At 46.6% G+C, this 243,329-nt stretch overlaps 2 protein-coding genes across 3 annotated transcripts; one reads left to right on the top strand and one right to left on the bottom strand.

Moving 5' to 3' along the window:
• Window positions 1–21,477: 21,477 nt before the first annotated feature.
• On the top strand, window positions 21,478–35,375 carry NTPCR (nucleoside-triphosphatase, cancer-related). 2 transcript variants are annotated; one of them, XM_090263431.1, is made up of 5 exons: window positions 21,481–21,635; window positions 24,241–24,403; window positions 24,879–24,975; window positions 32,586–32,795; window positions 35,085–35,375. In XM_090263431.1, exons 1-5 carry the CDS (start codon window positions 21,602–21,604, stop codon window positions 35,151–35,153), a joined length of 573 nt encoding a protein of 190 aa, XP_090119557.1. In that variant the 5' UTR covers window positions 21,481–21,601; the 3' UTR covers window positions 35,154–35,375. The 2 variants fall into 2 exon arrangements, with proteins under 2 accessions (XP_090119558.1, XP_090119557.1); XM_090263432.1 differs by lacking the exons at window positions 32,586–32,795; window positions 35,085–35,375 and adding an exon at window positions 26,307–26,576 and having other exon boundaries at window positions 21,478–21,635.
• Window positions 35,376–40,006: 4,631 nt separating this feature from the next.
• Window positions 40,007–233,395, bottom strand: LOC149992494 (pecanex-like protein 2). The gene is made up of 34 exons (XM_090263293.1): window positions 233,378–233,395; window positions 231,899–232,104; window positions 230,679–230,796; window positions 230,002–230,038; window positions 226,641–227,951; window positions 221,513–221,660; window positions 221,230–221,375; window positions 219,390–219,483; window positions 210,863–210,995; window positions 205,189–205,334; window positions 202,494–202,647; window positions 202,377–202,409; window positions 194,751–194,922; window positions 188,922–189,032; window positions 187,707–187,798; window positions 172,129–172,238; window positions 170,850–170,946; window positions 161,381–161,473; window positions 160,491–160,641; window positions 147,045–147,186; window positions 143,180–143,357; window positions 120,044–120,152; window positions 112,552–112,681; window positions 90,088–90,146; window positions 85,774–85,989; window positions 66,110–66,363; window positions 58,993–59,226; window positions 56,456–56,568; window positions 50,409–50,553; window positions 49,714–49,944; window positions 48,696–48,970; window positions 47,903–48,087; window positions 42,239–42,687; window positions 40,007–40,950 (listed from the first exon to the last, which is right to left on the bottom strand). The coding sequence occupies exons 1-34, from the start codon at window positions 233,393–233,395 to the stop codon at window positions 40,780–40,782; spliced, it is 6,261 nt and encodes a 2,086-aa protein (XP_090119419.1). The 3' UTR covers window positions 40,007–40,779.
• Between the last annotated feature and the right edge of the window lie 9,934 nt (window positions 233,396–243,329).

A 243,329-nucleotide genomic window follows, 5' to 3' on the forward strand; every position in this document is an offset into this window, starting at 1 on the left:
TGTGACATCTTCCTTGGGCTTGAAGGGGAACTCGCCTCATAGGTGCTGCAGGATGCTGCCTGTCATCTCAAGTACTCAAGGAGCTTGGCTTTGAAAGTCAGTGCCTGGTGTCCTGGTCATAGCAGTGTTTGGGGTTGGCGGTGTTGCCACTTCTATAAGTAGTATCCTGCCCAACTGGTACCCAGGACTGCTCCCGCATCATTAGCATAAGAGAGAATGAAGGGTTGGATCCTGCTCACTGCAGTTGTTCCTGTGATTTATGTTTGGAGTTGGCAGACTTGCATCTTATTGTAGATGGCCGAGACAACAGGAAATGTTCTTCCATTGGAAGAGAAACAGGAAGAAAAAATATTCATTATTAATCACAGTATGATAATTTGTGCTCACATTCCCTAAAGGCTGCCTGACATGAGCCAAGGGAGAGGGGGGATGTTTCACGTCACAGTGTTTTTGACTCCATTATGAAAGCTATTCCTCTTTTGAGAAAAATGATTCATCATGTTTCCAATGCAGGTGTCAATGAGACTGTGGGACAGCCCTGCTCATTACAAAGGTGTAAGAAACTAGCAAAGAGGAGAATTATTATATATTCACAAAGTTGAAGGAAGCGAGTGGCGATGTGGTAAATTCTGACAGTATTTGCCTCTTAATAAACTTGCTTACAAATGTTACTTTTCTTAGAATAAAATCCAGACACAGTTTTAGAGTCCCTTCCTGGATATAAAATATTATGGTAAAATTTTGGGATCAATCATTTAATTTTCAGGAAGTAGCGAGCTGTTTGAGACAATGTTCCACATATCACACACTCAGCTAGAGGATGTAGAGATTAAAAACCAAGCAAAATGTGTGGACAATGACTTTAAGAATCTAGAATTTTTCTAGAAATATTGAGTTATGAGGTATCTAATTCTCAAAAGGTATCTTGTATATGTCCATTCAAGAGTAGTTATCTAATTCTTTTGAGTAAAGTTGACTGATGACTTAGTCAAGGAAAAAGTTTAACTAATTTTTTGATTTTTTAACTTGATTGGTTAAGGACTTAATTGACCAAATGATTTGTTTTTGGCACAATGATGGCAAATCCTGCCAATCCAGTGATAGATCATGTACTCCATTTCTGCTTTCAGCCGGGTGAATCATGCTCTAAGAGTGCCTGTTTCCCCTTCTTGAAAATGGATGTCTTCCTCCGTAATCAGCGGACTGGGGCAGCAGGGTGGGGGTGGGGTTTGCAAATGCTGTGTGAACGTACTGGACAAGTCTTGAATCATATTCCCCAGGGACAAAAGACGGAGTCAGGAAGGAAAGTCAAGCAACGGTAGATGCTCATTAGCTCTTCCAGACTGCTCTTCTGGTCCCGTTTGGTGAACTGCTACTTAGGTCCCTTGGGTTCAGGGTAAAATCAGACTCACTCAGGTTTGATTACCTGCTGAGAGTAGGCAGCAGGCCTGGAGCACAGGCAAGTAAGGATATGCCCCTAAGCCCATGGCATAGGCACACTCCTGCCCTCTTCCCCCACCCAAGGGTGACTGGGCTGCTCCCTTTATCTCTGTTGTGACTGTGAAGAGAGGGCAGATGACATTTATTGTGAGGTTGAAGCAAAAGGAGAAGAATGCTCTCCCAGAATAGAGGTGGCTTCTGATGGCTGGACTATGTTCTGGGACAGCGATTGGTGTTACTTGTTAAGTCAGGCCCAGAGGCGGTGCTAGGCATCGATGAGGTCAGAGTTTATCAGAGACCACCTTGAGAGTGTATCGTACTGCCCTCTTTTCCTTCTTCCTAGAGGCTGAGGCACACCTACCATTTCAGGCCCTGGGAGCTGGGTAGTAAGCAAAACGGTCCGTAGTTCCTGAGCAGTGCGCTAAATCAGTGGCATGTTGAAAGGAGGGGCGAAGCAAGTGTTGTGGGGGCAATTCCTCCTTGGCTGTCAGGCTGGCTCACAGCAGCAAAGAAGACTTCACGTCTGTGTCACCTTCAGGCCCCGAAGACTCTTCATGGGTGTTTGTAAATGCAGACTGTAATTAGGATCTCCCAAGCAGCAACATCGGGCCATAGCAGAGTAAGGAGTGACCACAAGCCATCATCTTCCATGTTAACAAAGACTATTTGGGGGAACACAGACATGTGTTTCTTTCTGTGACACAGACGCCCGGAGACTCAGGGAGGAAGCTCAAGGCCTCGTCTGCATGAGCGAGGGTCAAGTGGGTGGGGCTAAAATTCTTGTTTCATTCATTTCTGTATTTCTGGGTTGTGCATCCTACATGATTGCAAAGACAAACTGGAGTGAATGAGAATGACCTAACCTTTCTGTGGCATCTGCTTCTGTTGCACCTGCGGTCCCCCAGAGACCACACCACACAAGGGAAATGTGTGTGGAAAATATCTCATGAATGTCTCCAAGGCGGACAATAAAAACAGACTATTCAGAGTTAGCAAAGATCCACTGTGGAGCCTGATTAACCCTCTTTAATAACTTATAATGAATTGACTAAATTTCACAGATAATCATCGCAGCTCGGTATTACCTCTGCACGGATAGACATCATGTCAGGGTGGTGTGAGTGGGGTTGAAATTTGCTAATAATTCTCTAGGCCACAGACACGCATAAGAAGAAAACACCAGACATTAGTGCTGGAAAGAATCTCAGACATTGCAGGTCCCACTGCTGATTTTTGAAGATGCAAAATCACATGCAGTCAGGTAGTGACCTTCCCAGGACCACGTGCCCAATGGTGGCAACACAGGGACTAGAGCCCAGGTCTGAACACCTGGCTCTGTGCCTTGTTTAAAGACATCCTTGCCCTGCTAGGAGCAATGCATCTGATATATACCCTGTTGGTCACTTAGACAATGCTCCATAAAAAACCGAGACAGACCAACACCTACTTCACCAGTCAGGAAGCCAGAAGGAGCGAGGGAACAATTTGGCCCTACAGGCAGAGACAAAATGGTTTCTTTTAATAGATTACTAAGTTCTCCACTTAACAAGAGCCGGAAGACAAGTCCAGGCCAAAAGCATCTTCCAAACAAAGGTCTTCCTTTCTGCAGACATCTGCACTTCTTTAGTGGGGGCCGCTGGCCATTAGGGCCTTAGTTGGTCCCTCTGCTTACAACAGATGTTTGCTGCTACTTGAAGACTTCCCTGTGATGTGGTTATTGTTTAATTCTCCTGGAAAGAAAGGTTTGCTCAAATTCAACGGGACGGCCCTAATTCAAACCAGGGCGCAGTGCCCGCTGTGCATTAGTGACAGCGGCACATCAAAGCTCAGAGAAGGGGGCCTGGAGTTCACGGGCTCGGCCAAGGCCCTGGAAGCGCTGGCTGTGGTGAGTGGGAGAGTCTGCCTCTCATTCTCAGATGCGTCTGTGTTCAGCGATGTCGCAGGGCCGTCCTACAGGCCACTGCACCTCTCATTCCAAGTGAGCTGGCAGAACACAGTGACAGAGGGCCGCTGGGCCAGGGCGCGCAGCCAGAGCCTGGAGAGGGGGCAGGAGAAGCTGAGTTCTTCGTGCCTGGCCAGGTGTCTTCACTCTGCACAGGCGAGTGGGCTCATGTTAAGAAGCCAAGCAGTGGGATGAAAAATGACTGTCCATTGTAACCCAGGATTGCTGAGACCAAGAAGGAAATTGGCTGGATCAGAACAACAAGGAATTCCTGTCTGGGATAGCCAGGTGACTCTTATCTCCATAACAAGACTGATAAAGGCTTACTTGTTCACAGGAGAGGATGCTACACAGAGCAAAAGCCCGGGCCCTGCTTGTTCGCAAGAGGTGACTGTCATTTTAAACCCACTCCCTGTTCACCTCGTGGCTAGCTAATATATGAACATATTAAAAACTAAAGAATAAAGGCTAAAATAATATTTCCAGAAGAGATTCAAGTATAGTGATTCTCTGAATAAACAGTATGTATTTGTCAGGGGTCAGGGACAGAGGGACTAGTGGGTTTGGTACAGCTTTCCAGAAGGTTTCCTGGTGGGAGGCCTTGGGCTGGGGCCTCACTGGGTTTTTTAGTCTCTCTGTAGCATCCTCTCTTGTGAACAAGTAAGGCTTTATCAGCCTTGTTATGGAGATAAGAGCCACCAGACTACCCCTGACGGGAGTTCCGTTGTGAACAAGATCCAGTACAAACAAGAAAACACATGGATAATAATGGATGGTCCTGCTCTTAGGCAGAGTCACCAGTCTTTCAAGTTCACATGTGTGACTCCATGGTGTCCCCAACTACAAGCTCCTGCCACACCGCAGAGCTCGGATGATGAGTCTCAGCTCATTCTTCCCTCGGCACTCAGAAAAATGTCTGCGTGCTTCCTTCAGTTCTACTCATGTGTGATATCATCCAGCTTCTCCCAGCTCCTGCCCCTCCTGCTCACCTTCCAAGTAATTTCCCAGCTTCACAAAAATGGACATTCATGGAACGCTCATCTAGCTCTTGATATAATAAACATTTATGGAGCTCTTGTGTTTTCTTTTTTTTCTCTTGGGGTAATTAGCAATAACCTATCTATTCCCGAAGTGACATTCATTCATTTATTCATATTGAGACCCAGCCACATGGCAAGTATTGTGCAGGGAATTTGAAAAATAATATTGGAATCCAGAGTCAAGGAAAGATACGTTAAGTAAAGAGGCCATGAAAATACTCCATTCTGTGCAGTGTCCCTGACTTGTGTAAGGTGCATGTCCCAGACAAGTGACATCAAAGCTAAACCTGAAGGAGGAGGCGCAGTCAGGAGGGTTTCTGACCAGATGGAACTGAATGGAAAGGCCTGCAGGCTGGTGAGCAGCAGGAGCATTGCAGAAGCTCACACACTGCTTCGGGGGGCTGAGTAGGGCCAGGGAGGTGAGCAGGGGTCGGCTGAAGGTCTTGTAAGAATACCAAGAGTTTGACCCTGTCATCAGGGTGACTGGCAGCTAACAAAGAGCTTTAAGCTCTTCGGAGTGACAAGCTCAGAGAGACTTGCCATTTAACCGTCACTAGGCACTTTCTTCCCTCTCAGCATTTTAAAGAAATGACTGCACCCCAATGAGGCCGTAGCAAGCCCACAAAGGAGCAGAGGGTTTTCTCATTTTACAGGTGAGGAAATCTGAGATCCACGGACGTGACCGGGTGGCCAAGGTCATACAGGAGCCATAGCAGAAGTTGAAGAGTCAGTGAAGTCTGTGATGCGGAGGGAGATGTGATAAGAGCACAATGGATATACTGTCCAAGTATAACCAGGACGATATGCAGTATAAATTCTTTAGGTGATTAAAAAAAAAAAAACAACTAAACTCCCCGACGGAAACTTAATCAGGAATGTATTGTGCAAGTTGGGACACTGAAGGTCAAGGCTTTGGAATGACACTGCAGCTATCTCTTATCCTGCCTCCTAAAACACAGCCAGACAAGAACCAAGTCACCAGGCAGCGAGCCCTGCTTTGAGACGGGACCAGGACTCTAGTTAATCAGTGATTGACCGACAGCAATCTAAGTGGTTTTAGTTCTGGGTGGAGACACACACACACAAAAAAAAACAAGTGACCTGTGGTAATAGAAATGCACACAGAGGAGCCCAGGGTGAGTCATTCAGAAGCACAGGCAGGTAGACAGTGGCCTGTTCCCTCCGCTGTAAGAGGAGACGGTAATAGCACCCACCTCCCAGGACGTGGCACAAGGACAGCAATGTGCTTAGAGCAATGCTGGGCATGTGATCAGCGCTCAACCCATTAGCTGTCCTTTCCCCTGTGTTTCCTTAAAACTACGTGTACCCAGCTGGAGAATGATGGTGGTAGAAACGTCTTCCAAAAGCACTAGGCTTCCTGGAATCTAGCAGTGCTGTGACTGTGCCTTTAGGAGAATGAAATCAAGCTTGTCATGTGACATGTCTCCCTGCCACACCCACATACGGGAGGACAGCAACTCATCGCTCAAGCACCGGTGCCCATTCTGCAGAGGCAATGTGGCGACACTCGTGAATACTCCCTGGTGTTCATGTCACACGGCAGAGCCCCGGGTTCTGGTGGGGACTGTCAAGAATAGATGACCAAATATCAATGGATGGAACATCCCATGGGAAGAGTGATTTAGCTAAAAGTGCAGTGTTTGAGGAGTACTGTAGTTTTAAATTTCATTTGAGACTTAGGGCTACCTGTATTTTAATTTTATAATATTTTTTAAGTCCCTGAGAAGTCAAATCTGAATATAAAGAAAAAGGAAGGAAAAGTATTTTACTCTGTACTTAAAAGGCTGCCTTCTTCGATGGCTTGTATCAGTTTAACGAATCCACAGTTGTTCTCTTCCCAGCTATGACAGCCTTTGCACCAACCTCTGGACCATAGAGTCAGCCAGGAAGGACTAAATTCCACCCTTTCGTAAAAGCCCTTGACTCTGAAAGTCAGAGATGGAGGCGATAAATCTCAATAGTGGAAGTCATTTGTAAAAATCTCTTAGGTCTGTGATGCAAACAAGAGAGCCACAGGCGGCCAGGAGCTGTCCAACAATTTAAAGGCTATCTTTCCTTTTATTAACCCTCACCTGAGAATATTTCTTTATTGCCTTTAGAGAGAGCAGAAGGGAGAGAGAGAGATCAGTTGCCTCTTGTATGCGCCCGACCTGGGATCAAACCCACAACCTAAGTATGTGCCCTGACCTGGAATCGTCGGCAGCCGTCCATCTCGAGAGACGATGGTGTAGCTTCTTAAGTGTCTATCTGCACCGCCGAGAATGGCTGTGCAGTCCGACTCGGGAGTGACACGGTATCTGTCTCCTCCCGTGCTGAATCGACATCTTGCGATGACGCTGAAGCTACAGAGCCTGGGCAGGGTGATATGGAGGGTCTGCTGTTGCCCATGCAGCAGACCCCCCCTCTCTTCGCAGCTGAAGGGTCCAAGGGAAAGACGGAGTCAATACAGCTTGGCTTCAGGTGCGCCGCAGGAGTTGCCGGTGTTGACTACAACGTCAGACCGCCTTAGGGACTCCAGCTCCGGATTTTCTGTCGGGGTTTACTCCCTTAGCCTTTCCCCTGAAGAGGTATGCCGCAAGGCAGCGGAGGTTTTTTGGAGTCAGAGTTTTCCTTCTCTGATGTGCCCTGACTGGAAGATCGAACCAGCGACACTTAGCTCGCAGGCCGACGCTCAATCCACTGAGCTAAACCAGCCAGGGCAGACCTGACCTGGAATAGAACCCACAAATTTTGGTGTACAGGATACTTATCCAACCAACTGAGCTGCCCAGCCAGGGCAAGGCTAGCTCATTTCTTCAAATGGCATCTAATCCTTGGTCAACATCTCCTAGAGTAGAAGACTGGGTAATGCCAGCACCTGTATGATTTTTTCTCCATCACTTTTAATATTATTTTGTCTTATAATTTTTCCCTGAACAACTTCCTTGCTGGTTTCTTATTGGTTATGTGCACATGCTGCATGAGTTATACATGCATATGTCAGATGCCATTGCACCCCTGTCCCATCAGATGATCCCTCCTTGCTTGGTCTCTGCGGGATGTAGACAGAAACAACCTACTCTCTAACCTTTATGCTTCCTTACCAGCTAACTCTTTGACCTACCAGACATAGCTCCTTTCCCTTGTTCCAGATTCAACCAGAATGTATTTGCATAATAATCTTGTTAATTTACCTTTTCTATGACCATGGCAGGAGTCATGACCTTTCATTTCAGCAGCAATGGGCCCTGCCTGTGGCCTCTTGCCTCTTGTAGTCACAAAAGCAGCCTGCACTGATACATCTGACTCCTGTCCTGATGGGGAAAATAACTACCATGTTCTGTCTCTGTAACTGTGCTTGTATATTTGCATCAGAAAAAAGCATAATCGCCATGTTCCATTTCTGTAACTGCTTGTATTTGCATCAGGAAAACGTTTTGAACAGTTTGCCCACAAACAATCTGCCAATGAGCATTGATTCCCATGCTTGCCTGCAAAATACCATAAAAGCCTGCGAGGTGTGCAGGTCAGGGTTCAGATCTTTGGGGACTACTCCTCTGGGCCTGCATGCAGAAGTAAAAATTTGTTCCTCTGCCTCTCCAAGTGCCGCTTGAGTTTCTTGCAACCAACTGGTAATTTCCTGCAATGATCCTACACTCCTTCCACCTGCAATATGTAATCTTAGGTCCATGAAAGTTTAATAACAATTTCAACATGTTTTCACTATGTTTACTTAAAGCTTTGTTTAAATTCTAGCATGGCTAATAAGTGCCACAGCCAATATTGATTATTATCTATCAAAGTGTTTGCATTCAGTATGTAAAAATAACTATTATAATTTAATAACAAAAAGACAAACAATCCAATAAGACACGAGGAAAAATGGAATAGACACTTTTCAAAAGAAGATATACAAATGGCCAACTAGCATATAAAGGAGGCCCAATGTCACTAGTCATTAGGAGTTGCAAGTTAAAAACACAGGATATTATTTAAATGAATAGCATTTTTTTAAAAAAGACCTGACAATAGCAAGTGTTGACAAGGATGTGGAGCAAGCAGAACTGTCATACATTGCTACTAGCAATGTATTTTACAACCACAGTGGTTGTTTGGCACTTTCTTATAAAGGTAACATACTCCTACCATGTGATGCAGTCATTCAGTTTCTAGATATTTAACCAAGAGCAATGAAAACATATATCCACACAAAGATAGATACCCAAAGGTTTATAGCAGCTTTTTTTTTTTTTTTGTAATAACCTCAAATTGGAAACAACTCAAATATTCATCAACAGATGAACAAACCCTGGTATATCCATACAATGAAACAGTTTTCAGCCAAAGGAAAAAAAAAAGTTCCTTGAAATAAATTCACCGTTACATATTTCTGTACCTTGTGCAACATCAGCCTGTGTCCCGTCTACCTCTTTGTTTTCTTTCTTCCTTTTTTCCTTTTTTTATTGTTGTTCTTTTAAAGCTGTCCCAGTTTCCCCCCTGTTGCTCTCGGCTCCTTGACCCAGTCCCCTGTCCCCCACTCCCAGAGTCAATCCCCACCCTGCTCTCCGTGTCCATGAGTCATTTATACATGTTCCTTGACTAGACCTTCCCTCTTCCTTCCCCTCTTATCCCCCTCTGCCCCCTCACCTCTGGCCACTCTCAGTCTGTTCCTTGTTTCATGTCTCTGGTTCTATTTTGCTCGCTTGTTTTGTTTGTTAGGTTCCCCTTGTAGGTGAGATCATGTGGTATTTGTCGTTTGCCACCTGTCGCTGAGTTTATAGAGATCCCCCCTCCAGGTTGTAACGTGTGGAATCAACAACATGTATATTATAAGTGAATAAAGCCAAACACACACAGAAATATATACTGATGGCCTTCTAAATAGGACAAACTAAACTATTTTGATAGAAAGCAGACTAGGAGTTGTTTGGTGTATGTTTGGCCATAAGATTACCTGGAATGGGGAACAGGGGAATTGTCTGTCATGCACTTGTCAAAAGCGATCATGGGTGTGTATTGTCTACTTTAGAAAGCACCCATCTCAGGAGCGTTGTCCTGTGGATTCAGTGAGATGAGGCCTGGAAAGCATTAAACTGGAGCCCAACACAGAATAGACTCCGTTTCCAAACTAGCATTAGAAGCCTCTGATTTCAAAACGGAAACCACAATGAGCTAGGAAAGACACATTATAAAAGTTGTGTATCAGTTTAAAACTTCTCCCCAAACCCTGAAGACTTAAGAAAACAAGTTGAAGAGCTTTAAGAGAAATGAATTGAGGGGAGGAAGAAGGACAATAGCTTCTCTTCAAGAGATGAGAAGAAAGGAAAGATTAATTTTCTCTCCAACTTAAAATAGTGCCTTTGTTTGAATAATTAAACTACCACTTATTTGTAAGACCTCGTAGACAGGCAAAATGTGCACATTCAAAATTTTTTATTTAACAAAATATGTTTTAAATGAAGCAAGAAAAACATTAATTAAAAGTGTGTTTGTTTGTTTTAATTACAGTAGGCGATTAGGAGGAAGTTTAGTAAAACCCGTCAGTTTTCTAAAACGGACTCCAGGCTTAAAGTTCATGAGTAGCTGGAAAGTAATTTATATCCATTTAAATCCACATGATGCTTAAATACTCTGAAAGCCACAGACCTCTGAGGGTGAGTATCCCATCCAAAAAGAACTCAGAGATTTAGAGCAAAAGTGTAAAAGTAGTCTGAAACGTTCTTTGAAATAAATTCATAGAGCTATTTATTTCTGAGCCCTGTGTAATGTCAACTTGTGTCCCTTCTGCTGCTTTGTTTTTTGATAGCTTTTCTAGTTGAGTTTATACAAATGGGCCCCCAAGATGTACCCAAGACCACCCAGGCGCTGAACCAACCAGGGCTTGGTATTTTGCCTTGCCCACTAGTCCTGGTACAGAGGCGCTGGGGGGTGCCCTGGAGGCCATTGTAGGAGCTTGGTGTCTCCGATCCCCAGGAATGGGCTGTCCTCCTGCAAAGCAGAGCAACGCCAGCAGGGAGCGGGCAGACCAGCCAGACAATGAGACAGAGCTACGCCTGTCAAGTGTCTGTATGTCCATAGCGCTGAGCTCCAAGCTTGACATGTCTTATAGGTGGGGACTTTGAAACAAACGAAAGAGCTGTCTTTCCACGTACACAAAAGGCTGTGGCTGCCGACCTTGCACCTGTCGCTTTTGGGGCTTCACCTGGAGTAAGCTTACTAAGTCACTGTTTTTGAGCCTTGGCTGTTAGAGAAGACGTGGTGGTGAGATTACCCAGAAACCGGAAATGACGGTGGGAACAGCTGCGACTGAGCTGGAAGCCCTGACTTCCCTGGGATTGAGGTTCCTGTGGTGCTGGGGTGCAGCAGAAGCTCAGTGTCACAGACAAGAACATGGGCTAATGGACGGCAGAGCCAAAGCTATTCAGTCATCAGACTACTCAGTACTTCGAATAGCCTGACCCGCTCAATCTCTTGTGATGGTCATGGTGTCCCTAGAACTGAAATAGTTGGGCACTTACTAAAGTCTTAATCCTGTAAGTGGAAAAGCTCTGTGTCTGTTGAGCTGAGTCACTGCAATAGACTGTTACAGCCTCTCAGCTCGTCCCCAGACTTGAGGCCGTTCGAGTCTAGCCCAGGACCAGGACTAGATTGGGGCCAGAAAGACCAGGAGGGGCGTACAATGCAGGGCAGTGCTCATTCTCCAGGTTTTGCAAACACAGGATGATTGCCTAGCAGAACTGTGGGAGGAATCACCTAAATGTTGTGCACAAATCCCTCTCTCCCCTCACCCTACTCCTAACCCAGCAGAACCCCTGGAATGAAAGGGAGACCAAGTCCTCTAGAGGAAGGACCCTGTTACCCAGCAAACATTCATACTGTAAATCTTCCTCCAAAAGGACTTGTGGCCATTTACCCAAGGGATCAGGTATTAAAGAGAGGTAAGTAGTCAGATTTCTCCTAAATTACAGGCTCTAAATTGAAACTGACTTCTGGAGCCAAACACCTCTGCACGCCACTAGTCAGAACAGGGGTTTCTGAAGGTCAGATGACCAACTAAGTTTTGATGTAAATCAAGTTCATGGTGGACCCAGTTGGGTCCCAAACCCAACCCTTTGAAGATTTCCAGACTTTGTAAATTTTATTTTTTATTTTATTTTTTTATTGTTTATTTTTGTAGAGACGGGGAAAGGGAGGGAGAAAGAGAGAGAAACATCAATGCAAGAGAGAAACATTGATCAGTTGCCTCTTACACACTCCCCAACAGGGGCCAAACAAGCACCCCCAGGCATGTGCCCTGACTGAGCATCAAACCAGCAACCTTTCGCTTTGCAGGACAATGTCCAACCAACTGAGCCACACTGGTCAGGGCAACTTTATTTTCTTAATCTTCACCCAAGAATATGTTTACTGATCTTAGAGAGAAAGGAAGGGGGAGAGAGATAGAGAAATATTGATCTGTTTTCTCCCATACATGCCCCAACCAAGGATCAAACACGCAATCTAGGTATGTGCCTTGACCATAGATCAAACCCACAACCATTTGGTGTACAGAATGACACTCCAATCAACTGAACCACCTGGCAAGCACTCTCTAAATTGAAATGTACAATTGGGATACAATACTCAGCCATGGAAAAACTCCCCACATCAGTTCCCTGATCTCTGGAGTGAGGATGTTATGGTAGGAAAAGCAGGTTGCCATGGGAGCCAACTATGTGACTCGAAGGTTGACATTTTTAGTCTTACCTTGACCTCCTGGGAGGGGAGAGGAGCTGAAGATTGAGTTCAATCACCAATGGCCAGTGATTGAACCAACCATGCCTACTTAATGAAACCTCCGTAAAAACCCAAAAGGAGAGGTTCTGGGTTCGTGAACACATGGAGTGTTGGGGGAGTGGCCTAGCACAGCACCTGGCAGAAGGGAAGAGAGCTTAGTTCACGTGATGTTCTGTGATGACAGGAGAAGTAGAAGCAGCTACCTGAGGAAGATTAAACTATGAACCTGACTCACACCTGGCACATCAGGAAGAGGCAGGGGCATTCTGGAAGCAGGCCGTTGGGTCAAGGTTCTTGATGGAACACCAACCTAGAAGAAACACAGGGCACCGAGGAGTAGTTTCAACCAGGGGGACATGCCAGCAAGACCTAAGCTGTAAAAAACTGTGGAGACAAACCATCAGTTTCTTCAATAAAGAAACTATAAGGAAAAAAGAGATGGGAGGTACCTTTATATAAAAAAAAGAATACAAGATGTTTCACTAATTACAACGTCCTAATTTTATGTAGATTCTACTCAAACCAACTAACAAAATGAATGACCTAACTAGGAAAATTTAAACACTGACTTGGTATTTTATTATATCAAAAAAAAAAAAAAATGTTTGGGGTGTGGTTATGCTTTTGAAGTATCCTAACATTTTAGAGAGGCATGACAAAATATTTACGAATGAAACGATACGATGTCTGATATTTTGCTTGGGAAAATCCAGGGTGGGTTTGGAGCAGGGAGAGGAAACCGGGTCAGTCTTGAGTTGATAATTGCTGCAGCTAGGTCTGGGTCCTTGGGGCTTAGTACTCTATTCTCCCTACATTTTTAAACGTTTGAAATTTTACATGATATGAGTTTATAAAAAGAAGACAAAAAATTCTGAAACATAAAAACAAGTCTTAGAAGTGCTTCTTAGAAAAATGCAAGACCTAGAAGAAGGTGCCACTCACACATCTGGCATGTCCCACCTTCCAGGCATGTGGGGACTCTGGGGCACAGCAATAGCAGCTGGTTGACGCTCTACTTTTGAAGACCTCCTCCATAATCATCTTACTTCATTCTTACCATATATATACCCGAGTGTCCTGCAGGACAGGAATTTTGTTTTTATTTTTTTTCATTGAATGGCTTGCTTAGGGGAATATAACAGTTTGGTCTCAGCTCAGTGACTTGAACTCAGTTCAATGGTCTTTCCATGCTTTCAAATATTGATTTCTATCAAAAGTGGCAAGCTCATTCATCGTTCATGCTCCTGTGGAGGGTGGGAAGCTGGGCTACAAGGTCCTGGTCTTGCTTGAGCAGGTCTGGAGTGTCCTGCCCTGTTTGGGCAGTGCCCCACTACCAAGCGACAGGTCTGGACAATGGCTGGGGGCTGTGTACCTGGGATGGGGTGGTGGCCTGTGTATATGCACCAGGCTGGGTGTTATTACCTGGAACCAATTTGGCATTTGCACAGCCCAGCTCTCCTCCCACCCAGGAGTTCCAGCTGTCACACACATCAGTCCCACACTGTCCCACCTTCCCTTCTGCTCTTGCTCCCTCTCCAGTCCAGTCTGCACATCGAGAGTGTGATTCTCCACGGCCACCTGTCAGCGATTATACAGAATCTGACTTGCAGCAGCTGCAAGAAAGGAGCAGAACAGGCTAAGGACCATCCTGGGTCTTCCAGTGATCTCTGCTGGAGTCTGTAGTTGGGGCTGTTTCCTAGGGACAAAGAGGGGACAACCAGGCCTGCGGGGCCAGAGCAGAAGGCCCAGAGCCACCCCTCTCAAGGATCGTCACCAGCCCTAATTGCAGGAACCAGTTTTCCAGGATTCCTGCTCCAGTGAGAGCCCTGGCTGGATAGGAGATCTGCCCTTGGACTTCAGGGTCTTTCTGCAACAGCGAAGGTCTCTCTCCTGGCCCCCTCCCCTCCTCAGCCTCCCCCTTGCAAGTGGTGCAGCCCCCATGACCCAGCTGATGATGCAGCTTCTCCAAAACCCCTTCCCTGGCCATTCCAGCCTTTACTGATCTCTTTTCTTCTTCTTGACTTTCCATATATTTATATTTTAAGTATTTTAATTGTGGTAAAATACACATAACATAAAATGTACCATCTTAACTATTTTAACTGTACAGTAGACAGGCATCAAGTACATTCTTATTACTGTGCAACCACCCCTGCCCTCCGTCTCCAGAGCTCTTTTCATCTTGAAAAATTGAAACTTTGTCCCCACTCACCAATAACTCCCATCCCTCTCCCGACCCCAGTCCCTGACAACCACCCTCCTACTTTCTGTCCCTACGGATTTGACGCCTCCAGGGATCATGTAAGTGGCATCATAGACTATTTGTCTTTTTGTGTCTGGCTTGCTTCACCTAGAGTGTCCTCAACATTCATCCAGGTTGTAACACGTGTCAGGATTTTCTGCCTCCAAAGCTGAATGATATTTCATTGTGTGAGGAGCTCACAGTTTCCTTTTCCATTCACCCACCGACGGGCACGTGGGTTGCTTTTGCCTTTTGGCTGCTGTAAACAATGTAGTGATGAACACGGAGGTGCAGATATCCCTCTGAGTCCCTGCTTTCAGTTCTCTGGGGTAACTACTCAGAAGTGGAATTGCTGGATCACATGCTAATTCCAATTTGGGGAGAAACTGTCGTACTGCTTTCTACCTGCTATTTTCTGCTCGTTTTTAAATAATTGCCATTGTATTGTTTTTATGTAAGTTTTATTTGTGTCATTATCTAATTTGTGTTACTGTGTGTTGTTGTGGTTCCCAAACTAGATCGTACATATTTTAGGGCACAGACCCTATTGTATACACGTCTGTTATTATCCTGTAGAGCCTAATAAGCACTCTGGAAGCAGCAGAGGTAATAAATACTATTGATGACACTGCAGTTATATTTCTTCACAGCGCTGATGTATGTAATAGGATGCTACTATTCAATTTTACTTCTTTTTAAATTAGTTCTACGACAAAGGAAACTTTTCAAAAGTGTTCCATTGAAAAATAAAGTATTGAGTTACCCATTTGCTTATTTAGCCAGAACTAATTGAACACTTAGATGCCAGGGATACAATGGTGAATAAGCCTGACCCAGTTCCCTCTCTCGCAAAGCTTTCATTCCAGCAGAGGAGAAAGTCATTAGTAAATGTAAATAACTAATGATTCGATTATAATTATGGTAAATGAAATGAACTAGACGTTTAGAAAGCTAACGGAGCATATATCAGGGACACCCGGCAATGCAGGGAGAGGTACTGAAGCAGAAGAAATTGCATGTGCAAAGGCCCTGTGATCCCTCTGGGCATCTGAGAATCTTGCATCACCTGTGCGCCAAGCAAGAGCCCCGGGAAACTCAGGGCTAGCCCAGCCCTCTCACACGACAATGCCATCATTTCTACACCCCTGCTCCATGGTGGAAGGGGGGCATTCTTAGTATCTTGCTGAGCTACATTGGAGCCAACAGTCCTCAGCTCTTCAAAGGTAAGGCTTTGTGGAGCAGTGAACAGGACCAGGCATCTAGTTGCTTATTTTCCCAACTCTATTTTACCCTGTTCTTGCCTCAGCTCGGAGCATCATTGTGAAATACGGGATGGGGGTTGGTGCCTTCAGGTGGAACTGGTTTCTCTGTTCACATCTCTATGAAAGTCTACTCCGCTTCAAGAATCCAGATCTTTGTTTCTAGCCGATGTGGGGTTATTTATGGTGGGGAAGAACAGAAACTGCCTTTAAAATGCCCCTGGGACAGGAATCAATGCACGTGGCCCCTCTGGGAAGACTAAAGTTGTACAATAAAAGGGAAAAGAAATTCTCCCTGAAGTTTCCCCTTAATTTCCAGCCCACAGAATCTTTATCAACTTCTCGGGTGAATGGAGCTGAAATCACCCGCAAACTAGGCCTGTGCAGAGGGTGTGTGAGGTGGGGCAGAGTGCCAAGGCGCTGGGGGCGGGCACGGATAATTAAAACCAACAGCCTACTTTGCCCGTGTTACACTATGCAAACAATTCTTGGGAGGATTTATCTTGACCAAATAAAAAGCAATTAGCTTCCCCTGCAAATTATTTATAGGGAAAGATGATGAACCTTGAATAAATACCATCAAGCTTATACGTAAGTTGGAAGAGAGACACTCAGGACTAGCTGCGCTGGCTGAGACGGGCAGGGACCGTGTCTGATGCACTTCAGTGGGAGCGCAGTGACAGGCCTCCAAGCACCTGCAACCAGGGTGACTTCAAGGTGACACAGATGCCTGCTTGGTCCACTCAGCTGGTCCATGATGACATGTGTCATTCTGGAAAGACCCAGGGCGAAGAATGAGATGAAAATCAGGCAGAGTCCCTCCACGGCCTCTGTGCTCATACTTGAGAGTTCTTATCACACTAATGTATTTCTAACTTTCCTGGAAGAGCGAAGGGCAACCAGCAGACCCTGTCTGCCATCCTCATGTGATCCGTCTTGCTTTGTGGCATTGCCCATGATCTGTTTTCAGAACAGAAGTTAGAAATTGGCATCCCTCAGATGCTGGTGCCCAAATACCTGAGTTTGAATAACTTATACCCACATGTACATGTACACATACGGATATACATATGCATGTACAGGCACACATACATGTGTATATGCATATTTGTGTGTGTATGTTTTGTGCCTTGGGCAAGTCCCTTAGCCTCTCTATACCTTGACTTCTCAATATAGAAAGCAAAGTTTTTGCGGGAATTAAAACATATAATTATAATGCTCTGAGAAGAAAGCCTGAAACACAGTAAACACTAGTGAATGTTAGCTATTATCATTTGTTAAATATGTCTGAGTATTAAAAGATCGGCGGCTGAAATACAGTGCAGTTCCCTAAAGGCAATCTTTAGTCAATAAAACAAGTGATCTGAAGGGATGAGAAAGTAATTCTTTCCCCTGGAGCTCAACTCAGAGTATTTTCCTGTTGAAAAAACTTTGGAGCTCATAGATACTTAATTTTTTTTAAAAATTGGACCTCAGGTATAAAAAGCTGCACACCAACGTTTCTTAGTCTTCTCAGGAAAAGAGCTATGCCACGTGGACCTTTGATTCCTACCATTTCCCGCAGTGCGTGGTGTCTGGAATAAAACAGAAGAAGGAAGGCAGGGAGGCAGGGAGGCAGAAAGGGAGGAAGGGAGGGAAGAAGGAAGAAGGAAGAGAGGAATAAAGGGAGGGAGGGAGGGAGGAAAGAGGGAGAGAGGGAATATTAAATAACCACATCTATTTATATCAGATGTTGAATATTCAATAAATGCAGCAATTTTTTTTTTTTTTTTTTTTTTTTTTTTTTTTTTTTTTGGTTCTTACTCATCAGAGTCAGATTCAAACCAGAACAAGTGCCTTATTATTTGGCAAATAAGAGGTTCTCTACTGATGGGATTCCAGTCGAACAAATGATTATGAACCTGAACAAAACAGCTGAGCAGTGTTAGTGCCCCTGAGGGAATGACAGAACCCAGGAGGAGCCCCTTTGCCCTGCGCCTCTCAGCCTGTGCTTCTCAGTTCATCCTTGCAACACTCCCGGTTGGCTCCTGGCAGACGCCCCTTCTGCCGGTTCCCCATACTTCGTGGAATCTTGCAGTGACTTGGTGGCTCCATGTGCGTGTGTTTTCTGATTCATTCTGATAATAGCCACGATGTTTAAAGTGCACACTGCACAGCCACGGACAGGGCTCAGACCACAGTCCGGACATCCGAAGCTGTCCTGCATTTCTAGTTCTCCACTGACCTCTACTTTGAGCCAGAGCTTCTCCAAAGCTCCATTCCCCATCCCTACAGCAGGACATGGGCCTGCAAATGGGCAGTAAGTGGTCAAATGAGACAGTATATGTACAAATTGTACCCAAACCCATGAAGCTACATGCGTGCACACACACACAGTTATTACTCATGAGTTTAGCATTTGTACAATAATTGAAACTGGTCGTTAAAAAAGAAATGCCACATATTTAATAGGAGGTCGACTCTAAATGAACACAATCCCACTTTATTTGTCTGAAAACAATAAAAAAGTCCATCACTAAAGTTAATGCGAACACAGTATGGATTTCGAAGGCATCACATTTGGTTCAGGTCTCACCCTTGGCACCTACCAGTTCTGACTTTAGTTGGGCAGGTGTTTTTTCCCTCTGCGTTGGTATTTTCACGTCCTCAGTAACCATATTTGTTCTGTTCTGTTTTCTTGGACCCAGGGTTTATCCCAACTGCATGTCAGACACCTTGTTCTCTTGTTCACGCCAGGGAGATACGACTGGAGACTGGGGCATGTGCAGTGTGTGTGTGTGTGGGGGGGGGGGGGCAGGCATCCAGGCTGGGCTGGAAGGGGGAGTGACGGTACAGACTTATCCCTGCTTCTGGACAGTGATCAGCAACCAGACCGACAGACAGGGTTTCAGCACAGGCTGTGTTAAATAGGCTTTCTAGTTATCACCGCTGATAAGATTATTCTTCAGGAAAAAGTCCCATATTCAGAACAACCTGCTTATAATGAACCACTGTAAGAAAGAAGCTGCTTGTTTACTGTCTTAGTCTGTTTGAGCTGCTATAACAAAATACCAAGACTGGGCGACTTAAAAACAACAGAAATTTCTTTCTCACCGTTCAGGTGGCTGGAAGTATGAGATCAGAGGGCCAGCACGCTTGGGTGAGGGGGCCTCTTCTGGACTGCAGACTCCTCATTGTGTCCTCACATGCAGAAGGGAGTTACTCGTCTCCCTGGGGTCACTTTCATAAGGAAGGGCACTAATCCTACCATGGAGGCTCCGACTTCATGACCTGATGACCCCTCAAATGCCACCTCTTAATTCTTAATGCCATCACCTTGGGCATTATGTCTCAGCATATGAATGGGGGGCGGGGGGATACAAACATTCAATCTCTGTCATTAACCCTGATGAAGAAACTCTTTACTTTGCTTTTTAAATGCTCCTCTGTCCTTTAACTGTAAAGTGACCAACTGTCTAGGTTTGCCTGGAACTGAGGGGGCTTCCAAAAACATGGAACTTACAGCTTTAAAACTAGGACATCGCTGGCAAAGCAGATATGAAAACAAACAGAAACACTGGGTTTTGAGGAATTCAGGGATTGTAGATTTTAGACATGCACTACAGCCTACTTTGATAAAAAAACATACTGGATCGTATCAAAGGGAGCCTGCACCCAGGTGCTGTAGGGAAATAATTAGAATCGCCTGTTCCATAACTCTACCTTGGTTGGATAGTAAGCAGAAGTTAGATTCACCACAGTACTTTAATAACCTACTTATTTGAAAATATGTTTCTAATTATGTCCCCCTCTCTTTTGTTGTTAATCTCTAATATAAGGTACAGCAGTCCCTCTCCATGTCGCGGTTCACTTATCGCGACCTCACTGTATCGCGGGGTTTTTAAAAATATTATATTTAATTATTTTTTGTGGATTTTTCGCTATATTCCGGGATTTTGCAGTCCTGTACAGTAAATACTAAAATAAATGTAGGGTTTCTACTTCACGGATTTTCATCTATCGTGGGGAAGGGGGGTCTAGAACGTAATATCCGCGATAAGGGAGGGATCACTGTATTTCATCTTTGTTATTGATGTGAAACCCATGGAGGAAACTGTACAAATCAAAAGGCTCAGGTCAATGAATTATCACAAAGTGAAGATACCCATATCATCACGACACCCCAAAATAGTGTTTAATGGAAAAAAGAACATCCAACTATGGAAGGATTTTCTTTTTTGTTCTCTGAGATACCAATTCTCTGCATCTGGAATCTCTGTGTTCTTTGGGCTGCCGTCCCCAGTGCCTGCTAGTAGCTACCAGAATTCCAGGTATAGCATCAAAAGAAAACAGTCCAACTTCTGTTGAGCTGTGCAAATATAAACTGCCTTTCAGTGATGAAAAATGTTACAAGATTAGCACTTTAAAATGTTTCTGATTTAAAAAAAAAAAAAGAGCATACATATGACCATGTACATATCCCTTTCTTTCTGTTGGAAACCACTCCTGTGTGTCTACTTAGCTACATCTGCTTGGAGGTGAAAGATAAATGTAGGTTAGAAGGCCCTGCCTTAGCAGAGATGCATTATAAATGTCACAGAAATGATGGTGATAGCTACACTGTACAAGTCTACTTATTTTTTTTAGATGACTCCTTTTCAAACAGCAGGAAACAGAGGCCATCTGACTGCTGCACATGGCAGGCTAAAGGGAGCCCTGCAGGTCCCGAGTGGGCACAAACCAATTAAGTGGAGCTCTCACTGAAATTGCTTTCTCAGCCAGGACGGAGGATGATTGATCACGAGTCAAACTCTACGCGTTAGACTGAAAGAGTTCACAGGTAAATCTGGCCCAAGGCCAAGGCCACTTCATTTCGCTGGCAGAAACATGTCAAGTGGCTAAGTGAGGGGGAAGCCACTTAATTCTTTGCACAGGGAGACCCTCCAGCTGGGTCTTGCGTCTGTCTGTGCTTAGGGTATGTAGGTAAGAGGGGAAACTGGTTTTCATAACCAGAGCTGAAGGCAAGTCTGCCTAATGAGCATTCTCAGCCCCTGTGGACTTTAGAAATTGCCAGTTTAAAAAATATATATTTTTTTATTTTTCAATTACAGTTGGCATTCAATATTGTTAGTTTCAGGTGTACCGCGTAGTGGTTAGACATTATTATACCTTAGAAGCGATCCCCCCCATAGACCTAGTACCCGTGTGGCACCACGGCATTACAATGTTACCGAGTATGTTCCCTAAGCTGTACTTGACTTCCCTGTGACTATTCTGTAACTGCCAATTTATACTTCTTAATGCGTCCACCTTTTCCACCGTCTGCCCCACCTCCCCCCGTTACCCAGGGAGCTTTAAACGACAGGAGATCCAAGCAATCACTGCATCTATGCAGGTGGAGTTCAGGCCTCAAGCAGGTTCAACCAGCTCATTCTGCTCCGCGGCTGCGGCTGACAGCGCTGGGCAAAGCCGCCCTTCAGAAGGGGTGTCCCCGCAGCCTGGGGGATTTCAGCTCGCGGGTGCGATCCCAGGGCAGAGCTCGGGTGACAGCGCTCACGGGGAGCAGCACTGCTTTAGTAACTGAACTCCTCACGCACCTCGTCTTGCAGACACCGCACAGGCGCCCAGCACCTAGGATGCCGCTCAGGGACGCAAAGAACACCGGGCCAGCCCCCTCCCAGACGCCGCCCGCGCGGACTGAGCCCGAAGCTTGAGGTCTCAAACGCAGACCGCGGCCGGGGCTGAGAGCGCATGCGCTGCCCACGGCCGCGAGCTGAGGCGCATGCGCGGCGTGGGGGCGGTGCTTCCGACCGGCGGGGGTGGGGCTTGCAGCACGCGGTGGGCGGGACTTAGGCCGCGACCCCTGCTCCGGATTGTGTCCCTGACCCCCACGCGGGTCTTGACGCCAACTCCTGCCCACTGTATGGCCCGGCACGTGTTTCTGACGGGGCCCCCAGGTAACCCCGCCGTGCATCCACCTCGGGTAGGCGAGGGGTGGGCGTGGGGGCAAGCGCAGGCGGGGCCGCCGGCTTAGTGCTGTTCCATTACAGGCTCGGTACTCGGAAGCCTGCAAATCCGTTCCTGGAAAGCGGGGCTTTAAGTACGTGGGAGAGAGGGTTACGGATATAGCGCCGTGCTGAGGGGGACAGACTTGTGGCGTGGGGACGCGGGCCTTGTTAAAGCAGTGGGCCGCCGGCCCCGGCCGCCGTCACCACGACCCTGGCCTTGCAGGGCGATGTGCAGGAGGCGTGCTTCCGGGTGCGCGTCACCGCCGTGATCCGTGGGAAGGGCCCGATTGCTGTTGAGAGTCACGCTGCTGCCTGTGTGCCCCGCTTCCATAGTGTGGGGAGGTGGGGTCAGGGGAGGGCGGCGGGAGTAGAGGTGAAACTTGAACCCCTCGCCCCGAGTTCCCCGGCTCCTGAATCCCCCCGCGGGTGGGTGCGGGCTGAGAAGCCTCGGCCCCCAGGGACCCGCTCCCAGACCCCGTGTCCGGGCCTGTTCCCTCTGGGGCCCGTCGTCGCGCAAACCCCGCTGTCCTGGGGGCTGCGGAGTTCTCCCCCGTGAATGGCCAAAGGAGAGACTAGAGGAGGAGATGGCTTTTAAAACAGGGCGATGCACAGGTAGCGGCATGACTGCAAAGAGGCGGGAAGGTGGTGGACCTCAGGCTGAGGGAGGAAGAGGAGCTCAGAGGGAAGAAAATGACTCTTCAGCCCCTTTGCGGGGGGGGGGGGGTCCTATTTTTTTCTTACAATAAGAGCTATATCCACTGATAAAAAATTTCCAGAATGTTTTAAAGAAGACTGACATCACGTGGCATTCCAACATACAGGATTTTAAAAAAATAGTGGAGTAATATTTGGTATGTCTGCTTTTTCTCCATATACTATTTTCATATAGTGTGACCTTTTTCCATGCTAATAAGTATCTTTGTGCCTGTTGTCAGATTCTTCTTTTTTTTTCTAAGATTTCATTTATTTATTTTTAGAGAGAGGGGGAGGGAGGGAGAAAGAGAGGGAGAGAAACATGAATGTGTGGTTGCCTTTCATGCGCCCCCAGCTGGGGACCTGGCCTGCCGCCCAGGCCTGTGCCCTGACCGGGAATCGAACTGGAGACCCTTTGGGTCGCAGGCCCGTGCTCAGTCCACTGAGTCACACCAGCCAGGGCCTGTGTTCAGATTCGTTACTGAGGATAATTCCTAACCATAGGATTGCTGTGTACTATGGTAGGTACATTGAAAAGTACCGGTTTACCTATCCACCAATGCCACTTGCTTGCATTAAACAGATTCTTCACTGATTTTGCAGTTTGGAGAGATTCGATAAATAGGAGTAATGGATTATGTTTTGTTTCAAGAAGACTTAAAAGGGTCCTTAAGGAACCTGATGACTCTGTGGGCAGCCATAGACATAATAGGATTTTCAACCTTGTGGTATCTCAGAACAGCTCTATTGCAGACCTGTGAAGAGTTTTCCTATTTCGGGATGATCATGATGCCACTGACTTAAGTCTTGTCTATATGAGAACAAGGCTCATAAACAAAGTCATGGTGACAGATAAAGGCCCCTGTTACAATGTATGGTCCCGACTGGTTGTATAACCTTGGGTAAGTTACCTTACCTCTCTGTGCCTCAGTTTCTTTATCTGTAAAATAGGGGCAAGAATGGTAACTGTCTCAAGAGGATGGTTGTGAGGATTTAACCAAGAAAAAGCTGAAGTGTGCCGGAACGGTCCCTGGCTCCGGAACGTCAGTAGTTAGTGTCATTCTATTAGGCAGCACTTCCTGGTGTCTATAAACACAGAAGAGTTCATCAGAGCAGTCCACAGGCCAGGCTGGGAGGAAAGGAAGGGGTGAGAGGGGAGGGCGAGGGGGCGGAGGTGGAGGTCAATTACGGTGACCCCCAGACCTGTGGTCGTTAGTGGCTGCATTTGGTGGGAGGGGTTGGGTCAGCCAAAGGAATGCTTAGGGACAGGGAGGAGGTGATAGAAGAGGTCTCCAACATGACAGGTTAGCTCTTGAGAAAAAGTTTGAAGACTGCTAGTGTTAGTAGTGTTAGTGGTATTTAAGGGACAGGTTTTCAGGAGCCAGAGCAATGCAAGTCCGTGGAGCAGTGAGGGGATGTCCCACTCTCACGTGGTGGAAATCCTCAAGTGCCCAGCCTTTGGCCGGCCCAAGAGTGGCCTGTTTTGCTTCGTAGGTGGAAGTGCGGCCACCCACGGAGGGGAGTGGACCTGGGAGAACATGGAGTTTTTCTCACAGGGTGCAAATTGCACTTGACACTGTCATCAAGGAAGCCGCTCACTTGGTTCTGGGATTGTGTATGTGACAAAATAATATTTCAGAATTTAAAAATAAACTTCACTATTTTATTATGTTTGTTTCTACTTGAACTGAAAAAGTTTTAACACCCGGAGAAACCAAAGTTAAAGTGAAGTTAATATTCATAAAATCCACTTGCAGCTGCCCCCACCCTGTGCGCCCCTCCACCCCCCGCCTCATGATTACTCTCAGTTGGCGAGCTCCAGAAAGGGGGGTTCCTAACGGGACTTTGTTTTTCTTTTTAGGAATTGGAAAAACAACCTTGATCCAGAAAGCCAGCGAGGTGTTGAAGTCCTCTGGTGTGCCTGTCGATGGGTTTTACACAGAAGAAGTCAGGCAGGGAGGGAGAAGAATAGGGTTCGATGTTGTCACGTTATCCGGCCTGCGGGGACCTTTGTCTAGAGTTGGGTACTGACATTTCCTTTCTGTGGTGTTCTGTCCTCCCTGGGCACAGGGTCGACCCCATGCTCTCTTCTGTGGTGGAGAATCTTCAGCCTTTGGGTTTCTTAGGGAAAGAGAGGGATTAAACTCCTGTATAAAATACTTAAGGCTTACTCCGTTGACTGAGAAGCTCTTCTCGCTGTAACTCATAGCCGTTTCCTGTGCTGCTTTGGGGAACTAGCTGGCGCAGCAGCCCCCTGGAGCTTCTGGATGGGCTCGCCCGGGTGACCGCCAGACCCATGGTTGATAGTGGCCGCACTCGCTGGCAGCCCTGCTCCCAGGGAGAACGGGGGCTCAGGTCAGCTCTGCGCACCACCGCTTCCTGGGTCGGGGGTTTATAAGAACCATTTAGCCTCAGTGGGAGGCCAGGGGGTCAGTGGAGTAGCCGACAACCAGACACCGGTACAGGGGTCTTTTCAACAGGAACTCACTGTCTTCGCAGGTCGGAGCCGCCGCCTGGGAAACGGGAGTGCCGAGTCGGGCACTATGTGGTGGATCTGCCGTCCTTTGAGCGGGTGGCGCTGCCGGTCTTAAGGAACGTGAGTGTGGCTTCTGCCCCGGAGCCCGTCTGTGGCAATGCGTGGGGGCCCTGCTGGCCCTGGAATGGGGTGGCTTCTGCTCTTCAGGGGAGGCCGGCTTTGCGTCTCATAGTTTAAAAGTCTTCAAGAGATCGGCCCTTGATAAGGATATGCCGCGTAATTTGCTGTCACTCTGAACTACCAGCAGATTCCTTGTCGCATAAATTCAGCTCATACAAAGGTTTTATATTGGGAGGGTTCTGATGCCCGGCTACCAGCGTCCCCAGAAGTATTTCCCCTTAGTTTATGTGTCCACCCAGTGTTCACAGCACGAGAAATAAACACTTAGGAAGGGAAAGTGTCATCGTATGAATATAATGGTAAGCACCTAACACATTATATCACTATATTACCTGTGTTTTCTTTTTAAAACAGGTTATTGAGATATAATTCACATACCATTCACCCGCTGAAAATGTAGAAATAGATTTTTTTTTAGTATATTCACAGGGCGGTGCAACAGCTCATCATTATCTAATTTCACAACAGTTTTGTCACCCCCGAAGCCCATGCCCATTAAGATCTCTGAGGAGAGGCATGTAAACTGCAATGAAAAGATGAGAAGGTGCCATCCCTTCAGAGAGAATAGTGGGTGTGTGTTGGAGCGAGGGGCCTGGGGAGGATATTCTGGGTGACTGAGGCCCCAGAGCCCTGGGGCAGGAGCAGGAGAAGGAGGAAAGGTTAGTGAGGTGGGCGAGGCCGCCTGATGCAGGACCTTGTGGACCATGTCAGGGAATGTGGGTTTCATTTATTGTTACAGGCTTACGGCTTTGGTTTACTTTTGTGAAAATTGACTGGTACACACCTGTCTCAAGAGGCCATTTTAAACCTTCCAGAAGTTTCTATTGCATCGACAATAAAATCCAAGGTCCATCTCTGGCCTGGAAGGCTCTGTGCTGTCTAGCCCTAGTAACTAGTAACCGCTGCCCAGCCACCCTGGCTCAAGCATGCGCCCTCACCTGCCAGGGCCACACCAGCCACTGGCCCTTGGCCCTTGCCATTTCCTTTGGGTGGCATACTCCTCGGAATTTTGCTTCACTGTTCTTTTTGACATTCGGGGTTCAGCTGAAATGTGCATTGGGGGGCTTTAGTAGCTTCCCAAGGCCTGCCTAGGACAGCTTCTCATTCAGAGGAGTGCTTCACTTAGGTAGGGCGCTGCTTTGCTTCCTTCCTCTTGCCTGGTCTTCCACCTCCCCGTTCCTAACTGCTTCCTCTTTGTTTCCGTGCTGGGGACTGTGGTGAACGTTGTGTTGTGTGGGAGCAGTCAGGGGACATGGCGTTTCTCTCTCTAGTCCTCTTCCCATCAGATACATCCCTCTCCCCTTAAGTGTTCCAAAGGCAAGGGAAACAGTGCAAATGAAACCCCAGGTGAAGATGCCGGCTTTGGGACGGATCAGCACAAAGAACTGACTTTTACTTGCCTTGCTCAGAGCAGACTGAATCCTGGGAGTACACCGTGCACACATGCCGTGTCTCTGCTGGTTCTACAAGAAATCACATGCTGTTGGAATAAGAATGGAATCTCTCTTTTTAATTAAGAAATAAAGCCGACTTCTCCCGTTTGTTTCTAGTTTAATCACCAAACGCACGCATTCATATCCTAGGTAGGAAAAGTTCCTAGGCCGCGGATTCTTACCCAGGCTTCCTTATGGATTTCTTTCCTGAAGCAGGTTCTTGTCCCATCGCATATATTTTATTGGGATGAAGAAAGGAAAAGAGTGAGAGTGTTTTGTCTTTATACTAAAAAAGAGAGAGAGAGAGAGAAGTTCAAGTAACTAGGCAACAAAAACAGGGGAATAGAAGGAGACAAATTCTATTATCAGCAATTGGAATGACCAACGAAAGTGAACTGGAGGCTTTAGAAAGCACATTCAGGCTGGTGAGCGCCCTGAGACAGAGCGATGGTGTGTGTGTCATGCCTGGGAGGCAGGGAAACCTAACAGTAAGTCTCTGCTAAGCGCCTCCACACGAGCAGAAGGAGCATGGGGCTGTGGGCTGGGACGGAGGACGGGCTGGGAGTGGGAGCAGCGGGGGCGGACAGGCCTGGGCAGGGGGTTAGGCCCACCCTGGCCCCTCCGGCAGTGGTGCTAGTGCTCCTCTTCCTGAGGCAGGAGGGGGTCCTGTGAATCTTTGTGGGCACATGTGGGAAATAAGGAAAATTGGGGAAGACTGGAAGCATGCTAGATGCTGTAAGGTTTTTGGGAAGTCCTTTGTAGGGTTGATGGATGTTGATTTTTTTTTTTATTCCATGGGTAACATCTTTCCTTATTTAAAAACATTTATTGTTTTCTTGAGTATTTAAGTTCTACATGCTCCAGATAGGAAATTTGTTTTAAAAAAATGAAATAGAAAGAAAATATGATTCACTGAGTTTAACCACTGTTAGCATAACTCGTTTCTGCCCATTTTCTCTACCTAGTGTGTTTGCTCAGTTGTCTGAAGTTGGGCAGATGCTGTATAGAGTGGGAGAGGCTGGCGCTTTTTATGGCTGAGTGTATGGGAATGGCCGTGCGGCACGGTCATCTTTGCAGCTGTGGCATTTTAGTGACCGCATACGGTTTCATGGTGTGGATTGTCATCGCTGACTCAGCCATCATTTCCTCGGTGTTGCACATGTAGGCGACTTACTGCTATTGTAGGTAACCTGGTCCCGAACACCCGTGGGGAGGATCTGGGGGTGGACGTACTCGGTGGAGGCGTGGGCACGGGTGGGGCCTGGCCGCGTGCCGCGGGGTGTCCCCACGACGGCTGTGTCCTGGGGACCCTGTGTGTTCAGAGTATACAAGCGTTTGTCTTGCTGCACTTGGGCCAGCACTGAGCTCTGTGCTGAGGTTGATACCAAAACATGCGTCTTTGCTCTGACTTGCTTTTTTGTAGGCATGAAGTTACATGTTTTTCATTGGGTATTTTTTAAAATCTAAGTTGTTCATTCCTTTTCTCGTTCCTTTTTCTTTTGTCTAAAAAGAGATCTTTTATAAGGTGAAATCTTTTTATATTGATTGATTGTATTTTTCTCAGTTGTCACCTTGGTGACTTTTTCCAACATTGAGAAAGGCTCTCCATATTCCAAGTTATATAATGTGTTTGTTCTTCTGTGTATGTGCTTGTTTGTTTGTTTTTTAATTTATGTTTTTAATCCATCTGGATTATTCTGACTGTAATATATGATCACACTCCCAACTGATTTTCTTCCAAATACTTGGCCAGTTTACCAAAACCGTTGTTTGCTAGGCACTAATTCATTTAATTCTCAGAGTGACACTATCACTATATTCTTATTTCACAGATGAAGAAACTGAGGCACAGAATAGTAACTAACTGGCCCAAGAACACAAAACTTGTAAGGCAGAGCTGGCATAAATTCTAGAAGCAGCACTTCATTGTTCATTATAAAGTCTAAGATGGAGTGATTGGGACTATACAAAATTACAGTTATTTAGATATAAAGAGCATCGTAGCTTTTTAGACAACCTTCATCCTCCAGTGCCACGAACATAATCTCTCTGTATTTCTTTCTTTAAAAGATTTTTGGGAAGGTTATTCATAGGTCTCCTGTTTCCTCTGATGCTGCTGTAAGTAGTATTGCGTTTTGGTGTCCCGACGGTCAAGGCTGTGGGATGACGCTGGCCTTTTCCACGGTGGCCTTTGGACAGCCCCGTGGTGGTATGTTAGAATGTGGTTCCCAGGATATCTCCACTCACACAAACGATTAACTATAGGTCATAATGGTTTAAAGGATAAAGGGTGTCTGCTCAGAGCCCTATTTTTTAGGCTCCACAGTGTCATTTTTAATAAAGATCTGTGGGAGGAAGAGGAACCTAAAACAGAACACCCAGCGAAAATCAACATAGTTTGCACCTTGTATTTCCCTGTTTTGATCAAAATAAGGCTTTTATTATAGATTTTGTTTTTGAGAGCAGGGTCCACTTTTGAATCTGACATAAAATTCTGCTTTAAATCTTTGAAACTTCATTTTCAGCTGAGAGAACACCTGTCTGGGGAAAGGCTTTTTTTTAATTTTTATTTATTTTTTTATCCCTTGACCTGGAAGTGTCACTTGGTTTTTCAGGCCACTGCGCTTTAGAGAGGATTTAGAAAAGTCAACGTCTGGTTGAAATCCATCCCTGAAAGGTTGACAGGAGTGCAAGCATGCTTTAGAGTTTCCTTTATTGTTGGCAGCCTTGACCTTCGCGGCTCTGTTCCTCCTCGCTGCCCATTCCTCTGCTTCTCGGTCATTGCAGGCTCAGCCAGGGAAATCCTCACACACCAAATACTTACCTTAAAGATTATCTGTAAAACATCTCTGCCGCAAATGAAACTGAGAGTTGGGACAAGGCTGGCTCTGCAGTCCCCGAAGGCAGGATTTGTCGTGGCCTCGCCTACTGGTACCTGGCTCCACGGCAGGTCCCGGCTTCCGGGCCTCCTCTGGCTGGCCTGGTGAGGCTCTGTGGGCCAGATGCGCAGCCGGTTCCACCTCGGGGTTCCATACCCCATGCAGCCCTTTTGCAGCCCACTCCCAAGATGCTTGGTGGGGTGGCATTTGTGTCCACTGCTGCGTCTTCCTCTTCCTCTTCCCCATCCACTTGGTCTGGTTCCCACTGATGCGCACATCAGTCTGAAGCCCCACACGCCTTCGAAGGAAGTTCCCATTGATGTGTTGTTGGTTCTCTTCTTGGCTATACTGCGGAAGTGTGCATGTGTTTTCTGTGTTTGTATTGATTCTATTTTTAAAACATTTTATTTGGATATATTTTTGCTGTTTGAGAAAATCACAAGGTAAAGGCAGTCAGTGTAAGATCACCTATATGCTTGTTGTCTAGAGTCACCTGTTTTTTACCTTTGCCCTGTTGTTTGTTTGCCGTCTCCGTGTGTGTGTGTGTGTGTTTGTGTGTAGATATATAACTTTGCAGGGGAACCATTTGAGAGTACATTACAATCACCAGTGTACTTAACTCCTAAAAAAGTGCTCGGTGTGTTCTTCCTAAGAATAAGGATATGCTCTTATAGAATTGGTACAGTCCTAAATCTCAGTAAATGCGACACTGGGAAAATGCTTTGATCTAATAAGCTACAATCCCTATGCCAGTTTTCTCAATCGCCTCACCAGTGTTCCTTGTAACGTTCTTTTCCCTCCTCTCTGGGGTCAGCTGTTAATTTAGCTGTCACATTTCCTTAGCTCCTTTTCTGGAACATTTCCGGTCACTCTTCTATGACACTGACATTTCTGAGGCACACACCTATTTTAGCAGGACGTTCCTCTTTGGGGTTTTTCTGATATTTCTCATGTTTAGCTTCAGCCAGAATACTACATAAATGGTGGTGCATCTTTTTCGGGCATCTCATCTGGAGACACGTGATGTTTGGTGACATAATTTTGATTACCTGATCAAGGACTTTCCCACTACATATTTACTATTTTTTTCCTTTGAAGCTAATAAGCAGTGAATGCAGAGATTCTTAAAGACCATGCACATCCTCCTCATCAACATTTCTCCTAGTAAATTTTAAGTTTTAAAAATTTATTAGTTTACCCTAAGATAAAAATAGCTTTCTTTTGAGGCTTCAATTGGAAGTCAAATTTAACTACTGCCTTTTGAAATACTTTCTATAACAAGGTAAGCACAAATTAATAAACATAGAATCACTGTACACTCAAAAGCTGAACTCAGAAAGCCATAATGGTTGAATTTTTTCTTAGTCTAAGCTGTACTCCTATATTTGTATCCAATTACTTCATCAGTTAGAAAAAACATCATCGCGAATTTATGGTGGCAAAAACAACTCTCTCCAGGCGATTCCTAATGAAAGGACATCAGGCATCAAAGATAGCAAACTTCTATTAAAAGTTTAAACATGGACCAAAATATTTACTAAGCAAGAGGATAAAAATTATTGTAAACATTACTCGCTGATAAGAAGGGGCAGGAGTTCCCCCGTCTGGGGAGGCCTGGCCACGTCTGCTCTGCTCGGGGAAGGCAGGGCCCCCACTGCCCGTCACAGTCATGGACGTGGGCCGTTCTCTGCTCGACAGAGTGATGCTGCTGAGAGTGATCATTCTGAGACCCCCAAAGTAATGTGATTACTCAAAAAAAAAAAAAGGTTTCGTGGCTGTGCTTCTGTCGGCCCCTAGCAACTGGTGCTGCTGCTCCTCATTGGAGAGCCAAGTGGTCTCTTCGTGCGTAGAGGGGTTTCTGAGTCGTGTCTCATTCCATGTCGCAGGTGGAATTGCACATGGGGCGCGGCTGGGATTTTTGGCAGCTTTACATACAGTTCTCAGAGTAATGATTTGTATCAGGATTATAAAATGTCACTCTGCGCTCACTGAAATGCTATGTGTGCTGTATGTCCCTGCTGTGGCAGCACTAAAAGTCCCATCATCGGCTTCTCTGGGAGGGGTTTCTGGAGAAGACGGGTATGTCAGTTATCTGTGGCTGTGTAACAGCGTGGCCCCAAATTTAACAGTTTCAAATACAAGCATGATCTCGGAGGGCTCCCCTGGGTCGGCTGAGCTGGGGGCATGGGCTCAGGGTGGCCCCCGCGGCCCTTGAGTCCACTGGGGGCACCTGAGGCTGGGCCGGGAAGGACCCACTTCCAAGCTCACTGTCACGGTTGCTGGAGGGCCTCCGTCCCTCTGGCTGTTGTCGCAAGGCCTCAGTCCCTTTCCACAGGGACCTTGCCATCGGCTGCCCGAGTGTCTGTAACATGGCAGCTCTCTCCCCTAGAGTGAATGAGTGGGGAGAGGGGAGTCGGGGGTGGAGAGAAGGTGATGTAGTTGGGGGGCAGAGATTGAGACAAGACACATAGTAGGCTCTGCCACTTCGTCTCAGAAGTGACATACCATCCCTTCTGCCATGTCCCTGTGGTCACACAGACCAGCCCTGGTCCTGAGGCGGGGGCACTACATGGTGTACAAGGGTGCGGGTCCCTGGAGCCGGCAGTATTAGGACTCCGGGCCCCGCATCTGTTCCAAGTGGTGCCCAGGGAGTGTCAGACGTGAAGGTGTGAAGTTATCAGAAACGGAATCTTGAGATTTAAAGGGCAGGACCCTGCTCACTTTTTTCTTCTAACCAAGACACCTTTCCTTTTAATTTTTACTTCTTGCCACCAGCCCTTATATTGCAGATGATGAAATAGGCAGGCATTTGCCTGTAGCAGTTTCCTCCTCCTGGCAGACAGGGAATCTCATTTGACTCAAAATTGACAAAAGAAGAGGCAGGAGGCAGTGTTTTGAGGGCTGGTGGACTTGTCTCATTTCTCTGAAACCCACAGCCTGGGGGCCCTGCTTGCATTCAGGACTCCTCTAAACACATGGAGCTTGGTTATTACTGGAACTCCTCTAAAGGCGCAAAAGCTGCTGGGAGAACTGGGAGGCCCAGGGACCTGAGTGCTCGGGGTGGGACAGTCCCCGGGGAGGTGAGTTTGCTAGTGAATCATCTGTGTGGGCTGGGACCTGATCTGACCTCCAGTGTGCAGTTGACTCCCTGGTGTGATTGCTGGCTGCCAGGGATTGGGGGTGGGACCCCTGCTTCGTGTGCCTTTGGTGTCCCAGCCGCTGTCCGTGTCGTCCTCAGGCAGGTCCCAGCAGCGGCCCCGGGTGGAGAGTGTGTGTCATTGATGAGGTTGGGAAAATGGAGCTCTTCAGCCAGCCGTTCATCCAGGCGGTCCGTCAGACCCTGTCCGCCCCAGGGACCGTGATCCTCGGCACCATCCCAGTCCCTAAAGGAAAGCCGCTGGCGCTCGTGGAGGAAATTCGCACCCGGCCTGACGTGCAGGTGCTCAGTGTGAGTACAGCGCCCTTGGGGCTGCAGAACTGAGCAGAGGCCGGAAATAGCCAGTGGCTCTGAAACACATCTCTGGCTTCCATCGTCTTTTTTCTCTTATGATAGAACGGAAGAGAGTCTTGTGTTCTAGGAATTTATAGAACGCAAATTATACCCTGGTCCACGTAAAAATGCTCCTGCCTCGGGGCAGCCTGTCTCAGCTGCTCTGGCTGCGCTCTCCCTCCTCCCCCGCCAGACTCGGGGCCTACCAGCATCAGAATCGCCTGAGCACATCTCTTCTCAGGGCGATGGTCAGGTTGGGGTGCAGAGGTGAACAGGTGCAGTTTTGTTGGAAAGGTTTCCCTTTGGACTGAGCCACCCTGGGGACAAGAAGCTGCGAGGCCATGCGGCCTCCTGCGACTATAGGAGGCATTGCCCAGTGGAAGTGTCCGCGACGGTGGAGACCACTGTCTGCACTGTCCAGTGCAGTAGCCAGCAGCCTGCGTGGCCCTTGAGTCCCTGTGTCACACTGGCCACATCTCAGCCACGCAGCGGCCACACTGACAGCACAGCCAAGCGAGGTCTGGGGCCCAGCGCTGGCCATCGCCTGGGAGCGTGGGTGGCGTGCAGAATCGTAGGGCTCGCCCGGACCTCAAGGACGGCCTCCCTGGCACGGGCCCCGTAACCTGTTTTGCCTGGTCTCAGGGTTCGCAGGCCCCTGCAGGGGGAGGGCCGGCAGCAGAGCACGTGTGAGAAGTTGCTGAGCCAGTTGTTAGGGTGCTGATGGGGCTGCTGGTGCTGGGCCTGACTCCCACCTTTTCTCTCCTGTTGTCTCTCTGTACCCCCCTTGGTTAGACAGGGCCTTGCCCTGCTCCCCTGGTTGGTTTGTGTCAGTTATTGCCAGGCTCTGGGCTGAGACCTGCCCACACCCCCACTCCCCGCCCCCAGGGTCCTGCAGGTGCCAAGGCAACAGTCCGTCTGGCAGGGCCACCCCATGCGGAGGAGCGGGGAGTGAGCTCCAGCTGCAGGACCGAAGAGCAAGCCCCTCCTACACCAGGTTCTGAGCCCTAGTGGGACATCCGCACGTTGTCACCAAAGTATCCCGCGGTGCAGGAGACAGCCCTTAGGGTCAGGCCAGTCAGACTTGGAAACATGCTCCTTCCCTGCTTGCTTCCTGCCGTGAGCACTGCCTGAGCCCCGGCTCTGTGCCGACCCCACTCTAAGACTTGGGGTGCACAGCACACTGGGGCTGCTGCTCTCGCGGAGCGGCCTTCTGGTGGAGGGCTAGGTAAGAGAAGTAGAAGCAACTAGTTAGGCGAGTCTGGATGCCGATGAATGAAAAGAAAGTAAATGCGTTCTGGGTGGTCTGGGGCTGCAGCGGGGGAGGCAGACTGTGGTCAGGGAAGGTCTCTCCCAGGAGCTGATGTGAGCGGAGCTGAGCCACATGGGGTCACGTCCTCAGTGACGCCTTTGAAAAGTCAGCGGGGTCTGTCTATAAACAGTTTTATGTGGCCTTCTCTACCTGTTCCTTTATATGGCTTCCACATTAGTGTTTTCTTAAAGATTTCATTTATTTATTTTTAGAGGGAGGGAGAAAGGAAGAGAGAAACATCAATGTGTGGTTGCCTCTTGCACACCCCCCGAGTGGGGACCTGGCCTGCAACCCAGACGTGTACTCGGACTGGGAATCGAACTGGTGACCTTTTGGTTTACAGACTGGAGCTCAATCCAGTGAGCCACATCAGCCAGGGCCATATCAGAGGTTTTGGTAGTAATTCTAGAGGTTCTGTGGAAATAGAGGCAATGAATGCTGAAACAAGTAGTTTTCAGGTCAGATAGCCTCCAGGCTTGGAGACTGGGAACTCACTGCTGTTAAACTCCAGGGGTTGGCTATCTCTGCAAACTAATCTAAAAGTCCTACAGGACTGAGGGGAATTGACTCTTATGTCTATTTAAAAAAAAAAAAAAAAGCATATCAATGTAAGAGCACATTTTCTCCTATCCCGAAGACTGGAAATTATTCTCCAGACAAGGTAATCATTGCTCCGACCAATGTGTAAGTAAAGTGGTTATCTTTTGCCTGATTCTGCAGGACGGAGGGGCTGGCACACCCAGTATTCTTGTCTTTCTTGTGCCCTAAGAGCTGGGCTTCCTCCTGGCTCCCACCTCTCACCCGGCTCATTGTGGGTCCTACTTCATAGTCAAGCTCACCCCTCCCGGCCTTCCGGGCCCTTCTCTTAGAATATTACCTGTCAGAGGATTGAAGAGAGGAAATGGACTCTGAAGGCCCTCCCTTGCTTCTTCCCACAGGTCACCAAGGAAAACAGAAACCACCTTTTGCCGGAGATTGTGACGTGTGTGCAGAGCGGCAGGAAGTGAAGGCGGCTTGGGTCCCCGCGCTCCTGCACGTGAAGAAGCGTGCCCGTCCCAGGGCGCCTGCTCAGGGCCTGCCTGCTGAGGTTCTGTGCCTTCGGGGCTCAGAGGCCGTGTGGGCTGCTGCGAAGAGAGCCTGTGACAGCTGTTTTTCATAAAGTGTTTAAAAGATCGAGTTAGCCCGCGTGCTGGCCTGACTCTGCAAGACTAATCATCCATTGTGGCTTATTTATGCCGAGAGTTTTCTGTTTATTTCCCCTTGCAGTTGCGCGTATGATTTGGGTAAATTACGAAATGAGAAACGGTTCTCAGAGCACCAGATGGGATTGGCCCCCATGGAGGTCTATAAACGTGTTGGGGGAGGGGGTAGAGGGCAGTGCCCCTGAGCAGCGAATCCCTCTCATCCCGGGCAGCTTGAAGTGATAACAGTTATTGGATGTTTAAAATCTTATTTCAAAAGAAAACCATTGCAGGCCCCCCCCCCCCGCTGTTTATTTGCTCTTAATAAAATAAAAATTAATGGGATGGTTGTGCACACACACGTGGAGGAATAAACAGCCTTAGGGACAGGGACAGCCTTGGGAGCTCAGTGGGTGGGGGCTGGGGTCAGGTCAGAGCTCCATTTGGGTTATGTTCTTAACCCTTTCTGTGCCTCATTTCCCGTCCAGAAAATGGGGGACGTGAGTGTCATCACAGGAAGGCAGTGGCACCCGTCGGGGAGGGACGTCCCTGGGCTGCTGGAAGCGTGGTGGAGAGGGGCGGGGAAACCCACGGCTGGGCGTGTAGAGGAGACCACTCACACCCCAGAATTCAGAGGATAAAACTGGGTGGTTGATGGACTGGAGTGGTTCACAGTTCTGTGTATTTGGAGAATTACTGGTGAAGATCTATGAATTTCAGGGTTTTATTAGCAACTAGTTTTAGCTACAAAGCTGGCTGGCGTGAATGCCGGGTAGCTGCCTGTAACCAGGGGGCAGCCCCTGTGTGTGGGGGACCAGGGGTCCTGTGAACTGTGGACAGTGCAAGCAGGACACACTCATGTCTAAACCAAGGACACAGTCCAGCCTGTGACATCTCGTGACTTCAGGATCTCCCAAGGCAGCACTCTGACACTTGGTCTGGACCTGCCCAGCCTTCGAGGGACCACAGTCAAAAGGCCTTAGATTAGGAACAAATACCTTCAAAGGGGGGCCAGGTCAGTCTGAGGAAGCAGGAGCCACCGACTCGCTGTCCCTGCCCTGCTGGGTTCCGGGAGGCCGAGCTCCTGAGGTCTGACAGGCTGGACGTGACTTCAGCCACTCACAGGACAGGGACAGGTATGTGTGAACTTCAGTGTGCGGGGCCATCACTGCGATGCCCGAGAACCTTACCCCATAGTGAATCCACTCCCATCCGACTCCCCCAGCCCAGAGGGAGCCCCACGCAGCCCCCTGGAGAGTAAGGAGGGGGGCAGGTGGGAAATGCCATCCCTGTGCCCTGACACTGGGCCGTGCCCAGGCCTGGCGGGGAAGGTCTGCCCCAGTGGGGGCTCCGTCCCTGGGGAGGCACCCTGGGTTTGCAGGGAGGGGTGGTTTCCCTCCGCTGCTCGTCCTGAGCTCCATGCTGCAGTCATCACTGTCCGGCAGACTCTGTCTTAAACTGGAAGGAAAGCCATGATATTTACTCAAAGGGAAAAATAGCTCATTTGAGGACACTTAGAACTGGAGCCAGACATGCTTCTGGGGGGAAGGGCATCACAGCCTCTCAGGAGCAGCAGTGAGAGGGGACACAGCACAGCCCTGACATTTGTGCAGTGCACGGAGCTTTGGCCACTTGCTCTTTAGTGGTGAGGAAACAAGCCTCAGTGGGAGGCGCAACACTGAGCCCAAGCCTGTGTGGCTGTGGAGGCCAAGGCTTTCCGTCTTTCTCAGTGTGTCTTTGCCCCCAGATCTCAGGGCACCTGAGCTGTGACAAACAAGCTGCTATGGATCAAAAGAGCACTCAGTACTGTCTGCGGCAAGGTCCTTAAGTAATTATTGAATTACTTTGTCAACAGACTGATGGGAAGCCTGTAGGAAGATGTCAGGTGCAATCTGTCTATTTTAAGAAATGAAATTTAATAAAAGAATGTTATGGTCTGAATGACTGTGCCCCCCACCCCCAGCCCCCAGAGTCATATGGTGGAGTCTAACCTCCCATGGGATGGTGTTTGAAGGTGGGCCTCTGGGAGATGATTAGGATTAATGCTCTTAGAGACCCCCCAGGCTCTCTCGCCCCTTCTGCCCAAGGAAAATAGTGAGAAGATGGTCGTCTATGGAACCAGGAAGTGGCTTCACCAGTCACGGATCTGCTGGCCCCTTGATCCTGGGCTTCCCAGCCTCCAGAACTGTGAGAAGTAAATGTCTGTTGTTTAAGCCACTCGGTCCGTGGCATCCGATGAGCTGGATTCACAAATAAGTCCCTCGGGGCCCAGCATGCGCAGCGGGTAGCATTCTGCTGAGGTTTAAAGGAGGAAGAGGTGATGGTGGGGTGCCAGGAAGAGACACCTGGCGGAACACCATGCGCGGTCCGTTGGCTCCCAAGCACGAGCAGGAGCAGAGCAGGAGAGGCTGAGCACTGCCGCGCTGGTGCCACCAGCCGGGCGGAGACGCCCTCAGGAGGAAGGATGCGGCGGGTGGAGATGGGGAGTCCCCTTTCACACCCGAGCTTGAAATGCCCACTGTTCAATCCCAGGTGCCTAACAGACCGTTGGGTATGAGTCCAGCCTCCAGGGAGAAATTCACTTTGAAAACCCCAGACTGACATAGTTGGAATAGGACAAAGCAGAACTGGTTTGGAGAATGAGTTTCCTAAATCCTTCTCCATTGACTGGTCCACCAGCCACTTAACACAGTCTTATAAAAACTTTCTTTTACCTCTGAATAAGAGGAAGCACCATAGGGAGACATGTGTTTCAAGTCCATAGAATATAATCACTGACCATCCTGGCTGACCGGAGGGGATCCTCAGTGAAGGTGCCAGGTCAGGGGCTCCCTCCATCCCGGCCCTCAGATCCGGTGGGTGGGAGGCTGGCAGGCCAGTGAAAGCGGAAGGGGCTTGGGGGCCTGGCCCTTCTTTCTCTTCCTGTCTCTGTGCTCATGGGCTGTGTCTGGGAAGGTGCCCTGTGGCTGATGGCAGATGCTCGCGTCCCTGAGGCGCAATGACTTGGGACTCCATGGGAACACAGGGGCTCGAGCAGGGAAGGCTAAGTAAACAGGAACCGCACGGCGTTGCACGCTTTAGGGCAAAGAGAAGTTGGAGCATCGAGTGATTTTAGGGATGTACTTGCCGGACACAGATGGTTTTGACAGTGCAAAATCTAGAGTCAATAATGCCGGAAAGCCATGTGATTTATATCAAATCAATCATTGCAGACTTTTTCTCATCTTTAGAGGAGAGGATTTTGTTCAATGTTCAAATGCAGAAGATAACTCTAGCCATATGCTGGCAGGACATCTGAGTAGCTCCCGCAAGAAATGCCACTCTAGGATCTGTTTCAACTGGGGGCTCCTAACAGACAATGTTTTGCAAGGACTCCTCTCTGATAAACCAATGACTGGCTGAAGACCAGGCTAACAAGTTTATGAGCTGTCAATATAAAAGCTGTTCATGATTTTTATTAACTTTTTTAAACAAGGTTACTTTATTTTATTTTTTTCTTTTTTTTTTTTTTGGAGAGAGGGGAAAGGAGAAAGGGAGAGAAACATCACTGTGTGGTTGCCTCACACTCGTGCCCCCAACTGGGGACCTGACGTGCAACCTAGTCAGGTGCCCCGACTGGGAATCGAACCAGGGACACTTGGCTCGCAGGCCGACGCTCAGTCCACTGAGCCACACCAGCCAGGTGTTCATGATTTTTAGGAAGTATCTGCATCACTGACGGTCACGAAGAGGCGGAGTGAGTCCAGCAGCGCTGCTGCTTTCAGGCATCTGCGCCTCGAGGGAAGGATGCGCGCAGACCGGCTCGCCTCACACGCAGGCCGAGCCTCCCCTTTCACGGAGATGCTGCTGACAAACGACTTCCTCCTGCCCCCGCTGCCCCAAGGCCGCACTAGGACTCGGGGAGAAATGGCCTCAGCAGGGGAAGCGCGGGAAGCGTGGCAGAGGAAGGAGAGGCAGGGCTCCCCGGGCACCTCCTCCCCCTCCCGGCTGCCTTGCCATGGTTCTGGCTCTGAGGGCTGGCTCTCCTGCTCCTTCAGATTTCACTTTGTTTCTCGCTTCAGGATGCCCAAGCAGTGGCCCGTCATTTGTCTCTAAGTTGGAGACCACTCCTTGGGAGGCACACAGCTCAGGGCTGCCGCTGGTCCCTCGGGCTTGGCCAACTCAGAGAGCCGTGCGAGCTTGTGGCAGCTTCCACCAGACAGACGCCTGCCTGCGGCGAGTCGGAAACAGCCTCGTCTGTGTCTCTGGGGATTCTGCTGAATATAATGCAGTGTGTTTCTGACTATAGAGCCCAACTATTGTTACCCATTGCTAATTCCTTTTTATATAAAAAAATGCATTACCATCTAGTTCCAAGGGGTAGGGAATTCTCTCCTCTCCCCAGACTGCCACATCCTAGAGACAGTAAAGAAATTGGTACGACTGTTTCCAAATTATTTCTAACCATCGTCTCTTCAAAAGGGATGGTTCACTGTGTCAGCGATGATATTCCTCATGGACTGTGTCCCGGGGCCCGTCCCCTACCTCCTGTCAGCAGGAAGTCAGCCTGAAACTCTACGCACTGGGAAAATTGGGTCGGAAGAGTCTCAGAATTTGCCCGAATGTCATTCTCACAGTAAAGCATTAATTTTTTAGAAATGACAATACGGTCAGCAGAACTCAAAGAACTGGACACAGAATAACTATAAACCTTTTAATTCCAAAAACAAAGGCATGTGCAGGTGTCCCCTGACTCAGTGAGGACTACTTGGCGAGGGGAGCAAGCATACATCCTGTGCATGTGGGAAGCCACTCTGGCACCGTGGGGCACCGTGTCCCCCCAAGATGGCATCTGGCCCTGGCTGGACTAGATGTCACACTCACATCACTGGGTGTTGCTGGGCTCTGTCACAGGGTGCTGTGGACGTGACTGCGTGCACTGTCACCGGTGTATACTTACCTGACATCGGCATAAATATTATGAAGCGGTGAGACTGTCCTGGTGCGTGGGTGTAACCTTAGTGCTCTTGGTCTGCGGATGGCATGATTCACGCAGCTCTCATGGCTTTTCCACGGTGACGGGAGTGTATAAAAGGTCAATTATTTAACATGCAGTTGTCTTATTTCCATTAGCGTGGAAAGATTTATGTGCCCCATCCAGTCATTTGATATGTTACCTCATTTTTGTGTGAATCTTCAAAGTCTAGAAAGTGTCTTGTGCCTCCCTTGTTCCCAGCTCTGGGGCAGCGGGCGAAGAGGCCTGGAGTCGAGATATTTTTTTTTCCATCATGTGAGATACTTTTCAAGAACCTGAGATAAAGTTATTCAGTTTTCTATAACAACTCTCCTTTGTCCACAGAAAGGGTCGCATGTGGGTGACAATATTTGCTCTTTTCAGTTTGGGAGCAGAGAGGAGAAAAAGGTGAAGCCATGGGGGACCTGGTTTCTCCCGACCGAGGGGCCCTGCCCAGCCCTACTGGTCATCCGAGACGCTCTGCTGGGAAGCGGTGTCGTCCAGGCCCATGTCCTCCTGGCTTGCTCGCCTGCAGACCACCCTGAGGCCCTCGGCCGAGGTCTCAGCCCGACGGCGGCCGCGAAGCTGCCCTTGCCCGGCTTCAGTGGGTTCACTGGGTTCGGAGAAGTGCTGCCGAAGGGAAGAGGCAAACCGCTCAGTGACCAGGGACGGCCGCTCCTAACTACTGCCCGCTGCTGCCCTTCTGACCGACTCGCCCCAGAGCTGCAGGGATGGGGGCTCAGACTCTGAGGTTGGGCCACAGTACAGAGGACCCAGGTGGCCTTGGAGGAAGGATGAAGGACGTGGGGGCCTTTTCTCAGGTAATCTGGACATGCTTGGGCAAAAGGTCATTTCTGTGCCTGGATTTCCTGGGCTTTGGTCAATGTCCTTGCATAGACACTCAGCCCCTGTCACAGGTGCTAAGTCCTGCAGGTTGGAACCCCAACGGTAATCCAGAGCCCTCTGTTCCGAATGCAGATAGTGCCAAGGACTGGGTCCTCCTCGGAGAGAGGGGAAGAGAATTCGCCAGAATTCCAGAAATGTACCCACAGACTGTGTCTTGAACACAGACTGGAGGTGGGAAAAAGGTGTGATATTCTGTGTATTTTTATTGAGGAAATGAGAAAAAGGGAAGTTTGTTTATATGTTTAGTGATCTAACTAAATTTAGTTACAGTCTGAAGGCCCCAGGCTCCTTCCTTGTGGCCAGTGTGGCCCCGGGTCCCCAGGAAGCCCACCAGCCCCACCCTGAAAGGAGGCACAGCCTGGTGCACCCGGACTCCCAGGTGGTGGAGGGTGCTGCCATTGCTCCCACTGGGGCAGGCACCTGCCTGGAGGGCCTGTCCCCTGGGAAGGAGGGTGGGCGGAGCCCCCTCATGCACCTCCATGAACTGCACTGGGACCAGAACTCTCAGTCTGACGCCCCGTCTGCCTATGCGCACCCCCCCTCCCCCCCCCCGCCCCGGCGCAGTGTTCCGTGTTCAGCTCGGCACTAGCCTGCACCTCCGGATGAGCAGTAGCCTTTTCTATGTTTAAATGTGTATCAGTAGGCAGCCATTTGGGCAGCTTTGCAGTTACGTCCGTGGACAGACACCGGGGCGATAGGCCTCCAGCGCCGACGGTGTCCTGACCCGCCCTCTGGCAGTGATGTGAGGGAGGAATGACGTAACGCGGGCTCCCGCCGTGTGGACGCGTGAGAACACCCCCGCACCCCCGGTTCGCTCGGGGCTCAGGGTGGCAACTCTGCTGAACCCCTACAGTAACCACCCCGCCTGCGAGCTACCGCCTGCAGGACATGCCAGCTTCAGAGCGTGGCCAGACCGCCCCCCGGCTCATTCCCTGTCGCCTGTCACTGTGGAGAGGGTGGTGGGTGGGCCATCGGGCCAGGGTCCCGCACGCCCGCGCCGCCGGGCCCTTACCCGTGTGGCCCGGCCGGCAGCCCTGGCCGAGGGCCCCATCACGATGTTGACGCTGCTGGAGGACTGGGTGTCGCTGGTGTTGCTCCCCTCCGCGGCCGAGAGTCCGGAGATGACGAGGGCGCTGGAGAAGCTCCTCTTGCCGAACAGGAAGCTGAGGGTGGAGCTGGTGGACGAGCCCAGGCTGGACCTGATCAGCGCCTCGGCCCGCTCGCGGACGCTCAGGCGGCCCGCGGTGGTGGCCGCCGGGGGCTGAGAGTGCAGGGACGCCGCCGAGGTGTGTAAGGAGAGGCGGCTGCCCGAGAGCCTGGGCGCCAGCCCATGGGCCGATGTGGACGTCTGCAGGAAGCCCGGGTGGCTCTCTAAGATCGGGCCGGACGAGCTCAGGGCGGGCGGCCTTTGGCTTAGTGCCCCGTGCGCCTGCACGGACTGACTCCTGCCCTTCCTCCTGCCTGTAAAAGAAAGCGGAACAGGTTGCCAGAGCACATGGTCACCAACATCAGTCTGTGCGCAGCAAGGTGGGCGGCCTGCTGTGCTGGGGCCGAGGGACCCTGGTAGGCCCGCCGCCTTCAAAGCGGGCCTGAGAGCTGGAGGCCCCACTGAGGTCTCTGCAGAGGCCTTGAGAGGCGCAGGGCTGACCCCAGGGCACAGCGCGAGGCACTGTTGTGGGCACAGCCAGCTCCTGGCTTTGACATTCAAGTGGCACATGCCTGGGAGCCCTGGTCCCAGACACACCAAGGGCACCGCCAGGAGTGTGACTCTCCCTCGTTGACCTAATCTGTTCTGTTCCAGCTTCGGAGCCTGGGTTCCTAGCCTCATGCCACTAGTGGTGACAAAGGGAAAACATGGAAGACATGTGGGTTTTATCACTTTGCTGCCTTGAACAAAAAGGGGGCAAAGTAAAGGGTTGAGCCACATGCTCAGCCTTTGTTTTCTAGAAGTTTTCTGTTAAGATCCAGGTTTTAAGAGGAGGCCCTCCCACATCCCCCTGTGTGGGTTGTGTTGCTGGCAGGCCCGGCCTCCCCATCCCTGTGCCGCCCGCTGTCCCCCATGGCCCCAGCCCCTGTGACACTGGGCCAGACTAGGCCATCTTGATGAAGGTGATGGGCAGCCCCGGAGCCCTGGTCCTGTCTGTGTCTCTGGACAGACACCTTAAAGTGCATGTTCATGTGGGACCTTCCCAGGCAGCTCTACAGACTAAGCAGCGAGAAGGAAACCCGGGCTCCCTCGGAAGCTGAGTTGCTTCACTGAAGTGTCAATAACCACTGGGGTCTAATTTTAAACTCTCGTTTTGAAGGTGCCGCTAGTGACAGCACAGTCCTATCGACTGCCTCAACGGTGTCTCCTGAAGTGGCTAGAATAGGCCTTCAATCCATCAAAATGTGGGGGTGGAAGGTGGGTGCCCACAAGGGCCATGGAGGCATTTTCTTATGATCCACTCACCCCAAACGCCCAAATCACCAACTATGCATCTGGCGATTCTAAAACACTTCTCCGTGTCCATAGAAGTTACCCTGGAGATGCCAGGGGTCCCCCCTGCCCAGTCCTGCTCTGGCCCACATCAGCTTACTGGTGGAAGGGCCCTTTGCCTCACGTTGGCCTTTGTGCCCTGTGACCACTGTGACGCTGGTACCCGCTCCCTGAGACTGGCCCTCCCAGCTGCTGAGAAAATGGGGTGCCTCCCCCATGGTGCTGCTCAGCTCCGCAGGCCTGCCATTGCCCTCCCTGGGGTGAGGGTGGGCTGCCCCTGGTGTGGGGACCTCACCTGGGGCCGGGCCTCTCTGAAGGCTGAATAGTTGTATCAGTTACTCTTGTAGAGGACAAATAGAGGGAGAAAAGGGACCCTGACGAATGAGAATTGAGAACAGAGATGGTGATTTGTTAGTTTATTCAGAGTTTGGCAAGGCCAAACATCTGCTTGTGATTTATACTGTAACGCTGATTGCTGCCCAGAAACGCTTGACAGTCGTCCGCAAGCCGGCGATTCCAAAGCTGGAGCGCGGACCACCCGGACTTGGCGGGAATTCCCAGTGAATTCCAGAGAGAAAGGGACAAAGGCCCTTCTGTGAGACAAAGGGAAGACGTAAGTTCCCTGCAGGGAAGGGCCACTACCCCCAGTCTCTTTGCTTCAGATTTTCTTGTTGCTTTTTGTTGCTGTTGCTTGATTTTTCTAGTTTTAATTTTAATTTTGCAAATGGAACAAATGAGCAAACCATGCTAAATGCATCTGTGCTACTCATGATCGCTGTTTTATAGTTTGACTTTGCCAATTACTTCATCATCAGATTATGAGGGTTTCTGGGGAGACCTCCCCAGAACCTGGTGGTGACGCTGTAAATGACCCTCTTCGGTTCACTATCCTGGCACTGCCCCTCCATCTTTGATCGTCACCTGAAAGGCCATGTGCAGATCCCCACCAAGAGGAGAGCAGACACTTCCTGTCCCCGCAGGGACTCCCGTTAGTCAGTCATGGATTCCTCCCAGCCAGCAGGTCGTGGGCTGCTGCAGCTGGGCCACCCGTTCCAGGGAGACACCCCACAGCACGAAGGATGCAGGTTGTCTGGCTACAGTGAGCGCCTGGCCCCTGGGCACACCAGTTGGGTGTGAGGTGCTGGGCATGCCACGTGGGAGTCGCCATGGGCAGGGGCCCTGGGGTTTGGGCTTAGGCTGGGAACTGAGGCAGGGACCAAGGGAGGGGCAGTGGGGACCCAGCTGTGGGAACTAAGTCTTGGCACCTTGAGTAAAACGAGACCCGTCTTATGATCTGGTTTCCGTTCATCCTGCAGAACTGCTCTGTCACTGCTCCTTGCTCATGTCCTGCCCGGGGCCAGGCTGGGCCCCTCCGGCCCCCGTCTTAACCGCATGCTTACATGGCCATCCGTAGTCCCGTCCACCCTGCACCCTGCCTCTCTGAAGTGACCAGTGGCAACTGCATCATTTCCACAGGCGCAGCACCCAGCACTGACTGACACATGAGAGACAGGAGGGCCCATCTGCAGAGCTGGACCCACAGGGGAAGCCCCTTCCCAGCTCTGGCCCCAGAGCACCTCCGCCTGGAAGCCAAAGCATTTGTTAAGCTCTCCAAATGGTTCTAACGAGCAAGACCTGAACCCCCCAGACTTTCTGGAGCCACCTCTGTTCCTAATCAGAAGCATGACCTGAACCGACTGACGTGGAAGTCCCGTCCCTCTAGCTGCGGTGGGGGAGGACTCTGTGCCGGGGGCAGCGCTGCACGGACAGGCTGGGGAGAACAAGTGACAGTCCCTGCTCTGTCTGAGGCGGGAGGAGGTGGCGGGCTTGGGTCGGTCTCCCCTCCCCGCTCCCAGCTTTCTGATCCTCTGCAGATGGCACCCAGTCTCCAGATGAGTCCCTGAGGCCAGTGTCGTCTTTCCACAGGCATGGCAGCTTGTGGAGCAAGGGGAGGGACCCGTGGCTGCCCCTTGTCCCTTTCCCTCTCCCTGCACACAGTGGGCACTTAATGGGACCCCAGCTGGCTGCTCCAGGAAGAACCAGGCATGAGCTTTGCCTGCTGTGGGTCAGCAGGAAGGCCACTTGCCAGCTGGGGGACAAGATGAGGTCAGTGGAGTTCTTGTGAGTGAGGGTGCTGGTGTGGCCGTGTCCCCTCTTTCCCAGCTTGGGGTCAAGGGCAGGGTCCCAGCTCAGGTGGTTAAGATCACAGGTCCTGGGCTCATCCTGCCTGGGTCCAAATCCCAGATCAGCCCTTCACCTGCTGGGTGACCGGGCAGTGACTGAAGGCCTTGCGTCCAGTCCCTTCAGCAGCATGGCGAGGCCCAGGAAAGTGCCGTCTCTGAGTCTCGGTGAGGACGCAGAGACTCTGCCTGTAACGCACTCAGGACGGTGCTTGGCACGCTGGGCTCCGGAGGATGGCACACAGCAAGCTGGAGCAGCGAGGGGCTTCCTAGCGTCCCCAGCACAAAGACACTGGCCTCAGCGCCTGGGGCCCCTCAGGCTGCAGGTGGGCCCAGTCAGGAGGGCTGGAGCCTAGGTGACGTCACCAGGCATGCTCGTTACCTTGGAAACCGGAAAGCCTGGGTGGCCTTGCTAGGGGCAGTTTTAAGAAGCAATAACGAAAAAAGTTTGGGCTCTGCAAGGTCCTGCCCTGATGCCTGCCGCCGTCTGTGATGCTCTGGGCCAGCAGCCTCGGCTGGAAGCGGAGGGACGTTCTCTGCCTCTAGTGTGTGTCTAGATGCAGAGCAGAGGAAAGAACTTTTGTGTGCGGTCTTACTCGTCAGAAAGGGACGAGGCCTCTCACCAAGTCAAGGCTGCTCTAGCGTTTGTCTCCAGCTCCCTGAAAGACACCCCCTCCGCTGGGCCGCCCTGACTCCACCTTCCTCTAGTTCGGACAAGTCACAGGGATGAGCCACCTGGACAGGAGGAGCAACCGCCGGATGCCCAGGCATGTCTCCGTGTGGAACCTGCCTTGCAGTTTTCCATCTGGGAAGTCAATTAGGTGGTTTTGAAACTTCACGTTTCTCGTGAGATAACAACTGTTAACAATGGGGCCCACACCCCCCCCGCCCCAGGCTTAAGAGCCAGCCACATGCAGTGGCCTCCTACCCATCTATCCAATTCTCTCTCTTCTTAGTTTCCTTCCTCCTTCCCTCCCGTCTGTCTGTCCACCCATCCAGTCATTCTTCTGTTCTGTCTGTCTCTACCCATCTCCCTGTAATTAACTATCCAATCCTTCATCTCTATCGATCGATCATCTACCTACCTGCCGTTCTACCTTGTGTCTCTCTCTCCCCACCATCTATCACGTATCCTCTGCCTAACTACTGTGCTGCCCATGTTTATACAAATGCTCACTATTTCGGTTAAACCCCCAGCCTGGCCCTGGGCACTGCTAGGAGGCTGAGACTGCTCCTGCTGGCTCGCTGGGGCAGAGCCGGCGGGTGGGGCTGTGGGAAGAGGCACCTAACGGAGGCTCCTGGGTGGTGAGGAAGCTCTAGGACAGAAGATGAAATGACGAACAGGCTTTGAAGGGACAAGCCGAGCGCGACATGCTGGTGGGAACCCGAGCAGAGCACCTGTCTCCTGCATCCGTGAGCCCTCAGCTAGCCCAGGGCAGCGGGCTTTGGGAACTTCACCTTCCGGTCAAGCCGACCTTGGTAGGCCTTAGTTTCTAGCGACTCCGAACTTTAAACTCAGCCCCAGCTCGGACCGCGCCATCTCCCCATTCCCTCTCCCCTCTTTTCTCACCCTCTGACATGTCAGGTGTGAACGGAGGAAGGAGAGGACTAGAGAGAAGCGGGAGGGGGGTGGGGCGGGAGGCCGGTCTGCGCCACCACAGACGTGGAGAGTGGGGGGACGAAAACAGCACCGTGGACACGGCCGGACACAGAGGCCCAGGTGCCGTGGGCACTGAACAAGAGGCAAGAAGGAAGGAGTGACTGCTGGACAGCCAGCCAGACAGACCGATGGCCGGCTGAGGTCATGGAGAGACAGGTGGAGGAAGGATAAAAGCTGCACCTGCCAGTTTTCTTCTGAGACGAACCTACAAGAGTCAGTGCCTTTGGGGGCATCCTTCATCCCAATGCTGATTTGTGTTGCGAGGAGGAGCCCTCCGAGGCGAGCATGGCCTGAGTCCCGGAGTGTCGCTGGGACCATGGGGCCCGTACCAGCCACGTGAGGCCCCGCTGCACCCACCTGTGCTCCGGGCCCCTTCCCGGGGTGACCAGTGGTGGGCCCCCTCTTTTCTGGGCTGCTCTGTGCTGCTCTCCTGGCTGTCCCCACTTGGGGCGCCGCCGCCGCCTGTGGACGGGGCACCCCCTGTGTCTGCGTCCTCGATGCTGCCACCACCGCGCTGGCTGGCATGGCAGTCCTTCCGCATCCTGTGAAGGGGAAACGCCGCCAGGTCCTCACCAGGACACGTCTGGTACCCCCAACGCCCCCACACCCACATCTAAACCAGGATGAGCCGTGCTACAGGTGGGCTGCGCACCTGGGGCGCAGGGGGAGCGAGGGGGCTCTGGTCCCCAACTCTCAAGCATCTGACACATGAAAGCCCTGCACCAGGATGAATAAGCTCCAGTCTCAACCTTCCAGACGAACCCTCAGCATTGAGTCCTGAGAGGGCTCATCCCAACTACCCAGGGACCTGAATGCCGCCAGGGAAGGAGAGGAAAGGTGAAAGGGCATGATGCCCGGTTTCCTGCGACAGATGTGGCGCGTCTGGGTCCTACAGACCCTGGGCCTCTGCAGCTCTGCCTGCGGGTGTGGGAGGGAAACAAGGCTTCCCGCTGAGTTGGCCCCTGACACTGCTCCTTGAAACAGGAATCTCTTAGATGACCCGTGGGACGGCAGCGGTGGTCACGTGAGAAAGTAGCGATGGTCACGTGAGAAAGTAGCGATGGCCGGGGACATTCCGACCAGAAGCTCAGCACCCCCCATGCCGCCCCCTGCCCAGCACCCAGGTGGAGGCTGTGCTGTGGAGACCTACCTTAACCACTTGGTTCGGAACCACGTCCGAACGCCGTCCAAAGTGACAGGGCCACACCAGATGCTCTTCAGCTGCCTGTGGGTCCCTAGATAGGACGTGGTTAGTGGGGAGACGTACATGGGGTACCCCAGGGGCTGGTCACAGGAGGAATTAATCAGGTTCCGGAGGACCTGCTTGTTGTTCTGGATGCTGCCGCGCTCTGGGTTGCGGTTCCGGAGGAATATGAGCTCCTGCTGCTGCCCGGCCCAAAGGCCTCGGACGCATTCTTTGTTGACCTACAGGTCGGGAGAGAATTGGGAGAAAAGCAGGTGGTGTGTGTGCTCCATCTCTGGGGGCCACCTGAGACGGCGACACTTGGGCCCAAAGCACTTTCTGCAGCCGAGCAGAACAGCAGGCCTGCCGGGGCGGGGGGCGGGGGGAGGGGTGCTGGCATGTTCACGGGGAAACGTGGAGCAAACAGGAGGAAAGCTTGTTTCAGTTCAGTTGGTTGGAGCATCGTCCTGTGCACCAAAAGGCTGAGGATCACTCCCTGGTCAAGGCACATGCCTAGGTTTTGGGTTCGATCCCCGGTCAGGGTGCGTATGGAAGGCAACAGATCAATGTTTCTCTCTCACATTTGATGTTTCTCTCTCTCTGTCTTTATCTCCTTTCCTTTCTCAAAAAAAATAAAATAAAATAAACATATCCTTGGGTGAGGATTAAAAAAGGGATCGCTGGGAAGATAGTTCTCAGGTCCAGAAATAGGTTATTAGAGAAAGGTCTGGAATTTCAGAGAATTGGAAAGTCTTTAAAAATAAGTGGATTGTGAGCTCCATGTAGGTACGTGTCTACCAGGATTTCCTGCCAAAGCCCTTGCCTGTGCACTGGTTCTGGAGGCGAGACGTGGCCCTGGCCCTGGATGCAGCCCAGCGCCCCCCAAGACTGTCTCTGAACAGACGACGCTGGCAGAGGGCGCCGACCACCGCTGCTCTTCTCCCCGCACCCCACTCCCCAGGCCTGAGAAGCGTGTCCACGGTACCTTGATCACCTTGAAGCTCAGGAAGCTCCTGTGCAGCATGAGGACCTTGTACTCGTCGGCGCCCTCGTCCACCACGTGCCGCAGGGTCAGCAGCTCCTCCCGGCCGGACAGCACAGCGCCCCTCCAGGCCGGGTCGCCCTCGTGGCAGATGACCACCTTCTCCTCAAAGGCCTGGATGGCCTCAAAGAGGACCCCGGGGTCTTCGTACTCGTCGGGGCACGAGAACTGGTCCTGGGGGGAGAAGCGGGGCCCAGAGAGCTGAGGCGGGGAGGGGTTTGCAGGCGGCGATGGGGCCGATGACCTGTCAGTCTGGGGCCACGTCACGCCTCCTCTCCCTGGCTCTTTCTCTAAATCGCGAGGGCCTCCTCGGGCCCTTGTCCCACTTCGGGACCGCGCCCAGGGAAAGAGCCCCGTGTATGAGGTTCTTAGGACTTTTCGGTATGGTTTGGGCACTTCTGATACGTCATCTTCTCTGGCCAATTCCCTCTCCATCCTGGTGGAATGTGACCACCTCCTAACACTCTGGAGGACAAACCGCTGCCGGCCAATGTCAAGACTCTCCGACAGCCTCTGCTTGGTCACTTAGGGAATAAACCCACTAACACCTGTCATGCCAAGGAAGGGGACCATGGTTTTCAAAGCTGATTTTCTTTCCTAATGTTTCAAGCTGATGCTTTTCAAAGCTGGAAGTTTACCTGGTGAAGCTTCAGGGCCATCCTGATGGCCGGAGCGACAACCTTGTGCAGCAGGTCCATGTCAGCAAACACCCACTCATCCCGCGCTGGGACGCGGAAGTCGCCTTTGAAGAGGGCATGGAGGCCATGCAGGAAGGAGTCCAGGCTGCAAGACAAGGCCCCGGTCCCTGTTCATTCATGCTGAACAAACGGTGTTCAGAACCTGGCCACTCTGAGTGGGGCCCAGCCTCCCACGTGTCCCATCACAAATGACACCTTTAGGCTGATCTGGCAGGAACAGGACAATGGCCCGGACTCACCTTCGATCTATAAACGAGGCATCAGTCAGGACCTGCTCATCACTAACCAGGAACTCAAAGTCTGGACTTAAGCCATCTTTAAGCCTCTGGGGTTAGTGAAAACTACTTTGACTTCATACGAAAATGTCCCTCTTTATTAGTATGCTTTCCTTCACCGAGAGATATACTTCTCCACAGGAGAAATGCCCCACACTCCAAATTAAACTATCATGGTTTGTCACATCCCTGTTAAGCCCTTCTCACGGCACAGTAGAGCAAAGTTTTATTTTCACACACTTTATATACTGTCTGCTTTTCTTCACTCGCACTGAGCTTATCGTTTAAGGTAATTCTCAGTTTATTCATCCTCCCGACTTTTCATGCACATGGTTTTCTTCCTCAAGGATCATCCATCAGCTGTGACATTGTCACAAGGTCAAAATATCTCCCTCGTCAACGCCTCAGGTGAGGCGGAACTGTGGCTTCTGCTAGGCTGCCAGGTAAGACCTACCAACCTGGGGAGTCAGTGTTCAAAGTCATTCATTACTTGTCACCATTAAATATGTGAGAATGACTTGTCAGGTCTAAGTACACCTAAAGGCACACTTCTGCTTTTAAAATCCCACAGGGACAGAGTACACACACACACACACACACACACACACACACACACACACACACAGATTGTAAGCCATTCATAGCTATAGCCGGACTGAATAAAATATTAACAAGTTGAATCCATCATTATATAAAAAGAATAATATATCACAACCAAATAGAGTTTATCTCAGAATTGTAAGGCTGTTTCGTTCAGCAGGAGGAATTTCATTAATGTAACCCATTACATTAATAGATTTAAGGAGAAGAATATCATCTGAATGTGTGCCCTCAGATTTTAAAAGAATTGAACATCGTTTCCTAATAAAAGGTTTAGCAAGCTAGAAAGAGAAGAAAACGCTCTTTCTTGATAAAAATGGTCTAATAGAAACATAAAAATCTCGTTTTTAACTCTAAAATATTACAGTTGTTCCCATTAACGTCTGGAATAAGACCAGGATGCTGTGATAGTTAGAATAATGATCCCTCCAAAGATGTCCACCCCCTAATCCCTGGGACCCCTGACGCTGTTACCTGCACAGCAAAAGGAAAATGGCAGATGTGAGCAAGTGGAGAATTTTGAGATGGGAGATTATCCTTGGTTATCTGGGGCGGGTCCAGGGTCATCATAAGGACTCCTTACAAGTAAAGGAGGAAGCGGGAGAGGTAGGGTTTGAGTCAGAGTGGTTTGCAGAGGCCCTGCTGCTGGCGGCGGAGACAAGGGACGGGCCACCTGGTTGCGGGTGTCCTCTGCACAAGGGCGGGGCCTCCCCTCCGGCCTCCCAGCAGGAACGCAGCCCTGCAGATGCCTCGGTTTGAGATGAGCAGGACCCGTTTTGGACCCATGGCCTCCACACTGCTCTAAGGCACCAGGGTGGCAGTCATTTGTTAGAGCAGCAGCAGGAAACACATGCCCGCCCGCGACACTGTGCTAGAGGTCACAGCCAATTAACAGGAGGGAGAACTGAGTCGTAACTGTAGGGAAGAAAAAGCCAAAATTGCCATCATGTGCAAATCGGTTTTGCTTCAAGAGAATTAATTGAGATATTTATGTTTATGATAGAGACCAGTAGAGGTGCCCAGAAGGAGATCAATATAAAAATATAGAAAATGTGGCAGGAAGAAAGATCTATTCCATAATCACAAAAGACATTTAAAAACTGAATGATTACAAAGTTACCCCATATTATTAAATGATGTTCATTTTTCCCCCTCAAATTAATCTACAGATTCCATATAATCTCAATCAAAATTCCAACAGAGGATTTTATAGAATTGGATTCTAAGTTTTACCTGAGGAGGAAACGAGCAAGAATAGCACCCCAGAAAAAAGTAAAGATGAACTGACTGGCTTAACAGATACCTAAACGATGTATGACTCTAGTAGACCAAACAGAGAAACTGATCGCTGTAACAGCAGTGCAAACCCAGGAGCACACCATTACTAAGGGAATGTAATTTATGGCTAAAGGGGCATTTCAAGTTAGTGGTGATTTTAAGTAACTAAGTAACTAGCTAACAATGAGCTATTTAACAAATGATGTTGGACAATTAGCTCTCTTTGGGGAAACGTTGGGTCCCTAGCTCCCACCATGCATGAAAATGTATTCTATGTGGACGTGTGGGGGGCCAGGTCCCATCCCCAGCATGTCCTCCTGTGTGCGCCATGGATGCAGCGGACATCCCTGGGGCATGAAGTGACACTACTCTCATTTAATGGAAATGAGACTTCTGTGCCCTGCGTCACACCCCCCAGGCTTGGGGCCTGGGGGAACCCACACAAGTATGCCGTTGCTGTGCTGGGAGCAGTCAAGTCCTTTGTCTCTGACCCAGGGTCTCGTGTCCTCTGCCAGAATCCATGACAGCCACAAGGTAGCCAATTAGCTAATACGTGGAGTAAAATCAAATCCCAAGATGGAAAGAAATCAAGCTATGGAAGTCTCAGAGAAAAAGAGAGGCTAGCATTTTTATGCCCCGGAGCTACAAAAACAGTTTTAAGAAAGACACAAAACCAAGAAACAGTAAAATCAAAAATTTTTAAAGATGTCATAAATCAATACAAGAGACACGTGTACATTAATGGAACATATTTTAATGCATATTAATATCTTAATATGAGACTACTTCCTAAAAATCAGTAAGTACCTAAAAGTAATGGGTCAAGCATATAAGTGGGCTGGCAATTCACAGAAAAAAAATGTAAGTGACCAATAAAAATGCTAAAAGATTCTTACCCTCACTGATAATGATGGAAATACAAATTCAAATAAGACAGAGAGAGTTTTTACCCATAAGACTAGAAAAATCAAAAAGATGAAATGTCCGGTGTCAGTGAGGGTAAGGCACAGCACTGCTGGAGAGACTCCAAACCGGGGCAGTCTTTTTGGAGAGCACTTTACCTCCATCTATTAAAATTATGTTAAAAATCTCTCTTGAGCTCCGTAACTATTTCTTTTGCAATTGAACCCATTTACAGAAGTCCAACACAGGAAATGCAGAGCACAGCTGTGGGGCTGAAGCAGAGGGGAGTCCCCCCGAGACTCAGCCTCCTGCTCACACTGTGTCCCTCTCACCCCTACGACATATCCATGAAAGTCCGAGCTTTTCCGCAGCACAGCCCAGGGCAGCGTCTAAATCAGTTACCTTTTCAAGTCAACGGCTGGAATGAAAACGCGCTGCAGGATTCTCGGCTCTGTGGGGCCTCTCAGGGAAGGGACCCAGTCCCAGATAATCAAAGCCCTCCTAGAACACCACGCGTACTATTCCCAGATTTATCTCATCGCTATGTTTGGAACAAGCAGAGCTGTCGCAGAGTATTAGGATCCATTTGAAACAAAGAAAATCCCATCAAAACAAGGTTTAAAAAAGCAGCTGGTGAGCAAGGTGCTTAATCAGGGAAAAAGTAAATAAAGCCAACCAAGAAACACCTGGATCAAGAGGCAAGAGTGAAAATATCTTAGGAACTGAAGCAGTAAAATCTTTGAAGCGTTCTGTTTGCAATTACTACAGAAAAATTTAAATTTATAAAAACCTCCAATTGACCAAAATAAAGCTCACCTTCCCGGATGCTATGAATATCTGAGGATTCATTTTGTGATTTTTGAGTCCACCTCCCTCCCCCCCGCCGCCCGGAAGCCCTTCTCGAACAGTACTGTCTACAACTTAACAAGGAGCTGCCCCGTCCTGCTCTACAACGCCCACGAGGGAGCCTCCGGCCAGGCTTTCAGACAACCATCAGATTTCGTCCCAGGTGACCACAGAGAAACTTACCCAGGTCTAGCCGGGTAGGAGGGCAGAGAGGGGCTGGAAGCCAGTCAGCTCCTCCCAGAGTAGTTCCCGTAACAGGTATTAACTCACTACTTAAGGATTAACCTTCTCACATCCATGAAGAAAACCATAAAATCCTGGGATGTGGGAGTGGAAAGAGTAGTCAATGTCACAAATTCGGTCCTTAATTTCTCTCTCAGCGACTCAAGGCTCCTGCCTCCAGAAATGATGAGAAGGGCCAACCATGCCACTTCGTCCTTATCCATCCCCAGCCCAGAACTGATGAAGCTTCCCCAAACTGCCACCAGCAATAACTCACCATTGCCCCCTGCTGGACGGGCAACAATCTCCCTGGACTTGCTGACCTAATGGCTGGTGGTTGTGAGGCTTGTTAGATAAATACACAAGTGGGCTTTGCCCTTAAGAAGCTTCGAATCCAACCTAATAACAAAATTCACTCAAGTCCAATACGAAAAGGATAGCAAGAGTGCAACACAGAAGTACTGAAGAGAATCCAAGTAGAGGAGAAACCAGGGAGGGCAGCTCAACAGAACCCTTTTTTCTCAGCCCCCCCCCCCCCTTGTTCTGCACGATTCTCCACCCTGACCGCACACTGAACCCCCTGGGGAGCTGCCTCAGTCCTGGTGCGTGGTCCACCCGCAGGAGTTCTGATGCAACTGGTCTGGACTGGGCTGGAGTCTGAGCCTCAGGAGAGGCCCTTCAGGAGATCTTAACAAAACTAATTGAGGAGCTTCTTCTTCTTTTTTAAGATTTTATTTATTTATTTGTAGAGAGGGGAAGGAAGGAAGAAAGAGAGGGAGAGAAGCATTGACGTGAGAGAGAAACATCAATCAGTTGTCTCTTGTATGTGCCCTGACCAGGGACTGAACCCACAACTTAAGTGACCTTTTGCTTTGCAGGATGATACCCAATCAACTGAGCCCCATTGGCCAGGGCCTTTTTTTTTTTTTTTTTTTTAAATGGATGAGAGAGAGAGAGAGAGAGAGACATTAATGTGAGAGAGACATTGATTGGTTGTTTCCTGTACGTGCCCTGACCTGAGATCAAACCCACAACCTTCTGGTGTACTGGCTGGAGCTCCAACCAAGCAAACCACTCAGTCAGCGCGAAGGAGCTTCTGACGGACAGCAGAGCTCAGAACATCGGGTCCCCAGAGGTAGGTATCAAGGGAGACGTCTGTGAAACAGCCACTGATTTGTGGGGTGAGCAGGTGACTGATGAAATCGTAGGAGCAGCTTGGCTGGGGTGCCAGGAGCTGGACGCGCTGGCAGTGGGGCACAGGGCTGTGACCCTGTCCTTTGTGAACGAAAGGCCAAGGGCTCTTTGTGAACCAGAGATAAGCCCCCTGTGGCAGAGGGAGCAGGAGGGTGGAAGGGTCCAGTCTGGAGAGCGCTTCCCTCTGTCTTTGTTATTTGAAAAGAGAGACTGGCTGTTTACACATGGAGGGAGAAGACCCGGGAGAAAGCGAGTCGGAGCCAGCAGAAGGGCCGCCCATGAATCAGCCCCACAGAGACACGCAGGGCAGGGTCTAGACCAGAGCGCCCACGGGAGAACACGGGGAAAAAGTAACACCACTGAGCAAGAATGGTGCTAGGAATTAATATGTGTGATGTCATTTCACCTTCCCAGCCAGTCTGCAGGGACCCTTGTAACGCACAATGCCCCAGATTTCCGGGATTTGGGCTGCTCCACATTAACGCCATTTCTGAAGCGAAAGCATGAAGGAATCCCAGAGTCAAAAGCCTTGTCACAGGCCCCACGAGATTTATTATGAAGAGGACTGTGAAAGAAGTATAAGCAGTCCACGTGTAAAATGAAATGCTTGGAAACGATCTGTCAGAAATGTAAAATATGGGCGCCTGTCCCGGCCGTCCCCCCAGGTACCTGAGAGCCGTGTTGTGAGCGGCAGTCCCCAGTGCTCTCCTCCCGAGGATGCACAGGGCGAAGGACAGGGTCACCAGGGGCGAGTCCTCGTCGCTGTCCGGGGCCTTGGAAGGCTGGAAGAGCAGAGATATTAATTCACCCGTCATGCAGGTGCCACATGCACCACCCAGGATACAGTGGAGATTCCAGGAGGTGACTTAGGCCAGCCACCCCCAGTCCTCACTTGGGAGCCCTGCTTCTGGACAAGCCAGACATTCCAGCAAGGCGGCTATGGTGGGGGAGGACAGGGCTCCATGCATCTCACTGAGCTAATTGCCTGGGGTGTGCATATGGCACCAAAGGTCATGAAGATGCTCAGCAAGTATAGTCAACCAAATGCCCGCCTTCACACTGCCCGGTGCCCACCATCACACTGCCTGGTGCCCGCCTTCACACTGCCCGGTGCCCACCATCACACTGCCCGGTGCCCGCCTTCACACTGCCTGGTGCCCACCTTCACACTGCCCGGTGTCCGCCTTACACTGCCCGGTGCCCGCCTTCACACTGCCCGGTGCCCGCCTTCACACTGCTCGGTGCCCACCTTCACACTGCCCGGTGCCCATCATCACACTGCCCGGTGCCCGCCTTACACTGCCCGGTGCCCACCATCACACTGCCCGGTGCCCGCCTTCACACTGCCCGGTGCCCACCTTCACACTGCCCGGTGCCCGCCTTCACACTGCCCAGTGCCCGCCTTCACACTGCCCAGTGCCCGCCTTACACTGCCCGGTGCCCACCATCACACTGCCCGGTGCCCGCCTTCACACTGCCCGGTGCCCACCTTCACACTGCCCGCCTTACACTGCCCGGTGCCCACCATCACACTGCCCAGTGCCCGCCTTCACACTGCCTGGTGCCCGCCTTACACTGCCCGGTGCCCACCATCACACTGCCCAGTGCCCGCCTTCACACTGCCCGGTGCCCGCCTTCACACTGCCCGGTGCCCACCTTCACACTGCCCAGTGCCCGCCTTACACTGCCCGAGCCCACCATCACACTGCCCGGTTCCCGCCTTCACACTGCCCGGTGCCCATCACACTGCCCAGTGCCCGCCTTCACACTGCCCGGTGCCCACCATCACACTGCCTAGTGCCCGCCTTCACACTGCCCGGTGCCCACCATCACACTGCCCGGTGCCCACCATCACACTGCCTAGTGCCCGCCTTCACACTGCCCGGTGCCCGCCTTCACGCTGCCCGGTGCCCGCCTTCACACTGCCCGGTGCCCACCATCACACTGCCTAGTGCCCGCCTTCACACTGCCCGGTGCCCACCATCACACTGCCCAGTGCCCACCTGTTCTCTAAAGCAGTGGAGAGGTGTGTCTAGCATGAAGAGAAGTACAGGAATCAAGTGCAAATGAGGGTCTTCTGTTCTTCCAATAACGAGCGCCCAGTGAACTGACTGTAAGCCCACAATCAACAACTAAATAAAGGGGGTCTCCCAGAGCCAGCTTTAAGAAGTGGCAGGGGAAGGGCAGGAGACATTTGAAGTCCAAGTGTTTTTAGCAAGAAAAACAATGATTTCATGGACCACCTGAGGACAGAGGAGAGCCACCACAGGGACCGCCCGAGTGGACAGAGGAGAGCCACCACGGGGACCGCCCGAGTGGACAGAGGAGAGCCACCACTGAGACTACCCAAGTGGACAGAGGAGAGCCACCACGGGAACACCCGAGTGTCCATGGATTCTCTGCGTATCTCCACCACCTGACGAGACCTTGCGTGGGGACAGTTTCAGCACACATTCTCCCTACTGCATCTGGAGAAGGCAGGTGCTGCCACCTGCTCTTCCCACCACCTGTTCGTAATCACTCATGCCAAGGTCAAGGACCAGGGCTTTGTCATCACTTGATTTACCCTCTACTGTCGTGCAACAGACTTCACAGTGGCTGACAGGGGTGTTTTCAATTTGGATCTCCTGCCTCCATCCACGTGTGGATTCAGCCTTTCAAGCCAAGGAGGAAAGCCAGCTCCCACCCCCTGTTTCTCTTCCCTTGCTGCCCCTCCTTGCTGGCTCTCCTGCCTTCCTCTCTCTGAGCGCCACTGTCCCCAGTTTCAGGTCTAGGCGGCTGGACTCATCTCTAGAAGTTGCCTCAGCACAGGAGCAGGGATGCCCAAGAAACAACTCAGGGGTGGCCTGGGCCATCTGATTGTTAACAGAATCTCATGTCCACAGTTCAAAATGTGCGGTGAACCCCCTGGACTTCACACAGAGGTACTTTGTACAGAAATCTCAGAAAGTAACTTTAAACAAAGACATTTTCAGACCAGCAAAGCTATAGGGGCTTAAAATTGCTCTGACCCTAAGCACAGAATATGGGGAAACAAAACTTCAAGGGTCCTTCCTGAATTCTTTCATTGTTAAATAAACATTTATCCAGATGCCAATGTTTTTCCTCATTTTCATTTTATTACAGTGCACCAGAGAGTGTAGGAAAGAGATCGACTGTACAACGTTCCTTGTTTTTCAAACGCACGGCCCCCGCTCCCCTCCTACCTCCGGTCTTTTCTCCGCACAGTACTGGATCCACTCAAGGTAGACGGTACAGTAGCTGGCGCGCGTGATCCCCTGGAGACACGGGACGTAGTCATCGTCAGTGTTAATGTTGAACATTGCAAGGTCACGCTCGATGTAATGCCACTTGGCAAAAGGCTGCAGGGACTTCAGGAGGGACTCATTTTTGATCCAGGAGAGGAGTTTGGGGGACGTTACCATGTAGTATATTATACTCTGTGGAGAGAAAGCGAGACTGTGAGCGCTTGCAGCCGTTCTAAAGCCAGAAAGACCTGTTATTTATCGTATTTCATCACGTCAGTTGCTACCAGCGAGGTATGAGCCCTGAGCCTGCACACGTGGCGTGATGGGCATTTCCTGCAGATTTAGTCGATGGAGCCCACTGGAGACTTTGCTGAGGTCACTGTAGCAGTGAGGGAAGCGTGAAGGACAGACTGCCAACAGTGTGCACCAGAACAGACTTTCTGTGGGGAGAAACAATGACAGCCGGCCCCCTCCTGGCTGACAGTCGCACACGAGAGACCCTCAGTTACTCCGGTGTCTGCGGATGCCAGGCTGGGCTGCTCCAGCTGCGAGACCGATGAGGGGGGACCCCCCCACCAGAGTGCTCATGAACTAAAGCAGGGTTCTGACGGGAAGTCCTTGTGAGGAGGTTGTTGGAACGCTTGTGCACGCACAATCCTGGGCACCCCGACTGTGGGTATCTGGGGTGCATCCAAAGACAACCCACAGTCCTCTTCAGCGGACACTCCACTGCGGGTCCCAGTGGGGCAGAAGGCCACGCCGGGCTTTACTCTTCTGGGTCACTGCTTTGTTGAAGGCCACCTTGTCGTTTTTGAACAAATTCATCTTTCTGAAAGGCTAGCACATGGCCTGGAGGGGTAAAAATGTAACCCAGAAAATGAAAACCTGAGCCGGATGTGGGCACATCAGCAGCAGATTGGACTCTGGTGCTGAGGCGTCATCCCCAACCCCCCAACCCTCACGGCGTTTTCATTTCTCAGGGAGATGGGACTTTTGCTCCTCAGCCCCCCGAGGATGGGCCGACAGGGCTCTTACTCATCTCCTCTGGAAGCCAGGAGCCACAGGGAAGGGGGACGGCTGGTGTGTGATGCAAAGGGGCAGCGAGGCGTGTTCCTGTGGAATCGAGCCCTCAGCTGGTGGCCTTGTCTGGGAAAGTCACGCACACGGCACGGACGTGGACAGGCTGAGGTGACAAGCCAGGAGGTGAGTGGGCAGAGGCACCGGTGCTGGGTTCTCGGTGGTGGCCCCCGCCCCACTTGATGAAGACGTGAAATCTGGTGTGGGTGGCTGAGGTGTCTGGTTTCAGGTTATTTCCGGAGTGTGAGCAGGTGAGCAGCCAGCCAGCCAGGTGGCCTCCGGCTTTGGGCTCAACAACAGGCAAACCCCTGAGTCAGCCTCTGCTGTTAGGGCCTTGGGCAGCCCTTAACCTCTACGGGCAGCACAGTCCTGCGGACCCCAAAACAGGGGGTGGGGGGCGAAGCCCACAGACACAGTGAGTAGAATTCAGTAGCTCACAGGTTCTCCCAGGACAACAGTGTCAGGAAGGAGAGAGGGAGGGGAGGAGAGAAAAGGGGGGAGGGGCCAAAGGAAGCTGGAAGCGGAGGAGGAGTGGCAGGAATGCTCACGGTACTGCTTTTCACAGTTGTTTTGAGGTTTAAAATGAGATCGTGTGTATGAGGCACTCAGCTCCTGGGCTACCGTGCATACGTGTGCAAGGAACTGTAATAACGCCGCATCCCTGGCATCTGTGATTTGCTTCCCAACAAGCCTGAGGCAGTGGTCCCAGCGGCCACTCTGAGGCCTGAAGCAGGCGGGAGGGGACAGGAGACAGCTTAGTCCATGGTGGTGACCTGATATTCAGAAAGTGAAAACTCGGGATCTGAAGGGTTCTCTGTGGTTTCAGTTGACGTCTCCAGCGAGTCGGCCCAAAGTTACGAGCACGTGAGGGTTTGTGACCGTGGCCCGAGTCACTGCTTCTCAGCTGATGATTACCAAGGGGAAAGAGAAATGTGATCTGTCCCAACATCTGGCTTTAGCAAACATCTGGTCTAGTTTTCCCCAGTGGGTCCTAATTACGTGTCCCAGAGAGGAATAACAAACAAATCAGGAGGGGAACGTTTACCTTTCCATGCATTTCTAAGGAAGAATTAAAATAACCTTTCCACCGATGAAGTCAGAATAGTTCAGGAGGACTTTGCATGCCAGAGGTTAAAACTCCTTCCGCTAATTTGGGCAAAATCCCACAGAGTTGACTTTGGAGCTGAACCCCAGCTCTGTGCTCAGCTTTCCTGTGCAAGGGGGTGCCGTGCTCATCCCTCTCCCCCTGAGAAAACAGAGTCCCCGCAGCAAGTTGCCATCTATACCCCATGTCCACTTCACCGAGGCAGAAATTCTGTCAGGGACATGGCAAAGAACAGTGTGAAATCCTCCCGAATCTGTCAGAATGAGATGGGTACGATATTAAGTAAAACTGATAAGTAAGGACAGTGAACATGGATTGCGTGGACCCTGATCCGTGGTGGAGACAGGACCCCTTCTGGATTAATTCCCCATATCTGGCTCCTCCAGCAGGATTCTCCCGGTGTCTCATTTTAATTGTAGATCAGCGTTTCCTATCAGGCAACTCAGTCAAGGAAGGGGACCTGGCAAGCCGACCGATGTGTGTCCGGCTCCACTGCAAGGCAGGTGATAAGCCCATCTCCTTTCTACCAGAGTCGGCAGAAACAATGGCAGCAGGAACTCTAGGCTCTTGCAGAAACTGGGTGTCTGGACCGAGAAGGGGTTTTAAACACAAATGAATGGAGGAGAGATGGCGGGGGAGCAAGGGGAACCTCAAGTCCAGGAAGGAAACGATTTCAAATATATTCAGGGAGGGTTGGGGAACTGACTCAGTTTATTAGGGGATTTAAAAAATCCTTTTGTGTAAAGGAATTAGCCTAAGCTTTTCTTTTTCTTTTGATTTGCCTGTCCAACAAAAAATAATAAAAAGAATAAAACGGACCTCATGAAACTCAGAGCAATTCAGCACTGTGAAGGCAATTTTATTCACCCAGGAATGAAGACCGAAGAAGAAAATCGTCATTACTTTTTATCCTAAAATGCTATTTCTTTTGTTATAACAGCCTTCTGAGATCGCCTTGAACTACAGCAGTCCCTCTCTATATTGTGGTTCACTTATCGCGGCCTCACTGTATCGCGGGATTTTAAAAAATATTGTATTTATTCATCACAAATTTTTTGCTATATCGTGGGATTTTGCGGTACTGTATACCCATGTTAAAGTTACGTAGGTTTAAGAGTGTCGAATAGGTTTAAGAACATAAGTAGTGTTTATAAAAGTGTGGAAAAGGTTAATAAGGGACTGGGAATGGTTTCTAAGTGTGTGGGAAGGGTTTACAAAGCCTTAAAATGTATATAAATACTAAAATAAATATAAGGTTCCTACTTCGCGGATTCTCACCTGTCGCGGGGTGGGGGGTGTAGAACATAATACCCGCGATAAATGAGGGAATACTGTACCACCAGCAGGGGTGTGACTACAGGTTCTGAGCAGCCCCTCACCCAAGGGGAGGAAGGCACCCAGTGCTCTTCAAAACACGGCCTCCGATGCACGGACCCGCTGGGCCCACGTGGCATGAGTTACACTCCGTGAGACCACCTGCCCCTGCATCTCTGCCCCTCCTGAGCGCTGATCTGGGGTTCAGAAAACCTGTCCGTAGTGCTTCCCAAGTCTGGTTTTGTATCAAATCACTTAGGAAAGGTTTAAAACTGCAGGTGCTTGGGCATCTCCCCAGGCCCACAGAGTCAGAGCTTCAGGGCAGGACAGGGAAGTCTGTAATTACCCCCCCTTCCTGGGGGAGCCTGACGCCACAGGTCTGCCCCCAGCTGTGAGAAGCGCCCAGCTGGGTGACGAGCTTCCACACTGTGCGCCTCTCCTGCCCGGCCCGAAACCCGCATGCGAACATCACTCCCCTTTCTTGCGACATCAAGGCCACTGTTTCCCACAAGCTACCTATGACCTGGCGGGTTCTGGGGGCCTCCTTCGGCCCTCTTCCATTTGCACATCATCCTGGACTGTGTTTCAGATTGAAGACTGCCACTTTAGAGAACATGCAGGCGGCTGGGAGGCGCGTTTCCAGGCGTTAGGAGAGGAGGAATTGTTACAGGAGAGTGAATACAGAGGGAGACATGTCTCACCGCTAACTCAGCAGTCCTGTGCCTGGTGGGATAATATTGCCAGGTGTTCCAACATCACAAGAAACACCATGTCAGCACAGGAGGAGGAAAGTTCTTGGAATTCTATGTCCTTTTCACTATCTGGGAAGGAAAGCCTTTGAAACTGTGTTTACATCCCAAGCCAGAAAGGCAGGAAAGGGCCCATAGTGCCTACAAGAAGAAGCCCCTTAGCACCTTTAGGTATCCATGCCCCAGTCCTGGAAAGCTAGCACCACCTTTGCCTGTCAATCAATATGTAACTTCTTCACGCCCATCCCGCAGACTATATAGGCCCTCAGAACAAAGGACTTGTGCTCGGCCTTCTGGCCACACTAGGGTGAGCTTGTCACCCTGGCCTTTGGCCTCTCTCTCTTTGGCTCTCCCATTCACTAATAAACTTTGTGTGCACACTAACAGGCTCGCTGATCTGTAATTCTTTATTGCATCGCCAAGAAGAAGCGGGTTTCTCCAATAATAGAATGTGCGTGCCAATTACCAGACCCAGGGAAGGAGGCATCAGAAGGCGGGTCCTGGCCCCGCGCCCCCAAGGCCTCTGGCAAAGCCAAGTGGGTAGCCCCAGAGAGGGCATCTCATCCTTTGTCTCCCACTCATGGTGGCCTGCTGGCCTATCACTCAGTCCACGGAAAAGCCATTTATGCGGAGCTGCAGATTCATAGAGGTGGCTCAGGATTGAATCCCAGTCTTAGCACACTGCCTGGAGCAGGTCACGCAGACCCTTGCCTGCATCTGGACCTTGTGCATCCAGACGGTATGGCCCAGATGCCAGACTCCAGAAAATACCCTGGGCACCTCAACAAGCGCATCATCACACTGAGCTCTGGGGACCCAAAGAGGAATGATGTATTCGTGCTTAGAAGTTGGCAGCAGGTGACGTAGAAAGGGTTTCAGAGGCAGGCGGCCGATGCCAGCCTCGGCCCCTGGGGCAGATGGTGAGCATGGGCACAGGGTGGGAGAGCGAAGAGTAAGAGGAGGCCCCGCTGGGCACGGGGTGGGGGTGCAGTCCTGGGGACATGGTACAAAGGGAGTGGGGCAGAAAACAAGGTCGGCCAGTACAGGGATGGAAGGACAGACGAAGGGTCTAGCCTTGTTCTCGGGGCTACAAGGAGATGTTTGGCTCATTCATCTGGGCTGTCTACACTTGTCCGATGGCCCCAGCTGCCTTCTCCGGAGTAAACTCTTGGCCACTTGCTTCATGGGATGCTCAGTCCCCTTGACCTGTCAGCCCTAGATCCAGCCCTCCTGCAATGGCTCCAGCTTGTGGCTACTTATAATCTACAGGGAATACTCAAGGGACACTTTCTCTTCTTTTTGAGGGCAGTACCTGAGATAGCTGGTCGCCATTTACATCTGTTTTCTCCTTCCTCCAGGAACATACGATTTGTATCTGGGTTCATGGCTTCCCAGAATACACTTCTCAGATGCCCTTACAACTGGCACATGACAACCACCAGGCCGATGGGATACAGCGGAGCATACTGTCGCCACTTCTGGAAGTTCTTGAGGAATAGCTGGTGCAGGTTCCCAGCCTTCATTTCCATGTCCTTTCCTCCATCCATTTAAGATGAGGGCACACTACAAATGGCGGAGCAGAGCTGCCACATCAGCCTTTACTGACATGTGACAGGAAGATATGTGTCACATGTGTGTGCCACAGGCCTTCAGTACCCACTGCCAAACCTAATATCAGCAGACACATGAAGTTGGCCCAGACTTGACTGTGTGTAAAAAGCTTCCTGCAGCTTCTTTTATAACATCGGAGGAGACAAACCACGGAGTTGGGATGCAAGAGGCCACAGCTCCCTGATTTGCTTTCTGAACATCTTCCTCCACCTCCAAAATGTTGCACAAATCAGTGATTGTTCCCTGTGAGGTTTGGATGTAAACTTTTGCATCCCCTCCACATGCGTGAAGCAGGTGAGAATGAACCACTAAATCTGTTTTCAATATTCTGCCACGGAAAAGGGTTTCCCAAACATTCCTTGCTGTCCTTGTGGCAGAATGTGATAAGTTATTTAACCTCTGACCTTCACAGTCTTCCTTTTATTTCCTGTTAATGTCAGCAGCCATGGAAGCACACGCTGGGGCCCCCATGGTAGCTCTCCCAAATTTCTCAGATGCATGAGTGTCTTTACTTTGAGTGGCATTAAAATGTGGAGCCTCTGAGGACCGTCCAGAACTGACGCCATGCAAAGTGCTCCTACAGCACAGGAGCCACCACGAGGACTGTCTGAGCCATGGCTGACCCTGCTGAGCCCTTCCCCTCAGAAAACACCTTTGCCCAGCTGTCACTCTGTGTCTTTGGTCAAGTGTCACATGTTCTCCAGGGGACTTCCTTCAAATCGGCATGTTTTCTGAGCTGAATATACATTGGGCAGATATGGGTACTGAGCAAGTAATGTATGATCAGTCTTTACATGAGTGATCATATATTTACACGAATGATCATTTTAGTTTAATTTACCTTAGTAAGTAATTCTGGTAATTCTAAAGTGGAAATTTGGAGAGCACCTAAATTGACATTTATAACATGCAAACATGGCTTGGTGACATTTTCAGGATGTTGCAATTGATCATAATGAACATAACCATTCTGTGTCAGAAGTGAGAAAATAGACCTCACTAAGAAAACAAACTTCCTATTAGAACACGGCTCCAGGGTGGACCTCAGGCTAAACCACAGCCCTCGAGGATTTCACAAAACCATTGGTGCCCAAACCTAGCTGGGGCTCAGGTGCAGAAGCTGAGCCTCAACAGCTAGCTCTTTGCCAAGCTTTTCGGCACCCTCTAGAGCCAGCCCGACATTATGACTCAGACCAGGCTCTGGGCCCCCGAGTGATACCTTGATGTAGTACCGGATGAGGAGCCGCCGGAGGTCGTACACCTGCAGCATGGTGGCCGCATTGTTGTCTATGATGCTGTAGCCCTCCAGGATGTACTGCGTCTGCGTGATCTCCCAGGTGAGCCAGCGGAGGTTAAAGGCCGCGTTGCAGGACAGCAGGTGGGGCAGGTGGCCCGGTTTGCAGCAGCAGCAGCCTCTGTCGTCCTCGTCGCCCTCCGTGATGGCTTCCACCTCTCTCTGCTGGCAGTAGGTCCCTGGCAGGGCACAAACACAGTGGGAGTCACAATAAGAAGCCAGAGGGCGACCTTTGTTTAGGAGGGACTCCCTCATTGAGGGGAAGATGTTGAAGAGTCTAGGGACCAGGAGGTTTGTCTAATTCTCAGTTCAAACAGAACCCCCCAGTAAGCCCCGATTCCATAATCATTAACTCTTTTATTTACTCATATCATTCTGAGTCTCGTCTCCTCTCCGTTTTTCTGCTTTTTTTTTCATACCTCCAAACTTCTACGACATGTCGGATATTGTTGTTGTTATAGTGTTGACAAGTCTGGATTTTTTGTCTTCCTGTAGGAAATTATGTTCTGTTGAGCAGTTAATTTCTTTGCCTACCAGCTTGTCAGTTTGATCCTTCTGAGACTTGTCTTCTTTATTTTTCTGTTATAGTTGACATACAATATTATATTCGTTTCAGCAGATGTACAACGTGGTGATTAGGCATGGATATAACTTACAACGCGATCCCCCTGGTAAGTCTAGTACCCATCTGACGCCGTACAGTTATTACAGTGTTATGGACTATATTCCCTGTGCTGTGCTTTTCATGCTCGTGGTTATTTTTACAGCTGGCAGTTTGTACTTCTTCATCCCTTTCATTTTTTTTTTTTTTTACCCAGCATCCCAACCCCCTCCCATCTTGCAACTTGTTTTTAATTTTTGGTTGGGAGTGTCCGGAGCAGCCCTCATTCCGGGGTGATTATTACCCTACTGCCCAAGCGTGGTCTTTCTGGGGTCTCAGCTGAACTCCTGGGATGAGCAACGAGGTATCTGCACTCTCAGCACTGGATGGCCACCACCCTCTCAATTTGGCCCATGGCTCCCAGGCCTTGCCTATACAAGAGCAGGGTAATAAGTCATCTGGTCACGACAGGGGATCCCAGTACTGATTTCTGCAGTTCCTGCTCTGAGAAATCCACTCCTGTCTGGTAGGGACTCTGACCCACTAAGTCCAGCTCCCTGAGCACCCGGCACTCTCCTCTTCTTCCCTAGTGTACCGAGACCAGGTGCTCTGTTTGGGCTCCACCTGCTTACGCTGCAGCTGAGAAAGTGCTTCCCAGGAGAAAGCAGGGGCAATGATGCAGCTTGCTTTACATGCTTTCTTTTGCTCACTGCTCAGAGCCTCATGCCCTTTGTTGTCCAAATCTGAAAACAGTTGATGACTCTCTTTTCCCAGCTTTGGAAGTATTTTGTGCTAGGAAGGATTACTGGTTATTCGGTAATGGCCAACAGAGTGAGTCTCTGAATCCTTCTGCATGTGTTTGGGGACAATTCAAACATGAAACCTGTCTTATACGCATTTCCACAGGATCCCCTTTTTCTGAGATCCCATACTATTATTCACCGTGTGTGGTACTTAGTAGGTGCTAATGAAGTGGCTGGTGGAATAACCGAATGAATGATTGAATGATCGTCGTCGGTCGTCGGCAGCCGTCCGTCTCGAGAGACGATGGCGTAGCTTCCCGAGAGTCTATCTGCACCGCCGAGAATGACTGTGCAGTCCGATTCGGGAGTGACAATCCCTGCCACACATGTTACAGGTGAAGGCAGATGGCTGTTGTTGCTGCTGCTGACGCTGCTTCCGCCTCGATCTTTTCTGGACCGCCTCCTCGTTGCGCGCAGCCTCCGCGTGTGACGTACCTTGCCTGACCGCGAGCCTCCAGGCTAGGCGGTCGTCTGCTTGTACTTCCCATGTGTTGAGATTGATGGAGCATTGTGTCATGTCCTTTTTGCAGATGTCTTTGAACCGCAGTTTTGGGCGCCCTGTCATCCTCTTGCCTTCTGCTAGCTCGCCGTAGAGGAGGTCTTTGGGGATACGGCCTGCATCCATTCTTTTGACATGGCCGAGCCACCTGAGGCGTCTCTCGCTAAGAACTGCATGCAAACTGCACATATTGGCTCGCTTCAGCACCTCGGTGTTGGGGACCTTATCCTGCCAGGCGACATGCAGGACGCGTCGCAGGCACCTCATGTGGAAGCTGTTGAGTTTCCTTTCGTGCCTTGCGTAGGTGGTCCACGTCTCGCTGCCATAGAGGAGAGTGCTGAGTACGCAGGCTTGGTAGATGCGCAGTCTGGTTTTCTCAGTGAGGCTGGAATTGTTCCACGCTCGCCGGTTCAGTCTGGCCATAACTGTGGCTGCCCTGGCGATTCTCCGGTTGACCTCCAAGTCGACTGACAGAGAGCTCGAGATGGTGGACCCGAGGTAAGTGAAGTCGTTGACAACCTCCAGGGTGTATCCGTCGATGGTGATGCATGGGGGAGTCCCCGTGCCTTGAGCCATAACATTCGTCTTCGTCAGGCTGATGGCTAGTCCGAACTCCTTGCATGCATGGGAAAGGCAAGTGACTAGCTGTTGGAGTCCCTCTTCGGAGTGTGATGTCAAAGCTGCGTCGTCGGCGAAGAGCATCTCACGGATGAGCACCTCTTTGACTTTGGTCTTGGCTCGTAGACGGGCCAGGTTGTAGAGCTTGCCATCGGATCTGGTGTGAATGAAGACACCCTCGCTGCAGTCCTTAAAGGCGTATTGGAGGAGCATGGAGAAGAAGATTCCGAACAGGATTGAATGATCAAAAGAAAGAATTATTATGTAGATCACTATACACAAGGCAAAAGGCTCCCTATTGAGCAAATGTTTAGCAGAGGCAACCTACCTACCCTATGACATCACATGGGAGGCAGATGAAGAAAGGCAATGCTTAAACTAAGCCCCTTGTAGAACCCATGAGAGAGACGTTCTTACCAGATCATACATGGAAAACTGCAACCTTCAAATAACAATGCACACACAAAACTGTGAGGACAACAGCCTACAAAATAAGAGTCAAGATCAGGGAGGGGGAAGCAAGCAGGTGGTGCAACCAAGTGAAGCAGTGAGGGGCTGCCCCAGATCTTAGGGTTCCCTTTGTCTTTGTCCAAGATCCCTGCTTTGAGTCTTAGCTGAAAGCTCGCTTTCTTAAACACTGCAAGGGTCTCTGGGCTCATTATGCAATATAAAACCTTTATTCCCTCTGGGGAAATCGTACGGAAATGAGCAAGTGAGCTGAGCGCAGCGAGGAATGCTGACCGCGTGCTCTGGAGCGCCCAGAGTGAGCAATGGCCACCGCGTCTACCTGGTCGGCCCTCTGGGACCAGCACTGCAGGGACCGGACTCCGGGGATGGGAGCCGTCTCACCCCTCCCACGTGGCACCCACAGCGCTGGTTTGCTGAAAGTCAATAATGTTATTTAGGAAGAAACCCTCTTTCAATGAAAGGAGTAAGACAGTTCTTGGAAATCAACGGCACAGGAAGAAGCCTAAAGGGGTGCCGTGACCCCTGTTAAATGAGCAGAACTGGTTCAACAGTAAATGATGTGCCTCAAACATCCACGCTGCTTTCAATGTTCTCCCTCCTTATTCCTCTCCATCAGCTCTGGCACTGATCACGTTGGGCTGAATGTTACAGCTATGGTTTTTTTTTTTTTTCCCTTACATAAAACAAACAGGAAAAAGTGTGTGTGTGCGTGTGTGTGCGTGTGTGTGTGTGTGCCCATGCATACACTAGATGGTGCAGTGTTGGAGTCGCTACCATCCAGTGAAATAAGTGAACACCATACCCTGGGACAACCATGGAGGAAGGGAGATTGGAGGAAACAGCTGGCCGTGGACGGGCAGGCCTGATAGAGACATCAAAACCACCAAAGGTTTTTCATAATCACCAGTTGGGCTAGGTCTGCATACCTTCTCTTAGGAACGAAAGACTCATAGTCTGAATCACACTGTAAAAAAGTATAAAAATAATGAAACCCAATTATTTCTGCACATGCACTAATTTTGCGGTTCAAATGAAAATCAAGGCCCATATGCTTCTCAGACAGACTCACAGGACTTAGAGCACATTCCCCGCAAAGGGAACATTGGAGGTCAATGGCCCCCACACTGTGACCTTCCACATAACTTCTGGAGACAAACGATGGGCTGGCTGGCTGTCTCCGTCTGGGGTTTTCATTGAAACAGCATCTTTTAGGTTGTCCTGTTTCTGTGGTCTAAGTCAGTGGGACACAGAAGACATTCAATTAATATCTTTAGAATTAATTTTGAGAGAACCTTGGAGTCTTTTAGTTCCCACAGAGCAGAATGGCTAATGAAAGCTGTGCATATTTAGAGTTTGAGCTGAAAATCTATCAGATCCCAGATATCTTACTGCATAGGGCATGTATCAATTTCCTGAGTGTGGCTGAAATGTGGGCAGCCATCACTGCTGGCTGGCAGCTCTCTCCTGACCTCCTGACCTTGTCCTCCTCCTGTTTCTTGTTTCCCAAGGAGCAACCACTGTGTCCCACCCCTTAAGTGCCATTTGCCATATCTACAGGAGACAGGCCTGGCCTGGCTTAATTATTCACACTTAATTCCTAAAAGGAATGAAGTCATTCTAAAAAGGCACACACAGAAGGAAAGCAAGTGATAAAATTTAAGTGAAAATAGGGACAAGAAAAACATGATGAAGCCTGAATAATGTTCCGATGTTGCCAATGGAAGTGGGTTCTCGCAAGGAAAGCATTTCAGGAGAGACGCATATGGGAGACTGTGGCATGGTAAGATTTACTTGTGTGTCAGAAGCAAAATCAAAGGAGTGCCATTGGGTTTCCCATGTCTCATTTCCATCCATCCCATCGAGGAAAAAGTCTGATCTTGCCTTCATCAGGCCCAGAAATAGGGCCAATGTCCGGAGTCTATGCCATGCCAAGGCTAGTTCAGTCCAGTCTTTCTCCCCATCTCATTAGCTGAGTCTGTGTTCCCCGCTGCACTCTGGCTGGCAGTGTCTGGCCCACACTTGGAGCCATGCAGCCTTCCCCGGGCCCCAGGAGGCTGCTAAGGAAAGAGAATGCGCCAACAAACGGGGCGAGGGCATGTCACTGGGCAAGAACTAGAAAGAGGGTCTATGTTAGCTGGGATTATATTACCTCAGGCTTGGGAAGAACCGGACACTTTTTTCAAAATAACCAATCAACTTCCCAAGCTTTCAGGCTGCTGATAGGTCCACCCCCTAAGCAATCCATCCTCCAGATCTTCCAATGTTGTGTCTCTTATCCAATCTGATCCTTTCCCCAGGCTCGACTGACAGACCTCCGTGGTCACCATCCTGGCTCCCACTGCACATGTGCTCACCTCTCCCTTTATTGCTCTACCCCTCCCCACAGTAATCTGCGTGGGATGAGACAGGTGGTTCCCTGGGGAGTGTCTGAGCTGTAACTTCCTGGGGAAGCAAGCAGGCCTCTGCTCCTTAGTTGATTATGTTAATAATTTCTAATTTCCTTTGTTCCCCTCCTTTATTAATAAGTAGCTACCCATGCTAACAAAAAGACAGTAACATTTCTATGATGCCCTATATCACTTGGGCTTTCAACTAGCCAATGCAGAAGGAAAACTTGGATAGTTTCTTGTGTCCTTATGATAGAAACAAAACAATTGTTTGGCGGGATCGTAGTTCTTTGTGGCAAAGACGCTGGAGAGATGCCATCCCCAGGATCCTCATAAGGAGAACACTGTGTAGTATGGTGAACACCATCCTTAATGACATTGTACAAAAGGCTCACTGAGCCATTCTGACATTACCAAAGTGTAGAAAAGAGAAAGCTTTTCTATAGCCAAAACAGTTCAGCCTTAGAAACGTGGCTGTCCAGAGGCTGGAGTCACCCAGGGGCCGACCTCAGAGACTCGTGCAGCCGGGAGAACATCACACTTTTCAGGAAACCTTGGTCTGGACCGTTTCCCACACCTGGCTCTGACAACTCTTGTATACCGAGCAGCAGGGAGTGTTAATGGTTGCTCCCTGGTCAGTGCAGTCACACTTACTTTAATGGTCAGCCAGGCTGGAGGCAGAGGTGACTTTCTCTTGGGAAAGTTGGGACATAAAAGGAACAGTTCCCTGAACAAAAGTTTTGGCAACTGAAAATCAATGCAAAGCACAGCCCTGCCCTGCCCACTCCAAACCACCAGGTGGACGAGGCGCTTCTTGGCTGGGGAGCCTGGGCCTGGGACTGGGTCCCTGCAGTGGAGAGGGCACCTATTACATTTAGTGCTATACACTAATGATGTTTTAATATAACTTTACCAGATTTATTCAAACTGACTTTTCATCGGCCCAGCGAGCCAGGCACTGGGCTGTTTTATGTTGGCTGAGCGAGGAAATCACGAGGACGGGACTGACAGAAGCCTGGACCCCCTAACGGGCAGCCAGCCCTGCCCTGCACTGGGCTACAGCGGGGCGCAGAGACGGTTTAGCCAGTGCTTTTCAAGCTGCAGGTGGGATTCATAGACACTCTTTGGGGTGTGTCTTGGATTATTACATAAAATGTATTCCCCGCTAAGGTCACAGTTAAGATGGCTCCTGAATTGGGGGCATCAAGGAGGCCGCGATCAGATAATATGGTTGGTCACTGCTGAGCTCAGAGCAGGTCACTTCCACGGACATTTGGACGGCATGCCGCTTGGAATGTGTATTGCATGCTGGAAACACAAGATGTGTGAGACAGGGTTCAGTCCCAGTGAGCTCTTGCTGGACATGCAGCCCCCTTACTGCCCATCTGATAGGCGCCCATAGCCCTTCCTTAAGGCTGGAAATCTAAATGGTCATCGCCTCTTGCCAGCTGCTTATGGCAGGGCTATTTTGTGTCCAAATGAAACAGTGTCAGAAAAGGCTTTAGATTTTTATTTATTTTTTTGAATGATTGTCATTTGCAGGAAGGTCACAGTGGGACCTTTCCCCAAAACGTGTCCTGTAGCTTCAATGTCATGGAGATGCCTTTCTTGGTTCCTCTTGCGCCCTCACTACTTCTCGGGGACAGAATTCTACAACAGGAGCTGAAAGGAACATGCAGGTCATCTGTCCCCAGCTACTTGCCATGGGAGGAGACCCTGTACCTGTGAGACCTCACCAGATTGAACTTTTGAGAAGAAATACTTATTATAATGATTTTTATATTCCAAGGAGCCCCCATTTGCTTTAAGATCTGTCCAAACAAAAATAAAATTCATAATGAGATGTCAATGTCTTTAAGACATTATTTTTCTACTCATGTAATGATAGAGTCATGTACTTGAATTTTTTTAGTCTCTTGTTAAACACTAGAATTCCGAATACGTGAACCTCTAGGGCAGCGATTTCCAACCAGTGTGCCACGAGAATTTTTACAGCATGGAATGCCTGACTAATTAGTCAGGGGCACTGACCCCTCTTCCCTTAGATTGTCAAACAGAAAAGTGACCACAGCCAGCACAACAATAGCTGTCCTGTGTGAATGAATCAAAGTTATACCCATTTCTTCTGTCAGATCGGCAAAAAAATATATTTTTTGGTGTGCTGCAGAATTTCAGTAATTTGTTTATGTGTGCCGTGAGAGGAGAAAGCTGAAAATTTTTGCTCTAGGGGAAGGTGAAAGTATTTATATACTCGTCAGCATAAACCAAACTACAGTCTTCCTATAGGCCAGTGGTTCTCAACCTTCCTCATGCCGCGACCCTTTAATACAGTTCCCCATGTTGTGGTGACCCCGAACCATAAAATTATTTTCGTTGCTACTTCATAACTGTAATTTTGCTACTGTTATGAATCGTAATGTAAATATCTGATATGCAGGATGTATTTTCAAATTGAACATAATTAAAGCATAGTGATAAATCACAAAAACAATATGTAATTATATATGTGTTTTCCGATGGTCTTAGGTGACCCCGTGAAAGGGTTGTTCGACCTCCAAAGGGGTCACGACCCACAGGTTGAAAACCGCTGCTATAGGCTGTTGGCCATTGAATGCTGATTCAGGAGAATTGAGCATTTTCTGCCATAAAAAAAAAAAAAAAAAGACTCATCCTCTAGAGATTCTGGGTCCCTGAAGCTACCACAGACAGAGAAAAACTGAGGCTGCCCATTTGGGGACGGTCTTTGACAGTCTGCTTACCCATGGTAGGAGGAGTGACTGGCCACTGTCACTGCGAAGCTGCCCCATTACACCTCTTATTTCCCAATGTAGCAATCATTCCCTTTTAAATGAACCCAATCTTACAGGTGGGGAAAGAGAGTGCCAAGTCTAGTGACGTGACGGAGGTCACAGAACAGAATGAAAACCAGTGACAGGATGGTCCGTTCAGCACCAAGTGAGTTTAATTCTTTATCATTTAACTGCACAATTTCTCCCCTCGTCCCAATTCCTAGGCCTCGTGCGTCTTTGAAATGTCAGCTGAGGATCTGAAGTGAGCTGGCCCAGGAGCAGTGGAGGAAAAAGACGAATACATGGGAATAATTTATAACATGTTTCATTTTGTGGGCATAGCAGAAGTTTTTATTTATAACAATTTAAATTCCAAGGAGCCTCAATGTGCTTTAAGATCTGCCCAAGGGAATCAAATTTTTCCTATGACCTGTTTGGCAAGCTAGATTTAAAATGTGATATAAAACTTTTACATGAAACAGCATTGGTTTGCTCAGAGGAATTTTATTTCAGAACATTGTCCATATGTGTGGTGGTGTGAATTATCAACTTAAAGAGGGTACTCTCTGATAACGTCTCATATATTGCACACGGCAACCTGGCTATGCAGGTGTGATTTACCCTCTATAAATAATGACATTGAACTATGTGTGGTGTCAGATGGGTACTAGATTGATCAGGGTGATCACGTCATAAGTTATATAACTGTCTACTCACTATATTGTACACCTGAAACAAATGTAATATTTTATGTCAAGTATAAATAAAAAAATATTTAAAAATAAAATAAATAAGGACACTGAGTTTCAAAAGCAACTTGTCCAGCAGAATGGTCTGGTCCTTTGAATTTAAAATCTGTACTTTTCCTTTAGAACACACTGTCAAATTACAAGTAAAAGTTGCCAGAATTTGCTCTTTTGAAAATGAATGTATCACATCACTCAGTATACATGGTAACTACGTTGGGCAGGGTTGAAGCATAAGTATAAGAAACGTTGAAATATGTAATAATTATCTCTGTGAATAATATGCTTTTTTCCCCCTCCAATATTGCCCAATTTACAACTGAGAAAACCAATGTACACCACTTCACTCAGAAGTCGGGTACTTTCTAGTCATATTTAATTCAAAGTCGCATTATCTTCCTTTTCGCCACAAACTTATTTTCAGGTGTTGAATGTTAAAATATGCAGACTCAGTGTTCCACAGGAAAGGCCCTTTCTTCCCAGACTTGCAACCCAGACAGGCATGGCTCCGTCTCTCTTGTTAACATGCCACGTCATTAGCAGTAAAGAAAAATACGTGTTTAGGAATTCTGAATGGAAAACCTATTATTTTATGGATAGAGTTTTTGCAACCAAAGGACTTAACAGATTAATGACTCAAGCTATGCAGACATAAGAACTAAGGACTTGCTAATGACCTAAATGTTGCCATAGTGAAGAGAGAATTCTAGATAGCTCTGATTCGTATGAGAGTGATGGCTTTGCATGGATTGGTCAGTCATTATAAAGGTTTGGGTTGGATTAGCTTTAGGCAAGATTAGGTTACACAGATATTTTTAAAATGTCCCCACGGGCTGGTGATTATGGGGTGTTGGTCAAACTATGAGATGGCTGATAACATTTCACACAGACAGGAACATAAATCCTGTTTTGTTTTGTTTTTGATATTTTCCAGCAAGAGAGCCAAGGGGTTCCCCGATCCTACGGTCGGTCAGTCAAGAAATCAAGATGCTGAGAGTGGTGTTGCCATGGTAACATATAGCACATATTTAGGTAAAACTTTTGTTTTTCTGTTTATTCTTATTTTTATTTTTTCTTATTTATTCTTTCTCCCTCACTCCTTCCCCTTCTCCCCTCCCTGGCTGTAGGGTCCACTGCAAAGGTCAAGGACGTTGGAGCCAGTCATGTTCAATGTTTGCCCTTCCTCCAGCACTGATGACTGTGAGGCCTGCGGCAAACTTACAGATCCTCATTCATTCCTGTGTCTAGAATGGGGATAATAACGCCGACTTACTTCACAGTGTTATTATAAGGAATATTCTGATAATATAACTGAAGAGCTTAGCATGGTCCCCGGCACATAACTGGTGCTCAGTAAACTTGAACTGTCTCTACTTTCTCACTCAGCCCATATTTGCAAGGCACCCTCCCACGAGGCAGGCACTGCCCTGGGGAGGGGCAGGGATAAGACAAGGAGTCCTTGTCCTTTGGGGTGTCATCATCTAACAGAGTCTAGGCTTGTCGATTTTTTAATAGCTTTCAGGAATAAAGAATTGAATGTACACACTGCAGGAATTCTGAAAATAAAATGGTATTAGTTTTCACATTATTACTTATAATTTCATTATCAAGAAACACTATGACTGCCCACCATAGGTGGCCACATGCCAGCATCACGGAGAATGGCTGAGCACATGGATTCGTGATCTACTCACACAAACCCCCCAAAACAATCAATTTTCATCACTGCTTTGCTTTACGTAAAAGGATGAGGTGATCGATATTGGTTATGCTCTCTTGTTTGAACTAATATATGAGCAAAAGCCAGAACAATTTGAACACACGGGGATGGAGAAAAAATATACAAATGCAATATCATTCATCACAAGGAAAATATTGAGCAATAAATGAATTAACAGGGAAAAATGTAGTTGCACAAATAACAGAAAAGGTAAATGTCCACATAGCACACCATGCATTCCTGATACTATTTTTCTTGCTTTCCAAAAACCCACTTTATCAAAAGACTCATATTTCCTAAGACCTCCCCCACGATTTCTTAAAAATGGATCTTGCTGTGATGAAAATGTAGCAGTCCTCTGCTAATGAGGATAATGGCAGATGCTTACGTACATCGCTGCACAACTAAATCTCATGTCAGCAACCTCAAACTTCCCACGCCTGTGCCCCAGCTCCGCGGCTGTGCCCCAGCTCCACGTCTGTGCCTCAGCTCCACGTCTGTGCCCCAGCTCCACGTCTGTGACCCAGCTCCACGCCTGTGCCCCAGCTCCATTCATGTGACCCAGCTCCATGCATGTGACCCATCCTCAGACAACAGGGTCTGTCTCATGACCCGTGAGAGAACCTTTCTTTACCGCTTTGGGTCAAGTCATGGGCCACAGAAGCTGGGCTCTTTGTAGCCTAACTTCCAGTCTGCTCTGTCAATCACTTCTCCTGACCCCGCCTTCACCCCTATCCCACCCCCACCCAGGCCACAGACTCCTGAAGCCCTTTCATTGTTCCCTCTCCCTGCTGTCACACGTTCCACTCACCCGAGTCTGCACCGGATGGAAGACATCCTCTTGTTTCTTGATGTTCTCACTACGGGCATCGCCCTCTGGTGTTGCCACCCTCCCCACTCCGCTAGGCCACTCCCAGTCCTTCCGTGGAGCTTTGCCCTGGCTCACCTCCCCTGCCCAACACACCACCTAACGCCGCTCTCGGGGGCTCAGTACCCACAGATGCTTCTTCCCACATCCTGCCCCGGCCTCCACCCCTCCTCCGTCTCACTGACCACCCAGCCTCAGCCACTCGTGTCCACGGTCATAGCCCTAGACGCTCATCACCAAAGCTGCTCCCCTCTGTCAATGCCAGTTTCAGAATGGTACCTCTCAGCAGCCACCCCTCTTCCCCCACCTCATTTCCTCAACATTTCAGCTCCAACAACACTGTCCCCTTCCCGGGTCCAGGAAGTCCTCTCTCACCAGGCCCTGCTTCCACCTCTCTCACACCCTCACTCGCCTCCTTTCTCAGCTCCCCTGCCGCGGCCAGGCCCCAGAATCACCCTCACACCCTTTCATAGGCTGTCAGTCCCCCCGTCCTTGTCTTCACGCTCCTCATTTAGCTAAATCCCAGCGCTGATTAAGTCCAGCTTCGCCCTTCCTATCTGCAGCCGCGAAGCCGAAGGCGGCTTAGAGAGTCCCAGGCGCCATCCCAGCAGGCCCTCCTTTAAGTCCACGGTCACTGCCATCGAGCGCGCGCTCCACGCTGTCCAGCCGCACTTTCCACTCCGTTCACTCTCCCAGCCTCACGCCTCCTCGCGACCTCCGCCTCTCACTGCCTCTGCTCCGCAGGCTCCCGCTCGGCTCCTGTTACTGCGGACCGAGAACTGCCTGGGGTCCCCCTTCCCAGCCCCTCAGGCCCCATCACGTGCATCACCGCAAGCGCACCCCTTCCCTCGCTGGAGCCCCTCCGCTCGGCGTCACGGCTGTGCTTGCGCTTCCGGCGCCCAGTCCCCGCATCAGCCCGCAGACAAATGCTTAGGGGCGTCGACCTCCTTCTCCTCTGTCACTGTGTGGGCAGCCGCTCATCGTCCCCCCTTGACACCAGCCATGGTCCCTCGCTCTGGGACACCCACCAACGGCACCTGCTCCTGGGGGCGAATGGTACTCAGACTTCAGCAAGGAGAACTTCTACTTCCCTCCCAGGGCAGCAGATGATGAAAGCACTTTGTTAGCTCCTGGACTGATAAACTGTCAGAGCTGGAAAGGAACTTAAAGTCACACCGAGGCTCTGATGAGAGACCCAGCCTCTGAGAGGCCACTGGACCTGTGACGCTGTATTCAATATCCTGATATTAAAGTCTGAGTGGGGGTTGCACCTGGAAAATTGATACGGAGCTTTTGCAAGGCTGTGCAAGTGACTGAGGGCTTTATACCCCGGTTTCTTAGTGTTTAATAAACCCAATAAACACCACGGTACAAATTTCAAACAAACTCCCAAAAGGAGGAATGAAAGGAGGTGAAATGGTTGGGCGGAAGGGATTCTGGTTGAGAGTCTGTGGGCTTGCCTATCTCGGACACTGACCAGCTGTGAGCCTTGGGAAAGCGCACATCTCCGTGGGCCTTGCTTCCCTTCAGTTAAGTGCTAGCAAGTGATGGGACCGTGGCCATTTTGAGGGTCAATGTCACCTGCGCTGCTGGTGAATGCCCTCCTCTTGGCTGGGAGTTCACACACATCTCATAAAAGACTCCCTCTAATGCCCGTTTAATTTTGCTGCTATTTGGCTTCTTTGCCTCTTCAGACAGTATTTTTGAGTGGCCTGGCTGCCCTTGTTGGCAGCACTGTGACTTCTCATTTGTTTTTCTCCTATTCTAATAACAGACATGAGCAAGCCCAGCCTTCTAGGTCACCAGGGTGACAAAAGGAGAACAGAAATGGATGGAACAGGTCATCAGTTCTTGCTTTTCTATTTTTCTGTGTCCACCTATTCAAATGATGGCTAAATGGAAGTTAAAATCCAACATATTCCACCCTTATGGGTGGCTCAGTTGGTTGGAGCATCGTCTCATACACCAAAAGGTTGTGGGTTCGATTCCCAGTCAGGGCACATGCCTAGGTTTGATCCTCCATAGAGGCACATATGGGAGGCAATTGATTAATCTCTCTCTCTCTCTCTCTCTCTCTCTACCATCCTCTCTCTCTAAAATCAATAAAAACGTCTGCTCGGGTGAGGCTTAAAAGAAAAACCTCAACACATTCCATTTCTTTTGAAAGACCTTGAATTTGATGCTCCTCACACTGTTGGCCTTGTAAAGTGCATTACTGACTTAGACCTGCTACCTTGACTTAGATTTAAAACCGATGATGATTACTCTGTCAGCTCTTGAGTGGTTTCCTCAAAGGTCCCCTAGTTAGGAAAATGGAAATAACCTCACATACCCGAGAGCAGTGAGCACGGCAATCCTACTACGTTGTGTTAACAAGAAAAGAACTGTTTCTATTCTCGGATGCATGGGCCAAAAGGAGTAGAATAGAAAACATGGCTTCTCTATTTGTATTCTTGCTTTGAAATTGTATCAGTCACTCACTCTAGTACCAGTCAATAGACCTTGATGATTCAAATCAAGATCATTCTTTGTGCTCCCTGGTGTCCAAACAGGGAGAACTGGGCCTCCCTCCTCTTGCAGCCACTGTCTCTCTGCCTAGCCATGTGGGTGCAGTTCTGAGCCCCTCTTCATATCTGACCTGATGGAGCTCCTGGAGCCTAGTATGTTGGATAAGATTGGCCCCCACCCCAGTGAATCGTGCAATGTGAGCTGTCCTTGGGGATGACTTTGGACAGTAGAACGTGGTGGGGGTAACATGGGGTCTGTCCTGGAGGCTGAGCCGTAAGAGGCCTTGAAGTATCCCGTGTTCCCCTTTTTGGAATCGCAAGACCACCTGGCTGTAAAGATGTGTAGTCCCAACCACAGGAAGCTGAGCAGTCACATGGAGCAGAGCCAACGTGCCAGGCGTGGTATTTGGCCCCGATGTGGCCCTTTGGACCTTCCAGTCCCACTCATCTGCTACCTGAATGCAACTGCATGAGTGACTGCAGGTGACCCCAGCAGAAGAACTACCAGGCAACCCACACAACAGTGAGAAATAATAGGATATCTTTGTTGTCTTAAACTACTGAATTTTGCAGTGGTTGGTTATCCGCCTCCAACATCCCCCTCAGTAACTGACATGAGGTGAGACCAGAACTTTCAGCGTGGTCAATGAGAAAGAACCTGCTTGAGACCACGTGCTGGCAGACCAAGTGCTGTAAGCTTCTGGAATGTAATTAGCTTTGGATCCTTAAACGTCACTGAAGTCCACTAAAGGCCACTTAACACTTGTGGTAGAAACTGCAACTCAGATTCAACTAGGTTAACTTTGACAGTTCTTCCTTTGAATTAAAAAAAAAAAAAACCCGGAAAGATCTCAAAATAGGTGATTCTTCTGCACTATTGTATTGGAGACACGTGATTGCCACCCTGTTCTGTGGCATTCTCTGGCATTTGTGCGAAATTCCGGGGAGTACTCCTTCTCGGACCATTGTATGGAACCTGATAATGCTCTCAGCCCAGTGACCTTTTCAAAATCAGCTCCCTAAACTGGGTTGCTGAAATTTGAAAGGATGCCCAGAATATCTACTGAAATCATAGAACCCACCGCTCTGGAGAAAGAAAAAACCTTCCCCAACAAATCTATTTAGGTATGCTATTTAAAGGAATGGATATTCACAAAACTATGCTTAAAATTCTTTCTAAGAGCCAAAAGACTTGGTCCTCTGTAGGTCATGGTGTTAAAGATGTGAAAAAGTGGCAACTTGTTCTTGGCTAAACGATGTCCTTTTGTCACTGTGACAACATGGCGCTGTCACCTGGCTCCCACTCACCTTTCTAGCATTGTCTGTCACCCCTTCCTCCCAAATCACGTGGAACCCACACCTGGCTATTTTGTGCCTCTTTGTCGTTATGCCGGCTGTCCCCTCCTCTCCCTTCTAACTACAGCCTCTCTACTTCCCAGCCGACCCAGTCTGATCGAAGCACCCTTCCCAGCTCTCCGGGGTGCCCCACGCAGAGCGTGGCCCTGACACTCATCTCTAATTGCTCATTACATCTGTCTTTCAGCGAGGCTCCAAGCTCCATAAGTGGGGCCTTCATTTCTGTATTCAAAGTGCCCAGCCCAGGGCTTGACACATAATGAGTGCTAAATGGATGTCTCCGGAGGGGAATACGAGACACATCTGTCCAATTAGCTACATGATATATTCACTTGGATGAATCAAGGGCATTTTAAATGGATAGCCAAAATGGAGCTCTTGATTACACCCCAAAATGCAAATATCCCACTTCTCATCCAAACTCCTGGTTTCAGGAAATATGCCTCTGCCCACCGAGGCACCGACCTGGAAACTGGGGTATGCCGAGCCGAGCCTCCACCACCCCCAGCATCCCGTCGGATCCCCCACCTCCCCGTCTCCCAGCTCTTGCGTCTCTACCACCCTCTCTGCTGGTGTGACTACAGAACTTCCTAAATGGTCTCCCCAATTCTGCTTTTGTCCCCTTCGAGGACATTCTCCACACAGCTACCAGAATAATCTCAACATGCAAGTCAGGTCAATCATTGCTTTCCAGAACTTGGCTGCGGCTCCTCATTATGCCCAGAGTATCCTGTGGTCCCCTTACCTCACCTGCGAGGCCTGTGACAGGCCTCCTGCCTGTCTAGTATTCTAGTCACACGGAACTCTGGGTGCAAGGATGCTTGCAGGGCTCCTGACCTGCCCATTCAGCACTGTGGTTCCCTCCTGTCCTCCACTGCGGGCTGCCCCAGCCAGCACGCTGAATGTAGCAGCTGCTCACGTGTTCCCTCTGCGAGCATCTGGGTCATGGAACCTTGTCTCCTTCCTCCACAGCACTTTCCCACCGTCATTAGCTTGCATGCCTCCCTCTGAAGGTCAACGCCACCAGGGTGAGACTCCTTCAGGTCATGTGCCCATTGTGTCTCCAGCATTAGCACTGCTGGACACAGAGTAGGTGCTGGGGGAACGTGCAGTGAATGAAGGACTGACTGAAGAGCACAGGAGAGGAACGGGAGTACATCCATTATGTAATCCCTGCATGCTCCAGCACACACCTTAATGGAAAAATTGAGGCCAGATTTTTCAAGATTTGGGTGGATGCAGCAACCACAAAGTGATGAGCATTCGAGTAGGACCTGCATATACACCATCTCATTTAAATCACATAACATTACTTCTGGTCAAGACGGTGGTGTAGGCAGACCTGGCTCACCTCTTCTCACAATCACATCAAAATTACAACTAAAATACAGAACAACCATCACTCATAACTGTCAGAGATCAAGTAGAATGGAAGTATGACAACTATGTACTTAAAGAAACCACATCCATCCAGACCGGTAGGAGGGGCACAGACACAGAACAGGCTGGTCCCTCACCCATGTGCGGTGCATAAAAATTAGGGAGGGATATCTCGGGAGTGAGGAGTCCCAGCCCCACACCAGCGCCCCCAGCCCAGGTTCCAGTGCCAGGAAGATAAGTCCCCACAACTTCTGGCTGCAAAAACCAGCAGGGACTGAGTCAGTGGAAGAAACTGCTGGAACCCCAAGCAGTTCCTCTTAAAGAACCCACGCACGGACTCACCTGCTCAGACTCACTCCCTCTGAGCTCCAGCACTGGGGTGGCAGCTTGGAAGGCACCAGTGGTGCACAGGGAGAAACTTGGGTGCCTGTCATCAGGGCGAGCAGAGGCCATTTCCCCTTTCCTAAACCCTCCCCCCACAGAGCCAGCAAGCTGCTGCCATATCTGAGACTCCATCAACCTGGCTGACACTGTTTGACCCATGTTGGAGATCCCCAGAGACTCTGCCCCACCCAACTTACTGGCCCACCCCAGGTGCTTTTTCATATGAATGGCTGGTCTGGGCTCATGCTTCACAACTTCCTAAATCCTTTCAAACAAGAACGGCTGGCCTCAGTGAGCCCCAGGCTCTGCACTAGCAGCAGCCATCTTAGATTCATAACTTGGCTTCACCTGGGAATCTCCAAGTCTAGCACAAGTAGCAGCCATCTCAGATTGCTTTATAGCTCATGCAGAACACAGGTGGGGCTGACCTTGACCTGCACCACCTGGGAAATTCCAGAGCCTGCACACCCAGTGGACCACTACAGACTATGACGGAGCACCACCACCCTACCCCTGCCCAGCTGATCCTCCCTGGAAGGTGGACATTGATAGTAGGTGGTCAAAGCTAATCCTTGCAGCTGACTGGCCTGGGTAAATCCTTCCCATTGATCTGCCAACAGCAACCAAGGCTCAGGTACAAGAGGAGGGTATACTCAGCCCACATGGAGGGCGTACCTCAAGTACCCAGCTGTGGTGATAGAGGAGGCTGTGCCACCGGACCCTACAGGACACCTATTACATTAGACCACACTACCAAAACATGAGTTAAAGCAGCTCTACCTAATACACAGAAACAAACACAGGGGGGCTGTCAAAATGAGGAGGCAAAGGAACAAGGCCCAAATGAAAAGACAGATCAAAACTCCAGAAAAAGAGCTAAACAAAATGGAGATAAGCAATCCATCAGATGCAGAGTTCAAAATACTTGTTACAAGGATGCTCAGGAAACTTAGTGAGGACCTCTGTAGTATAAAAAAGATCCAGTCAGTAACAAAGGATACACTAATTGAAATAAAGAACAATTTATAGGGAAACAACAGTACAGTGGATGAAGCTGAGAATCAAATCAATGATTTGGAATATAAGGAAGCAAAAAACAATCAATCAGAACAACAAGAAGAAAAAATAATCCAAAAAATGAGGATAGTATAAGCAGCCTCTGGGACTACTTCAAGAGGCCCAACATTTGCATCATAGGGGTGCCAAGAAGGAGAACAGAAAGAGCAATGAATTGGAAACCTATTTGAAAAAATAATAAAAGAAAACTTCCCTAATTTGGTGAAGGAAATAGACATGCAAGTCCAGGAAGCACAGAGTCCCAAACAAGATGGATGCAAAGAGGCCCACTCCAAGACACAGCATAAATAAAACTCCAAAGGTTAAAGATAAAGAGAGAATCTTAAAATTGATAAGAGGAAAGAAGTTAGTTACCTACAGGGGAGTTACCATAAGACTGTCAGCTGGTTTCTCAAAAGAAGCTTTGTGGGTTAGAAGGAATTGGCAAGACATATTCAAAGTCATGAAAAGCAAGGAGTTACAGCCAAGATTGCTTTTACCTAGCAAAGCTATCATTTAGAATTGAAGGGCAGATACAGAGCTTCCCAGGACTTTATAATCACCAAGCCATTACTATATGAAATATTAAAGGGACTTATTTAAGAAAAAGAAGACCAATAAAATGGCAAAAAATACATATCTCTCAACAATCAAGTCTAAAAATCAAACTAAGCAACAAGAAGAACAGAGACAGAATCATGGATACAGAGAGCAGTTTGATGGTTGCCAGATGGGGGCGGGGGGGGGGCTGTGGGGAATGGGTGAAGAGGTAAAGGGATTAATAAGTACAGAAAGAAAGTCACAGAATAGCCGTGGAATGTTAAGTACAGCATAGGAAATGGAGATGCCAAAGGACTTATACACATGACCCACGGACATGAACAATGGTGGGGGGACTGTCTAAGGGAAAGGGGGATACTGAGTGGAGGGGGGCAAAGGGGGAAAATCAGGACAACTGTAATAGCATAATCAATACAATATAATTAAAAAATAAATCACACGACATTATGAGGCAGGCAGTCTTATTATTATCATCATTTTACAGAAGACAAGGAAGGCTCTGAAAACTGAATAATTTGCCTGCACGAACTGTAACACCTGCAATCCACAGAACCAACCCAGGCAGCCCACGCGTGTTCCATGAGCTCCCGTTGCTTCTGAGTTTTCCCCAGGAGAATTCAGCCAAAATTCTGACTTGTACTGCAAAGGTTTACACCAGACCACACATTTCACTTAATTACCCCCTCGGATGACCATTTACATCAAAGGCAGTTGGGGGAAGCTTCCTAATTCTCGTTCTACAAGACAGGCGTGACACTCTTCCTCTTCAGCGGTGACTTCTTGGTAAAGCTTTGCGTGATAATTAACTCAAGCGACTGACTTCCAGCAGCTCCCACAGATTCTTACCTCGGAATTCCAGTCCTCGCAGTTGAAAGGTGACAAGACCATTTCCAATTTCAATCAGGTGGACCAGAGCATTGAGGTAATCGGAAGCCAAAATGAAGCAGTCTCCAGAGCTATAGTTCCCCCAGCGGCCAAGAACTAAGTCTCCACAGAGGGACTCCTGGAGGGACCGTGTCAAGTGCTCATAAAAGATGGAATTGAGATTGTTGTCATCGTTCCCTAAAGGCAGAACAAAGAAGTATGCTAAGTGAATGGCTCCTCCCACGCACTCAGACCTAGGAGACAGTTCTCATTTGATTAAGCCCACATCAGACTTTTCAGACACTTAGCCCATTTTAGTGGATTTTGTGAGACCCTCCTACTTTTTCTCTTTATACATTTTCTAGGTAATGTTATTTACACAAATGGATTGAATGAGAGTCTAGATGCAGAACACTTACAAGTTCACATCTCCAGCTGAGACCACGTGTCTGACCTATATACATGTCTATTCATATTCTACTGTGTGTCTCTAATGTCCTCACCTTCCCCATATCCAAGCTGGGTTTCCCTTCTGTTCCCCATCTCGGTGAATGGCACCAACATCCAGCCAGCTATAACCTAGGGACCTGTGCTCCCACTCCTTCACACCCAAGCCTCTTAATTTTACTTTCTTCTAATATTTTTCACATCTTTCTACCTTTCTCCATTTCCATTACCTCTACACTGTTCCAAGCTACATCATTTCTCAAGTGGAAAACCACAACAGTCAGGTGGATCACCTCTGAATCTTCACTGGGACCCTATGCAACCTATTCTCTATACCAAACGCAGAATCAGCTTTCCAAATTGAACAGGTGGATGTGCTGCCCAGAACTTCCCAGCCCCGTTACTTAATGCCCTTAGTGATTTCTCAGTGGTCTTAAGGTAGAGACAAGATTTCTTAACATCACCTATGATAGGGTTCCATGTACTTCATCATTCCAGGAATACTCTAGAATGCTCCTGAGCAAACCCAGCATATGTGGCCACAAAGGAGGCCCCGTGCCAACGACCCCACCCTCTAGTCTCCATCCTCACCTCATGTGAACAGCCTTGGTGCTCAGCAATGCAGAACTTCTTTCATTTAACTTACATGCCCACCCCCCCACCCCCGACCCCTGAGCCTTTGGAGACACTGATCTTTCTGCCTGGCTTGCTCTTACTTTCCTCTCTGATTTACTAACTCAACTGTTTATTCTCAGCTCCATCACCGTGTCAGGGAACCTTCTGACCACTGGCCTGGGCCAAATGCACTATTACCAGCTCTCTGCACCATGAACCTCTGCTTAGAAGCACTTGTCACAACTGGAATTTGACATTTGCTTTTTTGTGTGTATATGATTTCATGGTTATTTGATTAACATATGATTTCTCCAATGCACCATAAAGTGAAGAAAGACAAATCTATGTCTATTTTGCTTATTCTTATAATATATCCCAATACTGGCAGGATTCCTTACATGCAGTAGGGACTAACTAAATATCTGTTGAATAATAGATAACACCACAGATTGTACAGTTTCTTTAAGAGAAATTTTGTTTCTAAGAACACACCTATCAAGTAACTCCAGGTCTTCTTCTTCTTCTTCTTCTTCTTTTTTTTTTGTAATCAAAGTCATTGAGGTATAATTTATAGACAGTAAATAGCTCGATCTATCTATCTGTTGCCATATAGATAATCATTGCTAGTATTATATATCATATACAAATGTATATTATATATTATAGATATATAAATAATTATATTATATATAGGTGCCATTTATTGTTTTTAAATTATATATATATAAAACTTAGATTAATTGAGAAATAAGTTACGCAGAGTAAAATTCACTCTTTTTAGTGTACAATCCCATGAGTTTTAAAACATGCATATAGTCTTGTAACCACCCTTAGCAAATGCACTTGACATCCACTCATATTGTTGCAGACAGCAGTGGTTTGTTGTGTCTCATGCTGAGTACTAGTCCTTTGCCTGTACTACAGAGTGTATCCACTCATCGGTTTAAGGACCTTTGGGTTGTTTCCAGTTTGGGCAATTATGAGTAAATCCCCTAACAATGCTCATGACCAGAAGTTTGTGTGAACATCATTTTCCTTTCTCCTGAGTAAATCCTTAGGAGTGGGATTGCGGATCTCCAACGTAGCTCTACCATATTTGTCTCCCCCATCCATAGAGACTGAGAGTTCAAGCTATTCTGCCTCCTTGCTATGACTTGGTGTGATCGCCTATTCTTGTTTGCTTGATTTTAGCTATTCTAATAGGGTGGGTGATGTCACAAGGGAAGAATGAAGGACAGATCCAGCAGAGAAGATGAAATGACAGAATGCCCTGTTTTGCAATGGAAGTCCGGGGTGTGTGTGTTTGGGGGTGTGTGAAATTTGGGGTCCGTGGTGTGTTTCCTTTGTCTCCCTCCTGGGCTCTGACTCTGTTTGCTCCTTCCATTGCATGTCTCATAATGAAGGGTTGGAACTTTTTTGAGAAGCCTGAATAAACTGGGAAGTCCTCCTGGTTTGGGTCCTTTGGATGGAGGAAGTGCTGGGAGGGGCTGGGAGAAAAGATCGCATTCAGAACTTTTATTTTAGGAGAATATTTTCTTCGGGGAGTAAATTCTGGAAAGTCAGAGAAGCATAATGTTGCTCAGAAGAGAAAACTCCAGGCTTTGGTCTAGGCCATCCATTGGAGTGGGGCAGAGATTCAGGGAGGTCCAAGATAGACTCGGATCTGAACTGCCTTCTCCTGCTCTACTTGGGAACTGAAACATGATCAGGGGTCAGAAAGAGAGACTGGCCCCAGGTGCTCCACCTCCAAACAACTATAAGAGAATACTATCAAATTATGAATATCATTGCTAGGCATTCATGACAGTCAAAAGCTGAATTGAAATTAGTATATTTATAACTTAACTATGATTATTGGAAAGAAATAAACTGTTCTCTGGGCTGAGTCATGTCACGTAGTCTCCTGAAGAATCAGTGTGCTTAATTTTCTATGCAGAGGAAACCTGTCTGACCTCTGTTATATTCATTTTCCATGATGATTCAGCATGCATTCTGAGACACTAATTAGAGAGTACTTTCAGCCTCCGGCAGTTTTAAAGGAAGGGCCTGAATGAGAAAACTAACTTTTGCTTAATTGTTTAAACTCTTTGATGTTTAAATAAAACAAAACAATTTAATCCACCGAAAGTGGAGATCTTCTCAGAACACACTGACCGCACATCTGCATAATTAAATTAAAATGAGACGAAATTATGAATAAAGGCACAGTGCATTTGTGACACTGTCCATATGTCTAGTATCAGTGGCCCTGCAGTGTCATTGAGTCCCACAGCTACACTTCAGAGATACCTGTACCCACCCCAAGTTGTATTCACTTCAAGTTCAGCAAGTACAACAAAAACTTGTCTCTCCAGGTATTTTCCAATTTCGACTGATGACTTCAAATTAATCATGTACATGCAATTCAAATACAGATAATGAGCATGATACAATCTTCCTAAACAAAATTTCTGGCACAGGGGAGAGTGGGGTGGATAAAAATAGAGGAGTTAAAATTTGCATTCTGAGAAAACAAAAGAAGTAGAATGATTACAAATTAGATAGATTATAGAAGGAAAAAAAGTAAAGTAATTTTCTAGCAGGTAAATCCTTCCATAGCTTAATGTTGAGCAAAATTTCTGAGGAGTTCTGAATCCTAGAGCTTGGATCGTGGACTCAGTTATCTTTAAGGCCAAGCCAATGTCCTATTCTGCTCATGTTTTTCCAAAGAAATTTTACTAAAAGACCAAGGTTTACAGTCTCTATTTGATGTACATCATGTAAAAACAAACACATCTTAATTAACAGAGACATTCAATACTAGATCAATTCTTTGTGTGTGTGTGTGTGTGTGTGTGCGCATCTTTTTTATCTTTATTTTTAAATTTATTTTTATTGTATTTTTTCCATGACCATTTATCCCCGTTATACCCTCTTCCGCATCCACCTACCCCCTTGCCCTCGCAATCACCATGCTGTTTTCCAAAGTCCGTGAGTTCTTTTTCCTTTTTGCTCGATCCCTGAAACAATTCTAAATAATGGACAAATTCATTTCTAAACCAAATCGGTTAAAGCATGCCCAGTCTACTTCCAAAGCTTTATCTCTACACTGAGCATGTTTACCAAGACATGCGCTGTCTCCACATCTCCAGAATAACTGAAAGGAGTACTTAATTCCGTTTTTTGGATTGCAGGACTCCATCTATGTAACAAAATCAATAGTTTTAATAAAAGAGGAGAAAAGTAACTTCTTACCTGGATCCCTTTCGATTTGGACCACCAGCCTTGTGTTGGAATTATCCATGCGCTTTGTGCTAGAAGGGCCACAAAACGGCGAAAAGTGATGATTAAGTCCTGAGCTAGAGAGCTGGGTTACAGCATCAGCGTGTGAGTGGGAGACACGGGGGACACGGAGCTCACATACAGCATGTGAGGACGACGGCTCCAATTTGACAACGCCGCAGAGAGAGGGTCTTGTGGTACAGAAGAGAGGGAAACGTACGAGGAAGGCATGGAGGGGAGGTGAAGCACTCTCAGGATGAGGGGAAATGGCCTTGGGTCTTATCAGTTTGGAGCCCGGATTCACAAGAGAAAAGCCAGCACTGACATGCCAGTGACCTGTCCCTCACTGTCAGAATGTGACACCAGTGCACACAGGCACTTCCTTTGCAAACTGATGACGGAAAGTCATGGCGAGAGGCCCACAGCTCCACTACCCGCTTTCGGGAGTCGGGGGTCTTCTTACAGGCCTTTCTCAGGCTGAACCACAAAAATAAAAACAGCTTTCACCAACTTAGGAGAAGAGGGATTGTCAGTGGCCACGGTAACACATGGCCACCAGAACAAGGTTTAAACCTCTTCAGTTGGGACGACTCATCTCATTTCACAGCTTTTGTAAGCTGGTCAGTGCATGGTGGCCCCTTGCTTCTCAAAGCCACCAGGTAGGGGGTGACCCATCAACAACAGGCTCCCCCAGTCACTGCCTGTGTGGATGGTGTCACCACACTGATGCCTCTGACAACTCACCAGCCCTGGAATTTCACATGGCCCCCAACCCCTTGTAATTTTCACAGTCTGCTCTGCTTACAGGGACTGTGCCGGACCAGAGCCGTCTTCCAAGTTCAGGTGGGTGTGGGCTCATCATCCTTTGAAGGATCACATATGAAAGTGTTGTCAACCACGTGAAGTTGACAATATTCGGCTAGTTATGACCTATAAAAGAGGAAGCTTCCTATGGTTAAACCTAAGCCATTTAGAAAGGGCTTTCACTAGAAACATATCAGTGAACAAGGGGTACGTACAAGTTTGAACGCAATGAGGGCCCTGCAATAACTGTGAAAACTCCCATCTTCAGCATGCCTATCCCCTGCCACTGCTGGCACTCAGCCCGGGGCTTTCTCTGCTCCAACCTCACTGGCCTCCTTTTTCCATGTGACCACCCACTCCTGACACCCCTCCGTCCTCTGTGTCCTTTCCAACTCTGCCCACCTTTCCTCCTTGCCTCCTCTCAGCCTTCGGTCTTGCTCAAGTCTCACTTCCCCAGAGAAGCCTTCCCTAATGCCTGCTCCTGGTGGGACCCATGAGCCACGTGCTGTTTCACACCTCCTACCTCTTGTCACGGTCAATATCCCTAACAGTGATGACATTACTGTATGTCTAATTACTCCTATTTAGCATTATGCCTATTAGTTAATGACATCTAATTATTATTATATGTCTAGTTACTAAATGTCTAATTATAATGAAGCAAGTAGCTCCTACTTGCATAAGTAGTTTGCATGTATTAACTCATTATATCCTCACAGCTACCTTTGGAAGTAGGTACTTCTCATGGAGAAGGAATCTGAGATACAGTGAGATTAAGTGATGTGCCCAAGGTCACAGAGCTAACAGGTGGCAGAGCCGCGCTTTGAACCCAGGTAGGCAAACTCTGGAGCTTTTACTCCACAGCAGGCCATACACTTATTCATTGATGTTTTGATTTTATCAGCCTCTGACACCAGACCCTAGTCAGCATGAGGCCAAGCTTTGGGCTCACAGCTGGCACACAGTAGTCACTGAGTGAGTATTTGCCGAATAACTAAATAAATATTCAAAGATCATGCTACTCCTGAAGATTTTTCTCTCATGATACCTGCTAAGAAGAAAGGAGAGCAGCTGCTATTAGATTACATTTAGACTGAATACGTAAGTGTATGACTTAACAAATGACAAACACTTTGTGGTAATGGTGCTTAAGAAGAAACCTTTGAATGCAGACTTCTTTTGTGAATCTGTCTCTCATAAATCAGAACAGAGTATAAAGGTACGTAGGTGGATTCTGGTCAATTGGTTGGAGTGTCATCCCGTACACCAAAAGGTTGCGGGTTCAACCCCTGCCAGGGCACATGCCCAGGCTGAGGGTATGATCCCCAGTTGGGGCTCATGTGGGAGGCAACTGATTGATGTTTGTCTTTCATATCGATGTTTCTCTTTCTCTTCCTTCCTCTCTCTCTAAAATCAATGAGCATATCCTCGGGTGAGGACTAAAAAAAAAAAAGGATACCTATATGCAACTGCAATTTGAATAAATGGAAAGATCTGTCCTCAGGAAAAAAAAGAAGTATTCTCTCTCTTGCTCGCATATTCCGGATATTTGAGGAGCATCTTGGATCCTCTGCCTGAGCTCTGTGGGGAAGGCTCTGACCGGCTTAGAAAGAAGGAGCGTCCGTGACAACCCGGTGGCTGTCAGCCCCAGCACACTGTCCTACCACTGCTTCACTTGCCCTTCAAAATACCCGCAGATCAGCTTTGAAAATAAAAGAGCCCAGGGTGGCAGAAAATAAAGCAAACAACAAAATTCTTCCTAATGAAGGCCAAAATCCCACGTTGACATAGTTAGTCCCTAAGTAGAATTTTAATTTCACCTTAAGACCTAGGACAAATGGAATTTTCAGCAGTGGAATAAACACTTGTTAAAGTGGGACTGAGCCAAAAGAAAGTCATTTACCAAACTCCTTAGGGTATGCAAACACCTTCTAAAACGATGTTAACTGGAAAGCTGTCTTTTCAAAAGGCTGAAAAATGTGGTGCTCAGTTCTGATCAGCAGTAACTAAGCTAAGCTGCCTGCGCACCGCAGGGCCTCGGCTCTGCTCCACACGCTCTAGGAAGGTGAACTGTCAGCCATACTGGGTGATCTGAGCTTTTCTCCAGCGCTTTCCTCCTGTAAATTTGGTGCTTACCACTCAAAGGTGCTAATTAGCTCAGTAATTAGATTTCTGCCTTGACTGTCCTATTGCATGAACATCAATTCTGTTGCTCAAAGAGACAATGGGGGCTAATATCCCATTCCCTGATCTCAGGGGGAGTAGAGCGCTGGTCATGTCAGGTGCGCATCTGCATGCACCTTTCGTACCCCCTGCCTGGCAAAAGCATCCATCCCTTAGGTTAGTGTGGATGCAGACAGCGAAGCTAGTTCCCTCCCTTCAAACTTTGCTTTCCCACGTCCTAATCTGTCTCATCAAGTCAAGCACCTTCTCTCTTTTGTGGTTTCATCTGAGGAACTTACATAATTTAACAGTAAGTTATTTAATTATATTGCTTCAAATTCCCTTTTGTCAACACACACAGACTATTGTCAGAAGTATTCCCATTTAAAAAACTTATTGATTTTTTTAGAGAGAGAGAAAGGGGGAGAGGGAGAGAGGTAGAGACAGGGGGAGACAGACAGAGAGAGAGAGAGAGAGCCCGGCCAGGCAGAAGTCTTCCCATTTTTGATGGGGAAGCGTGACAGGCTGACGTGGGAAGTTTGATGGATGCCTGGTCACCTGGCAGCCCCAAGACAGAGTTATGAGTGGACTGTAGTTCTGTTCCCGGGGCAGGACCGTCTTAGTGAAATCTGGGCAATGAGGAGCCAGTCAGAGCTTAAATAGAAAAATACTGTCACTGTTTAAGTTGAATACACACACAAAGTTCATCTTCGACTTTTCGCCTTCGATTTTTGCTGCCACTGAAAACCATTAGTTTTCCCAAGGCCAACAGTGCTCTTCTGGCTGCTGAGTCACCATGCCCTTCAGAACGACTTGGCATAAGAGAAATTCCCACCTCACACCAGTCAGAATGGCCATCATTAACAAGTCCACAAACAAGTGCTGGCGAGGATGTGGAGAAATGGGAACCCTGGTGCACCGTTGGTGGGAATGCAGACTGGTGCAGCCACTGCGGGAAGCAGTATGGAGTTTCCTCAAAAAACTAAAAATGGAACTGCCTTTTGATCCGGCAACTTCACTGCTGGGATTATACCCTAAGAATCCTGAAACACCAATTCAAAAGAACCTATGCACCCCTATGTTCATAGCAGCGCTATTTACAATAGCCAAGTTCTAGAAACAGCCTAAGTGCCCCTCAGTGGATGAGTGGATCAAAAAACCGTGGCACATTTACAGTGAAATACTATGCAGCCGAAAGAAAGAAGGAACTCCTGCCATTTGTGACAGCACGGATGGAAGTGGAGAGTATTAAGCTAAGTAAAATAAGCCAGGCAGCAAAAGACAAATACCATACGATCTCACCTATAACAGGATCTAAAGAACAACAAAAACAAACGAGCAAAATAGACCGAGAGGCATGGAAACAAGGAACAGACTGACGGTGACCAGAGGGAAGGGGGGAAGGGATAAGGGCGGAAAGAAGGGGAATCATCTAGTCAAGGAACAGGTATGAATGACCCATGGACACGGACAACAGGGTGGGGATTGACTGTGGGAACGGAGAGGCATGAGCACAGCAGGGGACAGCAATGAGGGAGAGATTGGGACAGTTGTATGAGAACTACAATAAGAAAAGTTTATTAAACAAGAGAAAGCTCCTGAGGATTCAGATGGCCTCCAGCCTTGCCAGCATCTGGGAGGCCTGGTTTAGTTCTGGTTCTCTGTAACTTTAGGGGGTAGCTTTATTCTTGTATTATCATTTAATAACTATTATATTATTATCTGCACGAATAACTGTAAACCTATTTTTGCCCCAACCTGTGCAATCAGTGTGTCTTATTATTCCATGGGCACCTTAAAAGGCATATTCCTTTGTCTGTATGCACCTGTATGTATGTGTGTGCATTCTGTAATACGTATCAAAGCTACATTAGTTATGTTATTCAATCTTCTATATCTTTACATAATTCTTGGTCACTGGTTGCTCATAAACTTCGAAGAGTTGCATTTCCTGCCACTACTGTGTTTCTATTTCTATCCGAGTTAATACACAACATTTATAGGTTATATCATCATTTTGGATTTTAGTCTTTCCTGTTATAAATGTGCTTGATCCTAATGATTTTTACTCCAGTTCATCTGTGTTTAATATTAAACCACAACCTCTGCTTCAATTTGTTTGCATTTGCATAATGTTTTCACTCATTCTTTTATTTTCGACTTTTTTGGGTCAACATATTTTAGTTGAGCTTCACATATGGTGTCCAAACAGATGTGTTTGATCATATTCTGTCGTCACAGTTTGTTATTATCTAATTTTATTGTTTCTTTGAATCTTGAACACATTGCACTGTGGTCTGATTATAAAATCATGAAGACAATATTATAAAGGCATAAATCATACGTCATTATCATGAACAGACCTGCTGCAATAAATTAAAAAACAAATAAAATAGATAATTTCCTATAAAAGTATAACATATTAAAACCAACTCATGAAGAAAGAAAAAGGGAATATACCTATAATTATTAAACACATGGAATCAGTAAATATCTACCCATACATAAGAAAATATAAACTTTGACAAGAATGACTTACAACAAAAAAAAAGAAGAAGAAGAAAGGTGAAGGGAAATAAAGAGGAGGAGATAGAATGAAGAAGGGGGAGAGAAAGAGACAATACATATAATCACATTGAGCAGTAGGAGCACAGCACATATATTACTCCATTGTTGTATGTAGAAGTCTTCTGAACGTTCACTATTGTGTGTGGGGAAATGTGGGTTTGTTTTAGTTTATTGTAGTCTTGACTTGTTAGGTTCCCAAATCTAAGGATTCATGTCTTCATTGATTTTTTAAAAATTCATATTATTTTCTCTTGAAATTTTGCTTCTGCCCATTTGTTCTATGCCTTCTTGAAGGAATGCCTTCTAGACTTCTAGCTGGCATCTTCCATTCTATTTTCCATGTCTCTTCACCTTCCTGAAATATTTACCATGTCTTGGTCTTCCTCGGTTGCATTCTGCTCAATTTTCTTAGATTTCTTTCTAGTTAAGTTGTGTTTAATTGGTTATTTAACTTATATGTTATATTATACATCTAGTGACTATATAAATTTATTTTTATAAGCTCTATTTATCATTTTTATAGCATCTTGACCTTATGGTCTTATTTCTTTTTATATGACATTTCATTCTAAATACATGTCCAATTTATTTGTCTAATCATCTGGAGCTTTGGAGAGTCTAAATCTGTGGGCTTTTTTGTTTGCTGACCCTTGTTCATGATGAATTCTTCTCTGTGCTTTGTACTACCAGATTGAGTGCTCATTCCAGTGGGTGTTTAACTGTCGGTTTGTTGAAGGTATATCCCTTGAAAATAATCTTACATTTGCTTCTGTCCCTTACTCGAAGGGTTTTAGGGACTAGCGCCATTTTTCATGCTGCGTTCTCAACTGGAGAATTTCCAGACATAGGCAATGTCATTTTGATCCACATGTGACACATGTACAGTGGAGACTGGCTCCCCTCTGGTCTCTGGCCGGCCGGTCGAGCTTCCTTGTCATTTCCCTGAGTTGGGCATTCGCTCGTTCCCTGAGGACAAGCTAGAGCGGAAGTGTCAGTTCAAACTCCCTGCCTCTGCAGGACTCATCCCCCAGCCTGGAGCAGGTTGCTGCAGCTCAGCCCTACATTACCAAGACCTGCAACCCTGACCACCTTCCGGGACAGCAGCGGTGGGTCTGTTGTTTGCTGTTCCCTCTTCATTTCTGGCCCTTGGCAATTTTCTGACTTTCTTGCTGTGCTCACATAGGAATTGAGAAGAAACTTTCTGTCTATAATTTCTGGGCACTTCTATTAAGAGTAAAAGTTTTAAGCTCTGCTGTATCTCTAGAATTAAAAATTTCTGAGTCAAAGTTTCATAAATGGAAAAAAATGCTTCATTTATATGTCTTTAAATTTAAAAACTGAATTCAACTCTATTTTCTTCATTTCATGCTCTTAAAGCCTGCCAAGCTTTATCCCGCCCCCTGCATGAGGATCCTGTTCTGATGGATTCTGAATCAGCCTTTTTTCTTCATTTGTATTCCCTCAACTCTTTTTCTGGGCTGCTCTGCTCTCCTGCAGAGAAACCATAAGACACACCTCGTAAGTGCACTGCGTTCCACCTCCCTAAGCGTGTAATTCCTAGTACTCCCTGTGAACCTCTGTGTGGTCACACGCAGACATGTAAGCACAATGAGGCAATTCTCTTGACACCTGATGTTACTGTGAAGGCTCATTCCCTGAAAGTCTATTTGAGGCCTGTGGGGAAAGAGTACCAGGTATGTACGCTACTATCCACCACACTATGTTGTTATGACAACATACTCACCATATGAATATGCAGTAGAGCAGCAGTCCCAAACCTGTTTGGCATCAGGGACCGGTTTCACGGAAGACAATTTTCCCATGGACCGGGTGGGGGATGGCTTTATAGCCTGCCACCAGATGCAGCTTATTGTCACTTGCCACTCACTGATAGGGTTTTGATATGAGTCTGCAAGCAACTGATTTACTATGATCTCTGTTCAGTCAAACCTCTCTACTAATGATAATCTGTATTTGCAGCTGCTCTCCAGTGCTAAAAAATGTTTAAAAAACACACAAAGAAGGCAGGTAAAAAACTAACAAAAATAACAAGCAGAGCAAACAAAAACAAAAATATTGATGGCAGATTTAAGCATTAATATACCAATAACTGTATCAGATGTAAGTAGCCTGAACACACCAAGACAGAGGTTGGTAAAGTGGATTAAAAAACATGACCCAACTACATGTCGTCTACAAGAAACACACTTCAAATATAGTGACATAGATTAGTTTCAGGTAAAAAGATGGAAAAAGATGTATTTTGAAAACAATCAATAGAAAGCATAAATTGTTACCTTAATATCAGATAAAATAGACTGGGTAGTGAAGAAATTTACCAAAGACAGAGATAAAGTGATAAAAGAATTACTCTATTAAAAAAACATTAATCTTAAATATGCATGCAGCCAACAATGGAGTTGCAAAATATGTGAACCAAAAACTGATAGAATGGAAAAAAGCAGACAAATCTACAATTATAATTGGAGACTTCAACACCCATCTCTAAACAATTGATAAAAAGATAGACAGAAACTCAACAAGGATATAGAAGAACTCAACAATGCTATCAACCAACAGTATCTAACCAACATTTACTGAACACTTGACAAGAGTAGACTACAAATTCTTTTTAAGTCCCAAAGATAGACAATATTGTGGAACATAAAACAGTCCCAACAAATTTAAGAGAACTTAAGTAATAAGAGTGTTCTCCAACCACAATGGACTCAGACTAGAAATCCGTAACTAAAAGGTAACAGGAAATTATCCAAACATTTGGAAACTAAACAACACAATTCTAAACAACCCATGGGCCAAAGATGACGTTTCCATGGAAATAAAAATACATTGAACTCAAAGAGAGTAAAAATATCACACACAGCAATACACAGCTAAAGCAGGACTTAAAAAAATTACTGTAAATCACTAAATATATGCATATCAAAGAAAATGTCTCAAGTTAATAGTCTGGTTTCTTTAGCTTCAAATGATGTTTTCAAGTCCATCTATGTTGTAGCGTATATATACACAAGGACTTCATTGCTTTTCATGGCTGAATAATATTCCACTGTGTGATACAGGACACTTTCTTCACCTATTAGTTAATGACGTTTGGGTTGTTTTCACTTTTTGGCTACTATGAATAATGCTGATACAAGCACTTATGTACAAATTTTTGTTTGAAAACCTATTTGCTATTTTCTTGAGCATATACCCCAGAATGAAATAATATTTTCATTTTCTTGATAGTGTCCTTTGATGTACAAAATTTTTGATTTGGATAAAGTCCAATTTATCTAATATTTCTCTTTTTGCTTGTGCTTTTGATGCTTTATCTAAAAATTCATTGTACACCCAAGATCATGGAGATTTACTACTATATTTTCTTCTAAAAGTTTTATAATTTTAGTGTTTACACTCAAGTCTTTGACTCAATTTGAGTTAATTTTTTATATGGTGTGATGTAAGGGTTCGATTTCATTCTTTTACCTACGGGTATGTAGTAGGCCCAACATCATTTGTTGAAAAGATTGTTCTTTCCCCATTGACTGTTCTTGGTACTCTTGTGGAGCGTCAACCAACCACAGCTACGTGATTTTATTTCTGGACTTTCAGTCTGAATCTAGTAGTCTATATGTCTATCCTTGCACCCGTACAAGATGGTTTTGTAGTTAACACTGAAACATTATGGTAAATTTTAAAATTGAGAAGTATGAAATCATCCAACTTAATTGTTTCTAAAGATCATTTTGGTCACTCAAGGTCCCTTGAAATTCCACAAGAATTTTATGATGAGCAAAAAGGCAGTTGTAATTTTGACAGGAATTAATTGAATCTGTAGATCAGTTTTGGGTGTATTATTATTGACTTCAAATTCATAGGCATAAGATGTCTTTCCATTTATTTATGTCTTCTTTAATTTCTTTCCTCAGTGTTTTTAGTTTTCAACACTCATGTCTTCCACTTCCTGTTTAAATGTATTCCTAAGTATTTTGTCCCTTGTATATCATAGTAAATTGAATTGTTTTCTTAATTTCAGTTTCAGCTTGTCCGTTGCTGGCATAGAGAAACATAACTGATTTTGTATGTTTAACTTCTTTCTTCCAAATTTGTTGAATTTAATTATTAGCTCTAATAGCTCTTGGTGAATTCTTTAGGATTTCCTATTCATAAGATGACGTCATGTATCAACAGAGGTAGTTTTGCCTTTTCTTTCCAACTTGGATGTCTTTTTCTCTTACCTGATTGCCCTTGCTTGAACTTCTAGTATGATGTTGACTAGAAGTTGTAAGAGTGGACGTTCTTATCTTGTACTTTATCTTAGTGAGAAAGCTTTCAGTCTTTGACCTTTAAGCATGATATTAGCTGTGAGTTTCTCATAGATGCCCTTTATCAGATTGAGGGCATTCATTTTTATTCCTAGTTTCTTGAGTGTGATATTTTGTCAAATAATTTTTCTGCATCAATTGAGATGCTTATGTGTTTTTTTTTCTTTTCAATTAATATAGTATATTACATTGATTAATTTTTATATATTGAACCACTCTTGCATTCCTGGGATAAACTCACTTGATACCACTATACACCTACCGTTATGGCTAAAATAAAAAATAGTAAAAACACACTATTCTGACAAGGATATAAAGAAACTAGATCTCTTTTACTTTGTTGGTGGGAGTGTGAAATGGTATCACTTCTCTCAAAAAACTGTTTAGCAGTTACTTTAAAAAACCAACATTTGACCAAGAAACTGCATTCCTGGGTAATTATCCTAGAGAAGCAAAAATGTATGTTCATACAAAAATCTGCAGTGAATGTCCACAGCAGTTACATTCATAGTAATCAAAATCTGGAACTAATCCAGGTGTCCTTCAAAGGGTGAGGCATTAAATAGGCTGCTGTATGTCTACACCATGGAATGCTAATGAGCAATAAAAACAGGCAAACTACTGACACAGACAGTTGTCGGGTGACTCTGCACTGAATTATGGTGAGTGAGCCAATCCAGGAAGGTTCGATATTGCATTCTTAAAACGATAAGAGTATAGGGACAGGGAAGGGATCAGTGGTGAACAGGAGCCAGGCATGGGTGGGGCCAGGAAGGAAGGGGTGCTCATGAACAGGCAGCAGGAGAGGTCTCCATGGTGATGGAAATCTTGCGTGACAACATTAATATCCTGGCTGTGATAGTTTACACATGTATCACCTGTTACATAAGTAAAGGATATGTGGGGGGATCCCTTTGTATGGTTTCTCTCAAGTACATGTGAATCTGTAATTATCTAAAAATAATTAATTTAAAAAATCTCCATAGCTAATAGCAGGTCTGAATTTAGTGACTGTAATGCATTCACGGGTGAGTCTCATCTCTGATCCTAACTTGCTTACATCTCAAATTGGCATTGCTTCTCTCATTTCAGCCAAAAAAAAAAAAAAAAAAAAAAAAAATCCAAGATGGTCCAACATTTCAAATTCAGAATATGAAGTCCAAGTATTCATTCACCGGACAGTCATAAATATTTAGGGGATCAAAAGTGTGCCTTCTCTTTCTGCACATGCAACTAATAAAAATAGTAATAAAAAATTCCAGTTGCATGCAGTTGGGCAAAGAGTCAGTCAAATGGAGAACTGCATAAATGGAGATGCAGAGGATTCTAACTGATTCATAGGATTAAATTAACAGGGCCCTGTTGTTTTTTCCCTCACGTTTAACATGCCTGGTTTAAGGTGTTGACTTCAGGGTGCTATATGTTTCTGATGAGAAGGGATCCACTATCATTATTTGACAGTGTTTTATTTAGCATGTGGCTGAAATCTCTCCTGGGGATGAAGACATTTTTTATTAGTTACCAGCGGTATGTGCAGAATTTGGATCCCGACGATCCCCACACACAGCCAAAGAAATGTCAGTGCCTGACAATGGCCAGGCAGCTGTCTGTGAAGCGATGAAGTGACACACTCAGCCCTGATGAGTTAACTCGGGTCCTTCCTTTTCCACGGCCACTTGTCATGCGAGAGACAGCAACTTGAGAGACACAGTCTTCACATTTGAAGCCGTTCATACACGGCACAATTTTGTCACTGAGGGATGCAACGTTTAATAAAAGCGCCCCAGCAACATTTGCTGCTGAGATGGACTTTACCTTCCTCTGTTTTATTCCCTCCCGAAGCTTGACACTGTGCTTTGCTCACATTTGAACATCAAGTTCAGCTACAATGACGCTCCCGATTCTACAACGATCTCAAGGCACCTTGCCAAATCAGTCACACTGACTAAAATTATTAATGAGGAAATGTCTTATGTGCAAGCGTTGCAACTCCTGTCTGCACTTTTTGATGATGGTGGTCCCCTGAGCAAAATAATTCGGCCTGGAAACATTAAACTAATGGCGAGGCAGGGGTCTGCAACTTTGTCATTCAACCTGATTTCTGTTTCTAACTCATAATTCATTACATTATTACACAATATAATAATTTATTGCACTATTTAAGGAGTAGACAAGACAGAATCACTTAACCCTTTGAGTGCCATGCGTAATTCAAAATCTGGATCAATATGTTGAAATATCAATGTATAACCTGAGGTACCAAAAAAGAGAACAAGACATAAAATACAAATTATTCCATTGTTATTGACATTTATAGCCATCGCAAAAAGAGTTGCTGGGAGTGACGCTGGCACTTTTGGGAAAATTTGTCAGCGTTACTCCCAGTGACGCTGGCGCTCCAAGGGTTAATTCTGCTGATTACCGGGTTTCTGAGTGCACACAAAGACACCCAGACATGGAACAAGGCTTCTGGTAGGAAGCTGAAATACAGAGCCGGGCCTGGGACTGCTTACTGTGAAACGGAATGAAGAACCGCTTTAGCCTGTGACAGGCCAGTCACTCCAGGGAAGGACAACATGACACTGGGTGAACAGAAACTAGTTGTGGTATCATTGCATCAGTCCATCTGGGTATGGGTTTTTTTTTTTAATGCAGAAAAACGAATAGCATTTTTTAAAAATTCTGACAATAATTTTCAAAATGATTTTTCAAATTCTCTCCTAGATCGTGTTGAATCTTGGCTCCAGGAGCACAGGGCCGAAGGTCAGCAGAAGCCCAGTTCACTCATCTCTCTCAGGTGCCCTCTGTGCGTCCCAGCTTGTCCCCCAAACTGTCCTTTGACAGTGGTAAGAAACATACAAGTCTCCCACATGGCTCTCCTTTATCAATGATAACTTTGACTAGAAAGCTAGGATTCTATCATTTTGGATTGGTCTTAAAATCAGGCTTTTAAAAAACTTCATTTTCTACCCCAACAATTTTCTTTACAGTTCCCTAAGAACTTTCTCACCTTCCTTGTCTCTGTGGAAAAAAGTTCCAATTACATAGCCTTCAAAACAAACAATTTTTGAACTGTCACATAATAAGACATAACAAAATAGAAAAGACATATAATACATTAAATGTTGTTATTTTTATCAAGCAATAACTTTCCTTCTAATTATCCTGTGACTATTATTCCATTACTGGTTGTTTATTTTAAAAACCCTCGAAGGAGAGCACCAGTCTACTTAATTGTGTTTACAGAAAGGCAAACAGCAACCCCGACATGAAAGAGCGTGGGTGACGGCAGAATGCTCCCAGAGTGACATGAAAAACAGAGGACGTCTTCCTACTTTCATGTAATATATTCATTTCATCGGTAGTCAAGGCAACTGGGGGCCGGGAGCGGCGACCGCACATGAAGCCTGGATCATGTCTCGGCTTCCGTCAGGTCGAATTAAAGTCAGCCTTAGGAAGATGCTCTGAGAAACAGGATGAAAGGAGCCCCGCCTGATTTCTGGAATGCTAAGGAAGGATTTTAACCAAGAGCCTCCAGCGCAGAAGCCCCCAGACCCAAAGTGGCCTTCCCCAAGCCATCTCTGTCAGTAATGGGGAGAACATGACATTCGGTGCGACCAGTCACAGGGAAGAACCTTGAAAGTGTGTCCCGTGTGCCCAACAGACCCCCGGCACCACGCACGCTCGGGCCATGTGGTACAGGGTTTGAGACAACGCAGGTTTAACAGCTGAATTTTTCCTGCCTTCCCGTGTTTAGAATAAGGCAATCCCACCTCTGACACTTCCCTAAAAGCTGGAAAGGCTGAGACACCCCCACCCCCAGCCCTCCTGGACTCACACCCACCATCCAGCAACCTGACAAAGCTGCGCTCCGGGGTGACCTTGACGTGTCCAGTCAGCAGCACCGACAGCCGGGAAGCAGGTGGGCAGACTGGAATCCTTCCTGCAGGTGTGCGGTCAGCCTCACGACTCGGCACTTTTCAAATCCTCTAACGTCTCTCAGCACAACGTAACAGGCCCGGAGCAGAACTATGCACTGGCACTAGGAATACTAAGCTCAAAGCAGCACTATTTGAAAAAGTCAACACACTGGAGTTCCTCCAAAGCGTCACCCTTCTGGAATATATTTGCATAATCGCTCATCACCACACCTGAAGTGTCAAACCTTATCCCTGGGGACGTGCATGTGAGAGCTTTCTCGTCTGTCAGCAAGTCAGTGGGCTGGGACTGAGTTCCCCATTTAGTTTCTCAGACATCACAGCACCTGCTGTAGACCTGGAATTCCAGGCAAATAAATCCAAGGCAGGGAAGCAACGTGGAGCAAAGGGTCCAGAGAGTGGAGCAGGCTCGCTCCCCAGGTCTGCCACTGGAGCCCGGAGGGACAATGGGGGATGGGTGCCGGGCACCGTCTCTGGCACTAGCCTGTTCACACCCACAGATAACATGGTGGTAAAGGTCTGACCTTTGTGCTGTCAAAAGGTATGGCGGAAGGACCCCCTCAGTAAACCATCTCCTGCTTTTCCAGGTGTCTTCTGATCCCCACTGACAGAAAACCCAGCCAGAACAGCTGAGCGAAACATGGGATTCAGTGGCTCTCGCCTGAATGGTCGGCTGGGCCCTGCTGGCCTCGGGCTGGGGTGGTGTCACTGGGAACCATTCGCCATGCCCCTCGGCCCTGCCTTCTGCTGTGTGCAGCAACCCAGGGCCAGCCCTCACCTCTTGGGGACAAGAGGGCCGTCAGAGCATTGGGCTTGCATACCACGCCACCAGGTCAGTGGGGGGAAGAGGAGGCTGCTCTCTTGCAGGGCTCCCGCACCCCGAAGTCCTAGGCAGAACCAAGAGATCTTCAGGACTCCGGGTTTCACACTTCGTCTTTCTATGAGGTGGCCCTTGTGAGACTGTGGCCGAAAGGGCCGAAAGGCCAGGACACCTTTTCATGCAGAGCTCAGATGTGCTGGAGCAGGATGTGACAGGGGGCATAGATGCTAAGCCCTGAGCTACTTGGGGTCCTCGGCTTGTCTTGAACGCCCCCCCCCACATACACACACACATCATGCATCACTAAGAATGACTCTTGCTGGTAGAGCTTTACTTCTGTTTCTTTAGGAAAGTTCAAGACTTGGTCCGTATCCCCACCCCAGCTGTGCCTGTCAGTCCTGGGATGCACTGCCATCCCAGCCCAATGTGGACTGGTGGTAGCAAAGCCCTGCCAATCCCCAGACACCTCTCTTTCACCAGTAGACACACATCTGCCATCTCACAGTGACTCCCCAAGATTTTTAAATTGCTCAGAGTTCTCATTTTATATATGCATCCAAACAACTCTGTGTCCTTTCTGGGGAGGATTCCCAGAGCTCCTAGGAAAAGTGAAGGCATTTCTCGATCCCTTTCACAGATGGCTCTGGACCTGCTGGAGGCAGCAGGCCACACCCAGAGGGAGACCCCTTACGCCTCTCTCCCCGGGGTCTGGAGCTGCTGGGACTGGGCCGGTTACTGCGCACAACCTGGGCCTCGGGAAGGAGGCAGCCCCACTCAGACCCGCTGCTCCCTGGCTCGGGGACACTGGAAAACACCAGGGAGTCCCTGTAGGAACTGGGGAAAAGAAACTTGAGAGCAGATGGCTTACCCAGACCTTGCAAATGCCTGTTATCGCGAGCTCCCTGGCTGTCTGGGAAGGGGGCTCTGAGCGTCTGAGCTCAGCTTCCTGTGGTCAAGCTATTGCCTTGTGGACGCTCAGCCTCATGGTTCGAAGAACGGTGCTGGGTGAGTTCTGTTGGTTCTGACCTTCCAGAGGTCCGACGTGAGGGTTGGGAACAATGTCTGCTTCTGGGGAGCACTCTGAAGGTGACAGGGAATGCAGTGTGTCTCAGCAGCCCGTCTCAGCAGCCCTGGCTCTTTTCCGTGCCTGGGAGGGGGTGCAGAATGTTCCCCCGAGGGACTGAAGGAAGCCACTCTGGCACCTGGCCTGGGGCCCTGGCTGTGACCACCTTGCCTTCCAGACAGGTCTCTTAGGAAGGCTCCTCTATTTCCAGTCCTGAGCAGATGCTTTAACTGGTATTCACTCATCTGTGTGTGAGGGGGGAAAGGGGGGAATTTGAGAGGCTTCGAGACACAGTGGAAAGGGCGTGGGGTTGGAAGGAGACCAGACCTGGGTTAGTAACTTGGCTCAGCCGGGGACTTGTCCTGTGACCTTGGCCAAGTTAGTTAACGTCCTTAAATTTCCTTTTGTGATCTGTGAAAAGAAGAACTGAAATGCTACTCCCAGAGCGTGTGCAGGGATGAGCGTGAATATACTTGAGGATGTCACAGGCGTTTAATGAACATGGAGGCTGAGGCTCACTGCTGAGAGACTGCGCTCCCACACCTTTGTTGTCATCAGTAGTGATAACCTCGAGGGGCTCCTAGGGCTGGATTGGGACTCTGATAGCCCCAAGGCATGTGATGAAGGAGCTCGTGAGCTTTATCTCTACAGTAACTATGTCCAGGCGCTTGGTGCACACACCCAAATAAATCATGGGGCGCTTCATTGCAAGTTGGAAACTATGAATCCCTCCCTGCATAGCTGCAGATTTTAACTCTAGTGCTGCATTTCACTATGAGCCTATAGGCCATATACATTTCCTGCTTTGTGCCTGAGAAACAAAACATTGCCTTTAGAGAAGCTTAATGCTTTAAACAGAGATTTTACAAGCCATTCTTTAAACAACTAAGTGGGTAGAGACTATCCAGAGAAATCCTCTCCATTCTGAAAAAGGTAAAAAATAAAATGAAGTGGAGAACTTCCTTTTGGTTGTCTAACTGAGTCTGGCACCCCCTGACTGCTGTGGTCATCAACAGATCCTGAAGGAAGACCAGGCCGTGGTGACAGGCACCCCATCTGTGGGTGGCACATGGGAGAGGGCTGGGCAGATGAGGAAAGACGTTGAAATTGGCTCTTAGGGCCAGGAATGTTGAGTTAAGCCTTAAGCTGAGAGTTGACAGAGGAAATGTAAATTTCTGATTTTCAGTAAAACACACATACAAGGCTGGAATGGTGAAAGCCTGGCGTGGCCGCCCTTTGATAAAATAATTGAGAGGTTTTAGCTTTTAAGAGGCACAAAAGAGAACAGGACATATAAGGCCCACAGGTCAATACAGGTCCCTCCACTGTCAGGAGCTGACTAAGTGGGGGCGGGCGGTCAGTCCAGGGAACTTCTGGGTGGACGTGGCTCAGGCGCCCAAGGTTTAGACCATTTCACACGAAGAACCACTGAGTCTCGAGAAGAGAGAGTGAAGGGAAGGGGAGCTGCCTTCAGACGGCTGAAGGGCCAGAGGATGCGGCTGCGGATCCCCACCACCAGCAGGTGCATCCAGCTGACTGTGGATTCCAGGCGACACCAAAAGCAGCAGAGTTAGCTCTGTGAGAGCCCAGTGCGGCGGGCGGAGCTCACCAGGGCTGCCCAGTGAGGCGCAGCGTCTTTCCCACCCAGAGGAGGAAGGGGCCGGAGGACGCCCTTCCATGGATATATGGGAGTGGGAGGCGCTCAAGGGTCCAGCCAGCCTCGCTTCTATCTTACAAACCCACCCAGGGGCTGGGAAATGACACAGAACGACTGATGCAAACCCGCTGAGACCAGCGAAATATTTTGATCGCATATTTTGTTGTCTGATAAACCACATACTAGTGGCGCCTGCTTTTCCTCTAAGGTAGCTATGATGCTCATGGAACAGAACTGGGGGCTGTGGCTGGTGGGACATCGAAATAAACACTGCACCTGCTGGGGACGACTGGTAGTGGGGGCACCTCAGCACGCCAGCTGCGGTGTGTGTCAGGGCGGACAGGGCCATGTCCCGCCATTCCAAGATACATAACATATGTGTAGACACAACTGAATTAAAAGTTGAATGACAGCCCTGGCCAGGTAGCTCAGTTGGTTGGAGCATCGTCCCAACACAAGAAGATTGTGGGTTCGATCCCCGGTCAGGGCACATACAAGAATCAACCAATGAGTGCACAAATAAGTAGAACAACAAACTAATGTTTTTGTTCTCTCTCTCTCTCTAATCAATAAATAAAAAATATATTTAAATGTTGAATGAGAGGAAATATAAGAGAGGAGAACAAAATGGGGGGTATACTAAGGATAGACATACGGGGCAGAGGCAACCCACATATTTAGCACAGTGACCCATGACTCATCGGGTGTTTGTGACTCTGGGAGGCCCAGAGACACAGTCATCCCATTTCAAAGATGAGTTCATTGAGGCTCACAGGCTGAAGAATTTCCCAAAGTCGAATACCTAGCTGAACAAATGGGCTGGGATTTTAATCAAGGTCCATCTGACCACGAAGCTGGACTTTCGGATGAATTGTCATTGCCTCAGGAAGGGCTGAGGGTTAAGTGACACTGATTATTTTCCTGCTGATGAGGGTGTGACCAAGGATTCAGGGTGCAGGGCTGATGTTTTTGCAGCCCAGGGACACAGGCTGATTGCCACTAGTCAGCGCCTAGCGCAGGGCCCTCACATAGATGCTTAATGTATATCTGCTGACAAAGACAATGCCCAGAATGATTTAATGTCTTAAAACCAATCTGGAGACTATAACAGATACCATGAAAGCTGAGCTTGCCTTTCAGGCAGCTGTTATATGTGTCTTCTTACAGCACTGGTATTTTTGATTTTACAGAAGATTTCTGATGTATCAAAACAAAGTCAGTGTCAATGAAATTTTTCATTCTTTAGGGCTGCAGATAGTTAACTCCTTTAGACCCAAGACATTTTCTGAGATACCCGGGATGTTAGTCAAATACTTTCTAGCCTAAACATATGCTTCATCTCAATAACAAAGTTTGGTTATTTAGTGATTGTTTATATATAAAGAGAAAGATTATAAATTATAATATCAGGATGTGTTTCCAAAGCTCTTTAAAATGCTCTGCCATAAGGGGATTTATAAACACAGGCACTGTTATTACAGCCTATTTGCTATTGCGGCCTGTGAGCTCAGTGGAGACAGCGGGCAGAGCTCATCAAGACAGATTTCAAAGCCCGTACTTGTCAAGAGAACATCAATTTAACAGGGAACCTTATAACAATGGCAAATGAGACCCAGACTGAAAGTTCCCTTCCCTTTTACACAACATCGTTGGATTTGACTCATTGAAGAAACAGTTCTAGAGCACCTCCTGTGTGCGTGGCCCACAGAGTCACCAAGACGAGAAGCAAGCCCAGGCACAGATGAAAGTGTGGTCTAAACCTGCGCTCAGCAGAATTTACTGGCGGCCACAGAGCAAGTTTACTTTTCCGAGATGCCTGCTCCACCACCTCTTGTCCTGCAAGTCCTTCACGAATCTCACCTCTCCTGGCTCCGGAGGGGGCTATAACTCCCCTCCCTTTGACTGCAGGTGGGTGTCCATGGGAATGAAGGATGCAGGGAGGGAAGGGCAGAGCCCAGGGAAAGCACACGTACTCGCTGTACGAAGTGGAGCTGTGGGAGAGAGGCTACAAGGCGAGAGGAAGACAGCGGAGGCGCCCATGGGTGCTGCCCAGTACAGCAGCCTCTGGGCGCATGTGGCTCTTCACACTGAAGTTAACTAAGATGAAACAGCATTAAAAACGCAGTTCCCCAGCCACACGAGCCCTGTTTCGATGGCCGTATGTGCTGGAGGGGCACTTCTGTCAGCACAGAATCTGTGTGACAGCGTGGGCCTGCGTGGCATTCTCTCCTCCCTCGGTCAGCAAGCGGCCTCACATGCTTTGCAGACAGGATGTGGGTGGGCCCCCTGAGAGCGCCAGAGGGGGATGAGTGAGGAGGCTGAGGACAGGACTGTCCCCTGTCCCAGGAAAAACAGCCCTGAGAACAGGGCTGGCTGCAGATTTCAGGACAGCCCCGGCTGAGAAAAGGCCGACCATCGCTCTAGGTAGCTGGCGATTCACTTAGCAGCTCCTTAGCGTATTAAATCGGTTTCACTGCAGTGGGGGCTGGCTGCAGACTTGCGAAAACCCAAGCCAGCTTTCAAAGGCCTGACAGAAAAACCAGACGGCTGGGAAGGGCGGGAGCCAGGGTGGGGGTGGGGGGAGGCCCAGAGGAGGGGACTGAAAGTGCCCTCGCCACACGTGGGGACAGGAGCCCCCCAAAGCTCCAGAGGAGCCTGTTAGCTGCACACGTAAAGTGACAGGATGACCAGTTAATGCAAAGGGTCCATTACAGGAACCGACTGCTCCTTCGTATCAGACAGAACGAAGGTGACGAGGCCAGCTACGCGGATGGACACTCTCAAGTTCGAACAGCAGAGGCTACGAGTATTTGAAATAAAAACCAACAACAGTTTGAGACAGACCGAATGAGCTTTCCAGAGCCTTTGTGGTGTCCAGACGAGACTTCTTGCCCCTTCGTCCCCTGGTACCCACCAGCCACCGCTCTCAGGGCCCCGAATCCCACCATCATTGATCCTTCACGCGGAGGGGGCTGCACTCTGACGCCTCACACAAGCCGACGGCGGACTTCCAGCTGCCTGGGTTTCGCATCAGGAGCCCCATACCCGACCCCCAGGGGAACTAACGTTTTCTCCAACTTGGCTCCTTCAGAGAGTGCTCGAGGCTGGACATCCTCATGCACACCCACAGACCCACCCCGCCCCCCGGCCATGGGCAGGTTGCCCAAAGGTGCACCCCTGCCCCCAGCACGTAATAGACTGCTCAACGGTGGGCCACACAGAATCGACTCTTTCTGAGACTGACTAAAGAAACCCAGATCCTGCTCTGGAAGCCTGTACTGAGTAATCCTCACCTCCCCGCCCACCCCCACCCCCAGTCAGGCCTCTGATGCAAGCTGGGTCTCAGAAGGGAGGCGGCTGTGCCAGGAAGCACATCCCTGCACTGCGCAACATGAGGGCACCTCCCTGCAGAACCTCCCACAAAGAGGTCTCTGGTCCCCTTTCCATCCCAAGAGCTAAAACCCTTTCCAGCTTAGGAGGGACATGTGTTCCTTATATCAAGTCTTCCTGGGCCAGAAAGACCAGTTCCCCACTCATCTGAGTACAGGAGACAGAAAGAAATCTTCTGCATTGATGATCAAGTTAAAAATATAGTGTACTTTCTTGCAGTTAAAAGCTCGAGAGATGCCACACCTCTTACTCACAAGCGTTTGCACTTTCCAGAAGTGTGATTTTCAGACTTCCAGAAAGGCCCCGAAACGGTTTCTCCTAACAAAGTGTAAGGACCAGCCAGCGCTGGTGGTTCCCTTTTATTCTCTGGCATTGGAAATGCGCACGATGTCTCTTCAGACAAGCGCCAAAGGGGTAACTTCTTCATGTGTAAAACTCAGGACAACTTTACTTTTCCTGCACACAGCCCACGGTTCCAGGGACATCAGGGACCTGCTGGGAACATGAGGCCCCGGCTTCCTCGCGGCCTCTACCTGTGAACTCGCAGGTGTGTGACACACACAGTCAGCTGCACCGGGTGGGACAGAGACTTGCACACAGAGGTCAGGCAGGGACCCCACAGGCGCAGGCTCACGTGCTGCTGCCGCTGCACCAGGCCCTGGTCCAGGCACTGTATGTAGGTGCACTCCCACCGTCCCCCGTCGTTGGCCCCATTTTACGGAAGAAGAGAGAGGGGCCTGGGGAGACCCTGCGTGAAGTGGGAGAGGTGAGGTGTGAGCCCAGGCAGGCAGGAAGCCCTACTGCCTGTCCCAGAAGGATGTGCGTTTTATGTTCACATAAACCATCTGATGGGAGAAACAGAGGTCACAGGTCCCCTAACTAACTGCCGGCCTCGGTGTAGACACCTTGCAGGAGACGGGCTCAGGTTTGCACGGCACAGCACAGGTACGGCTAGACAATGAGGGCCAAGCAGGTCTGAAATGGATCCTGCCTGGACACGCGGAGCGACGCCCTGCCCCGGCTGGAGCCGCCGGCTGCTGTCGGGCCCTTCCCCACACACATCATCAAGGCTTCTTGAAAATCACTTAGGGAACCATTAACCCTCTCTTCTCGATTTCCCTTAAAGAACGACCACCCCACCCCATCACTGCTTGTGGAAGGCGATGAATCACCATCCAGTCCAAATGGTCCAGAGGAAGTGCATAAATCACGTTCTGCAAGTGTAACGGTGCTCAGAAAACGCGGTGACCTATTTTGTGTTGAGCTGCAATGTGTGTGCGTAACACAAATACGTGACATGCACGCTTAGAGTGCTCCCAGAGGGAACATGTGCCATCCCGGGCCAGTTCCATCACATCAAATGACATGACGATGGCCTCAGACAACCTTTCCAGGGAGGGCGATGACTCACATCACAGTGATAACTCACTTCCCTCCACAACAAGTGACACCCAGTCTAGCGCCCAATGGTGGCAAATGGGCGGCCAGGCATACTGTCAGGAGCCCTGAAGGCCCTGTGCTGAGTCCCTGAACTGGGGAGACACCCGTGAGACACATACTATGTCTCCCCCCACCCCGCCCCTCCCCCATGGCTCGCAGCAGAGCAAAGCAAGGAGCCTGCACCTTTGTGTAGAGGAAGGTCAAGGAGTGTGCTGAAGCACACATCTTAGCAAAGCAAGTTAGCGTCCATTTTAGGGTCTTACTTGTAGTTCTTCTCCCAGAATTTCACTGGCCTGACGTACGAGGTGATGAAAATGACGCTCCCAAGAAATGGGCTCAAGGGCGTTGAAAAGATGGATGTGACAAGCGTCTGAAAGAAGAGCGCGGCCGAGTCTGGGCGTTTTGAGTTAAGGCAAACATGTTTTTCATCGTTCTATTTCTAAATATAATTTAAGATTTTGACTAGTTTACATTAAAGCCATTTTCTCATGCAGAAAAGAAAAAAGGGCATGCACTTGGGCTATCAAGCTTTCAGGGGTACCCTGCTAGGTCTCATTTCACCACCACCACATCCAGCGATTCTCATAAAAACCCCAGTAGTCTCAGGATGATTCACAGCAAAGATCTGATATCTCAAGTTTGAAAATAATGGCTTCCTTTTTACTAAGATATCCTGAACTGAACAAAACACACTGTGGTACATTTACAAAAATACTGAGTAGCTGTATAAATAATTAAAATTAACTTATACTTTAAAAAATATTAGCATTGTTTTTGGAAGGTCACACCTATGTAGAATCTTTCCCCACTATTCAAAAAATATATGTTTATTATAAATTGCATGCAAATGGCTCCATTCAAGTCACGTCTAGGTGATAAGCTAAACACGTAAACACGTTGAGTCACAGCCTGTTGTGGGTCCAGCCGTGTCTCTGCACTATGTGTGGGTTTCTCCGTTGCTGGCGTGCCTCACTTCTACGCACCCTGGCAGATCAGAAGCGCAGTTGTTCAATATAGAAAACGGTATGGCTCGAACTTTTGGCTTAAGCCCAACTGGTCTCCGGAAACCTGGAGGAGGTGCCAGAGGGCTGGCTGGCCCCTCTGTGTCGCATGCATTTCCAATCGAAACATAGAAGTTACTCAGGCCCCAGAGTGCCTTTCCCACCTTATCAGTGGCTTCGCTCAGGTGATGTGATGGGCAGACGTGGAGGTGGGGCCTCCGAGTCCCACTGATGAGCAAACACAGAGAAGGGGGCGAGCCTTGTGCTGTCCATGGGCACTTCCTCGTGCTTTGTCATAGACTTAAGCTCAGATTTTTGCTTCAGGCGCAACTGTATCTCTGTTTTTTCCTTGCTATTTACACCTTCTGGTGTGAAATGACATATCCTTCATTAAAAATCAATTCTGGTGTTGAATTGTTTGGATACCAAAAATATCTCAATTGTGCTACAATTTAAATCCAATTTCTTTTATTTTGACCTTGGTTCAAACGGAGAACTTCAGGATAATGTGCTGCTGTGACATCTGTTACCACCCATGAGTTTCCTGTTCATCTGAAAGGTGAAAACATCTAAATACCTGGGTCACAAAACACTCCAAGTAAACGATGTCCCTTGTTGCTGGAAGAAAAGGGAAGTGCATGGGAGATGTCACTGAGTAAAGGTGCTGAAAAAACGGGGGAAGGGAAGGTGGGGTGACAAAGGGGCTCCCTAGTGGGAGGAAGGGAAGGGGAGGGGAAGAGGGGCATGTCCCCACCAAAGGTGACAGGACACGGGCACCAGGACAAAGCCAAGGGCAGTCAGGACTGAGCAGGCACCAGAGGAACTGGAACTGCCTTTCTTTTCAGTTCCCAACATTTCCCCAAAGATTACGTTTCTCCACTTTATAATGCCAGAAACAATTACCCAGAAATTCAGCAGTAAGTGAGGGAAGTAGTATTAGACTATAAATAAAGTTCATTGTGGTAGGAGAGGAAGGGAAATCTCACAGGTCAGAGGTAGGGCAGAAATGAACAGATGGCCTCAGAGGTCATTTTATTTAGGGACGACCAATAAATAAATTACCCACTGGGACAAATATGTAAGACTGTGACCGTATCGCTAAGGCAGGGCCAAGAAACAGGGACCTGAGACAGTGGGCACATGCATCTTCCTTAGTGCCTAACAGGAGAGCCAAGAGGTCTACCTAACAGGTCAATGATAACACCTTTCAAAGCTTCCTGGTATCTGAGGACATTTAAAATGACAACCTCAATGTCACTACTTAGAGTACAAAAAAAAAAAAAAAAAAAAAAAAAGGCAGTACAAGCTCAAAGGGAGTAAAAAGCAGCCATCCCAATATATACATTTAACTGAGATAATCTGGCTAAGTCTGTCTAATTGTTAGAAGGCAATGGCCTTGTCTGGTCTCTACACTTATTAAAAAGGTGCACATTCTCGTCTCTCCCTGGGGGTTACGAGCTCAGAAACTGACAGAGGCCACTGAGGGAGAAAACACACTGGAACGGGAAAAAGCAATTTACTAAACAGCGCCCTGCTGGCCTGAAAGCTAATTCAATTCCAAAACAGGGCACATTAGTCCCCTCTCAATGCCAGGATGGAACTCATAGGTTCTTAATAGAGTGATAAAATAATTAACATTTCAAAATTACTGAAGATCCAGGACTGGCATTTAGGAACCTGATAGCTTTGTCTCAATGGCCTATATTTCCAGTTTCCGAAACTATTTATCCCATTATATCCCACTCAGCATGACGCTGGACTTCACACAGCAATGTCCACCCTTACAACTGATCACGGGTGGGAAGGTGTCCTTGGTTATGCACGGGGAGGGGAACTGAAGGCCTGTCACAGGTCCACAGTGGTCAGCCTTCACCCTCCCCCTGAAAGGAGGAAGTGGGTGTCACCAAAGAGATAGTTTTAGGAACAAAGCTGGGGGACCAACTGGGTGTTCCAAAACAGGACTCCCAAATGCCCAACAGAATCTACATCTCAAATGTGGTTTATTTCTTAAGAGAATGAGTCCACCCATCATGAAAGTTTTTGGTGTAGCAGATACTCTGCCATCTGAAATATATGCCAACACCGCTTTTATTCTTTAGGAAATAGTACCTGCAGATACGATGTGTGTGTGTGAGAACGCCCCCCACACATACAGGACAAGTAGCTGAAGGTCATGGCTCCCACATGGGTCCTAATGCAGCTGTGAAATTACAAGGAGTAGTGAGCACCTCTGAACTCTCCTAACAAGGCGTACAGAGCCACAGGAAGTGCTGCAGGTCCGCCTGAGAACCACATGAGGCTAAAGGTGGGAATCGTAACTTCAGGTTTTAAATTCCTAGTGTGACCCCTCCACCGCAAATTGGCATCAATCTGATCATTTTCATTGAATAAACAGGCTTGTACATTCTAGACAGGACGCCTTAGACCTACTTCAAAAATAAATAAACACCCCCTCACTCGTGCCCCTCACTGCCTTTGTTGGAAGGACTGTTTAGAAAAACTGCAATTACGGGTGTTATCGAAAATGACTGCAGTTACGGAAAGGGTGGTACCACGGGTTTTCCTCAGCGTGTTCTGCCAAATAACCTTGAGAAGCTTTAGAAGTAACGGTGCAGGTCTAAGAATAGGAACATGAACAACGTGCACTGTGAGGCTGGCTCTTGGTATGCTAGGAGAAGTATATATATATTGGAGCACCAAGTTTGTTACACAATTTGGGAGAATCGAATACTTTAATAAGCACCCACACAAACATGGGAGCCAAGGAAAGCAGGGGAGGGGAGAAGGGCCCCAGGAAAAACAGGCCAGTTTCTGAAGTTTCACTCAGCTGGGGGCCAAGGGGTGGACCCCCAGCGAGGGCAGCCTCCCCTCCTGATCCCCAGGGGGCTCCAGGCCGTCCTCCAAGCTCAGCAGATATTTTGAATAAGATGCTTCTGAAGGTCACAGAGGTGCCAGATACCCTCCTGATGTGAATCCCGTGGGGAGAACGCTGTGGCGGTTTGCACACGTCCGTCGTCTGCCGGACCAGGTCCTCTCACCCGCTCACACAGCCTGCGTTTCTGGCCCCAGCCTCCCCCGCAGCTCTTTGCGCCCAGCCTCTGGCTCATCCCCCGCACCACGTGGCTGGCCGCCCTGGAGCTCAGCACCTTCAGGCTCAGCATTTAAGATGCAGGGAGTGCTGCTTGATCTCCGCAGCATCTTAGACTCTGGCCCTGCCTTGGCCATCCACAATTTTAAAAATTATATTGGCTTGACAACTGTAGTATCATAAACAATAAAATATTTTAAATAAATTGAGAGAATATGGAATAAAAGAGTATATTGGCTTGATTCTTGGCCTTTTGAGATGTTCCTTGTTTGTGGACAGCCTACAGGATATACATTTTAAGGAAAACTTGAGGACCCTCCTAGCCACCCACTGCTGGCCCTGGCTGGGGTCAGAGGGAAGGGGATGGGGTCCCACCATCAGGTTGCCCAGCTTGGAGCCAGTTTTCATTAACGGTTCCCTTGGGGACTCTACCATGCTGCTGGTGCTGCTGCTGCTGCTGGGCGTGGTGGAGGAGGCCCCAGGGCCACGCGGGAAGGCTGGTCAGGGGATGTGGTTGGTGCTTGACTTCAGGCTGGGTGGGGGAATGGTTGCCCTCACTTCCATCCTGTCTGGGGGAAAGGTCATCCTTGCTTCCATGCTTGGTGAGGAACTGGGCATCCTTGACTTCAGGTTGGCTGGGGGATGGGCAGGCTTATTGGTTTTCTGCCCTCATGCCTGAACCTCTTTGTGGAAAGACAGATGTTGGGGTCAGAGGGGCAGGGTCTTACTTTGACAGTGTGGCCCTTCATCTTGTTTTCTGTGGGGCAAAGGATCAGGTATGTGCCCATAATATTCTGTTTTCTTTCTGTTACTGACTCCTGTATCCTGCGCTGCTTAAACCCAAGCTTCTTCATTATCTCTGTCACCTGGGGGTCTATGTCATCCCAGGATGGTTCACTGTATGGCCTCAGTTCTTCCTCCTGACCAATGTTGACCCATGGATCTTTCATTATATCTTCCTGGGTTGTTCTTTGGCGGGGGTCAACAGTTAGTAATTTTTTTTAACAGTTCTTGACATTCTGGAGTCATAAAGTCCGGTACATGGTACTGCTCATTCAATATTTGCTGCTTCAGGTCCCTAAAATTCTCCCCACAAATGGCAGCTTCCCCATCACCATCCTATAGAGAAGCAACCCCAGGTTCCCGGCATCAGCTTTCAGGCCATCATAGGATTGGAGCAGCAAGATCTCCGGGGCTATTTGGAGATGGTGCCACAGAAGGAGTGCAGTTTATGGTCTAAACAGTCCACACTGAAGCCAAAGTCCACTAGCTTGATGTTATGCTCGCCGTCTAGAAGGATGTTCTCAGCTTCAGGTCCCAGTGCACGATCCCCTTTTCGTGGTAGTCCTGAATCCCTGATATCATCTGCCAGAAGATGGCTCGGGCTTCCTCCTTGGTGCTGGGGCCATGATTCTTCAGGTGGTCAAGTAAGTGCCTGCCGCTCACATGCTCCGTGAAGAGAAAAGTTTGGCCCCAGGAGACAGTCACTTCAAACAACTTGGTGATGTTGGGATTGCTTAAGCTCATGAGACAATGAACTTCTCGAAAAACTTCAGAGATGCCCCAATGACTCATGATTTTCACAGCCACCTCTGTGCTGGTCAGAATGTCGCAGGCCAACATCACCTCAGCAAAGGATTCCTTGCCAGGGGTGCTCAGCAGCATGTAATTGCTCATGCAGCACTCTTCCTTGGCAGAGACGGCTACAAAGTCGTTAGACACAGTGACTTCAAAATAAAAACAAAAACAGATTTAGGAAAAAAAAATGAAAAAAGTAAAAATAACAAAATAAAAAGAAAAAATGAGGAAAAGAAAATAAAAATTAAAAAAACATATAAGAAAAATTAGAAAAGAAAAAAACTAAACACATTAAGTAAAATATTTTAAAAGTAAAGAAAAACTAAAGAAACATAATGAATAGAAAAAGTAAACAAGCAAATATGTCAGCTTCCTGGGCTTTAAGAGATGAAACCCTCAAGCCCCTCCAGCAGCTTTTAGGGGAAGTGGTTTGTGACCCATCAAAATGGCACCTTAGGAGGTGAGAGCAAGGAGTGGATCAGTCTCGGCTGGGGATAAACTACAGTGGTTTTCTCATTATTTGGTATCATGACAGTTTTACTCTGGGGGGGAAAAAAGGGATCTCCTGAAACACTTTAACATTTTTTAAAACCAATAAATCTGGATGAAAGCATTAAAAATATTTTTTTAAATCTAGAATATGGGATCACTTAATGATGAGCCCAAGTATTTTTCCTTGCCTGGACACCAAATTCAGATCCCAAAGTCTCCTTACATGTGTGCTCACAACAGAAAGCTGAGCAGACCTTAACCCTTTGAATACCAACGTCTCTGTGAGCGACACTGAAAAGTTTTCCCAGAAGTGCCAGCGACGCTCCCAGTGACTCTTTTTTAGATGGCTACAAATGTAAATAACAATGGAATAATTCGTATTTTGTGCTTTGTTCTCTTTTTTGTACCTTAGGTTATATATTGATATACTTTTTTCTCATGTTGATCCAAATTTCGAATTACTCGTGGCATTCAAAGAGTTAAAACTAGCCAACAGCACCCATGATGGAATGCCAGGGACTGGAACTGGGGTCACACACATCAGGGGGTTTGAATCACCAGGGGGGCTTGTGAAGATGGGGATGCCAGGATCTGCCCCCTGAAGTGTGATATTAAAAGCATGTGCCAGGCTCAGGGATGTGCCTACTTAGCAAACTCCTCTGGGGTTCTGGTGCAAGTAGCCCTGAACCACATCCTGGGAAATAAAAGCTTAGAAAGCATTAAATCAGAAGGAAGGAAAACCTTTGAGGACATGTTTTAGGCCTGTTTAATTTCTCTTTTCAAGAAGTATTTTTTATTCCTCTCTCCTTCCCCTCTTCCTACCAAACCATATAAACATTCTTTCTTCCCCCTCCCTCACAACACACATGCACACACACATGCACGCATGTGCAAGTGTTCTCTCTCTCTCTCCCTGTGTGCATACGTTCATCATCAAAGTGATCTTGAGAACGAGCAGCTCAGATTTGTTTCTAAGTAAATTAAAACTAATTATGATGAAAACACTTGCATTTTCATGATAAAAACATACAAGAAAGCCAAATGAAACTACACATAATAAAACCAGGTTCCTCGGCTCATAGCAACTGCAAAACAAAACCACAAATTATTTTTTCAGTCTTCAAAGTGTTGGGGCAATTCTGTTTGCACCTAACTCGGGGTTTCTGAATATTATTAAGGACATAACAACTAAACTATACCATAATACAACATCATCCAACCTGTAATGACATAGTGAATACATCAACCCTGCCAGTGCTTAAATCCATCAGACTGATGTGCATTATTTTGCACAAGTCAACGGAATCATTTAAACAGTAATTTTCCATTTGAAAGAAGGCTGTCTTAATGCAGATCCGAGCATGGGAAGTGGAAGAATCAGAAAAATAAAGTCACTCCTGAATGTACATTAAGAAGCAGGAAGAGTTCAACATTAGGAACCATCTTTAAAGGCTAAGTGGCCTAAGGGGAATCCAGAGCGCCTCCCCCGTCCCCACTAAGATGCGACCGCAGAGACTTTAAAGTCCTCCCACTGCCGGGGTCTGCGGAGCGGCCCGCAGCTGTGAGATGTGGTGGAAACAGCCACGGAAAGGATACGGGGGACTGCGAAGAGCTGCGCGAACACGTGAAATGAGGAGCCCCACGCCATCTGCCACGGAGCCACGTAGGCCAAGATGAACTGCAGCTTCTGCAGCAGGTCCCTGAGCTGAAAGCAGAGGAAGAAGAAGATTCATCAGGGGTGACGACCACAGCGCAGGGGCATCAGAGCCATTTAAAGCACACACATGCGTCTGGTTAGGGACGGGCGGGGAAGCCACGGCCAGCTTCTTCCGCTTACCTTATTCTGTCCCACATGCAAGGCACCTGCTTAAGGATATTTGAAAATAGCCGCAAGGTGATCAGAAGAAACCTAGTGCCATTTAATCTCACTGGGTTGATGAGTATTTCCGCCAACAGCTAGACACGGTGTAGCTCATTGCCTGTTTTCAAGAAACACTCGCAACTTGGTCTTCCCGCCTCCACACTGGGTCACTCAGAGGGACATTCGTGCACACACTTGTCATCACGGACATTGTTTAGGCTTCTGAGTATTAGGTTCATGTTAGCTCTTCAGCTGCTCTTGTTGGGAAAATTACTCCAAAGCATTGAACTACAAGCCACACGTACTTTAGACACCAAGACAGGACGTGGAAATTGTCGCATTTGCTAGAGAAGCCAGCACAGGCAAACATAAGTTTCGGGGAGAAGCAGGGGCTGGAGAGAAGAGACCTTCTGTGCACCAAGAATGAACACAGAGGGCAGATGTGCTCCGTGGTTTGGGCTGGAGATCCAGAATAGGAACGTGCGGAGAAGGGTGGAGAGCGAGCGACTGGCCCAGCTGCAGCCCCTGCCTCCTGGGGTGAATGAACGGACAGACCCCAGGTGCCACGGTCCACTGCTGTCACTCCCACACGGAGTCGGTACGTATCCTACCAGACGTCCCCCAAACTCCACGGACACTCTCCAAGCATACAGAATGTTCCTGGACTAGGTGTTCCTAGACTGGCAAGCGCACAAAACAATAAAATACACTCACCAAGGCTGTGATATAAAAAGAGGGAAAACAATTTCTTTTTAAATCCTCACCTGAGGATATATTTATTGATTTTTGAGAGAAAGGGCAAGAGAGACAGACAGACAGACAAACAGACATTGATGTGAGACAGAAACATTGATCGGTTGCCTCTCGTATGCGCCCTGACCTAGGATCAAACCTGCAACCTTTTGGTGTAAAGGATGATGCTACAACCAGCTGAGCCACCCAATCAGGGCAAAAACTCAGAATTCTTAATTAGGCTCATTAGCTGTTACACAGACCACCAGGAGTGCAATGAAAAGAAGGCAAAGGTTGGGAAATGCGACCATCAGGGGAAAGTTCAAGGAATCGGGATAACTCAGCCCTTCAGTGAAAGGCCAACCTTGTCATTTTGGAACCAAAGCATGAGGTTCCTCTGAATTGCTCCATGAAAGTGTAATGAGGTAACACATGATTAACTAGAATCCTCTCCAAATCCTCCCCTCATTTTCCTTGTCCCATCATAGTCTCACAAAGAGCCTGGTTTTAGAGAACAACTTTACAGTAGAATTAAACATTGTTGGGCAGGCCACACAAGAAGAGCCAAAGGTAAGTTCTCGCCAAGGCACAGCGAACATGAGATTCTCAGAAGCCTGGGCACGTGGCTGTGATAACCTCAGGGACCTCAACTGTCCCCCAGCAGCTCCAGCCACAGACCTACCAATGGGGAACGACAGAGGGAGAGAGAAAATGGGTGAGGAGAGTGACAGAGGGACAGGGAGAGGGACAAAGAAATAGAGAAAGGGAGGACAAAGGGAGGAGAGAGGTGATGGGATTGGACTTGAGAACTGGAACCGAATATGAATTCTGGGAAAGGAAACCGGTGTTTGTTTTTGCCAATGACTTCTCGCTTCCTTCACTCTGTACCCACCACGGGGGCTGACTTCCCTGTACTTTCTGAAAGGTCACTTTGGTTTCACTCCTGGGTTGGGTAAGGCTTCCTAAATCCATGATGGATGGAACGCCCGGCTCTCAGTGCCTAGAGAGTGACAACCAAGAGAGCTGGGCTTCCTCTGTTATGTCATGTCAGTTTGAGGTCACATCTCTTAGGGTCACATGAAAAACAGGCTTGTCCCCAGCACCATGATTTCCACCAGCCCAGAGGGGACTAGTACAGACTGAGAGACAGTCTGAACACAGACTCAGATGCTTGACTCACTTCTGAGAGTGGATTTCTTCCAAGGGATTCCTTTCATCCCCGCCGCTAACCCAACCAGAGGAGGAGCATGCTAAGTACAAGAGAAAACCTTCACACAGGACGCCAGAGCACACCACACACAAATGTCCTGGGAAAGGCGGTGGGTTCTGCTGCACTGACTTGCTCATGTATGTCTGACCGAACTCCATGCGACGAAACAGCTCTGGGCTGGGAAGCTTCTGGTCGCCCCACTGAGACTCCTTAGTCCATTTATTAAGAATTAACGTGTGACTCATGCGTGGGTGAAAACTGCAAGCATAAACAAGATCACTTTATGTGATGTATGACCCTTCAAATGCCCTTAAAATGAATCACGGGTTATGGACAGTTATTCCTGTTGGGTTTTCAGTGTATGACTGTATCCTGCTAGGTTTTTATTCCACCTTCTGAAAAAGCTGATAAGTAGGTCAGGCATAGCAACTACAATCAGACAGGCAGCCCCCGGGAAAGCCTCATCTGCAGGTTTAAAGCTCTAACAAGTTCAACTGGGCTTCGTTTTGATTAAATGAATCTATTATAATTATTTTTTGCTTAGCCCAGCAACTTGCGTTTACACGTAAGCAAAACCAGTAATCAGAGACATGCACTCTGACGCTCTAATTGCAGCCAAGGCTGCAGGTAAATTTGCTTATTTTCTCTGTGTCTCTGTGCCTTGCTGATTTTCACAAACACTGTGGAGAATAAAATATAAGCTTCGTACAAGATTTCCAACAGGCAGCTCATGAAACAGGCCCTGCCCCCCCCCAAGGCCAGTTCTTCATGTACCTCTGATTCCTCCCGACTCCGTAATTCAGGGCTTCCGTGCAAAGCCCACCAGAAAGAGCACATGCCGTAGGCACGTCAGATGTCAACGCAGCGCAACCGTGAAGAGCGCAGGCTGGAGGGCATGCTGCCCGGGCTCGACATCCAGCTCCCACCTATCATGGGATGGTGACAGTACCTCCTCACAGTGTCATCTGAGGATTACATGACTTCACCTGTGCCAGGATGTGGAACATACCTGGCCACTCTAAGTAAATATTAGGACAAGTCTTACTTTTGAGGGCAAACTTAGCTCACTATCAGGAAATTCTAAAGTCCCCTCCCAAACAACAGAAGCTCACCAAGTCCAGGTACTCCTGTTCTTCAGAGGAGGAAGCCAGGCACAGAGAGATGCAGGGAGGCTCAGAGAGGTGACATGAGGGCTGCTTAGGACAGACAGGGAGCCACCAGCTCATGTGAAACCAGAGGCCAGAATTCCTGATTCCGCCCTGGCTGGTGTGGCTCAGTGGACTGAGCACTGGCCTGCGAACCAAAGGGTCACTGGTTCGATTCCCAGTCAGGGCACATGCCTGGGTTGTGGACCAGGTCCCCAGTTGCAGGCACATGAGAGGCAACCACACATTGGTGTTTCCCTCCCTGTCTTTCTCCCTCCCTTCCCCTCTCTCAAAAAATAAATAATATAAACTTAAACACAAAACAATAAAAAAATTTCTGGTTCTCTATCTGGTAATATTTCTACCCCCACCCCCACCCTGTGGTCTGGAGGTGGGGAGCCTTTGTGAAGGACAGCAGCAGGAAGACCTGCCTGAGAGAGGGGTCCTCCCTCTCAGTCTTCTGGCTGATGCCAAGGGGCAGGGTCACACGTGTGGATGTGGCACATGGTGGCTGTAGTCACCATCAGGGACCCGCTCTCCAGGTGCACAGTGATGAAGGGCTTGCTCTGTCCTGGAATGTGCTTCTCAGGACAAATGCTCATAAATACCATACAATACAGCCCTATGAGCCTGGACACACTCAAATGGCTCTCAGAAGGACAGGTCACCGGTCACCTGTGCCTCCTGAATGCAGAGCTCCACGAATATTGATACAGTTTATTCCTGGGTTAGAAAGACTCAACTGCACATTTTTCCTCTATACTTTGTCCTCATCGTCATGGGTGAAATCAGGTGGAAAAAGGAAAAATGTGTAATGTCAAAGAGCAACGTCTAAGCACAAAAGGAAACCTCAATACCCATCATTAACTTGAAGCATGTATGAAGATGTACTTTAGGCCTCATGCTAGGCCACTGTGTATAAAATAATAAAACACCTAAGGTAAGAAGAGTTAATAAAACAAAAGCACCAACCCCTTTCTAGTAAGCAGTGCCAATGCAATGCAACATTCCCCTGATGTACCTTAAATAGAAATCCCATTTAGATTAGCTATGAGCACGCATCTTCTTAGACAGTTTGAGGCCTCTGCTTTCACAAAGCTCCTCTTATACCTAACATTCTGCTTCCGAGATCTTAAATCTCAGCTCTCTTAAAGTGTAATAAGCTTCACCCGTTACCCAAGTATGACTGTAAGAGAAAGCAAAGTCATTTGGGTCTAGTTGCTAAAACAAACAAACAAACAAAAAGCTATACAAAGAGTAAAAGAAGTTACAATGTAGCAATTCTGGCTATCTCCAAAGAGAAACATCACAAATACTGTCATTTAAAATGACCTATTTTGGAAATATCTTCTCAATTAGGCATAGGCATGCCACTACCTCTCTGCTACGGATAGGAAATTCAATCTGCATAAATCCACAACCATTTGAAGAGAGTGTCACCAAATAAAGGGGACCCCAACACATATCCTCGCTTACACATTCTGAAATAAAACATACGCCGTCTTTCCTTTGGGGCCCCTCCCTTAGTGAAAAAACTTACCATTTCTTGACTGTCCCTGTGTTTGGCCTTGTGTTGGGGCGCCGCGTGTAAATTACTGCACTTGATTAAAGTGGAACTCGCCCTCCCAACCCCCGTCACCACCTCTCCTCCTGTTCCAGCTTTACGACATCCCAGGTTACTTCTGTCGGTTGCCTTTTTTCTTTTGCATTTTGTTGTCAGATTCAGGTAGCTCCCTTCTCAGAAAGGATGCACTTCATAAAACTTGACACAAATTTGTAATTGCCAAGGTTTGAACTTGAAGGGACACGTGAGGCTGAAAGAAGCCACAGAAACTGGCTGACAAAGGTGAACTGAATTCAAAACGAGAGATGCTGAGAAACAGGAGGCTCTGGAGCAGCTGGGATGGGGCAGCAAGGATGGGAAGACATGTGGAGGTTCAAGGGGGGGAGAGGGTAATGAACCAGGTGGGGTTAAAGCCAGGAACAAAAGCATTCGGGAAAACTGTCAGACATTTTGAGGCAAGGCTGGTGATGTGGGGAGTGGAAAAATGTTCAAGAAGGAATGGATCAAAATGGACTCACTGCACTAAAGACTAGAAACACACTATTCAATTTCCGAAACATTAAAAGAGAAAGGGGACCAAAAAAAATCCATTTCATTCAATAAAGGAAAGAAAAGAGTGGGGGCTGGGGTGTGGGAAACAAAAAACAATCATAAACACGGAACAAACGATATCATGACAGAAAAAACACATCATTGATCACAGTAAATGTCAGCAAATAAAATCTGCCTACTAAAATATATGGATTCCCAAAATAGACTTTTACTCTAAAAAATATCAGTACACAATGACAAAAGGGAAGCATCAACAAAGAGATAAAATAACCAGAATGTATATACTTAACCACTTAATCTCAAGATCTCTAAAATCAAAATGAACAGAATGAGGATGAGAGGAACAAATCTGTAATCATAGGGAGAGATTTTAAGACATGCATCTCAGAAAGCAATACTTAAATAAGTATATACAATTTTTGACCAACAGAATCAACAAGCTTTATCTCAGGGATATGTGAATTAGAACCTTGCAGCTAACTGAAGAGAAAGAATATAATTTTCAAGCATGTATACATTTACAAGTATGACTTACCGAACTACAAAAGAAGTCCTAACCAATGCTAAGAAGTGATACCATGCTAATTGCTTTGCAATTAAATTAGAAGTCAATAGTAAAAAGAGGACAAAATAACAATAGCAATAACAACCACAAAGTTTGCACTCAAATACAACAACAACAAAAAAAAACACACACAACACTGAGTTAACTGAGAATAACTGACAGTAAAGAGCACAAAATATTTAAAAATGAATGACAATGAAAAGCAATGGTATCAATCATAACTTGTGGGACTCAGCTAAAGCAGTTTATAGGGGGAAATATATAGCCTTAAAATGTACATTTTAGAAAAACTTCACAGTTTATATTGGGAGAGTGTTTTTAATATAAAAAATGAACAAGAACCCTGGCTGCTGTGGCTCGGTGGATTGAGTGTCGGCCTGCGAGCCACGTGTCGCTGGTTCGATTCCCAGTCAGGGCACATGACTAGGTTGCACATCAGGTCCCCGGTTGGGGGCGCGAGTGAGAGGCAACCACACAGTGATGTTTCTCTCCCTCTCTTTCTCCTTTCCCTTCTCTCTAAAAATAAAATAAACAAACAAATAAATAAATAAAATTTTTTAGAAAAAAGTGAAGAATATTATAAGAAAAAATATAGATGTTCTCATCTATTAACATGAATGCAAAAGTCCTCAATAAAATATTTACAAAATGAATCTATAAATGTATAAAATATATCATGATTAAATTTGATTCAACTCATGTTTTAATATTAGAAAAATGTTAGTATATTTAAAAATAAAGAAAACAAAAAAAAGAAAAACCGTATGATGCTTAATTGATGCAGAAAGTGTTGGAAAATAAATTCAACACTCACTCAAAAAACAAGAAATTCCCTTGCAATCTAGTAATAAAATATTTTTCTCTTAAACCTACTGAAGGAAATGATTGTTCTTTTGCTGTAAACACCGTATTTAATAATAAAATGTAAACTAATAGCAGAATATTTTTAAGCAAGAGGTATCAAACAGGAGGAATCTGATTAACCTACAACAATAAAGCAAAAATAGAACCATTAAGGGGAGTAAAACCTAAGAAAGGAGAAAGCAACAAGGGTAATAGTTTATCATCTGTGAAGAGCCGTTTGAAAAACTGTAACTAAAAAGAGAATCAGGGCTAATGCAGGGATGAGGGTGCCCAGCAGGGGTGAGTTATTAGGCAAATGAATGGGAGCTAATAAAGGAAAATGCAACCGTGCGGTTCTTTGATGAGCCGACCTTATGCAGCCAGACCATTTCAGGCCCCTAGGAGAACATGACAGAAAATATTAGTTAGGGTCATATTTCATAACTGCTCATTAGTGTATCCATATATGCAAATGAGGTCACCACTGCACACTGAAATGTTACAACCTACCAAGAGGTAGGAATGCATGCATCCAAAAGGTCTTGTTGAGACCCCCAGGAGCTGGGAATGAAATGTCATCCTGTATCGGTGTGCTTCGGGTCATGGTGCAGGTTCAGCGTGGCGTAGGTTCAGGGTGGGGGTCACTGAGGGAGGCGGTGAGGGTGGGTTTCAACAGGGCAGAACCAGATGATGAAGGAACTGATGAGAGAGTGCTTCCTTTGTTCCTGCAGCGTCCTGCCCAAACTGGCCTTGGAATGAAGTGGTGAAAACGATATATTTCTGCACACACTCTGCCTTCCTTTTCAAGTGCTTAATTCTTTGAAGTCCTTATTTTTGCCTTCGTCCAACTACTCCATATATGATACAGGTTCCCCATAACTGTTCTGGATTTTATTTAGCTTTTTCTTCCCTGTGGAGAAAAAGTGGCTTTCTGGATTCTGTTTCTAGGGGGATTCCTTCTTCTCAAAGGTCCATTAAAATCCCATGGGCAGTAAATGCTGCCTTTGGGACGCAGGCTAAGTTCATAAGTCTCCTAGCAAGGCACTTGCTGTTTTACCCACACAGCATTTTAATAAAAGAAACAAATAATGCGACTATACACAGCTATGAGGCAGCTTCCCCCCACCTTTTTGAACATCTTCCTGTCCAGCTTCCGGAATCTAAGTTGCCTTCTCTCCTGAGGGCTTATACCTGTAAAAGCATTTCATCCCTCTAGTACACACACAAGTAAAGCTATTCCTATGGTGATGTTCCACATAATGGAAACTTTCTGCTTTAAGCACCTAAATTTTCAAAATGTGTGGTATTTTGATACAAATATAATAATACAGTCTCGGTTTAAAAATACCAAATAGTTCAGAATTGTACAGCAGAAGTTCTTGTTACTCAGTTCATTCTGACCGAACTTCTGGTGCCAGCCACAGTTAATGTTGGTGGAGGAGGTATCCTGTCTGGAATTTTCTCCACATACACATGTGAAATACATGTGGATGTGTGTGTGCATCCTCTTTTATTTACATTGAATGAGCAATATATACTGTTCTGAAACTTGGGTTTTCTACCTCATATCTCATGGACACCTTAACATGGGTACACATTGCTGTACCTCACATCTGACACTCCATTGCTTTTGCTAGACAGTCTGTTGAGTGACTACACTACTGATAGGCATCTAGGTTGCAAAAATTAACTTCAAACCATAGCTGAAGAAAATGTGACGCACTTATCTAAGAGATCACAAAGCCAGTGCAGGGGCGTTAATACAGCACACTCCCCTGACCTTGACCACTGGGTTGGACACAGGGTCCACACTGGGCTGGCCATAGTCTGATATCCCCCATCAGTCTGATGACCACTGATGCAGGAGGAAGCAGTCCGAAGCACAGGTGCAGGGTGTTACGTCCACCACTGGTGGGTTTCTGGCAGCCATCTTGCTCCTCGTCTGAAGAATTGGTGCATGGGACTGAGCTGAGCAGAACCAAGCAAAAGCAAACGTGAGAGAAAGTGCAGAGGACAGAGCCCTGCTATGACAGTATGTGCTGGCTGTGGCTGTGTGTCAAGTGTTTCTTTTGAGTTCTTGTCACTCGCCATCAAAAGGTTCTGACTAATATACCAAATGGATCAACATTTCATGTAAAATTAAAAAGTAGTTGAAAGAGCTTCTGGTCTGTTCTTTGGGCCACACAAAGCTGAAAAGAGGATTCTTCCCACCTTTGCAAGAAAAAAAAAAAAAGCCAGATAAACTTCAAATTCATGACTCGGTTTTTTAACCCATTGGAGAACTAGGTCGTAGAGCAGTGACCTCGCCCACAATCGAAGGAGAGACAGACACTTTCAGGGAGAGTGGAGACAATGAGTAATCATTCACCTGGGGCAGATGCAACCAGACCCCGGTAGGAAGAGCTTGGCCAGAAGAGTTGATGAACTGGTGACAACCAAGTGTGGGCTGGTGGGACACCATGAAGCCCTTGGGACTGTAGGAACTGCAGGTCCCTTCTCCATGAACTGCGGTAGGAGCTCACAGAAAAGACCGGAGGGAGTCCTGAGCAAATGTACGAAGTGGCACAGACCCATAGGAAGGAAGCAGCAGACCTGCGGACGGGCACAGAGTTCTGCTACCCCTGTCCCCCGACCTCTCCCACGGGACATCCTTTTAGTCTGTGGAAGAAAGGTCAACAGAACGGCTGTCTTTAGCCGTTGGGGAAAACTCTTAACAGCTGGGGCAAGAGAATGACAGTGACGACAAAGACCCTGCTCCTGAGGAAAGCGCAGAGGTACCTGCTGGACCCACAGCTATAGCGGGAGGGACAGGAGAACTTAGAAGGACACATCCTTGAGGCAAAGGGACACGGTGAAGGCCTAAGACTGAGGCTCGATGATAAAACAGAAGATCCTCCCTTTCCGCCTCTGCCCCTCGCCACCAAGCTAACAAGCTTCACGTAAAAAGAAAGCAGGCACTGCTGGGAGAGGAACAGCAGGGCACGAGGGCAGGCAGAGGGACACACTGGTGTGCGGCACAGACCTACAGCTGAGGACAGAACAGACACTGCTCTGGCAACCAGCTTCAACCTGAACACAGGCTTCCCGCCAGGAGTTTTGGAGCCTGTGGTGGCCTGCCGGTAACCACAGTGACATCAAACCCCCAACCTGGCCAGCCTCCCACTCCTGCATTAAAAATCTAGCAGGAGGAAAGGCATGCTCAGTTCCAAGCATAAAATCTGTTTACTTTATTCTTTATAGTCCTCTAAAAGATGACCAGCTTTGAACAAAAAAAAAAATTATAAGGCATACAAAAAGGCAAGAAAAAAATATATACTCCTAAAAGACAAAGCAACAATCAGAGCAAGACTCAGATATGACACAAGTGGAACTATGTTAAGGGCTCTAATGGAAAAGAAATACAATATGGAAGATTAGATGGGAAATTTCAGCAGGGAGATGGAAACTATAGAAGAAAGACTCAAATGAAAATTATAAAAATGGAAAACACAGTAACAGATATAGAATGCTTTCCATAGGTCATCACACTAACACAGTCAAGGAGAGAACCAGTGACCTTGAAGATAGGTCAAGAGCAACAACCTCAAGTGAAACACAAAGATAAATAAATCTGAGCGAATTCAAAAAGAAGACATTACTGAGCATCCAAGAGCTGCAGACAAATACCCAACTAATGCAGGCGTAGCTTGAACCTCAGAGAGAGAAGAGGAAAAGAAGAAGCCAAAAGATGTATTTGAAGAAATAATAACCAGGAAATTTTCAAAATAATGACAGACACCAAGCCACAGATTCAAGGATATCAGATAATACCAAGGAGGACAAATACCCAAACGAGCACACAAATGAATAAACAAACAACAAGATCTGCACAACAACAAGGCTCATCATAACCAAACTGCTAGAAGCAAAAGATGAAGAGAAAATCTTGAAGGCAGACAAAAAAGAAAAAGACACATTCCACAGAGAAAAACAAAAGTAAAAAAAGTAAAAATCACTGAAGACTTTCATCTGCAACGTAAGCCAGAAGATAATGGAGTAACGTTTTAAAAGTGCTAAAGCAGGGGTGAAGGAGGGGTGCTGTCAAGACCAAATTCTATACCCGGTGAATATACATCTTTCAAAAACAAAAGAGAGACACTTTCTCCAAGAAATGAAACTGACAGCTCACTGTCAATAGACCTACACACAAGAACTGTGTAAGGAAGATCTTCAGGTAGAAGAAAATGATATGGATTGGAAACTTGGATGTACACAAAGAAACAGAGCATCACACATAGAATAAGGGACAAGAAAATAAAATTTTTCTTATTTTCAGTTGCTCTTAAAGAGCAATTCTGATCTAAAGCGAAGATAATAACAATATATCAGGGGTTTATAGCATATGTAAAAATAAAATGTGCGACACTACCACACGGGATGGGAGGAAGCAAGCCGTGGAAATTCTGTACAGCACACATGGGTGGTGGAATATTATTTGAAGGTCATTCTTATTAAAGTTATTATATTTTTAACATAAGAGCAATGACTAAAAGAAGAGGCCTAAGTAATAAGTCAATAGAAGAAATAAAGTGGAATTGAAGAGGAGTTAAAATCCCCCACTGCCCTAATGAGCTGTTCCCTGTGGAGGCCCCCGCAGTAGCTGGCGTATAGCTTCACATCGCACGGCAGGCAGTTCAGCACCCTGGTAACCGGATGCGCTTCGGAGTCACGCAGACCTGGGTTCCCATCGCCCAGCTCTGTGCGACCTCACTAGCTGTGTGATCTTGGACTGGTTTCAGGCCACTGAGTTTTCTCATCTGCAGAGTAGCTGTGCTCATGGTACTTGTTTCAGAAATTTGCTGTGAAGATTAAATAAAATAATGCATGTTGTTTTTCAGCTTAGGACTCAGCACAAAGTACGTACCCCAACGAATATAGGTTACTTTCCTTACTGCAGTTATGACATCGTTTCAAAAGTGTTGTCTTTCTCTCTCACATCGTCATTGGAGTGCATGGTCACTGGCCGCAGTCCTGGGGCATTCACTGAAGTTGTACCCTTATCTTCCAGCAGAGAAGTGGTACAGGCACACAGCAGATATCTTCCAACACGTAAGTGGCACATACGCACACGGCAGATGCAAGTTCAACGGCATTTTTCAGAATGTGAAACAATGAGTGAATGAAAGCCTCAGGCATTTTCCTGACTCATCAGGTGATACAGCCGCTGGCTGTGGCAGGCAAGGGTTCAGTGGAATTTTTCTTGTCCCTTCCTGATTTTCACTTACATGCCACCGATTTTCCTGATAAGAGAGTTATTTACCCTCTTGCTACCTGGATATTTTTTTAAATTTCTAACCCAAGGACAAGTATATGTTTATTGATTTAAGAGAGAGAGGAAGCGGGGGCGGGGGGGGGGGGAACACTGGTGTGAGAGAAACTCAATCGGTTGCCTCCCATATGTGCCCCAACTGGGGATCAAACCCCCAGGCTAGGAATGTGCCCTGACCTGGGATCAAACCCACAAGCTTTTGGTGTATCGGACGATGCTCCAGTCAGCTTAGCCACCAGTCAGGTCCTCCCTGGACATTTAAAAATCATATAGTAACCATCTCAGTCTCATCAACAATTTTCTTCAACTGAGGCAAAAACACCATGCTTCCAAAACTAACCACTCGAGGAAAGAAAGAATGGGCACATCGGTGACCGCGAAGATCCTGTCCTGAACATGAGCACCTGGTAAAGGCCACCTTGGAATCCACAGGTTCCTCTATGAACATCCTGTGGCGCCAGAAGCCTCCCACCAGCAGTCGGCCTGACTCATAACCCAACCGAGCTCCCTCTTCAGGACGCATTTTAATGAGGGCACTGCTCCTGGTTACCAAGTAAGGAAGGTTTGCAAAATTCTTTCAGTGAAGAAATTCAGAGCTGTCCCCTCTCCTGAATTCCCCAAAGCCACTCAGGTAGCTTTTCTGTGTCTTGAACACACATCACATCCCCATTTCTGTAAAGGTTAATGAGCAGTGGGTCTTCAGTTTGTGGCCTTAATGACAGCATGTCATCAGTGTCCAGAGGGGAGGGACACTTGTGATATGTAGCCAGTGAGCAGCCTCCTTCAGCAGAGAAAGATGCAGGCTCTAACAAGAAATGGGAGCCCATAAATATCCCTTTGACATGGTCGCAGGGACACACATGAGTACGCAGACCTTTGAACAACATGACTAAATCCATGTATTTATATAGTATACTTTGGCATGAGAAGAAAGAGGAAAATAAGGAAAAAGGGTGTGACCTGTACACCAGGCTTGATGTCACAGGCCGGGAGGAGAAGCTGATCCTTACTTTGGAGGCAGAGCTGCTAGCACTCGTCTCAGCCACACCCCTTCCCAGGGGAGGGATTACGGTAACTTGAGTGGTCTGAATGAAGGGAAACCCACCTCCCTGGTGCGTGGGCACCTCCCGGCAGTTACACGACACTGCAGAGAGGAGTCATGGTTGTGGCCATGTGCACGGAGCTGCCCAGGAGGATGCGTCAGCTTGTCACCCCTGGAGATAAATCTACAGCAAGAAGCAGGCTGTTTGTACCCATCTCAGCTCCGCAGGAGGGGCCTGGCAGACGCTAGAGCAGAGCGCCCCAGGTGCAGAAGGGCAGCCAGCTTGCCGGCCCTGTGCGAGCCCCCCACTATGAGCGGGACAGCAGGCGGGCTGGGAGGCCGCTCAGCAAGATTTATAGGAAGTCAAGGACAGCAAAACACACACCAGGACAGCTCGAGGGAACTCTAAGTGACCCCCACGCTCCATCTAACGCCCCCCTCCCCCACGTACGCCCCTGCCCCTGCTCTGTGAACCATCATCTCGCTAAAATAATAAAATGTCATCCAGCCACCAGTTTTTTCCACCTCTAAGCTCTTGACCGAATTCAGTGACTACATATTGAGGAATCGCTACGACCCAGCATTTTGTCACAAATTGTAGGGAGCAGGAAATAACTGAGCTCACCCCCGGTCCCGTCACTCAAGGAGTTTCCAGTTTTCTTGGGAACGCGGGGCATGGGTTTGTGTTTTTTGTTACTGAGTTTGTGAAATTCTTCCCCTGCTTCATCCGAGGTGGAAAGGACAAGTGACCATGTATCCCTAGGAACCCAGAAGGCGCACTATGTCCCTGCAGGGGCTTCGTGAACCTTCTGCAAAGCAGTCATTACTACTGTGCTTGGGCAGACAGGGTGTAGAAACAAGTTCAAGTCTGGCTGTGAGTGACTTTGGATAAGTTACTGAATAGTTGGCGTAAAAGAGCAACAGTCAATGTACCACAGAAGTTTACTGTATGCCCACTGTGTGCCTGATCCTGTTCTGGAAACGGGGACACATCACTAAAGAAAACAGGCAAAGATCTCTGCCCACTGAAACGTGCGTTCTAGTGGAACAGGCGGTAAAAGGACAAACAGGTCAGCAATAGCATTGTTAGGAAGGGACGAATGCACGAAGGCAAACATGGAGCAGTATGAAAGGTGCGGGAGGATGGGCGGAGGGTAGAGCAGGGCAAGGGGCAACGTGAAACCGGGGGGTCGCTCTGACTGAGGAGGTGAGAGCTGAGCAAAGCCGTGGAGGAGTGATGCAGTGAGCCCGGTGGGATCTGCAGAGGAGCATTTTTAGGCAGAAGCAACAGTCAGCGCGAGGGTTCTAGAGTGAGAGCATGCCTCCCTGGAAGACCTGCAAGGGCCACGGAGTTGAGCAAGGAGACTCCAGGAGAGGAGGCCAGAGCAGTAATGGAGAGCCAGCTGGTGCTCTGGTCTTTGGACCAGTGCATTTCTGTAGGAAATGGGGATTCATTTCAGGGCTCAGAGCAGGGGCAAAATCTGGTTTGTGTTTTAAATGAAAAACTAGAAATTAGAAACACTATAACGGACATGAGGACTGTCTTTAATGGGCTCATCACTAGACTGGATATGGTCAAAAAGAATATGTCAATAAAAATTTCCCTAACTGAACTGTGAAGTGAAACACCAAAACCCAAACAAAACATCCAGGAACTGCGGGACAATAGCAAAAGGTGTAACACAAGCTAACTGTGACACCAGAGGAAGGAGAGGACAGAGCGTAAGAAATATCTGAAGTGATGATAATGGAGAACTTGCAAAATTAATGACAGACACCGAAACACAAATCCCGAAAACTCAAAGAACACCAAGTAGGACTGAACACACACACACACACACACACACACACACACACACACACACACACACACACACCCTTAGGCATATCAAATTAAAAAGTTCAGGAAATCAAAATTAAGCATGGACTTTAGTTAATGACATCAATGTTGGTTCACTAATTTTGATAAACGCACTACACTAATGTAAAATGTTCACTATGGGGGCGACTGAGTCTGGGGGTAGTATGGAAACTCTGTCTTCAAAGCTCTATAAATCTAAGATTATTTCAAAATAATTTTTGTTAACTCTCCCTCTGGCCAGCCTGTTAAGAATACGCTGCAGGGTGGTGAGTGAGGGTCAGGGAGGCTGTTTGGACTAGTTCAGTCACTCAGGTGTGAGGTGGTGACGCCGGCACCAGAATGGCAGCAGCGAAGGTGCTGAAATGGAGCAGATACCAGGCGCCTTTCCAAAGGTCTATCACTGAATGAGAAGCTGAAATCCGGTCAGAATTTAGAGTGGCTGATGACGTCATTTAACTCTCTGCTATTTGTAACTTCCAATCTCCCCCACTAGCTTAAGCTCTAAGAGGGCACTTCTAGTGACACATATCCGTTCCTTGGACAGCTAACGAGGTGGCAGTAGTGACACCTAGTAATCCCTAAATTATAACTGTTGAATCAAACTCTCTACATTGTGTGGTAAGACACTGCAAGACTCTTTACTTCTGTTTGGGCACAGTACCTCCCCAAGCACTAACAGCTCAACATCAGAGTAAACGTAACTCTCCCTTACTTATCAGATTAATTGACATTTATATTTGCATTCATCCTTACCAGTAAGTTCTACAACCCAATGATGACTCAAGGCCAGCAGGTTATTTTTAACCTATGAACTGATGTTATTACAGGATTTAGTCTTCTAGCAAAAAGGACACTGTGCGACGACCTTACTGAAGATTCCAGAATTATGAAAAAGATCAATAAATCTGACAAGTCTATTCTTTGACTAAGTGAGGGAAAGTAAGCTAAAAATAAACGAAATGGAAAATGGAGCAGGATCCAACATCACTTAGCCAGAAAGATGATGTGGAGCTGCTACTGCCCCACCTCATTTCAGGACAGCAAGAATGAGTCCACACAAGTACCCTGGGAGAGAGGAGGGTGCAGCTATTACCATCAAAATCTCAGAGGAGGCATGGGGAAGCCAGTCTGAGGAGAGAAAATAACATCTGTTGTCGATGATTTCCTGGCTGCAATGTGTAAGAGCTCCATTCTCGTATTAAGTATCAAGTTCTGCATTCAGATCTAGAGATGGTGGCCCTAAGTAAACATTGTACATCACAGATATTTAGCACGTTTATTCCTGGCAAGGACAGTGGACTGAATCTTTTATATACAATGAGAATCTCATGTCTTATCTTCTGAGCCAATAAAAGATCAACAACTTTAAAGGGGTTGTGATTGTGGAGTTTTCTCTTCAAGACGGCGTCACCAAACCGGATACAACAGAGCTCCCTTGAATACCTATATTTAAATACACAGACCTGTGGTCAGGGAGTGGACTCGGTCATCCACGAACAAACGCTAAGGGCTCACTAAAACGGGGACCCTGCACAGGGCACAGAGGACACAAAACAGGAATAACACAGCGTCCCTGACCTCAGAGACCACTCTGACAGTGACAGCCCCACCGTGCGGGGAATCTCACCCACGACATCTCCATTGCTAAAAGGGTGTCCACTCTTTGGTCTTGGGTGTCGTGGGAAGCCTCTGTCAGTGCTGACCATTCCCTCTTTCTTGAAACACTTTAGCTCCATCTTCCCCTTCCGCCTGTTCCTTAAATGCTGGCCATGCTTGTTGGAAGCAATACAAGTCTTTTGGAAGGATTCCCTATTTAGGCCGTTTCATGTACGTCTGGCAGACCCAGCAATCCCATCAGAAATCTGTTTCTGAAGCTCTCCTGCGCAGCAGAAGTTAGTGATAACCTTTGTAGGGTCAAATGTAGTGGCATCTGACACCACACGTCTGCCCCCTCTTTCTTCCTTCCCTGACGTGTAGCTCAGTTAGGACTTAGTTAGGATTCCAGGGCTCACTGACGGAGGACTTTGTTCACACCTGAGTGCGTGACACAGAAGGAGTCAATGAAACTGTCCCCCAGGATTACTGATGAAACTACAAGGAAAGACGTTTCCTCTTCTTTCTGGGATTACCAGTTGTAAGAAAGCTAGTGACCACAGTCACACCACAGGGAAGGGACAGAGTCGGTTTAGGAATGAAGCCAGCAGAGGAGAGAAGGAGAAACAGAAACAGCATTTCGATGCTGCAAGTTCAGGTTCTGGGCCATCCAATCAATTGCTTGAACTCTTAAATTCCTTTTTTATATTAAGCCAATTTCATTTGGAATTTGTGAAAACAGGAGTGCTCAACTACCACAGAAAAAATCAGAAACAAATTGTCTTTCAACAGGGAAATGGCTTGTCAAACTATAGTATGCTATGGAATATCATGCAAGCATCAAAAAGATGTCATTGAACTCTAAGATCTATTTTTAAGCAAAAAGGGAAGTAAAATATATAAAGAAAAACTCCATTAATATTCTACGTTTGTGTATGGTACGTATATGAGTGTGTGTATGTGTGTGCATGTGTATGCAAATACTTTGGAAAACAGAACAAAAGGAATTATTCTGAAAAGTTTACATTGGTTTTTATTAAAGAGAGGAGGAGTTAAGGAGTGAAGAATGTGTATAGAGTTTCTATGTTATTTTCCATTGTTTTTATAATTTTATTATAGCAATACATTTATGTATTAGCTATGTGAATTAAAATATTGAAATGGAAAATAATCCTGCTCCATAGATAGGCCTTTCCTTTTGGTCGCCATCACTTCGCATTCCACAGTTCAACACATTTGAAACCAACATTCTTTTTCTTCAAATCTAGTTAATGTCACCACCTGGTCACCGGAGCCCTGGCTGGCTCTGAGAGCTGTCCCCGATCTGGTAGGATGCATCCCCCAGCCCACTTCCCCTCATCTCCAGCAGCCACCAGCTGTCACCAGCATGACCTCCTGAACCCCTCCTGAATGTGTCCCTTTTCCTGTCCTCACTTCTGCACCACAGGTCAAACTCTCGTTTGGACGTGCCTGGATTATTACACACTCTCGCCCTCAATTTCCAGGGCTCCACCTGTCCCCACCCTTTGCTCACTCCCGCCAAGAGAGCTTTCTGAAAAGCAGTTCTGACCCCATCGCTCCTCAGCTGATGTAGAAATAAAGCCCAGCCCTGAAGCTCCCAGTTCCACCTCTCACCGCCCCCTCCCAGGTAATGACAGGCCAGACTTCCTCTTGCTTCCGGGCCTTTGCACATGCAGTTCCCTCTGTGCAACTCCCCTTTCCCTGCCGTCCCTGCCGGACTCACTGCCCCTTCTTCAAATCTCAAGGTAAGCATCCTCGTTTCTGGTTTCCCAGGGGGGTTGGGTACCCTTGTTACGTACACTCCGGAAATTCTCTACAACGGTCACCTCCTGTCCTACTTTACGGCAATGGCCTCTTGACATATGGCTGTCTTTCCAGACACCCCGGGCCAGGGAGGCAGCTCACAAAGTACAGCCTCAGAGCAGGTCCTCTACTCCCTCATTTCACGGTGTGATGCCCGGGGGCCATCGACTTATTTCTGTGCCACGAAGCTGACAGGAGGGCTAAGCAGGTTCGTATGTGCAAAGTGCTGAAAATTGTGCCTGGCCCGTGGGAAGCACCAAACAAGGATTCACTATCATTCTTCTTGTGGGTCATCTCGGTGCCTGGTACCAGGCCTGGCACCAAAGGTACGCTCAATAAATAAACAGTTACTTTCCTGAGCGGAGTATTTTAAACAAATGCTTCTGTAAAAGGGTGCATTCCCAAAAAGGCGGTTCCATTTAATGCAAGGCTTGCCGCCCGTGTACAGAGAGGAACATGCCACCAGGAACTCTGACTTCGAACAACTGGAGCACCAGCTGCAGCCGCCCACAGGCCGCCGTGCACTGTGGCTCTGCTGCTGTGACTCACACGGTTTTCTATAAAAATGACCTCCCCCATTAATTTTAATTTCCTAAATGGTAAAAAGCGCTAGCCCTCATGTTGAACTAATAACCTGTAGACCTTCAGCTGAATGTGTCCCGGAAATGCTGGCAGAGTTATCCTCTGGCAGGATTGTTTCCAGTCCTGATTTTAGTCGATTTTACAACTAAAAATTACTACACATTTCCAGACTAGATGGTTTCTAATAACTTCTTCAGAACCAGTGGGAGAGCGTGAAAGACCTTTGTCATCTTTGTTCCTGCCACAACCAAGTATTTCTTGCAACCAAATGTCTTCATCTGGAGCATGTCTTACTGTTCTCCAAAGACCTAGGCATCCTGGAAATCTTACAAAGTAATTATATTAATTGATTCTTGAAAGAGAAGAATGCCTCATGGAGCAGAAAAGAGTAAGGAGAGGGACTGAGAGAATGAGGGGTGAGGAAGGATGGCCCGACCTCTCAGAGGAGTCCCAGGGGGTCTGGTTCGAGTGCCACACCGGTCAGGCGGGCTCCGACCCCACGACCTTGGACTGTCCACCAGGAATGGCCCACCTTCTATGTTGATACGCAGGTTGCATGAAATCGTTCCCAATAGGCTCTGGCCCTGGAACTCATTAGTTCCTTTTTTTAAAGATTTTATTTATTTATTTTTAGAGAAAGGGGAAGGGAGGGAGAAAGAGAGGGAGAGAAACATCAATGTGTGAGAGAGTCATCAACTGGTTGCCTCTCACGTGCCCCCAACTGGGGACCTGGCCCGCAACCCAGGCATGTGCCCTGATTGGGAATCAAACCGGCGACCATTTGGTTCTCAGGCCAGTGCTCAACCACTGAGCCACACCAGCCAGGGCTACTTCCATTTTTCACCGGGTCTGGCAGGCTGAAGAGACCGGCCAACATTCACCTTCCAGATCTCAGGGGGCATTTGGGGATTCAGGGATGAAGGCAGAGAATGATACAGGCACGGCCCCTGGAAGCCATCGCTCCGTCCTCTGGCCCCCTGGGGCTTTGATCTCCCTCTGCGGCTCATCTCTGTCTCTTGCGTGTCTCTCTGTTCTATCCGCAATGCCTAAAGGATTAGGAGCCACTGACTTATAACAATAACAAGTCCTGTATTCATGCAGCTCCTTTCTTTCAAGGAAACTGTATGACCTTCTAAGTCATTCATTCATCTTCAGCCCCTCTGTGAGGTGGGCTGCCAGGCAACCAACAGTGACTCTAGTCTGCAGAAGAGGAGCAGGGCGTGGGAAGCCTTAGGGACTCCTGCAAGGGTCAGATGAGAGAGCTTGTCACAAGCAGGACTTGACAATGGCCAGATGAGAGAACTTGTCATCAGCAGGACTGAGGAGTCTACTGAACACATACAATTCATACTGGGCAATGACGAACCTGAAAGAACCGTACTGACTTCAAGGCCAGCATGGTAGGTTTCTAGAAAGCTTCTAGGGAATAATTAAGACAGACATTTTTTGAAAAGATTTACTAAACTGAGGAGAATGAACAGAAAGCATCAGTTGCGATTTGCAGGCAGGATCTTTACAGAAGCGTTAACTGTGGTCTGCGCTCTGCCACTGCCGGCTTCAGTCACTGACTCCACTCACTGGCTTTTCTCCAGGAAGATCTCAAATGCTGTCTCTTCATTTGACTATATATATATATATATATATATATATATATATATATATATATTTTTTTTTTTTTTTTGTCAAGAAATCAGATCTTGTCTCTCATTCCTGACGGGGCACTGCTGCCTCTCAGCAGTAGGAGGGAGTAGGCATTGGGAGGGTTAGGGTGCACAGGGATGACTCACTGCTCAGGATGCTGATTTTTCCAGCTCTTGTCTCATTCCTTTTTTTTCTTTGCTTTTAGACATGGCTATCGCCTCCAGCCAAAAAGCAGACTCTTCAATTATATGCGCTGATGCTCCCTCCGTCAGAAGGAATCAGAACACTGCTACCACAGTTCTGCCTGAATGTCTAGTGCTTTCATCAGTGCTTCGCCAGCCACAAAGAAAGTTCCACGGGCTTGGATTGAGACCATGTCCTGACAGGCCCCACTCCCCACATTACGCACAGGACACACTCTGTGTCCTCGTGGACGAGAAGGAACAAAAGCGACCCTGACTCCTGTGTTTGCCCCAGCAAGCCTTTCCCCAGACATGCAGTGGGCCACGTATCGTTCAGCAGTGGCCACTCTCAGCTGACCAGCATGCCCCGTGGGGACAGGCTCTCTCCTCCAGCAAGTGCACAGCATCGTTCCCGCTGCAGGTATAGGGTCATTGAGAAGCCGCGCTCTTCAGACTTTTACAGTGAGACCGCCCTGCTCCCCGCCATGTGGTTGGTCCTTGGGGACTCTTACTGTACAGGGTGACACTTGACCAGAGAGATCGGCGCGGGAAGCCGGCCACACTCCTTCCCGTACTAGATACTGTATGACCTTTCTTTCTCTCAGTACAATGGCTTTAAAACTTCTGCCTTGTATTTGGGAAGCATGTTCTACTTAACAACTTATTTTATGCTTACATTAATTAATCCTCATACCATCCCTGGTGAAACTGGCATCATTACTTTCCATTTTAAAGAAACTGAGGTTCAGAAAGAAATACCAGTATCATCATGTCAAATATGCATCACAGCAGAGGCAGGAGTTCAACCCATCCCAGCCCACTTTGCATCTGATAATGAGCTCTTACTCCCACGAGCAGTAAAATTATTTACAGTAACCTCCGAAATGCTTTAAGGATCATAAGGTAATAGTTTTACACTGACGTGTGAGATACCAGGAATTTACACATCATCAAGGAAAACAGGATATAGAAGCCTGGCATCCACAGAACATTGAGGTAAGTTTATCCAGACCAAACAGAACTCGGACAGAGAACCAACGTTTGTGGGAGCGGCCAGGACTCCAGAGTCAGACGTGGAAATGGGGCGGGAGGAAGAGTAAGGAGCAAATGACAAGTGACAAAGCAGGAACTTGGACACCTGAAAAATCGGTGTCCAACTGGAGCTCTAACAGGAAATGTGTGTGCAATGATGCACGATGTCAAATACTCATGGTCTTTTCCCCCGGCGGTATGAGAGTTCTGAGTTTCTGTTCCCTAAAACGAGCAGAGAGAAAGCCAGCAGGAGGGAAGGGTCAGTAATAAAGAGGAAAGGGAACAGAACTGATTCAAAAAGAGGTAAAAAAATGAAGTTTGGGGAGAAAAACCTTTAAAATATAAAAATCATTCACCGAGAGGGGGAGCTGTGGTTAAGTCGCTCTCAGGCAGAAAAGGGCACATGAGGAGGCCGGTGCGGAAGGAGCGCGGGGAGTGTCACTCGGCCGACCCACAGGAGTTGCTCCCCACTCCTCCCCGTCTGCTTGCAGGCCCGGGAGTCCTCGCGGTGCTCCGCATACAAGCACCCAGAGGACTCTGTCACCCTCGTGTCAGACATCAGACACCATCCCACACATCTGCCTCAACTGTGATGAGGATTTCTCACTGCCTGTGTGTGACTTAACAGCAGGTGATATCTTGCCCTGAGACAAGCTGAGGGAATGGAAATACGCCCGGGGACCTGGCTGTCGGTACCAGGTCTCAAATGTACTTCAAAAGGCAGAATGCTTGCTAAGCAAGTGGGTAAGAAAGAAAGGAAAGAATGAGAAGGAGGGAAGGAAGGAAGGGAGGAAGGATGGGAGGGAGAAAAGAAGGGAGGAAGGAAGGGAGGAAGGAAAGCAGGAAGGAAGGAGAAAACTAAAAAACATTTTAACGTCTGGTTGCTAATCTTTAAGTCACAACATTTGAGGTCTAGGCAAGTACTATAAAGAGATTGTTAGTGACAAAGACAAAGATCATAAAATTTCAAGCAACATTAATGACTAATTCATATTAATTAGTGATTTTTGGCAAATAACATGGCATATTTATATTCCACAGGGAATGTTCTCGAAAGGGCAGCAGGCGTGTAATATGCATATATAATTCAATTTAATTTCATGCTATATATTTTTAAAATGTTCAAAACTTATACCACTTGATAAGGAATGCACCTACTAAATTTGAAGATGTAGGAAAGAGCTTGTTGACTTGCCTTGCTAAATAAAATGGACATCAGGAAGAAATCCAGGAGGAAACTCTCTGAAAGATCTTTGTAGTCAAAATGGAAGACGATTACGGTGAAACTCAAGTGAACGAACTGGTGAGCCGGGTTACAGAAGGAGGTGCGCAGCAGCTTCATGCCGGCCATGATCATGAGGAAGACGTCCCAGCTGTGAGGAGGAGAGGACGAGAAGCCGTCAGTGACAATGCGCCCACAGCCAGGTGAGTGATGAGAGCTAACGTCTCTTCAGCACTTACTGTGCATTCTGCACTTTGTAAACGCAAAACGCCAAATTGGGGGGGGGGGGGGCCTGGGATGACCGTCCGCTGACAGAGCAGTAAACTGAGTCTCAGAGCTGGGTTCATCCATCTAGGGGCTCACGAGGTGACGCTGGGATTAAAACTCAGCCCCAGGGACCCTTCTGCACAGGCTGCCACTAGAGGAGGCTCCTTCCCATTGTATGCTGCTAATTGTCCCCTGTCCTTGGAAAGGACACAGAGCTCCTTGGAGCTTGTCTGAAGGCAGTGACAAGTTCCACAGGGAGCCTAGAGGCAAGTGAGAACTCAGAGCACGCTAGCCCTGGTTGGTCTGCTCAGTGGATGCCTTTTGTTATAAGAGAACCTTACTGAAGCAGTGATGTGATAAGTCAATATTATGTTCTGAAAAGAGGAAAAACCCCACTGTCTTCATAAAGCCAATTTTACTCTTACACGTTGATTTCCAGCATTTCTCAGCACGGCTGTCATCCCAGGGAGCACAAGCTCGCTGGTCTCCCTTTCTTTCTGCTGGAAATCGATTACCATTTTTCCCCTTGGCCTTTTCAATTAAGGAGCTGACCAAGGTAGTTGGCAAAGACAGACCAGGATTTGGCTTTGAGGACTGACCTCCTGAACACTCTTGTCCAGAGAGTCGGGTCAGTAACTTGTGTGGGGAAGAATGCGGGCTGTGTGTGCAATTCCTCCAGATCACAAGGTCAGCCGTGAACAACCTACCGCCCATGAGGCCGTTGGTCCATGGCAGCAGCTCAGCAGAGTCTAACAGAGCATCTCCCTGCATGAGGGTCTGTCTTTCTGCAGGAGGCTTTGCACCTTTTAACCAGATTCCCCACAATTGTAAGAGCCTCTTTGGAAAGTTGAAAGGAAGCCAGAGGTAGGAACACTGTCCAGGGGATGGTGGCACTGCAGAGGGAGAGTTTTTCTTTTTCTGGCTAAATACATAAAACTGGGACCATACCTCAAGTTCCCTGAGCCTAGAGGGACCCTGGGCTCTGGACCTAATGTCCCAGGAGGAGGGCATTTAAAAAGTGCTTTCAAGGTCTTTGCACCTAACAGCTGTAAAATTGTCATTGCCATCAGAAAGATCTAACGTTGGGAATTCCATTTGCCACGATATGACATTTTATACGTCTTCAGACCTACGGCTGTGACTGTTCCCACTCTTTCCCCAATGCCCCTGGTAAGGTTTGCCTGAGGCCCCACTGAGAAACACTAGCTCTTGATTACATTCAGGTCTGGGGGGAGTGGGAATGTGTTTTATGTAACTTCACAGAAAGCCCTTGATTTCCTGCGGTGAGGCTCACCTCTGCTCCAAGACTCACCAAAATGAAAGTACGGTGTGAAAATCTGACTGTGGGCCCATCTGTCCTTGACAACAGCCCAGGGTACACAAACCCCCGTGGGGTAGCCAAAGCCCTTGGAGGGACCCCAGTGACAAGCGTCTCAAGATTAGGGATGTTTTGGTTTTCAGGGGAAGTGGCTGATTTCTGGGTTTTCAGGCCAAATCTAGATGAGCGTTAACTGTGAACTTTCTGTTTTCTGTGACTACGGTTACAATAGACAGTGTTCAGGTTATGTGTAAGAATGATGGCTGGTTAAGACTATGGTAGGTCTGAAGGGCTGATGTGATGGTCTTTATAGCACTGCAATGGTAATGGTGTCAGTTACTGATCCATGGACTGTCGTAGGCTTAGCTGAAGGCTTTACAAATTCTTACATAACAATCAGTGACCAATGGCCCGGGACAGCTGCAAAGCAGCCATTTAGGTCAGGCTGGGAACTATAAACACCCAGCGAGACGTCATGATTCACCGACTTGGCCACCCACCCACCCATCCATCCATCATCCATCCATCACCACTTACTAAGGGGTTGGTAGTGAACGCTGAATAAGAAGTACTGCCTGCTATGAAAAGAGTTTTTGTTTGACTGTCTGGTACAATGGTTCACATGGAGGTCGAAACAGGTCTCCAGGTGAGACTGGTGTGCGGCCTCCTGCTGCTCCGTTTCAGAACAGCCGGTCGAGTGGGGTGCTTGAAATCTTTGGGAGACTTTGTTTTTAAGTCTTCAGACGGATGCCTCAAGAATATTTAAAATATTCTCAGCTTTGGACTCTGAGAAAAGTAATTCCATGTGCATCATCTGGAAGTTGAGAATACCTGGAGGTAGGTAAGTAAGCTGATACTTCCTGTCTTTAGTGTCTGGAAGAAGTTTACAGGGATGAGACAGTAAGATTACTGCTGGACTCTCTGGAACTGTTTATTTGAGTCTGTCTGATTCTCAACCTTTGCATCCATCCTCTGCCAACAGCCAGAGAGGCTTGGTCTCAACCTGCAGGCTTGGCTGGAAGTCTAGTCCCGACACTGGGGAGGGAGAACTTGAAACTCTGCAGCATGATCCCCCGGGGCAGCGCTGGTTACCTTCTTTGCTACTCTGGTTCTGATTGAGAGCCCTCACTCTAGAAATGGAGGATCTGCCTTATTCTAGGAGGTGATCCTGGGGCCAGCCAAGATGGGCCCACACTGGAAACACCTGCCATAAGGAGAAGGACTTCATGTTCTAAATGTAGAGTCAACCCCTGGATCGGGCCCCACCCAAACTATGTAAGGGGTCTCTAGCCCCTTTGTCTGCCTTCTTTATTCAGTGAGACAGATTTTCACCCCTGGACCGGAAGTCTAGGACTTTAAGTACCAAAAGACATGGACTTCTTGCCATGGCCTAACTGAACGAGGTCTGAACTGGAAGGAAGGCAGGGTCAGGAAGGTTATGGGATCATTTCTTTTAGCGTCTACCTGTGAGACCATGAACTTGCTCAAAAGTCCAGTATTCAAATGCCTTTGAGCTTAGCTTGTTCAATCTTTGGCAAACATTCAAGAATTTGTCCTCATCTCACCCTGAAAGGAAGAGCAGGTTTGAATTCGTCTGCTTGGGATTATGTACATCAGGGTTGAGTTGGGCACATAATGTTTAAGCAACATGACTCATAAGCACATCTGGGAAAGAATCTCTTTCACAGCCTTGTACTCTTAACAACTTATTCGACCACAAACTTGAACTTTTTCTCAGAAAGACAAATCCACAAATTATCTAATAGATTTCCGTTTGTAAATTCAGAGTGAATGTTAACACATAAAACCAATAACTCATGTACATGATCAGCACTTCGCAAAAGCACGGTATCCTACAGCACGAAGTCGCCGTGCTCTGAGGTTGTAACTGTGATGCTGCCCCTGAAAAACGCAGAGGGAGCAGTGACAGCCCCTCAAGCACAAAATGACGGAGCATTTGCGAAGCGAGCTGACATGAGGCAGGAACCCCAGCAGCCCTGCAGTCACAGTGGGGCTCACGGACTAAGGCTGCAGGGTAACGTTCCCACCTACGGACACTTATTCACAGCACCGCTTCCAGCAGATCTAACTCCTCTGCACCCCAGTCACGACAAATGACCACCCAGCTCCATGGAGTTTGGTAAAAGACACCATGGAAGTTGCCTTCTGCTGCAGTCCCTTTAGAGAAAATTCGCTAATTTTTGAAAACGTCATGAGCCAAATCATTAGGAGAATAAACCATTATCCACTTACTGGGTCCCGAGTCTCCGGTAATTGCTTATTGAAAAGGCATCAATAGTGAGGGCATTCAAAATTATTGCTGGGTACAAGATATGTTTTTCAAAAGACTGAAGCCAAACATAGAGTCTTTCGAACCACATTAAATGGGCGACATCTGAAAGAAACACAAAGACCACTTAGAACATGCCACTGATCAAATTATGTGTCTTTAAGTACATGTTATAATAAGCAGTATCTCCCTTTAACTCAAAAGCTGCTGGTTCAGAACTCTAGACACTAAACATTGTACACCAATGTTCTTTCCAGGCAGCAACTCGGCTTTGTTTCTACATAGTTCATAAATAATGATATATAGAAATATAGGCCAGTACCCCAATTTCTCAAGTCAGTTGACTTTTCCATATATAATTATTACTGGGACCAATTAAATAACAACCACACAGCATCAAGGCATCTCAGAGTAGTTAAATGTAGAAAGTGAAAGATAAAGAATTGGAAAAAAAAACACAAGCCCATCTTCTCTTAAGCTTGGGGTCATTTGTGAGGCTGGGGCTAGTTTCTGCACTCTTCTCTCCCTCTCTTCAGTCTTTAAATCCACAATCAAATTTATGGGTAACATATGCCAATAAGAGAAAGCTGATCCCCAGTCCCTTAGCACTGTGAATGCATTACATTCTAGTGTGATTTGCCAACAAGGATGCACCATGGAGAGTGAGGTCTATGCACACAGGGCTAAGCTTTTAAGTCAGACCAACAAGGGTTTACATTCAGACTCCACTCAGCACTGATGCGTGATCGTGAACAATTATCTGCTTCATTCTGAGCCTCAGTTTGGTGTGTCCCACCCATCCTCCTGGTCACACCTCTTTCCTGCTACTATGGCAGAGGAGACATCTGCTCTTCTCCTTGGGACGGGACACGTGCAATGCACACTTGCAGTGACTCTCACCCATCTCTTAGGACTTCTCCCTCTGGGAGCAACAGGAACTGGTCCAATTGGTCAGAGTGCAAAGTTCTGTAGGCCAGAGTACCATGGGGGGAAAATACCTCGTCCCTGCCTCCGGGGTTCGGGGAGAAGCCAGGGCCCTCCACGGTTGCCCGCCTCTATGAGGACAGCACACCAGCCAGGTTCAGCTCCAGGGTCCTCTGGTGGGCCCATGTCATTCCCTCCCTGATCTGTCTGTCTGCTAGAAACCATGAGGCTGAGTGGACCCCACCCCATCACCATAAGGCTTACAGACAGGGTGGTCTCCACAGCAAGGATCAAAATTTCAATCTGCAAATCTGAACAGCAACTTCATCAAACTACTGGAATCACGTTCTTCAACATTTTGTAATAAAACTTATACCTTAATCATCTATAGTAAAAAAAGAGCGTCATAAAGTAAGGACGTTGGGTAGGATCCAACTTAGGGTATTCTGTGGTTAATGTGTGATGTTTCCTGCTGTAGAACTGAAAATCAGTTATTTCATAAGAAATGAAATTTTTGATATATAATAAAAGGTAAGTATATTATATATTTTACATATAAATGTTTTTATCCTTTATGAAAGTGCACAAAAATAAAAGAAGCAAATCTTCAAGATCCTTCCCCATTCCCTCTAATCAAATGACTCTGAGTCCAACTTCCTAGAGAAAACACAGGTTATTAGGCACAAATCCCCTCACCTTCCCAAATCCTTCACCAAAGATGTGTCTTTATTCACATTCCCCTTCTTGCTCCTCCTGAGACTGAGCCCCAATGGATGAGTCTCATTCTTCCTGACGTCTGGCTCAGTGGTCACTCCCCCAACTCACTAGGAGCTCTTTCCTAACGGCAGGCGGCAAGACCTTAGTCTTTTCCAAGTAGAAAATGCACCTCCCCTCTGCCCCGCGTTGCTGTCTAGCACTCACTCGTTTGGAACAACCAAGCTTCTTGCAAAGAGTACCCTGACTCCTACTTACTGCTGGGATGTCTGCCCCTGGGCGCTTGTGGCTGGGCATGGCCTGCCACTTGCAACCTCCTCACGGAAAATAACTGATACTCCTCAGTCTATACCCCTGGATCTTTCTGAGGCATGAACTGTCATGGATGTCTCCTTCTTTTTAAAACTCTCTGCCCCCATCCCTCCAACTCATGGTCTTTCTCAAACCTTTCTCATGACCCGCCACCCCAATTCTTCTGCAGGCTCCTCAGTCCCTGCCCCTGTTCACCTACTTCCCTTGGACCTCCTTCTCATTTTTCTCATTTTCCTGAGCTAATGTCCCCACTCCCATGACGTTCATTATTACTTGAGATGACACCTGGATTAAGAAACACCTTCAAAGCCCTGCCATGCCTCCTTACGGTCATTGCCCGCAGGTATCCGCAGCCCAAACCCTGATCACCAGTGTCTAGCTGTGCCTACCATTATTCTGTGCCCTTTGCTCAATGTGTCTGGAGATTCATTCATGTTTTGCACGTAGTTGTCGTTTTCCATTGTCTCAGCTGCACAATTATCTACTACATAAATGCACACAGTTCAGTTTTCAGTCTACTGTTCATGGGCACTTGGTTAGCCTCCAGGTTACATCTGTGATGGGAGTGCGCTATGAGCATCCTTGGACCTGTCTTCAGCGAATGTGCTCATTCCGTGGGGTGCACGTCTAGGTGTGGAAGTGCTCGGGTATCAGTGTGCATGTGGGAAGCTCCCGGAGATGCCGCCAAATAATTTCCCAGTCATTGTGCCAATGTACACGCCCACAAACAGTGCACAGGTGCCTTCTGTTTGACCCACATCTTTGCGAAAACATCTCCTCTCTCCTCCATCCTAGTTCCACTGGTGGGTGCGGAGCGGTAGCACATTGTGGTTGCGTTTGCATTTGCCTGATGACCAACACAGCACAGCACCTTTTCATGTTTACTGCCTTCATGCATACACGCTTCTGTGAAATGGTTCTTCATGTCTATTGCTTGGTTCCTTCCTATTGGATCATATGTCTTCTCCTTTGATTTTTAGGTGTTCTTTACACATCTAGGTCTGAGTCTTTAGTCAGACATATGCATCAGGAAAATCTTCCATGTTCTGGGTTGCTTTTTACTCACTTAATAGTATCTTTTGTAGAAAAGAAATACTTAATTTTAATATGCTCCAACTTCTCTTTTTTTATCCTTTTAAAGTCTTTGATGTTTTGCTTCAAAGACCAAGATCATGACCACATTCTCTTGTTTTCCTCTGAGAATTTTATCGTTGTTGTTTTTTTTTTTTTTCACGTTTAGATCTGCAAGCTATCTAGAATTGATTACTGTATATAATGTAACATTTCCTGGTGGAGATTTAGAAATCTGAGTTGAGACTGATTGTTTTCCATGTGGATATCTAATTGACCATCACCATTTACTGAAAATAACTTCTATCTGCCCCTGTACTGCAGTGGTTCATACTGTTTTATACGCTTTATCTGTGCTGAAAACCTTCCTGGAATGTCCTTCCACATTTCCTATTTGAAAAACTCCTCATCTTAGTAGAGAACCAGATATCCTGCCATCTGAAAGCTTCCCTGACCCTTCCCACCCCCTTGCTGCTCCCAGTACAGGCACTGGGAGACCCGGGGCAGGGCACTGGTAGTGTCTGTCCCAGCCAGGGTCATCCCACACTGACACTGTTTGGAAATGTCAGCACATGGTGATAGTAAAAAGAAGTTCAATTTTTAATTGGCTTTATTATTGTTTCTAACTAGAAACAATACCCAACCCTCTTCGTGCCTACTCCTGGTAGACCCCCTCGACCCCCCCAACCCTGTCTTTGGTGCTCCAGTCCAGTGCCACATGCCCAGTATTAGGTGTCTGCCAGACATCGAGCCAAGCTTTCTGTATATATTACCTTCAGTTATAAGGCTAAATATTTTATTCTTTTGTGCCATCACTGAATACTGTGAATTCTACAGTGATGGTACCTGTCACATCATAAAATAAGTATTCATTTTAATATTAATCTTCCCTTTATATTGTGAGTTTGTCAAGAGTTGGTGCTGTGTCTTAAATGGTTTGTTATTTTAAGCACCTAGTAGAATGCCTCCTGCCAAGAACTGGGGTTCAGTAAATGTTCATTTGTTTTCTTACCGTTATTAGTGGTTGGGGAACTTGGAAGCATTAAATTGAACAAAGAGGAACTAAAAGGTAGCCTATTAGAGTTATTTTTCTTATTACAAAATAAAAAATCATTCTAACAAAAACATATTAAAGAACATTTCCCATTTCAATCTCTCATAAAGTACAACCAGTTAGAGCTAGGTTTCCTTCTATACAAAATCACTTTTTCTGATTTCTCAATTTATAAGCGATCAACAGTGTCAGATTGAGGCCATCACATTGAATGCAATTCAGCTGGCTTATAAAAATACACTTATAGAGTCCTATCAACATTCGTCACCAATTCAGAGAAACATGACAACCTTAGCTAGATTCCTGCAAAAATATGTAAATGAAGAAAAATATAAGCCAACCTCATCTTGCAGTGCTGACAGAAAAACACTTGAATTAAAAGACACGTCTGAGTGGCTCGTTGCTGTAGGAGCCCTGGGTACCTTGTGGGAGGGGCCATGTGATCAGACTTTCAAAGACTTGCCACATTTACTTTCAGAAGAAGATATTTTCCAGTGAGTGGGCATAAGGCTGATTCAAGTGCAGGGACACAATCCCATTTCAGTCTACAAGGATTTACTGCGGATAATGATAACAAATATGGGTCTGCCATAAGAACTTCAGTTCACTCATCCTAGGAACACATAAAGCAATGAATTTCAAATAATATGAAATCACTAATAAGCTCTGAATTCGCCATTCGTGTCTTTCCAAATATTTGAAAGCAAAATACATATTCAGTGAGATGAGCTGTGTGTGCATGAGCGTGTGTGCGTGCGAGAAACTATGCCACAGATGCAACTTTAAGGCATGTGGCAAAGACACTTAGGCTGTAGGAAGTCTTGGGCTGTGGGTACCACTCTGCAGCCTGACCTTGGAGGAGCAGCGAGTCATAGGAACTGCTGCATTCAATAGGGCATGATGCCTTTTGCGAACAATTAAGGCCCAGGATTTTCAGGTAATAACTGGGTCTCCTGTTAGACGTAATTAAGATGACAGCTACAAAGGAGGTCTACGTTGGACTTTGGAAGGATGAAAAGAACTTGTAGAGAACTAGAAACCAATTCATCCCTATGTCTCTTAATACTTTTTTAATAGCTCCTCAGTTAGAGTCACAAAGAAGACTGAGCTGGGAGCCAGGCTGCCGGCATAACTGGGCACTGGTTCACTACTGAGGTGCGGCGGGGAAGTGCAGATGATAACCGTGGGCATGTAAATGGGATGCAGAAGCCCCACACGCCTCCCTCTGGCTCTGGGCGTCTGGCTGAGAGGACAGCGAGTACATCTCACACAGTCTGCACACACCAGCGAGCACAATGGTGCATGCTGTGTATCAAGGGAAAACACCTTAGGTAAAGACCCACCCAAGGCACGTGCTCCCTGGGGTTGAGCACAACATCCAGCTGGAGGTGGGTGGGGAAAGATGTGGAAATGGAGTTAAAATAAATATCTGGGAGTGACAGGAGAGAGCCAATCCCAGAGACCACCAACTCCAAACTTCTGACTTCAGGTTCTGCTAATCTGCACACTGAAAGAAAATTAATTTCAACTTAATTCTTATATAGCCCTAGAATCTTTCCACCAAGTTCATGAATTATTCCAATGAAATATTACAATGTCTAGATTGTAGAACACATTTAACATAAGCCAAACTCCAATGTTTCTCTTTGGGGGTGGTTGGGAAGCGAACGGAAAAGATGGACAGAGGCGTGAGTCCAAAATCCTGCATTCCAAAAACTTCAACTTAATCCTTTTGATGGGGTGACCATAAAAAGCTCATAAAAAGGAAAGCTTACAAATACAATAACATGATACTATGTTTCTTAAAGTCCCAAACTATCTCATTATTCATATAAAGTCAAGTTAAAGATCATCCTTGAGATGATATTTTACAACTGCCTTTCAGTAATGTCCCAGAGAGGCAGAGGGACTATAAAAAGACATTGCTCTAGCATTATTATGTCTCTTTTCCCTGGAATATTAGGCCCTTGAGAAAAATAACGCAGACTAACTATGCTATTTTGCAAGATTATATACAACTTATTAAGACTGAACACTTTGCATTTTCTCAAAGGCTTTTCGGGTTGAGTTTTCTTCAAATGCTTATGTTATTAAACTGAGTCCTTCTCAATAATTTATGATTAAAAGTTAATCAAAAATCCTCAGGATGTTTTTTATCTTTAGGAAAATAATTTTCTTGAATTCAAAATCTTGAGTTATGATGTAAGCCACAAGGACACAGGCTTCCTCCTTGTGGGGCCAGATGAATGCTTAAGCACTTCCACGTGGCTGCAGCTCGGTCCCCAGCCCTGTCACCCGAGACTCTGCAGAATGGCATGGCCATCCCGCCGGGAGCCTGAGTTGAAGGTACGTAATCGTCCTTAAAGGTAAAGCAAATCACATTGCCCTGTAGCTCAGAGCCCTGGAATCCTGTTTAGGATAAACCCAGGGTCCTCTTGACCTTTCCATTCCCATGAGCCAATGCAAGTGATGTTCATGGCTTCTTGTTAGGCCCAGGACCCACCCTCTCCACTTCGAGGACTAACCCCTCTTTGCCTTCAGGCCTAAAATTAAAGGTCACCTCCTCGAAGACGCCCTCTCTTCCCCTCAAATCCAAATGAGGACCCCTTGATACTCCTTCCAGGCCCCCTATACTGGTCCTGCAAGAGCCAAGGCTGTCTTTCTTTGTCATATCTGGCACTTAGTGCTGTACTCTCTCCTTAGCAGCCACTCGGTACATTCAGGTGACATCACTGATGGGCTGGTTAATAACTTCATTAACTAAGCAGACACCCAGCAGAACAAAGTCTGGGGCATGCGAAAAGAAAAACTCTATAGAACAACCAAACAGCCACCTTGCTGAAAGCAAGGGCCACACTGCCATTCACTCTGCTTCTCCCCACCGGGCCGAGCACCCAGGACACAGCTAGTACTCAATGAATGTCAGACTCACCAGATCATAATTCTTCTCAAGTAGTGACTTATATGCTATTTAAACTACAGGGTTAGTTTAAAACACCATTTCTACTTTCCACCTGGCATCTCCATATATTATCCTATCGTAAGGTGTCCTGAGGGTTAGGCTACTTCAAATGAGATCTCAACAGCTGTTCCTTGGGGAGACTGAGTCAGGAATCCTCATAGCACCCCCTGGGTTAGTTTTCGCAACTTCTCCAATTACTGACCATTCCTTTTATTTCTGCATGTTCTGGATTTATCGGCAGCTGAGAGAACCCCAGTGGGTAAATGCCCCATGGCCTGGAGAGCTGGAATCTGGGGTAGGCAGATGACCACTGAGCTGTCCCAAAGCCCTTCCCCTGAGCTGTGTCCCTAAGCCTGTCACCTCTCAATGCTGGTAGGTGTTTCTCCAGTCCCCTCTGGCTCATCCCTCTCAAGCACAGGTAACTGGATTCCACCTTCCTTTCTTCCTGCTGCAATGTGAACCAGGTTTTACTGCAAGTCCCAGCATCCCCTCAGCCTGCGAAGACTCACACAGAAACATAAGTTTCCTGGTGGACCACACGGAGACCAGACCAGCCATGTGTCAGGTGTGGGAGGAGCAGGGCTGGGCAGGGAAGGAAGAAAGGAGAGGAAGGGAATATGCCTGGAAATAAGAGCAAACAGAGTAACTAACAAAGCCAGCTTCCAGCTGGCATGCTGTTTTCTGATCTATCAGCTCTAAGCTCTTCCTTGGCACTTGGAATGCACGTTCCTCTGGAAGCGTTGCAGGAAAGGAGACCACACAGCCCACTAGCACTGGCTCAGTTCATGCCTCAAACTACTTTAGTTGCTTTGAATGAAAGAGGCTTTAGAAGGTTTCCTGGGTCTTTAACTGCTCCCTGCAGCCAGCATCTCTTCACAGAGGGGGAGAGGGGTAAAGAACACGCTCTCCCTGGAACTGTCATCTCATCACACACTCACAGACGACATCTCCCCAAGGCCTCAGCCTTTGTGTTCTGAAATCAGACAACCATCTAATGCTACATACATTTCAAAAGGTTTTTACATATATTATCCGGCTTGATTTAATCACTATAGAAATTCTGTGAACTAGATCATACAGGTAGTATTATCACCTATCGATAAAGAATTTCATAACTGTAGCACATGCTCATCCAGCTTATAATGGGCCACCAACTGCCTGTCACAATGGGTCAAAGTGGCACAAAGGAAGGGGCAAAATGAATGACATTCTTCACCTGGGGAAGAAGAGGAGGAGCGCACTTTCTGAGAGCATTTTGCCTGCCAAGGACGATGCCAAATGCTCTACATTTACCATCTTGATTAATTTCATCCCCCAGCAAGCTTTTGTTGTAGGAACTCTAATTATAGATGACAAAATTGAATCGCAATGGTTAAGCACTACTAATGTGACAAAACCAGGATCTGAGACCACCCAGATGGTTCCAGAGCCTGTTCTCGGGGCCATGACACTTTAATTCCCTCGTAACCTTTCCAAAAGGCCTGATCACATACAAAGTACCAGGAGTCAGAGAGACATCTGACTTTTCAACAGCGTCAGTGGAAGCTGGGAGACAATGGACCTTTCCCTTCAAACTCTGGAAGGAGCACTTATATCCTCACAGGCTTCACATTACAGGCTACCCATTAAGTACAAAAAGAATTAACTACTACTCTGACATACCCAAAGTCTCAAGAGTTTCCTTCCCGTGCGCATTTTTCTGGAGTGGCTGGAGGACATGTTTCTTTCAAAATGAGGACGTTAACAAGGAACAAGTGGAGTAGATTCCTGGAGGGACTCTGGGGGTGGAGCTCAGAGATTAACAGGTTTCCTATGTAGACACCTGAACTAAGAGGTGTCTTACAGTCTTACATAGCTATTAGAAAGGCAGGCAAATGCAAAAACAGAAATAACAAGCACGGAAATGTAATCATGGCATATGACAGCATTAGAAATGGACACAATTAGACTCACAAGTCAAAAATAACTGAGTGTATTCAGGAAAAATTAAAACTCTATTGGGAGCAAGGAGGAAAGTGTTAATGTGTAAGGAAAGATAAGAGAATAACACCTTATCTTTCATAACAGGAAGTCAGCAGAAAGGTAAATCCAAAATATCAAGAAATAGCAGAAGGTGCACATTATTTGCAAGAATTATAACAAATAGCAGAATAAATATCTAAAAAGTGGAAAGTAATTTTTTTTTGGAGAGGAAGAATCAGAGATGGGAAGAAGCTGACAGGGTCTGCTGCTTTTCATTACAACTCATTCTATTTTATTTTTAACACTATGTACTACTTTGATATAAGTGAAAAGTACATTAGAAAAAGCAGTATCTCTCAGAACCGTGTCTCTCACATACAGACACCCGTCTGCCTGCAAACTGACAGGCAAGAGTGGCTAAAATGCAAAGTAAATCTCACTTAAGAATCATAAACTCATGGCTCATCTTTGAATTAGCTTTATAAGTGAACTTCTAAAATTAAAGTTTAAAAGTTATTTTCTATGGATATTTTTATGTCCATAATATTTTATCTGTTTATTCTAATGCAAAATTTAATTGAAAACATAGAACTTCAGTTTTATCAGCAACCACATGTTCACAGAGAAATGAGCCTGTTTGTGAGTATGTCACTATGTACATTACACTCCACCAGCCTACAGGAAGCTCTTCCAGTGGGAAATTTACAAAGCACTAATCATCCATTTGTACATTCTGCCAATATTATTGAACATCTACTATGCACCAGACATTAATTGAACATTAAATTACACGATCCCATATGTTTTCTGTTTTACATGCGTATCCAACCAGTTAGAAAAGCTTAACCAATGAACATGCAATGAATCGTAGGCTCTTCATTTAAGGTCTGGGCCTCTTGCTTCTTTGTGTTTCTGTCAAGGTTGAACAGAGTGCTGACCCCACATCGCTGCGTGGAGCGACCATGGATGGCTCTTCTGTCCCGGCACAGCCATAGTTTTGCTCATGAGGTTAGATATGCTTCCATGACAGAAAACACGTCTCAGTTATCCTATCTCAGTTATCACAAGCTTGGCTTCATGCAGAAACGCAATAATTAACTTTTTGTGATTAGTATACTCATACTCATTTCCTGAGTGAATAAACACATAAATGAGTGAAGGCCAACCACGTATTTATTGTTTATCTCATTCTCTTTTCACCCCATTGAATCCCACTTTTATGGTAAGAGGATGGTCATCAAATCAGATCACTTCTATTTTTCTTAAATTCTTAAGAGCCCAGAATGATGATATTTTGGAAACTTCTTTCAGGAGGACTATGTGGAAACATAACCCAACTCCATCATTCGCTTTCAGAAGGACACAATTCCAGATGATGTATCGTTGAATTGTACACTTGAAACCTATACAATCTTATTAACCAAAGTCAGCCCAATAAGCTTAATTTAAGAAAACACAGACTACCACACAATCCAATAATTCCATGTCTGGGTATTTATCTGAAGAAAATAAAAAATGCTTAATTTGAAAAGAAAAAAAAAAAACTGACATAATTCCTTTGGAAACTTCTTAGTAAAACAAATTACTCTTTTTAGAACAGGGGTGAATCAATGAAATCATTTGTCTCAAATCATCATATTCAGGATAACAGATTTGTTTCATTTTCTAAAATTCCAGTGCTCCTTAAACACTTAGTCTCAGACTCCATGAGAATCCAGACCGAGCGCAGTCTTCCCAGTAAGAGTTACGTGAGCGGCTGCGTCCTGTGTGTGACTGATGCTGGTTGAAGAAATGGGGAGTGAAATATCTAACGGCAGGAGGCCGGGAAGGGGAGGCAAGCAAACCTGGGACATGGATGATGCCAAAATGGGTGACAGGGCTTCAGTACGTTCATGCCAACATATTTTAAATACTTGAGTTTTCCTTTCAAAACACATGATGTGGAAATGCAATGTGTTTTCCATTTTGTGCCTAATTTGCGCAGATTTGGCTGGATTTCAGGCAGCTTATAAACAGCTAGTGTGGGCTGGTGATTTAAACATCCAGAGCCACTGCCCCGGCTGGTGCTGATGTGCACAGCTCCCACCGCTGCCTCCAGACGGAGGCCCCTGGCTGCTCAGCCTCCCCAAAGATGAGGCATCCTGCTCACACTCACCCTACTTGTTCTTGAATCTTTACTGGAAAAGCCGTGCAGTTTTAGAATAGCTAAATGGTTCTCATTTAAACTGGGCTTGGTTAGATCCAGGGAAGAAAACCACCATACTAAAAAAAAAATTTAAAAAAAAAGCCAATATTTAAACTGCCTACTCTCACCTCCGAATGCTGTATTTCACATCTGAACTGGCCCAGTGAGGGTAGCCCAAGCCTGGTCTGTCTTATTCCCCTTTCTCTCAGTTTGACAAGTACTCTCTCCTCTCCTGCGTAGGGACAGACAGATGATGTAGACAAGATGTGAAGGTTCTGCAGTCAAATCCCTATCAACTACTTACCAATGACGCCAAAAGAATAACCCCCCAACTATTCCACTAGATTCACCAAAAGCTAGTCTTTCTCAAGGTTTGGACAACAGAAAAATGTGGCCTTAATTTAACACTGCAGTTCTGCAGAGTTCATCTGCTCACCCACAGGGAGGCATCCGTTCCCATGGACCTTCCTGTGCAAATGGGCTGTTAAATGAACTGACCACTAGGCAGTGTTCCTACCTGCGCCCAGCTTCCTCCAGGGTGCATAACACAGAGAATAATTTGCATTAAGTGACACCAGACATTGATAAGAGCATTCAGGACATACATTATGCAGTGTGATCCTCGTTAGGGCCCTCCTGCTGCAGGCAAGAAGAGCAAGTCTTAGGGGCCCTCTGCACCTCTACACCCCAAGCTGGCAGCAGACCCGCTAGACCACATTCTTCCTTAATCAAGCCAGTGTTCCTGACCCAACTCTTTCCAATGAAGGCAGCTCCTCGTACCTCCCAGAGATGTTCCTTGAAGAAACACTCTAATTTTGATGGTATCTTAAGTGATACTTTTATTCCTTTGTATTTTTATTATCTCCACCCCTTTTCCTTTTGCCACACTAGGCTACTGAGGCTACTGATGACAAAGCTGGCTGAGTCCGGTGTGCTCCTGGGAGTCGGCAGACCCTGGCGCCACTCACGCTCCCATGTGCACGGAGACTTGCTTGGCAACAGAGAGGTTACAGCGGGCTAGACTAGCGACGTTCAACCAGCGTGCCGCAAGGATTTTTAACATGCAACAGCTGACTATTCAGGCAAGGGATCTGACCTCTTTTCCCTTAGACTATCAAAAAAAAAAAAAAAATGACAACAATCAACACAACAATAGCTGTCCGGTGTGAATGAATCAAAATTATGCCTATTTTTTGTCAGATCAGTGAAAAAGATATTTTTTCGTGTACTGCAGAATTTTAGTAATAGTTTCTGTGTGCCTTGAGGTGAAAAAGATTAGAAGTCACAGGGCGAGACAGTTCTGTGCAGAATTAACAGCATTTGCCGGTTACACACTATAGCCATACATTATCACCAATAACTTGGAAGTGTCTGGGAATGTGGATAAACCAATCCTTCTGCCATCTGTGCCATCCCAGAGCTGGGGGAGACCTAGCAGAGAAATTCCTGACATCACCAGGATTAAAGGCAGTTACATGATCTGGCCAGAGAGCCCTGCGAACTGCTCAGTCAGGCAGGTCTAGGTGAGCAAAGCAAGTCAAAATTCCAGAGTCCGGGGTCCTGAAGGTTAAAGTCAGTCTGCGTTGCATCCCCACCATTTTGTGGAGGATGGGTGGACCATCGCTTGATGTTCTTGTTGGGCCCCAGTCAATTTAACTGGAATATCATAACCTTCAGTTCAAATGATACAAATTTTTCCTCAACGCTAATGACCAAAGACTATTTTCTTTTTTTTTTTAATTTTTGATATTTATGGTTTTTCTGTTACAGTTGTCCCACTTTTTTCCCCCGTTGCTCCCCTGCCACTCAGCCCACCCCTTCTCCCGCAGTCAATCCCCACCCCATTGTCCATGACCATGGGTTATTTATACCAGTTCCTTTACTAAACCCTTCCCTTACTTACCCCTTCTCTCCCTCCCCATTCGGCCCTGGTAACTGCTAGTCTGTTCCTTGTTTACATGCCTTTGGTTCAATTCAAATACTATTTTCATAAACCATATCTCTAACGGGCCCCACCTCAGCTTTCTCGTTCTGGGAACAATCGTAGTACTCCAAGAAACACGTGCTCCCTTTTCTGGTTGTAGGAAAACACACATGGTGTGTCGTTTACCCATGTAACCAAGTTCCAGGGCACGGTTCTGTGGTGTGAAGCGTGTTGACATGGTAACGCGTACTCCCCGGTTCCAAGCACACTCGCACTCCATGGCGTTCGGAGGAGTACTAACCTTGCACTTCCCGTTGCTGATACTCCCGGTTTTTCAGGACAGGGTGGGAGATCCACATCCACGGGTGGTGCTTGCGGAGCTGAGGGAGCAGGTAGTGGGTGACAAACCCCACAGCACCAGCCAGGACAAAGAGCACCACGCTGAGAAATGGCTGTGAGCACAAGAGGCACATCTCAGCATTCGGCTCAGGGCGGGGCAGAGCCACCCAGGAATGACACAGAACACGCCTGTCCTTCCCTGTTTCCCTCTTAAAGGACAGATGCAAAGTCAGATCTTGTTCAGACCCATCTCTGTGCTGAGGAGCCTGAGAACCACCGACACACGGTGGAGAATCAGCCAGCAGAAGACCACAGGCCGAGGGAATTCTGCCCACCGGAATACTTTTTCTTTTTTTTAAAGGGGTGAAGAATAAAAAAATCAGCTAATGGACTTCTCACTGAAAGAATCCATAAAGATATCACATTTCTATATAGAGACAGCAACCGTCTGTAAGAATCTTAAGCAAGAGATCTGGTGTAGATTTCTCTACTTCTATTTTTCTAAGTATAATTATGTTCCAGTCATGTTTTTGGTTTTGTGACCTCTGTGTCACTCATGCTGTGGTAACCCCTCCCTCCTCTACTGTGTCCTCAGCCTGTCCTATTACTACCAGCCATCCCCATGGTGGAGCCCACAAGACAGGCTGCTGCTCCAGAAATTGAGCAGAGAAAGGGTGAAACACGTGGGCCAGACCTGGGAGTGGACCAAACCTCAGCCAGACACACTCCTTCCCGCCAATGGACATGTGCCTCCAACCTCCCAGATGGCCCTCTGCTTCCTCCCTCTGGTTCCACTACCCTCTGCGTCCCCAGAGTGTCACCATGGGAAGAGGACTAGCGGATGGTACGTACTCGCAAGGACAGGAACACAGTGCTGGCGCTCACTGCAAATGACAGAACTGCAGCCACTGAGCACACGAGGAGATCTGACTTTAAGACATCCTTCTGCGGAGAGAAAACTAGCTGTCAAGTTTGGGTCACCCAGCAAATCAGGAGACAGGACGCAGACCGTGGATAAACTTCCACTCAGCCCATCACTCACTCGACACATTCCCGGTGGCACACGCTGGGTCGACCCATCACCACCACCTCCTTGGGGAATATCAGGGAGACTAAGGTGAGGGAGCGAAGGAAATACAAGGCTAGGCTACATCTGCTACCCATGGAGAGAAGGGAGGTTTTTGGCACGTGTAAGAGACATAAGGTTCTTCTCTATAAACACAGTCAGGTACAAGACTCACGGGGTCTGATAAAGGAAGGTCAAGTTCAAATACTCTGCACTTGGCCTTAGCGTAGCTTGTATTTTAACATGGAAACAGCCTGGGCTGCACATGGGAAAACATTTTGAACTGACTCTTAACTGAAAAAGATGTACTTATAAATTAAATGATAGTTATTGAACTTTTCATTCCTGGTGTTAATTGATGAAACTATAGACCTCTCAATAAGTAACATCAGCAAAATAAAAAGCAATGGTTCCCCCTTTCCTTACAGCTACCACAAAGTAGATATTATCTGCTCCAGAAATTGTATTCTTGAAAATATCATTTTTTTTCAAAGGAATCTTGAAAGACACCATGACCTCAGAGATTGTTGCTGTGGAAGTGTCCTTTAATGTTGTAAAAAGGTGGTAATTTTGATTGGGTTTCTTGTTAAATAATTTTTTTGCTCATATATATTTATTATATATCTCTGGTTCTAAAAGATATAAACAACTTTGAAAAAGGAGGATAAAGTTGGAGGACATACAATATCTGATTTCAAGGCTTATTACAAAGCTACAATAACCGAGCGTTGGAAGTATTGGCACCAAATAGGCGCTGAGAAGAACAGAACAGAATAACGGGGGTATCTGTTTGCATGTGTTTTGTTGGGGGTGGGTTTTTCTTTTGTTACACAGAAGAATAATTGTTGTACTTCCCTCTTCCTTCACCTGTCTGAAGGCTAAAAAAAATCTATGACCCTGGTGAATTACTTATTTAAACACAAATTTTAGAATACATGTTTCATTTTGATAAATAGCCTGTCTTAAAAGTAAATCATACAATCTTAGATCTTACAAAAATGAAAGTACAAAAGACCTAAGCAAAATGCAAATTTAGGAGGTCTCTGCAGTTTTCATTATTAAATTTTCCATTATAGGACACCATAATAACACTGCAGCACTCTGGGACATAGAAAAGGGGAAAGACCATTCATAATCATTACATCCTGACACTAACAATATTTGCATTTTTGTGTTTTCTGGGCCTGTGAATGCTAACCACGGTTCTAGTTGTAATCATGATGTATATAGGTTTTTAGGCATATTTTATTAATGCCTATTCTTAGTGTGCATATAATTTCTACCTTTTTCAACAGTACTTTCTTCTGTAAGTATTGTACGTATTATGTATATTATTGTACAGACTTACCAATAGTTACCTAATGGCCAAGTAATCTGCCATCTTGTCATGCCACCCACATGCACACGTACATATACAGACAGTGCCGTGCTGGGCACTCCACAGATTGATGTGAATGAGTGACAGTTTGTGCAAACGTCCCTGAGACACATGAAAGGCTGCCTTCCATGTCGTCACGGTGAATTATGCTGCATCACTGTCTTTAAGCACCTACATCTTCTTTCATATTTTGAGTTTTCTAGAAAAACTGACAAATAGATTTACGATGTCATAAGTTATGAACATTTTACAAGCTTCGATAAATTGTGCTTTTCCAAATGATTGTAATAATTTACACAAATACAAAAAATGTGTAAGAGGTCTAACTCTCACAATTGGCAATATCATTAATTCATCCCATGCTAATTGAGTAGATCAAAAACATGTTGCCTTATTTTAATTTGTATTTCCTTATTTACATTGGTTACTAGGACATTTGGTTTATAATTATTCTTTAAATCGTACATATGTATTTTATACATTTTCCAAAAATGTGTAGATATAGGTCATATGTTTACATACTAAATACTTGGTTCATAAATTAAATATATATTATAATATCATTTGATTATAATTTAAAAAATTAATTTACATGACTTATGAGATATTTACTTCTGTCAAATTTGCAACAAATATTTTAATGAATTATTCAAATTTTACTGCCTTTTTTACATACAGAAGTAAAATTTTTAAAAAGACTTTATTTATTTTTAAGGAGAGGGGAAGGGAGGGAGAAAGAGAGGGAGAGAAAGATCAATGTGTGGTTGTCTTTTGGGTGCCCCCAACTGGGGACCTGGCCCACAACCCAGGCACGTGCCCTGACTGGGAATCGAACTAGCAACCCTTCAGTTCGCAGGCCACCACTCAATCAACTGAGCCACACCAGCCAGGGTAGAAGTAAAACTTTTATGTACTCAAATCTAACTCTGTGTACATGTGTTATTTGTTTTTATTGATATCTTATAGATTCCAAGTCTGGAATATGATTCCCTCTCTAGAATCTGAACAAATATTTCATTTTATTTCATACTTTTTTGGAAAAGTGCATAAAATACATATGTACAACTTAAAGAATCATTATAAAGCAAATGCCTTGGTAACCACCAACCGCTTCAAGAACTCGAGCATTCCCCACTGCCCAAAAAGCCCCTTCTAAGTGGTTCCCTGACCACAACCCGTTCTCTTCCCCCTTGGAGGTTCCTAGCGACTGCCCTCTCTGGTGAAAATCAATTTCTTGCTTTAAAAAAATCATTTTGCTACTCACGTATGTAATGACAAGCGGTTTAGTTCAGTGTGCCTATTTTTACCCCACAGATGGCACCATACTGGACGTATTTGCATCTTGCTCCCTTTGCTCACGTTACGTGGTTAAGGTTCACCCCCCTATTGTTACATGTGGCTGTTGTCTTCTCCTTTACTATGTACTGCACGCTCTACTTTGGGTGGAGTTGCCAGTGGCGTCCGCGTGGGCTCTTACAGAGATGCCGCTCTGAGCGACCTCACATGTGTACGCATATGCTGGTACATGTGGGCACGGTTTGCCTACAGTAAATGCCCAGGCGAACTGCTGCTGTAGTGTGTACATACCTGCGATGTTATGACACCAAACTATTGCCAAAATGAATACACTAGTTCACACTACTCACAACAGCGCACGGGAGGTCCCATGCGCAAAACTTTGGTCAACACTTAGTATTTGAGAATTTTTAATATTTTGTCAGTCTGGTAGGTGTGAATTGATAACTCAGTGTGGTTTACTTTGGAGTTTCCTCTAGATATACATCGGTCCCCCCTTATCCACAGGGGGTATGTTCCAAGTCCCCCAGTGGATGCCTGAAACCTTGAATAGTCCTGAATCCTAGCTGTACTCTATTTTCTCCCACATTTTCTTATTCACTTAAAGAAAGTACTTCATGGCTTCTCTGTGATACATCCAATTGCCAGCACCACGGCTCTTTCACTTGGGGGCACTTGTGAAGTAAAATAAAGTGACAACTCAAGCATGCGGCACTGCACCCGTCAATTGGATGACTGAGGTGGCTAATGAGGTCCTGAGTGGACAGGCGCACAGACAGCGTGGAGACACCAGATAAAGGAAGGATTCGCGTCCTGGGCTGGGGGGAATGGGTCAGTGCAAGGTCTCATCATGCTACTCAGAATGGCACAGAATTTAAAACTTATAAATTGTTTATTTCTGGAATTTTCCATTTGATATTTTCAGACCTCAGTGGACCACGGGTTACTGAAGCCACGGAAAGCAAAACTGGGGAGAAGGGGAGACTGCTGTGTATTAGTGTTCTGGCCACTAATGTTGCCTCCTGTGAAATGCGTGTACAAGTCCGTTGCCTGTTTTTAATTGAGATACCTGCTTTTCTTAACGATTCGTAAGAATTTAATACTCATCTTGACAGCAGTGCTTTGTCAACTGTACATGTTTTGATCATTGTTGCCAGTTCTGTGGCTTGTTTTATTTTTTTAATATTATTTAGTATCAATCAAAGGTCATAATTTTAATGAATTTGAACTCTTACGTTATTTTTAAAAATTCCTTCCTAGATTTATATCGTAAAGATAACTGCTTTTATTATGATTACAAGTGCTTTCAGGTTTTGTCATCACATATTTAGGTTTAGAATCCATCTGGAACTGACTTTTAAGAATAGTGTGATGGAAGAGTCCTATTATATTCTGTTAATTATAGAGAACCATTTTTTAATCATTCCGTTTTTCCCTTTGTACGGGGTTGGAGTTTTATGCTCAGTTTCTGTTCCTTTAGTAAGGATAGAAATCTTTCCACTAGACATTCCAGCATGCACATTTAGCTTATCACTGTCTAGGGTTAATCAATATCTTTATTTGTCTCCTGGATATTGCCAAAGACTTTCAAGTCTTAGAGCCCATTCATTTCTTGTTCCATTCAAACTTGCATGTTATTGTAGTTGCATATTTTAATTCTACCTTATGTTCTATAAACTCATTATGGTTTTATTCACTTTATGCTTGTTTAGATTTACCAATGTATCTGCCACTTTCTTTTCTCTTTCTTCTTTCTTGCTAATTAGAACTTCCATCTGAGATCACTTTCTACTGAATGTCCTTCAGAATTATATTTAGTGAGGGTCTCTCAGCTTTTATTTGTGTAAAATATATTTATTGTGCCCTCATTCTGGAAAGATATTTTTTACTGGACGTAGATTCTAGTTGGGCAGTTACTTTTATTTACAGAACATTAAATATATCAAACAACTGTCTTCTGGCTTCTACAATTCATTTAAGTGTAATCTGTTCATTTTGTTTAACTGCTTTAAGATGGTCTTCACCTTCAGTGTACTTCCGTCGCACTGGGTTTGGATCCGTGGAGATTATTTATTCTATAATGGGCCCTGCTTGTTACTGACTGTGATTTCAAAATCTCTAGGTCACTCTTTTTCATCAATTCTGGTAAATTCTCAGATACTATCTCATCAAATATTGATTATGTCCCAGTCTTTCTTTCTCCAGGATTCTCATTAGATATATGTTAGATCTCTTACTCTTATCCTTCACATGTCTTCATCTCTTTCACACTCCTTATTTATTTTTGTCTATGAGTGGTGAAACCTGGATACTTGAATCTGTCTTTATTTTTCAGGTCAATAATTCTCTCTTCAGAGGTGTCTAATCGCGCGCGCATGTGTGTGGAACTATAATAGCTACTTTTTGTTTGCTTTTGGTTGGTTTTTGTTTGTTTAGAAGATCTATTTGGGTCTCTTTCAAACATTCTGGATCATTTTTAAACATTTTATACTGTCTATAAATTTTTAAGCCTTTTTACTCTTTAAACATAACAGGGATACTTGTTCTAAAATTTGTGTCTGATAGTTCCTGTATCTAAAGTGTTTGCAGATCTGTTTCAGCTGGCTCCTTGCTTCCCTGCATAGTTTTAAATTTCCTGTTGTGAGCTGCTTTTTCTCCTTAGAATACTGGCTTTGGCCATTGGTACTGGAAGGCGTAGGAGAAAGGAGTCCTCTACAGAAATTCATGTTCGTTTCTGCTGTGAGCTGTTTCCAGGTAAGGCCACTTTAAACAGTATTCATAAATTGAGGAGTTTTATGCCATCCAGATAACATAATTTAGACTCTAAATCTAAGGAAAGCTACAACATTTCGAGGGTTATTTTGTTGTTTGATGCTCAACACTGAGGCGGGTTTGCTTGCATCCTGCTAATACTGAGGAGGGTGGAGCTCATTTCCTCTGGTTCATACTCTAGCTGGGAGTGGGCCCTTTAGTGCCCCAGCTTGAAGAGTGGATGGTCTAACATTGGGCCCCCACCTGGCAGGTATAGGCTTTAGTTTCTCTTCCCTACAGCCTGAGAGCTGAAAAGTGAGGCTCTCAGTCCCCTGAGGCAGAAGCAGACTCCTGCTCTGCTTCTTCTGGGTTCTTTTGCTCACTCAAATTTTAACCTGACAATTTCTTACTCTTGTCAATTTTTTGTCACATGGAAGGACTTTTTTGTATTTTAGTCAGAATTTTTAGTTTCAATCAGCAGGAAGTTAGGTTATAATAATTTAGCTTGCCATAATATCAGAGATGGAAAATCTCATTTGATCTCCCTCTTTCTGTTTCGCTCTCACCTACATTATTTGTTCCCTCTCACCGCTAAACAAGTATCTCAACACTGTACACTGTATACTGAATGATCAATTCCTGATTGTGACATTTAACTTTTCCATAGTACGTTCACATAAATAATTTGTATCCTTTCTGTGTTTTATGGACTCACTAATCTCATTCTCTAATCTTGGATGAATCTCATTTTTGATTACTCAGTCTTTAATATATACTATTAAATCTCAAACTGCTAAGTTCCCCTTTCTTAGTCTTCTTTTTAAGATTTTTTTAAAGTTATTAACTGCTGTTCTCTTAATTGAACCTTGGAATCATCTCTCCAAGTTATAAATAAAATTGTTTTGAACTATATTAAACCTATAAATTTGTTAGAAAGAAATGGCATTTGATAAATCTCCACCTTCTTACCCCCAAAACAGGTTATGGCTATTTATCACCACTTATTCATAACTTCATTTGCATTTTAATAGACTGTTGTAATTTTGTTTCTTTCTGACACTACTTGTTAAAATTCATTCCTATCATCAATTCATGTATTTTGTTGCTATTGTCAGTTAGATCATGTTTTCATTACGTTTCCTAAGGTTATTTCTGACGTATTAGAATGTTCTTGCTTTTCTAAATTTTCTTGTCTCTGATGGCATTTATGAATTCTCTTATTAATCATGGTTGATTCTAATAAACTTTTCTATGCATTCAATCTGAATATAATAATGGAATCTAAATTTGCTTCTCTTTCAAGACTTACACTAGCCAGAACTTCTAAAACAATATTTAGTAATATTAATATTTCTCCCCATTTTGATGGGGAGCCATGAGTGTTAAATAAGTATATTAGCTTTTACTATAGGAAACGTTTTAAATCTGTGGCATTCGATGTAGCACTGTGTGCGCCGACCCTGAAAGGAGGCTTAAGAAGCCCTGGCCCAGCGCTGTGCAGCCAGCAGATTTAGACAGCGGGACAGGTGGGGGTGGGGAAATGGACGTTATACAAACAATGGTTTAAAAGCAGCTGTTTGAATTGTACAGATAAATAACCAGGTAGTTTTGTTTGTTTCTTATTTCCAGGAACTGAGAAAAACAGATACAACGCAAGTGACAAATGGGAACGGAGGCTCGAGCCAGCTGCCGATAAGGCACATGGGAAAAGCTAAACTGGCAGACACCCGCGGAAAGTTTGTATGTGTATTAACTAATGAGTTCTGGTAATAAGCTTCGTGTGCCTAACTTATGTTGCTCATCTGGAAATGGATAAACTCGGTAGGTATTTCCATTTCTAGATCAATGTCCCTTAAAGCACAGTCTTTGGGTTACCTGACCAGAGTCACCTGGGGGGAGGAGGGGAGAGAGAGGGAGGGAGAGAGAAGAGAGCCAGGGAAAGACACAGAGAAACAAAATCAGAGACGAGGGAAATTTTATACTCACACTAAGGCACAAAAAGTACGATGCCCCACACTGTAAGAGCTGAATCTGATCGTCCCATTAAAATATTATAATTAGACCAGAAGACTTTTCAGAGAAGGGAACACACGTCCTATTAAACCTCCTACAAGGATGTGCTCTACCTTGTATGAAGCGTTTCAAAGTGTATGAAAACCGAGCAAGGCAACCTCTATCCTCACACATCTAATTACACTACTGAAATGCTATCGGCTGCTGCCAGGCAAACTTCTTGTCACATTTCATAGTAATTCATGCATTGCTTTTACTACAATAAATCACAAAGCTCCTTAACAGTCATGAAATTAAGAAACACTTGGGGAAGATAGTTTGCCTCAGATATTCATGGGAAAACCACCGGCTGGGTTTCGGGCCGCTCCGTGGTTTTCACAGGAGCTGATCTGAGAACGTCACTTTGATCTTGTCCCCATCAGTCCCCAGCACTGTCTTCCTTCTTTACTAGCTGCCATCTCAGCAGCCCTAGCTACCTCACTTTTTACTCTTTTAAACACGTCCCTGCTTTTAGGATTAACGAACCTCCCGGACTGGTGTGGTTCAGTGGGTTGGGTGTCCCACAAACTGAAAGGCCACCAGTTCAATTCCCGGTCAGGGCAACTGCCTGGGATGTGGGCCAGGCCCCCAAATGGGGGCATGTGAGAGGCAAAAGATCAATGTTTCTCTCTCAAATCAATGTTTCTCTCGCTCTCTTTCTCCCTCCCTTCCCCTCTCTCTAAAAAAATTAAATTAAATTAATGAACCATGCCCTTATTCAGAGTATAAGATTTGTGTTGTGATTCCCTTGTGATGGCAAATAACCCCCAATGCTTTAGCTTGAATTGTGACATCAAAGGCACTGGGGCTGAGAGGAATTTTTCAAAATGTTACCATGTTGGCTCTGAGTGCTACACATTGTCTTGAAATGGTGGGTAGCAATTTAACTCATCTAAGTGCAGTGGAACATAACGAGCACCCACAACCTTGGGGAAACCAAGACAACCACGGCTCATGGTCGGAGGCGCCTGCAGCCAATACACCATTATCTGCTTTTCCTTCGATCTGTCCTTCCTACAAAACACAGGAAAATCACAACCCAAAGACATGATGCTGCTCCAAGGTCGATACTCAAATAAACAGGAGATTACATAACCAATGAGCATTGCTATTCAATGTATTCATGTTGATGCCAAAATGGGTACACCGTACTCAAAGGACGTTTGAAATGGCCCCCACGCCATTTTCCTGGCGAGCAAGGAAGCATTGACCTTTCACCTCTCGGTCTCCCGTTCCCTCTCCCCTCCCTCCTCTCCCCCAACATGCTGCAACCGGTGTGGTTGTGCCCTTCTCCAACACCCTGGGTAGAACTCCAGAGCCCAAGGGCTCCTCAGGAGGGCTGTACAGTTATCCACCTGGAAGCAAAAGGCCCTGGAAAGCGTTCCATGCTCAGCACGAGGCTGAGGCAAGAAGACGTGGAAGCACCACGGTGGGGCGCATCAGGAAGGCAACCTGCTCGAATGTTTATTTGAGAAGCACCTAGACGTGTGCGGCCTGCCTGTTGCTTGGTGCCAGCAGTGGGTGGGGCTGACTGAATACCCAGCTGAGGACCCACTGGGTGTCTGTGGCGTGTGGACAGCATTGGCCTTCGAGAGGCCCTGAGTGGTCCACACCCAGCAGGCAGCTCCACGGCCCTGTGCCAGGCTTTGGCCCAGGCAGGGTACCCCTTCTGCACTGGCAGCTCTTGGGCATGGCCTGCTAGAGCCCCACTGAGGACCCAGGTTTGTGACAAGCTCCGCACTCCGTCATGCAGACATCACACAACACAAAAGTCTCACCACCGAATCTTTCATCTTCTTGGGGAGAGGGTCTTCAGCCAACTCCTCCAGATTCTGATGTAAAAATTTAGGAAAAAATCTGCATTGAATAAGGGACCTGAAAATAGAAAAGCACAGAGGTTTTACTTTTTTAAACACATGCCTATTACAATTGCTTTCATAGATGCCAGTTAAGTCTCCCTGGTGTGACCCCTGGAGCAATGGCAGCAGTGCCACTTAGGAGATGCAGAGAAGATCCTTGTGGGGGCTGGAGCCTCTCAGATACTCGCCCACGGGAGCAGCAGAGGCAGCTTGGGCTGCGGCCCTCGTCCGTCCCTGCATCGTGCGCTTTACTGCGGAGACAGAGCAAAGCTGAAGCGTTCGCTGGCAGCTCAGGGGTCTCTGGTCAACCTGCTTCCCTCCCATCGTCACCCAGGGACCAGCTAGGAAGACTAATCGCATTGGCACTGCACAGCTGTCCCCCCATTTGGTGAGAGAGCAAGGGTGCAGGAACCCACACACTGTGTGTGTCACAGCACAGATGTGTTACTCACAGCTGTCTGTGTGTCACAGCTGTCTGTGTAGCACAGTGCAGGTGTGTTACTGCTGTCTGTGTCACAGCACAGGTGTGCTGTAGCTGTCTGTGTGTCACAGCACAGGTGTGTTACAGGTATCTGTCACAGCACAGGTGTTACAGCTGTGCATGTATCACACTGTGGGTATTACAACTGCGTATCACAGTGCAGATGTGTTATAGCTGTGAATGTGTCACAGCACAGGTGTGTTACAGGTGTCTGTGAGTCACAGTGCAGATATGTTACAGCTGTGTGTGTCACAGTGCAGATGTGTTACAGCTGTCTGTGTGTCACAGTGTGGGGTGTGTTGCAGAGCTGTGTGTGTCACAGTGCAGGTGTGTTACAGCTTTGTGTGTATCACACTGTGGGTGTGCTACACAGAGCCGTGTGTGTCACAGTGCAGGTCTGTTGCAGCTGTGCATGTATCACACTGTGAGTGTGTTACAGCTGTGTGTGTGTCACAGAGCAGCTGTGTTAGTTGTGTGTGTATCACAGCACGGGGTGTGTTGCTCAGAGCTGTGTGTGTGTTTCAGAGTGCAGGGTGTGTTACAGCTGTCTGTGTGTCACAGTGCAGGTGAATTACAGCTATGTGTATGTCACAGCACAGGTGTGTTACAGCTATGTGTGTCACAGTGCAGGTGAGTTACAGCTGTGTGTATCACAGCATGGCATGTGTTACTCACAGATGTGTGTGTGTGTCACAGTGCAGGGTGTGCGTTACTCACAGGAGCACCGAGGGGTCGCTGCTCTGCCTGCTCAGATGGTAGGAAAGTGAAACCAAGAGGCCGCAGAAGGCGGAGAACAGCGCTGGGATGTGCTGTGTGCTCCACGGCTCCTGAGGAAAGACACCAGACAGCAGCCTGTCACCGCATGCTGGGTGCGGAGCGGCAGGCCCCTCTCTGTAAAACCTGAGGCGCCATCCTCAGCGTCTAGCTGGAGGGACATGGTGTGCCGCCCTAGCTCCTGCCGACAACCATGCTAACACCCGACGGCCACAGAGAACCCGGCCTGTTCACCTCCCAACAGTGATTCTGACGACGCATGGGGGGGGGTACTGCACACTAATTGTGTATATTTCTGAGAATATATTTACTTAATCTCTTCTGAAAGTAAGATTAGGATTTATATAACATGAAACATTAAACGTGTTGCCTCTTCTGAATCCAATGTAATATTTAATAATAACTATAAGAGTTACATTGATATATGAGGTCTGTCCAGAAGGTATCCAGCCATGTAATATGAAAAATAGGGACATTTATTGAAGAAGATACAAGATACGAGAAACACTGTACATAGGACAATGATGCCTCAGTCCTTTTCAAAGCAGGCACCTTGGGACCTCACACAGTTCTCCCAATCGCCATCAGCTGCCCCGTCATATTTTCCTGAATCTCACTGATGGTCTGACATCTCTTCCCTTTCAAAGGTGATTTTAGTTTTCGGAAAAGCCAAATCTGGACTGTAGCAGGGATGAGTTGCCTGGGTGATTTGATGTTTCATCAAAAAACTCTGCATGAGATGTGATGCATGAGCAGGCACATTGTTGTGATGAAGCTGCCAGTCACCAGCTGCCCATAGCTGCGGCCTCTGAATCATCTGAATAGTTTCTGTGGAAGGAAGTTCAAGCTTCATGCAAAATTTGATGCAGTTTTGTTGCTCTAGTCACTCAGTCGTTTTGAATGCGACAGCCACACAGTGCACAGGCTCACTCAATGGCATCTACTACCCCCAATGACTAGTACAGTGAGGGTGTCATCGTTCACACATGCACATTCCAGTCCACTCTCCTTGGATGCCAGGTTATATAGGTGCTTCACAAACCATCCTCGTTATATTAACAATGGCTGGACTTCTTCCGGACAGACCTCCTATTTAGCCTTTCAGTCACCATCAATGGAGTCATCCACGTCTCCTGAAAGGTGCCTCTAGTCAAGGACTTCAACACTTTTCTCTCAAGATTTTGATCTCTAGCTCACCACGTTTTATTTGAGAAGGATGAGCTGTCAATTATGTTCAGAATCCAGTGCCCAGCTGAGTGAGTCAAGTGTGCTCCTGTCATATCTGTAACTGCTAGAATACCCTGGAAAAGCCAGTGTTACCCTGTGCAGAGAGTGATGTCATTTTTGCCAACCTGGACTTCTTAGAAATTAAAATGCATTACCTTTCTCGGCCCCACAGGGAAGGTCCCACATCCTGAGAGCAGCATCTGGCTTGTGGGTTGATCCTCACATACCATTGATACGTCTGTCCCCTCCAAACTGTCCCTCCCTTTCACTGGATCCTCCTGGGCAAGGAAGGCGTCCACCACCTCCGTCCAGGATGAGTGCTAACAGCATCATAGTGGGAAGGTGAGATGCCAGTCTCCATGTCCCTCCCCCAACTCCACAGACCCTGGGGTCGCCTGCCACATAACCAAAGAGTGATCCTTCTCTCCTAAAAGGCAAATCCATGACGTTATTGCCCCCCATGCAGTATTTTTCAATGACTCCTCGACTACCTAATCCAGTCTACTCTAGGGGAAGCTACATGAGCCCACAAGGATCTGGCCTCACCCAACTTTCCGGTCCCATTCCTCACCTTTAGAATAAAAACAACCACAACCAGGAGAGTGCATTGCCTCCTGACCCCTGCCTTTGCAGCAGGGCTCCTGCACAGAGGGCTCTGCCTCATCGGCCCTATTCCACTCCACTCCACCGGTATAAGGAATCCACCTACTTGGGGCTGCCCCCCGACTGCTCAGTAAGACTTTCTGGGCCCGTGCCAGGCACCAAAGAGTACATGTGTGAGGAAGACAGAAAAGGGTCTTGGGACAGGAAGAACACAAGCGTATCTACAACAAGGTATGACAAGCGGGAAGGTAGGCTCAAGTGAGTCAAGACAGTGGCTTTTAGGTGGAACACCGCCCAGAAGAAACACTGGCAGCACCGTCCTTCCCCTGCAGGGCTCCTGCAAAGGGCGAGCTTGGCTCTGTAGCTGAAGCAGTCCACCTGCACCCTCACATGCACCCCTGCACTCTCTGCTCTGGCCAGCACCCAAGGTTTCTCTCCTTTCCCGTCATACATGGCTGGTACAAAATAAAAATAAAAATAGAAAGAATTTTAAAACAAGAAAAGAGAAAAACTCCAAAGGAGAAAAACCCACTAAGTTCTGTTCCCTCCCATTGATTCCTCTGTGCTTGCCTGTGCTGAGTATGTAATTCACAATTTCATGCCGCCCATAAAATGCAAATGCTGGGAAAAAGCCACCATGAGAGGGATTTAGTAACCTTGACCTTGGAAATGCCTGTCGCTGCATAACACAGAGGAAAGGTCAGGGGAACGCGCTTGGCCGAAGCGGATTCCCGGCTCATCGCTTCCTGGAAGGAATGACTCTGTGGGAGGCTCTTTGCTTGTCAGGGGCTCAGCTTCCTCTTTCATACAAAGGTGACGATGACACCTTTCTTGAAGACTTGCGTTCATGACTTAATGAGATTTGAAACAGCCTTGCACACTGCAAATTAGTATGTTGTATTAGTTTTTTCTTAACTGACAAAGGGAGAGTATGATGGATGGTCTTCACATGCAGTTAACTGAAGCCACACTAAATATATTTAAGTGTTTACCTACTTCCATTTGCCTAATACCCCTTCTCTAATTTTTCTCTCATTTACTCTCTACATAATCAAATCTCTTCAACGCAAATACGAGTGCACAGCTAACCTCATTAGTACTGAGCGACCCTCCCTCCTTATCTACTAAGAATAGCAGCTGGTCGAAAAGGGAGCGGGAGGTAAAAATATCAGATCAGCAAGTCAGTGTGAGTGATGTTGGCCCCTCCTCCTGCTTCCCAGCATTTATCTGAGGCTGTGATTACACTTGTGCTTGAGTGACTATTTGATTAGCATCGGGTCCTCCCTGGGTAGAGCTCTTTGACAGCAGGGACCCTTATCACCCCCGTGGATTCTCAACACCTTGTGGAGCTGGAGCCAGAAGGCATTTAATCAATATGTACAGGGCCAATGCACTGGTGCTGCATGACTGTCCCTCGCTACGGAGTGCACACCGAAGGGGAACAGTCCAGATCCTTGGATTGAAGCACCCACGAGTGCACAGAAGGGCGGACTTTCCCAGGGCAGAGCAGTAGTTAAAAGCATGGCTCTGGCCTAGGACTTCAGTTCCATTTCTGCTGAGCATTTGCACTAAGGTGCTGGGCAAGCTAATAAGCCTCCATTTCCCTATCTAAGATAACCTAAAAGTCACACCTTATAGGGTTGTTCTAAGTGTTATGTGAAATATTGTGTTCAATTCTTAGTGGAATAACCAGCATCAAATGTTCCATAAATGTTTGCTCCATCCATATGCGTTACTAAGGCGCTATCTCGGTGCGTTCGAGCTGCTATAATAAAACACCATAGACTGGGTGGCTTATAAACAGCAGCTTATCACTCACAGTTTCAGAGGCTGGGAAGCCTAGGATCAAAGTGCCAGCAGACTGGGTGTCTGTGAGACCCTGGCTCTGGTTCACTGATGACTGTCTTGTCACTGTATCCTCACGTGGTGAAAGGGGCAAGAACACGAATCTCAATCACGTGGGCTCCATTCTCATTTCCTGATCCTCTCCCAAAGGCCCCACCCCCTAATGCCGTCACCTCTGCAGTAGGATGTGAACATGTTAACTGGGTGCGGGGAGGGAGCCAGAGGGGACACAAACTTTCAGACCATTGCAGACACATAAGGGGACTAAGGATTGCAGTAAAATCACATTTCCTGAAAAAAAAAAAAAATAGAATCGACTTTAAGAGTGGCAAAAGAAGAACAATGATTATTCTAGATTCTTCTGTTTCTGTACCACAGACAGAAAATAAGGAAACAGGAAATCTTTACCAGTTGTGACTCCGACCTTGCCTGGAAGTAGTATTATTACCCCAAGCTGCATGAACTGAACGGACTGGTCTTATTAGGGGTAATTCTCATTTATTGTTCTAAGTCATTACATTCCTCTGGTGCGTGTCCTCCATTAGGAGAAGTCTGTATTCATTCTTCCACACATGTGATTTCTTTTAAGCAAAACCAGTAGCTTCAGGATAAATCATCAAACGTGACTGAATGGCAGTGTGGCCACAGAGGCAGGCAGAAGGCATAAATACTGGGTTGGCCCAAAAGCCCGTTTAATTTTTTTCTGTAAAATTAAGACAATTTCTCATCTTCACCAATAAATGTATTGATTTAGAGATTTTGAGTATGTTGGCTATCTCCCATGTGGTATAACGTTGATTGTTCTCAATGAATGTCTTGATTTGATTGCTATCCACTTCTGGTCTACCTGACCGTGGAGCATCGTCCAGCGAAGAATCTCCGGCACGGAACTTCGTAAACCACTTTTGACACCTTTGTTCAGTCACAGCATCTTCTCCATACACTGCCCAACTCTTTTTGTTGCGTTTCAGTTGTGTTTTTTTGCCTTTCTTGAAATAATAAAGCATCAGATGCCAAAAATGTTGAGTATTTTCTTTCATCAATATTAAAGTGGCTACAAAAACTCACTAATGCTGATGTTTTCTTTTGAATGCACGCTGGTATGACAGCTGTCACAATGCAGTCTAACAGAATTGTCTCGAATGAAGTTAAAAGACAACAAAGCACCACTAGAACCCATATGGGAAAAAAAATGAATGAACTTTTGGCCAACCCAATATTTTCTTCAACGACGTAAAAGCAACATGACGTCAGAATGACATACTTATTCCCCAAGAAGGCTGGGCTGAAGGGCCGCACAGCCCGCATTCCAGGTGCTGGTCTGCACGTTTTCTAGCCCACCCTCCGGTCTCCACGTAACGGTCTCAGAAATAACCTGGGCTGACCTGAGCTTTGACAGATTGTGAAAAGGCGAACCACTTGGATTTCCTAGGTTGTCTACCGGAAACACCCTCAAGCTCCAAGTTCTTAACCTTGTTCATTTTTTCAATAGATAGTTTTTTGTTGTTGTTGTTGTTGTTTTTTTTTAATGAAGAAAACAGGAAGCAATGTCTCAAGGAAGCACGGATAGAAAAGACTTCTTTGATATCAATACGAGTTATTCTTTCATGTGCCAAGTGCCAAAATTTACAAAACCATGTTATTTTCAGGAAAGGTTATTCTAGATCTGAAAGAAATCCCACAGATGAGGTCACTCACCCCTTCACATTACTAATCAGGGAAGAAGGCAGGAAGAGTGGAGGAGGCTACCCATGAGGGTGAGGCTAGAACCAATGCCATAGTTCGCACTCTGTGTACTCCAGGGCCCTCGAAGTTTGTCAGCGAACTGCGCAAGACACACAGTCACCTCCCCACTCTCCACGCAATAAGAGTTGGCATGTTTTGAATAATCGTTGTGAATTAGGAGTTTCCGCCTGAAGAGATTGATCCGCCGCTCACCTATTCTTCTCCCACTCAGTAGTGCTGGACATCTGTTCAGGTAGCTGCCTATCCCCGTGTTTGTTGTCACGTGTGGTAGAGCGATAGCCCAGAGAAGAAGTGATCTGGGAGGGGCTCCAGGAGGAAGAGAGGGGTGGCAAAAGGAACGAGGAATGAATGTGGGAGAGCGTATTCCAAGTCATGGAAGGGGGCGATGCTTTAAGCTGCATGAACCTGCTCTCACACATGGGCCTGGTTATGCCTCAGGATGGGCGTGGCTGTGGGTAATGTAACGATGCAATTCTTAAAGAGAAATGAAGGTTATGGGAGTAGATAAATGAGTGGAACAGAAGCTTGAAAAAAATATATTGAAGGGAGATGAGCTGTATGGTGTCTCATCCCATGATTTTCTGCACTGGGAAGGCAGTCAGCCGGATGCCATCAGCTCTGAAGATCAAACAAAAGAAAATATGCTCCAATGTCAGGAATGGGATTGGAATGTAATTTAAGGAAGAACTTCTCGACATTGATGATTCAATCAAGTTACAGTTAGGAAAACATTAGCATTTCCTCTTCCCAAATTATTTTAAAACACAGATATTTTCCTTGGAGAGGTACGGTATCAGCTTGCTGGAAGAGAAGGAAGAGAAGCTTGTGGAGAGCTTTTCTTCCACTTTCATTGCACACACGGTTAGAACAGCTCCACAATTAACCCCCCCACACACACACACAGCTAAACAAACAAACTGAGTACAGAAGGAACTATTCAGGATTATATCTCAGAATTAAGATTTGGGGTGGGCGAACCCCATTTTGTATTCTTTTCTGCTTACTCTCAGGATTACTCTCTGGGCGGTAGAGTCGGGCACCTGCCTCCAGGGCCCCGGCGTGTCTCCCCTGCTGGTTCCTCACGCAGGTGTGTCCTGCTTGGTGGGAAACCAGGGAAAGACCACGGTGACACTGAGGGCCTTTCTAAGGCAGCGGGAGCACCGAGAGCCACGCTTCCAGAAGGAGTCAAAGATACGGGAAGAAAAAAGATCACTTAGAGGACTTTTTTATTCTAATGTGTATTTGGGGACAGAGAAAGAAATACTGACTCTTGAGGAAGAAGAGGACTTTGAAAACCATCAAATGCACTGCAATTTCATTGGAAAGATTCAGTGTCTGTGCTCCAACACTCCTATTTCTTCACAGAGAAGTAGAAAGAAAAAGAGCGAGTTGCTGACAGCCATTTCTAGCGTATTTTTTAAAACAAACTTTTATATTTTAAACATATATGTATTAGTTTAAAACTTTATTTTATATAGGACTTATTTTACTCGCACACATATGCACACAGGCACAAATGGATACACACACACACAGGGGGAGAGAGAGAGAGAGAGACATTTTTTTGGAGGGAGCTCGGTTTTAAACAATCTATCACCCACCAATAATGAAGTGGATACCGTGAGACAGTTTGCTTCAAGATTAACATCCCTAATTGCTTCGAGATTTTCCCATGGGTCCCCAAATTGGAAATGAAAGGGACTGATGAGTGCTAGCCTCATAAAGCTCCCACGGGTTTTGAAGTATTTTTACGAGGTAGAAATAAAACCGTCTAATAGTTCTACAATTCCGTGGTAGATTTCAAATGCATCGGGGAATTCTTTAGATGAAAATGCTCAGGGAAGTTCAGCTTTGAATAAAAGTACTTTCGAAAGAGAATCTTAGTTTCAGCATGTTTTTCTCCTTAGAAACTTCAGACATCTCTATAGTGGAATGCATGGATTTGCAGAGGAACTGGTGGTTTGGTTTTAAAGAGAAAGCAAACAGACCAAATTCTCACGTTGCTACGTCCTTCGCATCCAGGTCACACTTTCTAAGAAATAGGGAGTAAATTTTTCTTAGCTCACTAAACATAGTGGCATTTCTGACATCCAGGTTAGAACTAGATCATATTACTTAGATCCTCATGTAAATCCTGTTTCTAGGTCTATTTTTGACATGAGTCTCATCTTTAAGTAAAAAGGGCTCTGTGTTCCTAGAATTCCAGAAATTCAATAAATCAGGTGTCTTCTCCCACATGGCCTGGGTCATCATGTGATCAACACTTATGAGCAGGTAGTAGGTGCACTTGGGCACCCCCCCCAGCACCCAGCACTCGCCCCTCAGACTCTGAACACCCTCGGGGGCCCCCAGTGCCCAGCACTAAGTCTAATTCGTTGCGGGTGGCCCCTAGGTTTCAGTAAGTGAACAATCACCTTAACAAATATGACAGATCAAATTTCCTGTTTACTAAAAGTCAATTTTCCTTATTTCATATTCTTTACCGACCTTTTGGTGAAAAACATTCTATGTTTATGATTCAATAAAATATTTTAGTTTTAGGAATAGGTACTGAGAAAAATGAGATCATTAGTTAGCAAGAGTGACCGACAGTACCATTCATCCAAACCTGTCTATATCAATATAGATAAACACACACACAAATATGTACAGTTTCTGAAAACTATTGACATTTACTTTCCTTGTCATATCCTCCTTCTCAGTTCCCTGTATTTATTCAACTCCAAAGTTTAAAGACCATCTCTTACACAACAGACTCTGGATATAAAAAAGAGCGTATATAAACCAGTCTACAACTTTGAGGACGTCACCGTCAAACTGGGAGCGATGAAAATACACACTAACCACCACCACAATGACAGTTCCTAGGTACCGAGCGAGGCCTTGACTAACTACTCTGTCTGCACGATCACGTTTAGTTCCTAGCACACCACAGGGGTAAGTTTTGCTCGTTTTAAACATAAGAAAACAGGTTTCTACTTCACTAATTATCATGATGAATAAATGCATTTTCCAAGTAGAACTGATTACGTACAGAAAAAAAAAAATAGTATTGAGCAAACACCAAGAGGGTAATTTATCTGCAGGATTTTGGAAGAGAGAGTCCTGCTGGCTTTTCCAGGACAAGCACAGTCCTAGGGTCCCCACTGCTCATACTCCAGGCTGATAAAGTCTTCTGTTCCACTCCCCTCCACTCCGTCTTTCAGTCCTAACTGGACAATCGCGGAATCTTACCAATATTGATTTCACTATACTTCCTGGATTTGACCAAAACTGCGTCCAGACCTTCCTCCATTCAACAATGGCCAATTCCACTTGGAACAATTACGCCATCATTATTCTTCCTGTTTTTTCCCCAAATCAGTGTCAGCTGCAGCTGTCAAAATCACCCAACCCTAGCTGAGGCTCATGACAATCCAGCATTAACTGGGTTTAGAGAACAACTGTACTCGAAACTCTCTGGGACGGGAAGAGTGGCAGGAAGCATGGCGGTCTACCTGACCCCCTTCTTCCCCAGGCAATGACTCCCCCACTAGTTGTTCACAGCTCAAAGACTTGGACCGCCCATGTCCTGGCCTGTAGAACGGCATGATTCTAGCCATCAAACAGAACCGAAGTCTATACCACAGAAGTACATTACAACTTGCATTTTATTTTCAAATTTATTACTATTAACATTATCACCATGATGTGCATCCTCATCATAACCATTAACTACTTATGCTATTAATAGTCACCGTTAGTTTTAGTTTTCTATTGCAGTGTAAGAAATTACCACAAACTTAGTGGTGTGAACAACACATATGTGTGGTCTTATAGTCGTGGGTAAGGTGTGTCTGGGCACGGTGTGACTGGTCTCTGTTCAGGGTCTCCCCAGGCAGAAGTCTCCGCGTTGGCCAGACGTGCGATCTTACCCGAGACTTGGAGACCTCTTCCAAGTTCGCTCTTGGTTGGCAGAATTCAGTTTCTCACAGCTGTAGGACTCAGGTCCCCATTTTCTTGCTGGCTATCTGCTGGGGTCCACTCCCACTCTGAGAGGTCACCCTCAGGTCCCCGACAAGTGGCCTTCTCCAACGGGCAGTTCAGAGCCAACAAGGAAGGACCTTCTTCTGTCACTCACCTCCAGATGGTCTTTCAAGGGCTTGTCTGAGTAGGTCAGATGCATCCAGACAGCATCACTTATGATTAACTGAGTCGACTGATTAGGGACCTTAACTGTTTCGGCAAAATCCCTTTGTCTTTGCCAGATAATGGAATGTAATCACAGGAGTGACATCCCATCATACTCACAGGTCCTGTCCCACTCAAAGGGCAGAAATTATGAAGGGTGGGCACACCAGGGTCAGGAGCCTAGGAGCAATTTTAGAATTTGGTCCATTTAACAAGGACCCTTGAGCCAGACACTTTGTATACATTATCAGTGTAATTTCACTTACTTCTGACAACATTCAGAGCAGGTAGGTGTATTACCGGTCCATTTTACAATTGTAAAAACAACACGCTGTAGCCACGTGCCCTTAGGCAAATAACTTAAGCACCTGTGCTTCACACGGGCCCCTGGAATACAGAAATGCTCTATTTTTACATGTAAAGGGCAAACGAGAAAACCCTTGGGAAGTTATTTTAAACTGACGTTCCACAGATCTGGGAGGTATCTTCTATGCCTGTGAACTGCTCTTCTGACTACAGAATATATTTACACTTCAAGTGTGTGAGGAAAGATGACATCGAAGTAAGACGTAAGGGACACAAGGTCTGGGATCTGAGATGTGTGACACTGAGTAAGCCCTCCATCGCTCTGGACCTGCATGTCCTCATTTTCCAAAACGAAATGGAGGTGTTGGACCAGAGGACATCTGAGGTCCATCTCAGCACTAAAACCGTCCTAGCATCATCAGTGTGTTTTATATCTGCAATTAGATTTTAAGCCCTAAATGCAGGGGAAATGCCATTATTTGAGCCGCAACCCTGCAGTCCTAGAAGAACACGGGAAAAACTCTCCACAAGCAGTTGTTAATGAAGCTTGGGAAACAGGAAATTATAACAATAATGTGCCTCCACCTCTGGATCTGCCCGCCATCAATAAAATAGAATCTCTTTGTAAGGGAAGCAAAAAAGAAAAAAGAGAGAGAGAGAGAGAGAGAAAGAAATCACGGATATAGAGGAAACCCACCTAATTAACTACTGAGACACTTCTCCAGGGAGCAAATATCCCAGTTGTTTCTGTAAATCACGGTCAAATATTTAAGTCGATGAGCGAGTCCATTTAGATTTTACTTGCTACCATCTTGGATGAGTCAAAGAGAATATGAAATTAGAAGAGGAATCAAATTTTCCCCCAATTAATATTCCAGAGAGCAAAATTAACTCCTAGTCCCTCAATCTGTCTCTATAAAATGAGAATAATAAAAATAAAGGGCATACATACATAGCTATCATGATGCATCTACAGAAACATATCTCTGGCAAGGCAGCTGACAGCTGAAATTCTTCACGAGGGCCCATCAATCCATCACAGTGCAGAGACAAGGAAAAAATCAATCCCGGCAGTGCATAGAGTAAGCATAAAAGGGAAAAGAGAAGCAGAACCACAGCTCCAGGGAAGTGTGTTAGGCTGAAGACAGGGAGTTCTCTTTTTCTCCTAAGAACCAACCCCCTGGCGAATTGGCTCACCTCATTCATTCAGTTCCCAGCACTCCTCAGGTGTTGCATTTGAGAGTGGGGAGTCCATCTGAGGCCATTAGGCACCTCAGCACTTCCAAACGCAAATGGCTCAGTTTTTACCAAAAGACGTTTCAGAATATAGATAGAACATTAGGAATCTGTAACAACAAACCATATTATTTCTCACAAGTGGTGCTTGTTCTGTGCTGAGCCAGGGAAGTCAGTATGTCTCTGGGATGCAATAAACCTTTCCTAGTACCCTGCCTCCACCTGGTAAAGAGCATGTTTCGTCGCCTAAGTAAACCCCAGAGCCCTGAGTGCTCACTGCCATCGCTGTTAGCCATGTGCCCTCAAAACGGCATCCACGTCCTCTGAGCCAGCAGTTACTCACACCTACAGCATGCCGTCAACAGAAAGGAAAGGAAAGGAACAAGTCTCAACCCAGGATGAAAAACAGACCTTCTCTCTCAGGCCGCTCTGACCCGCTGTCCTCGCTGCCTGCAGTGCTGTTTGGGCATCGACCTCAGGGGGGGGAAATGTGATGGTCAATTAGCAATGTCTGATCTGAGGAGGGAGCTGGACTTGGGGAGGTGAGGAAATCAGAAACACCTGTCCCATCACTAGGTTAAAAACCCAAACACTCTGTCTTCGTGAATACCCAGTTCTTCAAGGGTTTCCATCTGCCCCCCAAGATTTTGTAAGAAAAAGTCATTTCACAATCAATCCCAGGAGTGTACATTACTTGCAATAACACTTGTCAAGTGCCTTCAGCACCTGTCAAATGAAATGAGTTTTTTCAGAGCCGACAACTTCGCCTGTAGAAATCAATCTAAGGCCCACGTGTTGTGCCTCAGTGGAGAGCCTCCTGAGGATGGGAGGACATTCTGTCTCCCACAGATGTGACCATGACTCCATTATCCACGAATTACTTATCAATGTCAGATGACTCTGCTGAAAAGCACGGGACATGAGACAGAGGTCCACCAGCGCCACGGATTCAGAATAAGCAGATGTGGTTTCACAGAGAGAGAGCAGGGAGACTCAGAAAGGGGAGTTTTGGATCTGACCAGTCATGGAGTGACTTAGGAGGTCATCTGGCGGAACTTTTTAGAGAAAATCCTCACCGAAAGATATGTTTATTGATTTTAGAGAGAGAGAAAGGGAGAGAGAGAGAGAAACAAACAAACACAGATTAGTTGCCTCCCACACGTGCCCCCTTAGGGATCAAACCCACAAGCTTTTGGTGCCCGGGACGATGCTTCAGCCAACTGAGCCACCCAGCCAGGGCAGTTGGTGGAACTTTCTACGGTCTTCGTTTCCGTCATCACTTGGGCCATCAGCTCATCGATGGCACTCAACATCTTAGAGCTGATGACTTCTTTTTCTATAAGTTTCTGTCGTGGAAACACGCCCACTGGATCAAAAACATACTGTTTTAGCTTTGCATTCAAAATCGTCCATAATTTGATTGCTTCTGCACAGATAGCCAATCTTTGCTCTCATTTACCATTTCTATAGGTTAATTTCCTTACCACCTCCTCCACCTGCCATGGCCGTTTGTCCCCTAACTCTGGGGAAGATGCCTCACGTGCTTCACTGCCATTTCCTACAGGAAAGCTCTCAGACAAAACGTTTGAAGGCTGGGCTGGAAACCACCCTCTCTGACTGATTTTCTCTTTTCTGACCACCTACAGCATATCAGCATCTTTGATGAATGTTAAACTCTTGAGAAGGAAGCTCTGACTTTTTCTCCTTTCATCTCTCTCTAGTACCTGGCAGTCATTTCTAAACAAATAAATATGTGTTGGCTACCAGCAAGTGTGAAATGTTCACCAAAGAAGATGCACAAATGGCAAGCAAGCCGTTCAACAACAATCATTCTTAGAGAAATGCAAATTAAAACCACAATTAGATACTAGTACCTACCAGAAGGGCTATTGTTTTTAAAACCAATAATATTATGCTAGAAAGGCTTTGGAACACTTGGAAACCCCAAAGATTAAAGGGGAAAAGAAAACGGTACTGACCCTTCAGACGAGTTGGGCAGTTTCTTATAAAGTTAAATACAGATTTACCACCTCATCCAGCAACCCCACTCCTAGTTATTTACTAAAGATAGGGGAAGACATACACTCACCCTAATACCTATGCAATAATGTTTATAGAAGCATTAGTCCCAGTTTTCAAAAACTGAAAATGACCACAAACATACTACTCAGCAATAAAGAATCAAATCGATTCAAGCAAGGACACAGTTGGGCCTCCTAAGCATTATGCTAAATGAAAGAAGCCAGACTCAAAGCGCTACAGACAGCATGGTTTCATTTCTATGCACGTCTAGGAAAAGCAAACTACGATGATAGTAAGCAGATGAATGGCTGCAGGAACCAGGACATGGGCAGAGTACTGAGGGTACAGAAGCATGAAGAGACACTGGGGATGGCAGAATTGTCCTCTGCCATGACCGGGACGGTGCTTACTTGACCATGTACGGCCATCAGAGCTCATGAATGAATGTAGTATGTAAAGCTGATTTTTAGAAGACGTGAGCACAGAAATCAAACCAGTGCCGGCCGAAGTCTGGGGCAGGGAGAGGTGACTGACCACAGGGGCCGCCAGGGGACCTCTGAGTTTGTGGAAATGTTCTACAACTTGATGGTGGCTTTAACTACATGACTATATACACTTATCAAAATTCTTCCCAAAACCTATCTATGTCCCAGAAAGATGAATTTTGCAGTATATAAACGACATCTCAATACAGCAGACTTCTAAAAATATTAATGAAAAATAAATACATAAACAAACAAACAAACCCTGAAACACAATAGGACAATATATGAAAGGTTCTGCAAGGAAAAGCTCGTGACCCCCAAATTTTAAAGGCAGCATTTGACCGAAAGGCTATGCACAGAAAGAGATCCTCAGGAGGCACGGACTCAGAAAATACCGACCCAACTCCGTTTTCTGAATGAAATGTTTGTGACACAGTAAGGGAATGTGTTTCAAAAGGACAAACGCCAGATCCCACTTTTAATCCTGTAGTTGTTTTACACGAAGGTATAAATGGAGTAACAAACTGAGCACCACCCTTGTGCTTTCAGAAAAGGAGCCTTCCTCCCCTCCTGTTTTTCCTTAACTGGAAAGAAAATATCTCTTCGAAAGAGAGGGCGTGGGGGAGGGAGGGGCTTCTGCCTTCGATCACCAGGGAAAACTCAGCTGTGCCGCCCTGGGAGATAGTAATGCTGGGTTCCCTGACTTCCGTGAACAGGACTCCGCTATCACGCATTTGCCACTGATGCTGATGAGTTTAATATGAGTTTAAGTTAATATTTTTTAAGTTAGTTAAGAAATGTCACATGATGTACAGTATATGGAACATATATTATTTTTAGTTACTCTTCAGCATTTAATTTTTATCTTATCCAAGAGGTACCTGTGGTTTAAAATATTAAATGCAGGGTGTCCACAAAGCCAAGCAATCTGTATAATTTAACTGCCTTGAGACATCGCACGTACTGCTGTTTCCTGACGTGACGGTCAGCTCTCCGGGCTTCCGCCGCCAGGGGTGCTCAGCAGTGGTCCTCCGCCCACATGTCCCACCCAGACCCCTGCTTCCTGCTGGCAGTGACTTTCAGCTGCTTCTCTTCACCCGCTTACCTCCAGGTTTTCAGATAACACGCTTGTTTTGTTATTTCTTTACTTTTTTCAATGTCAGACATTATTTGCTTACTTTCTAATATAAAAGATGGGACTATGACCTCCCCACACCCACTCACACACACATGCTTCACCTCCCTCCTTCTTCCATTATAGGTAGAACTATGATTTCAATAGTTTTAAATACCACGTATGATTCACACCTGGGCCATGCAGGTTAATGAGTAACATTTCTTTTCTGATGCAACTTTTTCTTTTCCTACAGCAGATGCTTATCTTGTTTTTCATCCTCTACCCTTCCTCTGCGACAGCAAGGTTTCAGCTTTCTCCACCTGGATAAGCCTATGGTCCATCTGTTCACTGGATTCTAACGTTTTATTGCTGTTATAGCCTCTCCAGTTCTGTCCGTCCATAGAACTTTATGCAACTTGAACCCTTTACTGTCTTTTGAGAGGTATTTCAGAATCAAGTGAAGGCACACCCACAGTCCTGTGACCACCATGAACAGCAGAAGCCTTCCCAATGTCTTTAACAGACCGCGCCAAAGACACACCTGTAGGGGGAGGTCAGGCCAGGTGGACTCTGTGCACCAGGCAAATCAGGTAGGTATCTTAATGTGTCTTCTAACACCACTGAGGCCTCGCTACCAAGCCCCGCTACTCCCAATGCGCTCAGATTCCATTTCTCTTACAACTGGAGAAAACATCTGCTAACCTGGAACATCAATTGATGTAACTCACGTGAGGAGCACGGCGAGGGCCCATCCTCACACCTACCTTCACGGCGCTGAAGCAGAGCACGTGGAGCGTGGCGGCGACCGCGGCACTGCGGGCCACACTGGACACGGCCGACGTCATCCCTGAAACGGCTGGAACACAAACATCACCAGGTCCTTTCTAGCCTGGCAGTCATCACAGCCAGTTAATGCGGTCAGAACGTAAGAGAAGGCTGTAGCGTTCAAACATGACATGCCTGCTGAAGGGGCAAAGACTAGGTCTGCTGGGCTCTGTCAACAGGCCCTGGGTGACTGTGAGCACGAGAAGGAGACCGGCCATCTAACTCAAAATTCAGGAGGGAAGCGTTCGGAAAGAACCAGACAACATTCTGAGAAGACTGCCGGCGTGTCAGTGTGGAGGTGGGGAGGCCTCCCTGCTTATAGCTGAAACCTGCTGGCCAAGACAGAGACCCTGGGAAGGGCAGACGGAGGGGAGAGAGAGACAGAGACAGAGACACGGTGATAGAGGGAGGGAGATGGAACAGGGGTTCCTGTCGGGTGTGCGTGTGTGTGTGTGTGTGTGTGTGTGTGTGTGTGTGTGTGATGGAGGTAACACTGTTGATCACCTGCTATGCTCTGATGCTTATGATTTCTAATGAAATGATTTCATTTCACCCTTACACAATCTTATGAGATCAGCATGTTTATTTCCATTTATGGAAGGGTCAGCTTTAAAATTAAGTGATCTGTAAAGTCTCTACATAAGCCTCAGGAACGCTGTCTCCTGCTGTGGGCTGAATCTCAACTGCCTGGCAGAGGGAGTCACAGGCATGGTGGAGGGACACAGGCCACCTGTCTGCACAGGTACACACAGGACACATCTATGCAATGTCACATTCACACGCTCACGTGCATACACATTCCCAAACATGATCAAGTGCACACCCACACACTTAACATCCACTCACGCCCATTAACACACACTCAGATACATGGTTTTTCCAAGCAACAGTCAGAAGGGCCCCCAGGCTATTTCAAAGCTCAGATTCTCCTCTTCCCTGTTTCTTTGTCTTTATGGAGCAAGGTGGACCCCTTTCAGTTTAGCTGAATGAGTCCAGACAGGCCCACCACCCACCTGATGGCCCCAACTTGAAGCAGTTTAAGTACCCAGGACAAAGGAGACCTACCCGGCCAGGCTCTCATTCGGGCCCGAGGCTATTTGGCCCTTATCTGAAGGTTAGGCCCCTTCACAGAAAGAGAAGAAAGCAGGACTTACCAGAACCTCCAAAAAACAGCATGTCGATTTGTTCCAAAAGGTAAATGCAGAAAGTGTTGATCTGCGGGAAGAGCCCAAGGAGGGAAATTGCGGGGAAGCAATACAGAAACGCTGCAAGTGAACAGCCAGAAGTCACCGTGAGTGTGCAGGGGCCATGCCAAGGTTCCTGCTGCAGCTCCCCACTCCGACTCCCCCACTGCAGCCCACCGTGGCCTCCCCACCCTACCCAGGACACTGGAGGCCAGTCTAGAGCCTGAGCTGACAATGTGCCTGGGGAAGTGGCCTGGGGAGCTGCTCTGAGGCAGAGGCCGGAGGAGAGGACACAGCTGGGCCCCGGCCAAGCAGAGGCCTCCTCCGAAGACTGCAAGAGCAGACGGGTCTTCAGTTTGCGAGAGTGGACGTGGGTGGGATGCAGATGGGGGGGTGGAATTGGACTGGGAAAATGACAGGAAGGTGCCAACCCAAGGACGGCAGTTAGGGGAACTCTTCCTGCATGGGAGGGGGGCGCAGCGATCAGAGCCCGGGGCTCCTCGCTTTGTGGGCCTGTCCCCTCGAGCATTCCAGTTGCTGAGAGTCCTAAACATCTAAGCATGGACTAGAGACTCAGAGTGCACCTCGACTCTGGACCCCCACAGGGGAGACCGGGAGATGCGAATAGCAGAGAGACTCCACGCCCCAACAGTGGGGCATTGGAGGGTCTGTTTCTCTGGTGAACTAGTCACCTGGGAGACGAAGGTGGCCCTGCCACATCCCCAGACCATAGCAATGCAATTGGATAAAACAGCCATGTGCTATAATTCAAAGCTTCACAGAGCTGTTTGAGGGAATAAAAGGGAGCAGAACTGCAATTTATAGCAACTTCCTTACCATTCTCTCTTTCTTAATTCTGTTTGCGTTGGGTTTCACAGAATCACAGAAACTCGCCTTCCTAATGCTAAAATCCATCTGTCTTCCTTGCTGTCTCAGTGGATTGGGTAGAATGTCAATGAAGTTTGATACTGGTAATCCTCAATAAAACTAAGGAAATTTTATTTGAAATCCAATATGTCTAAACATTGGAACTATGTCCTAGCACTACACATAAACCACAGCCAGCAGTGGGAATGGGGGGCAGTTTCAGTTATTCCTGAAGAATCAGAAACGCAACCTTTCCGCAGTGAAATTGTAGAAACGAGAGATTTATGTCTCATTCTCTTGCTAATAGTGGGTTGAAAGTAAATATTGGACAAATCCCTCTACAACAGTACTGAGGAGCTGTTCCAACTCTGTGAGTCAAATGTGGTGTAATGAATGTCGCTGCTAAATGGGCCTTCGCTTGGGATGGGAGTCATATTTTGTTATACACAGTGAGGTCATTGTCATGTTTTCTGTGGCAAGACTTTCACCACAGTCCTGTGCCATACAGTGACATTTTGGTCAACAAGGGAGCACATACAGGACGGTGGTCTACCATCCAGCCACGGTGTGTGGTGGGCTATACCTCTGGGTGAACGATGAAATCGCCTGATGACATACTTCCCAGAGCGTATCCCTTCATTAAATGGTACCCGACTGTACAGGGTGGGGCAAAAATGGGTTTACAGTTCTCCATATGGAAGATAATACAATAATTAAGAAATGGTAATACAAGAATAAACTCTGTGCTTTGGTTACAACTGTAAACCTACTTTTGCCTCACCCTGTATACTGTAAACACCTGGCACCTCTGCGGGGAATAACACGCTTCTCAATCAAAGCAGGCGATAAGGTACAAATGTGGGTCTGCCAGACATAACCAAAAAAAACACAACTTCCCTTCCAGTTTTTGTGAATGGAACTCAGAGACATACAAGGAAAGATATAAGAAATAAAAATGTAATTATAGAACATAATAGTTATGGGCATCGAAATTTGAATCCATATACTCTCAAGCTAACTGATGAGCACTTCTTTAACTTGGGGACTCAGCACCCAGCAACGAAGACCGTGCACTACGCTGACTCCCTCCGGGCCAGGAGAGGGGCAGAGCGCAGTGCGAGGAGGTTTCGTCCATTCACCTCCTCAGGTGCTGCGTGTGTGTAACAAAAACCGCGCTGAGATTAAAGAACTACAGGAAAAAGTATGGGTGCGACATAAGACTCAAGGCAGCAAAGCGTGGGAAACTGTTCGGCAAAACATGGGATAGGGGTTCTCTGTAAGAAATACATCAGGCAACGAAACAAAACCAGTGCGGACCCCGATGAGGACGGTGTGAGGAAAATGAAAAGTCAGAGCTACCGGGAAGCCCCAGTGGGGACGGTCCTGGCTGCGCGTGCAGAACTGGAACCCAATGAGACCACACGGGAGAAGGGACAGTCTCCGCGGAGCGTGGGACCAGAGCCCCAGGAGGCCAGAGGAGGAGCCTCCCGTCCTGAACATCAAAGCTGGAGGCAGAATGGGGAAGGTGGAGCCCAAAGCTGGCGTGGCCTTAGTGGGATGACTGGGAAATTACACGTGAGGTTGCTGCAATTATTGTCCTTTTCTTTCCCCAAAATAAAAAATAAAAAGGCCCTGTGGTTGTTGGCAACTTTCCCTGTGACCAAAGACTTTTCTTTTCTCAGCATATGGCCGAGAAGGTCCATAACCTCCCCTCTCTTCTCCCCTACTTCTCATTTTCCCTGGTAATTACCATAAATGGAGCAACTTCTGCCATGGTTCCATTTATTTTCCAGAAAAATTTATAAATAAAAATATTATAACTTGCTCATTCCTTTTGTTGAATGTGATTAATAATATCCATTACTATACTTGCAGCTTTGGGGTAAAAGCGTGCAGAATTAAAATAACATGGCAGTAAAAGCCAAACCTTTGGAGCTGACGTGAATGTGTACACTGCGTGTCTCCCATGGGCCACATCTGTGTATGAACTAACTGTCCAGACGTCAGCTGCTGAGCCCAGAAAACAAGCCACCATACACGACAGAGGAATGGGAGGTCTCAGCGTGCAGAGCGGCACACCCATCCCAGGAACTGTTCCCAAAACCTCCACTTATTTCCAAGGATTAAATAATGAAGCCGCATTACTGTAGGCAGAGCGTTAGGGTCCTAAGGCCTAAAATAAAACAGAAAACTCTCAGACCTGGAGAAGACCCCAAAGGCCATTTGATAAAGAACGCTTCTGGTGCATGGCACCTGTTGACAACCGATGGCTGTCCCATCTCACCTGAACACTTCCCATGTCAGGAAAGTCCTTGCTTCACTGGGCAACCCCTGACACTGTTGGCCAGCCCTAAACCAGACCACTTCATGGTCTTTTCCCCAGGGATCTGTAATCCACCTACCGTTTTTACCAGAGAACAAACCCCTCAGCCTTTTAACCATCTGAAGCCACCTAGAGTCTCTCTGGCACCCAAGCAGTTCTGCTCTAGGATGGACACGCCCATTCCTTTGTCCCCTGCTCCACCCAGGGCAGCCCACGTGGCCTCTGGGCACACTAGCTTGGCCACTTCCTTTTGAAATGTGATACTAAGAGGACCTCTTGGCTCAGCCATCCTGAGCAGAACTACAAAGCCAGTCTCACTTGCAGGCTTTTGCTGAAGTTCCTGAAATGGAAAGTAGTAACATTTCAGCCCAGGGGTCTGAGGCTGCACAGGAAATGGGTGCTGACTACAAGGCCTTGCACCTCACTCCTGGAAATAAATGTAGAGAATTTTCCTTATAATGACAGAAAAGTGCACAGAGTGCTTCTAAATATATATGAGGAACCGCAAAAGAAAAAGAAATCATGGAAGAATGTTTCCCTCGGTGTTTCTATTTCCTTAGCTCACTGTCCAGCCGGTGAAGGGGCCTAGTCCCTGCCACTGTGCTAATTTCTGCCCCAAGTTCCCTGCTCGCTGTCCCACACTTGCCTCCTTTTCCTGCTGTTCTGTTGAATCTGGTGTTCCCGTCCTGTCTTTCAGATGCTCCGTGTCAGGAGCTTCTCCATCTTCCCCGCCCGTCCACTCTCCACCAGACTCATTCAGCACACTCTGGGGTCCTCACCCCCTTCCTACCCCTCCTCCTCGGCCGGCTCCCCCCCCTCGGACAGGCAGACACCGGGGGTGGCGTGGGTCACAGAAGGAGCACCAACAGCAGACAACGAAAGCCTGTGAGGCCAGCTCAGTCCCCTCCAGCCCTGACCCCTTCCCGGCAGCTGACCTCAGCAACAGGAGGGGTGAGCGAATGCATGAGAGGTAAAAATGACTGCAAGTCTTTCTTGGTGTGTGTGTGTGTGTGTGTGTGTGTGTGTGTGTGTGTGTGTGTGTGTGTGTGTGTGTGTGTGTGTGTGTGTGTGTGTGTGCGCGCGCGCGCATGTGTGTGTTATGACCAATAGAACCTCATCCCCAATCCCTAATGATCCATGGTTGGGGCATGTACAGGAGGCTATAGATTTCTCTCTCTCTCTCTCTCTCGCTCTCTCTCTCTCTCCATCTCTCTCCCTCTCTCCTCCCCCCTTTCCCTCTCCCTCTAAAATTAACAAACATATATCCTTGTGTGAGGATTAAATAAATAAACAAATGAAATATAAAGATAAAGTGAAAAGTATCAGGCAAGGTAGAAGTAAATATTCTTGAGCAAGAGAACACTGCCTAGGAATCTAGTCACCAAGTCGGTTTCCTTATCTCCCCACACTTTTGTTTCCGATCTGAGCTCGGAGAGCCTCTGAAGCTTGCAGCCCAGCCCTCTGGTGCTCAGAGCTGCCCTGCCCCTCACAGGACACAGCAGCGAGGTGCTGGGCTGCAGACACAGGTGGGCCTGGGCAGGCTGGGTGGAAGGGGGTATGCGCTGTGCCGTCAGCACAGCAGGGATGGGGAGCCAGTCCTCAAGAAGGGGGTGGGGGGGAATGTCTGCTACAGTTCCCACCTCAGAGGAGCTCAAAGAAAACTTACCCCGGATCTGGGGTCCTCCCATCCCACTGGGGAGCTGGCTTGGGGGTTGGGAAAGATTAATATGGGATCTCCGGCTTTCACAGCCTCCCCCGGCAGGACTTGCAGCTGGCAGGCATCGGGCCCTGGGGCTGGTCTCTGTGGTGCCCTTTATCGGCTCATGTGGTCTGAGCGACCCCAGTCAGCATGTCTGTGACTCTCCGGGTGTCATCAGAAGAATCCTCGGAGCTGTGGGCCAATACTGGAGCCGTCTCTTTGCACACTAATGACAAGAACAGCTAATCCCTGGTGCCAGGCACTGTTCTCTATGTTTAAACACACGAACTCATCTAAAACCTGCGATCATCTCTGAAGTGGGTACTATTTTTGTCCCCACGTTACAGGTGAATTTTGCTCACGGTCGCACAGCCAGTACAGTAGCAGGGCTGGAACGCAAACAGCAGCTGTCCAGCTGGAGGCCGGGCTCCGAGCCATTCCAATGTGCAGGGCTCTTGTGTAAATGGAGCATCTTACATCAAACACGACCTAGGCCTCAAGACCAGCAGAGTGTAGCCATGAAAGGCTGGGCTCTACCTGGACTGAGAACCACGCCTGCTCAGGTGTTACCCAGCGTCTGTGCCGTGTGGATGGGGCTGCGGCTGCCACCCAGAGGGGAAAACCACCCCCACCCTGGGGAGCCCCACTGATGCTCCTCACCAAGCACCTGAGCAGCCAGGCTTCTTGGTGACGGCTGTCAAAACCCTTTATAATAATCCCACATTGGTTGCCCTGGGGCTCTGGTACCCAGACTGTCTTCTGGGGGGGGGGGGGTGGCCAAGAAGGAAATGCACATCTTTCCAACCAGTACCCAGGCAGGCGAGTTTCTCCAATCAGGGATTCACGAGAGAGCATGAGCACACAGCCTCTCTCCTCTGCGTTCTTGCCCACATCCCCCAAATGAGCTCACCTATTAGGAGGTCCCTGGCTGATTGGAGCGACCCCGGAGAGAAGAGCTTCAGGCCATATACAACGTAGGTGGCAGGGCGCCTGGCTTTGGCCCCCACATCAAGAAGCAGAATAAGTCCACACAGCACACAAAAATAGATTGGTCTGCTGTATGTAATGATTTGGTTGTGTCCCTAGAAAACAAACACAATTTCTGAATGGTACCTTTTATTTTGATTAAATGACAAAATCCTCATAGCCAATAATTTATACTACATAAGACAGCTTACACCATGAAACTTATTCCCTCCTCTCTCCCCTACCATAATTCATTCACACAAAATACCAGGAAAGGAAACTGATGCTTATTTCATCAAATAAAAATGAGAGCATCAAACCCTCAGACTCAACAAATTTACCTGAAATTTTAATTACCATTTTTGGAGACAATCTAGATCTAATTCAATTCTTCCCTAATTGCATTGTTCATTTCAGGTACAAAACTAATTCAAACCATTCTTTGCTCTATGTGGTCTAAATTAAGCATCACTATTAATAAGAAATAGAATTGTAAATTGTGGGTTTCCGTTTCCTTATGGCTTTGAAAGCAAAACAATACAGGCGCCAAATTATACCTGCAGAGGTTGCATAAAATGTCCTAGTGTAGCATGGTATATAAATATAAATAGCACCTGCTATTTATATACTTTCCTCTGAGGAGGCCCAAAAACTTAACACATCTTATCTTAGTCCTTAAAAAATATTGTTATGAGAAGCAGAGTTTTTATTTTTCTTCTTGGAAGGCAGAAAAATTAAGAAGGTGAAGGAATTAGCCAAAGAACATACATACATGACATATAAACATATATGCATGATATGGCCAGAGGGAAAGGGGTGGGGGCAGGGTGGAGGTGGGCACAGGCAGGGGTTTGGGGTCAGTACATCTGTACTAGTGTCAACAATAAAAATAAAGGTACAAAAAAAAAAAAGATGTAACATCAAGTTTCCAAAGTGAAAGGCAGGAAAGAACTCACAACTCACAAGTCAGTGCACAATACACAAGGTTAAAAAAAGTGATTCGGGGGGTGACGTCCTTTGCATCCGTGAACTACTTCGAGTATAAAAAAGTGAAGATTAAAGTGATATGATTTCAGATGTGAATTTTTAGTCACTGCCTTAACGTGTTATATTTAGAAATGCAATTTAAATTGCCGCTGCTTTTATAATAGAAAGAGTCCTATTCTGAGACCATCTTTTAATAGGAGGGAAACAGGCTGTCCGCGGGGGCCGGCGATGCCTGGCCCTGAGTCCAGGCTCAGCCTTCAAGGAATATGAGCACTCTTATGAAATTTCCTTTTGAATCCAACTAGGTCATAGATTAATGGGTATGGGAATACTTTCTCTGCATTAAAAAATCGAAACTAAAGCCCGAGTTAAATTTTAATGCATTTCTTATCAAGTGAATAGCGAAGTAAATTGGTTGGTACAGAGAGCTATTCAGTATACAAATACACAAGCATATGAGATCTTTCTTCAAATTGACACAGTTTAAAAAATATAATTAAATAGCTACCTCCCATTTGTCCCGATTCTTCCTTTTACTAAAAGGTTAAAAAAAAAAAAAAAGACTTTCCAGGAGGGGAAAGTCTTTGGCCTTGAATAAGTTTGCGGTATAATCTTGGGTCTGCCAAGTCACACTTTATTTATTGGGTGTGAGAACACGTTCTTCGTGTTTGTAATTTGGAGACAAAACCAAAGGCTCCCTTAGAAAGAGCCTGCCCTCACCACGCTCATGCTTCATCTCAATTCCCAGACACAGGAAGGGACTCCAAGCAATTCTAAGAGTATCACTAACGCAGGGCATATAAGTCACATTTACCTGTCTTGGTTGCTAAGGACACTTGCTAATAAAATCTGCCTGTTATCCAGTTCCCTCCTTCACAGATGAATCAATCATCAAAAGCCCACTGGGTTGATATATTTTTTCAATAGAAAAATTTTAAAAAATCGAAAACTTGGTCCTCCAGGTGAAGTCTGATCATAACCTTTTTTAAAAAATCCTCACCCAAGGATGTGTTTATTAGTTTTAGAGCGAAAGGAAGGAAAAGAGAGAAATATCAATCTGAGAGAGAAACATGGATGCGTTGCCTCTTGTACACACCCCAACCAAGGATCAAACCCACAACCCAGGTATGTGTCCTGACTGGGAATCGAAACCACATCTTTTGGTGCATGGAATGATGCTCCAATCCACTGATCATTATCTTGTAAAATGTACCCAACTATTTCCCATCTGCTTTTTTAACCTTAAAATATACTGGGGAGCACCCCCAATTTCAACTGGGGGGACCTTGGAGGCTGTTTCCCAAGAGCTGATCTCGGGTTCCCATCATCCAGCTGACACGGACATGTCATGGCCCAGGCTGGGGGAGGTGAGAGAGTCTATGCAAACCTCCAGGGGCTCCCCTGTGGAGAGCGGTGAAGCATGGGGCTAAGGGGTTGGCCCTTCTCATTACAAGAAGGTACGCTGGTCAAATGCTTCAAATTTGTTAAGAAAATAAATAAATAAAAGGTTTTTATTATCAGGAGATGGGGTGCCTGGGAGAATCTTAGAGGGCTTAGTGGCTGGAGGTGACTGACGAGGGCTAACCACACCCGGCCACATGTCCCCACCCTGTGTCAGGTGGCTTCCCCATTTCCTCAGTCCACAGGGCACCCCAAAGCTGCCTGATACCGAGCGAGTTTGCACACGTTCCCACCCAGCCACCATCACAGGTCTGGCTATTTCGGACGGTGGATGTAAAATTGCTCACACTTACCCAGCCTCGCCCGTGTTCTGCCTCCTTTGAATGGATTTGCACGCTTAATCCTGGGTACACGTTAATGACTACATACTATTGCTTTCATTTTGTCAAGAGTAAACTGAGGTATAAGGATTAAGAAATTTGCCCACAGACAGAACTGTATAGCAGGGCAAGGATTTGGACCTGTTCCCTGGCCACCTGGCCACTACATACTGGCTCCCAGCAGCCACCAGGGAGGTGACTGCATTTGGAACTGCATCTTTCCAGGCCTGAGGGCTCAACCTGACTTCACTGAATCTCATTCCTAATCACCATTCTGGAAACACATAATGGGAGTGTTATTCAAGCAAAGGAAATACAGAGTGCGGGGCACATATGAGTAACAGCTTTGGGGTGTTGACTTTTCCTAAAAGGACTCTGGAGGGTCCCATGCTTTGTCCAGCCCCCTTGTGACACTGTGTTCACTTCCACTGAATGCTCATCACTGTAATAAGGGTTTGCTCTTTTTATAGTCTCTTATGATGGTGGAGCCTAGTTTACTTAAATGTCATTTCTTGATGGCTGTTGATGAGTTTACCTGTCTATTTAGAGCCTTCCTGAACGCTTTCCACTGTACATTTCTGTTCCCCTAGGCTGTGGAACAAAAGGAAGAAAGCTGCACTCCAGTAAAACCCTAGCCAGCAACTATTCTATCACTCACACTCGGTGTATATAAGAAAGTACAAAACATTCTGGAGAAAGCAGGATAGGTGACAAGCAGCAACCAAAGGGTCAAATAATTCTCAACAGGTGACTAGTGAGATGCTACTTCCAACTTTCAATATGGTAGAAATTTGATAAACTAGTTTAAAAATTGAAAAGACACAGGCAAATGAGTTTCTCTAAGCTTAGTTTATAAATTAATTCCACAGGATAATTTATTTTAGGTCCAACTTCCTAATATTCAGGCATGTGAACCTTGAGAAATGAGCAGGGGCAGATGTCTAACCAAGAGGCGGTGAAATGGACATCCAAGCGTTTTTTGGTGAGCTGTCTGGGCGCGGCCACTCGGCTGACACCGTTCCGCATCCCCGCCTCCGCAGAGCTCCCCTCGCTGCAGTGAAAGATGTGGGAAGGACAGCGACCCAGGTTCTGCCCTTTGGAATGGCAGACCTGTAGCATGTGAAAACTAAAAGGCAATTTAGAACGGCTGGTACTTCAAAGAGCACTTTGTTGAGCTAAGCAAATACACAACTAAATAGATAAGTATTGTTTAACTTTTCAGAGCCGCTAAAACTAAGTTGTCTGCTTCATTTCTAGGACTGAGGGTTAAGAAATTATTTTATGTCACCCATAATCAGTCTTCTGATAAGCACTACCTTAAGCAGGTGGTCAAGGTCAACACCAACAGTGTTAAGTCACGTTCACGGTATCTACCTTCAATATGATGTGATGAAAAGGGCTCTTCACGCCCGTGGTCTTCCTCCCCCAAATCCACAACCCCAGTCTAATCATGACATAAACATCAGAGAAGTCCCAACAGAGAGACAGTCTGCAGAATCCCTGTCCAATACTCTTCGAAACTCTCAAGGTCATCAAAAACAAGGAAAAGCTGAGAAACAGCCAAGCTGAGCCGAAGGAGGCGATGTGGCGTCCTGGATGGGATCCCGGAACAGAACAACATTAGGTACAACAAAGGAAATCTGAGTGAGATGTGGCCTTCACTTAACACTACTGACCAATAGTGGCTCATTAGCTGTGACAGATGGAGTCCACTGATGTAAGAGGTCAACACTTGGGAACTGGACATGGGTATATGGGAGCTCTCTGTACTGCCTTCCCAATCACTCTCTCAATCTAACACCGTTCTAAAATAAAACGTTTATTTACAAAGATTACCCCAGTGATTTTTATATACCCTGACGTGGTTCCGAATGTCCAGCAGCCAGCGTTCACTGCACCGTGAGAGGGGAGACTAGATAAACATGAAGAGCGAAGGACAGAAGGGTGGAAATGTTCCCGGGGACTCGGTTTGTCCCGGGCCCAGCGCTGGACCCATTATACGTACTGTCCAAGTCACTCTTTAAAGTCCCACTGAGGTTGTTACTATGATCCCTGTCTTGCTCAATCTCCTCACAATCCTGTTTTATTATTCCCTCTTTCACAGATGAAAAACCGGAGATTCAGAGAAGGAACTTTTCCAAGATCCCAGAGCTTGTACGAGGCTGGGTTCCAATCCCGACGCCTGTGTGCTTCCAGCTATCCCAGTGTTCCTCACGTGGGCTGAGAAGGCCTCCGCCATCACTGTCTGGGGCGTTAATGCAGATTCCCAGGTGCTTCCCCCGCGCATGGACTCTCGGTTCCCCCACGCCGGCGTCATGCAGGGGACCCCTGGTTTTTGCTGCCTCCCAGATATCCTCTAGCGCTTTGCTTTCTGGGTTATGTTCAGTGGTTACTGCTGGTTAGACCCATGTACGAACCTGCATAAGCCAAGTGCAGCCTCCTGGGCCCTTACTCGATCATCCGTGTCTGATCCTCGGGTTGCTCCCAGAACCCACCCAACCCTCCGTTTTTTAAGCTCTTGGCAGCTGTTTTCTTTCCACAATCACCTGTATCTCTTTCAGGCTCAGGGGCCCTTGTGCCATATCCATTAGCCCGTCGTTATTAATTGTGATCTATATCGGAAATACAGAATGTTCCAATTCTTATTCTGTCATTTCCTAGTTTCAAGAACTCGCTCAAAATTTGCCACCTCCGTGTTCCTGGACAGAAACAAAGCAGAAAGTCGCTCTGAGAAGCGCTCTGGTCCCACGGACAGCCCCTGACCCCTGACCCCAGACGCTGAGCCCAGCTGGCGAGGGCAGCAGGCTCGAGGGCCGACCGTCTCTGCCCAGACCTGGCTCTCTCGCGACCATCGCCTCTCTGGGGTTGACTCATCCATGAGCTGGAGGTGGTAAACCAGCCTTCTGAAAGCCTGCATGACTCCGTCCAACAGCCAGAGGAAATGTTTTATAGCTGCCACACCTTCCTTTCCCTCTAGAGCTGTTAGAGAAACGCAACTCGGGCTGGGACTCATTTACTTAGAAGTCTGCCATTCATCACTTAGAAGTGGATGAATGGCTCCCATGAGCGCGGGCTGATGACGGCTCACTACCAACAGCGAGAGAAGTCACTTCTTACTACCGCGCAATGACATGCTTGCTCAGATAAAGGAAGCGCGGCCTGGCCGAGTCCTCTAGGAACCAGGTCAATGCAGACACTCTAACGCCCACACAGTGCAGGCCGCGGGGGTCCTGCTAACGGCCAGGTCGAACCCACAGGTGGGGCAGCTGCGCTCAACACCTGCCTTTGCTGGCATCTTCTGTCTTACTCCTGAAAATGCACATGGGAAATGAACGTGTCCCAACACCCACCCCTCCCCCAAGTCACCCGGAAGACAGTGACACTGAGGTGCCATCACCGACGCGCAGGACGATGGTGGGTCCAGGGTGGGCTTGAACAAAACCTTTCAGAGCCGCCAACTCTACTCACAGCGCCTCGCCCAGATTTCGACGGTGATCACAACAATACATCTTAATACCCTAATTATGCTGCTCCCGCTTATCCTGACAGTCAGATTCTGGGAGAAAGGAGACGTGTTATCCACCACCAATTATGGGAACAGAGGAATTTAACGAGACAGCAACGTGTGCCATGTGATCATCCAATTATAAGCTTTTCTTAATTACTATGAACTGAACATGAGGTAGCACAGATTTAAAAGCAGTCCTAAATCCTGGAAATGAATTTTTAAAAAGCATTCATAAAGGGAAGATCAAGCTTTCTTTCACTGGAAGAGTTTATGGGGGGCCCACAGGAGCTCCTACCACAAAGGAAAGATGGTTTCTCAGAGCTGGGGAGTCCACCAGGCAGTGGTCTCGGCACAAAGGCATGTGGCCGGCTTCCTGGTGGGGACAGAGCCGGATCCTTTCCCACAGCACTCTGCACGTGGCTGGGTCCTGGCAGGGACAGTGCCAGACCCTGTCCTACGGCACCTCGCATGTAGCTGGTTCCCAGTGGGGAAAGTGCTGGACCTGTCCCATTGCACCCCGCATGTGGCCAGTTCCCAGTGGGGAAAGTGCTGGACCTGTCCCATAGCACCCCGCATGTGGCTGGTTCCCAGAGGGGATGGTGCCAGACCCTGTCCCACAGCACCCTGCAGGGCAAGCGGCAGCCGGGTCAGTGGGAATGGGGTGGGCTTCAGAGCTCATCGGAGAATGGCAGAGCACCAGCAGACCAGTGCTACTGAACCCAAAGTCTCAGTTATCAGGTAGCCCAGGTGTGGGGATAAAAGGTAACAATAACCCTGAAAATGTGAAACAGGAAGACAATGTGCAAAGAATGATTCATACTTTCATAACTGACATGACCAATGATGATAACTACCATTTATTAAACACTTTCTATTTGCTAGATAGGGTTTTAAGTATATGACATAGATTATTTCATCCTTATAGGCACTGTTATTTCCTTCTGCACACACAGGGAAGCTGAGGCATGGGGAGTGCACCCCTCACTCAGGCTCCAGCATTTAGCGGAGGGCCCAGGAGAGAAACTCCGGCACTGTGAGCACGGAGTCTGCAGCTTTGCTCACCAGGCTGCGCAGTCTTCCCACCACGAGTCCTGTGGGACAGAAAAGACCCTCCAACACTCCTCGCACCCGCCGGGCTCTCAGACCAGCCTGAACTTGCCCACCCTACCTGATACTTCTACCTAATGTTGCTATTTATATACTCAATATATACGTATATTGATACACATTTGGCCATTCCCCTATCTCCAACGCAAGCAGGCAAGACAAGCGACTTGTCTTGCTGGACACTCACATGTATTGGCGAGGCGGGGTCAGGCTGGACGCTCTAGAACACAAATCAGAAGTCTGTGTCATCATCTCGTGATTTCAAGGGAACACTAGTGATGGAAAGAATTAGAGGTGGTCTTGCCTTTAGCAGGGAATACTGGCAGCTGGCCATGACGAGGCAGAAGAGCAGCACCCACAGGTCTTTGCAAAAGCCTTGGTTCAGCGTCACGAACCCCAGCAGGGACACCAGGACAATGAGCGAAACCGCCAGCACATTTTCCTTGACGTCTTCAGTTCTGTGCAACACGAACAGACACACAAAGGTGGTGAAAGGTGTGTGTCTCTCTGGAGACAATCCTGCATGCTTCTGAAAGACGGACAGTGATCGTGAGTAGTTATGGTACCTCACCTTTACATTTGGCGACAAGCTTTTAAGGTTTCTTCTTTTCTTTCTTTCCTTACTCCTGTGCTTTACAAACAAAATTTTAACCCCAGATTTCTGCTTTGAAGCAAATGAAATATAATCCCATTGGGTCTCCTTGGCCACTAAAGTGGGCTTACCGGGAGAAAGCAGCTCACTGTACCATCCACCAGAGTGAAACACATTTCAGGCAGAGTGTCGCTGGCTCCTTTAAATGGGGAAGGGGTGCATTAACACCTGGCTAATGCCGACTTTTGCTTCCACATACATTCTCCGTAGTCAGAAAGCTGACAAGTGCGGAGGTCTGCCTGGGCTGTGTCATGACCATGGTCTCACTGGCTGGTTTTCTTCTGGGGAATTGGAAATAGACGGGTGCAATAGAGAAGGGGATCATCAGGGGCATTGTCAGTGGGGGTGCAGAGGAACAAGTGTGGGAGTTTTAGGGTGTCAGTGCAAAGGGGTTGAGGGCTGGATCACAGAGCCTCAGTAGGACAGGGAGGCCACGAGACAGGCGGGGCTGCAGGACGGGAGGAAGGGGAGGAGTCAAAGTGCTGGAGGTGCTCTGGGATCATCTGGAGGGAGCTGGGGCCTCAGGGGGGAGGTGCAGAGGCTGGGATTCCTCCTTCAGAGGCAGAAGACGTCTGCGGGAGGACAAGAGGCAGGAGGAGCGATGGGTGCAAGGGGATGAAATGGAGGAAGGAACGGTAGCGTGGACCATAGCCATGAGCGCACAGGGGTCGTTCACGAGAGTTCTGAGTACATTTTTTACCCCATCAATTTTTAAGATATGTTTATTGATTTTAGAGAAAGAGGAAGGGAGAGAGAAAAACATCAATGAGAGAGAAACATCGGCTGGTTGCCTCCCATATGCACCCCAACCAGGACTGAATCCGCAACCTAGGTGTGTGCCCTGACTGGGAATCGAACCTGCAGCATTTTGGTGTAAAGGACGATGCTCCAACCAACTGAGCCACACTGGCCGGGGCCTCACCAATTTTTGCTCATGTCCTATAGGTCTCTCCCAGTAAATAAGATCATTTTTAGACAGGGACAATTGGCTACTTCATTCTTGGCATGTAGGCACTCCTGAACATTTTTAAAAAAATTAATAGACTTTATTTTTTAGAGCAGTTTTAGACTCACAGCGAAATTAAGAGAAAGTGCAAAAAGTTCCCAGATTTCCTTCCCCCAACACACACCACCTTCCCCACCATCAAAACCAGCCACTCCAAATTTCAATAATTCCTTTTTAAAAGAAAAAAGTTAATATTTCAAAACCTGCCTCATCTAACAGAATGTATTATCTTGCATTATTTTAGTTAAGTACGAAATGTTCATCTTAAGCGTGGGCCCTTGGGTAACACAGCATTGTTAGAAAAACCATCATAAGTCCGTTTCTTGACTTGTGGGTCCTGGAGTTTACTGCTGTAATTTTGCATGACGGCAGCTTTCAGCATGTGATCACACCATTTAAGACATTACAATGACAAGTAGTCACTGGGGGAGCAACTACAGCAAGGCAGGCAGCCAGCCTTCCCCGGCCCCGCTGGCTGGCACTTCACTGTGAAACCGCGTTTGCTGATGACAGCCTTAGGAATAGCGTCTTGAGTTTCCAAGGCAGCGATCCAGTCAAAACTAGACAGCCCTGTCCTTTGTGGTTCTTGAGGTGGGGGGTGGAAATGGAAAGCCCCCTACCCCGCCACCATCACACCTTAACCAGTCTGACACTCCCTCCAACCCTTTGCACTCAGGAAGCACATCTCCAAGCTGAGGATATGCTAACTGATTCTAGGGGGAGGGGCAGGGAGGGAGAGAGAGAGGGAGGGAGAGAAACATTGACCTGTTGCGTCTCATAAACACCCTGACCAGGGACCAAACTCACAACCCGGGTATGTGCCCTGACCAGGAATCAAACCCGCAACCTTCTGCTATACAGGGTGATGCTCCAATGAAACGAGCCACCCAGCCAGGCCTCCAACCCACAGCATTTTACCTTGAGGAACCATGGTAAGTGGTGAGGAAGAGAAAAAGCATTTAAAAGAAAAGTGGCTGACCATTCCACTTAGTGTATCTCAGACAGGAGTGGGAACAGACTCAGAGGTGTCGAAGGGAGGAGCTAGAGATCCCGCCATTCCCCATCCCTGCCTCCCCCACGCCCACACCCTGTCAGGCCGGGCCCTGTGCCACGTGTGGGAGCACACCAGTGCACAACGCGGTCCCCAAAACTGACTGTAAGCCCAGACCACGGCCCTAATTCTCATTTCTCCCATCCTACCCGTCAGTTGTCGGGATCTCCCAGCTTTGACTTTGAGTGGGCAGTGCCGCGGCAGCCCCCCTTGGCGGCACGCACCTGCCCACCGCTCCCCCCACCCCGCCCCCGTGTTCTTCATCGCACACCTGAAGCTCAACGACTTACCGATCCAGTAACGCCAGCAAGGTGAGGCGGTCGTACCAGACTTTAATCCACTTGCCGGGGAAAATGATAAACTTGTAGAACTGCTCTCGCTTAAACTTTCCCGGCGCTGAAGAGCATGATGAGCCGTCCAGATCCTGACTTGGCTGCTGTCAGACACCGAGAGAAAGAACAGGGCAGGGTCCACTCTGACGAGCTGCTGCCACAAATAGACCTCGTAACTTAAAGAGTACGAAAAGCAGGGCAAACCCTGAAACGTGAGTCAATGTATTTCATACAAATGGGCACTCTAAGAAAAAGATAATGATCAACAAAAAGGCTCACTCTTACCAACACACTTCATTTCCATTACATTGCTCCATTAAAACCATGCTGCTCCTCATATCAAAGCACTACTGTTAATCAAGGCCAAGAAGCTACAATGAAAAGAACTCCTAGGATGGATCAGAAGTCAACAAAAGATCATAAATGACTTAATTTGTGAAAGGTATGTTATTTAATGTAATGTTGAGATAAATATTCAAGCTTTACTAAGAGTACGAAGATTTTTATTGCCAACGTGTAGGCCATTGGTGAGGCCTGAGATAAAAAAAACCTGAAATATTTATAGAAAAAAACTCTAAGCCAATAAAATAGAAACAGGTGGGGAAATTTAGGACCCAGTTTAAAATGTTTTAACCCCAAATTCATCTGTGATTGGCTCTAATCCAGCAAGGGTGTCACTGATCTGTCTGACAAACACTTCATGAGTGACTTATGGAGCCTTGGCACGAGGCTGGGGGCAGGAAATGAGAATCCAGGGGGCTCAGTCCCTGGCATCCTACTGCCTGTATGAGAATGTTCTGGAGACGTCATAATGGTCACGCAGACTCCAAGCCACAGACAGCAGGCCAGGCCCAGCACTGTGCTTCCTAAAGGAGAGCTGGCTCCATGCCTGGAAAGCAGAGGGGACAAGGACCTCGCTGAGGCTGAGGGACTGGCAATTTGAAGGGACAGAAAGGACAGAGAGGAGGAAGGGAAACATAAGAGGGAGAAAATCAAACTTACCTCTTCTGACACCTGACGCTATATTCAAAACTGAAGTACAATAGCCTGTTACGCACTTCCAGAGACTATACCTGCAATTAAGCATCAGTGAATACTTACCTCATTCATTCATTCTCGATGAGGAACAAAGTGTTTCCTATTGCTTAATTTCCCAGAAAACCAAAGATGGCCTTCTTTAGATCGAATGTATTGCATATCGACCTCTGCCGCAGCCATGTCCCAAGCATGTTCTCTGAAATATGGTCCACAGGGTGCATTTGAACGAGGCCTTCCTGCCAGGCTCAGGATGCTCCGTGTTTGTCCTGAGAGCCAGGCACTCCAGGGTTCCTCCCAATGAATAACACTGGGTGCCATGGTTTCTAAAAAGATCCAGTTCTGTTAAATATTGAGTCGATGCAAATGCATACTTTTGAAATGACTGTGAGGTATAAGAACAACAATCCGATGAATACTTGGGTGGTCAACAGCCAGTACAAGGAAGAGAGCGTCACCGTTAGCACCTGCAGGCGGCTTCCCCACTGTCTTCTTCCCGCCTCCTCTGGAGACCACAGCTGTCCTCAATCTGTGTTCGTCACTCCCTTTCTTTCCTTCGGTGTTACTATGCTTCTATCCAAAGCTTCTGTATTATTTAGTTTTATGATTTTGAACTTCATAGGCATGAAATCATAACGTACATATCCTTTCAAAACTTGCTTTTTGCTTCTTTTCCTCCACTCCACATTATGTTTCTGAGACTCATACATGCTGTTTTGTAGCTGTAAAGTCCATTTTCACGAGTGTATAATATTTCATTACATGGATATGCCATTATTTACTTATCCATTTTATTGTTGAATATCTAGGGATTTCTTGCTTTCTCTTCTGCTTCTTTTTTTATTTTGCTATCACATTGCTATGAACATTCTTGAACATGTCTCCTAATACATAGGTACAAGAATTTCTTTAGGACATACGCCTACAGATGGAATTGCTGGGAATGCAAACATTCACTTACCGCAAGTTCGACTTTACAAGGAAACAAATTGACTTTTCCAGGAAATGCACACATTTGCCTCAAATGAAATTATTGGAAATGGAAATGTTCAATTTACTAGAAAACACTTTCGAAAATTAAGTTTTCTAAAGTGCTTCTATTGGCTTATGCTCTCACCAAAAGTGTATAAGTGCTACGTGGCTCCACAGCCTCACCAACACTAGACAGTTTTAGGTGATTTTAATTTCTGATAATTTGGTAAGTTCGGTTTTATTCTAATTTGTATTTTCCTCATTATTAATGAAGTTGAGCATCTTAGTCCAATTCTAGTTTTTTTTTCATGAAATCATTTGCCCTTTTCTCTATTGGGTCCCTGTTTGTCTTTCAATGGTTTCTATTATGTGCATGTGTGTACACATGTATGCATGTGTATGTATGCATATATATTAATGTGCATGTGTGCATGCCTATGTATAAATATGTGTACTATAAATGATCAAAACCTTTACTAATGGTATGAATTGTAGATATTTTCCCAGTTTATGACTTGTCTTTTTCACTTTCTTATGCTGTTACTGATAAACATTTTAAATTTAAATAAGACATAATGTAATTTATCCATTTTTCCTATAAAATAAAAGTTTTGTATTTTTATGCTTTGTTTATCCAATCCCTTTCTACCCCACAGAGTTAAATATATTTGATTTTATCATCTCTCTTAAAAGTTTTATAGTTCTGCCTTTTACATTTATTAGTCTACCAGGAGTATTTGTACACTTTCTTTCCCATTAAGAAAACTACTGCTCAGTACTATTTATTAGAATGCTCATCCTTCCCAGGTTACCACACAGCAGTGCATTTACCCGTGTGTTATCTTAGCCTTTAAATTCTCAGTGGATCTATCTGCTGCCCTGTTCTTTCCTTTGTCTCCTGGGATTTTGATGTGGGGCAAGCAGCCCTTCTCTCCCCGACTCCAGGCTTCTCACCCTCTTTCCTGTTTTCCGCCTGTGCTACGTCTAAGTACTTTCTAAATGTATGGCGACGGGAGATGATTGACTTTGGGTGGCAGGCACACAATGCAACATACAGATCGTGTATCACAGAAATGTACACTTGAAACCTATATGATTTCATTAACTAATGTCACCCCCATGAGTTTAATAATTTTTAAAAGTATAGAAAATTACTTTTCAAAAGAATGCATTCTTCAAATTTTATTTGCTTGGTTAATGGAAGAAAAAATATTTGGCTTCTGACCTAGAGCTAAGTTGCTTCTCAAAAAGGCTACAGTAATTTTCAACATCATAAAAATATATTAATATATACTTTTGAAACAGGTATCAAAACTATCGTCATTTTACTATACTACTGATTAATACAAATAAAATTAAAAATACATAAATAGTTTCTTCAGTTTTAACTGTTAGTCCACCAGTTCTCTACTCTCACGTGTCAATTTTCTTGTTGAATTCTTCCAAGTTTTATTCTCATTTTGTATTTTTATTGTAGTATTTGGTGCTTTTTCATATCTGCTTGGTCATTATATATGGTCTTTTGCTTCTTATATTTTCAAGCTCTTCTTTTATTTCTTTACATATATTAGGCACACTTAATCCATATTCTGAATATGATCCTTACAATTTCCAAGTTCACTGAGAGGCTTTCTGCTTTCTGTTGACTTTGCTGGCTCTGATTCATGAGACCTTGTTTCCTAGGGCATTTTAGGACTTTCCCTTAATCATATTCTCCTTGGTTCTTGATTAGCATGAATTCTTGGAGACCAATATTAAAGCTCTGCTGTTACACATTAAAACGTACCTTTGCTTCCGCTAGGAACTTGGAGGCAATACCACCTCGGTGGCATTTTAAACTAAATTATTTGTTTGAGGTGTGTGGACCATCCCTGTCTTATAAGTAAGGGCTCAGACCCACATGGACATTGTCTTAAGAGAGATTTCTGCCCCCCTAGCCAACACAGAGGCGGAGGCCAGCAGTCTCCCACGCAGGGCCCTTTGTGGGTGCGGCGGGTGAAGACAGAGTGCGTTTAGTTGATCCTGACGGTGGGTGCTGCCCCTTGGGGTCCCCAATGAAGTGCTCGCACTTCCGACATCGTGCTTTGTCTCCTCCCCGAATATAAAGAGAAGTGGACCAGCCCTCCTGGGCCCTCCCCCCCCTCGCAGGGCTACTATTCAATGCACAGTCTTCCCTGCGTCGGGGAGAACGCAAGTTTCTCAGAAAAACCCACATTCCACAGGGCCGCCCACACGCCATGGCTTGTGGGAGAAACTAGTAGGGGTATCGGAGGTGGGGGCTGGGCCCATGGGAGTGCATGGAGGTAGAGAAAAGATCGGTGACCCCAAAGACACTGGTGGGGAGTAAGAAGCTGCAGAACGCGCGGTCCCAGAGCTGGTGACTGACGCCAGGGTCTGCAGAGGCCGCACTGCACACTGACGGCGGGAGCGACCGCCCCTCCGCCGTCACCACGCAGCACAACGCTCGGCCACCAGGGGGCGCCCTCCCACCGCCACCCACTGTCCCCGAAAACGAGGGACAGGCAAGCCCGAATACAAGGAAGGGAAGAAAGAGCCCTAAAGACGGATTCTTTGAATTAACGGAATGCTTTTTCCCACTGAAAGCCTTCAAGCCTGAAGGGTTGAATTCATGGGCACTGGGAAGTCCTGCCTACAACCTGACTGCCACCGAGTGAGCAGGACTCAGGACTTGAGCAACGTGGATCAGTGAGAGGACAACACGTTTTCCCTCGCATGTCACCGGCAGCCAGTGCACTGTGCTATCAGCCACGTTTCGGAAAATCCTGGTTAAGCAACTATAAACACGGATATACATCTGTATTATTTTTTCACGAGTAAGACTCTGTAGAAGAAATCGGAACATGGCCAGGAAGAAGGTGTAAACAAAGCTATAAAGAAACTTCAACTAACTTGACAGTATCCCATTCTGACCCTCTCCCCCAGTCTGTGACAACTGACACCCACCTTTCTTCATGCTCCCGCCCTTTTCCCTTCTGAGGAACCTGTCCATCTCTGCCTCCAAAGGTGCAGGACGGAACCCGCGGCTTGGAGCTCATGCCTGGGTGTGTCTTGCCTCCCATGTTAGCCTTTGTTTTGAATTCAAGGCCTGCCTCTCCCAGAGTCTCATTAAAGGTGTACCAAGCGAAGGAACTTTAGTCAGTTCTCTCCCCTTGTTGATAATGTCATTTCCTCCAAGAACAAAGTGTCTCAAGTCAAACATTCATCTATAAGAATCTCTGATTGCTTAATACATAAGGCCGAAATCAGGTAATAAAAACCCAGACATTTTCTGAACCATGGGGGAAAAAATAATTGCATACTAACCAAGAGCGCTCTTGTGGGATTTGTGCACCCAGTAAGCAAAGACCGGTGTGCATGAACTCCTAATGCAGTTGGAAGAGCAAGTCAAACAGTGACGTGCCTGTCAGAATCAACAGGAGACCTGTTACCTAAATGGTTTCTTTTCACGCTCTCTCAGGAGACTACCACGCAGTGACATGGCCACAGCCCAGCGCCGTCACACACGGGGCGAGACCTGACCAACGCTGTTGGGTACTCCAGCCTGGAGACGGGTCTCGAGGTCCCTGCTTCCGGCACGCCCACAAGCAGCGATGCTGGCACATACCCATGGGGTCTCTGGCTGCGTCCTCCGTGCCACCGTGAGCAGCAGCTGCTGCTGGAGTGCGGTGACGGCAGGGTTCCCGGAAGAAGGGTCTGGACTCTCAGAAGTGGTGCTGGTGGAGCTGATCTGTATGTCTCTGGGGGTGGGCAAAACAGAAGCTCTGGTTATCTGGCAGCACGAGGATGCTAGGGATCCTCAATGCAGGTGGTGAGAAGCAGGTAGGTGTGAAAACTGTGTGTGCAAAGGAACCATCCAGCTGAGGGGCCCACATTCCAATTCTTCAGGCTGTGCAGGGGTGAGTGTGCCACGGTTTAGGCAGGTAGATGTCTGGTGTCCTAGTGGTAACAACCTTCAAGTTCTATATATTTAATGGATGGGGCAGTGGTAGCAATAGTTTATAGCCCATTTTATGAAGACAATGAATAGTGCGCTAGAAAATCTCAAAGACACCAATCAGGAAGAAAATGTGATCATCCAAGATGTCTGCTGCCTCCTCCAGCCCCCAGAACTCCCCACAAGTCCTCTTCGCACCCCATCCCACCCCACAGCCAAAGAAGTGCCCATCACATAAAAGAAGTGCTCAGGTAATTGAAGCGGAAGACATTACTACATCAGTTACGATCTGTTGACAGGACTTCCATTCATAGAACTCTTCAAGCTAGCTCAAGTCTGGCGTTCCCCTCCAGCTCAGAGAGCAAAAATGAGGACACGTTCTCCACCTGCTTTCCTAGGGGTGCCAGTAACTTTGAGGAGAAAGTGGCTGCCCACCCCGCAGTCATTTCTACCAGAATTCCTGCGACATAATTTCAGTTTTACTCTGTTATCTAAGACTGTGAGCTCCAGAAGGGACACTAGGTCTCTTCCTCATGCCAGGGGTACCTCCTGGTCTGCCTACACGCACCAAGGTAACGCCATTCACTTGGCCGCAGCCCGGCTTTGGAGTGGGGGTGACACTATGCTAACAAGCCCACTGTGGGCAAAGGGAAGACTCCTGGGGAGAAGGGAACTCATAGGCAAGTATTTATAGTTCCTAAAAGGTAACATGAGTAAGAGCTTGTCTTTCTCCTGGCCTTTAGATTCGACATGAGTTAGAAATACTCGGAGCCACGACAGCCACACTGTCATCGCGAGGTTGAGGACAGAGACCTGAGGAAAGCAGAGCGGAGAGATGGAAAGAAATGGGCTTCTTGATGACCAGCTGACCTGGCACTGACCACACCTTGGGACTTCCCGTGTTCCGAGATAGCACACCCTGTTATTGTTTAGCCACTTTGAATTTGCGTCCTATCTTTTCTAACTTCATAGTTTACTTTTTAAAGATTTTATGTATTTATTTATTTTTAGAGAGAGAGGAAGGGAGAGAGAGAGAAAGGAAAACATCAGTGTGTGGTTGCCTCTCAGGAGCCCCCAGCTGGGGACCTGGCCTGCAACCCAGGCATTTGCCCTGAATCAAACTGGCGACCCTTTGGTTTGCAAGCCAGCACTCAGTTCACTGAGCCACACCAGCCAGGGCATGAATTTGCATCCTATCTTACTTGCAGCACACACTACCTCAAGAATGCAGATGCGACGCTAAAGTAATGACCTTCTGATGTCCAATCTCACATTTCACTATAAGCCTCTGACAAACTTTTGGATTTCCTGATCCAAACTCCCTACTGCTGGGTTCATTAATATACAAACACTTATTCTACAGGAAGAGTGTTTAAAATATTTCTACTATTCACACACACACACAATTTCTCTGTTTGTTTCAGACATAATTTATGACAATCTGGTGACACATTCAGTAAAGGCCTCCTTGTAAAGGGCCATTCAGTAAACATCATATGTTAAAATCAGGGTTTAAGAAACAAATCTGGTAGGCTAGGTACATGGAGTTTGAAACCTTAAAAAGCTCCTTCCATTATTTCTATACATAGTCCTTTTGCTTCTTGTTTATATTCAGAGTGCAATATCTGTTAGTAACACAGAAAAAGCAGACTTACAAAGACAATGCTCACTCAAACTTTTCTGCTTTGTACAGAAACCACTCAGCGCCATAATTCTGTCGTTTCAAAGCTAAATACAATAGGATTAAAAGTGCCTTGTTCATACAAATGCGGAGTAATCTAGAACTCAGCAAATGCCAGAAATTCACTCAAACCAAAGATTCATCTGACTTCACTGCCGGTAATGTGGGCGATGACTATGAAGAGGCAGGTGTAGGAGGAAAATGTGTACTTCTGGGAGAAAAATCTAAAAAGTGTGTGGCGCCCTCTATTGCCACCTGTAGGAAACTAAGAATTCACCATGAGGCGGCACTCAGCCCTCCTGCAGGTCCCTCCTGCGAGGAATCAGGAAGCAACAGGAAGCGGCCCTGACACTGTAGCTTAATGTCTGCATCTTACTTGGTACGTTTCTGATTGCAAAATAATAATAATAAATAACGTTATTTTCTTACGCAAGCCATTTAACAACTCTATGTAAAAGTCCAAAGTTTGATTTTCTTGTCAAAGTCTTCTGGGTGAATTCTAGAATTCAACAGAACAGAGCTTGAGCTAACGCTCTACTCCTTACTGCCTGCGACACTAAGCATATGGCTCTCCCGCCTCCACGCCTCATCTGTGGAGCAGGGAAGCTGCCTTCCCCCTAGGGCTTGTTGTGAGAATTCAGTCAGACCAGGGGTGCCAACACCAAAGGGTGCCCCCAAGATATGGACACTTAACAACCCTTCCTGAACGTTCCATTTCCCTCTATTGATATAGGATCTGCCTTTGCTTATTCTCATATTAAATAGCAGCACGACCCCCATGCTTTTGACACAGATGACATATGGATTCATTCTAGTTGTTTCTACTGGCAGGAATGGGGAAGAGTGTTGGGCCCTCAGTTCACACCCAATCCTCTACTTTATAAAGACAGGCTCAAACGGTGCATCGTGTGCAGTCCTGTGTGGATGGGCTTGATGCTTGGCCAGGAGGGGACAGACCTGCAAGACATGCCACTCAGCTGACAGACTCGCCCCTGACTTAGATCTTCTCTGGGGTCCTCATGCTGGAGCTGTGACCCTGGGCACCAGCTTGCCACACAAGAACCCAAGAGGCCATGACGCGGTAAAAACCCCGCAGTGCAGGAGACTCCCTACCAGTCGGTGAAGATCGCCTCTCTATCTCCTTTTCTCTGTGTCCCTTCTCACTCTGTTTGCTGCACATTCTCCCCTTCTTAGCTTTGGTCTGTGAGCTGCATCATCACCTAAAAAGTCTCTGTATTTCTCACTTAAGGCCAAAGACTCTCCTCCACATTAATAAATATATAGTGTGACTGTGCTGAGTTTCAAGAGACATTTGCTCCTGTAAAGTAGCAGTGGAAATGGAAATATTGCGAACCTGCATTAACCACACTCGGAAACACGACCGAGCCCTGCAGCACATCTGATCAGGATTAGCCTGCTCGCTGGTTAATCTCTGCAGACTAGTTTGGTTTAGGGTTATAGCATCGATAAATCGGTTTAAACTAGATTGAGCTCAGAGCAATAGCAGAAGTGGTGCTTAATGGTGGAAACTACAAAAAGTGAAGCCACCAAAAGCACATAAAGATGGCTCAGAAACTAGCATCCGGTCTGGGACAGAACGGTGTCCTTTTGTACAGGCAGAGTCGGGTCTCAAATTGACCGTGAGAATATCCCACAATATCATACCCCCTAGATTTTCACTCATCAAAGCTTCTACTAGTAACAATTAATCAAAATACCTGTGCTTCTAGATTCTTCCATTGATATGGAAATAATTTCTAAAGTTCTTTGTCTTCTCCACATCTCAAAAATTATAGACCGCCAGCTGTGTGTGTGGGGGGGGGTCTTCTATTTCTCTGTTCATTCTGTCTTGTTTTTCAGTCTTCCTCAGGGGACCCAGGAACAAGCCACCCAGGGAGCAGTGCAGAATGTTCAGTGTGTAGGATATTTAAATAAAGCAGCCCTGTTTTGAAAACTGCAGCCTGTTATTTCGACTTTTACAGGGATTCTTGTTTTAAAGTCTGCAAACAACTCTTCTACATGACAGCAAAACTGATCTGTGCGTTTGAGATAAAGGGAGACCAGAGTGGGAGCCAGCCAGGGCCTCCTGCACGGGGCCTGAGTGCCACCGTGTGGCGGTTGGTTGGGGCTGGGACCACAGAGGCGGAGCTTCTTCCCAGGCAATCAGAGAAGGTATTGCAGAGACTGAGAGTCTGTCTAGAATGACCCTCACACACTTTCCGCCCTTAAGACTCTGTGCCTGGGGACAACTTAATCTCACTAACGAGACTCAGAACAAAATGAGGACCACTGGGGGAGGATCTCAGAGCAGCAGTGACAAGCAGGAGAGCGAGCACAGAAATGTAGAATGGCAGAACCATGTCAGCCTCTGCCATGGGACCCAAGGCTCCGAGACCCCCCCACCCCCCCCGGAGTTTTTAGGTGTAAAGCAATGAACACGCACCTCTCATTGTGCAAGTCAACACTGATGCAGCTACTCACCAACTCTAGATTTCTACAATTAGAGCTGAAATTATCAACTTATCCTGGAAGGGGCTACAGAATTGGCGGGTCTAATGTAGGGAGATTCACGTCTTACTGGACATTTTGAAGGCCCAGTTGCTTAGCTTCAGTGCCCAGCAGGCTGGCTCGGCTACTCGAAACCAGGGATCACTGTTACCTCTGACGGAGGCAAAATGAGAGTCGAAAAAACATGGTTATTTTTGCACTTTTCTGCCTGTTTACCTTCTTTGGGGACCAGGTAGGTAGTAAGCGTTGTGGCTATACAGGGCTTTCCTGAGAGTTGATCCCAGTGACCATGGGAGTTTTACTGAGATAAGGCTGGGATGCAGTGGGTGCTGGGACGCAGTGGGTGCTGGGACGCAGTAGGTGCTGGGACATGGTGGATGTTGGGACACAGTGGGTGCTGGGTGCCGTGGTTCAGGCCACTTTCAAAAATAAACTCAATTTATAACCAAAACGGTATCTGCTTCAATATGTATGACAGCGATTCAGAAACAAATAAAAGCCAACAATAAGTGAGTCCACATTATTACCCAACATACTTCCCTTTTAAAATAAAAAAAAATTGAGGTACAAACACCCCCGATTAAAATTCCTCTCAACTAATTTGTCCCAGAATTCGTCTTTCGTTCAGTAGGCCATATGCCTGCTTTATGAGTAACAGGCACTCAGAATGCTTGTAAATAAATACTCCGTCTTCCCATCCGATTTCCCTGGAGAGCAGACAGTGTGCGTTTCAGACGCATTTTCATTACATTACTTATGACGTGGGAAAAGCTGGGTTAATACTGACGCCGGCTATCCATCTTCCCAGGAAGAATGGGCTGCCGAGTTACTTGAATTTAGAGACAAAAGCAACGTAAATCTTCGCTGAACTATCAAGCTGTCATTGCAAGACCTACAGAAGTAGCAGAAATTCACTATGCAGCGGCCCCTTTGCACACAAAACACACCTCCACTCTCCAGGCAGACAGCCCACTGCAACTTCGATGCTCTAGGCGCAGCAGCAAGTCCACCTGGTAGGTAGATCAGCTCAGTTTAGGCCCCGAGGTGCTGAGTCGATCCTTGTCCTGGGCCATGCCACACCGATCTGAACTTAGCCTCTGAAAGTCTTCTAAGTAGCCATTCTAAATGCTGCCATTTGAGCCTGCGTTTCCATATGCTAGTTTCTGGGGAAAACAGACTCCACGAGATAACGTTGCCTCGGGCACCTGCTGTACGGACAGCCACCCTACAACCGGAAAACGCTGCTCGTATTGCCTGGGCAGTTAATGACAAATGTATTGGTTCCCACAATGACAGCGGGGCCAAGGAAGGAAATTTGTTTCCTCTCCTGGTTTCCTCCAGGGATCCCCCAAGAGACATGGAAGTTACGCTGCAAACAATTCCCTATTCATACTGGGGAGTCAGGGACATAAAACTGTCACATGACAACCAGTTAACAATGGCGAAGAGGGATGGCTTGCTTGCCAATAATTAGAATCGGAGGTTTAATGGCCCAGTTGGAGGCTCTCCCAGCCACTGAGTCGCCTTGCAGGGAAAGGGCTGCTTTTCCAATATTTACTGTGGCTGAAAGGCTTAGAAAAAGTCCCAACTAGGAACTCTTCCAAGTTCAAAACCGAGGGTTATGTTTACTAAGTTAGGGAAACTCAACATTGAACGGCACTGAAAGCCAGCGATATATTATTAAAACACCTACCCTAGGATTGTCATAGAGGCCGGAGCGTGGAACACAACAGGTTGGTCATAAAGTGACCCCAAACGTGCTGGGGAGAGGCTTCCCCCTGAGCCTGCTGCCTCTGCCTGGGGAGAGTGACAGCTGCTAGCAGTCATTGTGTGCTTATGTTCACTGCACCCAGCACCCGCTGCACCCAGCACCCACTGCACCCAGCACCCACGCCGCCCCAGCACCCACGGCGCTGCAGCACCCGGTGTGCTGACATCCACTGTGTCCTCCCCGGCAGGGGCTGCCCCAGGCACCGAGAACTCATCCCTGGTGTCACTTCCAGTTACGGATCGAAGGGCTGACGCAGAAGGAGACTCAGCAGGCAGCTCAGTGCGCAGCGAACAGGAAGCGTGAGGCTGGGCCCGGAGCCCCGGCCAGTCTGAGCCGAATGTCTGGCCCGCACGATGCGGGACTCCTGAGGTCCAGGACGTGTGGGCCATCGCTGTCACCTTTGATGGGGACACCACAATGGACCTCACAACTGGAAAATCTACTTCGTGCCTCAAGTCCCGATTTCCATGTAGAATGGTTTCAAGGGGGTCACTTTTCATGGTTTTACAATGTTTTTCCTCTATCTTCCCACTCACCAAAGGAGAAGATAACATTCTCCATCCAAACGTGTGGACCGGGAACCTGCTGGTACTTCTGCTCATCTCCCGCCCCCACTGCACCCATCACACTGACCGCCCCCAGCGCCCCCAGCGCCCCCACCACACCGTGAGGGAGCGCTCTGGGGATGGTGCTCTGAGAATCCCATATTCTTCAGTCGCTTCTCTCTGCAAACAGGTCTAACCCCTCCTGCTACTACCAGAACGAAGCGTGAATCCCCCGGCCAGGCTTCAGGGCACCCGAGGCCCTGCCCCAGACCTGTTTAGCTTCTCATCTGCTGTCCCGAATGCCCATGTCTCTGCTCCATCCAGAACCCCAGTGGGCTAACTGTGTCACCCCACGACTCAACTGGGTATTTATTGAAGATCTGTGGACAGAGGGCCAAGCGGGGGCTACAGAGACACACCAGTGCAGGTCCCATTTATCCAGACAAGTACAGACTAGGGGAGATGGGATCCTCCACGGACAAGTGAAGTCCCGGGGGGCATGGTAAGCACCCCTCTGACAGTGCTACGGAGGGAAGGACTTATTCTCACCACAGGACTGATAAGGAAAAGAAGAAGACAGGCAGATTGTGCTCTGAACAAGGAGAATTCCAAAAGGCGGACGTGAGTGGGGAAGGGCACTCAGGGAGGATGCAGAGGGACGTGGGTGCGGGCCTCGCGGCCGGGCAGGGCCAGGGCTGGGCGGTCTGCACAGGGGTGTGGAGGCAGCACCCACCGCCTAAGCAGGTGACAGCAGCAGTGGCAGTGATGAGAGAACACCCTACAAGGCTGGCACAGGACAGAATTTCAGTGGACGCCAAGGACAAGGACAAGGACAAGGACAGGTTCTATTCTAGGCACCAAGAGGCTCCCTGTGAATTTCCCAGACATACCTGGTGAGCCAACACGGACCCTGGGAAGGGACAGGAACCACAAGGTCTGAAACTAAGGCTCCCGGGACCCCCCTTACACTGGCGGCATGCAGCCTACAGCATTCCGGCTACACCCAAAGTCCCCCGTACATCCCGGCTACACATACAATCCTAAAGAAACATACGTGAACAACTGACTTCCACACTTAGAGCAAGCAAGTAGGGCACGTCCCTGTGGATTATCCTCCAAGAATCCTGAAGTCAGGAAGGAGGATGAATTCAGTCTGCCGCTGCTAAGCCTTACAAGTAGCCCAACACCACCATTAAGTTAGGAATGTTCTGGCTAAGCAAGCGAAATTAATATCACCTCAACTAACGTACTTCACAGAGTTATCTAGTGCATTCGGAAGGAAAACAGAAAAGAGATTTTGATTATATATCTACGATTATATATCTAGGAAACAGCTTGCCTTCATTAGTGCAGATGGGAACTAACTACATCTCTAGTCCAAAGCTTGGGGCAAACTGAATCACACATTGGAGAGCTGCAGCGCCCTCTCTCCTAAAGGGCTCCTCTCTGTTCACACCTGCACGGGACATTCATTTGTGGAAGTGGCTTCTATGACAACAGTCCATTTACATCTGATTCTTCTGCAATGTCAGACTTTCCTTTTCTTTCACACAAAACCCATGTGCTTTGATACCTCCAGGTGGACTAACACATTCATCCTATCACAGAGTCCTCGCTTTATCCACAGTCAGGAGACACCGCACGTCCCCTAGCGACGCGACCACTTTCAAACCTGCAGGCAGAGCCACTTACCCGGCATGAGAGAAGCCGTCGTAGTTGGAAGGCTGACGCTGGGGAGGGTCTTCTTTCTGATTTCCAGACTTTAAATAACAGGATCTAATTTCCCCTGCAAAATCACAGAATTTCAGCAAAGGCTAGCTCATAATTACCTGTATATGATCATTTCAACTTATGGTTTTTTCAAGTTCAAGGGATCACAGTTAGAACTGTTTGGGTAAAAACTGGCAATCTAGGTCCACTGCATGTATTTCTCCGCAGAATGTGCAGCTTAACTAAGGAAATCTTGTCAGACCTCTCTGGTAATAATGCTTAGACAAGTTTGACTCAGTTACTTATTGCTTGCTTTTGATTAATTTGTACCATCTCTTAATTCACTTTGATATATCCTCATCAATGCATTTTTTGGTATGCTCTCTTCATGTGTCAGTACGATCTGTGTACGATGGAACTGGAGGGTGTTTGTATCATGTGCACAAAGAGGCTCATGAAGCGGGCGGTGTTGACTGGTGGACCACATGGGCCAGCCCTCCCTTTGAACCGGCAGCTGAGCAGCGGCACCCGGACTGGCTGCCCTGGCAGTTTGCAGTGAGGAAAAGCGGGAGATGGAATCCATGTGCAGGTGAATTTGTCTGCTAAAGAGGTGCAGGGTCCTGAGGTGCGAAACTCAGTTTACTTTGTAAATGTAAACAGTCTCTCCTTGAGGAGGTCTCGGGAGCACCTTCTTCAGGGGACACAGGAGCGCTGGACGTCAGCCTGAGGCTCCTCGCCCCATGAGCAACATTGGCAATGACAATGACAGCTCCCTAACAGGCTGCGATGTAGGTGCCAATGTGGCGCTGTGTGAGGTAAATGACTCTTTGTTCTGCAGATGAAAAAGCTCTTCAAGCTATAAACTACTGATCTATAGATCAGGTACCAGGTAATTTATTATTCAATCTAGGATCTTTTTGAGAGTAAAATAACAAGCATTCACTGATCTACAAGGGACATAAGCCGAGACCCATCCTCAAAAAGCTAGGACCTATATCCCTTATCTACAGAACTTTGAACTTGCCACTTAATGATCTTTCTTTTTTTCTTTCTTCCTACTATTTTATTGTATTATTTTTTATCCTCACCTGAGGACATTTTTTTCATTGCTTTTAGAGAAAGAGAAAGGGAAAGAGGAAGGAAGAGAGAGAAACATCGATGCAGAAAGAAAAACCAATCAGTTGCCTCCCATACGTGCCCAGACTGGGGATTGAACCCACAACCAAGGTATGTGCCCTGACAGGAAACTGAACCCACAACCTTTCAGTTGTGGGATGATGCTCCAACCAACTGAGCTATACCAGACAGGTCTCTTTCTATTATTTTAAATCTGAAGGCGGCCCTAAAAATATATATCAAGGTCATATTTTCAACATATATCCAAAAAAATATTTCTAGGTACTGGCCACTGACTTTCTGAAATTTATAATTGTGAGGGAGAAAACGCCACTAATTAAATTATTATAATTCAATAAAAATTATAAGCTATAAGAGTATCAAAGAAAGAAAAGGACAGGATCTTCTAGGAACATAAAGCAGAATCTGATTATATCTGGGGAGCTTAGGAAAGGTTTGCCTGAACTTTCTTTAGAAATGAGATCTTAAGGATGAAAAGCAAACTGTGGACATAAGGACACAGTAGGTGCAAAGGCCCTGAGGCAGGAGAGGGTGCCCTCTGTTCTCAGAATGTTATATGTGAATAATCCTAGGGCTATGCTTTCCTGTTCCAAAGTCCAGTGCTCAGGCCGAGAGACCACATGGAATCCTACGAAAGCTGCCCGTTTGCCCCTTCTTCCTCAGCAAAAGAGCGCCAAAGACTCACCGTGTTCATCAATGAAGACGTGCATAGCATCCACAGATATCTCATCTTGCACAGATGTTTCGGGCCCACTGATGACTTGCAAGACAGAACTATCTTGTTGGGAAGTTACCCTGTAGATTATCTGTCTTTGTCTATTGCCCTGGAAACTTAACATATATAAAAGGTTCAAAAACTATTAGGAATGCCTCCTTATCCTTAACAAAGCATTAAAAGACGAAGCCCGTAAATGAGGCTGTTTCACACTTTGCACCAATGCGAAGCTAAATAGGTAAGTTATCCTTACAGGGCTGGGATCTTGGCAGGCTCCGTGAGCACGGGGCTGGCGCACGTGTGGTCTTGACTTTGCACATCCGGCTTTTCTTGCTTGGAATTGAGTCCACTGGGCTTCTCGCTTTCCAGGATTTCATCTTTTTTCTCTGGGGAGCAGCTATCTGGAAAACAGTGATTTATGTGTCAATATAATAATAAGAAATTAATGTGAAAGTACTTGGAAACAAGTTACCCAAACTGAAACAAGGATAGAACATCTAAATAGCTCCTATGAATTCAGAATGCATTTGAATAGATTTTCACTTTACTACCAATGTGAGTACCTAAATGAATTTGAAAAACAGAAGTGCATATGTGTTGGGGACATGTTATTCAGACATCTGCAAGTACCATCTACTTCAGGAATAGACTGCCATGAACCAATTCCACTGACCCTGGCTCACCTAGTTGAGAATCACCCATCTATTAATAGGTTACTTAGCTTGAAAGATCCCATTTGCCATTTTAAAATCTTATCAATCTTTCTTCTTCTTATTTCGCAAACCTAAATTTTCAAGCTAACGGCAGAATTGCTCTCTTCATAAAGCAGACACTGGTTAGGTATAGCTAACTTTGAACTATATTCTTGGCCCCGTGGAAGACCCAGTGAGACGCTACACCTGCTCCTTGCCCTGGGAATATTTTAACATGAATAATAATTTCAAGGCCAATACGTACAGATTATCTTCTTTGTCTTTTTAGAGCTCTCTTTAAGTAGTAGACAAAAGATAAGAGTCTTAGCTTCTACCATTATGCAAAATAGAATCCACCCTTAAGGGTCAGCTCTCCCTTATCTGAGGACACACTCCCACAGACTCTTTGAAGGTTGCTACGATCACTGTATTCCCACAACCAAAGATACCAACAGTTATCTTCGGAGTAAATTTTTGCCTGAAAGAACAGTACTGAGTGGTTTGAACCCACAGGCCCTTTCAGGACATGTCACCCAAAATGCACACCAAGGTCTACCTAGACCTTTAAAGAACAAAATTATGTTCGTTCCCCTTGCATATAAATCACAGCATCCGTAGACTTCGTCCTTAGACTTCAAGTACATAGCGAAGCATGGCTGGCTTCCACGTATATGGGTCCTGAAGAGAAACATTCCCGGCACATCTGTGAAACTACCATCAGAAATTCTTTGGGTGTGGCTCAGTTGGTTGGAGCATTGTCCCGTAACTGAAAGGTCACAGGTTCGATTCCCACTCAGGGCGCATACCTAGGTTGCAGATTCAATCCCCAGTTGGGGTGCATACGTGAGGCTTCTCCCTCACATCTATGTTTCTTTCTCTCTCTTCCTCTCTCTCTAAAAGCAATGAAAAAATGTTCTCAAATGAGGATTAAAAATTTTTTTTTAAATTCTTTGGTACAAGAATTTTGTATTTCATCTGACAGTTTGTCAAGATAGAACTTTTCAGTTTTTAAAAAACACATTTGAGAGAGAGTGCTATCACAACAAACAGCTTTCTCCAGTAATCACTGCCACATAAAAAGTTAAAGGAAGGCATGCTTAGACAACCCCCTTCCTGCTACGTGCATTTGGAATCAGTTGTTCATATCTCTTAATATCTTAGTCTCTCCTCTTAAATGGGTACATTACGTGTGTCAACATAAAGTGTTTTTTCCTTTTCTTTTTAGAAACACATTTATTAGAATCTTATAAACATGGTACAATGCTATGCATTAACTGTATATAATTTAAAAGTAGAACAATAATTGAAATCACTACTAAGCCTACCATGGCAACACAGGAGCCAAGGTGATAAATATCACACCAGTCTTTTTTTCTAGGCAGAAATACGCACTTTTTTTTTAATAAAAATTAAGTCATATTACGATGTTTATAACTGTTATATTTATCTTAAAGTATTATAAATATTCAATAGCATTAGACATTGTTCTATATCATCTAAAAATGATAGTTATATAATATTGCATGGTCACAGTATAATGTATTGAACTAGACCTCTACTGTTATAAATTTAGGTTGTTTCCATTTCTCTATACTATAGATAATTCTTCAGTAAGCATCTTCACATACACTCACAATTATTTTCTTAGTCTCTGCAGGGCCCTACGCCAGGTGGCGGCACTATTCCCCACAACTGCAATAAAATAGCTCAACCACCGGAGGAGAAAAAAGGCTGGAAGAAATCAAATATACAAATGTTATATATATAACTCTGACCCACAATCTACAGCAACCAGGCGAAAAAACAACCCATTATCTACAGTAATCAGCCCATACTATGGACCTGGAGGAAGTCAGACCACTACTTCCAGCAAATGGTCCCAGAAGCCAAATAATAACCCTTGTAATAATCAGCCCCAATGGCCAGTACTTGATTAACAACTGAAAGCTTCCCTAATTTTGTCTCTGCTTCCAACTTAGGACCAACCAGAAAAAGCCAGACACGTTCCTCATCCAACCACACAGGAGGCTCTAATCAGCTGCTCATATCACTAAATTCTGTCACGCTGTTTTACAAATATACTCCAAATTGGGCTTTGAGATGAAAATAAATAACAAATTATGATTTCGTGATAAAGAAGCAAGAAGACAGTAACAATCACAAAGGTCTAAGGCACCAGGGAAGAACCATCAGGTTGCCGCCTTTAGCCCCGACTGCCGTCCAGGAACTGACAGCCCCCTTGTCCTTCTCGTCCACCCTTCAGTTAAGAACTTCTGCCTTTTCCTGGAAGAGGCACAGGTTTCAGTTACTCCAGCTCCTCTCTTTCCGCTGTGCCTGGAAGTCCCCGACAAGCAGGCCCGCTCCTTTGCACAGAACCCCCTAGAGCCATACCTTTGCACACCCTTACATTTTCATGTTAACGGTGTCCAGGTGGAAGGTGGCTCACTGAAAAACGTAAGAGCAAAAACTCAGTAAACAAACCAAATAAACCTCACTTATGGCCTGAGGGGAAAATCAGAATAAAGGGCTGAAAATGATCAGGTAGCATGACGTTTCACATATTTTCCTGATTGAACCCTCCCAGCAAATCTGTCACATGTTATGACCCCTGCTTTATTGAAGAAACTGTGACTCGGGTGCACTGGGGAAGCTGTCCGAGCTCACTTAGCTGGTGCTGCCAAACCAAAATCTGGCCCTGGGCTAACCAAAGCCAGCATGCCATCTCCGCGCCCACAGCTTCCCAGGAAGACACGCAGGTCCTCTGGCTGGGTGCTGCCCAGAACAGAAGCCAGCAGGCACACTTAGCTATTTAAATGACTTAAAATTCAGTAAAATTAAAATTTTAATTCCATAAAATTAAACATACAGCTGCATGATCTCTGTTTCTAGGATTTAACAGGTATATGTGGCCAGTGGCTACTGTAGTGGTGAGCAGTTAGGGGATATTTCTATCCCTGTAGAAAGTTCTGCCAGAGAGTGCTGGCTTGGAGGTATAAATCTTTATATTAAATAGACAATGAACACCCAAGTCTTATCTCGGAAAGAAAGATTTCTATCTCAACGTAACCAATGCCTTCTTGTACTGCCTACGTCTGTTAAAAAGCTGAACTGAATCTTTCTTGTCATTACTCTATGTGCAAAACCATTAAATACACAGACACAGTAAAATAGAGAACCCATTCGCTTTACATAATTTAAATATTCAAACTTAATGAAGTTTTAAGCAAGAGTGAAGCAATCAACAAGCACGCAATCCTTTCGGCAGAGCGCAGAAAAGGAACAAGAGCAAATGGCTGGGAGCTGCCAATGTGAAGCCAGAGGGGCTGCCTGGCTGTCGTAGGATCAAAGCCCAGCCAGCAGTGAGGGGCGACCCTAACAGCAAAGACACTATAACCCACGGCAAAGAAAGGAGCTGCCGGGTGCAGCCACAGCCTCCAGCAGGCGGTCCTATCGGAGGGACACTGTCGCATCAGAGAAACACGCAGAAACCACGTACTCAAACATCACAGAAACGTGGGCACTGAAAGTGAAAAGACGTTGTCCAAACCCTAGTCCAGGAACACCAGTTATTACCGGTGAGGAAACTAAAGCCCAGAGTTGTTAACGAACCCAAAAATATATGAATTCTACACTCACACAGAAATACTTTATCTTTTATGGGCATGGACTCTGGAGCAAAGACTGCCCGGGATCAGAGCTCAGTTCTGGAACTTACTAGGCTACCTTGGGCAAGTTAGTGACACTCTCTGAGCTGTAAAAAAGGAATGATAATTGTACCCATAACATAAGGTTACGTGAAGAGTGAGTGAGTTAATGTGAGAGTAACTGCATGACCTAGCGTTCAAACTGGAGATACTTCAGAGCGTGGAAGGCAAACCGAGAGTAGCTGAGGACCCTCTCGGCCGAACCACAAGGTATGGTCACTCTGTTCACCGATGTCAAGCGCTCCGGACAGAGCCCGGGATAAACTAAGAGCTGTGTTTGTTATAACAATGTTGACAACATGCGATAATTAGGGGATTCTGAATATGGGATTTTATAATGGAATTCAACAGAAAAGTGGATTCACTTAACAGAAATTCACTTTATGATCAGCTTTCCCAAACTGTCTATTCTGTAAAGGAAGAGACAGCCATCTGTCACAAGTTCTTGTCACTGTGGCAAAACATAATTGCTTATTTCCTTATAGATAAAAATCCTCGGCTTCTAGGGAAACCAAACATCCGTTTCTATGCCGTAAGATTCCTGGTGGAGTAGCCCATTTTATTTAATTTTTTAAAAATATATATATTTTTATTTTTTAGAGAGGGGAAGGGAGGGAGAAAGAGAATGAGAGAAACATCCATGTGCAAGAGAAACATCAATCGGTTGCCCCTCGCACACCCCTAACTGGGGACTTGGCCTGCAACCCAGGCATGTGCCCTGACTGGGAATCGAACTGGCAACCTTTAGGTTCACAGGCCAATGCTCAATCCACTGAGCCACACCAGCCAAGGCTGGAGTAGCCAATTTTAAGATATGCTCATCACATACCTCAGTATTGTCAACTTTGGCAAATATCAGTGATGAGCTAAGCAGCAAACAAGGGCCCTATGGTGGTCCCACTATTTGCAAAATCAAACTGCAGAAGGCAAATAACAGATGCATCGCCTTCTCTCCACCGTCAGGACAGAACTGTGTGACTCTCACCTCCGGGAAGCCCGGTTTCTTTGTCCGGCTCTGCAGGGCCATTCCTTTGGCTGGGTGACACCACCTTGGAAGTACTGATGGACTCTAACAGGGAGACAAATTCCAGGAAGTTGGATTCATTGGGTGTTTGTCCTTCCTTTGCCTCAAGATCAGATTTAGAAGTTGGTATTATTTTCTCTTTGTCATCAGTAATTTCTGTGGAACTTTTGCTGAAGATGACATCTGTCCCACTGTCCATGCTGAGGACCCGGGTGTGTCTCTTTTCATGGCTAGTTTTACAAGATGATGGGTCAAGGCTGGCTGGGCCCTCCTTTCCCCGCTGAGACTCAGGGGCCACAGTGGGTGGGAATGGGGGAGCTGTCTCACAGTGGTCTCCCAGGGAAAGGCTGTGGCCCTTTGTGGCATTTCTCCCCTCCCCAGACTCGCGGCCCAAATGCTGAGCGGAGGACGCCTCCACCATCCACCACTCTGGAGTCCTCTGCTCCCTGCTGCCCTCGGGACACGTGATGGCTCCTCCCTCATCCTCGGATAGCTCAAGGGTGATGACAGGAATCCTTCTCTGCTCCATGTTGGGAGGACTGGCCACCCCTGGGGTAGCTGGCTCAGCCTCAGACTTGAAACCAGTTCTCTCGGTGCCAGTCACCTTCAGGTGGAGTGGGCTGTCCAAGTCTGTCATGGAGTTCGGGGCACTGCTCATGGTGATGACAATTTTAATGGGCTCATGCAGACTCAGCGGGTCTCCAGGCTGAGAAGTATCAATAAGGGTGACAGTTACCTCACTATCCGAGCAGCCCAATTCCTGGTTCAAGGGCAGGCCCACCTGCTGGGAGGTGTTCACCTGCCGGGAGGCCTCGCTAGGCTCCTGCTCAGGTTCCGGGACAAGGGTGTGACACTGAGGCCAGCTACTGCTCAGGCTATCCTGAGGGGACTTGCTTCGCAACTGCTCCCTTACGGAGCCCTGGGGACAATGCACAGGCTCTGGAATCAGGACTGAATTCTCACTCCCCCAGGCCTGGAAAGTAACATCTGTTTCTAGTAAGTCATACTGAGACAAAGACAGGGGAGGCAACTTCTTCACGGCACCTTTGTCCACTAAGCCGCCCTCGGACCTGTGGCGGGAAGGGGGCTGCCCCTTGCCTCCCCTTCCCTTCCCTTCATGGTTTTCTTCTGCCGTGGCTGGTTTCACGGGGACTGCTGACGTGGTTGTGGTTTCTGGCACATGCGCTTTAGAAGCAGGCGAGCCTTCCATGCGGACACCAGATGAGGTAGAGGACACTGGTGCTCCGGGTTGGTCCTCTGCCAGAATGACACCTGACATCAACAACAGCAACTTCGTTAGCATTTGAACTAGACAAAGAACAGCCCAGCCCAAGACTGGCTAATAACCAAAAATACACCAGCAACCAAAGTACTTAAAAAAAAAAAAAAAAATCACCTCCACTGTGAAAGTGGTCCTGAAATCACGATGTTTAACATAATTCAGACTTTTAGCTTTTCTATTTAGCTTTCGCTGTTTTGCGGTCATGGGAGGCAGCCTGGTAAGGCTTAAACAACGTATTTGGGAACCGCAGTCAGAAAGCTGCTGGCTCTGCCCTTTAGTAGCTACGCTACCTGGGGCAAGTTACTAAATCCCTCAAAACCAACATTTCTCAGCTGTGGCCCTTCTGAGAGTTTGGAGCAGGTCCTTCACTGCTGTGGGGTCTGTCCTGGGCATTGTAGGGTGTTTAGCAGCACCCACAGCATGCGCATAGCAGCCCCACCCTCAGTCATGACCATGAAAATGCCTCCAGACATTGTCAGATGTCCCCAGGGGAACAAAAACCCTTCTGCTGAGAACCACTGCTCTGGCTTCAATCTCCTAATTTGTAAAACGGGGATAAGCATACCAGTCTCTTAAGGCTGCTGTGGGGATCTAAGAGGATGGACAAGGGAAGCGCTACCCCAAGAACTGGCCATGGGCTTGTTGGCACTTTGCACTTCCGATGTGATTTATGTATTTTCAAAACATTTTAAATTGCATCTGCAAACAGTATTTGCTTATGATGGCAGCGGAAATAACCTCTGATCCTCTCCTAGCTTCCCTTTGTCTGTGAGCGACCCTACCATTCCCAAGCCTCTTCGGCTAGAAACTTTGGGGCCATCTTTTGTTTTTTCTTTCTTCCCTAGCCTATGGTCACTCAGTCAAGAAATGCCTCTACTTCCGCCTCGCTTCTGTCACAAAGCATATCCTCTGGGGCCCGAGAGTCTGCAAAGCCACAGGAAAGAAGCAGATAAACAACATCTCATTTCCCTCAAATGTCGCAGAAAAATAAACAAACACTACAGCTCTTGCAGTAATATAAAACATTACCTTATTATCAAAACAAATGAACATATGATGAAAAGGATTAAGATATAACGTATGTTTTTAAATTAGCTCTTGCTATTGTAGATGCGGCCTGCGACCGTGTCCCAGGGGGCAGGGCCTGGAGCAGCCCAGGGTATAGACTTACTCCTCTCCCCCTCTGGGTCACTTTGGAAAAGACCTGAGAGACCCTGCTTGACGTGCTGCAGTCAACGCTGCTACGAAACTTTGTGTGCAACGGAAACATCTGAAACCTAACTAATGCGCATTTCATTTCAGGAGTAGTAATATAGAAAAACATTGGGTAATCCTTTATAAATTATTATCTGTGGAATTTATCAGAGTGATTAAAAAAAAAAAAAGAAACTCCATTTTAGGTTTTCAGGGCCATGGTGCTCATTTCAGCTGTTTTCCAGAAAATAAAAATTTACAGTTTTTTCAAAATTTAAATGGAGCACACATTTCTCTCTACAGTAGTACTGCATAAAATAAAATTATAGAGACAGGAGGAGATTAACTTAGGCCTCCAAATGCTCTTTTCTAAGTCTCTTGAAGGTAACCATAAGATAATAAAATGAAATCTCAATAAAGAAGTAAAACAAAAATTGGGGGGTTAAAGGAAAGTTCCCAGAAACAAAATCTGTAACTGGAAAACAAACCAGATATAAGAATGCACTATTATTTTTTTGTGTCATTTTTTCAAGTTTGTATGTCAATGAGAAATTTATTCTATTTTATGTCTGCTATTATGAGCCATATGAAATGAGGACCAGACTGGAGAAAGAACAATGAAATATGACCAAGAAAACTGCAGTTTGAATGCAGACATGCTATACAAATTCTCATGAGAAATAATTAAAATTAAGAGTACAAGAAACAAAGTTAAACTATACACAGTCTTAGGGATAGTCCTTATTTTCAATTATTTCACTAGGATTCTGTTTTACAAAACCATTTTTCGCTTCACTGAGAATAATGCTGTGATGAAATATTAACGGGCGATGACAAGCACTCTACCTTTGAGATCTTCCGCTGTTTCCGGGGCTGGCAACTCCTGCATAATGAAAGAGCGAAGGTCAGTGCACGACTCAGCTCGCTGCCCACTTGCAAGCAGTCAGCAGCCCCTGCCCCTTGAGTGACATGTGGGGGAGAGACCGCACAGTCTCCACTCTGCTCCCGCTTCTAACGACACACGCATAGCAAAAACAGACACCAAAACATGCACGGCAGTGGAGACGTAACTAAGACCCGTACTGTGATAAAAGGGAGTTTGGTAACTAAGCAACTTGAAAGAAGAAGGAATAAGGTGCTACTTTATACGATAGTGACTAAAGCCCAATATAATTAACCTAGAGAAAGGGTGATTTATTGACTTTTCAAGAGACAACTGTGGCTTAATGTGGAGAAGAGAAGCTGACTCCGCGGGGAGCAGAGGGAGGTGGAGGGCCGTAATGGGTTCTTCGGCCACAGTGGCAGGCCGGGCAGGTAGGTGCTCCCAACACACAGCCCCGTTTATCTTAACACTCAAGCTCTCCCCCGGGTCTCTTCCTCACTCTGCAATGGGATGTTCCACAAGTCCAAGGACCAGTATTTACGACAAGTGCGTATGTGAACTACAATCACAAGCACACTCCCATTCTAGGTGGGGTCCACACTCCAGCAACAGGAGGAAGAGCAGGAAGCTGGACACGAACCAGCCGCGCAGAGGAGCGGCGAGAGCTGGTGCTCTGCCCTCTGGAGCCGCAGTGCAGGGGTGGCGTGGAGCAGGGCCGGCCGGCCTCTTCCTTCTTGCCGTTGCTCACCTGCCCGTTACTGCGAATCCAGCAAGAGAAGCAGAAGAGCAGTGACGTCAGCAATGAGAACGAGGACTCTTTCAGTATTAGTCCCAAACAATTTCCCCCTTAGGTTCCGTTTTTGTCATAATCATTGTATACAAATTATATTTTTGAGACAGAGTAATAAACAGTACTCTAAAATAAGACGTGTGTTAAGGAAACACAAGAAATAAGGGTGAGAATAGTGGCAGTTGTGAGAAACGCTCAAGGGACACGGGACTTCAGCAGCAGAAGTGGCTTTGTTTATTCACAGGTCTGCAAAGCCAGGTGCACAGCACACGCTTGCACACCCAAGTAGACCAAGGAAGCTGGTTTTATACTAATGTGAATGCCCCCCACCAACTTCTCCTTCCTCCTCCATTTCTCCATGCTTGCATACTCCAGAGTTACAATCTAACGCAATTAACTGAAATTAGCTGAGGGTAGTAATTTCCTAAATTGTTTGCTGAGCTGTCTAGCTGCATTTTCCCATTTCCCAGTGTTTGGTGCTGAATATCTTTCCTCTTTGATCTCAGATGCATTTGCTCTGAGCTGCGGGAACATCATTTCCTGACTTGCAGATATGCTAATACTGTTGACTTTGACTCAGAGACCCCCTAATTCAAGATTTAATTACATTTGTTCTTTGCTGCTAATTATTTCCCACCCTGGTTTGAGAGTGACCAGTTTCTTTGTACCTCACACAGTGATGTGTACTCGAGAATTACTCTTAATATTCAGTTCTATGCAATTTATTACTTTTACATGAACAAACACAAATATTCTCTTAGAAAGTACTCTGATATGCATGAAGCATTAACAGGACAAGATAAAAATACTGAAGTAAAACACTTTACTGGCTAAGTCTAACGCAAATGAATTCCAGAGCGTGGTTTTAAGGTCATGTGAGCAGTTGCTTAAACCATCTTAGTTACCAATGCCAATTTTACGCATGTGTATGCTTACCTATAAGAAAAATGGGCATATTTGTATTTTCCTGTACTGACACATTTTCATAAATGACTGATAGACGAAAAAAATATTTTAGTCAAAATGAAAACATTTAAATCATGAGCTAATGCATTAATTAGCATTGCTACCTTGGGGTTTTGTGATTACTTGTGTGTTCACTGCTGGCCTCTTTGTTTTTACTTGGCTTTTCTTTCTTTCTGGAGGGCCTCCGCTGAATGACTTCTCCTTTATCAAACATCAGGTGTAGGCGGTAGCTGACCAGTTTGATTATTGTGAAGAATACAGTCACTGAACTGCAGTAAAAAAATACAGTGATGGCGTTTGGAGGAAAAGCCTGAAGAAGAGAAAAGAAAGGAAAAAAATCATTTGCTCCTAGGATTTTCTCTGTTTTAAACCTGAAAGCATTTTTGGATTATTTATTATGCATCGATTGGGCAAGACTTCAAATGAGCAGTTTTATAACTTTTCCTGTCTATAATACCCAAGGAGAAAGAAGTGCTATCTTTTTGTGTTTTTTCTTTGAAACTCTTCCTCGTTTCTCAGGTTCTGGCACTAGTTGCATCGATGGCCAACATTTGATTTGCAGGCAGGGACCCCACAGCTAACTGATATATTACAGTGAGCCTCCCCATTTCTACTAGCTCTCGTCCACAGCCTAGCCTGCGCATCTGGTCTTAAGGGCCAAAGAAAGGCCATTGGGATGCTGTTTCCTTCATCAAAACACAAAAGCCTTGGGGGGGACAGAGGAAAGATGGAAGGAGAAAGGCCAGTGTAGCATCCCCTTCCTTCTCTCCCTGGTCCACACTGAGGAGCAGATCTTACTGAAAATTTCTGGAGGAAGAGCTATGCGTGCCACATTATTTCTCCCAAACTCCCTGCTCTCGTGATTGCTTTAAAATCTCCCTCTTCCACAGACCCTCCAAGCTGAATCTAGTAGCCTCCCAGTAGCCCCTCCTCTAGGCCATGAAATGAAGCTCTGCCCCGCCTCTTCCAATCGTACGTTTCCAGGGACGTCACCGAAAATGACTTTCAAGGCCATTTTACTGCCGACATCATTATCCTCAGGCAATAGAAGATCTCCAGCTTCTAGGGCTTTCTCTCTTTATTAGTATAAATGCAGGAAGAGGAGGAGAATTTAGGAAGGAAGGTGTCACAAATGAGCAGCTTTGAATTTGCTTTAATTTATATCACAGTTCTCCCCACACCCCGCCCCCACCACCATCAATATAAGTTATATTCAGATTTCGAATAGAAGTTTACTTGTTCTAAGAAAAATCATAACCTTTCCTTGTTTCTATGAACTTATTTTAACATTCTAAGTAACAAGAGAAGGCAATGTTTTTCAAAATTATACCCTTGGCCAAAGATAAACCATACCTTGTCCCCTGACCCATTATTAAGATAACTACTAGTAGAATAACTCATCAGACCACACTTCTTCTAACAAAATTTCACAAAAAAATAGCATGTTGTTACCACCTCAGCAATTACAAACATAGTCATTTGTATTTCTCCCAAAACTTGTGTTTCTCTGGATTTGGTGCCATTAGGAAGTGCCCATCCATGTGAACACATGGAATGCTCATTGTCCTTGCCCTGGGACCCACCTGCTCCTTGAGGCTCATAGCTCCGGCTCTCTCAGCCACCACTCTTCTGTTTTTACCTTTTTATCGTGGCAAATATATATATACGGTGAAATTTACCGTCTTAACCATTTCTAATGCCCAGTTCAGTGGCATTAGGTGCATTCACGTGGTTTTGCAACCATGACCACCATTCAACTCCAGAACTTCTTCACTTTCCCAAACTGAAAGTCTGTCCCTACAAAACACTAACTCCCCATTCCCTTCCCCCAGCCCCCGGAACTCATCCTTCTACTTTCTGCATCTATGAATTTGACTCTTCTAGACATGTCATATAAGTGAGACTTGTACAGTATGTGTCCTGTTGTGACTAGATTATTTCCCTTAGTGTAATGTCCTCAAGGTTCATCCATGGTGTAGCATGTGTCAGGGTTTCCCTCCTTTATAAAATGGAATAATATCATACTGTATGTATCAACCTCATTTGGTTTATCCACTCATCTGTCACTGGGCATGTGGTTGATTCCACTCTTTGGTCATTGTGAATAATGCTGCTGCGGATAGGGGTGTGCAGATATCTCTTCAAGACCCTGCTTTCCGTTTTGGGGGTAAATACTCCGACATGGAATTGATGGATCATAGGGTAGTTCTTTTAATTTTTGGAGGAACTGCCATACTGTTTTCCACAGTGGCTGCGCCATTTTATACCACTCGGGTTTCTAGCTTCAGGCTGATGGGTGATGACTTTCCATCTCCTGAGTAGTCTGGAGAGATCAATAATTTAGCTGAGTGAGGACTAGCCACAAACTGGTGTCCCAGGGAGAGCACCCTTTCAGAGGGTTTCCGAGCACGGACATGAAGGAGGAGACTCCTGGGGCTTCAGCCTTTACTGATGTGGTTAGTAAGGATACTTCATGAATCGGCCTTCACAAACTAGTGTTAAAGAAGACTTCTGGAAGTGATTCTTCTCACTTTTAAAATGAAAAAGCTGAAGCACAAAGTGGGCCATACTACAAAGTTGACAAGTACACAGCTATCCCCTAACTTTAGTGCCCTGAGAAGCACTCAGAAGACATGTTTCTAATGGCCCCCAGGTGGTCGAAACACATCACTGTTAGAGGGAAACAATGCCACCGCACTCCTGGCTTCCATGCGCGAGGGCTAGTCCCCTGCATGGCTGGCCTCTCTGCCCTCTGACTCACTTCTTCCTCAGGGATTTCTGATGGTGTTTTAAGGCCCAGGAATGGGGCATGCCTTCCTCATGCCTTCCCCTTCCCTCTCGGGAGCCAGGCTGGACCAAGCAGCTGTGGATCTGGGCAGCATCTCCAAGCTACAAGGTCTCCAGAGTCAGGGCCCAGGTCGGGGAGACTCAAGGCTCCCCACTGCACCCGGCCAACAAGGCCCACAACTAGGAAGTCCACTGGCCTGCAGAGATAAGTTGCATTCCCAAATTACAGCTTCATTTGCAGTAATGGTGGTATTTGAACTTCCATTTTCTGACCCCTTGTCCCCATCACATGGCTTAGAAAAAGGAAATGATACTTCTTAGCCATCAAGTCTACACACAAGTTTATGGCCTTGACTGGCCGGGCAGCCTCTCAGAGCATGTGCCGGAAGCTCTGTGCTCTTGATCAAGGCATAATTCATTCATGTGACACATAATAGCCTAATAAATTTGGTTTCCTAGCTCACAGCATGAATTAAAAGGGGGAAGGAGGAATGAATAGAAGTGAGCATAATAATATAATAAGACATGACAAGTGGCAGCTTAAATGGTGTTAGAAAATAAAATAAAATAAACCTATGAAAAAGCAAATCACTTGTGTGGTCATTTTCTGAGACACAAACAAGCCTCAGTCACCTCTGAGGACATCAGTACGAAGCCATAATAGGATACCTAGAAACACAAAGAAAATGTTCAGTGGTGCCCAATGTACCATTAGAGAATCCAAGGAAGTTTAAAACTCTTCCATCAACGTGGTTAAAGTAAATTGACTTTTCCTGCTTAAAGGTTAAGCTTCAAGTAGTTTGGAAAACGTTTTTACTCAGAACATGATGTGGCCTAATAAATAAGGCACTAATATGCCAAACATAATGCTCACGCTGCCTTTGATACACGCCCCAAGAGTGCGGAGTTTTCTGTCGTACACCAGAGCACCCCCTTCGGCCGTGAGGAGCTGTCTAAGGTGGGTACTATGCCATCTGGGGCAGACACAGTCTGTGGAAGCTCCTAGCCTGAGCAGTTCTATGACTGTCAGAAGACCCCAGGGTTTTCCAAAATACGAGGTGTAGACTACACAGCCTGAGTTATCTTATTGTTCAGAGATAAGAGAGATCCCATTTTGTTCATGTAGTTTGTCAAATTAAGAGGTGAACTTTGTCCACCCAGCCATCCATTCTCCATTCATGCATCCCACGGTAAATGTTGAATATTCACCTGTCAAGGTATGAGTCTCAGTGACTTCATGCAAGGACCCTTGGTTCCTACCTAAGCAAACTAAAATTCTTCAGGGGGTTGGGAACAGGTCTGAATACCAAAAATCAGACCACAAGATAGAGAAGTACAACCACTTCTCTGTGTTTATACATGTGAAACAATTCAGAGGTTTTCAGATCTTGATAATAGCTCATGACATATTTCATGCATTTCTTTTAAAGATAAACAAACAGCATTTTCTCAGAAGATCCAGAGCTTCTGACAAGCTACTGAGAACTGGAATGTGCTCAAGCAGCAGTTTAGATACTGGGAATATGGGTCAAGAACTCCTGGATGAAAAAATAAAATAAAAACACTCACACGGCAGCCGTGTCAGAATGCATGCTGATTAATACGGAACCGTCTGCAGTGCGGGAGGGAGCCCACCATGCAGTGCCCCTCAGAACAGGCCAGTCTGGCGAGCGTGCTTTAAAATGATGAGGCTCGCGCAATCCAGAAATCCGCCTGCTTCACAAAACATAGCCCTACTACACGTCTATCTTGCGGAGGAAGATGAACAAAAAGGAGAAATAATGCTTTCTCCTAGGCCTGCTGCTTGACTGTCTTAGGTCTGCTGTCTGGGTCTTACCTGATGTTCTCTGGTTTGAGTTCTTTCTTTGTGGGCACCTTGCACAAGGGAAGTGCTAGAGAGAGACGTGGCAGTAAATGTGTGGATTGTCAGAACAGTGCTACAGCGAACGAGACAGCCAAGAAGCCAAAGGGTGGAGAGGTGGACTAGATCACTTTAAGGCAAGCCAATACGAGGAGGAACACCTTGGTTTCCAAGCCCCATTTTTAATGCTCTGGACCCTCGCCGCAGGACTGTGGTAAGTATACCGACGTGGGCCAGACCACAGATGGTCACATCGCTCCCCAAACTGCGCGTTCCCTCCCCCAGTTGGATTATAGTAACAGGCAGAGCGATGGATTATCCATTGTGTACAAAGCACCATACCAGGCACCGAGGAGGAAACCAAATGGCTCCCTGCCCTCAGGCCTTGCGCCGCTGGGAAGAGATAAGCCTCTCTCGACCCCAAATCTCACCCCAGATATTGTGCCATCTCTTTGCACCCTGCACGAAGGAACAGTTTACCGGCTGTCTTTAATTTCTCCCCTCCCACTGCCTCTGAAGCCCCCAGCAATGCGGCTCTGCTCCCCATCGCGCCACTTAAAACGTTCTTACCAATGTTTCTACAGACGAAAACATAATCCAGTTTTCTCTTTTCTCAGCAGCGCTCAACACAATTGCTCACATTTTCAAATAATATTTTTATTTTAAAATTGCAACAGTATGTTAGCTTCGGGTGTATGACAGAGCGATTAGACATTTACGGAGCTTATAAATGATCACCCAATGAGTCTAGCTGCTCAGTTCCTGAAACTCTCGCCTCTTCTCTTCAGACGCACAGTCTGCGGGTGCTCCCCCTTGCTGCCCTCACCCTCCTCTGCCCCATGACAGGGCAGAGAGCTCTTGGACCTGACCGCTTAGCCCTCTTCTCTCTTCCTACACATTTTCCCCAGGGGCTCTCATTTCATCCTTTAGCTACTATCTTTATACTGAAGATTTTCAAATTCGTAGCTCTAATATGAATTTGAGCTGCGATTGCTCCTCCTGGCTCCCTCTTCTGTATTTAACTGTCTGCTCCACTTTGATACCTAAAAGGACACCCCAAACAAACTTGTCTAAAATTAGGTGTCTGCTTTCCCAGCCCTTCTCGCCCACCATCTGTCCTCTCCCACACTTCCCCATCTCAGTCAGTGGTACCGAGACACCTGCTGCTCAAGCCAGACCATCAGCATCTCCTGATTCCTTCCTTGTCCTCACTCCGCCGCTGCAAAATGAACTTATCACTAAATCCCACCAAGATACATTCACATTTCTCCCTCTTTACTGCCACCACCACCTCCTGGCGGGACTCCTGAAATAGTCTCTGAACGTCCCCTTGGGTTCCTGCTCCTTCTCTAATCTGCTTTCCACCCAGTAGCCAGAGAATGTTTTTGATAAAGTAAAACAGCATAGCATTTTAATGTTTTTTTGAATGATGTTAGTGTTTTATACCTCAAAAAATATTAAATCGACCAGAATGGGGGAAAGAACTAGAATTATATGCCCACAGATGAACCTAACCACATATCAGATGGACCGCAAAGCCACAGAAAAATAAAAAATAAAAATTAAAAAATTAATCCTATATAAATCTCAAACCATTACACTGTTCACCTGAAACTAATATGTTATGTGTCAATTATACCTCAGTAATTTTTTTATAAAAAGAATTAATCCACGTAACTTTAGGACAGAATAATCTCACAGCACATTACTGGTGTAATTTTAAAATAATAATGGTAATAACTCAAAGCAATCTTGAACTTTACTAAAAAATTGGTTTTAGTAGTGGCATAGAAGTAATAATTCTTGTGTATATTTTAGAGCTTTAAAAATAACATTGTTGGGAACCAGAGTTTTCACTTGGGAAAAAGGAAACAAATGTGGGGTGGATGAAAGAGAAGAGGAATCCTTTGATTTGAACCAGATTAAAAGGTTTCAAAATGAACTCTCAATGGATGGATAGATGGATACAAGCTCTCTCAATGCTGCCCACTGAAAGGACCTACAGGCAAAGACAATCCCAAAGCAATGAACACAACTATTTCCGCCCTAAATCCTGGCTTCCCAATGCCTCTTTCCCCAAAAGTATCAGGCTCCCTCAAGAATAGCTGACTTTTCCAAGCTGAGGGAGGGAAAGCTCAAGCTAAGCTTGGATTACCGTCTTGGGCCAGGAAGCAAGAGAGTGCTCAAAGCCTGACTGGGACATATCAAAAGGACTCACTCAGGAACTGCCTGAATAAGGTCCCACTTGCCAAATTTTGCGTAGTTTGAAATGATGAATGATGATAGGAATTAGTTATAAACACTGAATTTTAAAAAATGAAACTATGATTTGGATGATGGACACACAATGCAATACACAGATCATATATCATAGAAACATACAGTTGAAAACTACACGATCTCATTAACCAATGTCACCCCAATAAACTTAACTTAAAAATGAACCTTTGAAACTATACTATCAAGCACAGCAAAACTACAGGGGCAGGGGGAAAGGAGAGCTTTTCTTCATAGAAGAATACCAACAAATAGAAAATCAGCATTTTACCACCACCTTTGTAATAAGCATTTTAGGCAAGAATCCTCAATTTATGCTCCAACCACTGATTGACAGTTTTGGGGGGATAAAATAGTATGTACAGCCTCCCGATTCTCCAAACAGCTTGTTTATTAAAGACAAAGGGGAGATGGGTACCTTTACAATGGAGAAATCAAGGAGACACCACCTTAACCAATGACAAAACTCAACAGGCCAACAATGGGGGGATGACATTGTGCACCTGTGACGCGGTATACAATAAGGACACCTTACTTAGGTAGTTTTTGTGCAAAAAAAATACATAACTACACATCTAATCTCAAGAAAACCAAAAAAATCAGATTACGGAACATTCTGAAAGCAACTTTCAATGTCACAAAAGAAAACAAAAGTCTTGATAAACTTGTTCTAGAATAAAGGACAACGAAGAGATGACAAAAATGCTTACAATCATAAGATGATGATCACCTGGTAAGTATCAACTTCCACACCCAGAAACAACATCACGGGCATTATAGGGTTAGACATTCCAACTGGAAAGTGGGCGGAGGGACATAAATTAGTCATCAGCTTGCAATATAAGAGCAGAAAGAAATCATTTTTTTAAAGTGCTGCTTTTGGAGGCTACTCCAGAGGCTGACATTTCAGGACAAGGCCGACGCTGTATCTTTTGCCACAAAACCCCCACCTGCCCACAAATGTCATGTGTCCGAGTGGCAGGAGGCTGAGGACACCCAGGAGGAGTTTTGCAGGAGGGTGGCCACGGTCACTCAAGACGAAAGGTATTAACCTGAGAAGACTGAAGACGACTTCCCAAGGATGCCTGAAGATGGAGGACATCCCAGTAAAAGCGCGAACACAGGGAAAGCAAAAAGGTACTGAGCCCTGGGCACGCACGTCCGGACAGCAGTCTGCCTGGCATGGAAGGCATCAGCTCAGCGTGGAAGGTGTGGGTCCGCACCTCTGTGGGAGGCCTCGGGCCAGGGAGCAATGCCTTTCAGCATCCCTGAGCTGCAGCCCCTTCACCGCGAACCCCACCCTGTTCCAGGCGGGGCGTGGCAGGAGGAAGGTCAGCCATTCCAGTGAATTATGGAGAAAGTGTGTGGGATCATGCGTCTCAGTGTGGGAATAAATAAGGTCCCCAGAGGTGGGAGGGCCAGAATACGGGTTCAGAGAAAGAAAGTATGGAGCACATCATTTCACAGCAGAACAAGCCTTTCTTACGAAGAACCTGAATATAAATGCTAGAACTGGCCAGGACGAGAGGTAACTTTGAGGAAGGGCAACAGAGTGGTTCAACAAAGCGACAACAACCACGTGGACGAGCCAGGCCGGCCATGCAAGAATGGCACACAGGACCCTACGCACAGGCATCCATCTGAGGGGGTCCAATGGTGACTCAAGTCTAGTCCCCAAGGCCTGAGCCAGAAAAGTGTGTCTTTTTGGAAGACCATTTCTCCATATTTCATGTTAAAAGTGGGAGCGGAAGGAGAGGTGGCCAAAGAAAAACAAAACCTAAGGAAAAATAGTTAGCGTGGCTACAGACTATAACAGAAGAGTCGCTCACTTGGCGTGGGAGTACCAGCTACGCATGTGACAGGGACTCCCGCTTCATTGTGATGACAGCAGTTAGAAAGGAAATGGTGGCCAGCAAAGAAAGTCTTTAAGGCTAAACTAAAAAGGAAAATTGGAAACAGAGCCATTCTGGTTAAAATAGAAGGAAATGAAAGGAAACGTAAAGCTACACCCATAAAGCAAAAGACAGGCTTTCTGTGTGAAAATCATACAGAATGTTGCCCTATGTGGGGTCTTGGAGAATGTGAAGTTTTCACCCCATTTTTTCCATGACTCAACTCGTTCTCTACTCGGGGTAACCACGATGCCTTCAGGATAACCAGGTCCCACTCGATGTCATTCCACTGTTTCTGGGAGCTCAAATGCCCTCATGTGTACCAGGTCAGGCAGCAAATACTTGGACACCGCAGGACCTCGGCTAAAATTCTGAATTTTACCATCTGCTCTCCAAATGGCCATGGGCAAGAGCTCTCCCTGGGCCTCAGTTGCTAACTCTATTAAATGAAAAACCCATTATCCGCATTTTACAGATGATGAAACCAAAGAAGGGATGTAACTTACATGAGGTCACACGATTGGTAAGCACTCGCCTGGTGCCATCAGAACTGGCACAGGGTCAGAGTCATGGCCAAGGTGGTCTTGTTCTAAAGCTCCACAGGAATCTACCTGTTTGTTATCTCTAATGAATAAGTATAGGGACACGTGTAATAAATGAAAGCTGAAATATCTCTGATGACAAACGCATCTTTCAGTCTGTCCAAAAGAAAATGAGGCTGATAGTAAATCAAAGTAAAATTCTTTCCAAATTATCCAAAGTGGATAAATGTTTGGGATATGTATTTTTTTAGCATTTCTCATAAATATATAATTTACAAATGCTAATGAATAACTTTTACTTAGTTACTAAGTAAACTCTAGGGTCTACAGATAATTAATAATACAATTTTAATTTACATAAAGTATCCATTAAATTAAAAAACGGATTTTTCCTACAGTGGAACTGTCTTGATTGAACACGTTTAAGCTAAAATTATGCAAAACCCAAAAACATTAAGGGCTCCTTAAATTAAGAGAACTTTGAGTAAGCCCCTGTTGTTAGTGAGCATCTACGTATCTTTTATCGGACCAAGTTCTTACAAATTGAACAAACTAAAAAAAATGCTAAGTTCACAAGCAGCACTGAAGTGCAGAAGAATATATTTAAGCATCAAGACCTAGATAACAAAGCCCTGGCTGAGTAGCTCAGACATCCTGATATGCCAAGGTTACAGGTTTGAACCCCAGTCAGGGCATATAGAAGAAGCAACCAATGAATGCATAAATAAATGGAACGACAAATCAATGTTTCTCTCTCTCTGTCTCTGTCTCTCTCTAAAATCAATAAATTTAAAAAAAAAAAGATTTTTAAAGACCAAAAGAACAGAGCCCTCAGTTGAAGGAGTAGGGTCTTTTATTGTTAAGATCACTTTCAGAGACCAGATGACCTGAGCAAGAAAAAGATGACCTGCATTAAAAAAATAAGATAGACTATATATTAAAAAGAAGCATAACAATAAATGCATTCACATAAAATTATTCTATCATAGTTAAAAGCACACTGGCATAAGGTTATAAAAATTTTGGTATACCTGTTTTAATCCAAAGAATCCAATATATAAATAAAATTATTTAAAGTATCAGTTTTTTACTCTCTAAACTCTTGAGATTTCACCAAACTTTTAAAAATAGTTAACTTAAGAACAATTTTCTATTTAATAAGGTAGAAATCAAGCTACTCAATAAAGCATAATTAGCTGGTATTTAAGGGTCCTGATAATATGCATACATCAAATCTTTAGAGTAGTTATGTAAAAAGAAGCCCACATATGTAGAGAAAACATCTGTAGAAATATAAATATTAATATGGTTATTGCTGAGGAGTGAGAGTGGAAATGAAATATATATTATTGTTATTATCAGGAAATACTAAAAACACACAGTGAGGTAGATAATATAATGCTAGTTAGAACAGAAAGAGATGCAGGTTGATTTTATTTCTACCAGTTTATTACATGTGAGATCAGTGTTAACCAAATACAGAGCACTTTGCCAGGTACAAGGAAAACCAAGGTAATTAACAAAATCAAAACCCATGTCCTCAAAGAGCTCATGATCCAGGAGTAGAGGTAAATATATGTTCCAACAGCTAAGTATAAGGCAGACTTCAAAATATTCTGTGGTAATAACGATAAATCCAGAATAGTAGAAGGGCAAGAGAGAAGAGAAATTAATCCTAGCTGAATGGAATTAAGGATGCCTAGACAGAGATGGCCACTCCATTGGGCTTTAAGGGATAGATTTTGGCAAGTAAACGATGGGAAAGAAAAAAGAAAAGAAAACAAAAAGGCCAGCTCATATTGAGCCATCACTATGCACCAGGTACTGTGAGAAGTACTTCCATTAATTCATTCATTTCTCATATTGGCCCCATCATGGAAGTACCACAAACCCTGCTTTAAAAACAGGAAGCTGAGGCTCGCACAAACTCACACAGCTAGTGGGTAGAAGAACCAAGCTGGAACCCAACTTCACGTCCCTCAGTTCCCCATCACTCTGCTATGTTTTCCCTCTAGGCAAAGAGAAAAAGTTGGGACCTATAGGCTAAGGGAAAAAAAGACAAGGGCACAGAGAAAGAAACCTAAATTTATTAAAGAGCCTCCATGGATTAGCCTCTATATGAAGTGTTTTTTATATGAAATTTTATTTATTTTTTTCTCTGAAATAGCCATTATCA

The sequence above is a fragment of the Furipterus horrens genome, unplaced genomic scaffold (assembly GCF_987537825.1).
Source record: "Furipterus horrens unplaced genomic scaffold, mFurHor1.1.pri manual_scaffold_15, whole genome shotgun sequence".
NCBI classification, from domain to species: domain Eukaryota; kingdom Metazoa; phylum Chordata; class Mammalia; order Chiroptera; family Furipteridae; genus Furipterus; species Furipterus horrens.

Bases quoted from the DNA above. Each gene is read 5' to 3' on its own strand.
- NTPCR (XM_090263431.1), top strand. From the start codon at position 21,602: ATGGCCCGGCACGTGTTTCTGACGGGGCCCCCAG. The intron at 24,404-24,878 runs GTACTGACATTT...CTGTCTTCGCAG, and splicing joins GGACCTTTGTCTAGAGTTGG to GTCGGAGCCGCCGCCTGGGA. The intron at 32,796-35,084 runs GTGAGTACAGCG...TTCTTCCCACAG, and splicing joins CTGACGTGCAGGTGCTCAGT to GTCACCAAGGAAAACAGAAA.
- LOC149992494 (XM_090263293.1), bottom strand. The intron at 161,474-170,849 runs GTGAGACTTTTG...TTCTCTCCGCAG, and splicing joins AGAAGATGAAAGATTCGGTG to AAGGATGTCTTAAAGTCAGA. The intron at 66,364-85,773 runs GTAAGAATCTGT...GTGCCCTGCCAG, and splicing joins GCGAGGACTGGAATTCCGAG to GGACCTACTGCCAGCAGAGA.